Here is a 243,793-nt window from a genome sequence, read left to right on the forward strand (position 1 = left end):
GGATATTATCTCAGATATTGTATGGGCTATGAAGGTACCAAGGGTTAAGAGGACCTAGTTACTGAGACAGAGGGAGGGTTAGCGTTGACAAACCTGCTACATTATTACTGGGCAGCGAACGTAGAGAAGATGAGGTAGTGATGGGAAAGAAGGGGGGTAAAATGGGTTAGGATGGAGGAAGAATCCTGTAGGGAATCCAGCTCGAGTGTTATGGTGACGGCGGAATTTCTAATGGCGCTAATGAAATATGCGGAGAGCCCTGTGGTGCAGTCCACAGTAAAGGTCTGGAAGGCCTCCAGCTAAGGAGGCATTTCAGGCTAGAAGAGATTTTGATGTTAGCGCCGCTGTGTGAAAACCACGGTTTTGAGCCAGGGGTGGGGGGGAGATAGATGGTATTTATAGGAAGTGGAGAGAAGTGGGGCTGGTTAAGGTGAGGGATCTGTACTTGGAAGAGGGGATGGCCAGTGTAGAGAAACTGAAGGAGAGCATTGAACTCCCGAGAGGAAGTGACTTTAGGTAGCTGCAGTAAGGGACATTGCGCAGAAGGTTTGGAAAGAGTTCCCCAGGTTGCCGTGGTACATCCTGCTGGAGCGATTGCTGCTTCTGGATGTGGAAGGGGAGGGCAGGATCGGGGACATATACAACTGGCTGGGAGAGCAGGGAGGCGAGCAGGTGGTGAAGATTAAGGAGAAATGGGAGGGTGAGCTGAGAGGGGAGATAAACTGGGGAGCATGGAGTGAGGCGCTATAAAGGGTAAATGCGATCTCCTCGTGCGCAAGGGTGAGCCTGATGCAGTTCAAGGTGGTACACAGGGTACATATGACTTGGGCAAGAATGAGTGGGTTCTTCCAGGGCTGGCAGACAGTGTGCAAAGTATGGGCGGAGACCAGCGAATCACACACATGTTCTGGAGCTGCAAAAAGTTGGAGGTTCGATTCCTGGCTTGGGTCACTGTCTGTGTGGAGTCTGCACGTTCTCCCAGTGTCTGCCTGGGTTCCTGAAAGACATGCTGTTAGTTAATTTGGACATTCTGAATTCTCCCTCTGTGTACCTGAACAGGCGCCAGATTGTGGCAGCTAGGGGCTTTTCACAGTAACTTCATTGCAGTGTTACAGTCAGCATACTTGTGACAATAAAGATTATTAAATTACTAATTATTAGATTCTGGGCAGCAGTGTTTGCGGTGCTAACAAGGATAGTGGGGGAGGAGGTCGAACCGGACCCTTTGTGGTGATATTTGGGATATTGGAGAAGCCGGGGCTGACAGAGGGGAAATCTGGAATTCCAAGTCTAATGGTGCCGATTTGTCAGAAATCCCCACCTGCTTCACTGATGTCCTTTCAGGAAGCAAATCTGCCATCCTTACCTGGTCTGGCCCCGATGGGGCTCCTGATCCACAGCAATGCGGTTGATTCCCAACGACCCTCTGAAAGGCCTAGAAAGCCCCAGGAGTTCAAGGGCAGTTAGGGATGGGCAATAAATGCTGGAACAGCCAGCGACTCCCACATCCCATGAATTAAAAAATGCTGTTGAGCATAAATGATCATCATTCAATAAGTATTCAAGCTTCAATTTTGCTTTGTTTTAAATTAGAAGCTACACTACATACGAGCCTTTGAGGACCAATGTTGCTATTCTCCAACACAATCTTCAACATCTAGAACATAGAACAGTACAGCACAGAACAGGCCCTTCGGCCCTCAATGTTGTGCCGAGCCATGATCACCCTACTCAAACCCACATATCCACCCTATACCCATAACCCAACAAGCCCCCCCCCTTAACCTTACTTTTTATTAGGACACTACGGGCAATTTAGCATGGCCAATCCACCTAACCCACACATCTTTGGACTGTGGGAGGAAACCGGAGCACCCGGAGGAAACCCACGCACACAGGGGGAGGACGTGCAGACTCCACACAGACAGTGACCCAGCCGGGAATCGAACCTGGGACCCTGGAGCTGTGAAGCATTTATGCTAACCACCATGCTACCCTGCTGCCCCAAAATGTGTTTAATAATAATAACTTATTGCCACAAGTACGCTTCAATTAAGTTACCGTGAAAAGCCCCTAGTCACCACATTCCGACGCCTGTTCGGGGAGGCCGGTACGGGAATTGAACCCACGCTCCTGACCTTGTTCTGCATCTCAAGCCAGCTGTTTAGCCCACTGTACTAAACCAGGCCCTATTTGAGGCGGTTCAGGAAATGTTTACTCTCCAAAGCATTTCTTTTAAACTTTATGTTATTCATAACTTGCATCTAGCCCATCCCATAGTGCATATCCCATAGTACAATGTGAGAAGCGTGCTGAACATTAACACACCAGCTCGTCTCAAAAGCAATGAGATATTCTGCTGAACAAATACTGGGCTCATCTTACATCAGAATACCCAGTCCTCTCTCAGCCACTCTGCAAAAAGCAATTTGTTATTTCCTGTCATTAGTCACCATGAGTACTCAATTGAAATCACAGTGTGTAACCTTCTAAAAACAGCATTTCTTCCTCAATTGGTCATGTCTATCCTTTACTAGTCTCCTTACTTTTTGAAGAAATCTCTCTCAGCACACCCTTTGTGCCAATCCCCTTTTTGCACAGATGTGAGGTCTTAATTTCCCTGAACCGAAACCATTACTGCCGCTGCTGAGAGAATGATGCGGTGCGGGCAACTAGTGATGGTTCAAGTGCATGCTGGATCTCGATCTTTGTACTGGTGCCCGAGTCAGCACTACCCTCAATGACAGCCCTTTACAGGCTGGCAGTGGTGCCTTAGCGAGCAGATTTTTACACAAAGTGTAGAGAAAAAAAAAACAATCCCGCAGCAAACAGACAGACTGTCAATCAGCTTTGTCAGTAGACAGGCCAAGCTTTCAGTCCACCCATAGAGGCCGGCATCCTTTTCACGTTGAGTTTTCCCCTGCTGCTTAAATGGGGCAAGGCCTGACAGGAGAAGCATTGTAAACTGTGGCGCAACTCAAGTGATACAGACCAGGACTGTTCTCATTTTAAAATCAATGACTTGGGCCGAGTTAGTCACATTCAAATACTGGCTTCAGTGACTCAATCTAGCGGTGGTGAATGGAAAAACCAGCACATTCCCACTCCAAAATTTCACATCATGCTCAAGTGGAAATACAGATATCAGGGAGGGCAAAGAAAAAAATATATAGATTTCTCCAACGTCTGCAATACCAAACAGCTTTTATTCAGGTATGAACGCAAAGAGCTGTTCGCTTTGGTGAATACTGAGAGAGCTAATGCATCCACAGTACCCTCATTCATGTCTTTGGTATTCCAAACTTCAATTTCTTTTCCAAACACCATCTTCCTGAACTCCGCCCTACATAAACTATCGAGAACGTCCCAGCCACACCCAATCTTGCATGAATCATAGAATCGTAGAATCCCTGCAGTGCAGAAGGAGGCCATTCAACCCATCGAGTCTGCACCAACCCTCTAAAAGTGCACCTTACCCAAGCCCAATCCCCGACCCTAACCCTGCAACCACACCCATTCCTTTGGATACTTAGTAGCGGCAATTTAGCCTGGCCAATCCACCTAACTTGCACTGTGGGAGGAAGCACATACAGGCACAGGGAGAACATGCAAACTGCACACACAGACAGTCACCCAAGGTCAGAGTCAAACCCAGGTCCCTGGCGCTGTGAAGCAGCAGTGCTAACCACCACACCACAGACCAGTTTGGTACCCATTTTCATTGCAGTCACCTTCACTGGCTCCCTATTCCTCCATGCATGGGTTTTACGACCATCTTACGCAAGAACCTACCGCTACAACCTCCAAACCCTTGGGCACACACTAACTCTGGCCTACCATACCTCCCCCTTCCCTGCACTCGAACAGCATCAGTGGTACAACCTTCAACCATATGGCTCCACACCCTGAAACACCCTCCCTCAACCTTCATGGGGCATTTTGCCACATCTTTAAAATAAAAGCCCGGGTGAAACATATCACTCCAACCACACTGGCTCAGTTCTCCTGTTTATTTTCCGACTCCCACCCAGGAACTGCCTCAGGACATTCCATTCCTGTCATGAAGGTCCTTTGATAACCAATTTGCCAGTGGTGGAGCCCAGCATAAGCTGCTTCTGAAAGAGGCAGAAAGTGGGAGCGGGGTGGGGGGAAATGGGGGAGCGGGGTGGGGGGAAATGGGGGAGCGGGGTGGGGGAAATGGGGGAGCGGGGGGGGAATGGGGGAGCGGGGGGGGAATGGGGGAGCGGGGGGGGGAAAGGGGGAGCGGGGGGGGAATGGGGGAGCGGGGGGGAATGGGGGACCCGGGGGGGGGAAAAATGGGGGAGCGGGGGGGGAAATGGGGAGCGGGGGGAATGGGGAGCGGGGGGGAATGGGGAGCGCGGGGGGAATGGGGAGCGGGGGGGGAATGGGGAGCGGGGGGGAAGGGGGAGCGGGGGGGGAATGGGGGAGCGGGGGGGGAATGGGAGAGCGGGGGTGAATGGGGAGCGGGGGTGAATGGGGAGCGGGGGTGAATGGGTGAGGGGGTGGGGTGAATGGGGAAGCGGGGGTTGAGATGGGGATCGGGGATCGTGAATGGGGAGCGGGGCGTGTGAATGGGGTGAGCGGGGGGGAATGGAGAGCGGGGGGGAATGGGGAGCGGGGGTGAATGGGGAGCGGGGGTGAATGGGGAGCGGGGTGTCTGAGGGGGAGCGGGGTGTGGAATGCGGGAGGCGGGGGGGGACATGTGGGAGCGCGGGGGAGGGAATGGGGAGCGGGGAGGGAATGGGGAGCGGGGAGGGAATGGGGAGCGGGGGGGAATGGGGAGCGGGGGGGAGAATGGGGAGCGGGGGGGGATGGGGAGTCGGGGGGGAATGGGGAAGAGGTGGGGGGATATGGGAGCAGGGGTGGTTGGGGAATGGGGCGAGGGGGGGGGAATGGGGAGCGGGGGGGATCGGGGGAGGGGGGGGAATGGGGGAGCGGGGGGGGAATGGGGGAGCGGGGGGAATGGGGGAGCGGGGGGGGAATGGGGAGCGGGGGGGGAATGGGGAGCGGGGGGGGGAATGGGGAGCGGGGGGGAATGGGGAGCGGGGGGGGAATGGGGAGCGGGGGGGGAATGGGGAGCGGGGGGGGGAATGGGGAGCGGGGGGGGAATGGGGAGCGGGGGGGGAATGGGGGAGCGGGGGGGGAATGGGGGAGCGGGGGGGGAATGGGGGAGCGGGGGGGGAATGGGGGAGCGGGGGGGGAATGGGGGAGCGGGGGGGGAATGGGGGAGCGAGGGGGAATGGGGGAGCGGGGGGGAATGGGGGAGCGGGGGGGGAATGGGGGAGCGGGGGGGGAATGGGGGAGCGGGGGGGAATGGGGGAGCGGGGGGGAATGGGGGAGCGGGGGGGGAATGGGGGGAGCGGGGGGGGAATGGGGGAGCGGGGGGGGAATGGGGAGCGGGGGGGGAATGGGGGAGCGGGGGGGGAATGGGGGAGCGGGGGGGGAATGGGGGAGCGGGGGGGAATGGGGAGCGGGGGGGGAATGGGGGAGCGGGGGGGGAATGGGGAGCGGGGGGGGAATGGGGGAGCGGGGGGGGAATGGGGGAGCGGGGGGGGAATGGGGGAGCGGGGGGGGGAATGGGGGAGGGGGGGGGGAATGGGGAGCGGGGGGGGAATGGGGGGAGCGGGGGGGGAATGGGGGAGCGGGGGGGGGAATGGGGGAGCGGGGGGGGAATGGGGGAGCGGGGGGGGAATGGGGGAGCGGGGGGGGAATGGGGGAGCGGGGGGGGAATGGGGGAGCGGGGGGGGAATGGGGGAGCGGGGGGGAATGGGGGGCGCGGGGGGGGAATGGGGGAGCGGGGGGGGAATGGGGGAGCGGGGGGGGGAATGGGGAGCGGGGGGGGAATGGGGGAGCGGGGGGGGGATGGGGGAGCGGGGGGGGGAATGGGGGAGCGGGGGGGGAATGGGGGAGCGGGGGGGGGAATGGGGAGCGGGGGGGAGGGAATGGGGCAGCGGGGGGAGAATGGGGAGCGGGGGGGGAATTGGGGAGTCGGGGGGGTAATGGGGAGCGTGGGGGGGGATAGGGAGCGGGTGGTTGGGGAAGGGGCGGGGGGGGGGAATGGGAGCGGGGTGGGATATGGGGAGCGGGGTGGCGAATGGGGAGCGGGGGGGGAGATGGGAGCGGGGGGGGGAATGGGGAGCGGGGGGGGAAATGGGGAGCGGGGGTGGGGAATGAGGTGGATGCGAGGGGGGGAATGGGAGAGCGGGGTGGAGGAATGGAGGAGCGGGGGAGGGGAATGGAGAGCGGGGTGTGAATGGGGATGCGAGGGGTGTGAATTGTGGGAGCGCGGGGGACTGGATGGAATGGGGAGCGGGGGTGAATGGGGAGCTGGGGGGGGGTGATATGGGGAGCGGGGGGGTGAATGGGGGAGCCGGGGGGTTGGAATGGGGAGGGGGTTGAGCGGGGGGAATGGGGAAGCGGGGGCGTGAATTGGGGGAGCGGGGGGGAATGGGGGAGCGAGGGGGGAATGGGGGAGCGGGGGGGGAATGGGGGAGCGAGGGGGGAATGGGGGAGCGGGGGGGGAATGGGGGAGCGGGGGGGGAATGGGGGAGCGGGGGGGAATGGGGGAGCGGGGGGGAATGGGGGAGCGGGGGGGGAATGGGGGAGCGGGGGGGAATGGGGGAGCGGGGGGGGGAATGGGGGAGCGGGGGGGGAATGGGGGAGCGGGGGGGGGAATGGGGGAGCGGGGGGGGAATGGGGGAGCGGGGGGGGGAGAAATGGGGGAGGGGGGAGAAATGGGGGAGGGGGGGGGGGAGAAATGGGGGAGGTGGGGGGGGAGAAATGGGGATGGGGGAGGGGGGGGGGAGAAATGGGGGAGCGGGGGGGGGGGGGGGGAAAGAAGTGTAACCGATTACAATTTCCAGTTCACACTCAGGAAGATGTGAGCTGGAAAATATCCTCAGGACAACCTTAATATTTATTTCCCATAATTAATCACACGCTAACTTGCACGGGGCCGTACCACACCTTCCAGAATTACACAACCTGGTAATAGGCAAAGGGAAAGAAAGGACATCCTTTCCCTGCCCAGTGAACGAGTACTCTCTTGATAAGGTATCATGGATATCCGTTCGGCGTCGCGTCTCCTTGCCTTTATTGCCTTGTGCATGCACATATGGAAATATGAAAAGACTGGGGGAGGTCCACTGCCGGGGCAGCTGCCTCGAACAAAGCTTCTCCAACGCAAACTTCCCCAAGTTGTCAGTTACAAAAATCGATTACAATGGGAAATTGAACCGAGAAACTCACACACACACGCACAAAAGCGAGAACGAAGACAGTTAATGGAATCTTTAACGTGAGTTTGCCAAAACGCAATAGAAAGCAGACCTATCCCGGTTTCGATCCCCCCCGCCCCCCGGTCTGAGTCGCTCTCCTTACCTGTGATGAACTGACGCCGGTTCTCATCAAGGTGAGTGGAAATTAAATCCCCCATTGCGCCTCACTAAATCAAAAGCAATCGCTCCGCTCTTCACACAGCGCTTGACCACCAGTCGCCCACGCCCAGCAATAAACGAGCTTGGAGCTAATCAGGGGGGAGGATTCACTCCCGGCACAAATGCAAAGGCTTCCGTCCCAGTGAGGAGGGTGAACGGGCTGCACTGGGCTCACAGGCGCAGGGAGGTTCCACTCCAATCCAGGCTTTCCCAGCTCGGCGCACCCCCTGTGCCCTGCTCCTTGTCAAACAAGTTTTACACTCTGCACGCTCCCCGCCTCCCTTCCCCTCACTAGGGGTGGGGTTTGAAAACGGCACATGCGCCAATCTACCTTAAACTTTCTAAAGTTGCGGCTGCTACATGGACCCTTTCCAAACAGTTTTTTTCTCACTAAACAGATGAGACCCAGCCCGCCCCCTGCCCGCCTTTTTACAAAGGGCAAAACCAATAAAGGACTTATTGACAAAAGGCTTAGGAGCTTCAGGAGGCGGAATTGTTAAGTTTTGACCCGCAGCAGGACCAAAGATGATCAGCTCAGGTGGATAGAGTCATAAAATCCCTATTGTGCAGAGACGGGCCATTCGGCCCATTGAGTCTGGACTGACCTTCTGAAAGAGCACTGTACTCATGTCTGCTCCCCTGTCTACCCCGCCCTATGCCCATAACCCCATAACCTAACCTGCAGGTCCCTGGACTAACCCGTCTGCCTAATCTTTGGACTGTGGGAAGAAATCGGAGCACCCGGAGAAAACCCACGCAGACAAGGGGGAAAGTGCAAACTTCACACAGTCACCCAAGGCCAGAATTGAACCTGGGTCCCTGGCGCTGCGAGGCAGCAGTGCTAACCACTGTGCCGCCATGTTGCCCAATGCTAAAATTGTCCCTTAAGTGCCCAAAGATGGGCAGGTCGGGTAGGGCTGAGGGAATAGGGTGTGGTAGTGGGCCTAGGTAAGTTGCTCTTTTAGAGGGTTAGTGAGTACTTGATGGGCCAAATGGTCTCCTTCTGCACCTTAGGGATTCTAAGGACATGGAGCATCCAATTCAGGGCAGTACTGAGGAAATGTTACACTTATGAAGGTGCCAAGCTGAGGACCACCCTCCCCCTATTTGCCCTCTAGGTGAATGGAAAAGATCCCATGCCACTATTTGGAAGAGCAGAGGATCGCTCCCTGACATCTCAGTTAATAGCTATTCCTCAACCAACATCACTTCAGATAAATTCAAAATTTACAGACCATAAAAAATTTGGAAGCATTGTGAGCTGTGAAGGTGGAGAACTTCAAAAGGACAGATATGTTGCTGATGAAATTCAATGCAGACAAGTGTGAAGTGACTATGAAATAAAGGGTGCAGTTCTAAAGGGGGTGCAGGAACAGAAGGACCAGCGTGCATATTTTCTTTGCTCTTTCACAGGACGTGGGCACCACTAGCGAGGCCAGCATTTTATTGTCCATCTCTAATTGCTCTTGAGAAGGTGTTGGTGAGCCACCTTCTTGAAGTGCTGCAGTCCACGTGGTGTAGGTACATCCACAGTTTGTGACAGAATTCCAGGATTTTGACCCAGTGATAATGAGGGAATGGCGATATAGTTCCAAGTCAGGATGGTGTGTGGCCTGGAGGGAAACACGCAGCTGGTGGTGAACACGTGCATCCGCTGCTTTTCTAGGTGGTAGAGTTTGTGGCGTTGGAAGGTGCTGTTGCAGAAAGCATGTGCACAAATCATTGAAAGTGGCAGGTCTGGTTGAGAGAGAGATTAATAAAGCGTACAGTATCCTCGGCTTTATTCACAGGGTGACATGAGAATGTCGCTTTAAGAAATGTTTGGCTGCTCATGTTACTGCAGTGATGTCAGGGTGTGGGTGGAGCTGAGCTCTGGCTCTGCTTTTTAGTTTCACTTTGAGAAAGTGGGTGTGTCTGTGTCTTTTTGGTTTCATTTTCAGTGTTGGAGCTGAAGCCAGACAAAGCAGCTGCACTGCTGTTCTCTCTGCCATGAAAAGACTGTCTCTTGATCATTTGGTGAATTCAGAATTATAAATGTTCTGAGTAGTGACTTTAACCTCATGTGCTTCTGTTAAAGGTTATGTTTTTTTGTAAGACTTCTGGATGTTAAACGGACAGCGTATGCATTACTTAGTGTTGTATTCTTTGGGGGTTATATTTGAATTAATGGTTGCTAAGATGTTCACTGTTTGTTTTAAAAAGGTTAACTTGAGTTCATAGAATAAACATTGTTTTCCTTTAAAAATACTTTTCCATTTCTCCTGTACCACACCTGTAGAGTGGGTCGTATGCTCCCCATACCACAATCTGTTAAAAGTTGTGGGTCAGGTGAACCCCGTGATACACTTTGGGGTTCTCTAAACCCTGGCCCATAACAAAGGGCACAGAGTATAAAAGACAGGAAGATTTGTTAAAATTGTATCGAAAACTGGTTCTGCCTGAGCTGGAGTATTGCATTTAGTCCTGGGCGCTACACTTTTGGAAAACGGTGCAGGCATTAGAGGGAGTGCACAAAGAGATTCACAAGAATGGCGACAAGGATGAGCAACTTCAATTATATGGACGGATTGGAGAAGTTGGGATTGGTTTCCTCGGAGAAGAGAACGTTGAGAGGAAGTTTGATAGAGGTGTTCAAAATCATGCGGGGTTTGGACGAGAAGGAGAAACTGGGGAAGGGTTGAGAACAGGAAGGCACAGATTTAAGGTAACTGGCAAAAGAAACAATGGGGACAGGAGGAAAAACGTTTTCACCCAGTGATTGGAATGAACTGCCTGACTGTGTGGGAGACTCAATGGCATTCAAAAGGGAATTATTCTGTTATCTGAAAAGGAAGGTCGTGGCACTGGGTTGAATTGCCCTTAAGGAGAGCTGGCACAGCCATGATAGAACAACACCTTCTGTGTTGTATCAATTCTGTGATCCTGGAGGACAGCAAGGTGGCGCAGTAGTTAGCACTGCTGCCTCACAGCGCTGAGGACCCGGGTTTGATCATGGCCCTGGGTCGCTGTCCATGTGGAGTTTGCACATTATCCCCGTGTCTTCGTGGATCTCACCTCCCCCCCCCCCCCCCCCCCCCCCACAACCTAAAAAGATGTGCAGGATTGACCACACTAAATTGCCCCTTAATTGGAGAAAAAAAAAAGAATTGGGTCCTCTAAAATGTTTAAAAACAAATCTGTGCTCCTGTGAAAAATCAGGTTATCAGATGGTCACTACCGCATTGTTTTTCATGGAGTCTTGCTGTGTACGGTGTTTCCCACAGTGACTAACCTTCAAGAATACGTATTTGGAGGTGATTTGCTTTGGGATGACCTGTGCGCTTGAAAGGCAAGTCCTTTCTGACCTGACTAGCCAAAGACTAGTTTGCTCATGGCGATCACCTTCTGAGCTGTAATTTCAGGAAATAGGGGATGAGAAAATCTGTCGGCTGGTGGGAATGTTACCACGATAGTAAACTATACTGCTATACTGCTAACCCTGTTGACAAGAGTTCAATAAATGTTACTATTATCCATAATACAGTCTGTTCTTGCTTTTTGGTACCCTTCGCCCAAGGAGGATGCTTAGCCTGTTCTCCTTTGTTTGCTTCTCTGTCAGGTGAGCTGTCATGATTGAACACTGAGAATCATGGAAGGGAATTATTGCAATGGTTGAAGTATAGCATGACATTTGTACCATATGTTAGTCACAGACTATAGGCTAAAACAATGTATTTCAAACTTTTTTATTGGGACACACTTTTACCAACCGTCGGGACCCTTTGGGACCCATGCTGGCCGACCTTAGCGATCCACACTGGCCGGCCTTCGCGACATACCATTATTGCAAACCTTTAATGTGGCAGGTGAGCCTGCTTGGTCCTCATAATCTCACTTGCTTCATCATTCAATGTTACATTTCTGCTAAGGACTTCAGCTGAAGATTTAAGTTCTCGCTTCATCCTTTGAAAAAGTCAAGAGGTTTGAGGTTTTTGAACTTCGATTTGCCAGTACTTCCCTGCATGTAATACACATGAGCTTTGCATCCTGATTTACATTGGCTCAATTAAAGCCACACCTCAAGAAAGCATCTTTGTACAGGGTACTGCTTTGTTCCCGATTTCAGTTTCTTCTTAATTATTTGTTCACCAGAGGCCCTGAGGCTCTAGATACAGCTCACGCCAGCACTGCCTTGTCCTGCTGTCGACTCTCCTGCAAAGTTCTCTCCAGTAGATTCAATTGTGAGTTACAGGCCTGTTTGTGTCTCTGGTCCTCTCTTCCTTATTACAAAATGACCCATCTTCAGTTCTTCACATAGCCCTGTTGCTTGCTTGCTGGCAGCTACATAATGGAAGAATCTCTCCACCATAATTTTGGGCCCACAGCAAGGACGAACAGGGAGCATGGCATCAGTGTACATGCTGGATGTGTGACCTTCTCACTGCCATTGCTTCTGGTGTAAATACTCCATCATTCATATTTAAAGGCTGGTCGCAGCTGGAATTCTCCTTTTTACTTTGAAATTTTATTTCCAAAACCAGTTTTTTCCAAGTTTATGACTTTGTGCTACTAAAAATTAAAACAATTGCAGTTGAACATGTGCATCATACACTTACACGCAAACTTTGTTTTAAATATATTCGCATTTCTTTAGAAATTTAAACAAGTAAAACAAAAATGTAGAATCTTGTTTTTCCTTTACAAATGGTAGCACAGTGGTTAGCACAGTTGCTTAACAGCTCCTGGGTCCCAGGCTCGATTCCTGGCTTGGGTCACTGTCTGTGCAGAGTCTGCACGTTCTCTTTGTGCCTGTGTGGGTTTCCTCTCGGTACTCTGTTTTCCTCTCATAGTCCGAAGATCTGCAGGTTAAGTGGATTGGCCATGCTAAATGGCACTTAGTGTCCAAAAAGATTGGGTGGGGTTACTGGGTTACGGGGATAAGGTGGAGGTGTGGACTTGGTGTGTGCTCTTTCCAAGGGCTGGTGCAGACTTAACGGGCCGAATGGCCTCATTGTGCACTGAAAATTCTATGATTCTATGACTTTAGAGGAAATAGGTAACTTGTCAAACACATACAATGTCATACTATTTATTACTGGTTCCACTGCATTGCACTATCCTAACATCCAAGTCATCTCCTTCTCCATTCTCACAAAAAGGACTTAATTTCTGGTTTCTAGAGAGTGACAACATAAAATGATGACTAGATTTTTTCCAGTGTTGACATGTGTCAGCCCTCTTGACTGGCCTCGTTTTATCAGTATTCCTGACCGACAAACCTGGCCTGGCTTCCCTCTCACTGTCCAGTAGCTGCACCCACCCCAGTCACAGACTGCCAACCACTTCCCGACCAATATTTCACATCATAGGAGTGCAAGCGGACGTTTTGCTGGCTGTTGGACAGCTTAACCACGGAGCCGCAGGTCGCATACTGCCGATCGGTGGCAGGGGACGAATCGAGCAGCTCGCAGAGGACGAGCACCAAAGCGGAGCTCCAAGCTGGGACCTCCACTGTTAGACTCGCGCCCACGTGGACGCCTGTCAGCCCATGCTCCCACTCCTCCCCCCCCACACGCATGGTGACCAGCTCACAGCCCAGCCTTGCGCCACTCCCTCAAAAGGCACGAACAATCGGGGAACTGCCCACAGCTGGCAATCTTAAAAGCCGGTCGCGGCCGTTGGAGTCTTCTTCCCCCCAATCGGAACGCCACAACCGATTGTTCCACAACCCTCCCGAAATCCCCCCACAACCCACCTGTGGGTCGTGGTCCTGAGTTTGAAAAACCCTGTGCTAAAATGATAGCATTAGATTAAAATTAGAAATCAGGTAAACTTCCACTTTTCAGGACATTTTCACTGCCATGGCAACAGTATCAACATAGTAAAATGAGGGATGGGTGTGGAACATGAATCCACCTCAATTTTTGTATCTAGAACAATAGGTAAGAAACAGTGAGTCACAAGGCTGCAATTCAGCAAAGCAGGGTATAAATCCTCGTTAAATAAAGCTCAATGCTTCTGTAAATGTGATTTGAATGCTGAATGACGGTAATTCAGTAGTGTGCAGGTGCTTGTTGCAGTACATATGACTTATATTTAAATAATGCTTTAATATAGTGCAACGTAGCAAGGCACATTCAGCCAAAAGTGGATGGCAAGCCAAAGAAGATGTGCGAGAACAACTGGGAGCTTGGTCAAACAGATGGGTTTTTAAGAAGGAAAGGACTGTGGAGGGGTGTAGAACGTTGTGGCATTGGGGAAGCTTAGAGATGGAAAGGGGTGAGGCCATGTCGTGATTTAAGGTCAGAATTTAAAACTTGAGATATTGAGAAACTGGGAGCCAACCTAGGTCAACCAACAGAGGGATGGGACAGGAAGCTGATTGGAGAGGTTCAAAAATGGGAGCAGTAGGAAAGATGCCAGGATTTGGCAGGATTTTGGCATCTGGTGCCTTTACACAGAAATTTTAATTGAAACCATTGTGCTGTATAAACATGATGAGTGGGGCTGCAGGTTGATGTCGCACTGGTTCTCGATTTCCTTTGTGCTTGTTTGCAGGGCTTGGCTGATGCCGATAAAGATTCATATGAATATATGAATTAGGAACAGGAGAAGGCCATTTGGCCGCTTGAGCCTGCTCCACTATTCAATAAGATCATGGGAGATCTGATTGTAACCTCAACCCCACATTCTCACCTACCCCCGATAACCTTTCACCCCCTTCTCTAGCTCTGCCTTAGAAATATTCAAAGATTCTGCCTTTCGAGGAAGAGAGTTCCAAAGACTCACAACCCTCTGAGAGAGAGAAATGCTCCTCATCTTTATCTTAAATCAGCGACCACTTATATTTAAAGAGTGACTCCTGTTTCTAGATTCTCCCACAAGGGGCAACATCCTCTTCACATCCACCCTGTCAATACCCCTCAGGTTCTTAAAGGTTTCATAGAATTTACAGTGCAGAAGGAGACTATTCGGCCCTCGGAAAGAGCACCCCACTCAAGCACACACCTCCTCCACCCCATCACCTTAACCCAGTAACCCAAATTAACCTTTTTGGACACTAAGGGCAATTAGCATGGCTAATCCACCTAACTCACACATCTTTGGACTGTGGGAGGAAACCTGAGCACCCGGAGGAAACCCACGCACACACGGGGAGGATGTGCAGACTCCACACAGACAGTGACCCAAGCCGGGAATCGAACCTGGGACCCTGAAGCTGTGAAGCAACTGTGCTAACCACTATGCTACTGTGCTGTCCAATGTTTCAATCAAGTTGCCTCTTACTCTTCTAAATTCCAGTGAATAAAAGCCTAACCTGTACAATTTTTCCTCATAAGATAACCTGCTAATGCCTGGTATTAGTCTACAAAATATTCTCCGAACTGTTTCCAACACATTTACATTTATCCTTATATAAGGAAACCAATAATGTACACAATAATCTTGATGTGGTCTCACCAATGACTTGTACACCTTAAACATAATCTCCCTACTTTTGTAATCAATTCCTCTCACAATAAACAATAACATTCTATTAGCTCTGCTAATTATTTACTGTACCTGTATACTAGCCTTTTGTGATTCATGTAATAGAACATCCAGGTTTCTCTGTATCTCAGAGTTTTGCAATCTCTCACCATTTAGATAGTTAGCTTCATTTTTATTATTCTTGCCAAAATGGAGAATCTTACATTTGCCCACATTATTCTCTATTTTCTAGATCTTTGTCCATTCACTTAGCCTATCTATGCCACTTTGTAGCCTCCTTACGGATTCTTCACAATTGACTTTCCTACTTATCTTTGTGCCATCAGCAAATTTAGCAACCGTAATTTCAGTCCCTTCACCCAAGTCATTTGTACCAATTGTAAATAGTTGAGGCCCCAACACTGATTCCTGTGACACACAACTCATTACATCCGGCCAACCAGAGAAATACCCATTTATGCTAATTCTCTGTTTCCTGTTTTTCTGTCCATATCAAGATGTTAGCTCCTACATCATGAGCTTTTATTTTCTACAATAAAATGCCTTCGGGAAATCTACGTACAGTACATCCACCTGTTCCCCTTTATCCATGGCAGGTATGACTCCTTCAAAAAACGCCGATAAATTGGTTATACATGATTTCCCTTTCACAAAACCATGTTGACTCTGCTTATTAACTTGAATTTTTCAAAGTGGCCTGCTATTAATATCTTTAATAATAAGCTCCACCATTTTTCTTATGACAAATATACGGCTAACTGGCCTGTAATTTCCTGCTTTCTGTCTCTCAGTTTTTTGCTATTTTCTAATCTAAAGGAACCTTCCCCAAATCTAGGTAATTTTGCAAAATTAAAACCAATGCATTCGCTATCTCACTAGCCATTTCTTTCAAGGCCTTAGGCTGAAGTCCATCCAGACCTGGAGATTTGTCCCGCCAAGCCAACAATTTTCTTAATGCCTCTTCCCTGGTGATTGAAATTTTCCTGAGTTCCTTCCTTCTTTTAGAATTTAGAACAGTACAGCACAGAACAGGCCCTTCGGCCCTCGATGTTGTGCCGAGCAATGATCACCCTACTCAAACCCACGTATCCACCCTATACCCGTAACCCAACAATCCCCCCCCCCCCCCCCCTTAACCTTACTTTTTAGGACACTACGGGCAATTTAGCATGGCCAATCCACCTAAACCGCACATCTTTGGACTGTGGGAGGAAACCCACGCACACACGGGGAGGATGTGCAGATTCCGCACAGACAGTGACCCAGCCGGGAACTGAACCTGGGACCCTGGAGCTGTGAAGCATTGACGCTAACCATCATGCTACCATGCTGCCCCTTGTGCTACTTGTGCCCTTTCTGTGCTACTTGTGTCCTCTATGGTGAAGACTGCAAAATACCTGTTTAATTCACCCAGCATCGTACTACTTTCTATTATACAATTCCCCAGACACATTTTCTATAGGGCCAATGCTCACTTTGTCAACTCTTTTCGTATTTAAATATCTTTAAAAACTCTTACTGTCCATCTTTATGTTACGAGCTAGCTTTCGCTCATACTCTAATTTTTCCATCCTTCTTCATCTTTTAGTCATTCTCTGTTGCTCTTTATATTCTTTTCAGCGTTCTGACCTGCCAGCCATCTTTACGCAATTATGTGCTCCTTCTGTAAATAAACTGTCTTTACTTTTTTTAGTTAGCTACAAGTGGTGGGCCTCCACTTGGAATTTTTCTCTCTCATTGGAATATGTCTCTTCTGTGTATTCTGAAATATCCCTTTAAATGTCGGCCACCAAATCTCTATGACCTATCCTTTAGGCGCATTTGCCAGTTCACTTTAGCTTTAGCCTCATTTACTGCCCATCCTTAGTTGTACTGAGAAGGTGGTAGTGGACCTTCTCCATATGCGTTTTCTCTCATTCTGATGATAGTAATCCAGCAATGATGTTGGGTAAGAAACTCAAGGATTTTGACACAATGACGATAATGAAAAAGCTGCTTGAAGGTCTCTTGGTCCAATAAATATATGCTAAGCACCCCTGTTTAATCACCCCAGGAAACATTATCTTGATGAATGATGTCCAATGCATTTTGCAGATGTGAAAACAGAGATGTGCTCAAAATGTATCTGGTGATGTAATTACATTACTGTGGCCATTGCAGGAAAATGTCTTTTTTTTTTACTTTAATGGAAGCTCATGTCAAACCTGACACAAAACACTGAGACTGAACATTGATGGTCTGTTCTGTGGCAGGTATAACATCTGAAATAACATCCACTGCAGCTTAAGATTCCTTGGGGTTGTCAGCAGAGAATTCCTGGTGAAGGCAGAGTTTTGTGCAGCCTAGTACCAGTTGTTTTCATTACAAATTTTAAAAGGTTTCCTTTATCGAGACTACTCCCTGGTTGCTATCTTATAGTTATCTCATAGCGATCATTCTTACTCTCAAAGTTACATGATTTAAACTTTATTGCAGTCACCATCCAAATCAAAATTCCAGCTCCAAAATCCCGGGAGTGTGAATTGTTCTAAATTGGTGTTAATGAGTCGAACATCCCGATAGAGTTAGCTCTAAGAATAAAAACATCTTTATGAAAATTGTCCTTCCATTCATGTAATTGAGCCTAAACTATGAGCACATTGTAATTTGTTCTTTGTCTATCCATCCTTCTTTATTTGTTACAGTGCTTGTGTCAAAGAAATTCTAAATCAGCACTTTGAGTTTTCGGTCCTTTAATTAAACACGAAGTTCGTGGGGCGTAAGAGTGTAGCAGAGTTGACAGCTGGTGCTCGCTTGTAGGTGAAATTGGTCTTACTGAGAAGGATTTCCTCGGACCCCATGCGTCAGGCTGCAGTAAAATGCTGCGTTGCAGATGAATTAAGCAGCAGCAAAACAGAGTGAGGAACCAATACTGTACACGGGTGATCGAGTACAAGGGGTACTGACTTTTCTACTGTGGCCACCGTGGCTGCTACTGCTGTTAAGCACTATCTCTGTCTGGAGGTTACACATTGTTTACTTTACATAGAACAGTACAGCACAGAACAGGCCCTTCGGCCCTCAATGTTGTGCCGAGCCATGATCACCCTACTCAAACCCACGTATCCACCCTATACCCGTAACCCAACAACCTCCCCCTTAACCCTACTTTGATTAGGACACTACGGGCAATTTAGTATGGCCAATCCACCTAACCCGCACATCTTTGGACTGTGGGAGGAAACCGGAGCACCCGGAGGAAACCCACGCACACAGGGGGAGGACGTGCAGACTCCACACAGACAGTGACCCAGCCGGGAATCGAACCTGGGACCCTGGAGCTGTGAAGCATTTATGCTAACCACCATGCTACCCTGCTGCCCAAGGCTCCTTCAGGAATTTTGTTGTGAGACAGTTGCTGAACATGGGCCTGGTCAGATTCCCAACAGAGGGCAGCAGAGCAGAGCTACTGATCAGCTGTTCTGGGGAAATTTGCATACGTGCAGTGCGGTCAGCCTAAGTTGAAGGTGAACCTGCGAAGAAGACCCAAGGAGTTTGAGTAAAGGCAAGCAACCAGCAGAGGGCAGCAGAGCAGAGCTACTGATCAGCTGTTCTGGGGAAATTTGCATACGTGCAGTGCGGTCAGCCTAAGTTGAAGGTGAACCTGCGAAGAAGACCCAAGGAGTTTGAGTAAAGGCAAGCAACCAGCAGAGGGCAGCAGAGCAGAGCTACTGATCAGCTGTTCTGGGGAAATTTGCATACGTGCAGTGCGGTCAGCCTAAGTTGAAGGTGAACCTGCGAAGAAGACCCAAGGAGTTTGAGTAAAGGCAAGCAACCAGCAGAGGGCAGCAGAGCAGAGCTACTGATCAGCTGTTCTGGGGAAATTTGCATACGTGCAGTGCGGTCAGCCTAAGTTGAAGGTGAACCTGCGAAGAAGACCCAAGGAGTTTGAGTAAAGGCAAGCAACCAGCAGAGGGCAGCAGAGCAGAGCTACTGATCAGCTGTTCTGGGGAAATTTGCATACGTGCAGTGCGGTCAGCCTAAGTTGAAGGTGAACCTGCGAAGAAGACCCAAGGAGTTTGAGTAAAGGCAAGCAACCAGCAGAGGGCAGCAGAGCAGAGCTACTGATCAGCTGTTCTGGGGAAATTTGCATACGTGCAGTGCGGTCAGCCTAAGTTGAAGGTGAACCTGCGAAGAAGACCCAAGGAGTTTGAGTAAAGGCAAGCAACCAGCAGAGGGCAGCAGAGCAGAGCTACTGATCAGCTGTTCTGGGGAAATTTGCATACGTGCAGTGCGGTCAGCCTAAGTTGAAGGTGAACCTGCGAAGAAGACCCAAGGAGTTTGAGTAAAGGCAAGCAACCAGCAGAGGGCAGCAGAGCAGAGCTACTGATCAGCTGTTCTGGGGAAATTTGCATACGTGCAGTGCGGTCAGCCTAAGTTGAAGGTGGTTTGTGGAGGGGCTGTTGGCAAGTGACAGTTAAACCCGAAACACTTTGTGAGTGTTTCCCACCCTACCTCCTCCTCGAACCAACCCCCCCACCCCACGGTGGTTGGGAAGTGGGAGCAGGGGCCTGTCGTGAAGGTGAGTGAGTGCCTTTAAATTTGCTTACCTTTCAGCGGGATCAGGGTTTGAGGTAATATCAGGTAAGCTCTTCCTTTCTTTTTCTTTTTCTTGTTTTTTTTTTAATCTAGAGGGGATGTCAGGGAAGGCAGTACAATGCTCCTCCTGCAGAATGTTTGAGGTGAGGGACGCCGTCAGTGTCCCTGCTGATTTCATCTGTGGGAAGTGCACCCAACTCCAGCTCCTCAAAAACCGTGTTAGGGACCTGGAGCTTGAGCTGGATGAACTTCGGATCATTCGGGAGGCAGAGGGGGTCATAGATAGGAGCTTCAGGGAAATAGTTACACCAAAGACTGGAGATAGATGGGTAACTGTAAGAGGGACTGGGAAGAAGCAGTCAGTGCAGGGACCCCCTGCGGTCGTTCCCCTGAGTAACAAGTATACCGTTTTGGATACTTGTGGGGGGGACGACTTACCAGGGGTAAGCCATGGGGTACGGGCCTCTGGCACGGAGTCTGTCCCTGTTGCTCAGAAGGGAAGGGGGGAAAGGAGTAGAACATTAGTAATTGGGGACTCAATAGTCAGGGGCACAGATAGGAGATTTTGTGGGAGCGAGAGAGACTCACGTTTGGTATGTTGCCTCCCAGGTGCAAGGGTACGTGATGTCTCGGATCGTGTTTTCCGGGTCCTTAAGGGGGAGGGGGAGCAGCCCCAAGTCGTAGTCCACATTGGCACTAACGACATAGGTAGGAAAGGGGACAAGGATGTCAGGCAGGCCTTTAGGGAGCTAGGATGGAAGCTCAGAGCGAGAACAAACAGAGTTGTTATCTCTGGGTTGTTGCCCGTGCCACGTGATAGTGAGATGAGGAATAGGGAGAGAGAGCAATTAAACACGTGGCTACAGGGATGGTGCAGGCGGGAGGGATTCAGATTTCTGGATAACTGGGGCTCTTTCTGGGGAAGGTGGGACCTCTATAGACAGGATGGTCTACATCTGAACCTGAGGGGCACAAATATCCTGGGGGGGAGATTTGTTAGTACTCTTTGGGGGGGTTTAAACTAATTCAGCAGGGGCATGGGAACCTGGATTGTAGTTTTGGGGTGCGAGAGATTGAGAGTAGAGAGGTCAGGAGCACAGTTTTGACTTCGCAGGAGGGCGGCAGTGTTCAGGTCTGTGGTTTGAAGTGTGTCTATTTCAATGCCAGGAGTATACGAAATAAGGTAGGGGAACTGGCAGCATGGGTTGGTACCTGGGACTTCGATGTTGTGGCCATTTCAGAGACATGGATAGAGCAGGGACAGGAATGGTTGTTGCAGGTTCCGGGGTTTAGGTGCTTTAGTAAGGTCAGAGAAGGGGGCAAAAGAGGGGGAGGTGTGGCGCTGCTAGTCAAGGACAGTATTACGGTGGTAGAAAGGATGCAAGATGGGGACTCTTCTTCCGAGGTAGTATGGGCTGAGGTTAGAAACAGGAAAGGAGAGGTCACCCTGTTGGGAGTTTTCTATAGGCCACCTAATAGTTCTAGAGATGTAGAGGAAAGGATGGCGAAGATGATTCTGGAAAAGAGCGAAAGTAACAGGGTAGTTGTTATGGGAGACTTTAACTTTCCTAATATTAACTGGAAAAGATATAGTTCGAGTACATTGGATGGGTCGTTCTTTGTACAATGTGTGCAGGAGGGTTTTCTGACACAATATGTTGACAGGCCAACAAGAGGTGAGGCCACTTTGGATTTGGTTTTGGGTAATGAACCAGGCCAGGTGTTAGATCTGGAGGTAGGTGAACACTTTGGAGACAGTGACCACAATTCGGTGACCTTTACGTTAGTGATGGAAAGGGATAAGTATACCCCGCAGAGCAAGAGTTATAGCTGGGGGAAGGGCAATTATGATGCCATTAGACATGACTTAGGATGTGTTGGTTGGAGAAGTAGGCTGCAAGGGTTGGGCACACTGGATATGTGGAGCTTGTTCAAGGAACAGCTATTGCATGTTCTTGATAAGTACGTACCAGTCAGGCAGGGAGGAAGGGGTCGAGCGAGGGAACCATGGTTTACCAAAGAAGTGGAATCTCTTGTTAAGAGGAAGAAGGAGGCCTATGTGAAGATGAGGCGTGAAGTTTCAGTTGGGGCGCTTGATAGTTACAAGGAAGCGAGGAAGGATCTAAAGAGAGAGCTGAGACGAGCAAGGAGGGGACATGAGAAGTCTTTGGCAGGTAGGATCAAGGAAAACCCAAAAGCTTTCTATAGGTATGTCAGGAATAAAAGAATGACTAGGGTAAGAGTAGGGCCAGTCAAGGACAGTGGTGGGAAGTTGTGTGTGGAGGCTGAGGAGATAAGCGAGATACTAAATGAATACTTTTCGTCAGTATTCACTCAAGAAAAAGATAATATTGAGGAGGAGAATGCTGAGACCCAGGCTATTAGAATAGATGGCATTGAGGTGCGTAGGGAAGAAGTGTTGGCAATTCTGGACAAGGTGAAAATAGATAAGTCCCCGGGGCCGGATGGGATTTATCCTAGGATTCTCTGGGAAGCCAGGGAAGAGATTGCTGAGCCTTTGGCTTTGATTTTTAGGTCATCATTGGCTACAGGAATAGTGCCAGAGGACTGGAGGATAGCAAATGTGGTCCCTTTGTTCAAGAAGGGGAGTAGAGATAACCCCGGTAACTATAGGCCGGTGAGCCTCACGTCTGTGGTGGGTAAAGTCTTGGAGAGGATTATAAAAGATACGATTTATAATCATCTAGATAGGAATAATATGATTAGGGATAGTCAGCATGGTTTTGTGAAGGGTAGGTCATGCCTCACAAACCTTATCGAGTTCTTTGAGAAGGTGACTGAACAGGTAGACGAGGGTAGAGCAGTTGATGTGGTGTATATGGATTTCAGTAAAGCGTTTGATAAGGTTCCCCACGGTCGGCTATTGCAGAAAATACGGAGGCTGGGGATTGAGGGTGATTTAGAGATGTGGATCAGAAATTGGCTAGTTGAAAGAAGACAGAGAGTGGTAGTTGATGGGAAATGTTCAGAATGGAGTTCAGTTACGAGTGGCGTACCACAAGGATCTGTTCTGGGGCCGTTGCTGTTTGTCATTTTTATAAATGACCTAGAGGAGGGCGCAGAAGGATGGGTGAGTAAATTTGCAGACGACACTAAAGTCGGTGGAGTTGTAGACAGTGCGGAAGGATGTTGCAGGTTACAGAGGGACATAGATAAGCTGCAGAGCTGGGCTGAGAGGTGGCAAATGGAGTTTAATGTGGAGAAGTGTGAGGTGATTCACTTTGGAAAGAATAACAGGAATGCGGAATATTTGGCTAATGGTAAAATTCTTGGTAGTGTGGATGAGCAGAGGGATCTCGGTGTCCATGTACATAGATCCCTGAAAGTTGCCACCCAGGTTGATAGGGTTGTGAAGAAGGCCTATGGTGTGTTGGCCTTTATTGGTAGAGGGATTGAGTTCCGGAGCCATGAGGTCATGATGCAGCTGTACCAAACTCTGGTACGGCCGCATTTGGAGTATTGCGTACAGTTCTGGTCGCCTCATTATAGGAAGGACGTGGAAGCTTTGGAACGGGTGCAGAGGAGATTTACCAGGATGTTGCCTGGTATGGAGGGAAAATCTTATGAGGAAAGGCTGATGGACTTGAGGTTGTTTTCGTTAGAGAGAAGAAGGTTAAGAGGTGACTTAATAGAGGCATACAAAATGATCAGAGGGTTAGATAGGGTGGACAGCGAGAGCCTTCTCCCGCGGATGGAGGTGGCTAGCACGAGGGGACATAGCCTTAAATTGAGGGGTAATAGATATAGGACAGAGGTCAGAGGTGGGTTTTTTACGCAAAGAGTGGTGAGGCCGTGGAATGCCCTACCTGCAACAGTAGTGAACTCGCCAACATTGAGGGCATTTAAAAATTTATTGGATAAGCATATGGATGATAAGGGCATAGTGTAGGTTAGATGGCCTTTAGTTTTTTTTTTTTTTTTTCTCCATGTCGGTGCAACATCGAGGGCCGAAGGGCCTGTACTGCGCTGTATCGTTCTATGTTCTATGTTCTATGTTAAAACACATCAGGCTAAATTCAACAACACCCGAAAACAGGCATGGGGAATCATGATATGCAATTAACCTGTTCCCGTTAACTGCCAGCTTGGCGCTGTCTACTGTTTTAAATACTTTCAGCAACAACCAGAACAAAAAAAAACACTGTTGATTGGCTGTGTGCCGAAGCAGGGGGCCAACATTGAGAGTGGCTACCATCGCTTATAGCCAACCTCTTGAAAGGGAGGTGCAGTGTGACTGGAACAAGAGCTGGAAGTCATACAGGAAATAAATATTATCTGAGAATCATTAAATAATGGCACAACATTGGAGGGAATGGACTCCAAGATTTCTGGACACCTCACAAGGAGGTGTGAAAGGGGAGAGATGATCTGTCTCTCCAGGGAGCCAGGAGGACCCCCCCCCCCCCCCTCCCTCGCCACACACACATACTAATAGTAGGAACACGTTGCTGTGAGGTCAATGACAGGAGGTCAATCCTGTGGTTGGAGGCAGTAACCCAAGGCATTAAATAACCTCACATGTGTGATCAAGGTCAGGGAATTCATTGTCAAATGCCATATCCAACCCAACAGCTCTGCTAGCCTCATGAATGCTCAATTCACCGTACCCCCATCACTCACCTACCAATAATCTCTATCAGTCAGGCATTGTACTGAATGTTGACACGTGTTCCCTCACCATCACACACTTTGCACTGCTGCAAACCTCATATTCCGATCCCACAACCTGCACACACTATTTTGTAATATTACTTCATGGGCTGTGGGTGTCGCTGGCTACTCCAACATTTGTTGCCTGCCCCTATTTGCCCTTGAGAAGTAGGCGGTGAATTGCTACAATGCATCTAGTGCAGGTACATGCAAAGTCCTGTTAGGGAGGGAGTTCCAGGATTTCAACACAACGACAGTGAATGGAAGGTGATATATTTCCAATTCAAGATGGTGACTGGCTTGGAGGGGAACATCCAGGTGGTGGTGTTTCCATGTTGCCCTTGTCCTTCTAGATGTTGTGAGGCTGAGGGTTTGGAAGGTGGCGTGAAGGAACCTTGGTGAATTTCGTATGTGGTAATCACTGCTGCCAATGTGAATTGGTGGTGGAGGAAGTGAATATTTAAGTTGGTGGATAAGCTTCCAATTACATGGCTGGCTTTGTTTTAGATGGGTCCGGTTTCTGAAATGTTATTGAACCTGCGCTCGCTCAGAGAAGTATTACATCACACTCCTGACTTGTGCCTTGCAGATGGAGGCCAGGCTTTGGGGAGTCAGATGAGCTGTTTGCCTTAAAGGTGAGTTACTCTCAGGGCCGGCTCAAGGTACCGGCAACTCGGGCAGTCGCCCGGGGCGCCATGTGCTAGGGGCGCCGCGTAAAAGACTCGGGTCCCGCGCATGCGCAGTTGGGCCGGTGCCAACCAGCGCATGCGCGGTGGCCGCCCTCCCTCAGGCCGCCCCGCACAAACATGGCGGATGGATCCAGGCTCGCCGGTGGTCTTTCCCCCCCCCCACCCGGGCTCACTCCGGCCCCCCCCCCCCGTGCTCACCCCGGCCCCCCCTCCCTCGGGCCCCCTCCGGCCCTGCCCCCCCTCGGCCCCGCCCCCCCCCGGCCCCGGCCCCGCCCCCCGCCCCCCCCCCCCCGCCCACCCCCCCGCCCCCCCCCCCCGGCCCCCCCGGCCCTCCCCCCCGGCCCTGCCCCCCCCGGCCCCACCCCCCCCTGGCCCGCCCCCCCCCCCCCCCCGAAGGGCGCCGAAGTTCAGCTTGCCCGGGGCGCCAGCAACCCTAGGGCCGGCGCTGGTTACTCTCCACAGAATTCCCAGCCTTTGACCGGCTCTTGTAGTCAGAATATTTGTTTGGCTATTCTAGTTCAGTCTCTGGTCAATGGATGCTGAAATTGGGGGATTCAGCAATGGCAATGTTGGAGGTGATTATGTGTGATGGAAATGTTACTTGACACTAATCAACCCAATCCTGGATATGGCCCAGGGCTTATTGCATGTGGTCATGGACTGCCTCAGTATCTGCGGAGTGGCAAATGGTGCTAACCATTGCGCAATCATCAGCAGACATCCCCACTTCTAACTTATGATGGAGGGAAGATCACTGATGAAGTAGCTGAAGAAGATGGGGCCGAGGACACTTCCCTGAGAAACCTCCACAGCAATGTCCTGGGACTTTGATGATTGGCTTCCAATAACCACAACATGTGTGCTCGGAATGATGCCGACCAGTGGAGAGATTATCCCCGAATCCCATTGGCTTCAATTTTGTTAGGGTGTCTTGATGAATAATTGTTAAGGGTCGTCATTCCCTTCTTATCTCTGGAGTTTAGCTCTTTTATCCTTGTTTGGACTAAGGTTTCTATTTTAAAAAATTAATTTACAGGATGTGAGCGTCGCTGGTTAGACCAGCATTTACTGCCCATCCCTAGTTGCCCTTTAGAAGGTGGTGGTGAGTTGCCTTCTTGGACTGCTGCAGTCCTTGAGGTGTAGATACACCCACTGTGCTGTTAGGGAGGTAGTTCCAGGATAGTGTGCCAGCGACAGTGAAGGAACGGCGATATATTTCCAAGTCAGGATGGTGAGTGGCATTCCCAGGTATCTGCTGCTCTTGTCCTAGATGGTAGCAGTCGTGGGTTTGAAGGTGCTGTCTAAGGAACCTTAGTGAGTTACTGCAGTGCATCTTGTAGGGGTACTAGATGGTACGGCTGCCACTACTGATCGGTGGTGCAGGGTTTGAATGTTTGTGGAAGGAGGAGCAATCAAGCGGGCTGCTTTTTCCTGGATGGTGTCAAGCTTCTTGAGTGATGTTGGAGCTGCACTCATCCAGGCAAGTGGAGAGTATTCCATTGGACTCCTGACTTCTGCCTTGTCGATGGTGGACATGCTTTGGGGGAGTCACGAGGTGAGTTACTTGTCGTAGGATTCCTAGCCTTTGACCTGCCCTGATAGCCACAGTATCAATATGGCTAGTCCAGTTTAGTTTCTGATCAATGCTAACTCCCCAGGATGTTGATTGTGGGGGATTCAGCGATGGTAATGCCATTTGAATGTCAAGGGGTGATGGTTAGATCCTCTTTCATAAGAGAGATCCTCCTTTAGAATCATAGAATCCCGACCGTGAAGAAGGAGGCCAATCGAGTCTGCACCAACCCTCTGAAACAGCACCCTACCTAGGTCCATTCCTTCACCCTATCCCCATAACCCCATGTAGCCTGCACACATTTGTACATTAAGGGGCAATTTAACATGGCCAATTCTCTTAACTGCGCAACTTTGGACTGTGGGAGGAAACCGGATCACCTGGAGAAAACCCACACAGACACGGGGAGAATGTGCAAATTCCACATAGACAGTCACACAAAGCTGGAATTGAACCTGGCTCCATGGCGCTGTGAGGCAGCAGTGCTAACCTTGGGCCTTTCTGTTTTTCGATGCCCTAGCCTTGGGAACTTTCTGTTTTTAGACACACAGGAGGTGCAACCAAGCCAGGTAGTGGAGGAAGAGTAAGAAGAAACTGATGATGAAGGCTCAGCACCACCACTTGATTTCATAGTCAGAACCATCAACTCAGGTAATGGTACTGCAGTAATTTAGAGCAGGGTTTTCCAAAGTAGGGTTGCAGAGCGATTGGCCACGCAGATCACGGGAGAAGCGTCCAACAGTTGCTACGGCTTTTACATTTAGAATGACGGCTGCTGCTGTCTTGTAAATGGAAATAAATGAGGCTGCTTGGAGTTTTCTGGCCAGGAGTGGAAGCAAAGAGCAAGTCTCAAGCCCTGCACGCACACTTGATGTCAGGCGCCCTCCAGTTATGTGCTATTGGCAACAAATCATGGAGCAGTGTTGTTTCCATTTTCCAGCTGCTGGCAAGCATGGCAAGCGAACTGTGAAGATGAATTGTTTTCTTAAAAGTAAGAGACGGCCAGAGACGTAAATAGAAAGTTTGCCTATTTGATAGGATCTCACAACAGAATCTGTTGACAGGCGAGCCCAGGGCAGGACTGAGCCGTGCTGGTGTTAGCTCTGCTTAATGGAGAACTCAGGATCAAAATAGAATAAAGATGATTTCTTGAGGTATGGTTTTGTCAATTGTGCCAATGCAAATAAGGATGCAAAGCCCATGTGTGTTGTAATGCAGGAAAGTACTTGCAAACCAGAGGAGAAATTTCAGATTTTGAAAGAGATATCGTGGATGAAAAGTTAAATTTGAGGTTGAGACTCTGAGTCAGTTATTAACTTACAGCCGACTCCAAATTAAAAGACTATGCTGCTGTAGCTGACCTGTGAAAACACATCAAAAACATGCCGAAAGCCCATGAGGCTCTCAGCATTCTGGTGTGGCATCTCCCAGGAGTATCCAGTGCTGGGTAAAGCACACATTTTCTTGTTATTGCCTTTACAATGACTTACATATGTGAGGTTGGATTTTCAGTTTTCATAAAGATGAAGACGACACAAAGGCTGAAGTCTGCATCTGATATTCACAGTGCCCTCTCCTCCTTTGAACCTGAGTCAAGTGAGATTCTGAGGATCAAGCAGGCTGCCCTTTTGCATTAAAGGTAAGTGAACGTGGCGTGTGTTGCAAGGATCGGCTGGTGTGGGTCACGAAGGTTGGCCAGTTGACAAAAGTGGATCTCAGGGAAAAAAGTTTGAGATTAATTAATTTAGAGCATAATGGAGAGGTGGAATCTGCACACGGAGAAACAATGGACATCAATGTTCAGCTGCAAGGCTGGAGGTAAGGATAGCTTCAATGTACGCTTCAATGAGAAGATGTTTGATGGGTAGTAGACTGAAATGCTTGGTGCTTTGGGAAACCTGTCAGAAAGCCTGCAATCAATGTCAGGGAACATAGCAGAGCCCAGCAACAACTCGAATGTTGTTGACTGGGATATTGGGATTGTAATTACTGGTGTCTCACTCACATTAATTCTTAATGGATAACCCAAACAGAAAGAGGCTGCCTAAGTTGCTTCTCTTCCTCCTCCTGATGCTGGCCCTCCACCCTGCCCCTCAGCTGTTCAACATTTAGCTGCTGGCTGGGGCGAGGTTGTGCACCCTGATTCGGATCACTTACTGCAGGGGACCTCAGTGTGGTCCAGGCAGCAATGTGTTCTTTCAGCATGCCGATCATTTGCATTACTGTATGGCTTTCACAGTCTCAAAGCAACTAGCTGGTGCAGAGGACATGACTTATCAGACCCTGGGCAGCATGGTGGCACAGTGGTTAGCATTGCTGCCTCACGGCGCCGAAGTCCCAGGTTCGATCCCGGCTCTGGGTCACTGTCCATGTGGAGTTTGCACATTCTCACCGTGTTTGCGTGGGTTTCGCCCCCACAACCCAAAGATGAGCAGGGTAGGTGAATTGACCATCCTAAATTGCCCTTAATTGGAAAAAATTAATTGGGTAATCTAAATTTATATATAAAAAAACTTATCAAACCCTGCGGACGTTTGAACTTTAAACTATACAAAGCGCCAAACAATTTAAAATCAGCACAATAGCCAGCAGCAATTTAGCAGCAACTAACCCAAAAGCAGCTGACCATCCCTTCAAATAGCATCAGTGTGGCAGGGAGTTGGGGGATGAGGAGGGGGGGGGGGAGGGGGGAGCGGGGGGGAGCGTAGGGAGGGGGGGGGGACCGTAGGGTGGTGGTGTCCACCCAGCTGCTGAATGCAAGTTCAGCTAAGTGAGTACAGGAGAGACTTCCGGTGGCGACTATGAGGGAGTAGGTTGCACATTTGGTGGCTCCCGTTTCGGTTGGACTTTTGGACCTTTTCCCCCGACTTTTTTGCACTTTTGAGCGCAGAACTGGAAAGCAATAGTATTCAGGCACAGGACCCATACAGAGTTGTATGGACTTAAGAAGCCGGAGGGACGGTAAACAGCAGGAGAAACAAGGGCACGGTGGAGGTTGTGAGAGAGACCAATATGGTCGGTGTTCAGAGCAAGGCGCCGACAGCCCACCCTACAATGGAGCAGCTTCTACAGGCCATGCAGGAGGGCCTTTTAGCTCTGAAGCGCGATAATTTTGATCTGCTCCAAAAGTCAATGGACCGATTGGAAAAAAGGCTGGATGATCAGGCTGAGAAGCTCCAGAAGCTGGAGAAGACGGTGGAGGAGCAGGCTGACTTTCTTTTTAAAAATTATTTTTATTAAAGCTTTTTTCAACCAGGATTTTTACATAACAAAAAGAGAAACAGTAAACGAAAAATATTTAACAAAGCAAGGTGGTGTCATAATATACATCCAGGTATATGATGGTGCAGACAGGCAGTGATTAACACACAGGATGACCAGTGAACACACAGAACACAGCAGCCAATCACCAGACAGGACACGACCACTATAAAGCCAGAGGGCACCAGTTGTCCCGCTCTCTCGGGATCCAGCCTCTGAGACAGTCAGAGCCCGTGAGCAGCAACTAGTACAAACATCATGTGGTAGTAAGATAGTCTGGTCAGGTTAGCCTCAGGTCTCCAGTCAAGTCAGCATAGTGTCAACCCACAGTTAAAGCATGTATGATAGTTAAGTGTTCAATAAAATCGAGTTGCATTTCTTCAAGTGTTTGAAGCCTGTCTCTCTCACCACTGCAGTAAACGCAGTCCTCGTAGACCCAGCTTACCCAACACATCAGGTGGCTGCTATCATTATACAAAACGAAAATACACATTATATCAACAAGTCCCCACCACCTGAACCCTCCTCCCCCCCCATCACCCTACCAGGGAGACAAAGGCCACCTCGGCCTCTTTCGTTCCCTACACTCCCGAATCCTCCGACACCCCAAATATCGCTAATGTTGGACTCGACCACCCGCGTGTCCAAAATCCTGGACATAGCCCCCGCAAAGCCCTGCCAGAATTCTTTAAGTGCCGGGCACGCCCAGAACATAGGGACATGGTTCGTTGGACTCTCTGCACATCTCGTGCACCTGTCCTCTACCCCAAAAAACCTGCTCATTCTTGCCGTCATCATGTGAGCCTGGTGCACCACCTTAAATTGAATCAAACTGAGCTTGGCGCATGATGCGGACGAATTCACCCTGCCCAGGGCATCATCCCACAGGCTCTCATCCAGCTCCTCGCCCAGCTCCTCCTCCCACTTGCCCTTCAGCTCCTCCACTGAGGCTTCCTCCACCTCCTGCAGCTCCTGATATACGTCCGACACCTCCCCTCTCCAAACCAGATGACAGACACCATTCTGTCCTGTATCCTTCGAGGAGGTAACAGCGGAAATGTCCCCACCTGTTTCTTGAGAAAGTCCCGAACCTGGAGGTATCTGAAAGCATTTCCTGGGGGCAGGCTGAACTTCTCCTCCAGCGCCTGGACGCTGGGGAAAGCCCCATCTATAAACAGGTCCTCCATCCTTCTGTTGCCTGCCATATACCAGCCTTGAAACCCCCCATCTATCCTGCCTGGAACAAATCTATGGTTGTTCCGTATCGGGGTCCAAACTGAGGCCCCCTCCACCTTCCTGTGCCTCCTCCACTGACCCCAGACCCTCAGTGCCGCCGCACCACCGGGCTTGTGGTGTATCGTGCCGGCGAGAATGGCAGCGGTGCCATTACTGCTGCCCCTAGGCTGGTGCCTTTGCATGACGCTGCCTCTAGCATCCCCTACGCCAACCCCTCCTTCATTACCCATTTCCTAATCATGGCCACATTCGCCGCCCAATAGTAGCTGCAGAGGTTCAGCAATGCCAACCCCCATCCTGGCTACGCTCCAAGAATAAACTTTTGACTCGCGGGGTTTTATTTGCCCACACAAATCCTGTGATAATCCTGTTCACCCGCTTGAAATAGGATTTGGGGACAAAAATGAGGAGGCACTTAAAGACGAACAGGAATCTGGGAAGAACCGTCATCTTCACAGTCTGCACTCTTCCCGCCAGGGAAAGCGGGAGCATGTCTCACCTTTTAAAGTCTCTCTCCATCTGCTCTACCAGCCGAGATAAGTTGAGCCTGTGTAGGGCATCCCAGTTCCTCGCCACCTATATACCTAAATATCGAAAGCTCCTCTCACTATCTTGAGCGGGAGCTCCTCCAGTCTCTCCTCCTGACCCCTAGCGTGGATTACAAACAGCTCACTTTTCCCCATGTTCAACTTGTACCCCGAGAAGCTCTCAAAGTCCCCCAGTATCCGCATGACCTCCCACATCCCCTCTACCGAGTCCGAGATATACAACAGCAGGTCATCCGCGTAGAGGGAAACCCCGGTGCTCCCCCCCCCACCACCACCCCCCCTCCCCCCCCCCCACCCCGGGCGAGCCCCCTCCAGTTCCTTGAAGTCCTACGCGCTACGACCAATGGCTCAATTGCCAGGACAAATAGTAACGGGGACAAGGGGCACCCCTGCCTCGTCCCTCGGTGCAACCTGAAATACTCCGACCTCAGCCGGTTTGTGGACACGCTCGCTACGGGGGCCTGGTACAGTAGCTTGACCCACCCTATGAATCCCTCCCTGAATCCAAACTACCTAACACTTCCCACAGGTACTCCCACTCCACCCTGCCAAATGCCTTCTCCGCATCCATTGCAGCCACTACTTCTACGCCCCCACCCCTCCCGCCCCCGAGGACATCATTATAATATTCAGGAGCCTCCTCACATTTGTGTTCAGTTGCCTGCCCTTAACGAAACCCGTCTGCTCCTCCTCGATCATTCCCGGGACACAGTCCTCTATTCTGGTGGCCAGAATTTTTGCCAGCAATTTGGCATCTGCATTCAGGAGCGATATCTGCCTGTAGGACCCACACTGGAGCGGATCCTTCTTCTTCTTCAAAATGAGCGAGATCACTGCCTGTAACATCGTCGGGGGGGGGGGAGGGTTCCTCTCTCCTTTGCCCCGTTAAAGGTTCTGAGCAGGAGAGGGCTCAGTAGCTCCGAGAACTTCTTATAAAATTCTGCAGGGAAGCCATGCAGGGGCCTTGCCCGACTGCATACATGCTAGCCCTTTAACTACCTCCTCCAACTCAATCGGGGCCCCCAGTCCCTCCACCCGCTCCTCATCTACCCTTGGGAACCTCAGTCGATCCATAAATTGCTTCATCCCTCCCCCTCCCCTCGGGGGTTCTGACTCGTATAGCTTCCCATAAAACTCATTGAAGACTTCATTGATCCTCTCTGGGCTCAACACCTTGTTACCTTCCTTATCCCGCACTCCACCGATCTCCCTGGCCACCTCCCTCCTGCGCAGTTGGTGCACCAGCATCCTACTTGCCTTCTCCACATACTCGTAGACTGCCCCTTTCACTTTCCTCAACTGTGCCTCCGCCTTCCCCGTGGTCAGTAGATCAAACTCCACCTGTAATCTCCTGCACTCCTTTAGAAACCCCCACCCCCCCACCCCCCCGCGGGGGCCTCCGTGTACTTCCTGTCCACCCTAAGTATCTCTCCCACCAGCCTCTCCCTCTCTGCCCTCTCCCTCTTCTCTCTGTGGGACCTAATAGAGATTAACTTCCCCCCCCCGATGACTGCCTTCATAGCCTCCCAAACCGCTGTTACCTCCCCTGTGTCATTCGTTATCACATAGTTCTGAATGCTCCTCATTATCCGCCCACACACCTCTTCATCCGCCATCAGCCCCATATTCAGGCTCCAGAGAGGGCGCTGCCCCCGCTCCGCCCCCAGTTGCTGGTCCACCAAATGCGGGGCATGGTCCGCGACCGCAATGGCAGAATACCCAACCCATTCCACTCTCGGGATTAATGCCCTGCTCAGCACAAAAAAGTCAATCCGCGAGGAGACTTTATGGCCTTGGGAGAAAAAGGAGAACTCCTTCGCCCTTGGCCGCCCGAATCTCCACGGATCCACGCCCCCCCCATCTGATCCATGAACTCCCACAGGGCCCTAGCCGCCGCCGGCCTCTTTCCCGACCTGGAATTAGACCGGTTCAACGCTGGATCCAAGACAGTATTAAAGTCCCCCCCCCATAATCAAGTTACTTGACTCTAGCTCCGGGATCTTACCCAGCATGCGCCTCATGAACTCCGCATCATCCCAGTTCGGGGCATACATATTCACCAGCACCACCGGGCCCCCTGTAACTTGCCACTCACCATTATGTACCTACCCCCCCTTGTCCGCCACGATGCTCCCTGCTTCAAACGGCACCCGTTTACTCAGCAAAATTGCCACCCCTCTGGTCTTTGAGTCTAGCCCCGAGTGGAACACCTGGCCCACCCATCCTCTCCTTAACCTTGTCTGGTCAGCGAGTTTTGAGTGCGTCTCCTGCAGCATAGCCACGTCCACCTTCAATCCCTTTAGATGAGAGAACACGCGGGACCTCGTGACCGGCCCATTCAGGCCCCTCACATTCCACGTGATCAGTCTGGATGGAGGGTTAACCCCCCCCCCCCCCACCCCCCCCCCCGCTGACTAGCCATCTCCCTTTTTCGGCCAGCCATGTGCCCGCGCCCCCCGCTCGTTCCAGCCTTCCCGCCGGAGGCCCCCCAGCCCGACTCTCCATCCATCCCCAACAACTGGCTCCCCTTCAGCCAGCAAAGCAGCACCCCTACCCCCCCCCCCCCCCCACAAACCCCCACTCCTACCCCCCCTGCCAAGCAACCGCTCAGCACTGATCAGGCCGACTTTCAAACGGTGGCGGACCTGGAGATTCGGAGGCTGAGGGATCAGCAAAAAATGCTCCTGGAAAGCTGGAGGAGCTGGACAACAGATCTCGCCAGCAGAATGTAAGAATCGTTGTCCTCCCGAAAGGGGCTGAGGGGCTGGATGCTGCCACGTATGTGGCAGATATGTTCCAGAAGCTGCTGGGGAACGAGGTGTGCCCTTGCCCGCCGGTGGTGGACAGAGCATACAGAGTGCAAGTGAGGCAGCCGCGACGAGGGGGTCCCGCACGAGCGATGGTGGTCCGGTTCCACAGGTACCTGGACAAGGACCGGGTTCTGCATTGGGCCAAGAGCACACAAAGCTGTACCTGGGACAATAGCACCCTGCGTGTTTACCAAGACCTGAGCACTGAGGTGGCCAGGAGGAGGGGAGGCTACAAGCAGATGAAGAAGATTTTGTACAAGAACAAGGTGAAATTCGGGCTGCTTTTTCCGGCGCGACTGTGGGTTACGTATGAGAGCCTGCACCACTATTTCGAGGAACCCGAGGACGCAATGGACTTTGTTAAGAAGCAAGGACTGGCTCTGTGCTGAGGACTCTTAGACTCATGGTAGAACTTTTAAGTCTATTTTGTTTCTCTCTCGCTTTGAGAGATGCCTGCATGCTTGGATCCGTTCTTTTCGTTTTTTCGACCTCTTTAGGCTGATGTATATTGGTTGCTATGTGTTTTTCATGTTCTTTTTCGTGGTTTCCCTAAATGTTTCCTCTTTGGGGTCTCTTGTTTGGTTGGAGGTTTGGTAGAGGGAAAATAAAAAAAGAAAATAGCTAAAAAGGTGTGGTTATGATGGGGGTTTCGGGGGAATTTTTTTTGGGAATCTTTTTCAGTGTGTGGAGGGGAAGGGCTGAGAGTGCCTGGTACTTCTTATCTCCATCTGTTTGATCTAAATTGCACTATTGTAGGGGATATCTTTGACTTGTACAGAGTGTGTGTTTAAGCAGGGCTGGTTTGGGGAAGTGAAATGGATGGGCTGGAGGGAGGGGAGCCAGGGAACAATGGGTTAGAGATGTGCAGGCGCCGAAACGGGGACCCACCAGGCTAGCTGGGTGGGCTAGTCAATGGAAGCCAGGTGGGAGGGGGGGATTCATACAGTTAGATTAGAGCAGGGGTTAGGTGGTAGGATGGTGTTACTGGGGGGGGGGGGGGGGGGGGGGGGGGGGGAAGTTGTTCTGCTGACGAGGATGGAAACTGGAACTTGGCAACAGAGGAAGTCATGGGTGGAGCCGGCCAGGAGATGGGCCAGAGGAAGCGCGACACATGGCTGGGGGGCTAGCCAAGGAAAGGGGATGGCTGATCGGCAAAGGGGGGGGGGGGGGGAGACGAAGTGCCCCCCAACCAGGCTGATCACCTGGAATGTTAGAGGGATAAATGGGCCAGTAAAGAGTGTGCATGTGTTCGCGCATTTGCGGGTTCTGAAGGCAGACGTAGTCATGCTGCAGGAGACGCACCTGAAAGTGGTCGACCAGGTTATGTTGAGGAAGGGCTGGGTTAGTCAGGTCTTTCATTCGGGTTCGACACTAAGACTAGGGGGGGTTGCAATCCTGATTAATAAAAGGGTTCAATTTGAGGCAGAGGGTACAGTTGCGGACGGGGGCAGCAGATTTGTTAGGGTTAGGGGTAAGCATGAAGGGGTGAGAGTAGTCTTGGTCAGTGTGTATGCCCTAATTGGGACGATGTGGATTTTATCAGGAGGTTGCTAGGCAAGATTCCCGACTTGGACTCACGCAAACTGATCATGGGTGGGGACTTTAACACAGTCCTGGACACGAGCCTGTTTCGGTCTTCTGCAGAAACGGGCAGGTTGCCAGCGATGGCAAAGGAACTGAGAGAGTTCATGGAGCAAATGGGCAGAGCTGATCCATGGAGATTTAGCCGGCCGTCGGCGAGGGAGTTTTCATATTACCCCCACGTCCATAAGGTGTATTCCCAAATTGATTTCTTTGTCATGAGTAGGGACTTGCTGGCCGGGATGGTGGGGGCAGAATATTCGGCAATTACCATATCGGACCATGCGCCGCACTGGGTAGATCTACAGATTTGTAAGGATAGCTTCCAGCGCCCACAATGGAGGTTGGAAGTTAGATTGCTTGCGGACGAGGCGGTGTGTAAGAGACTCAGGAAATGCATGCAGAATTACCTGCAGGTAAATGATACCGGAGATGTCTCGGCAGCGGTGCTCTGGGAGGCACTGAAGGCAGTGGTGAGAGGGGAGCTGATCTCAATCCAGGCCCATAGGGACAGGACAGATAGGGCAGAAACAGACCAACTGGTTCAGGAAATTTTACGGATGGACAGTGATGTGTTATCTGAGTTGGTCTAACATCGACTGCGGCTGCATCAAGACAGGGCTGCCCTCTCTCCCCACTGCTGATTGTGCTGGCCATAGAACCGCTGGCAATTGCTCTGAGAGCTTCAAGGGACTGGAAAGGGCTGGTCCAGGGAGGAGTGGAACATAAAGTCTCATTATACGCGGATGACCTGTTGTTATACGTAGCGGACCCAATGGTGGGGATGGACGGCATCATGGAAATCCTGATGGAATTTGGCTGGTTTTCAGGATATAAATTGAACATGACTAAGAGCGAGTTGTTTGTAATTCAGGCGAGGGGGCAGGAGAGTAGGCTGAAGGGGTTGCCTTTCAGGCTAGTGGGGGAGAGTTTCCGATATTTGGGGATACAGGTGTCACGGGACTGGGGCAGGTTGCATAAGCTCAACCTGTCCCGATTGGTGAAACGAGTGAGGGAGGAGGTTCGGAGTTGGGATGCGCTCCCGCACTAGCGGGGAGGGTGCAGACTGTTAAGATGACGATTCTCCCGAGATTCTTGTTCATATTTCATTTTCCATTTTCATCCCGAGGTCCTTCTTTAAGAGGCTGAATACAATTATCCTGGGATTTGTCTGGGAGGGGAAGTCCCCGTGCGTGAGGAAGGTGATGCTCGAAAGGAGCAGAGGGAAGGGGGGGCTGGCGTTGCCGAACTTTACTACTGGGCGGCCAACATAGCGATGATAAGGAAATGGATGGTGGGCACGGGGTCGGTCTGGGAGCGGATGGAGGCTGCATAATGTGGGGGCACCAGTTTGGCAGCCCTGGTTACGGTGCCCCTGCCGCTCCCACCGGCGCGGTACTCCACCAGCCCTATACTGGTGGCGGCTTTGCGGATCTGGGGCCAGTGGAGGAGGCATGTAGGGGAAACTAACGAGAGCATTCTACCGTAAAGACCTAGCATTCATGAGTCAGTGGTGTAGTGGTATTGTCACTGGACTAGACTCAGAATCATGTTCTGGAGACTTGGGTTCGAATCCCGCTGTGGCAAATGGTGAACTGATGAATTCAATAAAAATCCGGAATTAAAAGTCGAAAGGTGGCCATGAAACCTAATGGAACCATCAATTCAGCGAACACGTGTAGTTGGATCTGAACAGAGGCTTTAATACACTTACAATAGAGCCAGCCTATTCGTCGTTGAACTTCAGGTGAACTGGCAGGTTGGCTCTAAGGCACTGATCTTTATACATCGGTCCCAGGGGGAGGAGTCCTGGGCGGAGCCAAGGGAGGAGCCCAATACAAACTCTTGCGTACTCCCTGAGCGACTCCCCCTGGTGGTCAGATAGTGCAACTGCACTTACAATGGGTAGATAACGAACATATATACATGGAGTGATATTGGCAACTATATATAGTGTGAATCACATTCACCACAAAACCATTGCTGATTGTATCCGGAATTAAAAGTCGAAAGGTGGCCATGGAACCATTGCTGATTGAGCATGGGTGTGGACCCCAATCTGCGGCGATCACCGATTTGCCCTGGGGAACATGGACGGTGGGTATCGACTGGCGGAGGGCAGGGATTGTGAGTACAAGAGAAGTGCTAATTGGCGTTTTGAGCTCCAAAATAGTATAGCTGCGTCCATTGTTGGTGTCAAGTCAGCATTTCACACTAATTGACATTGTGATCCGCCTGTGTGTGAATGTTGTGTGTGTGGGGGGGGGGGGGGCACGTGTGTATGGGCACATGTGGATGTGCGTGCGCAGGTACATGTGCATGCGTATGTGTCACGATAATGCCATATCTTCAATATGGAGTCTGGCACATCTAACTGTCGATATAACTGTTTGGAGGACAAACAGAGGATGCTTCAGATTCCAATTTCACACCAACTATCTCCAAAACACGGTTAGAATGAGGGTGAAGTGTTTCGGGCACCCGTCATTCCTAAAGAACCATGAAACGTCCCCATTGAAAATATCACTGCACTGGTTGATGGGGGATGATTCAAACTGAAACAGATATACTTATCTGTTGGAGTAGGGCCTTTCATGAGTTCATTGCACAAACAGCCGTTACTACTTGGGTGAAAGATTTTGAAATTATGCAGGACCCGTTAAACTAACGAGAGCATTCCACCGTAAAGACATAGTGAGGCAGTGGTGTAGTGGTATTGTCACTGGACTAGACTCAGAATCACGTTCTGGGGACTTGGGTTCGAATCCCGCTGTGGCAGATGGTGAACTGATGAATTCAATAACAATCCGGAATAAAAAATCGAAAGGTGGCCATGAAACCATTGTTGATTGTTGTAAAAAACCTTCAGGTTCACTAATGTCCTTCAGGGAAGCAAATCTGTCATCCTTACCCGGTTTGGCCGACATGTGACTCCAGACCATCAAAGGTATGGGCAATAAGGGCAGCACGGTGGTGCAGTGGTTAGCACTGCTGCCTCGTGGCGCCGAGGTCCTGGGTTCGATCCCGGCTCTGGGTCACTGTCCGTGTGGAGTTTGCACATTCTCCCCGTGTTTGCATGGGTTTCACCCCCACAATCCAAAGATGTATAGGCTAGGTGGATTAGCCACTCTAAATTGCCCCTTAATTGGAAAAAATGAATTGGGTACTCTAAATTTATATTGAAAAAAAAGAAAAAAAAGGAATGGGCAACAAATGCTGGCCGAGCCAGCGACGCCTACATCCCATGAATGAGTTTTAAAAAGCTGGACATCATGACCTCGGTACCATTAAAGTCCCCAGATTCAAATTCTGAATCCAATCTAATTTGATTCATGTACATGTTCCAATAGTAAATGACTTGACATTTTTGACGGTGTTTACGCTGGCCCTTAATTGATGTTTAACTCAAAACAGAAGAAAGATTTTTAAATTTAGGAATACTCCCTTTAAAAAGCTGACTTCTGTTTTTAAGCAGCTTTTGTATATTGGTGAAAATTGTGGTGCATTCTTTTGGGCTGTTACTGCCTCTGTGTGGCACACCAGAGGAACTTCCACAACTTCAGCAGGTTCTTTCGTAGTTACAAATCTCTCAGACCATAAATAGGAATGATGAAGTCATCATAATTTTCCTCCACAAGATAAAAACAGATGAGAAATACCTTTCAGAATATGTTTTTATCCATTCATGGGTTGTGGGTGCCAGTAGCTGGGCCAGCATTTATTGCCCATTACTCGGGTGGCACTGGGGTTAGCACTGTTGCTTCACAGCGCCAAGGTCCCAGGTTCGATTCCCGGCTTGGGTCACTGTCTATGCGGAGTCTGCACACTCTCCCTGTAGGTTTCTTCCAAGTGCTCCAGTTTCCTCCCTGCAGGGTCTGGTTTAGCACAGTGGGCTAAACAGCTGGCTTGTAATGCAGAACAAGACCAGCAGCGCGGGTTCAATTCCCATACTAGCCTCTCCGAACAGGCGCTGGAATGTGGCGACTAGGGGCTTTTCACAGTAACTTCATTGAAGCCGACTTGTGACAGTAAGTGATTATTATTATTATATTATTATACAAGTCCCGAAAGACATGCTGTTTGGTAATTTGGACATTCTGAATTCTCCCTCTGTGTACCCGAACAGGCGCCTGAGCGTGGCAAATAGGGGATTTTCACAATAACTTCATTGCAGTGTTAATGTAAGTCTACGTGTGACAATAATAAAGATAAAGATTATAATTTTTCTTGAACTGAACTGCTAGCTGGGCCATTTCGGAGCACATTGAAGAGTCAACCACATTGCTGTGGACCTGGAGTCCCATGTAGGCCAGGCCAGACAAGGATGGCAGATTTCCTTCCCGAAAGGATATTACTGAACCAGATGGGTTCTTCAGACAGTGGACAATGGTTTCATGGTCATCATTAGACTTTTAATTCCAGATTTTTATTGGATTCAAATTTCACCATCTGCTGTGGTGGTGATTTGAAACTGGGTTCCCCAGAGGATTACATTTGACATCTAGCTAACTAGTCCAGTCACAATGCCATTACGCCACCTCCTTCCCATCTAACGTGCCTCCATCTAACAGAACTACACCCACCGCCTCACCATTACTAATTTAACCGTATCCAAAATCACCCCATGATTTTTCCATCAGGGTCACAGGTCAGAGGAAGGGTAGCGTGGAATCCAAACCCTTTCCCACAGTGACTGAGACCAATTATCATACCCAAATTTACTTGGCTGAGGTTGACTAATTCAGCACCAAACAGAGATTGAACCTGGGCCTTTGCTGGCCTGTGTGGCTTGACTACCTACTGGGTAAGCTTGTGGAGTCATCAGACCAGAAGAACAAATTTATTAACAAGGCTACATTTACAGCAAACGAAAGATCCCAATGCTGGTTTTAAACCACATTTCTAAAGCACCCACAAGCTGAAGGGAATACAGGAGTATGATCGATCAGACATATAATATTTTGACGCTGCAGGATACCCAGCTCTGCCTTTGTCAGTTGCACTCCCTCGGTAAATACTCTGGCTCCAGGAACTGACAGGATACTTGACTCTTGAGAATGTAAGTCTATGAATCTGACTTGGGGATAAGAGAGCTGCTTTCATTCCTGGAAATGTGGGATGTTAGTCCTGTGTTCTTGCTCTCTGTGGCTCACCACATAAAAAGGTGAACATACAGCGATAAGCCCCCCCCCCCCCCCTCCCCCTCCCCCAACGGCATTCTGCCCCCCGGGGCTTCCCGCCTCTACCACCCTTTTGGGGAATGAGTTTCAAATTCCTACCTCCCTCTGGGTGAAAAGGTTTTTTCCCCAATCCCCCTTGCCTTAAATCTATGCCCCGTGGTCAGTGGCGGACTGGGTCTAAAAATATTGGTTGCCAGGAGACAAAGGGGGCCCACCCACAACTACAATGCTTTCATTTAATTTTCATAATGAATAAATAAAATTTGCAAAAAATACATATGGAAAAAAGGGTACAATTAAAATTTTTGTGTAAAAAAATGTGTATTTCTTAGTAATTACAGTGTACATGTACTGTACATATTACTGGCAGTAGATACCAAATGTAAATACAGAATGTTATAATTGAATTTTTTGCCACCGCCTAAAAAACCCTTGCACCGATCCTCTCAGGGCGAATTTGACCTTCTCTAGCTTAATAAAACCCGCCATGTCATTGATCCAGGTCTCCACGCTTGGGGGCCTTGCATCCTTCCATTGTAGCAAAATCCTTCGTCGGGCTACTAGGGACGCAAAGGCCAGAACACCGGCCTCTTTCGCCTCCTGCACTCCCGGCTCCACCCCAAACCCAAAAATCGCGAGTCCCCAGTCTGGCTTGACCCTGGATCCTACCACCCTCGACACCGTCCTCGCCACCCCCTTCCAGAACTCCTCCAGTGCCGGGCATGCCCAGAACATATGGGCATGGTTCGCTGGACTCCCCGAGAACCTGACACATCTGTCTTCACCCCCAAAGAACCTACTCATCCTCGTACCAGTCATGTGGGCCCGGTGCAGCACCTTGAATTGGATGTGGGCCAACAGCAGGTCGTCCGCATACAGCGATACCCGATGTTTCTCCCCACCACGCACCAGACCCCTCCATCTCCCTGACTCCCTCAATGCCATAGAACATAGAACATAGAACATAGAACATAGAACAGTACAGTACAGAACAGGCCCTTCGGCCCTCGATGTTGTGCCGAGCAATGATCAATCGCCAGTGCAAAAAGCCCCCCCCCCCCCTCCCCCTCCCATGCCTCATTGAAGGCTCGCACCAACAGGGGGGCCACCAGATCCGCATACTTTTTATAAAATTCCACCGGGAACCCGTCCGGCCTTACCTGACTGCATTTGTCCAATCCCCCTAACTAGCTCCTCCAACTCTATTGGCGACCCCAGCCCCTCAACCAACTCCTCTTAACAATTCCTTTTCAATGGATAGCAACATTCGATGATGATTCGAAATTCTCCTCAGACAGCGAATTTCTTAACCTTGTCTTTATGATCTTTAGCTTTGAAAATGTCCTCTCACATTGGACTTGAGTAACTGATAGTGTGCAGATGACTTTATAAAGTTCATAAAGGTTATCATATGCCTTGTCATGAAGTCTGTTGGATGCCAGAATTTTTAGTACACACGATGGGCAAGTGCTGTAAATTTTACAATTGTTGCAACTGGAATCCATATTCTCACCATCATTAAGCAATAGCTTTAATACATCAAAGTTTGAAGCAAAAGAAAACAATTCCAATATTACTTGATCTTTGCTGATTTGTGGAAACAGCTTAATAATACCTTCCAATGCTTCATCTTCAAGGCCCTTCTCTGCAATAGTTTTAAACTTTGCTGGGTCCAAGCAGGACAAATCTTTATACAACTGTTTGTGTTGTACAAAGCGTGATTCTAGTGACTGGACAATACGATCCATTATTAGGTTAAACACATTTACTCGAAAATCAGCTAGAGAATCTGAGGAATTTCTTTCATCATCAATAAGCTCATCTGCCATTCTTTTCTTCTTCCTCTGCCTCTTAACTGGCAATGCTGTTTCCAACGCATCAATTTCCAATGTTTGATTTTCATCCATATTCATCTGTGAAATCCTGTCATTACATTTATTTACAAATTCCAAAGCCTTGCTGTGAACGTTATCAAATGTTCTTGTCTGTTCCTTCAACTTTGTTGTAGCTGAATCTACCAAACTCCATGCAGTAAACATATCTAAACCACTTGTCTGTAGGTAACTTGATAACGGGGTTGTTGTTTCAAATATATACAAGTAAGTAAATGCTGTCAATATGGTTTCAAACTTTAGAAGACTTTGAAGTAAAACATTTGCTTCATGTTTTGTTTTCTTTTCTGAATCTTGTATCATTGATAAGCATGTCAATAGATTTACGAAAGTACTGGCAGCGACATCATCAAAATGTCCAAATATAGTTGTTGCTGCATTGGATTTTCCTGACCATCTGGTCTCACCAATTAGCTTTAATCGTTTCATTTTTTCTTTTCCTAGATGTTTTCCAACAACTTCTATCCATACAGCCATTCTCTTGTATGATGCTTTCACAAAAGTTGCTATATTCTGGAGCAAATTGAAAAAAGAAACTGCAGGCACACAACATTTTGTTGTTTCAGTTATCACCAAATTCAAGACATGGGCATAGCACCATATATGAACATGTTGATCAGCCACATCAGCAATTTTACTTTGTAAACCATTATACTGGCCATGGTAGCTTGCAGCGCCATCTGTGCTATCAGATAAACATTTTTGGGGGTCAATTTTAAGATGCTGTAATGTTTCAATCAATAGATCAAAAAGTCCCTGTCCTGTACCATCATTACTTGGCACAACTGAAAGTAATCGCTCACAGATAATACCTTTAAGCACATACCGAATAATAATGCTAAACTGATCGATGGATGAATTATCTTGTGTTGAATCAACCTGAATAGAATAATATTTTGCTTGAGAAACTTCATGACTAAAGCTTTCTTGTATCATATTCTTCATAATTTTGATTAACATGTTTATAGTTGTTTTACTCAGGTATGTAACAAGTCCACCACGGCCTTTACTTTGAGCCTTTCCTTGTTGCTCTAATCATTTGATTCTTTGTATAGACTTGTTTTGCACTGCAGAAACGTGAGCTGCCATAATGGGGTCATATTTTGCCATCAACTGCACTGTAGCTAAAAAATTGCCATGATTCAGAACCTCATTATCTAGAGTGTAGGCCGATTCATTTCTGTGACCTCGAAAAGGAAGTGCTTGCTTGCCTAACATCTTTATGATGTCTATAATCCTCATGACAATACTTCTCTGCTTCAATACTTCTTCTTTCCTTTTAATTAGTGATGCTGCAAAAAATTTATCTAAGGTACCATCATTTTTTTTTTTTCTTTTTTTTTAAATTTTAGATTACCCAATTATTTTTTCTATTAAGGGGCAATTTAGCGTGGCCAATCCACCTACTCTGCACATTTTTGGGTTGTGGGGGCGAAACCCACGCAGACACGGGGAGAATGTGCAAACTCCACACGGACAGTGACCCAGAGCCGGGATCGAACCTGGGACCTCAGCGCCGTGAGGCGGTTGTGCTAACCACTAGGCCACCATGCTGCCCTAAGGTACCATCATTAACCACACTGATATATTGCTGAGCATTTCTGACATGTATTGTTGTCGATTCATGTAAAGTCAAGCTCTGGCTAATATGCCTGTAGTCACTAAAGCCACGTCCAAAGGGTGATGGATTACAAGTGTTGGGAAACTCAAAGGCTAAGCAGTATGAACAATATAAGCATCTATTTTCTTTGTTATAGGTTAGCCATTTTCTTGGGACTGAGTCATTCATAATTTTCCTCTGATACAAATGAGCATCAAATGGCAGATCATCAAGTGGCTGAAGTGGATGTTCAGCAAAAAACTGTTTTAGCTTTGCTCGTGATGGATATTAGAAGATTCCAGTAATTGATCTTTCATTTTCTTGCGTAGGTTCATTTACAGGATGTGCTTCAGAAACCAAGTCATTTATGCTTGAAGGAATATCTGATTCCTTGTCACTAGTTGAAGCTATGTGTTCAGATGTTGCAACTACAGGCAGTACCGATACCGGAACAAGGAAGCCAGAAGAAATATTGGGCCTGGGTTGATTAGTAATGGATGCACTTGTATTTGTCTCTACATTCAAAGTAGCTCTTCTCTGTTCTTGTAACTTGCATGTCATTGCATCATCACCATGAGAATTGTTTCTTGCTTCTTGATTATTTGTTGCAGAACTGGATATTGATGTGGATTGTGCTTGTGGTATTATAAACTCTGTAATAGGCCTGCATCGCTTGGCTGATTCCTTTCTTTCTGCTTCTTTTTGTTCTTTGCGTTTTAGTGACCCAGATTTATGCTTTTTCTTTTCCATGCTGGTAGGGGTAATATTTCTGAAATAAAAACTTAATTAAAAATAGCCCACATTGGGAAAAATTAATATTGATGATTGCAAGAATAACTTGAAGGAACACCAGGTAAACCCCTACTTGATAAAAAATATAAAATAACTTACTTACACTTCAATAGGCTATGTTCATTAGTCAATACTACTGTGGGCTATGCAGCTTCAGAAGAGGAGACAATCCACTGTCCAGTGTTCACACCAACAAGCAACTGAGACAACTGTTGAAACTTAGAAGTTTGGTCCGACTATAGTAAGACATTAAGAATGGTCCCACGACCAAAGTTAACAAGTCCAGTTTGATACCAGTGTAGTGTTACAAGTCGCAACCTTTTGAGTTTACCGATCATGGCTTATCACTTCAATATCTTTGACCTCATGATTCACGGTCAAAGGTACCGCTTCTCCTTTTCGGTGACCTCACGACCCTATGTACTGCTTGATATCCTTTCAAGTTGCCGATCATCTCAAATCACGAACTGTAACTTTATCTTTAAATTCACACACTCTTGCTGAAAATGTGGATTTCCAACTATGTCCGACCCGGGTGAACCATCCCCCCCCCCTCCACTCCTTTTCACATCCGTTTAACACTGCTTCATTCCTTCATACACTGAGTGATTATTTGTTTGTTTCTTTATTGCATTTTTATTTGGTATTGCACTTTTTAAAAACAATTATATTTTATTAAGTTAGAATACAAACCTCAGGAAAGAAGTTGGAGATTTATTTATCTAATTAATTATAATTTTTAAGGGCCCTTCAGAGATTCACGGGCGCCTTCTTGGCTCTCCGGGCCCCGGACCGATGTATCGGCTGAACCAAGACTACTGCTTGATATCCTTTGAAGTTGCCGACCATCTCAAATCACGAATTGTAACTTTATCTTTAAATTCACACACTCTTGCTGAAAACATGGAATTTCCTTAATTATGCCTGACCCGGGCCCCCCATTCCACATCCTTCCACTACCTCCCCTGCTTTGTTCCTTTTCATGCACTGCTTATTTGTGTCCTGTTCTCTTTTTTTCTTATTCTTTTTTTTTACTAAAACAGTTGTCTGTGTTTGTTTCTTTATTGCATTTTTATTTGATATAGGGGGCCCATTTCATCAGGGGCCCACTTGCCATCGGGCAAGCTGACACCCTGGCCAGTCCGCCACTGCCCGTGGTTATTGACCCCTCTACTCAGGGGAAAAGCTCCTTCCTATGAGAGAGATAGGACATAGAATTGGAAGCCCAGATACTAAGATGGTGCACATTCTTTTAGCTTGAATGAATAGCCAGCGATTGGATGCAAGCAGGACTTTGTATGTAGAGATTATATTGGGAGAAAAATATGATGATTTCAGTCTTACTAATCTCCAAGTTTGAAGGGAGGAGAAGTTCTACATAAAATGCGTTACCCATAATTATTCCTTTACCAGCATCATCAAAGATGTACTCCCTGGTCTGTCCTCTTCATCATATATATATATATATATATATATATATATCATTTAAAAAAAATTAACTTTCAGGATCTGGGTGTCCCTGGCAAGGCTAGCATTTATTGTCCATCCTTAGTTGCCCTTGTCCATCCTTAGTTTGATGGAACTGAATGGTTTGTGTCAAGAATTTGCCTGGCAACAGCAGTCAAACAAATTTAACAAAACATAAGGTGGATTGGCCATACTAAATTGCCCGTAGTGTCCTAATAAAAGTAGGGTTAAGGGGGAGGTTGTTGGGTTACGGGTATACGGGTTACGTGGGTTTAAGTGGGGTGATCATTGCTCGGCCCAACATCGAGGGCCGAAGGGCCTGTTCTGTGCTGTACTGTTCTATATAACCAGATGTGACCTGCCCCGCAACAGGAAGAAATCTGCCTAGAGACAGCAATAGTCAATATTCAAAAGGTTGGATGAGATGCGCCTCTCCCAGTAACGAGATTACAAGGCATTTTAGATAAGAATCAGATGTGTATAGCTTATGAGTAGAAACTGTTTACCTCGACAATTGGGAAGATCAATGAGGTATACATATGATAATGCCTAGAGTCAAGGAATTTGATAGGGGTCAACAGCTAAGTACACAAAAGGCAAAATCAAAGTGGAACAAAGGTATAATTGGCAGGACCCTCAGAAGCAAGGCAGGCCCAAAAGCAGACTGCTTTTTCCAGCTACCAAGCCCGAAGGCCACATTTTATATCTAAGCCTCAAAGTCTTAGAGCCAAGGCAGTGCAGAAAACCTTTGGAGAGGCAGTTTACGTGTTTTCGCTAAACCTGGACAGGACATTTCCCAGATTGCGCATTGTCCCTGTATTGTGTGGTAACTATAAGCTGTTTTTAAAAATGAATTTAGAGTACCCAATTATTTTTTTTTTCCCAATTAAGGGGCAATTTAGCATGGCCAATCCACCTAACCTACACCTGTTTGGGATGTGGGGGTGAAACCCACGCAGACATGGGGAGAATGTGCAAACTCCACACAGACAGTGAACCAGGGCCGCGATTCTATAAGCTGGTTTTAACTTATAGGTTTATTTAATTTGGATGTTGTTTGGGGAAACGGGGAAGTCTTAAGGACTTCAGGGATGGTAGATGTATTTTGGAACAAAGGGGTGAATTCTACGTAAACTATGTGTGTGTTTAGTGACTCATATTACCTTAATTGTCTTAGAGTTAAGTAGTCCTGTTCGTGTATATGCTTTTTCTTCACTTCAATAAATAGTCTTTAATAATTGTTACACGATGACCGCGCTGTTTATGTCACACCGAAACATAACTATACACCCCCACGAACCCATGTTCCAAGTTGGGATATCGTCGCAGATGACATCAGCATGCTTAGTGACACTAACCAGGACAATTCAAAGGGCAGTTAAAAGTCAACCGCATTGACGTGGTCAGATATAGTTGGAAGGTTTCCTTCCCCAAAGAACATTTGTGAATCAGCTGGGTTTTGTAAAACAATCCACCAACTTCATGGACACTTTTACTGGAACCAAATATTACTTTCTTTCGAGATTTTGAAAAACTGAATGCAATTTTTTTAACTGCCCTGGCGGGATCTGAAACCATTTTTCCAGACTATTAATTCAGGTTCTTGGATTATTAGTTCTGTGCTACCATTCAGTGAGTAACCGGTAAATGTCTCACAATGCTGCCGACAGTGGGTTAGAATAAAAACAGAAAGCACTAGAAACTGGGCAGCAGGGTAGCATGGTGGTTAGCATAAATGCTTCACAGCTCCAGGGTCCCAGGTTCGATTCCCGGCTGGGTCACTGTCTGTGTGGAGTCTGCACATCCTCCGCGTGGGTTTCCTCCGGGTGCTCCGGTTTCCTCCCACAGTCCAAAGATGTGCGGGTTAGGTGGATTGGCCATGCTAAATTGCCCGTAGTGTCCTAATAAAAGTAAGGTTAAGGGGGGGTTGTTGGGTTACGGGTATAGGGTGGATACGTGGGTTTGAGTAGGGTGATCATTGCTCGGCACAACATTGAGGGCCGAAGGGCCTGTTCTGTGCTGTGCTGTACTGTTCTATGTTCTATGTTCTAACTCTCAACATGTGCAGGAAGGAGTAACAGTGGAGAGAGTAGTGTTTAACACTTTTAGACCTCTGACCATTCATTAGAACTGAGTAAAGTGAGAAATTTAAAGTTTTGAGCAGAATGTAGAGCATAAAAACAGGTAAGTTGGCCCAGTTGGTTATTGCCAGTGCTCAAAGTCCACCTGAACCCCCTCACTCTCTTCATCTTAACTCTATAAAGTATGAACCTAGATTCCCCTGAAATGCATCTATACACAGCTGGAATAATGTGTAGAATTCTCTTTGCCACATTGTAGGAAGGATGTGATGTCCTGGAGTGCAGAGGAGATTCACCAGGATGATCCCCGGGATGGAACATTTAAGCTATGAAGAGAGGTTGGATAGGCTTGGGTTGTTTTCGCTGGAGCAGAGAAGACTGAGGGGCGACCTGATCGAGGGGCGGAATTCTCCGACCCCCCGCAGGGTTGGAGAATCGCCCGGGGCTGGCATCAATCCTGCCCCCGCCGTGGCCCGAATTCTCCGCCACCTGGGAATCGGCGGGGGCGGGAATCGCGCCGCGCCGGTCGGCGGGCCCCCTGCGGCGATACGCCGGCCCGCGATGGGCCAAAGACCCGCCGCTGACAGGCCAATCCCGCCGGCGGGAATCAGAACACATCTGTGCCAACGGGATTGGCGGTGTGGGCGGGCTCCGGGGTCCTGGGGGGGGCGTGGGGCGATCTGACCCGGGGGGGGGGGGGGGGGGGGTGCCCCCACGGTAGCCTGGCCCGCGATCGGGGCTCACCGATCGGCGAGCAGGACTCTGCCGTGGGGGCACTCTTTTTCTTCCGCCCCACCATGGCCTTCACCATGGCGGGGCGGAAGAGAACCCCCTCCGCTGTGCATGCGCCGGTATGATGTCAGCAGCCGCTGACGCACCGGCGCATGCGCGGACTTCCGCCGGCCGGCGAAGGCCTTTCGACCCCAGCCGGTCGGCGGAGCGGCAACCACTCCTCAATGTGAGGGCGTGGCCCCTAAAGGGGTGGAGAATTCCACACCTTTGGGAGGCCCGGCGCCGGAGTGGTTGACGCCACTCCAATACGTCGGGACCCCCCACCCCGCCGGGTAGGGGAGAATCCCGGCCGAGGTGTACACGATTATGAGGAGCATGGACAGGGTGGATAGGAAGCAGCTATTCCCCTTAGTTGAAGGATCAGTTACAAGGGGACACAAGTTCAAGGTGAGGGGCAGGAGGTTTAAGGGGTTTTGAATAAATATTTTTTACTCAGAGGGAGGTGATGGTCTGGAATGCACTGCCTGTAGAGGCGGGTTGCCACACATCCTTTAAAAAGTATCTGAATGAGCAGGTGACACGTCATTTAGCACACTGGGCTAAATAGCTGGCTTTTAAAAGCAGACCAAGGCAGGCCAGCAGCGCGGTTCAATTCCTGTACCAGCCTCCCTGAACAGGCGCCGGAATGTGACGGCTACTTGTGACAATAAGCGATTTTCATTTGATTTCATTTCATTTCAAGACTATGGGCCAAGTGCTGGCAAACGGGATTCGGTAGACAGGTCAGGTGATATTCCTGCATCGTTGCAGACTTGATGGGCCGAAGGGCCTCTTTGCACTGTATTATTCTGTGATTCAGTGATACACTATTCATCTTGATGAGGCAAGTTGTACAGTGTAACCAATCTCTGGCTAAAGTCTGGCTGCGCTACCGGACTTATTAAGGACTATTTTATATTTCTCTCCCCTAGTTTTTGGCTCCTCTACAAATTGTGCTTACCTAACTAATTGTATGAAAGAACTTGATCAGGTCATCTCCCAGTCTTCTCTTTTCTGGAGAAGAGAATCCCAATTTATTTCGGCTTTACTGATAATTGTATCCGTTCTTTTTTAGTCAATCTTTTTTGCAGTATTTCCAGTGTTTTTATATCCCTTCCTATTAATACAGAGGCCAAAACTGTGCCCAGGACTCTTGTGCTTGCTATAATAATACTAATAATCTTTATTGTCACAAGTAGGCTTACATTAACACTGCAATGAAGTTACAGTGAAAAGCCCCTCGTCGCCACATTCCGGCACCTGTTCGGGTACACGGAGGGAGGATTCAGAATGTCTAATTAACCTAACAAGCGCGTCTTTCGGGACTTGTGGGAGGAAACCAGAGGAAACGCATGCAGGCACAGGGAGAACTTGTAGACTCCGCACAGACAGTGACTCAAGCCGGGAATTTAACCTGGGACCCTGGTGGTGTGAAGCAACAATGCTAACCACTGTGCTGCCGTGCCATTTGCTTAACATAGTCTCTGTTTTTGAATTCTGGTCCTCTCAATGTGAATTCCAGTGCTTTGGCTATATGTTTTCTGGCTTTGATAAAGCGTGATTAAATATCGCTAAGAACGTTTTAAAGACTTTGGATTGGTTCCTTGTAAATTGGAGGCAATTCAGATTTTTTGACATGCGATATAAAGTAACCATATTGGATCCACATGAGATGCAATGCATTCACTTTTGCCAGTGTCTGTCGTGATTCTTCAGGTAATTTGTTATGTAGCAGGTGGAGAGACAACTGCCACAGGGCCACATTGGTTTGTGACAGGACATCAGCTTCCATATGGGAGACAGGCCTTGTCTCAGCAGCACCATTGGCGGCCACTACTGAGACTACAGGTTGTCTCCGAAGACGAGCTGCCATGGATACAAACTTGTAGGTAAGTTCAGGGTTACGCTGGGGTCAGGCTGGTAGGCTCAAGAGTGGGTTCTTGGTTGACAACGCAAGGGGACAATGAGGGATGGTGGGCACTATCTTGAGAGGGGCCTTGTTGGGGGTGGGAGGAACTGCTTAGGCGTTCATTAATTGGCCATCTAACTGTCTCAATTGGCCAACAGGTGCGCATCTGTTGGACACCTCTCTTCCTTGCCAGTTGTAGGAGATAAACATGACATAGCTATCCTATCGTCCATTTTTACGCCCTTCATGCCTGCCAACCTGCCATCTGGGGTGGCGCAGGGGAATAAAATTCTGGCGACAATTTGCAGAACTTTAGCTGCTGAGAGCTCATTGTAGGAATGTGGGACGTGGATAGGACACCTGACAGGATTTGCAACTTGGGGCCCACAAGTTTGTAAGATCTTCCCACCCATTAATCATTGGCTTCCCGAAAAACATTTAAAAAATGGTACCGTATGTATCATTTGCTCAATTCTAGCTTATTAGAGGAGGTCTTGAGTCGCAGTGGGTTACATCCCTCCCTCTGAGCCAGAAGCTCTTGGCTTCTAGTCCCACTCCAGGACTTGACAGCCAAGGCAAGTTCATAATGTGGCCAAACAGGTTGAGTATCAACTTGTAAGTCCTTACAACATAGCAACTGCAGACCATGTGACACAAGATATCAAAATGACTGGATTAATGGATAATTTAGCGTTAATATTCTGCACATAAAAGTAACAAACACATGGCAATGAAAGCAAAGACTGTGGTCATTAAAAAATCAGTCAGTGGTGGAGGAGCAATGGGAACTGTAAGTTCTGTCTTGAGGCTTAAGCTTGGGTCGGTCAAAAGGCCTCTTTATCTCTGTCCATCTTGTGACCAGTCTTTATGTCCTTTTGAAATAGTGGGGGCTGTTTTCATAATTGGTGCTGCCACTGATGTGTGGCAAAGGGATGCTATGACTTCAATATCTCACCCTGAGATTAGAGCACCAGATCTGGACTGATACACCAGTGCATGACTGAAAAGATGCTGCATAGTCCGAGATGCAGCAGAGCTTTTTAAAAATAAATTTAGAGTATCCAATTAAATTTTTCCAAATAAGGGGCAACTTAGCATGGCCAATTCACCTACTCTGCACATCTTTTTGGGTTGGGGGGGGGGTTGTGTGACCCACGCAGGCATGGGTGAGAATGTGTAAACGCCACACGGACAGTGACCCGGTGATCGAACCCGGGTCCTTGGCGCCGTGAGGCAGCAGTGCTAACCACTGCGCCGCCCTGGATTCTAACAGGATTTAAAACTAAGACTGCCTATTCAGGTAAATGGTTGAAATAACTAGAATCAGTGAGGCACTGTGTCAACGTTCTTGTACAATCAACACTTCAGTAATGCCAAGGGGCCATTAATGCTTATAAAATAGTTGCTCTTGTAATATCCTGCACCGGACTTACGGGGTTGGAATGATTATCTTCCCCGTGGTTCTCGCGGTGTATGAGTTCCCTCGCTGAGGGGCGGGGGACCTCCATTAACCATTGTATTAAAGGTCGGCCAGTAAGGTACCGACTGAGAAGAGACCCGGTAGGGATCTACCAGGACGTTGTATATACGTAATGTAACTGTAAATAAACCAAAGTTTGTTATTATTACTCGGTGTGGACTCCCCATGTCGTTACTAAACCTCAGTCCATCTATAACAACAAGAATGAGAAATATTTGAATGCTACTTTTGAAGGATGCAATAAACAGACTGTTTTCCTAGTCCACTGTATTAAACTGACATTAACCTGCAACTCTCGCTGACATCTGGTGGCTCTTTGTGGTTTTACACCCTTCAGTTACGGCAGCTGCAGTTCGCACTTTTGATTCATTCAGTGCTGGACCTGGCTGAAACCAGGGGCGAAATTCTCCCAACGGGAGACAAAGTGCCGACGCCGGAGTGAAAACCGGAGTGTTTCACTCCGGCGTCGGAGGTTGCTCCTCGCCTCTTATTCTCCCAACCCCAGGGGGCCAGGGGTGGCGCCGCATCAATTTCGCGCGCCGGGCCTTGGCGCCGCATCAAAGCGGCGCCGCGTAAACGACGCGGCCGGCGGCGCTTAAATGACATCACCCGCGCATGCGCAGGTTGGCCGGCGCCAACCCGCGCATGCGCGGTTGCCGTCCTTCCCGCGGGCGTCCCACAAGACATGTCGGAGTGATCTTGCGGGGCGGCGGGGGAAAAAGAGAGCGTCTTTTAGAGACGCTGGCCCGCCGATCAGTAGGCACCAATCGCAGGCCAGACCCCCACTGAGCACCCCCCCTGGTGCTCGATCCTCCTCCCCCCCCACCCCCCCACAGGCCGCACACGCAGCGTTCGCGTGCTGTTTACGCCAGCAGCGACCAGGTGTGGTTGGCGCCGGCGTGAACCGGTTGGATTCGGCAGGCCGCTCGGCCCGAATCGCCGCTCGACCGTTAGAAACGGCGAGCTGCGATTCTCCAAGTGGCTTGTCGTAAAACTCGGCACGCCGTTTTGGGGGGGGGTGGGGTGGGAGAATCGCGTGCGGGTGCCAGGGCGGCGTGGCGGGAATCGCCCAGCACTCCCGCGATTCTCCCACCCGGCGTGGGGGTCGGAGAATCGCGTCCCAGGTTTGCAACAGTTTGTCGAGTGGTGCTGGCTGATGAACAGAACGCCATAGCAAAGAACTTCGAATAAGTTAAGGGTGAGAGAAGGGCATTGTTATTTTATTTGCGTGGCTGAAGAAGCATTTAAGCGCGACATTGAGGTTAACAATCCATTCGACGACTTTAGCTGGCCCAGTATGAGTGGTTGGACACCACCAGGAATGGAAATCTCAGGGCAGGAGACTACCCTGTCCTGCCTCCCCTTCGGCGGGAGACGTGGGAAGGACGGCACCAGGCTGCGTACAAAATCCCTCACCTGCAAGTATCTAATGTCGTTCCCTCTCGTCAGTCCAAACTTCTCCTCCAGCACCCTCATGCTTGGAAAGCTCCCTTCCAGGAACCGATCCCCCATCCTCACAATCCCCGCCCTCCTCCACAGTCGATACCCCCCCGTCCATGTTCCCCGGGGCAAATCGGTGGTTGCCGCAGATTGGGGTCCATACCAATGCTCTTACCTCGCCTACATGCAGTGGCGTGCAGAGGTCTGGTGATGCCCGGGGCAAATCTTGATTGTATGCCCCAAACACTCAAGTATAAGGCCTAATATACTGAGAAATATTATGAGAAAGGAAAACATTTTGAATATATAAACACAGATGAAACATGCTTTATTCGATTTTAATATAAATCAATCAAATTTATTAAGTTCTTTTCCCCAAATGATACCTCCTGTCACAAAACACTTGAACTACTTCACTTTTTACATCAGCTGTGAGAAATTCTTTTTCAATGCTTATTAAAGCCAGGTTGGTCAGTCGCTCCTGTGACATAGAAGACCTCAGATATGTTTTTATTAATTTCAGTTTTGAAAATGACCTTTCACAGCTTGCGACTGAAAATGCAATTTTCTATCTCAAAAAAATGGGAAGAAAATGGTAAACAATCGGTCAGTTGCAGACGGATAAACCATATTTCATTTCTTTGTTCCTTCGTATCAAATTATTTCACACTGATTCTCCACTGATAATTTTGTGCAATTTATATCGTAGACTTGCAAATTAGTGGTATCTGTATTAGAATATTAGCATGTTAAGGAATAAATGTCTCCTATTCCGAGATTGAATGCCATAGCAGTCCTCTGATCATCCAGGCTTCACTCTTACTACATCCCACGTAAATATTTCATTAAATATCACCAAAAAACCTATAAAAAACGTAGTTGCACCTGGTCTATAGCTATTCACTGACCTCTTTATCTTTGTCATCTCTAAGGTATAGGACGGCTGCCTGGTCCAGTCTGGATCTGGAGAAGAGGTTAAATTGAGCTGTGAGAGTTAGTCAATTTCCCCTTAGCGCTGGGATTCTAGGGATATTGTTCTCTTCTTCAGTCATTTTGCTTTGCAGCAATGGGTGAGATGTTATGTCTCGAAAGTTGTGTCTCCCTCCTCTGCAACCCCCATGGAGAAGGATAAGAGCAGCAACGTCATGGAAATACTGTTATGACCCTTGTGGAAACAAACTACAAACAACCCAACTAAGACCAATATACAAGACTTCACTTTTATATTAGCAATCACACCAAAATCAACGTAAATTAAACATGAATTAACAGGAAAATTGCAATAATATGACCGATAAATTACACATAGCAGATATAAAGACATATCTCACACATTTCTCAGTCAGCCCATTCAGCACCAATCGCATTCATTTCAGCCACAATATCCTCAAAACGTTGAACTTCTTCAAATCAAATTCCATCTTCATTTCTCTAAAGCTTTAGCACCAAGTCTCATCAAACACCGGCATTACTTCACCCAATTTCCACAAATATAATTTTCACAGTCGACACATTTCCAGATCCCTTCTTCTTCACAAAACCCTGGTCATGTGGGGCCTGTTTTTGCACTATGCCAGTGCATAAAGTGTCCCCAAATCCAGATATAAAAGCTCTGTTCAAGATCCGAGCTCCAGCAGCTTGCAGTCAAGTCTCTGAGAACCTCCCATTTATAGGACCCTGGGCTTTAAGTATAAAGGGTAAGAGGGCAAAAGTTAAGAGGCCATGATGAATCTTTATAAAATACTGGTTCTGTCCCAAATGGGTGCCCCTGGCCCAAATGTTAAATTCTGGGCACGACAGTTTAGTAAGTTGACAGCTATAGAGAGGGTGCTGAGAAGAGTTTTAAAATGGATCAAAAGATAAAGATAAACAATAAAGAAAACGCACTCATGGTGGCATTGCCGTCGATTCGGGAGAATTTGCGCCCTTTCTGTTCCCGCTCCAGCCGCTGAGTGGAAAGCCGCCTCTTCACCAGCGGCGACCGCAGTGCGCAGGCGCGCTCCGGCCGACCCCGGTGCACAGGCGCTATCCATTCTCTGAACGCCACTGCCCCCATCCAATGGATGCCCGGGGCCAACGCACCGTCAGCCCCCCCCCCCTCTGCACGCCACTGCCTACATGCCTCCTCCACTGGCCCCAGATCTGAAGAGCCGTCACCACTAACGAGCTGGTGGAGTAACGGGCCTCGGGGATTCCGCGTAACTCCGTCAAATTTCCTTAATCAGTCGGTCCGTCTCTGCCCTATCTGTCCTGTCCCTGTACGCCCGGATTGAAATCAGCTCCCCTCTCACCACTGCCTTCAGTGCCTCCCAGAGCACCGCTGCTGAGACTTCTCCAGTATCGTTCACCTGCAGGTAATTCTGCATGCATTTCCTCAGCCTCTCGCACATCGCCTCGTCCGTGAGTAGTCCAACTTCCGGCCTCCATGGTGGGCGCTGAAAGCTGTCCTTACAAAACTGCAGGTCTACCCAGTGCGGAGCATGGTCCGATATGGCAATTGCCGAATATTCTGACCCCACCATTCCGACCAGCAGGTCCCTACTCACAACAAAGTAGTCAGTTCGGGAATACATCTTGTGGACGTGGGAGTAGTACGAGAACTCCCTCGCCATCGGCTGGCTAAATCTCCACGGATTTGCTCCCTCCATTTGCTCCATGATCCCTCTCAGTTCCTTTGCCGTTGCTGGCAACCTGCCCGTTCTTGAACATGACCGGTCCAGGCTCGGGTCCAGGACCGTATTAAAGTCCCCGCCCATGATCAACTTCCGCGAGTCCAAGTCGAGGATCTTCCCTAGCATCCTCCTAATAAAATCCACATCGTCCCAATTAGGGGCATACACACTGACCAGGAATACTCTCACCCCTTCGAGCTTACCCCTCACCATAAACCTGCCACCCCCATCCACGACTGTGCCCTCCGCCTCAAATTGTACCCTTTTCTTAATCAGGATCGCAACCCCTCCTCGTCTTAGAGTCAAGTCCCGAATGAAAGACCTGACTGACCCAGCCCTTCCTTAACCTGAACTAGTCTGCCATTTTCAGGTGCGTCTCCTGTCCACCTTCAGAACCCGCAGATGCGCAAACACACGCGCCCTCTTCACTGGCCCGTTTAACCCTCTAACGTTCCAGGTGATCAGTCTGGTTGGGGGGCACTTCACCCCTCCCCTTTGCCGATCAGCCATCCCCTTTCCTTGGCCAGCCCCCCAGCCATGCGTCGCGCTTCCTCTGGCCCACCTCCTGGCCGGCTCCACCCATGACCTCCTCACTGTTATCATGCCCAGTTCCCCTCCCTTGTCAGCAGAACAACTCCCCCCCCTTCCCTCCCCTAGCAACACCATCCTATCACGTAACCCCTTCCCTAATCTAACTATATGGACACCCTCCACCTCGGCTCCCGTTGACTAGCTACACTCAGCTAGCCTGGGGCTCCCAGCCTCGGCTCCAGCCCGTCTCCCACCCATTGTTCCCAGTCACCCCGACGCCTCCACACCACTGACCCAGATCAGCCCTACTTAAGCAAACACTCAATACAAGTCATAAAGAACCCCCACAATAGCACAATTCAAGTTAAACAAGAAAAAAAGAGATAAGAAATAACAGGCACTCCCATACAGACACAGAAAAAAAATTGCACAAAGTTCACCTGAAGCATCCATTTTAACCCAACCCTTTTAACTGCTTTCTTTATTAACTCCCCCCCAGCCAAACTCCAACTAAGCAAAGAGCCCAAACAGGAAACATTCAGGTAAACCACGCAAAGAGCACGCAAAAAACAACCACAAAAAAAAATACATCCCAAAACGGGAGAGACACCACATGTACTTAAAAGCTCTAACATGAGTCCAAACGTCCTCAGCTGAGGGCCAGCCGTTGCTTCTTAATGAAGTCCATCGCCTCTTTGGGTTCCTCGAAATAGTGGTGCCGACCCTTATCCATAACCCACAGTCGCGCCGGAAAAAGCAGCCCGAATTTCACCTTGTTTTTATACAGTATCTCCTTCACTTGCCTGAAGACTCCCCTCCTCCTGGCCACCTCCGCACTTAAATCCTGGCACACACAGAGGGTGGTATTGTCCCAAATACAGCTTTGTGTGCTCTTTGCCCATTGCAGCACCCGTACCTTGCCCAGGTACCTGTGAAAGCGTACCACCATCGCTCGTGGGGACCCCCTTGTCGCGGCTGCCTCACCTGCACTCTGTGTGCCCCGTCCACCACCGGCGGGCCCGGGAACACCTCGTTCCCCAGCAACTTCTGAAACATACCCTCCACATACGCGGCAGCATCTAGCCCCTCTGCCCCCTCCGGGAGGCCCACGATTCTCACGTTCTCCGACCCTCCAAAAGACGGCGGGGCGTGAGTCGCGCCACCCGCCCCGGAGAATTGTGGGGACCGTCGCGACTCAATGGGCCCCGGGGCTTCCTGAAGTCTCCGGCCCGCGATGGGCCAAAGTCCCGCTGGTTTTCTGCCGGTCCCGCTGGCGTGGATCAGACTAGGTCCCTTACCGGCGGGACCTGGCGTCGCGGGCGGGCTCCGGGGTCCTGGTGGGGCGCGGAGCGATCTGGCCCATGGGGGCGGGGGGGGGGGGAGGGGGTGCCCCCATGGTGGCCTGGCCCGCGATCGGGGCCCACCAATCCGCGGGCGGGCCTGTGCTGTGGGGGCACTTTTTTACTACGCGTCAGCCTCCGCGATGGCCGACGCGTAGGTGACCCCCGCCCTGTGCATGCACGGGGATAACGTCAGCAGCCGCTGACGCACCCGCGCATGTGCGGACTCTCTCTGGCCGGTGGATTCCCTTCGGCCCCGGCTGGCGTGGGGCCAAAGGCCTTCCACGCCGGCCGGGCACAAACCACTCCGGCGCCGGCCTAACCCCTGAAGGTGCGCAGGATTCCGCACCTTTGGGGGCGGGCCCGCGCCGGAGTGGTTCACGCCACTCCGTCCCGCCAGGACCTCCCGCCCCGCCGGGTACGGGAGAATCCCGCCTACTGTATGTAGTCTCCCTCCACTATCATGCATTTTTTGGCAAGCGAGGATGTGGAAAGGCCAAGCGTATATCTCAAGCTTGGTGTGATATGCAGATAGTGTAATACTTTGAACTGGTCTCCTTTGTTCAATTGCAGAATGAAATTTTATTGGCATTTTCCCATAGATTACCCCAGGCCCCCGCATCAATCCTCGCTGCAAATTCTTTTCCCCAAGACTGCAGGGTTCCTAATATATTCATAAAGGATCTAGAACATCAACATGCATAAAACTTGCTGATTAATTGCTTAGGTTCCAAGGAGATCAGGATTTCTTCCACTGAGGAGACAAAAGCATTGAGATGCATAGTTGTCTTATTAAGGATAACGTCTCTGAGTTGCAGATAATTGAAAGAGGAGTATTTTGGAAGAACAAATTGTTGACAAGAAAACAACACTAAACATGTCACCCAATCTAAAAACACCTCTATCTCTCCAGATATCAAATCCGTTGCCTATAAGACCTGGATGGAAATCTGGGTCGCCCTGAATGGGAGAGAGTGCAATTTAATTTTGATCTCCTTCCATGCTCTTAGAGTATTGATAATTATAGGATTTACACACTTGACACAACCGGCCTTGAAATCCCTGCAATTCAACAGGGCCTGGAAAGATTATACAGACTGATCTGCTTCAATGTCGACCCAAATGGAGGAGGGGTCCTTCCTGACACATTCCCGTATGAATCTCAGATGAGAAGCTAATTGATAACTTTTAATATTCGGTATTCCTAACCCCCCTGAGGCTAACCGAGCCTCAGTTTGGCTCAATTTAAGCAAGGTTTCTTTTTGTACCATCTAAATTATCTGACTATTCCATTGATTTCCTTTAGGACCCGAGTAGACAAAAAGATTGGCAGCATCTGTAAAGGATACTATAACCTCGGCAACACATTCATCTTAATCAGAGCTACCCTGCCAACCATAATATCAGCAAGTAGGACCAACGGTGCATGTCCCACTTAATAGATGCAAGTAAGGGGAAGGGAATGTTTGACCCAGACAAATGTCTAAAGGAGGGGGTAACCACAATACCCAAATAAGTAACCCCTGAAGGGAATCACCTAAATGGAAAATTAAGAAAAGGGGGGCATCTCCCTGTAACCCTTCCCACTGGCGTAGGCTCAGACTTCGTAAGATTGATTTTCTAACCTGAAAAAATACTAAATCTACCCACTACATTATTAATAGTTGGAACAGATACATCCGGCTTAGGTACAAATAGCAACATGTCATTTGTGTAATCTTATGCTGCTTCCCTCCACTGTATAGCCCAAATACCAAAGGATCCTGTCTAATAACTTGCTAATGCGAACAATAGAGGGGATAATAGGCAGCCCTACCTAGTCCCTCACTGAAGCCAATTTTTAAAAATATTTTGAGTACCCAATTATTCTTTTCCAATTAATGGGCAATTTAACGTGGCCAATCCACCTACCCTGCACATCTTTGGGTTGTGTGGGGGGTGGGGGGGGGGGGGGGGGGGGGGGGGGGGGGAAATCCCAAGCAGACATGGGGAGAATGTGCAAACTCCACACAGACAGTGACCCAGGGCCGGGATTCGAACCGGGATCCTCAGCGCCGAAGGTGATGCACTATCAATTACGACGAGACGAGAGTAGAATGTAATCGAGGCTTTATTACAGAGATGTGTGGCCTCCTGCAGCAGCTGGCGAAATGGCTGCAGTTTGGAGAGCCCACACATTTATACTCCGCCTACTGGGCGGAGCCAGCAGGCAGGGATCTACCCCCGTACCTGTAGTACAGGGGCCTTACCGTAAAACCAATATATACAATATAATACAACAGTGGTGACTACCGCATTCACCCCCTGTTATAAATGAGTCCAGCGGGGCTGGTGGAAAACTATATACATGCAGATTGGTTTTAAAATTACAGAGAAGGTTACAAATTTAGACGGTCGGGCACCTTGATCTGTCATTGAGAGCGCCGCAGTTTTGGTGGCGACTCAGGCGTTGGCTTGGTCTTCGGTGAATCCGGGACCATGTCGACATCCTCTTCATCCCCGGGTGGGAGCAAGGGGAGGAAGGATTGTCCTGGAGCAGGGGCTGTGGTGGGGTGCGCCGGGGGAAGGCAAGGTGGTGCCGGGGCAGGGGGAAGGGTGTGTGGGGACCCAGCTGGTGCCAGATGCTTGAGGGAGACTGTGTCAGGGTACACTACGTAGGCGTACTGCGGGTTTACAATGAGTAGCTGTACCCTCTCAACCAATGGGTCCTCCTTGTGGAGTCACAGGTGTTTACAGAGGAGAACGGGTCCTGGAGCTGCCAGCCCCGGAGGTGGACTTCCTGGGGAACGTAAAGAGACGTTCATAGGGGGGGGTTTCGTTAGTCGCGGTGCACAGTAGCGACCGAATGGAGTGAAGTGCGTCGGGGAGGATCTCCTGCCAGCGGGAGGCCAGGAGATTTCTGGACCATAGGGCCAGCTGGACAGCCTTCCAGACCGTTCCATTCTCCCGCTCCACCTGCCCGTTTCCCTTGGAGTTGTAGCTGGTCTTCCTGCTCGAGGCAATGCCCCTGTTGAGCAGGTACTGACGCAGCTCATCGCTCATAAATGAGGATCACCTGTTGCTGTGGACATAAGCGGGGAAATAGAACAGAGCGAAGATGGTGTTGAGGGCTTTTATGACGGTGGCAGACGGTGCATGGGATGGCGAAGGGGAATTGGGAATACTCGTCGACCACATTAAGAAAGAACGTGTTGTGGTCGGTGGAGGGGAGGGGTCCTTTAAAGTCCACGCTGAGGCGTTCAAAGGGGAGGGAGGCCTTCACCAGCCGCGCACGGTCTGGCCGGTAGAAGTGCGGTTTACACTCCGTGCAGACCTGGCAGTCTCCGATGATAGCCCTGAATTTCTCGATGGAGTAGAGCAGATTGCGGGCCTTTATCAAGTGGTAAAAGCGGGTGACTCCTGGGTGACAGAGACTGTCGTGTAGGGTCCGGAGTCGGTCCACTTTTGCACTGGCACGTGTACCTCGGGACAGGGCATTGGGGGTGGGGGGGCGGGGGGGGGGGGGGGGGGGGGGGGGGGGCTCATTGAGCTTACAGGGGCGATACAAAATTTCGTAATTGTAGGTGGAGAGCTCGATCCTCCACCTCAAGATTTTATCATTTTTAATCTTACTCTGTTGTGTGTTGTTAAACATGAAGGCAACCGACCATTGGTCAGTGAGGAGAGTGAATCTCCTGCCGGCCACGTAATGCCTCCAATGCCGCACAGCTTCAACGATCGCTTGGGCCTCCTTTTCAACGGAGGAGTGCCGAATTTCTGAGGCATGGAGGGTGCGGAAAAAGAATGCCACGGGCCTGCCTGTCTAGTTGAGGGTGGCGGCCAGGACGACGTCTGATGCATCGCTCTCGACTTGGAAGGGGAGCGTCTCGTTGACCACGTGCATCACGCCTTGGCGATGTCGGCCTTGATACGGTTGAAGGCCTGGTGAGCCTCGGTCATCAGTGGGAAAACAGTAGATTGAATGAGTGGGCGGGCCTTGTCCGCATAGTTTGGGACCCACTGGGCGTAATACGAAAAGAACCCCAGGCATCGTTTGAGGGCCTTGGGGCAGTGGGGGAGGAGGAGTTCCATGAGGGGGCGCATGCGGTCGGGGTCAGGCCCTGGAAGCCGTTCTGAACCACATAGCCGAGGATGGCTAATCGGTTAGTGCTGAACACACACTTCTCCTTGTTGCAGGTTAGGTTGAGGAGAGTGGTGGTGTAGACAAATTTGGAAAGGTTAGCGTCGTGGTCCTGCTGGTCGTGGCCGCAGATGGTGACGATGTCCAGGTACGGGAAAGTGACCCGCAGTCCGTACTGGTCAACCATTCGGTTCATCTCCCATTGGAAGACCGAGACCCCGTTGGTGACGCCGAAGGGAACCCTAAGGACATGGTAAAGGCAGCTGTCTGTTTCAAACGCAATGTATGAGTGGTCCGCCTTACGGATGGGGAGCTGGTGGTAGGCAGATTTCAGGTCCACTGTCGAGAAGACCCGGAACTGTGAAATCTGATTGACCATATCAGATATGCGTGGGAGGCGGTACACGTCGAGCTGCGTGTACCGGTTGATGGTCTGACTGTAGTCAACGATCATCCTGTTTTTCTCCCCGGTCTCATCACTACCACTTGGGCTGTCCAGGGGCTGTTGCTGGTCTCGATAATACCTTCCCGCAGCAGCCGCTGTACCTCGGACTTGATGAAGGTCCTGTCCTGGGCGCTGTACCGTTTGCTCCTAGTGGCGATGGGTTTGCAATCCGGGGTTACGTTTGCAAAAAGGGAAGGCAGGTCGACCTTTAAGGTCCCGAGGTCGCAAACAGTAAGGGGTGGTAGGGGCCAGCAAAATTTCAGGGTTAGGCTCTGGAGGTTGCACTGGAAGGCCAGGCCGAGTAGCAAGGCAGCGCAGAGGTTGGGGAGGACGTAGAGCCGGAAGCTGCTGAACTCCACGCCCTGGACGGTGAGGGTGGCGGTGCAATACCCCCGGATCACCACGGCGTGGGATCCGGAGGCCAGGGAGATTCTTTGGTTAGCGGGGTGTACCGCGAGGGAGCAGCACCTTACCGTATCAGGGTGGATGAAGCTCTCAGTTCTCCCGGAGTCCAGAAGGCAGGTTATCTCATGCCTGTCGATCTTCACCTTTGTCGAAGCTGGTCGCCGGCGATTGCAGGCGATGAGTGGCCCGATGAGGTGCCCAACGGGCAGGGGTCCTGAGGTGGGTAAGATGGTGGTGTCCATGGGCCGCACGTGTCCTGGGGCAGGCAAGATGGCTGCGCCCATTGGTTCTGAGGCAAGCAAGATGGCGGTGCCCACGGGCCGCATGTGTTGTGAGTGGGGCAAGATGGCGGTGTCCACGGGCCGCACGTGGTCTGAGGAGAAGAAGATGGCGGCGCTCACTGGCCGCATATGCAGGGTGCCGGGACAATAGCGGCGATTGAGCGTGCCTGGCACACTGCAGCAAAATGTCCCTTCTTGCCCCAGGCCTTGCAGAGCGCGCTCCGCGCCGGGCAGCGTGCCGGGAGTGTTTTGTCTGTCCACAGAAGTAGCATTTGGGTCCCCCGGTGTTGGTTGGCTGCCGGCGGCGCAGGCGTGGGGTTGGCTGAGGGCGGTCGCTGATGGGGTCCACGATGGGGTGACCGCCGGCGGGGTCCACGATGCACAGGAGGTGGGCCGTGCAGTCGGGGGCATAAGCCTGTACGTTGCGTGAGGCGACCGTGAGCAAGAGCGCTAGTTTCTTGGTCGCTGCGAGGTCAAGCGTGGCCCTACGCTGGTGGATGTAGTCAGACCCTATGCCCGTAACGAATGCGTCGCTTAGCAGGTTCGAATGTTCAGTGGCCGAAAACGGCCTGGCAGTCACAGTCTCTAACTAGTGCGAGCAGGGCACGCCAGAAATCTTCCACAGACTCATCGGGAAGTTGGTGCCGCGTGGACAGTAGGTGCCTGACGTAGATCTTGTTGGTCCGCTGAGCGTAATTCTCCTTTAGTAACGCCATGGCCTCTGCATAGGTCGGCGCGTCCTGGACGAGGGGAAAAGCGTTGGAGTTCAGCCGCGTGTACAGAATCTGGAGCTTCTGTTCTTCCGGGATAGGGTCTGGCGCAGACCCGATGTGTGCTTCAAAGCAAGCTAGCCAATGTTCAAAGTCTTTTTTGGCGTTGTCTGCTTGAGGATGCAGCTGCAGGCGATCTGGCTTGATGCGGAGGTCCAGCTCTGAAAAATCTCTGTGTAATAAATTGACGAACTATCAATTACGACGAGAAGAGAGTAGAATGTAATCAAGGCTTTATTACGCGGAGATGTGTGGCCTCCTACAGCAGCTGACGGAATGGCTGCTGTTCGGAGAGCACACACATTTATACTCCGCCTACTGGGGGGAGCCAGCAGGCAGGGATCTACCCCCATACCTGTAGTACAGGGGCCTTACCGTAAAACCCATATATACAATATGATACAACAATGGTGACTACCACTGTAGGCAGCAGTGCTAACCACTGCGCCACCATGCTGCCCCGCTGGAGGCACAAATGATCAGACCTATAAGCGCTAGTAAGATATGCCACCAGAGGGCTTTTGTATAGCACTTGTATCCACTTAACATACTCTGAACATCTGCAGTGTATAAAATAAATCATTCCATTTCACCCGATCAAAAGCTTTCTCTGCATTCAAGGAGATCGCCAATCCATTGAATGCCTGTTGGTGAAAGACCTGAATTATATTTAATAATCTTCTGACATCGTGCCATGAATTTTGGCCTTTTATGAACCCAGTCTGATCATCCTAATTATCATAGGGAGAATTCCTTCTGGGCACCACGCCAGCACCTCAGACAACAATTTCAAATCTACATTCAGGCGTGAAATTGGCCTCCAGGATGCACAAACGTCAGGATTCTTCCCTGCCTCCAGGATTCAGGAAATATCTCGCTTCACAGCAGCAGCAAACCTGCTGCAAATTAGTGATTACACATGCCAATCAGCGGATCCATTAGCTAGACTTTAAATTCCTTATCAAATTCACATCCAAAACCATCAGGCCCGGGGCTTTACCAATTTGAAGCTCCCTCAAGGCAAGAGCCTCGAGAAATGGGAGCATTCAGGATTGACCTCCGGTCCTCAGAAATTGTTGGAAATTTAAGGATGGAGAAGAGATGCTCCAAAATTGTTGATGCATCCCCAGGCTGGTCTGTCGTCATCCCCAAGATGGTCTGTCTTCATCTCCAGGCTCACCTGTCTTCATCCCCAGGCTGGTCTGTCTTCATCCCCAAGATGGTCTGTCTTCATCTCCAGGCTGGTCTGTCTTCATCCCCAAGATGGTCTGTCTTCATCCCCAAGATGGTCTGTCTTCATCCCCAAGATGGTCTGTCTTCATCTCCAGGCTGGTCTGTCTTCATCCCCAGGCTGGTCTGACTTCATCCCCAGGCTGGTCTGTCTTCATCCCCAAGATGGTCTGTCTTCATCCCCAAGATGGTCTGTCTTCATCCCCAAGATGGTCTGTCTTCATCTCCAGGCTGGTCTGTCTTCATCCCCAGGCTGGTCTGACTTCATCCCCAGGCTGGTCTGTCTTCATCCCCAAGATGGTCTGTCTTCATCGCCAGGCTGGTTTGTCTTCATCCCCAAGATGGTCTGTCTTCATCCCCAGGATGGTCTGTCTTCATCCCCAGGTTGGTCTGTCTTCATCCCCAGGCTGGTCTGCCTTCATCCACAGGCTGATCTGTCTTTATTGCCAGGCTGGTCTATCTTCATCTCCAGGACGATCTGTCTTCATCCCCAGGCTGGTCTATCTTCATCCCCAGGCTGGTCTGTCTTCATCCCCAGGCTGGTCTGTCTTCATCCCCAGGCTGGTCTATCTTCATCCCCAGGCTGGTCTGTCTTCATCCCCAGGCTGGTCTGTCTTCATCCCCAGGCTGGTCTGTCTTCATCCCCAGGCTGGTCTGTCTTCATCCCCAAGATGGTCTGTCTTCATCCCCAGGCTGGTCTGCCTTCATCCCCAGCCTGGTCTGTCTTCATCCCCAGGATGGTCTGTCTTCATCCCCAGGCTGGTCCGTCTTCATCACTAGGATGGTCTGTCTTATATAAATCCGCATGGAAACCTTTAAATGCCTTATTAATGCCCTTTGTTTTAACTATTCTATTACCCTTGGAATCTAGCACAGAGGGAATAGCTCTAGAGTCAGCTTTCTGAGAAAAGCCAGGTATATACTCGGTTTGTAACCCAACTCATACAACTTTTGCTTGGCAAACTTTAAACTCCTCTCAGCAAGTTGAGTCAACAAGGATTCTGGAGCTGTTTGAGTTGCATTAATTTCTTTCAGCAACGAATAGTTAGGATTCCTGCCATTCGCCCTCTTTGTTTCAGCCAGCTTTATTTCCAACCAGCACTCTCGCTCCATCATTTGATGTCTTTCGTTGGCTATATGAAATGGCCAAACCCTGAGCATAAGCTTTACAGGTTTCCCACAGGACAGAGGAGCTTACTGCAGAGAGAATTGACTGAGTAGAAGAGATCAAAGTACGAGGTAAAGGTATGATCCCTGAGAAAATATGCATTAAATCTCCAAGCGGGAGGGAGGGTATTAAATAGAAATTCCAGGAAGACAGGTGTGTGGTTAGAGGTCACAATAGTGCCTATAGAACAGAACGAGTGTAGGATTGTTTTTGGCACGAAGAAATAGTCAATTCTCGTATGACATTAGTGCGGAACAGAAAAGAAAGTGAACTCGTTATCCTTAGGATGCAGTGTTGATTCGGAAGATGAAGAATCCATATGGGTGGCGGTAAGAAATAACAAGGGAAAGAAGACACTGGTGGGAGTAGTCTATATGCCCCCCAATAGTAGCTATACAGTAGGACGGAGAATAAAGCAGGAGATAATGAGGGCATGTAAAAAGGCATTACTTCAGTCGTGGGTGACTTTAAGATTCACGTGGATTGGGAAAATCAAATTGGCAGAGGTAGCCATGAGGAAGAATTCATAGAGCACATTCTGGACAGCTTATTAGAACAATATGTTCCAATTAGGGATCAGGCTATTTTGGATTTGTTAATAAACAATTTCAGAATAAATGATCCCCTAGGAAGCAGTGACCATAACATGGTCAAATTTAGCATTCAATTGGGGAGTGAGAAACTTGGGTCAGAAACAACTGTGCTGCACTTAAATAAGGGTATTTATAAAGGAACGAGGGCAGAGTTGGCTGGAGTGGACTGGGAAAGGAGTTCAACAGGAAAGGCGGTTGATCAGCAATAGCAGGTATTTCTGAAAATAGATCACGATTCACAGCAAAAATATATCCCAGTGAGGAAGAAGCATTCCAGGAATGGATAAATCAACCACGGTTAACCAAGGACAGTATTATGCTGAAAAGAAATCATATAATGTGGCAAAGATTAGTGGCAAGTCAGAGGATTCTGAAAGTTTAAAAAAACAACAAAAGATGACCAAAAATATAATAAAGAGGGCAAACTAACAAGTGTTTAGTTAAAAATATAAAATGGAAGAGAGAGACCAAAGGAAGACCTTGGAGAATGAGACTGAGGAAATTATAATGGGGAACCAATAAATGGCAGAGGGGTTAAACCGTATACGTTCATTATCAAGACAATTTCTCCATATAAAAGCCCCTTGATAATCACATACCAAATCCCTATACTTCACACAGCCCTCTATTTTGAAAAGCACATTTTTATTGACTAGCAGTGCAAAATCCCGGCTACTAGAGATAGATAGAGATAGAGAAATACAGCACAGAACAGGCCCTTCGGCCCACGATGTTATGCCGAACTTTTGTCCTAGGTTAATCATAGAATTTTGGACACTGAGGGCAATTTATCATGGCCAATCCACCTAACCCGCACATCTTTGGACTGTGGGAGGAAACCGGAGCACCCGGAGGAAACCCACGCACACACGGGGAGGACGTGCAGACTTCACAGCTCCAGGGTCCCAGGTTCGATTCCCGGCTGGGTCACTGTCTGTGTGGAGTCTGCACGTCCTCCCCCTGTGTGCGTGGGTTTCCTCCGGGTGCTCCGGTTTCCTCCCACAGTCCAAAGATGTGCGGGTTAGGTGGATTGGCCATGCTAAATTGCCCGTAGTGTCCTAATAAAAGTAGGGTTAAGGGGGAGGTTGTTGGGTTACGGGTATAGGGTGGATACGTGGGTTTGAGTAGGGTGATCATGGCTCGGCACAACATTGAGGGCCGAAGGGCCTGTTCTGTGCTGTACTGTTCTATGTTCTATGTTCTATGATGTGCAGACTCCACACTGACAGTGACCCAAGTCGAAATCGAACTTGGGACACTGGAGCTGTGAAGCAATTGTGCTATCCACAATGCTACCGTGCTGCCCTTAAGAAGAAATTAATCTACGCTCCATTATTCTACCCTAATCCATGTACCTATCCAATAGCCGCTTGAAGGTCCCTAACGTTTCCGACTCAACTACTTCCACAGGCAGTGCATTCCATGCCCCCAGTACTCTCTGGTATAAGAACCTACCTCTGACATCCCCCCTATATCTTCCACCATTTACCTTAAATTTATGTCCCCTTGTAATGGTTTGTTCCACTCGGGGAAAAAGTCTCTGACTGTCTACTCTATCTATTCCCCTGATCATCTTATAAACCTCTATCAAGTCGCCCCTCATCCTTCTCCGTTCTAATGAGAAAAGGCTTAGCACCCTCAACCTTTCCTCGTAAGACCTACTCTCCATTCCAGGCAACATCCTGGTAAATCTCCTTTGCACCTTTTCCAAAGCTTCCACATCCTTCCTAAAATGAGGTGACCAGAACTGCACACAGTACTCCAAATGTGGCCTGACCAAGGTTTTGTACCGCTGCATCATCACCTCACGGCTCTTAAATTCAATCCCACTACTAATGAACGCTAGCACACCATAGGCCTTCTTCACAGCTCTGTCCACTTGAGTGGCAACTTTCAAAGATCTATGAACATAGACCTTAAGATCTCTCTGCTCGGCAGCACGGTGGCGCAGTGGGTTAGCCCTGCTGCCTCACGGCACCGAGGTCCCAGGTTCGATCCCGGCTCTGGGTCACTGTCTGTGTGGAGTTTGCACATTCTCCCCGTGTTTGCGTGGGTTTCGCCCCCACAACCCAAAGATGTGCAGGCTAGGTGGATTGGCCACGCTAAATTGCCCCTTAATTGGAAAAAATGAATTGGGGACTCTAAATTAAAAAAAAAAAAATCTCTCTGCTCCTCTACATTGCCAAGTACCCTACCGTTAACCCTGTATTCCGCATTCATATTTGTCCTTTCAAAATGGACAACCTCCACTTGTCAGGGTTAAACTCCATTTGCCACTTCTCAGCCCAGCTCTGCATCCTATTTATGTCTCTTTGAAGCTGACAACAGCCCTCCTCACTATCCCCAACTCCACCAATCTTCGTATCATCTGCAAATTTACTGACCCACCCTTCAACTCCCTCATCCAAGTCGTTAATGAAAATCACAAACAGCAGAGGACCCAGAACTGATCCCTGCGGTACACCACTGGTAACTGGGCTCCAGGCTGAATATTTGCCATCCACCACCACTCTCTGTCTTCTATCGGTTAGCCAGTTGGTTATCCAACTGGCCAAATTTCCCACTATCCCATGCCTCCTTACTTTCTGCATAAGCCTACCATGGGGAACCTTATCAAATGCCTTACTACAATCCATGTACACTACATCCACTGCTTTACCTTCATCCACATGCTTGGTCACCTCCTCAAAGAAGTCAATAAGACTTGTAAGGCAAGACCTACCCCTCACAAATCCGTGCTGACTATCCCTAATCAAGCAGTGTCTTTCCAGATGCTCAGAAATCCTATCCCACAGTACCCTTTCCATCACTTTGCCTACCACCGGAGTAAGACTAACTGGCCCGTAGTTCCCAGGGTTATCCCGATTCTCTTTTTTGAACAGGGGCACGACATTCGCCACTCTCCAATCCTCTGGTACCACCCCTGTTGACAGTGAGGACGAAAAGATCATTGCCAATGGCTCTGCAATTTCATTTCTTGCTTCCCATAGAATCCTTGGATATATCCCGTCAGGCCCGCGATTCACCCAATCCCCCTTCAACTTTAAGTACTCCTTGTCATCTAAATCAGTTTCTTGTGACAAAGCTATGCGAACCAACTCTTTTTTTTTAAATTTAGTGTACCCAATTAATTGTTTTTCCAATTAAGGGACAATTTAGCGTTGCCAATCCACCTAACCTGCACATCTTTGGGTTGTGGGGGTGAAACCCATGCAGACATGGGGAGAATGTGCAAACTCCACATGGCAGTGACCCAGGGCCGGGATTCGAACCCGGGTCCTCAGCGGCACAGTCCCAGTGCTATCCACTGCGCCACATGCCGCCCAACCAACTCTTTTTTTAAGGAAAGACAAGATTTCTTTTCTCTTAATAGGCCCACTCCCCGCACTCCGCCCCCAACTGGCCGAGCTCCCGATGGTGTAGGTTGCGTGTGCTATCATCTGTTGGGAACTCTGCATGGCGACTGCAGACTCAGTCCAGCGCTGCCATAGTCGGGGCTGTTTTGTTATGCTCTTGACGTAGCATAAGCTGCTTCCTTGATGTGCACTCTGACAAAGGAAGGTTCAGACTTGGAGATAGTTTTAACACATTTATTAAACTGTTAACGATTCTCCTACTTGGATTCGACTCTCCTGTTAATCCTGCTATAGCTACTCAGACTGACGAACCAGTCTGCTACAATCCACGTGGTGGGTGTGTTGTGTTAAATCAACCCTGTGTACTCACTAAGTGTCGCCACTGGAAAGACAAAGATCATGTGTGCTGCGTCCTTTTAAATGGGTTGGCGTAATGCCCTCCTGTGGTAGTGTCACCTCTGTGTGTGGCGTGAATGCCCATTGGTCGCATCCTATCTTACTGGCCTATTGGTTGAATGTCTGTGTGTCATGTCTCTGGTGCTCCCTCTCGTGTCTATCTAATCTACGTGTATTTACACTAACCCCTTGTGGATTTACAGTAATGCATATCACCACCAGTCCAAAGATGTGCAGGTTGGGTGGATTGGCCATGAAAAATTGCCCTTAGTGTCCAAAATTCTATGATTAACCTAGGACAAAAGTTTGGCGCAACATCGTGGGCCGAAGGGCCTGTTCTGTGCTGTATTTCTCTATCTACCACAAGGTGACACTGTCAGGGGCTGAGGGCACTGTGGGGTGGGGGGGGGGGGTAGGTTGGTGGTCCGGGGTGTGCGATAGGGCCAAAGGGGAGGGCACTATTTTGCAGTTTGGGTCCGAGAGCGGCCGGCGCCATGTTGCACAGCCCGGCCGTTGCAGGCCGCCGATATGCACATGTGTGGCTATGGATCCAGCAATTATCTGAGCCGTATCGGCAGCTAGAGCCGGGTTCTCTACGCTGCCTTGCTGCTAGCCTCCAGCCAAACGGAGGATCGGTGGCCATTTTATGACACTTTTCTGTCGTAAAACGCAATCGTTCCCATACCGGAGTGGGGACATAGTCTCAAAATCAGAGAATCCAGCCCTGTGACTTTAGAAGCAATCCATTGGTTAGAAATTATGTTGGGTGATCCTGACGAGCTGAGAGTTGCTATATCAATGCAGGCTCAATTTTTCTTCACTTGAACATGGCAATTTCCAACTTGAAACATACCATCTTCAAAAAAGTCAATGAACTCAGTCACGCATTACTTGAGCAAAGCTGGAAATAATCTAATCTTTTTTATTAGTGTTACAAGTATGTCTACATTAACACTGCAATAAGTTACTTTGAAAATCCCCTAGTCGCCACACTCCGGCCCGTGGTCGGGTACACAGAGGGAGAATTCAGAATGTCCAATTCACCTAACAAGTGTGTCTTTTGGAATTTTGTGGGAGGAAACTAGAGGGCCAGGAGGAAACCCATGCAAACACGGGGAGAACGTGCAGACTCCGCACAGACAGTGAGCCAAGCTGGGAATCTAACCCGGGTCCTTGGCGCTGTGAATCACCAGTGCTAACCACTGTGCTAGCAAAATCGAGGGATAGATACTAGGAAACCTCCGGGACCTGGCACCTGCAGGATCTACCACTATTACTACCAGTACCGCCAAGGTACCCCCCCACACTACACCCCACCCGACCTCCCACACCCTGCGCCCCTGCACCTACTGGCTTCCCCCGCCCCCTTTCACCCATCACACCGGTTTGCATGAACGAAGGTCTGTGGAAGAACCACCTCCGGAGTCCACCCTCGGATTCGCACCGAACATCTGTCCACAGCCATCCGAAGCGGCTGCAACTCCAGTGCTCCGTCGGTCTCAACGCACGATTCGAGCACCTGACCGACTGAACTTATAGACCCGTCACCCCCGCCGGACTTGATTTTTTTAACAGGGGGTGAATGTGGTGAATGTATAACCTATAAATTCACATTGTATATTACTGTGTCCCTTTGGGCTCCATCTGTGAGCCGTTGCATGGCTCTGCCCACAGGGGGAGATGAGGATCATGTACAGGGCTCCGTCCTTGGCTCCGCCCCACAGCAGTCGAGTCCGCCCTCAGTTCAGTTTAGTCGCAGGCAGGCTCAGTTGCAAACCGATTAAAGCCACAGTTTACTTCACTCGTGTCTTTGAATGAATTGATGGTCGCATCAGTATTCTGATCACCAGGCATACAGGACATTCATGATGGCCTGTTGGATGGACGGCACTTGAGCTTCACTGGTTGGCCCCTGCACTCCCTCCCTCCCTGAGCTGGTCCTGGTGCCCTCACCACCGTGCGTCCACAACATCAGCAGCAGCCAGGTAGATAGTCTGCATTTTTGTCTGTAGTCCGAAATCCATGTCTCTGCGGGGCGAGGGCGGCGAGATAGAGAATGTCAGCAAGCTGAAGGTTCCCTTGACCATCCAATGCCACCAGGTTACATCAGTGACTGGCACACAGCATGTGATGTGGGGAACCTCTATCCTCACCATCCGTCTCTGCCAGCAGGGGCACTCGTAGCTGCCACAACCATTGTTGGTGACAGGCTCTGTGGCCCCTGTCTCCTGTTTATCCCAGTGGATATTACTTGCATCTTCTCACTGGGTGAGCCTTGTACTATTCCGGCAGGAGGGTGTCAACTGGTTGCGTGGTGGAGACGTTCATACTGTGCAGCCATTCCTCTCCACGCTAATAGCCTGGTGTGCGGGAACGTCAAACAGATTGGGGTGAGCGAAAGATCTGTGAGTTTGCTGTTGGCTTAGCTGCAGTGTTATCTGGAGCCAAGGTTTAACACACAGGTTGTGACTGGGAGTTGGTCAGGTTTCGTGGCCAGGGCCGGGATGGATGGGATCTGGGGTGGGATGGACACACACAACTTGGAGATACCACGTGGACCTCCGGGTTGGGCTAGCTGATAGTGTCACTGGCGAGGCTTTCTCTCTGAGAGAGGCTGTGACCCACGGAGCATTCCACTGGTAACGTTGCATTTGTCCTTTTTTGGGATGAGTACTGCTAATCTCCTGCTTCCTCTGTAGTGGGGCTGGCTTCTAAGGAGTGTACTGAAGAGTATCAACACCTGGTGAGGTGGCAATCGAGCATGATCGCCCACATCCCCTTGATGATAGTGCTGGGGTGTAAGGGTTCCCAGAGGGGCGGGCTTGGTGGGGTTCCACATGACTAGAAGCCCTCAAAAGATACTGAGGATACTGTCAGCAGTCAGTAGTCTCAACAGGAAGGACCAGTAAGTTGCAGTTACGGGGTGGGTTTAAATGATTTTATGCAGTAATGTAGGGTCTCAGCCAGGGCACCCTGATCCCAAGGGGGACAACCCAATTCAATGCATTTGGTGTCCTGGCATACACCGCCCAGCAAACCCGAGAAGTTTGAAAAGGTTTGTTACCTCCTTGTTCCCCCTCAACGTCCTGGCACCTGGGCCCCGCTCGAAAACTCTTGCACTAATTCACGACCGCAAGGCTCCCGGCTGAGAGGGCTGGAGCATCGCGGAGGTGTACAGCATCGGGCCACCACATCGGAACAGGATTGGCGCCCGGCGCCGATCCCGTCTTTCGGCCGACACTTGATTCTCCGCCAGATCGGGAAACTCACTACCGGAGGCCGGGAATGGAGAATCCACCCCTTTGTTTCCAATATGGCAAATCCAGAGGCTTGAGTGTCAGGTTGTCTCATTTGGTGGCAAGATAACCTCGAAATTATGTATTCAAACCTCAAAGTGGTATGAGTATATAGACTTCGGCAAACACATTGTGCACGACTGATACAGCAGTGGTGGTATTGAGATGAAACATTTGGTTAAATATGTATGTCATTTGACAGTGTCAGATGGAATTCTGCACCACTACATCAGGATTGGGATCCAACTGCTATGTTTCAAGTCCGATACGGGACTGGCTGAAAATTAGAAATGGCTTCATTCGGCAGCAGTCCCTTAAAGTAATTAATTGCCTCTTTGGACTAATATGCAAGATCAGTTCAGTGTTAATTAGGGGATAAGGGTTTAAACTATTTTGTACATTTTATGTTGAGATTCCCGATACCGTCAAGGAATCTCCGCCACCATCAATGAATGTGGTATCATCAGCAGCCCTGGGCTGAGGTCCATGTGGAGATGCAATAAAAACCCCACTGGAACTACATTGCCAACTGCTGCAGTCAATGGAATGTGCTGGTCTTTGCTTCCTGTATAGTGACGCAACTTGGAAAGCCGGTGCCAACATTATTGGGATGTAGCAGTGGAAAAAATGCACTGAGCCATTGGGTGAGACTGGGATATTGGTGATGGGAATACATTTATTTGTTTACTTTACAGACCCTAAGTTCCTTCGTTATCGGTTCTGACGAAAGGTCACAGACATGAAATGTTAACTCTATTTCTCATCTCTCCCCACGTGCTGACAGGCCTGCTGAGTATTTCCACCATTTTTCTGGATTTATTCCATCACTTCCTGTTGTTTGGAATGGGTTGAGTACACCGAAGCAGCCACAAAGCAAACGTAAGGAATGAAAGATTTACTTAGAATGGAATGAAGACTCTACGTGTACTGGTCCCAGAAGGAACTACCCCGCGCCCAGCCCACACTAGGGCCGGGCGTTTTATATTCTGGTTTGCTTTCCCGCTAATGAGGGACCTCCGCCCCCTCAGCGGGGAAGCTTGTATTCCTAATCGGCCTGGCCTGTTACAACAGAATGAATCTCCAATAATATCTGATAGCACTGGGGGCACAGTAGCACAGTGGTTAGCACTGTTGCTTCACAGCTCAAAGGGTCCCAGGTTTGATTCCCTGCTTGGGTCACTATCGGTGCGGAGTTTGCACGTTCTCCCCATGACTGCCTGGGTTTCCTCCGGGTGCTCCAATTTCCTCCAACAGTCCAAAGATGTGCAGGTTGGGTGGATTGGCCATGCTAAATTACCCTGAGTGTCCAAAAAGGTTAGGTGGGGTTGCTGGGTAATGGGGATAGGGTGGAGATATGGGCTTCAGTAGGGTGCTTTTCCAAGGGCTGGGGCCGACACGATGGGCCAAATGGCCTCCTTCTGCGCTGTAAATTCTATGATTCTATGATATAGAACTGAAGCGCAAAATGTATTGTTGTAAGATGTGTGAATATTAATTGCTGCGGATAGTACAATAATTAATTTTTTCCCCCCTGTAATCTCATCTTTCATATCATCCAGGCACCTCTGATTCACTGTCTTTCTGACTTATGGAGAATAATAAGATGAGGAAGACATTACTTGCAGCTTGGGTAGATCTATATAATTTGCACGCTGCGTACAGATGCCAACCTGTCTTGAATCAGATAATTTATCAAATTAATTAGGGAGACTGTCACTTGTTCCGAGACACTGTAGGATAATGCACTTTTCAGGAGGGCAATCTAATACTTGGTGAAATGCAACTAATTTAAATAAATTACTGATTATGCATAAAGCGTGTAACGCCTGAAGCAATTCTCCCAGTCATTTTAAATAATTTATCTTTATATGACCACTAAGTCGAGACCATTCATGAAATTTCTTACAGAGCTGTGAAAAGCGAGATCCTGAATGTGTCCCTCTTTTGATCCATTGACTGTACTGAGGCACAGTTCCATCAGCTCCTCACTTCAGCGGGTGGACCTGTTGAAAGCAATTTGTGCGCAGTGTGAGACTGGTCAAATAATCGATACTCGGCCTTTTGGCTAAAATAAAGCTTAGGATCAAGTATGAGATCAGGTGTAATACCTGTTCCTGTCTGCTTGCACCTAATATGTCTCTCTTGTGGGGACCTTGAATTGGATTCAATTTGAATTGGATTAAGGCGTTTCCTGTTCACTCTGCACATTGGCTTTGTAACTCTTTTAAAAAAAAATTCCAATTAAGGGGCAATTTAGTGTGGCCACCAGGGCCGGCTCAAGGCACCGGCAACTCGGGCTGTCGCCCGGGGCGCCATGTGCTCGGGGGCGCCAGAGACTCGGGTCCCGCGCATGCGCAGTTGGGCCGGTGCCAACCAGCGCATGCGCGGTGGCCGCCCGCCCCCAGGGCGGCCCCCCGGCTCGGTCCGCCCCCCCCGCCTGGTCCCCCCCCCGCCCCCCTCGGGTCCGCCCCCCTCGGGTCCGCCCCGCCCTCGGGTCCGCCCCCCCCGCCCCGCCCTCGGGTCCGCCCCCCCGCCCCGCCCTCGGGTCCGCCCGCCCCCCGCTTCCCCCCCCGCGTCCGCCCCCCCCTCGGGTCCGCCCCTCCTCGGCCCTGCCCCCCCCCGGGTCCGCCCCTCCTCGGCCCCGCCACCCCGCCCCCCCCCCTCGCCCCCCCCTCGCCCCGCCCCCCCCCCCCAAGGGCGCCGAAGTTCAGCTTGCCCGGGGCGCCAGCAACCCTAGAGCCGGCGCTGGTGGCCACCGGCGGCACAGTGACACAATGGTTAGCACTGATGCCTACGGCGCTGAGGACCCGGTTCGATCCCGGCCCCGGTTCACTGTCTGTGTGGAGTTTGCACATTCTCCCCGTGTCTGCATGGGTTTCACCCCCACAACCCAACGATGTGCAGTGTAGGTGGATTGGCTGCACTAAATTGCCCCTTAATTGGAAAAAAATAATTGGGTACTCTAAATTAACAAAAAAAATTTAGCGTGGCCAATCCACCTACCCTCCACATTTTTGGACTGTAAGGGTGAGAACCACACAAAAACGGGGAGAATGTGCAAACTCCACACGGACAGTGACCCAGAACCGGGATTGAACCCAGGTCCTCAGCGCTGTGAGGCAGCAGTGCCAACCACTTTTGCCTAATTTTGCCTTTCACCAGTTTGAACCTCCTCCCTCTTGTCCTTCAATTCCAGTTTATTTCAAAGTAACTGCCTGGTTTTATCGTCTATTCCATTTATTATCTCATATGACTTAACTTCTCAGTTATATCCTTCAAAATGACAAAGTCTAGGTTTCCCACCATTTCCGTACAGCTCTATGAAGTAGTTGGGCATTTTTCTACATTAAAGAATTATGTCAATGCAGGATTTTGTTATTGGGTGGGATTCTCCCGTACCCTGCGGGGCAGGGGGTCCCGGTGGGATGGAGTGGCATGAACCACTCCGGCATCGGCCCACCCTAAAGGTGTGGAATCCTCCGCACCTTCAGGGGCTAGGCCGGTGCCGGAGTGGTTTGCGCCCCGACGGCCAGCGTGGGAGGCCTTTGGCGCCACGCCAGCCGGGGCCGAAGTGACTCCTCCGGCCGGCGTAGGTCCGCGCATGAGTGGGAGCGTCAGCGGCTGCTGACATCCCCGCGCACGCGCAGGTGGGGGGGGTTCACTTACGCATCGGCCATCGCAGAAGCTGACACGGCCGACGCGTAGGAAAAGAGTGCCCCCACGGCACAGGTCCGCCTGCGGATTGGTGGGCCCCATTCGTGGGCCAGGCCACCGTGGGGGCACCCCCCCCCCCAGGGCCAGATTGCCCCGTGCCCCCCCCCCCCAGGACCCCGGATCCCGCCCGCGCCACCAGGTCCCGCCGGTAAGGGACCTAGACTAATTTACGCCGGCGGGACTGGCAAAGAACGGGCGGCACTTTGGCCCATCGCGGGCTAGAGAATAGCCGCGGGGGCCGCTGTGAGCAGCCGCTGACAGGTGCCGAATCTCCGGTGCCGGAGAATTTGGCGGCCGGCGGGGGCGGGATTCACGCTGTGTCCCGGCGATTCTCCGACCCGGCAGGGGGTCGGCGAATCCCGCCCATTGTAACTAATTCCTCATTATGGATCAATCCCAAGGCACCAATGTTTAGGATCTATCTCTAAACAAGTTTTTCATTTAACTCTAAAATACAGAGCTAATTATAATTTATATTCTACACATATATATATATATATATAAAATTTATAAGATATATTCTTTACCTGGTTAAAAAAGAAAAATAAGTGAATTCACCATCAGCCATTCATAGAATCATTATCATCATAGAATCCCAAGAGTGCAGAAGGAGGCCATTTGGCTCATCGGGCCTGTACCAACCCTCGGAAAAGAAGTAACCCCATCTAACCGTTGGATAACTAAGAGGCAATTTTAGCATGGCCCATCCACCTAACCTGCACATTTGTGGACTGTGAGAGGAAACCAGAGCACCCAGCGGAAACTAACACAGACAACTGGAGAATGTGCAAACTCCACACAGACAGTCACCCAAGGCCAGAATCGAACCTGGGTCCCTGGCGCTGTGCGGTAGCAGCGCTAATCCTGTGCCATCCTATTTCCCCATCTCCTTGTCCCTAACCATGTTGGTGGACAATGTGCTGCAGTATTAAGCTCAACAATTGACAACTCCCCTAATTGCTGACTGCTGCTGCTACGGAGCCAAAATATTCCACTTCACACAAAAAATATGAATCATCCACTTATTATCCTTTTATTATGCAAATATTAGGGTACTGATTAATGGCAGGTGCAGTGCATTCAATATGGAGGTGAATTTTGTTTATTCCATTTCCCTCAAAAGGAATTTATAATAAAATTCAGTGTAATTAAACTTTATGGATGTAATATCATCGATGTTTTAGAGCTGAATGAGCCCACAGTATTTAATTCCCCATTCTCCCCAAACGGATTATCCTGAAAAATACAGTTGCATTACCTGCTTATAAGGATCCATTAGGTTTCATAGTTCAGCGTCCAGATTGCTGGTATGGGTAAAGTAACAGCATCTTCTTTGCAGGTGATCATCCTGAACCCTGAATAAAACATAGCTTTCAGTAATAGATGTGCAAGTCCTAGCGTTGCAAATGTAAAATAATTTTTGTCCTGCAGCATAGTATTTGAAGTTTTCAATAAGATAAAGCAAAAGGGTTCAGACTGGCTGACACCAATTATCCCCCAGTTAAAGAAACTTTTATTGGATTTTATCCACTGAACAGCCAGTGAGAGATGACAAACGGTAAAAGCAGAGTACAGCCAAGCTAACATAACATTACGCATCCTAAATTTGAAACACTCACCAAAATCAAAGCTATTGTTATAGCTATTTGCAGCATCATGGGCTGTTATCCCATTTCTTAATACTTTGTTATTTTAAACATTTCAAAGTGCATTCACTGAAAAACATCCCGTCATGTCGGGATCTATTTCTTTACCAACTTAGAGTATATGGAGCCATTTGTAATAGAATGAATACCACACACCACTTTGTCTGGCCGCGGATGATTACATAGGCTGCCAATGCACTGCCATGAGGAAACCCTATACTACAAATATAAAACGTAAGGGTGTTAAGTGCAACTTCATTTCAGTGACATTTCTGTAGCAGCTTTAACCTGATTGTTGTGGTGTATGCCTTTGTCACTCAGAGAGAATGTAAATCCTTTTATATCATTCCTTGTTGCAGCCTTCGCAGGTTGAACAGGCTTAAATGCAGTTTTTTAAAAAATAGAGTGATTAGAATGTGACAGTGTCAGATATTGTTGAAGACAAGATTTGACTTTCAGTTTTCAGAATGCGTTTTGATTTGCTTTTCCTTTGTTGATCCCTTATTTTGCTGTGGGGGCATTTAGCATATCCCAGTCAAACCGAGGGTAGCCTGCTGGGAATGCATGTCCACTGCACATCTGCTGCTGGAGGAGGGCATTGGGAAATCTCGCTTTTAGTGCCTTTGTCAGAGTGACACACATTGATGCAGCTGAGGCTTTTTTATGTCCTCCTAGAATAGTGCAGTATTTCATATTATCCCCTTTAGCTAATACACAAAGATGCCAAGAGGTAAGTTTATAAGTCTGTGAAATCCCAATGGGCCAAGTTCCTGCCAACAGGACCAATTTGTAAAATTACGCAAATATTTCCATTTCTCCTTTGTTTGAAATGTTTCACCAATGTATCTGTTTGATTATTGATTTTCAAGCTTCACTTCCCAGCTCCAGAGAAACTATTTTCAATATTCTCAAAACATAGCTTCTGTTTTTTTCGAAGTGTACTCATACTTGGGGTTGTTAGATACAGGATTAACGATAATTTGTAACCTACAAATAATAATGCTCAATGGTGGAACATCATCTCAGGGTACATAGTATTAAAAATGGATTGCATTCGTGGACAATGATGTAATTAGTGTGCAGATATAGAGGCAGCAAAGGGAAGTGAGTGGTTTAATTGGACACTAGTGACACAACATTCTGCCTGGAGTTTGACGTTTGATTCAGTCACTGATAGTCAGGCTGGAGGCACACAGTCCTTCATGCAAACACTGCTTAACAACAGAGAGATAATTGAACCAGAGGGTTAATAACCCTTCAGGAGCTCAGAAAGTGTACAACATTAACACCCCCAAGTTCAGACAATGTAAAGCACAAGTTTCCCCTTATATCAGACAATGTACAGTGCCACTTTCTCTGTAATTCCTACAATACACTGCACTATATTACGATCCAGGGCCACCCTCAGCATTTTCTAGGATACCAGACAAGAACCTCATACCTTTTTTTTAATTTGTAAAACTGTGAGGAATGGATACCTCACTCCAGGAATGGTTCCACTCACAAACAGGTGTATTGAAACAAACTTTATTATTAACACAGTATTAAACTACCTGAATGTCACTGAAATATACCTTACAATTACCAGTTAAACAATGCTTAACAATAACATGAAGCATTTAAACTTTTAGCTGATATATTTTCTATCTCCAATCAAGCAAAACTCATTTCAGGTCAAAAACCATTTACAAATAAAGTTAGCAAACACAGGGTTACTTGCTGTTCTCTGGGTAGAGAGTTATTTGAAAGACTGCTTGGAGAGAGAGGGAGAGATCCTTTCAGTAAATAGCCTGTAGATCACTGTCTGTCAGATTAATGCTGAATACAAAAGCTGCTGTTCAACTCACAGCTTCCAGTAACTAACACAACTAAAACAGCCTGCTCCAGACCTGGCTCAGTAGTCAGGATGTGGAGCAGAAAATAAATCAGGAGATAGAAAAGGCATGCAAAAACAAACAATATTACAATAATCATGGGGGACTTCAATATGCAAGTGTACTGGGAAAATCAGGTTGGTAGTGGATCCCAAGGAAAGAGATTTGTGGAATATCTAAGAGATGTCTTTTTGGAGCGGCTTGTGACAGAGCCTATGAGGAAACAAGGCAATTCTGGATTTGGTGATGTGTAATGAGGCAGACTTGATTAGGGAACTTAAGGTGAAGGAACCTTTAGGGAGCAGTGACCTTGACATGATAGAATTTACCCTTCAGTTTAAGAGGGAGAAACTGCAATCAGATCTTAATGGCATTACAATTAAATAAGGGTAACTACAAAGACATGAGGGAGGAGCTTCCCAGAATTGATTGGAAAAGATGCCTAGCGGGGAAGCCAGTGGAACAGCAATGGCAGGAGCTTTTGAGGGTTATTAGGGAGGCACAACAGAAATTCATCCCAAGGAGGAGGAAACATGCTAAGGGGAGGACAAGGCATCCATGGCGAGGATTAGTGGGAAGCCAGAGGATTGGGAAGCCTTTAAAAGCGAGCAGAGGACAACTAAAAAAGCAATAAGAGGGGAGAAGATGAAGTATGAGTTCAAGCTAGCTAGTAATATAAAGGAATATAGAACGAGTTTTTTCAATATATAAAAGATAAGAGAAAGGCAAAATAGACATTGGACCACTGGAAAACGTGGCTGGAGAAGTAATAATAGGAAACAAAGAAATGGCAGACGAACGGAATAGTTATTTTACACCAGTTTTCATGGTGGAAGACACCAGTGGGATGCCAGAGCTCCAGGAGAACCAGGGGGCAGAGGTGACTGCAGTGACCATTACTAAGGAGAATGTTCTGGGGAAACTGAAAGGTCTGAAGGTGGATAAGTCACCTGGACCTGATGGACTACACCCCAGGATCCTAAAAGAGATAGCTGAGGAAATTGTGGAGGCATTGGTGTTGATCTTTCAGGAATCACTAGAGGCAGGAAGGGTCTCAGAGGACTGGAAAGTGGCTAATGTAACACCACTGTTTAAGAAGGGAGGGTGGCAGAAGATGGGAAATTATAGGCCGGTTAGCCTGACTTTGGTCATTGGTAAGATTTTAGAGTCTGTTATTAAAGATGAGATCGCAAAGTACTTGGAAGTGCATGGTAAAATAGGACTGAGTCAGCACAACTTTGTCAAAGGGGGGTCATGTCTGACAAATCTATTAGAGTTCTTTAAGGAGGTAACAAGGAAGTTGGACAAAGGAGAACCAGTGGCCGTGAATTATTTAGATTTCCAGAAGGCCTTTGAGAAGGTGCCGCACAGGACACTTTTAAATAACTTAAAAGCCCATGGTGTTAAGGGTAAGGTCCTGGCATGGATCGAGGATTGGCTGACTGGCAGAAGGCAAAGAATGGGGATAAAGGGGTCTTTTTCAGGATGGCAGCCGGTGACTAGTGGTGTGCCTCAGGGTTCTGTGCTGGGACCACAACTTTTTACAGTATACATTAATGATCAGGAAGAAGGAACTGAAGGCACTGTTGCTAAGTTTGCAGATGATACAAAGATCTGTAGAGGGACAGGTAGTATTGAGGAAGCAAGGGGGCTGCAGTAGGATTTGGACAAGCTAGGAGAGTGAGCGATGAAGTGGCAAATGAAATACAATGTGGAAAAGTGTGAGGTAATGCACTTTGGAAGGAGGAATTTAGGCATAGACTATTTTCTAAATGGGGAAATGCTTAGGAAATCAGAAGCACAAAAGGACTTGGGAGTCCTTGTTCGCGATTCTCTTAAGGTTAATGTGCAGGTTCAGTTGGCAGTTAAGAAGGCAAATGTAATGTTAGCATTCATGTCAAGAGGGCTAGAATACAAGACCAGGGATGTACTTCTGAGGCTGTATAAGGCTCCGGTCAGACCCTATTTGGAGTATTGTGAGCAGCATTGGGCTCCGTATCTAAGGAAGGATGTGCTGGACTTGGAAAGGGTCCAGAGAAGGTTCACAAGAAAGATCCCTGGAATGAAGAACCTTGTATAAGGAACGGTTGAGGACTCTGGGTCTGTACTCATTGGAGTTTAGAAGGATGAGGGGATAATCTTATTGAAACATACAAAATACTGTGAGGCCTGGATAGAGCGGACGTGGAGAGGATGTTTCCACTTGTCAGAAAAACTAGAAACAGAGGATACCATCTCAGACTAAAGGGACGATCCTTTAAAACAGAGATGAGGAGGAATTTCTTCAGCCAGAGGGTGGTGAATCTGTGGAACTCTTTGCCGCAGAAGGCTGTGGAGGCCAAATCACTGAGTGTCTTTAAGACAGAGATAGATAGGTTCTTGATTAATAAGGGGATCAGGGGATATGGGGAGAAGGCAGGAGAACAGGGATGAGAAAATATCAGCCATGATTGAATGGTGGAGCAGACTCGATGGCCCGAGTGGCCTAATTCTACTCCTATGTCTTATGGTCTTATAGTCTTGTGACTCCTCCCATTCATTACTCGTCTTTCGCCCACTCAAATCCCAAGACCTACTTAATTAAGTTTAGATGCAATCCAGAGTTAAACAGTGTTTAACACTGCTGCCTCACGGCATTGAGGACCCAGGTTGGATCCTGGCCCCGGGTCACTGTCCATGTGGAGTTTGCACATTCTCCCTGTATCTGCATGGATCTCACCCACATAAACTCAAAGATGTGCAGGGTCAATCGATTGCCCAGCTAAATTGCCCCTTAATTGAAAATAAAAACAATCGCATTCAGTGACACACTCTCACCATGACTTTGGGAAGCATGGTAGTTTGACCAAGCTTTTAATTACCTGCTGTAATACCTCACCATGTGGCTTGGCGTCAAATATTGTTCGATACCACTAGTAAAGTGTTGTGGGACATTTTCCTATGTTCAAGCATCTTTATAAATACAAATTGTATGAAGAAATCCAGATAAAATGCAGGAGAAAGAACAAATCAATATGTTTGTGTATAAAGTACAAGATGCAGTGTGGCCACGCTAAATTGCCCCTTAATTGGAAAAAAAGAATTGAGTACTCTAAATTTATTTTTTTTAAATGTGGAGACGCACATCCCAGTTTTTTGATTGGTTTCAGAACTTCTGCTATATGCTTCAACCCTAAAGTTTTGACCTCAGCAAGAATCTGCACCTTCAGCAGAGAAGAGAAAATTGAGGAATAAAATAAGAGATTTTGGTTTCATTAATTGCATTAACTATTTTTGATAAAACAGTGGTAATTTAGGAAAAGACCTTGCAGCTCTGATTTCTAATTACTTAAGTATCATCCAGGATAGAGCAGTCCTATTGATCAGCATCCCTCATTCACAACTCGATACTCCCGGTCCCCCTCATCACCAATGCACCAAGACAGCAGGAGGTGTGATTTGTAGAATTCCAGCAACTCGTCAAAGTTACTTTGTCAGCACAATCTAGTCCAGTGACCCTAACCGGCAAGAAGGCGAAGAATGCCGTGACTCCCAGGTTCCCCTCCCCACCTGCCATCCAGATCTCAGCGTGTAATTACCATTTCTTTGCCATTTCTGGTTCAACATCCTGCAATTCATGCCTAACATCAGTGTGGCAGCACCATCACTGAAAGGACTGCAGTGGGTTCCAGAGAGCTCAGCATCTGTAGATGGACTATATATATATATATATTATATATGTATAGATTTGCTCATTCCACCTACACATTGAGAACATTTTTCTTCTGAAAGTATGGCTGCAGGAAAACCATTCTGGCTCCCTTAGAGAAGCCCTGACTGTTCACACATCTAAGCATTTACAGCCAAGCAAGCAAATTAAGGGTTAGATCCAAATAAAGTGCGAGGTTGTCTATTCTGCTGTGAAGACATGCATCCTTTGGAAGGTAAGAAACAAAATGGGCTCCAGGCGCTAAGAGATTTAGAAACACGACTACACAAATTGCTAAAGGTAACAAGAGGTGTTGACGCAGCTGTGAAGAAAGCAAAGCATAATTGTTTGTTCCTGGTGTAGGAGAATACCAACACTGGGAGTTCATGTTGAATTTGTACAGAACGTTGGTAAGACCATCGTTGGAGGATTTAATGCCGGTCTGATCTCCATACCACAAAACAAATTGAAGCACTGGAGATACTGCAGGAAAGATTTCCAAAGATGTTATCCACCTACAAGGGGAAGCAATTTTTGTCCCATAGGCACCTTTGGTAGCACAGTGGTCAGCACTGTCGTTTCACAGCACCAGGGTCCGAGGTTTGATTCCCGGCTTGGGTCACTGTAATGAACTCCAATTGGCTTTATTGGTTGGCCAATTGGAGTATGAGCTCCCTCAATGATAGCTCATTGAGGGGGCCCATATAATCACCTGTGTAGGCTTTGTAAGAGTCTTAAGTTGACTGGACTGCTAGCAGCACTGTTTGTAGCTGCTCCTGTAATATCGTTATTGTAAATAAATATTGGTGTGGTGATGGAACTCCTGCCTCCCGTGGATTACTACAGTGGTGACGAGGTAAACTACGAATTTTGCGGAGACCAGCTGCCGCTCTCGGAGGGTAAGCCTTGCCATTTTAAAAATGCCGTTTTTTGGGAGGTTAGAGGCATTCGACCCTGCTATTGAGGACTGGTCCCAGTATGTGGAGAGAATGTGTTACTTCTTCCGGACAAATGATATACTGACGGACGAAAGGAGACAGCTTATCCTGCTGTCGGCGTGCGGAGGTCTTCCAGGAAGGTTTGGGGGAAATCATAGGCACCAAAGCAACTTTGCACGTGGACCCAGAAGCCCTTCCGAAATTTTGTAAGGCCAGGCCGGTACCTTTTGCATTAAGGAAGAAAGTAGATGACGAAATAGAAAGGTTACAGCGCGACGGCATTATCAGACCAGTACAATTCTCGGAATGGGCAGCGCTGGTGGTACCAATTTTGAAGCCAGATGGCTCGATACGTCTCTGTGGAGATTTCAAACAGACAGTAAACAAATACGCACTGCTGGACAAATACCCAATCCCGAAAATAGACAACATATATGCCAAATTGGCAGGTGGGCTTTTGTTCACGAAACTAGACATGAGCCATGCCTACCTGCAGTTAAAACTGGACAAGGGCTCCCAGAAGTTCGCTACGATCAACACCCTGAAAGGCCTTTTTCGTTATACTAGGCTACCTTTTGGAGTGTCATCAGCCTGCGCTATATTCCAGCGTACGATGGAAAATATTCTGCAGGGACTACCGCAGGTGGCGATTTATTTGGACGATGTCTTAATCACGGGTAGGACAAACAGGGACACTTAAGGAACCTGGAGGAAGTGCTCAGGCGTTTCGCAAAGGCAGGCGTACGGCTAAAAAGGGAAAAATGTGTTTTTCTGGCCCCACAAGTGACGTACCTGGGATATAAAGTAGACGAGTCAGGCTTACATCCATTAGAAGACAGAGTAGGGGCAATAAAAGAAGCCCCAGCTCCCACCACGGTCCAGGAGTTACGATCATTTCTAGGGTTGGTAACCTATTATGGAAAATTTATTGAAAATAGGCCGTCCATCCTAGAACCCCTCCACCAGCTACTAAAAAAGGGGCAAGAATAGAAATGGTCCACCCGCCAAAACCGAGCATTTAGGGACATTAAGGAACAGCTGTCACCCGAAAATGTCCTAGAGCATTATGACCCAAGGAAGGAGTTGGTGGTCACTTGTGATGCATCCCCCTACGGGGTAGGAGCCATCTTAGCCCATAGAGGAAGGAATGGCGAAGAACGGCCAATAGCCTATGCTTCGAGGACCTTGGCGATGGCTGAGAGGAAGTACGCCCAAATCGAGAAGGAAGGACTGGCGGTGATATTCGCAGTAAATAAATTTCACCAGTATCTGTACGGGCGGAAATTCACCATAGTGACGGACCATAAGCCGTTATTAGGGTTATTAAAAGAAGACAAGTCAATACCCCCGATTGCATCAGCTAGAATCCAACGCTGAGCGTTGCTACTGGCGGCGTATAGATACGTTCTGGAGCACAGACCGGGAACGCAAGTAGCACATGCAAATGCTTTGAGCAGACTTCCTCTCCCGGACACTCCGCCGCAAATACCAAAAGTAGAGGAGACAGTAATGACTCTAAATTTTTTGGACACCCTACCAGTAGACGCACAACATATTCGGTTGTGGACGCAAAAAGACCCAATTTTGGCCAAGATGAAGCATTTACTGCTAACAGGGGAACTGGAAAGACCCGTGGAGCCCCAGATGCACCCAAACTGGAGCAGAAGGGACCAAATAATCGTAGAAGACGGTATCCTATTATGGGGAGCCCGGGTAATCGTCCCAGCTCAGGGCTGTCAGGCAGCCGCAATCTTAACTGAGTTACATCACAGACACCCAGGGGTATCTAAAATGAAGATGCTAGCTCGAAGCTACGTTTGGTGGCCAGGTTTGGACACAGACATAGCAGCCTTGGTACGTCGGTGCCAGGAGTGCCAACAGGGGCAAAGAGTGCCACCAGCGGCGCCATTGCACCCGTGGGAATGGCCAGGCAGACCATTGACCCGCCTGCATATTTAACCACGCCGGCCCTTTCATGGGCTCAATGTTTTTGGTGATAGTGGACGCCCACTCCAAATGATTGGACGTCCACCGGGTAAACACGGCAAGCACAGCATCGACAATTGAAAAGCCTAGGGCCTCGTTTGCAACACATGGACTGCCGGAGGTATTGGTGTTGGACAACGGAACGGCATTCACAAGTGGGGAATTTGGAAAACTCCTGAAGGAAAACGGAGTCCGTCACATCAAAATGGCCCCTTACCATCCAGCGACCAACGGCCTGGCAGAGAGAGCGGTCCAGACACTTAAAGCGGGACTCAAGAAGCAGCCGGCAGCGTCAATAGACACAAAGCTCTCCCGCTGGCTGTTTGATTACAGGACCACACCGCATTCCACAACGGGCATACCGCCAGCTGAACTCTTAATGGGAAGGCGGCTGCGAACGAGGCTGAGTCTCCTTTACCCAAATTTAACGGGGAAAGTGGAGAAACAACAGGAGGCCCAACGCAGGGGGCATGATAATAGTCGGCAGCAGAGACATTTCCAGGTGGGGGCACCAGTTTGGGTCAAGAATTATGGGAATGGACCAACGTGGGTCAAAGGCAATGTAGAGTCCCAAACAGGGCCCATATCCTATGAGGTTTCAATAGGAGGTAAGGTGCTGAAGAAACACCTAGACCAAATAAGGGCAGCGGAACCACACCTGGAGGCAGGCGAAGCAGGACCGCCTCATGCTGGGATAGCCCACACCCCAGCCCCGAGCAATTTCTCCAGACCCCATCATCCAGTCATCAGAGTCGGAGATGGACACACTCGACGAGGCCGCCGCGACACCTCTCCCCGAGGAGGAGGAAGAACAACTTCCAAGGAGGTCGTCAAGGAAAAGACGGGCACCTATAAGGTACACCCCGCCCACTTCGGAGAACGACCCGGCGGACGACACAGAGGTGACAGACCCAGACATGAGGAGCAGGAAGAAGCTCAGAGGAATGCCAGCTGGCAGGAATTCCTTGGACCTTGGGGGGGGAGGGGTGTAATGAACTCCAATTGGCTTTATTGGTTGGCCAATTGGAGTATGAGCTCCCTCAATGATGGCTCATTGAGGGGGCCCATATAATCACCTGTGTAGGCTTTGTAAGAGTCTTAAGTTGACTGGACTGCGAGCAGCACTGTTTGTAGCTGCTCCTGTAATATCGTTATTGTAAATAAATATTGGTGTGGTGACGGAACTCCTGCCTCCCGTGGATTACTAGTCACTGTCTGTGTGGAGTCTGCACTTTATCCCTGTGTCTGCGTGGGTTTGTTCCGGGTGCTCCGGTTTCCTCCCACAAGTCCCGAAAGACGTGTTTGTTTGGTGAATTGGACATTCTGAATTCTCCCTCAGTGTACCCAAACTGGTGCCCGCGTATGAAAAATGAAATGAAACTCGCTTATTGTCACGAGTAGCCTTCACTGAAGTTACTGTGAAAAGCCCCTAGTCGCCACATTCCGGCACCTGTCTGGGGAGGCTGGTACGGGAATCGAACCATGCTGCTGGCCTGCTTGGTCTGCTTTAAAAGCCAGCTATTTAGCCGAGTGAGCTAAACCAGCCCTGTATGGCGACTAGGGGATTTTCACAATAACTTTATTGCGGTGTTAATGTAAGCCTACTTGTAACACTAATAAAAATTCTTCTTCTTATTATTATTTTTGAACAATTTGATAATTTTGAAGACCTCTATCAGGTCTCCGCTTAGTTTTTTTCTGTTCAGGGACTGAGAGATTCGGCCTGCCCAATCACTCCTGATAGTCACATCTTCTCAAATCTGATAACAAGCGTACAAATATTTTAATCACTTTCCACAGTACTTCAATGGCCTATTTGCAGTTCGGAGACCAGAGGCGAAATTCTCCCACCCCCCGCAGGGTCGGAGAATCGCCCGGGGCCGGCGTAAATCCTACCCCCGCCGTGGCCGGCATTCTCCGCCTCCCGGGAATTGGCGGGGGCGGGAATCACGCCGCGCCAATCGGCGGGCCCCCTGCGACGATTCTCCGGCCTGCGATGGGCCGAAGTCCCGCCGCTGAGAGGCCAATCCCGCCGATGTCGTTTCAACCACCTCTGGTGGCGGCGGGATTGGCGGAGCGAGCGGGCCCCCGAGCTCCTGGGGAGGGTGCGGGGCGATCGGACCCCGGGGGGTGCCCCCACGGTGGCCTGGCCCGCGATCGGGGCCCACCAATCGGCGGGTGGCCCAGTGCCGTGGGGGCACTCTTTTTCTCCGCCGCCACCACGGCCTCCACCATGGCGGAGGCAGAAGAGAACCCCCCTACCGCGCATGCGCCAGTGGTGTCGTCAGCGGCCGCTGATGCATCGGCGCATGCGCGAAACGGCGAAGGCCTTTCGGCCAGCCCTGACGCTGGGCGGCAGGCGTCAAAGGCCATTGGTGCTGGTTTTGGCGCAAGTCAGTGTGGCGCCAACCACTCTGGTGCCAGCCTAGCCCCTAAAGGTGCGGAGAATTCTGCACCTTTGGGGAGGCCCGACGCTGGAGTGGTTGGCACCACTCCGCTACGCCAGGACCCCCCGCCCCGCCGGGAAGGGGAGATTCCCGGCCCAGAACTTCACAGTAACTATAATACAGTCACGTAGTGATAAAATAAAGAATTGAGGAGGAGTTTCTATGAGACAGTGTGTCATAGAGGTCTACAGCACAGAAAAGGCCCTTTGGCCCATTGCATCTGGCCCGATCAAAAACAACCTCCGAACTATTCTAATCACATTTTCCAGCACTTGGTCCATCGCGTTGCATGCCTTGGCATTGCAAGTGCACATCTAAATATTTCCTAACTGTAATGATGATCTCTGCCACCACCACCCTTTCAGGCAGACTGCCACCACCCTCTGGGTGAAAATGTTTTTCCTCACATCGCCTCTAAATCTCCTGCCCCTTACCTTAAATTTATGCTCACCTGGTCATTGATCCTTTCACCAAAGAGAAAGGTTTCTTCCTGTCTACTGTATCTTTTTAAAATGATTACGGGTTGTGGGCATCACTGGCTAGGCCAATACTTGTTGCCCATCGCTAATTTCCCTTGAGAAGGTGGTGGTGAGCTGCCCCTATCTAAGCTCATCATTTTATACATCTCAATCATGTCCCACCTCAATCTCCTCTGGTCCAAGGAAAACAACCCCAGTCTATCCAATCTCTCTTCACAACGAAAACTCTCCAGGCCAGGAAATATCCTGGTAAATCTCTTCTGTACCCTTTTCAGTGCGATCACATCCCTCCTATAATGTGGATTCCAGAAGTGCACACAATTCTCTAGCTGCTGCCTAACCAATGTTTTATACAGTTTCAGCATAACCTCCCTGCTCTTAAACTCTATTCCTCAGCTAATAAAGGCAAGGAAGCCAAATGCCTTCTTAATCATTTTATCCACCTGTCCTGCTACCTTAAGGGACAGTGTACATGCACACCAAGGTTCCTCTGATGCTCAGTGCTTCTCAGGGTCCTGATGTTCATCGTACATTCCCTTGCCTAGTTTCTCCTGCCCAAGTGCATCACTTCACACTTAACTGGATTGAAGTTAGTTTGTGGAACATGGCTGTCACAGAGTGATTGAAACAAATTTCACTGATGTATTTAAGGAAAAGGCTGATGTATACACAAAGGAGAAAAGCCTTGAGTGTTATGGGGACAGGGTGGAAAAGAGGTCTTTGGAGTGGGAGGAGGTTTGTGTGGCATGGTATAAACCAAGGGAGCAAAATGGCCTTTTTGAGCTACATGCCTAGTTTCATGATGGACTCACTGGCCCCAATGTTTACTGGAGCTGTAGAGAGGAGTTCTGGGTATCCTAGGTTTTTTTTCAATAGGATTCCTGCTTGGAAGCCAGCCTGATTTACAGACTTGGCCTCCATAGGTGGGGAACGCTGCCACAGAGCTGGTACCTGCAGGGTGTATAAGAGATCACAAGAGTGGGGTAGGTACAGAGTGGGTTATAGAGTTGGGGTGCTGAAGCAGATAGGGGCAGATGGGATGTTGGGAGAGGAAGGGTTGGTGATTGCAGGTGGAATTTGATTGTGTGAAATTCTGGGGTGTGTCGGGTTATGGGATGAGAAGCTGGTAAGCAGGAGCCCGGGAGAAGCATGTCAGCTCCTCCTGGAACATAAGCAGTGCTGGAAAGGCTCTTGTCTCTCCCCACTCCCCTTCAGTTGTCAGACTTGCCAGCCAAGGTAAACCCTAATGTGGAGGTGAAATCTGACTCTCGCAGCCTCATTACAAGATTTCAAGGAGTAACCTGCCTCCCGGCAGAGGGGCGGGGGGTGTTGAATGCCTCCCCACCCAGCACAATTCATCCCTTCTTCCATTAAAACTGGATTTGGGATTTTAAAAATGCTTACACTCCACCTGACCCAAACCTACCCATTTTAGGGGTTGCATTTTGTCTTGTATCCCTCTATCTTACTGTTCAACAGAACTATAAACCGCTGTTCGCCCCCTGATACTCCCACTCTCTGGCAGGTATCAAATGCCATTTAGTTTCTCAGTGCTTGATCTCACCCTTCACTGCTCCTAGTTAGGGCTGTCAAACCTCGAGGACTGCTTTGAACCATCCAGGAATCTCTAGCATGATGCTGCAGGCAATACCATGAATTAAACATTAGGGACATTTTTTAAATGGTCAGGTTTTTGTTTCATTTTCTTTGAACATTTTCATATGTAATTTATAACAGCAGTGAAGATGATTGATAAGGCTGTTTAACCAACAGTCAAGAAGTACCCAAACAGCTTTCACTTTTCACTTGTGTTGGGTCATGTGGTAGGCCCAATTCCAGGAGCATGGGCGCTGGAAGGTTGGAGCTGAGAGGTCATGCCATGGAATCGTCTGGATTATGACCAACTAGAGCTTCAATCTTGCCCGCTGGGCATTGGCTTCCAGGGGATGACTAAAATCTACAAGGACTCTTGTCTTTGAACACCTCAATTCAGTGCCATTGTTAAGGGACTCACTCAGCAGTGCCATCTTTGATAGCAAGCACCAAACTGTGCTTCAATCATGCTTTCAATGTACGAATGGCACATTTGTGAATGTCAGATCTTTAATAGTAAATGTCATCGATTTCATTCAAAGTGATAATATTTAAATACGAAAGATTATTTCTGAGGAACAACAATAACGGGCATATTGTGTTGATGTTGCCTGAAACTAACTAATTTAGTGCTTTGACACAAGCAGATAAAAACTAGCATGTCAGTCCACTCTAATCGTTGAATGTGAAGCAAGGGTTAATAGCTAGAACAAGCTAGAATTAATGGGACACATTAGTGGAAAATTACAAATAGGGGAGTTGTTATTGAATTTGTGAGCCGACTCATGACTGTAAGCCGAATAGCCTTGAGAAACATGGAAGATGGCTGGATGATGGAATATGAAATGTGGAAGCCGCTTGCTACTGTGGCTAAACACCTGCTGTTTATGCTAAGACTGCTACATACTCATGTGCCAATAGATAACCTCAAAGTCTGTAAAATCATGTATCGAAACTATGGCAAAAACAAGTTATGCTTTGTAATGGGGGCAAGCTCAAGTGAATGTAAGGGATAGCCCTCTTAAAAAAACATATAAAGAAAGGATGTTTTGAGCAATACTTTGGCACTCTCCGAGGTGGACCTTTGGAATACCTAGAGGGCTGCCCCGATCGCAATAAAGAATATTGTAAAGTACGAACGTGTTCGAGACCGTTTCTTCCGGACTGAGAGACAAGTGAATTAGAGACGCATTCACAGTTGCATCTTGAGCACTTAAATTCCAAGATTATTAATAAAACAGAACTAAAATGAAGAGATATACCAAAATACAAATCTCTAAAAAAATCCAGCAATAAACTGTACCTTCATTCGAATGTTTTCTCACACAATGCTATCTTTACTAGACCTTGGTTACTGGACTTCTCACCTGATCTTATATCACATGATGGGGACACACAGAATACATCATATGTTGAGGCTCATAATGTTTGTTTACCAAGGATGATATTATATCAATATGATAAATATTTAATATATTTTATTGTACTATCATTATTTGTCAAACACTTTTGCAAAATTATATCATTATGACAAACAGAAGCTTGCTTATTAAATGATGCAAGCTTGGACAGCACATATTCATCACTATGACTGAATTTAAATTTCATTTGCTCGGTGTTTTATTTTATTTTATTTTATTTCCTTTTGTTTTACATACTTTACAAATTGAAAGATTCTATCTGCTGAGGTTTAAAAATTTCCCTTTACCCCTCTGTAAAAATGGCCCATAGCTTGCACAATTTCCTGAAGTGCCATCATCATTCATTTCCCAAATGTCTTTTTTCATCGAATCACAGAAGGTTACAGTCGAGAAACAGGCCATTCAACTACTTTGGTGTTTTTTTTACCCCCGCATGAGCCATCTAGTTAATATCTTGCACACTCCCCATACTCTTCAATATTGCCCTCTTTCAAGCAACACTCTATTCTCTTTTAAAGTAATTTATAGACTCTATTTCAACAGAGGCTTGTGCCAGCGAATTCGACCTTGAAGGACGATTCATTTTTAGCTTCCTCTTCAATGCGTTTTGTGATGCTCTGAACTTAGTGCCCATGCATTAGCAGGTTTAAAATAAACAGCTCACTGGAGGAGGTTGCTCAACGAACATTTCCATCCTCAACATGGTGGAGACAAGCATATCAGTGCAAAGAACGGATGAACCACCCTCAGCCAGGTGCCAATTATATATCTCAGCTTCCTCCTGAGGTCTCCATCATCATGAATAACAGCCTACAGCTAATTCGATTCATTCCTCTTCCAATCCCAGTTGATGTTACTACTGGATGGGAAGGTCTCAGAATGGAGCCCTAGCTTAAAATAATGTAACATTTACTTTTTTTTTAGAAAACATGGTTAACCAGAGTTATAGGAAATCCAATTAGCTTTTGACAACAACAAAAAACAATAAAAATGAAAAGTTTGACTGTAATACAATAGTATGCTCCCACTCATCTTCGCAAATTTTAAGAACAACACAGGCTACACAATATAACTTATGCTATAATGTTCACACTGTCTCTGTAACCAAACAGACTAACTATGGTTGAACAACACCCCACTCTGAAAAGTAGTAGCAAGTGTCACTCAATCAAACTTCTGTGAATATCTCCTCAAATTTGCCCCAGGTGATTGTCACACGAGGGTCTCCAAACTCTACTCTCAAAAGTACACTTTAGAGTCTTCTTACAAACAATGCTTTCCTCAGCTTGTTCTCAGCAAGCATCCACACCCAGGATTTCCAAATCTCCTTTCAGTTTTTGTTTGTCAAGAATTGCCACGTACATTGAAGCTTCCACACACAGGGCAGGATCCTCCAGCCGTGCCTGCCCGACGACCAGAAATTCCTGCCCGAGGCCAGTGGACCTTTACATGGTCCACGTCCGACCCGTGGCAATCTTCTGGCGGGTGGGGGAAAGAATCAAGCCCAAAATCGCACATGTACTCAGACCCCAACTGAGTACTATTGCTCCAAAGACTTGAATAAGGACACCAACCTTATGATCACTTCAGATATTTAGCTTTTCTCTAGCCAATTTCACCAAGTCTGCCCTTCAGTGAACTGTCCCCTGCTTAAATTCCATTTCCAGTTTTCCTTTTTACTGAAATCTTTCTGGAAATTTATCTTCATTCTCTAGTTTCTAACAGTCCTTTAATTTCTGGAACTCAAATTATTGTCCAATACTCCATTGTTCTGCTTCTGGCAGAACTGAGAGAGCTGTTCTCTCTCTGGCTCCTAATCCTCCTTCTGCTATGGATTCAGCTAAAATTGAAATCACCAGGGATGGGATTCTCTAGCCACCCCACTGCTTTCTTAACAGTGGGAGATGGTACACCATTCACTAGCAGCGGAATCTTCTTTTCCCATTGCTGTCAATAGGAGTTCATATTAAATCCACCCCACACTGCAGGATCAGAGGATCCCGCTGGTGTGAACAGCTAGAGAATTCCGTTCCAGATGTTCTCCTTAAAGGTGGTTCTTGGTCACTAAGCAACAGTTCATTCTTTCTCTATTCTTTCTCTTGTTATCTTTCACACCATAAACTCTCTAAGCACAATAAAATGAAACCAAAGACTCCTATACATGTAAATACCTTTATTTAACATGAATCTAACTAGAGTTTTACTCTTTCTTACACAGAAACACTAAATTAAACTCACCTAAATCTATACCTTATTTCTAATATCTAACAATACAAACCTAGATCACTTAAAACTACATCTGCTTTCTGACACTCCCCATTGATATCAAGGCATTGGATATAGCAAGAGCCGTAGGGCCTCACAACAGCTGTAGCACTGAAGACTGGTGCTCCACACTACCTGCACTCTACCCCAGCTATTCCAGTACAGTTCTGGTATCTACCTGACACTGTGAAAAATTGCCCAGGTATATCCTATCCACAAAATGGAGAAATTCAAATCAGCCAATCAATGCGTTATTGGCCTATTCTTAATCAGCAGCAAAGTGATGGATTGTGCATGTCTTTGAGAAAGACTTTTAAGTAGTGATGTTATCAAATACCTGCTAGTTAATTAATTAACTAATTAACTAAGTAGAGATGGCTGGGCAGGCAATGTGCTGTATCTGCATGACGTGGGAGCTGGCAGATCATGTTGCGAGCTGCAGTGACCACATCTGCCGCGTGTTGCTTTGTTGCTTAAGGAATTTTGGCCCAGAATTGTTAAGCTGGAGTCTGAGCTTCAGACACTTTGGATCATCTGAGATGGGGAGCATTACTGGACGCTTAGTTTCAGGAAGCAATCACACCCCATAGATTAAGTACCTCAAATTCGGCCAGTGGTCAGTGTCAGCAGGGTGTGACTGTGAGTGAGGCAGGTAGAGGGATCCTGAATTTTGAAATGGAGGTACCCAGCTCGACCTTTCCCAACAGGTATGAGATACTCTCTCCCTGTGTGGATGAGGAAAAGTACTGTAGGGAGTATGAGCTAGCTAACCAAAGCACCATGGTACAGGAGGCCATTCAAATGGGGGGAGCAAAAAGACAAATGGTTGGGGGGGTTCTATAATTAGGGAAACTGATAGGATCCTTTGCAAGCAGGACCGAGAGACTTGCATGGTATGTTGCCTGCCTGGTGCCAGGGTAAGGGTCATCTCTAACCGGCTGGAAAGGATATTGGAGTGGGAGGGGGAGGATTCTGTTGTTGTGGTCCACATTGGGACAAACAACATAGGCAAGACTAGGAAAGTGGACCTGTTTGGGGATTATCAGGAACTAGGTGCAAAATACATGCACGCAGTATTAAGAATAGGGTCAATGAGTTGTCGGCACAAATAGAGACAAATGGGTATAATTTGTTGGGGATTACGGAAACATAGTTGCAGGAGGACCGCGACTGGTAATTGAATGTCCAAGTGTACTCAGTATTCCGAAAGAAAAGACAGAATGGAAGAGGAGGTGGAGTTGCTTTGGTTAAAGGTGACATTAAGGCTGTATTGAGAAATGATATTGGCACTAAGGGTCAAGATGCTGAATTGACCTGGCTGGAAATAAAAAAACAAGGGTAAAAGCTCCTTGGTAGGAGTAATTTACAGACCCCTGAGCAATACTTTCAAAGTGATGCCCAGTACAAACCAAGAAATAATAGGTCTTGTGAGATGGGTACAATGGTAATCATGGGTGGTTTTAACATGCATTGTGATTGGATTAATTAAATTGGCAAGGGTAGCCTCGAGGGAGATTTCATGGAGCGTATGAGGGATTGATTCTTAGAGCAATATTTTCTGGAGTCAACCAGGGAGCAGGCTATTTTAGATTTAGTATTATGTAATGAAGAAGGGTTGATAAATAGTAATTTTGTTAAGGATCCTCTTGGAAGGAGTGATCACAGCATGCTAGAATTTCAAATTCCGATTGAGTGAGAGAAGTCAGAGTGCCATACTGGAGTTTGAGTGCTGGGCAGCGTTAATTATACAGGCCTGAGGAAGGAGTTGGCCCAAGTAGACTGGCACAAATAATTGAGGGTTAGGACATTTGAGGAACAATGGCATATGTTCAGGGAGATATTAAATACCTCTTAATTAAAGTATATTCCGTAGAGGAAGAGGAATTGTAAAAGGGAGAAAAATATTCCATGGCTAAAAAAATAAGTCAAAGAGGACATAAAGGCAAACAGTAGGGCATACCATATTCCAAAAACTGGAAGATTGGGAGAACTTTAAGATTCAGCAAAAGGCTACTAAAAATAAAATCAAAAGTGCTAAGATGAACTATGAAAGGAAACTAGCAGAAAACATAAACACAGGTAGCAAGAACTTCTATAAATATATAAAGAGGAAGAGTACAGCTAAAGTAAACATTAGCCCTTTAGAGGTCGATACTGGTGAGATAATAATGGGGAACACAAAGATGGTGGGAGCACTGAACCAATATTTTGCCTCTGTCTTCACAGTAGAGTATAATAAAAACTTTCCAAAGATGCAGTTAATGCAGAGGAATTTGGTGCAATAACCATCACTAGGGAGACTAGTATTGAATAAATGAATGGGATTAAAGGTGGATAAGTCTCTGGGACCTGATGGCCTGCACCCTTATGTATTAAGGGAGGTGGCAGCGGAGATAGTGGATGCAATGGTTATGATATTTCAGAATTCTCTAGATTCTAAATGGGTCCCAATGCATCGGAAACACACTAATGTGATACCCCTATTCAAAAAGCGAGAGAGGAAAAGAGTTAGCTTGACCTCTGTGATGGGGAAGTTGCTAGAATCAATCACTAAGGAGGAGGTGACAGAACATTTGGAAAGACAAAGCTCAATCTACGATTGTCAGTATAGTTTTATGAAGGGTAAGTAATGCTTAACAAACTTGCTTGAGTTCTTTGAGGACATAACCAGCAAGGAAGATATTGGGGAACCTGTGGATGTGGTATATCTAGACTGCGAGAAGGCATTTGACAAGGTGCCACATTAAAGACTGATCCAGAAGGTGAGATTGCAGGAGATTGAGGGTAGAGTACTAAATTGGATTGAGGATAGGCTGACTGACAGAACATAGAGTGTCAGGATAAATGGCTCCTTCTCTGGCTGATGAACTGTAACTCGTGGGGTGCCACAGGGGTCAGTCCTCGGACCTCAACTGTTTTAGAATCTATATAAATGATCAGCAAGCAGGGACAGAGTGTAACATTTGCAGATGATACTAAAATTGATGGGAAAGCAGGCAGTGAAGAGAAGATAAAGAGTTTACAGATGGATATGAAGAGGCTCGGAGATTGGGCCAATATTTGGCAGATAGAGTTTAAAGTGGATAAATGTGATGGTATCCATTTTGGAGGAAAAAAATAGAAAGGAAAATAATGATCTAAATCGAAAGCAGATGAAAAATGTATCTGGGCAGAGGGATCTGTGTGCCTTTGTTCATTAAGCAGAAAGTCGGTATGCAGGTACAACATGCAAATAGAAAGGTAAATAGAATTTTGGCGTCACTGATATTGCAAAAGGACTGGAGTATAAAAGTAGAGAGGGGTTGTTGCAATTGTATAGGGTGTTGCTGAAACCACATCTGGAGTATTGTATCCCAGTTTTGGTCTCCTTATTTAAGGAAGGATGTGATGGCATTAGAGGCAGTTCAAAGGAGGCACACCAGATTGATTCCGGAGATGAAAGGATTGACCTATGAGGAGAGATTAAACAGTTTGGGCTTATACTCATTGGAGTGTATAAGGATGAGGTGGGGGGGGGGGGGGGGGGATCGGATTGAGGTCTATAAAATACTAAAAGTGATTGATAAAGTAAATGTAGACCAAATGTCCTTCCTTGTGGGGCAGTCTAGAATGAGAGGTCACAGATAAAGGTTGAGAGGCAGTCGATTTAGAACTGAGATGAGGAGGAAATGCTTCTCGAAGAGGGAGCAGAATTTGTGGAACTCACTGCTCCATAGTGCGGTGGAGTCTGAGTCTGGCTTCAAGAAGGTGATAGATATATTTCTGATAGAAAATGGGAACAGGTGGGTAGGTGGATTTGAGACCAGGAAGTGATCAGCCATTATCTGATTGAATGACGGAGCAGGCTCGAGGGGCTGAATTGCCTACTTCTGCTCCTAATTCCTGCTACCGTTGATATTCTAGGTGGTGGAGGTTGCTAATTTGGGTGATCCTGCTGAGGATTTCTTGGTAGGCATCTGCAGTGTATCCTTTTGTGGATAAGCAGACCATCCATGATGTTTAGGTAGGGATGGTTGGTGGGTTGCCAATTACCTGGATAGTTTTGTTCTGTCGTTATTAAGCTCATTCAATGTTGTTGCAATGTCACCCACCCAGTCAAGTTGAGAGTATTTCAAATGACCTCTGATTTATGCTTTGTAAGTGATGGGAGAGGGTTGACCTTTCGGAATAGTGTGCAGAAATAGCAGCTTCTGAACTGCTCCTTAGTATCCAACTACTGACCTTATGATGGAGGGAAGGTCGATGATGAAGCTGCTGAAGATGGTTGGGCTGAGGATGCTCTCCTAAAAAAGCTTAAGCAGTGGTGTCTTGGGACTGAGATGATTGGCAGCCAGCAACCACAATCTTTGCAAATGGCTCCAGCCACTGAAGAGTTTTGTTTTATTTGTTCATGGGATGTGGGCGGCACTGGCTGTGGAACTCAGTGTTGCTCGGGAGGGACTTCCAGGACTTTGACCCAGCGAGATTGAAAGAATGAGGAGATAGTCGAGGTTGAGGTCACGGATTTGGAAGGAGCTATCACTGGAGCCTTGGGGATTTGCTGCAGTGCAACTTGTTGATGATGCACATTGCTGATACTGTGGTGGATGGAGTAAATGTTTAAGATGGTGGATGGGGTACCAATTAAGCAGGCTGCTTTGTCCAGGATGGTGTTCAACTTCTTCAGTGTTGTTGGAGCTGCACTCATCTAAGGAAAGTGGAGAGTATTCTATCACACTCCTGATTTGTGCCTTTTAGCTGGTTGACAGGCTTTCAGGAGTCAGAAGCTGAGTTACTGACATTCTCTTGTCGCCAGAATATTTATGGGTGGGATTCTCCCGCAATCGGCGGGATGGCCCGATGCCGGCGGGATGGCCCGGATGGCCCGACGCCGGCGCCAAGAACGGCACGAACCACTCCGGCATCGGGCTACTCAGATGTTGCAGAATCCTCCGCACTCCGAGGGCTAGGCCGGCACCGAAGGGCTGCCGTGGTCCCGCGCATGGGTAGAACCGCCGGCGTGTTCTGGCGCATGCGCAGATCCAATGGCGTGTTCTTGTTCATGTGCAAGGGGTTTCTTCTCTGCGCCGGCCATGGTGGAGCCCTACAGAGGCCGGCACGGAAGGATGGAGTGCCGCACAGCACAGGCCCGCCCACAGATAGATGGGCCCCAATCGCGGGTCAGGCCACCGTGGGGGTCCCCACCCCTCCCCCCCAGGTGAACCCTCCCATGTCCCCCCCGAGGACGCCAGTAGATGGCCTATCAGCCAGGTCCCACCATGTGGGATCATGTCCATTTCACGGCAACGGGAAGCCGAAAACGGGCGGCCGCTCAGCCCATCGGGGCCTGGAGAATTGCCGGTGGGGGGGCGCTGCCAATGACCCTCGACCAGCCCCCTCTCACCCCGCCCCCGCCCGAAAACCGGCGCCGGAGAATTCGGCAGCGGCGTCGGAGCGGCAGGGCGGGATTCACGCCACCCACCCGGCAATTCTCCGACTCGGCCGGGGGGGGGGGGGGGGGGAGAATCCCACCCTATATGTATGATTCAGGTCAGTTTCTGGTCAATGGTAAGCCACAGTATGTTGATAATGTAGGATTCAATGATGGTAATTCCAGTGAATGTCAAGGGGAGATTCTTTCTTATTAGAGATGGTCATTGCCTGGCACTTGTGTGGCATGAATGCTACTTGCCACTTGTCAGTCCAAGCTTGGATATTGTCCAGGTCTTATTGCATTTGCACGTGGTCTGCCTCAGTATCTGAAAAGTCACAAATGGTGCTGAACATTTTGCTGAACATCTACCCGTCTGAACTAATGATGGAAAGATGAAGCAGCTGGAGATAGCCAGGAATGGCTCCATTCGTTCCCCCCCCCCCCCCCCCCCCCCCCTCACCCCGCACCCTCCGATTCTCATTGACTTCAGTTTTGCTAGGGATCCTTGCTTCCACACTCAGTCCAATGCTACCTTGATGTCAAGGGCAGTCACTCTCACCTCACCTCTGGAGTTCAGCTCCTCTGTTCATGTTTGGACCAATACACCAATGAAATTAGGAGCTGGGTGACCCTGGCAAACACAAGTGAGTGTCAGTGAGTGCTGCCTGATAGTACGGTCAATGGCACTTTCCACCACTTTATCCATGATCGAGAGGAGACTGACGGGTTGGCTCGTTGGACTTGTCCTATATTCAGTGGACAGGACGTACCTGGGCAATTTTCCATGATGCCAGGTTGATGCCAGTGTTGTCGCTGTACTGTAAGCAGGTTGGCTAGGAGCGTGGCAAGTTCTGGAGCACACGTCTTCAGTACTATTGTCAGAATGTTGTTAGGGTCCATAGCCTTTTCCTTCATCCCCATTGATTTCACTTTAATTGGGCTTCTTGGTGCCTGCCTTAGCTGCATGCTGCCTTGATGTCAAGGGCAGCCACACTCACCTCACCTCTGGGGTCCAACTCTTGTGCCCATGTCGGGGGTCAACAAAATGAGGACTGGAGACAAGTGCTGGTGGCAGAAGCCAGACTGAGCATCAGTGAGCAGGTAACTGGTGAGGCTCATAAACTTGGAGGTGCTGTTGACGACTCCCTCCCCTTTGTTGATTAAGGGTAGGCCGATGGGGCCTACACCCCAAGATAAAGTTTATTTTATTTCAGCTCCCTTGGTTGGAGGTTAACATTCCAAAACCTGCTTTCCAAAATGCAGAGATAGAACACCGAAAATGTGGGTGACACTTCACTCGGGGTTAATACTGATTGAGTGGCCGGGTTGGGGGGGGGGGGGGGGATATTTTGAAGCCAGATAATTAATAAAGACAACCGCCTGTGGAATATAGAGGCGGTTCTCTCTCAAAGCACCGCGACGATTTTAAATCGCCTGCTCCTTATGATGGTTGGGGAGATAGATGGGTGTTACTTGGCACGGGAACTGACTGCCTGAATGGATGCTTCCAGATTCTGTCCTACTGTCTCAGTGGATATGACACACGATTGGGCGACTCTTTGCTTCTCTGCAAGAATTATGTGTACATTGCAAGTGTAGAAATATCCCCCCCCCCCCTCCCCCTCTCTCCCACCCCTACCACCGGCCTTGTGCAGGCTCCTCCCCAGCTCATCCTGTCAATACCATTCCAGCTGGAAGCAACACATCGTGAAATATACCTCATTTTGTAATTTCACCATTCTCCCCCCTCTCTCCCTGGCCCCCCGGGTGATCTGGTCTTTCTTTGTTGTCTCAAGCCCCTTTCCAATTGTGATTCTCACTTGACCAGGACAGTGGCGGAACTGCCGCGAATTACAATCGGAGGCGGCGGGGGCGGGGGGGGGGGGGGGGGGGGGGAGCTGGGTGCTGAAATACACCCAGGAATTGCCTCTCGCCCGTGACGTGGTTCCTTTTATATCCCCGCTCCTGCAGTCAGCTGATTGGGAACGGAGCGAGAGTGAGCGGAAGACATCATGGCACCGATCGGGCTAAAAGCGGTGGTCGGAGAAAGTAAGAGCATTGGCTTTTAGATTGAGAGAAAAATAAATAAAACTGCAATGTTAAATGGGGGGGGGGGGGGGGGGGGGTGGCTGTTTGATGCGGGCTGTGTCTGTTGTCTGTGTGTCTGTGTGAGACCCGTGCAGACATAGTCGTTCCCGAAATGCAGATGCAGGCGGCGATGATGAGATTATGGGATGGGTTTTATTTATTTTTTAAAATATTTGTTTTGTTTGACGCTGTTGATCGTTTAATCCAGAGGCAGCCAGAAAGAAAAGGATGCAGAGCTGGGGGCTTTTCGATTTATCCTCCCCCCCCCCCCCCCCCCCACCCTCAGTTTTTTGCCTCGCAGCCTCCTCGCTCTCAAGCATTTTCTATTCATTCAGTAGCAAAACGGCGGATGGTGCACACGGTGTATATCTTTGACAAAGGGTTGGGTTCCTATGTGCAATCCCCTCCAACTGTGTCTGCACCTTACCTTCAGGGGTCGTTGTCCCTGTGTGTGTGTGTGGGGGGGGGGGGGGGGGGGGAGAGAATTGAGACTGGGGCTGAGATCTTGTTCTGCAGTGCAGTGGGAATCACAGGAGATGTGTGTGTGTGTGTGTGTGAGAGAGAGAAAACTCTCGCTGTCACCTCCTTGTGGTATCAACGCTCACCTCCCGGAATAAAATGTCTGCGCATTGGGAGCGGGCTGAAATGGCAAAAAAAAAGCGCCCGCAATAAAGGCGAAGGTGGGCTGTCAAGGCGCACAGGAAGATCCCAGGCGGGAGGCGTGAGCTGACCCTCCTTCCAAAGGCAACACCCCCAGCTGATTTACACGCTGCTTTCCAACCGAGCTGTCAGCGTGAAGCCATACCGGGCACTGCAGCAGATTGTTACACGGCAGAGAGAGAGAGAGATAGAGAGGGAGATAAAGGAGATGGATACAGATAGAGAGAGGAGATCCTTCGCCCTATGTCCCCCCCACCCACCCACCCACCACACACACCTAACGATTCAAATATCGATTCTACTCGATTGGCCTCTGGACGATTCCTGTTTCACAATTCCCCCTCCTGGGATCTCCTGTGTGTCCCTCCCAGAAAGATAACTGGCCCCGAAAAGGTGGGCGAGGGATTAGTTTGTTTTCTTGAGAAAGGACGGGCGTTTGGGAGTCTTAAATCACAGATTTGATCGATTCTGGTGCTGTATACGAACGTGTGTGCGTGTAGGTGGGTGGGATTCATGCTACCCCCGAGGTTTGAGCTTTGCTGCAAATGATATGGCATACTTGGTCAATGAGATCTCAGTACTTTCATTTGCAACTGTAACATTAATTGGCAGCCAGGACACTGTGACTCCTTAAAAAAACCCGCAGGTATCAGCATAGGGAGCAATACATTTGGCCCTTCAGACTTATTACAGTAAGATTTGCTACCGGTGCATTGGGCGAATATCTGACTCCTCCCTCTGGGCTGAAATTGACAATAAACACATTTCATTCATATCCCAGCGAGAGTGACACAGGCTTCAATTCCACAAAGCCTTTCAAGGCGCATGTAACCTCCAGCGTGTATCATTTCAAAACAAGTGGTGAATATCTAATTTATATCGCCGTTTCTGAGCAAAACCATTATTAAACCCACAGCGTGACGAGGAAACTGGACCTCCTCCTTGATTTGGGAGTTTTCAGATACCCTTCAAGCGACTTCATTCGAGCCCCTCAAGCTCCCGGTTAAATATCCGAGTGGGCCAGGAAAAGATCGCACATTCTGGCTTTTGCATAATTTGTTCCCCGTTTCTATTCTCAGTCTTTGCAGAGTAAGAATCAGTGGAAACCCAAATGTACCAGGACAGTGAGAGCTGTGATATTGTATCATTCCACCAGAAATAGTCTAGCCACTGCCTGATCCTATTAATAGCTCCACGCATCGAATAACGTGAAAGTTTGATTTAAAAAATCGGAATATAAACGCGTGACATGGGCTGAATGGCCTGCTCAATAATTCAGATATGATCATTATTGGCTAGCTGGTTTCGTTGTGCGGTTTTATTTCGTTGTGTGGTAGGTTTCATTGGCGGGACTTTAACCATGCCATGTGTAACGATTCATTTTGTGACTCATTCATAAATTATATTTTTGCACACTCTTTGACTATCAAGTAGTTTCACTGGAACTTCAGAGACGCAAGGTTGTGGATCCCATGCTAAGTTTGGAAAATGATCACATTTTCACATTTCTGAGATAATTGCTGCATTGTCAAACCTGAGTTGAATCCATCCATTTAATCTGTTCAGATAGATGGTGAGGGTTGCATGGCACTGCCCAATGGGCTCTGGCCAACCGACTCTCAGCGCCCAACCATCCTACTAAAATAGATGGACTGGCGAATCATTCCGTTGCTATTGGTGGGATCTTGCTGTGTGCAATTTGACTGCATTGCCCTACATGGTGGCACTTGGCAAACCATCTGTGTACTGCTGAGAGGCATGATGAGTGGCACGCTTAGATTCATTTGTCAAACATGCCACTGCTGCGCTCAAGGCAGACTTTCCCAAACATAAATGTTCCATGTAGTTGGAGGGACTGTGAATTCTGTAGCTATTTACACTGTTCGAGAGCCCCGACATGGGGTCTGAGAGAAAGAGGAGAAACGTTGCAAAATTAAGTTTTCTTTTTTTGAGGTGAAGGCAATGGCCCCCCGTCTAGAAATGGCATTCTATAATCTAAAAGTAAAGTCGCCATAGCCCCAGATGGCCATAGGCTACTTTCGCCTTTGAGGGGGAGAGCTTTGACTGGTGGTGATTTAACCTGAGGGTCAGCACACCTCAGGCGAGGGGCAAGGTTGCGAAAGTCATAAATAACCCCAGCCAGTACAAGCGTTGAACCCGCGCTGTTGGACTCACTCAGCATCAAGAACCAGCCATCCAGCCAATTGAGCTAAACTGAAAAGGAGCAGAGACGTTTTACATGGGATGACACCAGAAATTGGGTATACATATCAGGAAAGAATTGACAGGCTGGGCCTCTTTTGAGAAAATAAAACCTGAGGGATGACCCAATAGAGTTTTAAAAATTGATTTTGAGTGGATACAGAAGGAATGTTTGCTCTTGTCGGAAAGAGCACTACCACCGGCCATCAATGTAAGATAGTCACCAAGAAATCCAGCAGAGAATTCAGGAGAGATCTTTACCCAAACCTGTTAAGAATATGCCATTCCTTCACTGTCACTGGGTCAAAGTCCTGCAACTCCCTCTCTCACAGCACTGTGGGTGTACCTACACCATTGGGACTGCAGCGGTTCAAGAAGACAGCTCACCACCACCATCTCAAGGGCAATAAATGCTGGCCTAGTCAGCGATGCCCACATCCTGTCAATGAATTTTTAACCAACTTGCGACCACAAGGAGTGGTTGAACCTATGATGTAATGCATTTCAGGGAGAACTAGACCAACATATAAGGGAGAAGGGAATAGAGGTGATAATGGTACATTTAAATGAAGAAAGATGGGAGGCTTGAGTGAAGCATTGGCACCAGCATGGGCTAGTTGGGCTGAACGGCCTGTTTATGTGCCATTTGGTTGGCATGGTAGCACAGAGGTTAGCACGGTTGCTTCATAGCGCCCGGGTCCCAGGTTCAATTCCCAGCTTGGATCGCTGGATATGTGGAGTTGGTACGTTCTCCTCATGTCTGCATGTGTTTCTGGTGCTCTGGTTTCCTCCTATAAGTCCCAAAAGATGTGCTGTTAGGTGAATTGGACATTCTGCATTCTCCCTCAGTGTACCCAAACAGGTGTTGGAGTGTGGCGACTAGGAGATTTTCACAGTAACTTCATTGCAATGTTAATGCAAGCCTACTTGCGACACTAATAACAATTATTATTATTATAATAATCAACAAGTATCATCCTTCGCTTTCATAGAACATAGAACATAGAACAGTACAGCACAGAACAGGCCCTTCGGCCCTCGATGTTGTGCCGAGCAATGATCACCCTACTTAAACCCACGTAACCCGTATACCCGTAACCCAACAATCCCCCCCTTAACCTTACACTACGGGCAATTTAGCATGGCCAATCCACCTAACCCGCACATCTTTGGACTGTGGGAGGAAACCGGAGCACCCGGAGGAAACCCACGCACACACGGGGAGGACGTGCAGACTCCACACAGACAGTGACCCAGCCGAGAATCGAACCTAGGACCCTGGAGCTGTGAAGCATTGATGCTAACCACCATGCTACCGTGAGGCCCCATCACTTTTTAACAAAGTGCCTGAAATAGCATTTGAACGTCTTCAAAAGGTTTGCGTAAGGCCAGAGAGCAGAATTGGACCAAATAATTTTGTCCTTCAGTTATCTTAAATATATGTCAGTCATGCATTGATGGAAAGTGCGTCAGCAGTGATGTGCAGTAGCCATATGTTCTTCCTGTAAGGAAACCAAGAGTTGAGGAGTTATGGTGCCAACTGTGGGTGTATGTTGGGACTGAATTGATATTGCAATTTTTGGCTGATGTTATTCTGTGATTTCTTCAAGTATTTCAGTTATTGTAAATAACATCTCCAGTTATCACAAGCTTCAGTGTGTACCAGCTTCCATGCCAGTGGTTTAAACAAAACTCCAATCCAGTAGGCTCTATCAAGCTTATCCTAGGCTGGCTGTTAACTTATTCAGTGCGGATCTACTTTAAAGGTGGTGTAACTGTGGAGGGTTAAGACAGGGGTTTAATTCTGAAAATTCATCCCATGTTAAGTTTCTATCCTTAGTCACACTACAGGGTGTCATTTTGTGAAGCGAGGGGCTATACATCTTGGCTGCAAGAAAACAAAAATCATTAGGCATCAATATTTTCAACCTCCTGGGTTACTGATGGCAGAGACCAGGTTGCTCGCTTGCCTAGATGAGCAGAAAATGATGCAAGATGTGAGAAATCTATCATCAAAAGAAAGCTAAATTAGATGAACCAAAAGCAAAATAGGAATAAAAATATGATTCAAAGCCCCACATCACATATTGAACTGTATTTTCCTATTATGCGTCAAGATGAAGAAACATTGTTTTATTAAACTCTCATTATAAGCCAGTGACAGTTTAACAAAATAATTCATCACTGATTTTATCGTAGTGGAAATCTCGGCGTATGTATCACAAATTGCATAGTTTCAGTACATAAAGGGCTTGAACCAGCGAAACATAGAGCACTAGCTGTTTGTGGTTTTAGAGGACATTATGCTGTTGATGGGAGAGGGAAACAAAATGTGGAATACTGCAAGAGAAATGTTACAGTCACTGAATACTTAATTTACATCAAATTGTGTAGCAATTGAGAAAGTAATTAATTCATTTACCTGTCAAAAGGTTGAATGAGATGATGTTCTAATTAGTTTTGCTGACCATCTAGGAGTCTCCAGAAATCAATCTTCTGGATACTCCCAGAAGAACAATCATAGGTGCATTAAAAAACGCTATTTACAAAATAAAATCTTTGAGCACTTTTGTTTATTGGAAGAATAGATGCTGTTTGATGGGGCAGGGCAGTGGGAGGTGAGTAACCATGTGATCCAGCTTCCAGGAATCTGTTCAATCAGAACTAAATCCCTAACACTCTTCAATGTGTCAAGTGAGCTAGCACTCAGAGGCAAGCGATACCTTAAAACTTCCGGCCTGTTGGAATCAAGGATAAAGCTCACAGCTTATCTTTGGCCAAAGCGCAATTCCGCCAAAGAGAAATTGAAGGTAAGTACACAACTTGAACATTAAAGGCAAAATAAATTCAGTGTGAAAGCTTGGTTGCAATTGCAGTTGGCAAAAACAAATGACTGTCTGTGAATTGAGGTACGATGGCAAATCTACAGCCTTCAGCAGCAGTTTATGTTGTTGGCCTTTACATTTAACTCTTTCAGATATCATGCTATCTGAACGATGCCTCATTGCTTCCTACGTTATAACAAACCACTCTTCAAAACTATTTCATTGGTAAAGTGCTTTGAAATGTCCAGTGGTTGTGATAATTGCTATAGAACTGCCAGTCCTTTTTGTTTGGTCTTTCATTGGACTTTGCTGAGGATGGGTCCCCCCCGCCAGTTTCTCCTCAACCTGGATTTTCCCAGTTTCCCCTCTATCTGGAGCCGCATTTATCCTTTACTTTAGCACATCTTTTTGCTCAAACAATGGTGTCACTAGGCTGTTAAACTGCATTTTACTGGAGAATTGAACCTGTGTAAAACTGTCAGAGTACGGATATTTGGCTTAATGTTTAGCCTCCTTGTCTGTAATACTAGAGTATCTGTAGCTGTGTTAACAATTAAGACATCACAGCTGGAAAAATACAGCATGATACAAAATAAGAGATATATGCATGATTACCACAACCCCTTTTCTTATCGACTACCAGAAAGGTGAAGAAAAATTGCAGATAGTTAATAAACACCATATTAATTATACCTCTTCTCTGTTTAGATTGGCAATAATTGAAGGCTTCCAACTATGTAGTCAACTTGTAGGTACATTTTAAAATATATAAATATAGCTGTTAGTAGCTCAGCTGCAATAACCCCATGTTTGAGAAATGCTTATGCACTTATTATGACAACGTAAACACCTAGACTGGGCCACACACATTGATGGTTTTAGCTTGCAAGGAGACATTGGATTACTGGGTGCTTGCATGCCACCATTTATTTTGGACATTTGAGAAAGGCTAGCACAAACCGGTGAGACCCTTAATTCTGCCACATTGAAAGGAACTGGAATCAAACTGCTTGGTTCATTTGGAATTGGGATACTATTTGCTTCATTCCCAATTTTATTTCTCCTACAAATGTTGAGAAGGAGGTTGATCGTCAATTTGACATGAAGATACACCCCATTTACCCTGCATGTGTGGAGTTATACTGTCAGACATTAGTTTAACAATGTTAAAAAATGTTTTTTAAAGTACCCAATTCATTGTTTTTTCCAATTAAGGGTGAATTTAACGTTGCCAACCCACCTCCCTGCACATCTTTGAGTTATGGGGATGAGACCTACGGGGACACGGGGAGAATGGGCAAACTCCATACAGACAGTCACACAGGGCCAGGATCAAACCCGGGTCCTTGGCTCTGTCAGGCAGCAATACTACCCACTGCGCCACTGTGCCACCCATAGTTTAACAATGTTAATGTCCTGCTCTGAAAATCCTTTCTGCTGTCTCAGCTAAAAGAGTGGAGCAGCACGAGAGGTTGTTACTGTCCTCATAAAAGCATTTCAAATGAATGTACTCTGCTACTCGCAGGGTATGTAACGCATATGCAGTACAGGTCCATGTGTTAGGTTTTGTGCAAAAGCTCTATGACTGCTGCAACAGCAATGACCTTGTGCCCAAGAGGGAAATTCTGGCCCAGAAAGTACATCTCGTGAGCACTGTGATTTGGAATTTTTCCCTTGCCCTTTTAGGTTGTATTATTCTTGTCCTACAAATTGCTGGAAATGTGAATTTTTTTCAACGGCGAGGTCACCAGGGCAGTTGGAAACTCCTCAATGTCGCTTTCAATTGTCCAATCTCATTTACCAATGAAATTCCAATCTGGCGAAAGAAGTGGAACAAACAGCTAAGAAGTAAACACAACAAGCTAGAGTGAACTTAGATACAGGAAGAGATGGAATGAAACATTGGACTAAGTGAGAGAAAGGGGAAAAGAAGATAGGAAGAAAAAAATAAATAAAAGTGAGACTGCACACTTTTAATCTTGCCCCTTCTGGGCCTCCAAGGTTGAGTGGCTTGTCAGGACCATGAATCATGTGTATGAACAGGATGCTGATGACATGAAATACCAGCCTTAAATAGCTGTGCGAGATTCATTCATATTGGCTGCACAATTCCAGCAGTTTCCTGACACATGAGGAGCTGGATGACAAGCTTCCGATTTTGTGAGGCTAACAGTGGAATGGTTCAAATCTTCCAACAATTAGTGACAAAAAGGTGAAGTGAAGGGCTTGCATTTATATAGCACCTTTCAGCATCTCTGCTTATCCCAAGCATGTTACAGACAATTAAGAACTTATTGATGCGATCTTATTTGGTCAAATCAAGTCAACATAATAAAGGAAACACACTCCTGGTAGGGGCACTGCCCAAAAATAACAAAGAAGAACGGAAACTTATCAACATCAAATCAAAAATGTGAAAAGAGGGGTCGGTAAAGCAATCCAACCCCTGCGGTGCCCACCGGGCATGGAGGGCATTATTGATGTGTGTGCAGGGATTTTACTGCCGCACCATTGGACCCCGACGCTGGACCAATTGTGTATTCTGAAACCCATGACCCCGGAAGTGATTTCACTGGTGGTGGCCAATTAAGAGGCCTTCGCAAGGATCACCATGTAATTAAGGTTTTGCTTCCAAGCTACCAGTCCAATCAGAAGGCTGAAATCTTGCAGTATTTGTGCCACCACTGATAGAAATGGTAATTTTGAGGCTGCAGTGAGAAGGAAATGTGCCCTTTCAGTTAAGTAGTAACATTTATTTCTTATCCAGGCCCTAGCAGGTGGGCCCCAGAAACCTGAGAAATAACCCCTCCAGCAGCAGCATTGTCGCGACAGGGTGGCTTTAGCTCTGTGGACCATGGAGTGTCCAGAAAAGAATGCTCCTTGAGGGAGGTTACGGGAGGGCTGCTTCGAGGGAGTAAAATTGCCATCAATTGGCCTCTTAGTTGGTTTGATTGGCCTATCTGTCTATGGTCGGCGAATAGCTGAGCTGCTGCCATTCGTACTTCTGGGGATATCCTCTGGAAACAGGAAGACATCAGGCCTCCCTCCCAATGCTTGATCTTACCAGCTCTCCTGCCTCATGACCTTTTTCCAAAGCTCGTCACCGCTTTCATGTAGAAAACCACAGTTCACAATAGACATTGTATCTCTTCCTCGTCACAAATAATGTTCTGCACAAATTATGTCAGGGTATGGTGAACTCATCAACATTCTTCCAGTAATTTATGGGACATTATTGCACGGAATAGCCTCGGATATGCAGGAGAAATTTGCCTTTGCTGGTAAATCATCTTGTTGCTGAACTGCACCATGGCGTTAAATCCAACAGCCTGGACAGGCTGGGAGAAAAGCTGGGAGAAAAGCAAACATTGGGAAAACCCAAAAAAGCCCGAGCTGGATCTGTTTGTTGACAAATTCTTAAGCTATGCAGATCAGTCTGTCAACAGCAGGAGTTGGCTTGAGAACACAGTTTAGAAAATGCATTATTCCTATTCTCAAAGTTTAAAGAGACCAAGACTCCTGCAAATAGCTGATTAAAATGAAATAAGATGCAAATATCAGAGCAGGCTGTTTCAATTCCCCAACAGTTTAGCTGAAGGAAAGACATTAACTCTGGGCAAACACATTTGCCCGGGTGAAGCATTAGAAAGAGAAACAATCGGAGAAGCACTTAACATTCCTAGCGATAAGGTATTCAGGAAAGTGAGGGAAGGGAAAAAAAGGAGCGGAATGGCAACATTGATCAAAGGTATCATCACAACTTCGGAAAGAATGGATGTATTTCAGGACTTGGAGAGAATCTATTTGGTTACGAACAGCAGAGGAGTGATTATACTGCCAGGTATATACAATAGGTTACCATGTATTGGAGTGGGGTAGAGAGTAAATTTGCAGACAATTTTCAGTAAGGTGCAAGAAACAGGGAGTAGTGATAATGGAGGACTTTGATTATCCAAATATAGACCAGGATGGTGACAGTGTAGGGTGGAGAGGGGAGGAATATGTGAAAAATATAAAGCAAAGTTTTTGATCATTTGTGTGTCCAGGAAGGAAGGAATTTGGTGCTGGACCTGGTTCTCGGGAATGTTTGATTGGGGGCCTGATTAGGAAATGCTGATTAGATGTAGAGTAGCTATGGAAGGGAAAGGAACAGTCAGACATGAAAATATTTGACTGGAGGATAGCAAATTTGAAAGGCGATCTGGAACCAAACTTTGGCAGGGAAAACAGTCAATGAGAAATGGGAGGCTTTCAAGAGCTCAGGTACAGAGTAGATGCATTACCATGGGGAGAAGGGGGGAGCGGGGTCATTCAAGACTAGAACTCCTTTGATAACAAAAATTATTAAGTTTGAAATGGGTATGGAAAAGGAAGCTTATTATAAATTCTAACCTCATAATACGTTAGAGAGCTAAGCTGAGGGCTCATGTTACTCTCAAAGGGCAAGTTGGAAGAGAACTGCTTTAGGCAGAACCAGATAGATGGATTCACAGGGAGGAGCAACATGAAGACACAATTTGACACCTTGAGATTGCTCCTCCATGCAGATAGATCAGGGAAGATTGTGATCCTGCCCCCCCCCCCCCCCCCCCGTTAATCGGCAATCTTCCATAATAATACATGCACTTTAGCAAGGCCTTTGACAAGGTACCGCATGGTAGATTGTTGCAAAAGGTTAAATCTCACAGAATCCAGGGTGAGGTAGCAATTGGATGCAAAATTGGCTTGGTGACCGAAGCCAAAGGGTAGTTGTGGAGGGATGTTTTTCAAACAACCTGTAACCAGTGGTTTGCCTCAGGGATCGGTGCTGTTATTTGTTATATACATTAATGATTTGGATGGTCATTAAGTTTGCAGATGACGCCAAGATTGGTGGCATAGTGGATAGTGAAGAAGGTCATATAAGATTTCAACTGAATCTTGACCAATTGGGCCAGTAGGCCGATGAATGGCAGATGGAGTTTAATTTGGATAAATGTGAGGTGACGCATTTTGGTAGATCAAATCAGGGCAGGACCTACTCAGTTAATGGTAGAGAGTTGGGAGAGTTACAGAACAAAGATATCTCGGGGTACAGGTTCACAGCTTCTTGGAGGTGGAGTCGCAGGTGGATGGGGTGGTGAAGAAGGCATTCAGCACGTTAGGTTTTATTGGTCAGAATATTGAATACAGGGTTGGGACATCTTGTTGAAGTTGTACAAGACATTAGTCAGACCACACATGGAATACTATATTCAGTTCTGGTCACCCTATTATAGGAAGGATATTTTTAAACTAGAAAGAGTGCAGAAGAGATTTACGAGGGTGCTACCAGGACTTAATGGTCTGAGCTATAAGGAGATGCTGGAAAAGGCTGGGACATTTTTCGCTGCAGCGTAGGAGGCTTAGGGGTGATCTTATAGAGGGTTATAAAATAATGAGGGGCATAGATAAGGTAGATAGTCAACATCTTTTCCCAAAGTTAGAGGAGTCTAGAACTAGAGTACATCGGTTTAAGGTGAGAGGGGAGAGATACAAAAGAGACCAGAGGAGAAATTTCTTCACACAGAGGGTGGTGAGCATCTGGAACGGGCTGCCAGAGGCAGTGGTAGAGGTGGGTACAATTTTTTCCTTTAAAAAAACAGTTAAAAAGTTACATACACAGGGTGGGTGTAGAGGGATATGGGCCAAATGCAGGCAAGTGGGTCTAGCTTAGTGATAGAAACTAGGCGGCATGGACAAGCTGGGCCAAAGGGTCTGTTTCCATGCTGTAAACATCTATGACTCTATATCCCTTCACATCTTTATCATGCCGAGAGGGAGTTGGCAGCAAAGGGGGAGGTGGTGCCGCAGTGGCATTATCACTGTAATCCAGAGCTGTGGGATCCTTGGTTTGAATCACACCTCGGCAGATGGTGAAATTTGAATTCAATAAAAATCTGGAATTAAATGTAATGACAACCATTAAACATTGACGATTGTCGTAGAAATCCATTGGTTCATTAATGTCCTTCAAGGAAAGGAAATCTGCCAGACCTTACCCAGTCTGGCCTATGTGTAATTCCAGACCATCACAGCGATGCGGTTGGTTCTTAATTGCCCCCCACTGAAACTGAAATGGCCTCGCAAGTCACTCAGTACAAGAGCAAGTAGGGATGGCTCAGCCAGCAACACCCACATCCCAAGAATGAATTTTTAAAAAATTGATCTAACATTCAATGAGAGTTGCTGAGTAGCAATTACTCCTGACACTTCAATCGCAGAGACATCTACAAGACTCAATCCGAGATGGCTCCACTGTTATGCAAGACCGTGATCTGTCATTCTGCCCAAACCTAGGTAAACATCTTTATTGCACGGACCCTGCAAAGGCCTGTTAGAGCTGCTAATGCTTCACATAGATAGCTGCACAGTCCAGCACATAGACCCATTCTACTCTCTCTCACTTCATGAAGTAAGACCCCGCTCCTTCAGTAATGTCTGCTGCACATCGGTTGCAAAGCCTTTCTGTGAGCTCTACTGCAACCTCAGTCAGTGATTCAGGAGCAGGATGTCCTGTAACTGGTAGAGGATTGAGAGCATGAAAGGGCTGGCTGACATTCAGTGCACGTGTTCCATCTTCTGGTGAGCCCTGCAGCCCAACCTCCTGATGTCCCGATGCCCTTGCATTCTCACACTGCCTGATGGCCTTATGAGTGTCAGTCTGCAGTGAGGAGATGGTGCCACTTACTCCGGCAGAGCACAACAGATAATTCATCCTCTTCCTGAACTGCTAGGTGGGTCTGTGCTGGACTCCAGGCACATTAACCTCTGCTGGGACCTCTATCCAGGCCCCCTGTCAGACAGGAGAACCTCTTGCTGCCATCCTGGAAAACAGCAATTTCTGCCTATTCTGGGTGACCTGGAGCAGAGTCTCCAGGGAGACTTTGCTGAACCGTGGGTCTGCATGTTATTTTCTTTTCTGCGACATACCTGGCATACTTGGCAGAATCTGGGGTTCTTGGCCTGCAGTGAGTGCCCTCATGAGATAGCGGTGGGAACCCCAACATCTTTCCCACCCCGCCACAAGATTTGCGGAGCTCCGTACGGATGCATAACTATTGGGTTGTACAGCACAAGACTGCGCGGGCAGCTGTCTCGCCATCGTCACCATCCACACCGCCTCCCCCTCCCAGCGGAGGGAAGAAGTGGTGGCACAGCGGTATTATTACTGGACTAGTAATCCAGGGACCCTGGGTAATACTCAACTTTGATCAAGAGTCACCCAGACTCAAAACGTTAGCTCCCTTCTCTCTCCACGGATGCTGTCAAACCTGCTGAGATTATCCAGTATTTTCTGTTTTTGTTCCAGATTCCAGCATTCGCAGTAATTTGCTTTTAGCACTCTGGGGACCTGCATTTGCAGCGCCCTATGGCAGAAAGTGAAATCTGAATTCAATAAAAATCTGGAACTAAAGTCTAATGATGACCATGGGCGAGATCTTTCGGCTGCTCAAGCCGGTGGAATATTCCGGTCCTGTCGATGGTGCACATCCGCTGCGGGTTTCCCGGAGGCATGGGGTGGATTCTATGGGAAATCTCATTGGCGGCGGGCCCAGATGGTGCCACCGCTGGGAAACACACCGCAGGGAGGCCTGAGAATGTCGCCCCATGAAGCCATTGCCTATTATCATAAAAACACTTCTGGATCACTAATGTCCTTTCGGGAGGGAAGTCGGCCATCTTTACTTGGTCTGGCCTGTGACTCCCAATCCACAGCAATGTTTGACTCTTAATTGCCCTCTAGAATGGTCTGGCAAGCCATTCAGTTCAAGGACAATTAACATGGAAAACATAGAAAATAGGAGTAGGAAGAGGCTATTCAGCCTTTGACCCAGCAGGAGGCAGGCCATTCAGCCTTTGACCCAGCAGGAGGAGGCCAGTCAGCCTTTGACCCAACAGGAAGAGGCCATTCAGCCTTTGACCCAGCAGGAGGAGGCCATTCAGCCTTTGACCCAACAGGAAGAGGCCATTCAGCCTTTGACCCAGCAGGAGGAGGCCATTCAGCCTTTGACCTAGCAGGAGGCAGACCATTCAGCCCTTGACCCAGCCAGCGATGCGCACATCCCATCAATGAATAAAAACAAATTGCTCTAACTTCCACACTCACCACCGAACCAAGATTTCAGAATGGAGGCTGTGTCCCTGTCATCTTAATTCCCTGCCAAAGGAAACAGCCTCTCATTGTCTATCTTGTCAATCCCCTTCAGGATCTTGACTCTTTCAATTAGATCATTTCTCATTTGTCTCATAGGCCAAATTCACTCAACCTCTCAATATAGGACAACCCGCTCGTCCCAATCTAGTGAACAATCCACAGTTAGGACAGGCATTATGGGCTGCATGGCCTCCTTCTGTACTATACCATTGTATGGTTCTATCGTCAGTGAAATACGAGGACGTTGTGAAGAAGATGGTAAAATACTTCAAGTGGAATATACTAAGGAAGAGGAAGGGCTGCAAGTGAGGCTGGAAAGCACCAGTCCTGCTGAAGGTTCTTGTAATTTTTGAAACTGCGGGATTAAGGTATTAAATTATCGCTATTTACGCTCGCACGTAATTTTAGGCTTTGCCTGACATTTTGCGAACTATAATTCATCACGTAAAATACAGCACACATTTTGGCAACAAAGCATAACTTAATGAGAGCTCAATTGACAGACAAATACATGAAGAGAGATCGTTCATAAATTTTTTTCACAGATCATTTGCGGAGTCTCCAATCAAAATCCACATGTAATGCTTAACGTTCTGGTGTGCTGAAAACCCTAGCAATCAGTGACAACACTGAGTGCACCACCAGTCTCGTTAACAAAAGCAGCAGTCACAGAGCAATGAGAAGGATTGACATCATTTCAATGTAAGACATTGGCTCCCTTCAATCAAATACATACAGCAAATGTATTCCTTGTCACCTTGGTCATGGGTCCATTCTTTGTTTCTACAAGGTTTTGTGAGGTCAAGTATTCTCGGCTCATAGAGAGAGCTCTTGTCTATGAACTACACTGGATAGTAAAGCCAGCAAATTATTATTTATAGTCATTTGGTGGTGCAGCTTGAGTATTGCTGCAAAATACATTTTGTCAAAGCTTTTCACCTTGCACTCATCAGAACAATTGCACAATGCTATTCTTGTGATTGTCCTGACACATGCAAGATGAAAAGCTTAGACAAAATGTATTTTTCCAATACTACTAAAGTACCTGTTGTCATTCCACAGTACTCTTACATAAATGTTGAGAATACTGAAAGTACGCTTTGATTGTCTCTGCATATCAGTGTACCTCTTGAAATAACCTGTTGGCATATCGCCTGCTGGGCCTCTTAGAAAACTGGGCCTCTTATTTTTAGATATATATATATATGTATAAGTACGCGCGTTTAACAGAATAAAATGTGCCCAAGGTGCTTTATAAGCATTATCAACATAGTGTGACAGCAAGCCAACAAAGATATTAGGTTAGATGACCAGAAGTTGTGATTGCATGCAAATTATAATTTTAGTTGCCGAGAAGAAAGATTCAGCCTTGAGCCGCAATGAGGTTGGAGCACTCATCATCTTTACGTAGATATCTTAGAGTAGAGCATCAACAGGCAGCCCAGGAACCACTAGTGGCCCATCTGGGTTCTGAGTGCGGTCCACAAGACATTATGTTGACCACTGCCAATGCGCATGGTTACCAGGCTCCGCTGATCTCCATCTTGGTAGTTTTTTTTCCGACCGGTATGATTAATGTAATATGCATGTAACACGAGCGTAAGTGAAGTGAGGTGCGTGCTGAGTGCTCACAACATTGACTGAGAGCTGTGCGCTCCCTCTGTGTCCAAAGTGTAAATATTTATTTTGTTTTACCATTCAAAGTTAATGACAGTTCTATTAATATATGAATGATTAAGCATTTTCTGCAAGTCATTATGCATTATTTGACATGTATTAAATTTTATTCATCGGGTCATGGTGAGTGAACAAGCCTGATTTCAATCTTGTGGCCGACTGAGATGAAGGAGGGCTACTCATGTTGCCACTCACTAGTTTAGGTTGCCTATCACTGCCATACAGTCTCTGAATTCAAATGACCCCTCCCTCAATTCAACCTCCAGTAACTTGGAAGCCTTGCCAAGAGAATGGTTAACAGGAAACAGGAGAGGACCCTGGCCGAGATTTTCCGACCCGGTTGTGGCTGGAGATTGAGCAGCCCAGCCAAAAGACCCTTCACTTTTGGCGTGATTGGACAATCCTGGCAATGGGCGGGGCTGAAAAATCCCACCCTTTATTATGGGGAAAATGTTTCAATGTTTTTTTTCTACTGAATATTGTTTCACATAAGCTTGTTTCCACTCATCCACACTTTATTTACATTTTGCAGGCAATACGTTGCCCAATTATAGTTCCTCGGTCTTGCTAATGAAAATAGGTTATAGGTTGTTAGGTAGTGAGTACTAATTTTTCTTTGCCTTGAGAGTGCATCTCGCTGCTAGGTGTCTTTCTAATGTAGTCTGGGACCAAAATATTGTGGGGGAAACACTTTGTAAATAGTTCACTTAATGTACAATTCCAGCAACACTTGAGCATATGGTTAAATTGAAGCTGAAATTACTGCTGTGCGAAGAGTTTTTAATCAAAAACCCCCACAGCTCACCATTACTTTTCTCCTTGCCATTTGTGAAAGCATGGCCGCTTTTTTTCCCGCCATTTCCCCGTCGAGATGGCTCCTGCTAAGAAAGGTGGAGAGAAAAAAGGGCCGTTCTGCCATCAATGAGGTGGTTACGAGGGAATATACAATAAATGTGCACAAGCGCATCCATGGCGTGGGTTTTACGGGACGTGCAACCCGTGCCATTAAGGAGATCTGTAAATTGGCAGTGAAGGAGATGGGTACTCCCAGATGTCCGCCCCGATACTCGTTTGAACAAGACTGTTTGGGCCAAAGGTGTAAGGAATGTTCCATATTGCATTCGTGTGCGTTTATCCAGAAAGCGTAATGAGGATGAGGACTCTCCTAACAAACTCTACACATTGGTAACTTATGTTCCTGTCCCATCCTACAAAGGTCTGCGAACAGTTAATGTTGATGAAAACTAAATTGTAAATGTAAACAAAATAAACTGTAAAAAGTGAAAAAAAAGTGAAAGCACGGCCCATAGCGTGATACGGTTCTGTACACATCAGGCATCTGGCACCTCACCCAGATAGTATTCTTCAGTGAAGCCTGGTGTAAGCTGGATGAGCAGCTTCACATCTTCCAGTTGGGCACATTGCAGCCTTTGGGACTCAATGTTGAGTTTGGCACCTTTAGATTGTAACCTTTCTCCTCCAACTTAAATCCATTAAAAAAATATGCCATACATGTATTGCCTCAATGCACCCCAACCAGACCGCCTGTCTTTTGTTCTTAGAGTCGTTGCTTTTGTTGCAATCGCTCACAGCTACACTTTAATTTCTATTAACATATTTACCCTCCCTTCAGTTCTGATGAAGAGCCAGAAGGACTTGAAACGTTAACTCTGCCTTCTCCCTCATTATAGAAACTGCCAGACCGGCTCAGTTTTTCCAGCACCCTCTGGTTTTTGTGTCATTCTTCAGATGAGAGTCAGAGCAGGTTGTGGAACTAGGTAGAGCAGGCTAGATTACAATGGAAACAAAACATGTGGAAAAAACTCACCAGGTCTGGCAACATTTGTGGAGAGAGAAACAGTGTTAACGTTTTGAGCCCACTATGACCCTTCTTCAGAAAAGTCAGAGTCGTTAACTCTGGGCATGATTTTGTGGCCCTGCCCACTGCCTGGACTTTTGCTTGGGCTGCTGAATCTCCCATTACAGGTCTAGCCACAATGGGAGCTGGAAAATCCTGGCCTCTATTTCTCTTCCCTCAGATGCTGCCAAACCTGCTAAGTTTTCCAACACATTTTGTTTTCAATGCATTTCCCCAGCACGTGCTGTATTTTGCTTTTGTGCTAAATCAGAGCACTATGTAAGCATATCACTAAGACTTCATAGATCTTTACAGGGACACTCTGAATTGTACCAGCAGAATATCTGATCCATGTAAATCTACTTTCAGTATGTTCAATAACCATGTGAATCAATTGAGGGGCTTAGTTGTAATTTTGGCCTGCAGATTGTATATCATTATTGTCTTGAAGATATTGTCACATATCAGACTCACATGCTCAGCAAAACGAGGAATGAGGTTGGATAAAGAAACAATCAGAGGATTGAATAAAACTAAGATAATATTTCTGGTCATAACTACATCAATATTTACTGAGTGAAAATATTTTCAATTGAAATGAGTAGGACTGATGGAAAGTGTATGAATTTTGTCACATTTGCAGTTAATAGCACTCACACTCCTTGGGCTACAGAGAGATTAAATAATGCCAGCGTTTATATTTGGTCCTGTGAAGCCACATTGTGTTTAGGATGGGAAATTTTAAAATTTTCACCCTTGTTCTCACCAGCAGGGGCTGGTTTAGCACAGTGGACTAAACACCTGGCTTAAAATGCAGAACAACGCCAGCAGCGCAGGTTCAATTCCCGTACTGGCCTCCCCGAACAGGCGCCAGGATGTGGATACTAGGGGCTTTTCACAGTAACTTCATTGAGGCCTACTTGTGACAATAAATGATTATTCTTATCGTTTTCAAATTCCTCCATGGCTTGGCTCCTCCCTATCTTTGTCATCACCGTCCTTTCCTCAACCCTATGCGATCTCTGCACTCCACAAATTCTGGCCTTTTATGCATTCCCCATTTCAATCTCTCCTCCATTGGTGACCATGCCTTTAGCTGCCTAGACTCTAAGCTCAGGAAGTCCCTCCCGAAATATTTTTGCCTCTGTACTTCTCTCACTCCTTTAAAGATGTTTATGTGAACCTACATTTTGATCCAGCTTTGGATGCATTATTGGATGTTTTACTATGCCAAAGGTGCTATATAAATGCAAGCTATTGTTGTTATTCTCACAGCAATGCAGTTGCAGTCTGTTATTTGTGCATATATATATGTGACACGTTGAGGTGGTAGCCTAGATGTATTGTGGCTCAACTAGTCATTCTGTAACCCAGGGATAATGCTCTCAGCAAGTGGGTTCAACGTGGATGCTCCTTCCCCCACAGCAGAAACATAAGCAGGGGAATCTGGTTAAGAAGGTCATGCATTGCTGGTCTGAGGCAACAGAAGAGTTCCTACACGACTGCTTGGAGTCAGTGGACTGGTCCATATTCAAGAACTCAGCGGCCAACCTAAATCTGTATGCCACGACCATCACAGACTTCATTAGCAAGTGTGTAGAAGATTACATGCCAAAGAAGGTAGTAGGTATGTTCCCCAACCCAAAACCATGGTTTATTTGGGAGAATCACTGAGGCGACCCTGACCTATACAAGAAATCCAGGTATGACCTCCGGGTACGTTAGTCACAGAGTAACAACACATACTTTTGTCGGTTGTGACAAGGCTACAGAGAAAGCCAGGTAGAATCTCCGGTAGCAGTTCACCCCTCCCTGATGAACACAATGCATTCTATGTTCGTTTCGAGCAGGAAACAAACAAACAGTTGTCAGCTGCCCCAACACACCCAAACCCACCGTCACAGCTTCCAAAGTCAGATCGGCCTTCTTGAAAGTGAACTCTTGGAAAGCAACGGATCCTGACGGAGCCCATGGTCGTGCACTCAGATCTTGCACAGACCAACTGGCAGGTACGTTTGTGGACATCTTCAATCTCTTCCTACTCTGTTCCAAGGCTCCCACCTGCTTCAAGAAGACCACCATCATACCGGTGCCAAAGAAGAACCAGGCAACGTGCCGTAATGACTAGCATCCGGTGGCCTTGACATTTATCATTATGAAGTGTTTTGAGAGGTTGGTCATGAGGAACATCAACTTCATACTCCCAGAATGCCTTGACCCACTGCAATTCACATACCGCCACAACTGGCCCACAGCAGACGCCACCTCACTGGTCTACATTCATCCCTGGAGCATGTCGACAACAAGGACTCCTACGTCAGACCACTATTCATTGATTACAGCTCCACCTTCAACACCATAATCCCAACCACGTTCACATCAAAACTCCAAAACCTAGGACTTGGCTCCTCCCTCTGCAACTGGATCCTTGACTTCCTGACACATAAACCACAATCATTAAGGAGAAACAACAACACCCCCTCCATGATAGTCCTCAATACCGGATCCCGCTAAGCTGCATATTTATATCCCCATTACACACACAATTGTGTGGCAGAATTTGGCTCCTACTCCACCCACAGGTTTGCTGATGACGTGACCATAGTGGGTTGGATCTCGAACAACAATGAGTCACAGTACAGGAGGGAGACATTAATTCTAGTGGCATGGTTTAACGACATCAATCTCTCCCTCAATGTCAGCAAAACTAAGGAGCTAGTCTTTTGACTTAAGGAAGCAAAGTATCGTACAGACCCCTGTTTGCATCAATGGTGCCAAGGTGGAGATAGTTGGCAGTTTCAAATTCCTTGGTGTGCACATCAAAAACAATCTTTCCTAGTCCACCCATGCTGATGCCACAACCAAGAAAGCACAACTGCGCCTATATGTCCTCAGGAAACTAAGGAAATTCAGCAAGTCCTCATTGACTCTTATTAATTTTTACAGATGCATCCTTTCTGGCTGCATCACAGCCTGATATAGCAACTGCTTGGCCCAAGACTGTAAGGAACTACAGAGAGTCGTGAACCAGCCAGTCCACCACACGAACCTGCGTCCCATCCATTGACTCCATCTACCCGCTGCCTTGGAAAGTAGCAGCATAATCAAAGATCTCTCCAACCCAGGTTATTCTCTCTTCCAACCTCTTCCACCGGGTAGCAGATACAAAAGTCTGAGAACACACACCAATAGGTTCAAAAACCTATTCTTCCCCACTGTTACCGGACTCCTGAATGACTCTCTTCTGGACGGAACTGATCTCTCCACACATCTTCTCTAATGAGTAGTACTACACTCCGTATGCGTCACCCGATATCTGTGTTTATGTATTTACATTGTCTATTTATCGTATGTCCTATGTTTTTTCACGTGTGGAACGAACTGTCTGGACTGCACGCAGAACAATACTTTTCACTGTACCTCGGTACCTGTGACAATAAATCAAATCCAAATCCCATGGCAGCTGGTGCAATTTTAATTCAATAAGAATCTGGAATTAAAAGTCTAATGATGACCATGAAACTATTGTCGATTGTTGTAAAAACCCATCTACACTGGCGCTTTAGGGAAGGAAATCTGCCATCCTTGCCTGGTGTGGCCTACACGTGACCCCAGGCCTACAGCAATGTGGCTGACTCTGAATTGCCCTCTGAAATGGCCAAGCAAGCCCCTCTGTTTGAGGGCAACTATGGATAGGCAATAAATGCTGGCCTATCCAGCGATGCCCATATCCTGTAAATGAATGAAAATAACTGGCTGATATCATACAGGGCATCATAAGCAAATAAATATTATTGAAGCACATAAATATAATTAAAGCATAGTTATAGTTAATGCTATAATAAAATTAATAGTTAATAAAAGTAGTTATATACTGAAAGCAGTGGACCAGGTTATTAACTATTAATTGCAACTTTAAAAGTTAGTTTTGAATAATTGCAGGGACAGAATACATTTCCAAGTGAAATGAAATGAAATGAAAATCGCTTATTGTCACGAGTAGGCTTCAAATGAAGTTACTGTGAAAAGCCCCTAGTCACCACATTCCGGCGCCTGTTCGGGGAGGCTGTTACGGGAATCAAACCATGCTGCTGGCCTGCTTGGTCTGCTTTCAAAGCCAGCGATTTAGCCCTGTGCTAAACAGCCAAATTAATGACTACAGCCAGAATCTTCTGGTATGCGCAGAAGTGGGAGTGATTTCCACCGGGACACGTGACGCCGGACCACGTGTGTTCTTGCACTTTTCAACTCATTAAATATGGGTCAGCGAGGGGCTCCTTGACACTCACAGCAAGGGCAGACAGGAAATCAGTGTCCCTACCATTAACTCATGGGGTTGAAGTTCTGGGCACCTTATTTAGACGACATCAAGACAGCCTGCACTATCCCCTCCATGGTTACCTGGCCGCTGCTCCACCCTTCCCTGTTAGCTCTACCCTCCCCCTTCCTTGGTCATCCTCCATGCTACTTGCTCTGCCAACCATCCCGTCTCAAGCATACGCTGGCATTTATAGACCCCCCCTCTCCCCCCCACCTTGAAGATGACAATGCAGCGGCAACACTCCCTTAATCGTGGAAGATGTCCACCTTGCCAGGTGCCTCCCTTCACTGTGCAGTCGACAGAGTGAACACTCTAATTTCTCGCTTGTGGGGAACCTATTTTGGAGGGGAAACTTAATTCTGGTGAGGTGGTCTTTCAATGCAGGCTAATGCATGTAAAAGGACTTTCCGACTTTCTTCATTGGGAAACTCGACCCACCTGCCTGTGAACATAATTGCTAAAGTTCATCACCTGAGGAAGGAGCAGTGCTCCGAAAGCTAGTGATTCGGAACAAACCTGTTGGACTTTAACATGGTGCTGTAAGACTTCTTACTGTAATTATTTGATAAGATCATGCTTGATCAGGGCAGCACGGTGGCACAGTGGGTTAGCCCTGCTGTCTCACTGCGCCGAGGTCCCAGGTTCGATCCTGGCTCTGGGTCACTGTCCGTGTGGAGTTTGCATATTCTCCCTGTGTTTGCATGGGCTTCGCCCCCACAACCCAAAAATGTGCAGGCTAGGTGGATTGGCCACGCTAAATTGCCCCTTAATTTGGAAACAAATGAATTGGGTACTCTAAATTTACAGACAAAAAAAAAAAATCATGCTTGATCTAATTCTGGCCTCAATTCTACTTTTCTGTCTATTACCTATATCCATTGACTCCCCTGTCCATCAACAATCTACCTAACTCAGCACGGTGGCACAGTGGTTGGCACTGCTGTCTCACAGCGCCAAGAACCCATCCTTGGGTGACTGTCTGTGTGGAGTTTGTACGTTCTCCCGTGTCCACTTGGGTTTCCTCCCGGTGCTCCAGTTTCCTCCCACAGCCCAAAGATGTGCAGGTTAGGTGGATTGGCCATGCAAAAATTGCCCTTGGTGTCCAAAAATGTGGTACACGGATAGGGCGGGGAAATGGGCCTCGGTAGAGTGCTCTTTCGAAGGGTTGGTGCAGAAATGAGGGGCCGAATGGTCTCCTCCTGCCCCCTAGAGGGATTCTATGGAACAAACCATTTAACTGCTTAACTGAGCCTGAAAAATATTCAATGACCCTGAGGAAGAGAATTCCATAGATCAAAGACTACGATTTAATGCTGTACTTAATTCTAAGAAATGACAGGGTGGTACACTTAGAGATATTTGCCTTGAGTCTATGTTCATAATTCCATGCACAATTTTATCTTATTATATTCATTTGAATCATATGGAGGTCATTTCAGCTACTGAGCCCATGTCAGCTCTCTGTAGAGTAAGTCGCTCGGCTCCATTTCCATCGCATACCCATCCAATTTCCTTTCCTAATCATTGATTGTCTCCACTTTCACCGCCCTCATAAGTTATGAGTTCCAGGTCATTGCTACTTACTGTGTTAAAAAAGGTTCTTCCTGAAAGAGTTTGGAGCCTTCTCGGGCTACAAACTCAACATGAGCAAAAGTGAGATCTTCCCAGTACACCCGCAAGGGGGGGGGGGGGGGGGGGGGGCAGCACTAAAGGGGCTGCCGTTCAATCAAGCCCGACATAAATTCCGCTACCTGGGGATCCAAATAGCCCATGACTGGAAAGGGATCCACAAATGGAACCTCACCAGCCTGACGGAGGAAGTTAAAAAGGACCTGCAAAGATGGAACACACTCCCGCTCTCCCTCGCGGGGAGAGTTCAGACGATCAAAATGAACGTACTGCCCAGGTTCCTCTTCCTGTTTAGATCCATTCCGATCTACATCCCCAAGGCCTTTTTCAAAGCGCTGGACAAACTCATCATGGCGTTCGTATGGGGGGGGTAAAAATGCTAGGATCCCAAAGAAGGTCTTACAAAAAACAAAAACCAGGGGAGGGCTAGCCCTCCCGAATCTACAATTCTACCACTGGGCAGCAACAGCCGAGCGAGTAAGGGGATGGATCCAGGAGCCAGAGGCTGAGTGGGTGCCTGCGGAGGAGGCCTCCTGCATGGGAACCTCCCTCCGGGCCCTCGCCACGGCAGCACTCCCATCCCCACCCAAAAAACACTCCAGCAGCCCAGTGGTGACAGCCACCCTCCAATCCTGGAACCAACTGCGGCAGCAACTTGGCCTGACCAAAATGTCGAACAGGGCTCCCATCTGCAACAACCATAGGTTCACACCAGCACTGACTGACGCCACCTTCAAAAGGTGGAGGCAGGACGGGGGGACACTGACAGTCAGGGACCTATACACGGACGACAGGATCGCAACACTGGACGAACTGACAGAGAAATTTCAGCTAGCTGGGGGGAACGAGCTACGGTACCTGCAGCTCAAAAACTTCCTACGAAAGGAGACAAGGACGTACCCACAACCGCCACGACAGACACTACTGGAAGACCTACTGGACGCAAGTATCCTAGAGAAAAGGAACTGTAGTGACATGTATGACCGACTGGTAGATAGGGACGACACCGTACTGGACGCAACAAGAAGGAAATGGGAGGACGACCTGGGGATGGAGATAGGGTGGGGACTCTGGAGTGAAGCACTGCATAGGGTCAACTCCACCTCCACGTGCGCAAGGCTCAGCCTGACGCAACTAAAAGTGGTACATAGAGCCCACTTAACAAGAACCCGTATGAGTAGGTTCTTCCCGGAGGTGGAAGACATATGTGAACGGTGCCAAAGAGGCCCGGCCAACCACGCCCACATGTTCTGGTCTTGCCCCAGACTCGTGGAGTACTGGACAGCCTTCTTCGAGGTTATGTCCAAAGTGGTGGGAGTGAGGGTGGAGCCATGCCCGATAGTGGCGGTCTTCGGGGTTTCAGAACAGCCAGATCTATTCCTGGGGAGGAGGGTGGACGCCCTTGCCTTTGCCTCCCTGATCGCCCGCCGTAGAATCCTGTTTGGCTGGCGGTCAGCAGCACCGCCCAGAGCTGCGGACTGGCTGTCCGACCTCTTGGAATCTCTCCAAATGGAGAAAATCAAATTTGCCATCCGAGGGTCGGACGACGGCTTCCACAGAACGTGGGAGCCATTCATGCAACTGTTCCGGGACCTATTTGTGGCCAATGTACAAGAGGAAGAATAGTCGGGGGAAGGTAGCGGGAGGGGGGGGGGGGGGCTACAGGTTCAGTACGGGGGTTCGATGGCTAGCTAAGGCCCAAAACCAAACTAAATAAACATGTTGGGGGGGGGGGGGGGGGGGCGGGCGCAGTTACTACTACGAAGATGCTTACCTGTAAATATGTATGTTAATTTTTGCGTGTTTGTTTGTTTTTTTTGTTTTTTTTCTCTCCTAACAATTTGTAATTTGTTCAATATAAAATATGAAAACTGAATAAAAACATTTATAAAAAAAAAAGGTTCTTCCTTACACCCCTCCTGTATCTCTTGCCTCAAACCGTAAATCTGTGTCCCCAATTCCTTGTACTATCAGCCAATGGGAACAGCATTTCTTTGTCTACCTGACCTAACTCTGTCATTATCTTATATACCTCTTTCAAATCTCCTCCTTTGCTCCAAGGAAAACAATGGTAGCTTCTCCAACCTAGCTTTGTTGCTAAAATTCCTCATTTCTACAATCATTTCAGTAAATCCTGTCGCGGACTCTCATATCCTTCCTAAAGTGTGGTGACCAGAGTTGGACACAATGCTCTTGTTCTGACCCAACCAGAGTTTCGTAAAGGTTCATCATGACTTCCCTGCTTTTGTGAATACATACATGCACAATTTGTTTTTAAAAATAAAAATCGATTTGCAAGCTATAAGAAGAGCTATTTGCCAGAAGTTGGTCTCCCTGACGATGAATGCAGTTACTTCCACCTTTCCAGTTACTTGGCTGCTGAAACGTGGTGTCCTGACGTGAGCCCCAGACTGAATGGTTTCAATGGGCAGTTGGCGATGTGGGAAGCAGCTCATCGCACAGGATATTTTAAATATGGTGAATATGGCAGACCCAAAGTGGACCCTTTTGTTAAAATTTTGAGTGAAAATAGTGGGGCTACCTTATTTTGTTGGAGGATAGAGCCTTATCTATGGGTATCCCTTAATCACTACTTTTTTCTGTATAAGAATTGGTTCTCTAATTGGACAAGCAGTGTTTAATAGACACAAGGGGGCAAGGGAGGCAATGTCTTGACAATTAAAATGATAGGTGAAAGTGACTATTGGCTTGGAGCAAATTCAGTTGTATGGATTCCCTGGATCCTGGGGAGTCCAGTTGTATCAGTAGTTCACATCAGCAGATTCTACAACACTAGAATGGTTCAAATTTAGTGTGAGCCTGTTTAAAAAAAATGTTTTTAGGGCAATATCATAGAATCATAGAATTCCTGGTGCAGAAGGAGGCCATTGGGCCCATCGAGTCTGCACTGACCCTTTTGAAAGACCCTTGGCCCAAACTCCACCCTATACCCGTAACCGCGCCCCCCCCCCCCGCTGGCAATTTATCATGGCCAATTCACCCAACCTGCACCTCTTTGGACTTGTGGGAGGAACACGCGGAGGAAACCCACACAGATAAGGGGAGAAAGTGAAAACTCCACACAGACAGTCACCCGAGGTCGGAATTGAACCCAGGTCCCTGGCACTGTGAGGCAGCAGTGCTAACCACTGTGCCACCGTGCCGCCCCTGTTTCAAGTTGTGCTACTGGCTGACTGGGAATGCTGGAAAATCCATCCCAGGAGGGCACAGTGCCTGCGCACAAGCTTACTAATGTTACTGAGTGAACGTAGTGTCAGTGCGCTTCCTGACACTGCCGACACTGAGCCTATTCATTGATTTCAATGGTTCACATTCACTTGCCAAAATGATATTCAACTTGCTGCAGATGGACCTTTTCACCAGAAAATCATTTTCCAAAACAAAAAATTAGCTTAAGAAATGTGAACTGTGAGATACAGTGTGTGGGAGACTTTTCTTGATAGGACTTTGACTTAACGTAACCTTTGCTTACATGTAATTTTTTTGTGCTTGAGAATCTAGTGAAGATGCCGAACGATTTGAATGGCTTACCTCTCGGTCTTGGAATAGGGTTTTTAAAGTTACTGTCAGCCATATGATGTTTGCCATTATTGTTAGTTTTGCAAACTGTGTTGGTGTTGAGCTTTGAGCAGCAGTTGTACAGTGGAACTGGTTCAATGATTACCAGCTCAGCACCTTTGGACTGGAAAGCTCCCAGGTAGGTTTGTTTTTTGGACATCTGGTGCTGTGCCAATTTCCTGGATAGTAAACTTTAAGTTGTGGAATTTTAGTGCAATTTTAAATGCACCTTAAGCGAGAAAATAGTTGCTGTTGCGATTATGGCACTGATTAACGGTGCCACAAACTGTCTTCCAAATAGTGATCAGAAGAACCTGAGAAATACTTTGGGCGCGATCCTCCGGAACGATTTCTAAGTGTGGGAGCGAGCAGGCACTGCTGCGTGCTTCCCGGCGTTCGGCCCAGCGAGGTTGGCAACGCCATTCAATGTTAATTTGTTCACTTAACGAGGCCCCACGGGCTTCTCGCCGCAAATGAAGGCTCGCCAGCCGATTCGCTGGGACCAAGCTCGCCAGCCCCCCCCCCCCCCCCCCCCCCCCCCCCTGCGAACCAGGTTAAACAGCACTTAAACAGCATTTGCATAGCAAACCCCACTCAGCTCGCTGCCAAGGCGCCGAGACGACCCGCTCAAGGATTCAGGATGCAGACCTGGGGAGACTCTGGTGGATGCGGTGGAGGCCAAGATGGATGTCCTGTTTCCCCGAGGGTCCTGAGGGCAGCCAGTGGCCCAGTGGTAAGCGGTGGTGGCGGTGGTAAGCTCGGAGTGTAACCAGGAGCACTGCCCTCCAGTGTTGAAGGAGATCAATGACCTACACCGGACAATGGGTGAATTGTCACCAATGCCCCCCCCCCCTCCCTCTTCGAGACCTGTCTGCCCACGCGAGAATCCACCCTCCCAACTCCCCATGCGGCCCCAACCATCCAATCACCCACTTCTCCCTTCAACCCCCCCACCCTTCCATCATACCACCCCACCCCATCCTCCACCCCCATCACTGTGAACAATGCGTATGGCTAATGATGTCCTGTCTGTATCTTTGCAGGAGAAGCTCTCCTACAATCGCCAGCAGAAGGCCCAGACTGGCGGAGACATGCCAGACATACGGATCCTCACTACCTTCAAGGAACGGGCCCTGGGGGTGACTGGGGTGGCCGAGGCCAGAGTGGTCACCAACGTGGAGGTTGACAGAAGCCACAGAGGTGAGGACCCACCGGCTCCAGCCAAAGGACCTGTCAAACGTGAATTGTTATTGCCGTGTTGACTGACCCAACCCTCCCACTGACCACATGTCCATTCTCCCGCAGGTCCTCCCTGGAGAACACTTTCGAGGAGAGCTCAAGGATGTCACGATTGATGCGTCACAGTTGTCATCCTCATTCTCCGCCAGTGCAGAGACACAAACTTCAGTGGGAAACATTAGTGCTCAGGGGCACAATCTGTGAGCTCCACACTGTTGCTGCTGCACTTCTAGTGGAGGCAGGAACCCCAGCCGAGACAGCAATCGGAGTTCTGCTGGATTCCAGGTCCCAGCTGGGTCCCAGCCTGATGCTGAGCCTCTGATACAGGGTTAGCCGGAGCTGATAGAGACGTTAAGGTTCTGTCGAGACATTCAGAGGGAGATGTCAGTGTCACTCCAGCAGGTCCATAGCTGATTGAAGGAGTCCCAGAGGCTACGAGCACTGGAGATGGCGCTGGCAATGAATGGCACCGAGGCCAACACTGCTAGTTACCGCAGTGGAGAGCCTGCTGCACAATGTCGGCAGCATGAGTGAAGGTGTCCAAGACGTCGCGCAGTGGGTGACGGCCATGGCTGATGTTCTTGGCAGAATGTCCGACTCACTGGGGGATGTGACCCAGTACCAGGCTTGACCTTGATGAGGTTCTGCGGGACATGTCCCGCTCTCATTTAGGAATGTCCGAGGTGCTTCGGAGCTTGTCCCGGTCGCAGGTGGGCATTGCTGAGGCACTGCAGAGCAGGGACCAATTACTGAGGGGCATCGCCGAGGAACACCTTGGTGCAGACATTGGGGAGCAATCAGGGCCGGCAGAGCCAGATGATGCAGGGGCTGCTGGGGCTCGAACGAGCTGCGCCTCCATCCTGAGGTGAATTCCGGGGTCCTATGGGCACTGAGCGGGAGGAGGGACGCTGGGCGCCAACCTGGGCCTGTCCCATGGTTGCTACCAGCTCACCCGAGTTCTGATGAGGGCGCGTCTCAAGGTCAGTACACAGGCCAGGGCAGCACAGCTGTGCATGTGCCGTTGACGAGTAAGCCAGGACCCGGCCAGAAGGCCACAGGACGAGTGTTAGCAGCTGGCTGCCTCCACCCCAGATATGCATCCTAGACACAGCGGTAGGGCAAGGAAGATTAAGCACATTGAGGATCACTGAGGGCACCAGGGGAGGAGGGAGGGTGAGAGGGTTAGGTAGTGTGAGAAGGAGTTGGACACTTGGGACACATTAAAAATCCTTGAGCGGGGGCAGCACAGTGGCGCAGTGGTTAGCATTGCTGCCTACGGCTCCGAGGTCCCAGGTTCGATCCCGGCCTTGGGTCACTGTCCGTGTGGAGTTTGCACATTCTCCCTGTGTCTGCGTGGGTTTCACCCCCACAACCCAAAGATGTGCAGGATAGGTAGATTGGCCATGCTAAATTTCCCCTTAATTGGAAAAAATAATTGGGTACTCTAAATTAAAAAAAAAAAATCCTTGAGCGCAACCAGTATGATGCCAATGTCACTTTCCTCTGCTACGCAGGCTAACCTCTGAACCCTTGGCCCACCTGTCCAGGCATTTCTCCCTTCCCGGGCACACCGTGTGCAGTTGATGGGTGTGAGTGAGCACTCAGCAGCCAGGCAGGGGTTAGACTGTGGTACAGATTAAGGAGTACTGGCGCTCAGCTCTCTGGGGTTACCATCACCCCCCTGCCCACGAGAGTGACCCATTGATGGTGCCGGCCCAGTCCCAACACCCTGGACTGATGTTACATATACCCTGGGAGGGTGGGAAATAGGAGTGGGGGTGTAGGTAAAGTATCGATGATGGATCCGGCATGTCCAATGCGAAGCGGGCAAGTATGAGGGCCTCCCTGGCCCTCCGGGCTTGCCGGACCCTCACCGCTGCTGCCTGTCCTGCAGCCTCCGGTTGGTCCTCCGGTTCCTCCTTGGGATCGTCCTCCAGCCACTGCTGGTCCGGTGCCTCCTCATCATTCTCGTCCTCCTCCTCCTCCTTGGTGGGCACATGGTCCTCATCCCCAACCTCCAGCTCACCATTCCGCTGCTGTGCCAGGCTGTGGAGGATACAGCAGACCACCACAGAGGGTGTTCCTCTGAGGGGGGGGTATGCACGATAAGGCAGCAGCGGAGCAGTCAAAACATTGGAACCGCATTTTGAGCAGACCGATGCATCGCTCAATGGCAGCCCGGTTGGCCACAAGGGCCTTGTTGTAACGGGTCTCCGCCTCGGTCTCCGGTCTCCATACTGCCATCATTAACCAAGTCCTCAGCGGGTGGCCCTAATTCCCCAAGAGACTAATGCCCACCGCCCATTTGGGGTAGTCCTCGAAGAGGCTGGGGTTGACCGACTGCCCCAGGATGTAACTTCATGGACGCTCTCCGGGAAATGTGCACACACGCGCATGGTCTTCATGTGGTGGTCACACTCGAGCTGTATGTTCAAGAACCCCTTCCTGTTAATGTAGGGCACTCCCAGATGGCCCAGTGAGTGCGGGGCGACATGCGTTCAGACTATCAGCCTGGGTCTTCCCAGCGGTGGTGGAGAATCCTGCTACCCGGGCATTCTGTTGGGCTTGATCCATGTCAAAGTTGATATTGTTTTCTGCCCGGGCAAACAGGCCATCCGTGACCTGTCAGATGCACCTGTGGGCTGTGGCCTGCAAGATGCTACACAGGTCTCCGCTCGAGCCCTGGAATCATCCTGAGGTATAAATGTTCAGAGCTGCGGTGACCTTGATGGCCACTGGGAGCGGGTGTCCTCCTCCTCCACGTGGTACCAAGTCCACGAGGACATGGCACAGACGCCGCATCGTCCCCTTGTTGAGGTGGAGCCTCCTGCGGCTAGCGTTGTCCATTATCTGCTCAAACGACCAACGATACCTCGACACCCTGAGCAGTAGCGGGCAACCCATTCTGTGTCCCTCCCTGGCATGATGATGGCTGGGTCCTCAGGGCGTGGGGTGGAGTCCGGCACATGGGCTACTGCTTCGAGCATCTGCTGATGCTGCTGCTGCCGCCTTCTCTGGTGTCTGGTCGCCTGGCCTAGCAGCAGCACCATGACCGGAGGAAGGGTGAGTGCAATGTGGAAGGGATCAGCGCTCAGTCAGGTGATGTTGGGGCACTGGGGCAAGTTCTGCAGGGTCCAAAATACCGACCATACCGTTGAATATCTGTAAGGCATTAGGAGAGGGGGTTAGACTGACAAACAGCGGTGGCTACCACCCCGGGACCCTCCATTTCCCCCCCCCGCCCCTCTCTGGAACGCCCTGCCCATGAACTCCCGGCCACAGTAGGCCCCACTCATTGGACCCCAGAACCTGTACCCGAGACACCCGCTGATAACATCACCCGACTGAGCGCTGACCCCTTCCACATTGCACTCACCCTTCCTCCGGCCATGCACATGTCCTATCCCCTGGGTGTTTGGATTTTGGCTGCTGCGAGTGTGGTGTTGCCTCCCGCATGTTTCAGGCACAGTGTCCAGACATCGCGGCCTGATTGAGATGCTAGGTAATGAATCCCACATGCTACATTCATGGGAATCCACTTGCATTGTGTGAAGTGCTTGCTTAACCACGATTGCCAATTAGCTATAGACTTCAGCCGCAAGGCCAGAGACCTCGGCAGATGGTGGTCGGTGTGGTAGACAGGCAGGGACAAGGTTTGCCCCTGAACGGGTACACATGATCCAGGGGTTAGCATGGTGGTGCTGCGCACGTTTGCCTCCCTTGCGCCTCCCCCCATCCTCCTATGGCGGCCCACTCCTGTGGAGGGTCCCTCCCCCCCAGCCGGGGTTCCCCCTCCCACTTCCCTACCCTCACCCAAGGGTCCCCCATGCTCTGCAAGCCCAGACCCCCAGGCTCTTTGCCATGTAAAGATGGCTACTCACCTCCACGGATGCCCTTCCATCAGGTTCACGTTTTCAAGGAGTATTAATCAGTGCCAGCGTGAGCACATGCTGGAGAGGCCACTGACTGACTGGATGCCATTGGATATAGGGTCGCTCCCGTTAATTATATTGAAATAGGGCTTAAGTGGCAATAATTGGTTTCTCGCCATGCTACGGCGAGATCCCGAATTCGCCTACGCGAGCGGGACAATTGCAGCGCAAACAATTTGGCAGCGAGAGTGTAACGAGGCCAGAGAATCACACCCACTATCTACAACCTTTGTTCTTTCAATTAGTCATTTCTTTATTTCTCAGGCTCCCCAATTACTATCTGCTCCCTGTTGTGATATAATGATATGATACCTTGTGCTCATTTACTGTACGAGACACAAGGCTCCAATTGATCACAAGAGTAAACACATTGTGAGTCCATTTATTAAGACTAGATACATATGAACAGTTATACAGAGGTATAAAGCTCAAAGGTATCAGGGCTGTGTGTGTCTGCTCTGCTCAAAGCACAAGTGAAACTAAGACTGAATCACATGACACATTTCCCATCTAGTGATGTCATATCCCTTAAAGGCGTATTACAGCACTACCCTCGAATTTTCATTTGATTGCACAGCTTAAAATTGGCCTCCTGACTGCAGCAACTTGAGGTTGACTTCTTTTCTTTTTTAAAAATAAAACATTTTATTCAGGCATTTGTGATTTTGTCATGTGTGCCCGGTGGACCACCTTCAATTGTATCAGGCTGAGCCTGGCACATGATGAGGACGTATTGACTCTACTCAGAGCATCCTCCCACAGATCTGCCTTACCCAACTCATCTTCCCACTTATGCTTTACCTCCCCTACCTGGGCTCCCTCCCACTCCATGAGCTCTTTATAAATGTTCGAGACCTTCCCCTCCCCCACTCCCCTTTTCAAAACTACCTTATCCTATATCCCCTGGGGCAGTGGAAGCAGAAAAGTCAAAACCTGCCTCCCTACAAAGTCCCTCACCTGCAGATAACGAAACCCATTCCCCCCTGGCAGTTCAAATTCCTCCTCTAATCCTCCAAACATGGAAAGCTCCCATCAACAAACAGGTCCCCCAGCCGCTCAATCCCAGCTCTCTGCCACTTCCAAAACCCGCCATCCAACCTCCCCGGCGCAAACTGGTGCTTCCCACAAGTTGGAGCCCACACAGACGCTCCCTCCAGTCCCATATGTTTCTGCCACTGTCCCCATACCCTCAGAGCCACCACCACCACCGGTCTTGGGGAATACCGAGCCGGCGAGAACAGCAGAGTTACCAGTGCCTCTACACTTGTGCCCCTACATGATGCCGCCTCCACCCGCTCCCCCATACGGACCCCTCCCCCATTACCCACTTCCTAATTAAGGCTACATTTGCCGCCCAGTATTAGTTCCTAAAATTCGATCAGGCCAACTGCCCCCCACCCCCCCCACAACCTTGACTCCGCTCCAACAGCACCTTTCTTACTCGCGGGGTTTTACCTGCCCATACGAATCCAGAGATCACTGCATTGATCCTTTTAAAAAAGGCTTTTGGGATAAAAATGGGGAGACACTTGAAAATAAACAAAAGTCTCGGGAGAACCGTCATCTTTATGGTCTGTACCCTCCCTCGACTGTGACAATGGGAGCATAGCCTCCCTCTGAAAATCCTCCTTCATCTGCTTAACCAATCGGGCCAAATTCAATTTATGTAGCTGCTCCCATTCCAGCTCCACCCGAATTCCCAAGTATTGAAAACTCCCTCCCACCACTTTGAACGGCATCTCCACCAATCTCCTCTCCTGTCCCCTTGCCTGGAGCACAAAGACCTCACTCTTGCCCATATTCAATTTATACCCCGAAAACTGGCCAAATTCCCCTAGAATCCGCATAATCTCTCCCATTCCCCCTAACAGGTACGAACTACACAGAAGTAGGTCACCGCATATAACGAGGCTCTGTGCTCCGCACCTCCCCCACCCCACCCCCTCCCGAACTAACCACTGCCAGTCCCTTAACGCTCTCAGTTCCATCGCCAATGGCTCTATAGCCAAGGCAAACAACAGTGGGGAGAGTGGACATCCCTGTCTCGTTCCCCGGTGCAGCCTGAAATAATCCGTGCTCACTCGGTTCGTCCGCGCGCTCGCCACCGGTGCCTGATACAACAACCGGACCCAGTTCACAAAACCCTGCCCAAACCCGAATCGTCCCAGGACCTCCCACAGATAATCCCACTCCACCCAGTCGAAGGCCACATCCACATCCATAGCAACCACTACCTCCATCTCCCTACCCTCGGAGGGTATCATGATAACATTCAAGAGCCTTTTAACGTTGGCCGTTAACTGTTTCCCTTTTAAAAATCCCGTCTGGTCCTCCCCTATCACCCTGGGACACAATCCTCTGCTCTCGAGGCCAAAATGTTGGCCAGCAATTTGGCGTCTACATTCAAAAGGGAGATTGGCCTGTATGACCCGCATTGTTCCGGGACCTTCTCCCGCTTCAAAATCAGAAGGATCCCTTTCTTCGAACTTGATTTGGCCTCATCAGGAGATTAACACTTAACATTTATATAGGTTTCTGAAGTAATTTTAGACGTATGTCGCCACAATGAATAAATTTTGGGGGATAGCTCCAGGAAATATAGTCCACGGAATCAAACCATTGGAAGTAATTTAGCCAGTTGCCCCTCTACTAGTTCTCCGAACGAGATAGTTATTGAGCTGTATTCTTCCTTTCTCCCTCGTGATTTAAAAATGTTTTTAAATGTTGTTTTTATAAATTTAGAGTACCAAATTCATTTTTCCAATTAAAGGGCAATTTAGTGTGGCCAGTCCACCTACCCTGCACATCTTGGGGTTGCAGGGGTGAAACCCAAGCAAACACGGGGAGAATGTGCAAGCTTCACACAGACAGTGACTCAGAGCCGGGATCAAACCTGGGAACTCAGCGCTGTGCGACTGCAGTGCTACCACTGCGCCACCGTGCTGCCCTGTTTTTCAAATGTTTATCCACTCCCCTTTAAAAGCTACCATTGACTCTGCTTTTATCACTTCTTCTGGTGGGGAATTCCATGTTTTACCAGCCCTTTGTGTAAAAGCAATGCTGCAGACTCCTCCCTTTATTCGTTGTGATGGGCTTAAATGTTTGTTGTAGTTACCAAATCTCCAGTCAATGGAAATTTAGTGGTGACTTGTATACCTTTGTTGCACAGAAACTTACAAAAAAAAAATCCATGGGCAAACTATTAGCTAACAGGGGGTTGGGATTTGATATTTACCAACCTGCAGTGATTGTGGATTTTTAATACGCATTTCCTATGACAAATAGGGATCATAGTTGCCTGTGATAGGAAGCAGAGACTGTACTACTGTTAAAGGGGTTCATAAACTACCCATTCCCAAGGTTCTGCTAGTTCTGTTTATTAGCTCACTAATGGGAGATGTTTGAGAGGAGCCAGGGTTTACTTACTGAAATAAAAGCAAATTACTGTGGATGCAGTTCAGACAGTCATCCAGACTCAAAAGGTTCTCTCCGTTCTCTCTCCACAGATGCTGTCAGACCTGCTGAGATTGTCCAGCGTTTTCTGTTTTGTTTACTTATTGGGAACCTTGATTTTCCTGTGCGGCGTCTTAATAGCCTGTCATCTCAGTTGAGATCAGGAACTCACTATATCGGGAAATATAAATATGGCCTTGTCCCCTATCACTCTCTGATTCTGCTGGTATATTGCGTTGGATCTTGCAATAACCCTTACGGGACCCATGCGATAAACCAGTTGATCTCTCCGTGGGGCTAGTGAAATGCATGCTCCCTCACTGAGTGGCAGAGGCTCGGCAGCAGGGCCCATGAATCTAGTGCTTAAAAGCCGGCCTGGATAGAGACCGGCATGATCGGTAGTCCCGGCTGGGACTTGTGAGCTGTATGCCGCATTGCGGCCTGTACGTTTGCTTACCACATTAACCTTCCTTTGTGTAACCTTCTCGGGACTCCTGAGGATTTTATACTGCCGACGAGGAAGAACCAGGAATGCTATTCTGGACGTCCTGACAGTATTTGAATTCCTCAGCAGAAGAGCAAGGTCAGAGCGTGTTTAAAAATACAATTTTTGGGAGACTTGAGGCTTTCCATGCAGGCGCAGAAGATTGGGCCCTGTCTGCTGAACGGATGTGGTATTTCTCTCAGGTGGTTGTAATTATAGAAGATGACCCAACAGGAGGAGCCCCAACTTCTAATGTGATCAACACGGCCGGGCGAACCCCGGGGGAGCCGGTCATGGAATTCCTGACACACCTACGCAAGCTGGCCGAGCATTGCGCCTCTGGGTCATCCTTTCCAGACATTCTGCGAGATCGTCTTGTGTGTGGAATAAACTTTTTATTTTTATTTTTGTTTTCCCAATTAAGGGGAAATTTAGCATTGCAAATCCACCTACCCTGCACATCTTTGGGTTGTGGGAGAACGTGTAAACTCATGGACTGTGAACATGGGCCTGGATTGAACCCTGGTCCTCGGCACCATATGGCAGCAGTGCTAACCACTGCGACACTGTGCCAAACTTGTGTGTGGCATAAACAACATGGCGATCCAATGCAAGTTGTTGGCAGAACCTTCTTTGGACTTAAAAAAGGCCATAGAATTATCCCTCGAGTGAAAAAGCATAAAAGGAAGTCCAGGAACTCCCTGGATATGGGTGTAAATAGCATTGACTGGTCCCCCATTTCAGCGAGTAATGTCCCCCAAGAAGACCCCAGTTACCACTCGAGCAACATTGTGGTCACACCCATTGGCCAAGGGCCACTGGAGCCTGACGAGACACCTCGCTTGATCTCCATCTCAATGGTGCTGCGCTTGTGGTCGCAGGAACTGTAGGGACCGGGAACGCCAGAATAGTCAACACTTGGCACAACCCAATGAGGATGATTTCATGCAACTAAATTGCATTACGGCACCAAAAGTTGCCCCCATCAAGATCACCATCCAGGTAAACAGTCACCCACTGGAGATGGAAATTGATTCAAGGGCTGCTGTCTCGGTCATTGGACAGAAAACGTACCTGAAGGCTGTACGGTGATCCAATGCCTGGGCCTAAGGGACACGAAGGCACGGTTGGCGATATATACCAGAGCGCTATTAACCATCACTGGAACAACGATGACTCTGTGACCAAAGGGCAACAATCAGTTCATCTGCCACAGATATTGGTTCAGGGGCCTGGACCCAGTCTGTTGGGCTGCGACTGGTTGCAGAGGCTCTATCTAGGCTGGAAGCAGAATTTTAAAAATGGGTACAGGTGGGGTGCATGAGGTACTGGGAAAATACCAGAATTTTTCTAAGATGGTTTGGGGAAAATAAAAGGGGCACGCCATGGCCAAAATTTGTTGGCAAAGATGGTCCATGTTGTTCTACATGGAGAACTACAGGGAAAACTGCCTAAAGAACCTTAGCATTGATGTACCATCAATTCGACTCAAGACACATTTAGGATCCAAACTGTGGCTTTAATCAGCTAGTTGTTAGCCCGGTGGTCGACTACAGAGAATGACCGACCGCCGGGAACTCTGGGTACTTATACCCCGCCTCAGAGGCGGGGCCTACTTGCCTCTCGACCAATTGGAGAGCAATCACGTGACTAGTCCCAACCAATCGGACGAGAGGCACATGACCAGCCAGAGCCAATGGGAAGCCAGTGCTCTGCACCAATGGCAGTGCTCATATCCATACCACCACAAGCATCAAAGACCGCATTCTCCTGTGAGAAGCACGTGTACTTGTCCCAAGGCAAGGCAGGAAAAACATGCTGCAGGACCTGTACAATGGACATCTAGTGGTGTCCAAAATGTACATGTTCACCAGGAGTTAAATGTGGTGGCCAGGGTTCGATGGTGATGTTGAGCAGTTGGTACAGCAGTGTGTTGCATGCCAAGAGAACCAAAAGCACCAGGCATCAGCCTCCCTCCACCCATGGGAGTGCCCAGTCTGGTGCTATGTGCGGTTACAAACTGGCTTTGGAGGGCCTTTCTTAGGGTTAATGTTCCCAATACTCATCGCCCACTCAAAATGGATGTACGTCGACCAGATACTGTCCACCAATTTGTGGACCCCAGTGGAGAAGTTATGCCAGTCATTCAGTGTCCATGGCATTCCGGAGATACTGGTCACTGATAACTGCACCCATTTTGCGAGCGAGGAACTCTCGAAGTTCGTGCAGGCGAATGGAGTGAAACACATTTGGACCGCCCCATACCACCCTTCCTCGAACGGCTTGGCTGAGCGGGCATTCAAGAGGGGCATGAAGGAAGAAGCCACAGGGTCAGTTGAGACAAAACCTGCGCGTTTCCTGTTCAACTATTGTGCCACACCGCATATGATGACCAAGGTAGCACTGGCAGAATTACTGATGGGTCGAAGATTTCGAACCCGTCTAAGCCAAGAGTTGCCAAACCTTGGTGGAGAAGAAACATATAAGAGAAAAAGTACCATGCCCGCCAGATGCAGGACAGAGGGTTCAAGCCAGGGGACACTGTGTACTTTGGCATTTTTAATTCAGTGCCCTGTGGGCATCAGGCTCTGTAGTAGAGAAGACTGGACCAGTCTCTTAAACAGTCAAAACCAGGGAGCAGATGGTACGCAAACATGTGGACCATCTTAAAGGTAGGGAACCCACACCAGAGCCGTCCAACCAAATGAATCAGTCCCTCGATCCTCTTGCCCAGTATCCATGATCCAAGGCACAATACTTCCCAAGGGCCAGAACACTGATCGGCAAGGGATGGAAGATTCTGGTTCAGAGATGGAGACGGAATCATCCATAATCTCAGATGACAGTTTGGGCCGGGAGAGACCGGAAGCGATGCCCCAATGCATTGCACACCCCTGACCCAGCCCCACCGCCTTTGGAAACACAGCCAAGGGCAAAACGTTGAAGGCAGCCTCCTCCTCCTCCAATGGCAGAGGGACCTATGGACTTTGAGGCTGGGGGTCGGGATGTAATAACCCCAGTGAGACCCATGGGGATGATTCAATTGATCTCCCTGTGGGGCCCCTAGAATATGAGCTGACGCACTGTGCGGAAGTCTAGTAGCTGGGGATCGTGAATCTGGTGCTTCAAAACCGGTCCGGATTGAGAGCGGCATGGTCGGTAGTGCCGGCTGTGCTGTATGCCGTGTTGCTGTCTTGACTTTTGTTTATCAAATAAACCTTGGTTTGTGTAACCTTCTCGGGACTCCTGAAGATTTTATAGATCTATTATTCTAGCTGTCCTGTTAAATCTAATTTGTTAAATATGATCATTTCCCAATTTTTCTGGAAAGTGAAAGCCTTTGGTAGCCTGTCCAGCTTTTGTGAAATCCCTGTGGGTAATGTGAATGAAGCAAATGGTAAATTCCGGGGAATTCATCCTGGGTGGGATTATCGTGCACATGTTAGCGTGCACTCTCAAATGTGAGCGCCGTGCAGAATTTAGCAGCTTCGGGGAAACTTGATAAGAAGCTCCTGATTTCCTGGGCAACCCAAGTCCTTCCCATCGCTTTTCCAATAATATTCCTGAGTACAATGTTTGGAAGACACCCAACGTCATGAGGTTTGATGGCACTGAGTGTATATTGTTTCCCAGGGTAAATCACGGGCCAACAATTGTCCACAAAGTTCAGATAAAACATATTATTTCTGAAGTTGGTGCAATGTTCGCGCACCCCTACCTTGTTAGGTTCCTGGAGATATTTTATGACGGTAAAGGTGCTATATAAATGCCAGTTGTTGTTATTCTTTGGGTGGGGCCGGAGATTACATTAGGTTGAAGCACAGAGAAGATTTTGCTTTATGTGGGTAGACTAAATGCCCATAAGTGTGAAATGGTTCCCCTACAGTCAATATTAAACCGTGTAATAGAAAATGCCATGCCATCGAACCATAGAATTCCTACAATGCAGAAGGAGGCCGTTACTTCAACTCTGCACCCACCCTCTGAAAGAGCAGACTAGCTAGTCCCCCTCCCCACCCCCCATCCCCATAACCCCACCTAACCACCACATCCCTGGACACCAATTTAACATGGTAAATCTACCTAACCTGCACATCTTTGGACTGTGGGAGGAAACCCGAGCACCCAGAGGAAACCCACGCTGACACGGGGAGAAAGTGCAAACTCAGCACAGATAGTCACCCGAGGCCGGAACTGAACCTGGGTCCTGAGCGCTGTGAGGCAGCAGTGATAGCCACTGTGCCACCGTGCTGTGAGGAAAAATGATGCATATTCTTAAATCTCTAGCCCGGCTACTGTGTATAAATATGCTGTTCTCCCCTCCCCCAACTGCAAACGTCTGGATAGTCAGAGCGACAGAAATAGCAAGTTCATATCTTGCCCTTGTCACCAATCTTTCAATGGTCTGGAAGCTGGGCAGCCCCACGTGGGTTCCTCCATAATCAGAAAAGTGCACTAAAAATATCAAATTTCGGAAATAGATACTTGGAAGATTTGATACAGGTCCAACTCCATGGGCCCAGTGCCAACATTTAGAAATAAGGGATTTCAAGTTTAATATGGGTTTAATCAAGGACTTCTCCATATAGATGAAGTATATTTATAGTCTAAAACTGGTGGGACAATATCCATTGTTAGAATAGATGTGTCCGAGAGAAGTTATTTCCTCGAAGGGGCATGCCATCCTTAAAAACTATTCTGATGTCCCCTTACTCACCTGAGTGAGGCATGACCAACCACACAGAAGTGGAAATGGCCCCGGGTGATAACGGTAACGAGAAGTTGTTACTTTGTAAATCTATCAAAGTAGATGCCTTGTTGCCTTTGTGGTCTTAATCATCAAAGGAGAAACAACTGAAACAGCTCTCACACTGTAAGGTTGGCCATGCCCTTCAAAGATAATACATTCATCACTTCAATCTGATGGTCAGTCAGCTTTGCACGAGGGAAAAAATAGATTTCTAACCCAACCCGCAGCTGTGATTAGCTCATCAGTATCAAAGGCCTGGCTGGTAGGCTGGTTTAGCTCACTCAGCTAAATCGCTGGATTTTAAAGCAGACCAAGCAGGCCAGCAGCACGGTTCGATTCCTATACCAGCCTCCCCGGACAGGCGCCAAAATGTGGCGACTAGGGGCTTTTCACAGTAACTTCATTGAAGCCTACCCGTGACAATAAAGCGATTTTCATTTTCATTTTCATTTCCCGTGCCGGGTGAACTATGGGGCTTGAGTGGGAAGATGGAGGGCGGGTGAGCATGTTGAATCGTGCGTTGCTCAGCAAATTCATTATGCAGCCGGAAGGATTATGTCACATACCACAGCAGGGCTTGCAGGAAATCAAGTAATTGCATAAGACCATAAAGCATAGGAGCAGAATTAGGCCATTCGGCCCAACGGGTCTGCTCTGCCATTTGGTCATAGCTGATATATTTCCCATCCATATTCGCCTAACCTTCTCCTTGAAATCCAATCCTCTTATTAATCAAGAACCCATCCATCTCTGTCTTAAAGACACTCAGTGACTTGGCCGCCTCAACCCTCTGCGGCAATGAGATCCACAGATTCACCATCCTCTGGCTGAAGAAATTCCTCCTCATCGCAGTTTTAAAGAATCGTCCCTTCAGTCTGAGGCTGTGTCCTCAGGTTCTAGTCTCTCCTACCAGTGAAAACATCCTCTTCATGTCCGTTCTATCTGGGCCACTCAGTAGTCTGAGAGTTTCAATGAGATCCCCCCCTCATCCTTCTAAATTCCATTGAGTACAGACCCAGAGTCCTCGACCACTCCTCATATGACAAGCCCTTCATTCCCGGGATCATTCTTCTGAATCTCCTGTGGACCTTTCCAATGCCAGCACGTCCTTCCTTAGATACGGGGCCCAAAAATGCTCACAATATTCCAAATGGGGTCTGACCAGAGCCTTATACAGCCTCAGCAGTACATCCCTGTTTTTGTATTCTAGCTCTCTAACGCTGCATTTGCCTTCCTAACTGCCGACTGAACCTGCACGTTAACCTTAAATCCTGAACTAGGACTCCTAATCTCTTTGTCCTTCAGATTTCTGAAGCCTTTCCCTGTTTAGAAAATAATCTATGCCACTATTCCTCCTACCATGGGCATAATCTCACACTTCTCCACATTGTATTCCATCTGCCACTTCTCTCCCCACTCTCTGAGCCCATTCAAGTCCTTCTGTAGCCTCCCTGCTTCCTCAACACTACCTATCCCTCTACATACCTTTGTATCATCTGTAAACTTATCGTCAATGCCCTCAGTTCCTTCTTCCAGATCATTAATGTATATCGTGAATTGTTGTAGTCCAAACACTGACCTCCATGGAACACCACTAGTCACTAGCTACCGTCCTGAAAAAGACCCCTTTATCCCCATTCTCTGCCTGCCAGCCAATCCTCTATCCATGCCAGTACCTTATCCTTTTTAGCAGCCTCCTGTACGGCACCTTGTCAAAGGCATTCTGGAAATCCAAATAGCCCATGTCCACTGGCTCTCCATTATCTAATTTCCTCTTGATCTCTTCAAAGATTTTTAACAGATATGTCAGGCATGACCTCCCCTTGACAAAGCCGTGCTGACTCAGCCCATTTTACCCTGCAAACTCATCTTTAATAATGGACTCTAAAATCTTACCGCCAACCAAAGTCAGGCTAACTGGCCTGTAGTTTCTCGGTTTCTGCCTCCCTCCCTTCTTAAACAGGGGAACCATCGAGCCAGGAGTTCAGGACATCAAGATGGCTTCTAGGAAGCAGTGAGCACTGTCCCCATAGTTCAGTGGTACCTCTCAGAAGACTCTCCTCCAGGCTGTGGTGGACAAGAGGCAACATCCTTATTCTCAGGGATGTGAGCAGCAGGCCCACCCGACTCACCACAGTGGCCTTGGAGGAGGTTGCCAGGGTGGTCAGTGCCAGAAGGGTGTGGAGGAAGCCTGCCCTACAGTGCAGGAAGGACATGAATGATTGAATCTGTGCCGCCAGTGCAAGTGCACGTACCACTTTCTAAAATCACAAAGCTGGATTGGAACATGAGCATCAATGGCAAGGCCAGAATCTGTGTTACCCACCCCTAAAAGATCTTGATTAGGTGCTGAGGTGCTGACTCATTGCCCCACTGCAGTACAGGTGGCCTGCTGGTAGAGCGGCAATGGCGGGTTGCCGACCCAGCCACACTGAAAGCACAGGCATTGTGGGAGAGGGAGGGTGTTGGAGGGGTGGGAGGGGGTTGGAGTAGCGGGCAACTTGCCGATGCTCCTGATCTCATGCTGATCTCTGCTGCCCTTGTTCTTCCACCTGTTAGAGCTTGCGGGTCTAGAGGGGGCTGCTGAAGTAACTTTGGGGACCAGCAACAGTACATTGTTCACTCACAGCTGCCACTGGGCTGCACGGTAGCACAGTGATTAGCAGTGTTGCTTCACAGCGCCAGGGTCCCAGGTTCGATTCCCCACTGGGTAACTGTCTGTGCGGAGTCTGCACGTTCTCCCCGTGTCTGTGTGGGTTTCCTCCGGGTGCTCCGGTTTCCTCCCACAAGCCCCGAAAGATGTGCTGTTAGGTGAATTTCACATTCTGAGTTCTCCCTCTTTGTACCTGAACAGGCGCCGGAATGTGGCGACGAGGGGCTTTTCACAGTAACTTCATTGCAGTGTTAATGTAAGCCTACTTGTGCCAATAAAGATTATTATAATTATATGGTGTAGGGACTGAAAGTTGATGGTGCTTGATGGGGTTTGAGTCAAGCCTCCTGCTTCATCCTGAATGGTATCCAGCTTCCTGAGTGCTTTTGGAGCTGTGCTTATTCGGGAAAGTGGACAGTCTTCCTTCAAACTCCTCACTCACATCTTGTGCATGGTGAACAGGCTTTGCGGAGTGAGGAGGTCATATATTAGCTACAGAATTAGCAGCATGTGACCTGCTCCTGCATCAGAGTGCCCACAATCCATTTATCCATCTTTATACGGATAAAGACGCTGTAGTCCCAGATGACTTTTCCGCTTTGAGGCGGAAAGCTGACTGGTGGTGATTGAACCTGAGGGTCACCACATCTCAGGTGAGGGAGAAGGTTGAGAAGGTAGGGCATTCATGAATAACCTCGGACTGTGCACACACAGACAATTTATTTGAATTCTGAGGTGAGAAGAGAGTGTGTGTAGAATGAGAACATCAAAAACAGCTTTCACCTTTCTTTTTACTATCTTTTTAATGTATCCAATAAGAATAATTAATCAAAGAAGTTGACACAGCCAAAGAAAGAATCATGAGGGCAAATGGCCAAAAGCAGTAGGGATAAAGGAGCTCCTTAAGGAGGAAAAAGAAATAGAGAAGCAGCGCAGTTCAGGAAGGGAATGGAAGATCTTTGGGGCCTAGGCAGCTAAAGCCATGGCTCCCATTGTAGGTGCTCTGGCTTGTCCACTATCCAGTGTTTAGTACATAATCTGACAGATCAGAGGACCAATGTGGCAAGGATCTGTCAGGTTGATGGGGTAATACCCAGAATGGATGGGATGTCTTGTGAGGAAAGGTTGAACAGGCTAGACTTGAGTTTAGAAAAGTGTGAGACAATTTAATTGAGTTTAGGAAAGTAAGAGACAACTTAGTTGAAGTACATAAGATCCCAAGCGGACCTGACAGGGTGGATGCAAAAAGGATGTTTCCTTGGGTGGAAGAATCTAGAACTCAGGGTCACTGTTTCAAAATAAAGGAGCAGCGATGAGTAAATTCCTTTCTCTCAGACTTTGGAATTACCTTCATCAAAAGGTGGTTGAAGCAGAGTCTTTGAATACTTTAAAGGCAGAGGTAGATTGTTTCTTGATAAGCAAAGGGGTGAAAGGTTATCCTGGGTAGTCAAGAGAGTAGAAACAGAGAGTGTCCAAGGTAAACTGGGAAGATCTGTTAATGGGCCAAATGACTGAAGATTAGTGGAGAATATTTAAAGAAACATTTAACGGGATACAGAGCAAGTAAATACTCCTGAGAGGGAAAGGCTCCACTTCCTCAAAAAACCGCCATGGAAAACTAAAAAGGTTAGGGACAGCATAAAACTTTAGACCAATTAGCCTAACATCTGTGGTGGGGCTTAAAAAATGCAAGACATAGCACACATCTGGACAAATGGGATAGGTACAAGGACCAGCAAAGGGTCACAAAGCAGCTTATAAGAGCTACTAAAAGGAATTATGAAAGGAAACTTGCAAGGGTCATCAAAATCAACAAGAAGAAATGTTGTAGTTATATAAAGGGAAAGCGGATAGTAAAAAGCAATGTAAGCTGAGGGTGTAGGGGCCTAGACAGCTAAAGTCATTGTATGTGCTCTTGCTACAATCACCCCACTAAAAACTGAAAATGGAGATATTGGCAGTGATAATGGGGGAAATGGCAGACATGTTGAACAATTACTTTGCCGCAGTATTTACAGTTGAAAAGGAGGATAACTTGCTGGAAGTCCCCCAAAAAATAATAGTCGGTAGAGGACAGGGACTGAATACAATTAACGTAAGTGCAGCATCAGTAACTAGGAAATTAATGGAACTAAAGAGTGACAAATCTTCAGAACCTTACGGTTTCCATCCGACGCTGTTAAACGAAGTAGGGGAGCACATTGTAGATGCTCTAACTATAATCTTCCAAAGTTCTCTCGATACAAGAGTAATTCCTCTGGATTGGATATGTCATTTCACTTTTTAAGAAGGGTGAAAGGGGTGAACCAGTGAATTACAGACCAACTTGTCTAACATCTGTGGTGGGGAAATTGCTGGAGTCTATAATCAGGGATGGGGTAACATTTTTGGTTGATCAGGGAGTGCCAGCAGTGATTTCAGAAAGAAAGATCATGCCTGACTAATCTTATTGAATTTTTTGAAGAGGTGACTAGGGTAGTGGACAGGGAAATGCCTATCAATGTTATTTATATGACTTCCAGAAGGCACTTGATAAAGTCCCACACAAGAGACTGTGAACTAAGGAAGCCCATGGAGTTGGGCAAATTATTGACATGGTTAGGAAATTGGTTGAGTGGCAGGCGACAGAGTGTGGATAATGGGTTATTGCTCTAATTGGCAGGATGTGACTTGTGGTGGACCACAGGGATCTGTGTTGGGGCCTCAATTATTCACACTATTCATAACTCACTTGGAAGACGGCATAGATAAAGATAAACTATTTCCACTGGTTGGAGATTCTAAAACTAGGTGGCATAGTCTAAGAATTAGAGCTAGACCATTCAGGAGAGATGTTAGGAAGAACTTCTTCACTCAAAGGGTGGTAGAGATTTGGAACATTCTTCCACAAAGAACTGATGAAGCTAGATCAGTTGTTAATTTTAAATCTGAGATAGATAGGTTTTTGTTAAGCAAAGATATTAAGGGATATGTGCTAAATATGGATATGGAGTTAGGTCACAGATCAGTCATGATCGAACTGAATGGCGGGACAGGCTTGAGGGGCTGAATGGCCTACTCTTGTTCCTATCACCCAGGATCTTATTGAATGATGGTGCAGGCTTGAGGGGCCGAGTGGCCTACTCCTGCTCCTGATTTATATGCACCTATGTAAATTTATGTTGAAGCCGGTACATCTGCTGCAAGTTGAAAATGCTTCCATCTTTTATGTAATTCGTGAATTAATTTGAACAGATACATAATTTGTAGCAACAAATATGTCTGTCTGCACCACGATCACCACGCCACAATCTACCTTTGTACAATCCTTGCTTTGCAAACCTGACCAAGTGTCTGGTGGGACAGCAACTACCTGGAGGTGAATTGAAGATCATTTTGATGCATTCGAAACTTCAGCCTCTTTGCTGAGCTCTTTCCAATGATGGCATTTATTTCGAACAATAATCCATAGCTGACAAATTGAGTAGCACCAGACATAACAACCCTTAGGTAAATGAAACAGAACACTGTGGAAAGTGACATATCAGCGAACTTTAATGGTAATTTAATTCATTCAGCATGGACAGTGAGTCCTTGGGAACTATTAATGATGGAGGCACAGGTCACATTATCTGCTGTTTAGCATATGGTTGCAGACTAGAGGACAGTATGTCATGCTCAATGCAACACGCTGCTTTGTGGAGTTATTGATGGGGTTAAACCATCGCTCATGAGAGCTATTGGGTATTGGGTTATGCAACAGAAGGAGAATTCCGGAATTAAACTCGAGGTGGGGAGATGGGTTGGTGCTGCTGGCCGATATGACCACAGCCGTCCTTTATGATGGTGTAGTATTTAGGTCAAGGGAGACATGCGGGGTAGATTCAGAAAGGATGATCTGAAACTAATTTACTCTCTGTCGGGGACATCAGTAGGAAACTCCTTCGATCCCACAATGCTGGCAAAGAGGAAAGACAAACAGACGGACAATTCATGATGCAACACTCTTGTGTACTTCTTGCACATTATCACACGGCATTATTGGTTGAAACATGGCAATGTCTCCTCTAACGGTGACCATCTGTATAAAATGGAGAAAATAAATTCAAAAAAGATGGCAGTAAAAGCTTTCAAAACACTTGCTTAACAGCCGCTTAACATATGTTTGATGTAAAATGATTAATTATTCATCAGTTGAGTTGTGTGCGCAACACTACAGTTGGCCCGAAGCCTCCGTTAAGAATTTTCTGTTATTTCCCATTTACAATTGGGGCCATATGCACCTTTTAAAATTAAACATATTAATCAGTTATTATTAAGGTAGCATTCTGCGAACTGAACAATTGGCGTTAGGTCAAAGCATGTATCCAAGAATTGCTAGGATCTGTGTTAACGTTAAACTCCTAGCCATTGTACTTGCTATTGCAAAATGGCAGATCCTGCACAATTTAGATATAACCTCAATCTTATACAGATCGAGAATTAGAATTGTTAAATTTAATTTAATTAAAATGTAAATGGGCAGCACTGTTGCGCAGTGGGTAGCACTGGTACCAGGTTCGATCCTATCTCTGGATCACTGTCCGGGTGGAGTTTGCACATTCTCCCCGTGTTTGGGTGCTTTTCGCCCCCACAACCCAAAGATGTGCAGGATATGTGGATTTGACACGCTAAATTGCCCCTTAATTGGAAAAAATGAATTGGGTACTCTAAAATTAAAAAAAAAATGAAAATGTAAATTGGAATTATTATTTCTGACTGTCAATCAATTCTCAATCCAAACCAGTATCTTACCCTACTCCCATTTCCCTGACTTTGTTTACTAACCTCCCATGTGGAAACTTTATCTAAAAACAAAATCTCCTTTATCTATGCCACAAGTAACATTGCCAAAAAACTTCAACAGATTTGTCAAACTAATGATTTGCCTTCTGAGGAGAGATTGAGGAAACCAAACCTTTATTCCCTAGAGTTACGAAGAATGAGAGGTGATCTAATTGAAACTTACAATTTTTTTACAGGGTGAGACAGGGTTGATGCAGATATGGGGCGGGATGGAGGATTCTGGTGTGGTGCGCTCCTGCTGCTAGCGGGATTCGCCTAGCAGCCAGCCAATGGGGTTTGCGTTTGTGGGCACCCCCATGCCGTCGGGAAATCCGCACGCGTGAGTGTGTTACCGGTGAAATGGACGATCCCGTCGATGGAGAAACTAGTCCAGGGTGTTTCCCTGGCTGGTGAGCCTAGAATCAGGCCACACAATCTTGGGATAAGTGACAGGCCATTTAAGACCGAGATGAGGAAGAATTTCTTTACTCAAGTGAGTGGGGAATCTTTGAAATTCTCTACCCCAGAGGGCTGTGGAGGCTCAATCATTGAGAATGTTCAAGACAGAAATGAACAAATTTCTGGATACAAATCACATCTAGTATATGGAGGTAGTGCAAGAAAGCGGCGTTCAGGTAGATGATGAGGCTCGATGGGTCAAATGGCCGAGACCTGCTCCTATGTCCCGAGAATGGAAACACTGGCCACTGCTTCCCTGCTTGTATCAAACGCTGATATACACATGAAAGCTTTAACGTTCTTCAATTTGTCGCTTCAAATTAATCTTTTTAACTTTCTTCACCATTATTTAATAACACTGCTGATGGTGTATTTTATGTTCCATTAGAAAGTTCTGAGTTTGTTTGCTGTTGCATGGTGAGTGTTACTGAAGGCTGGGGTTCTGTGAAGGCCTTGCACCAAGCAGGATAACAATGGACAAACAAGTTGCTCTGCTTTTGAAAATATTCACCAATAAATCCTTTCTGCTCTAAATTGCACAGGGGGCAGCAACTCATTTTCATCTCTTGTTACCGGCAGAATGTGTCTCGAATCATAGAATTTACAATGCAAAAGGAGGCCATTCGGCCCATCGAGTCTGCACCGGCTCCTGGAAAGAGACCCCTACCCAAGGTTAACACCTCCACCCTATCCCCACAACCCAGTAACCCCACCCAACACTAAGGGCAATTTTGGACACTTAGGGCAATTTATCATGTCCAATCCACCTAACTTGCACATCTTTGGACTGTGGGAGGAAACCGGAGCACCAGGATGAAACCCACGCACACACAGGGAGGATGTGCAGACTCCGCACAGACAGTGACCCAAGCCGGAATCGAACCTGGGACCCTGGAGCTGTGAAGCGATTGTGCTATCCACAATGCTACCGTGCTGCCCTGACAGTGCTACCGTGCTGCCCTACAATGCTACCGTGCTGCAGGTGGTCTGTTAACAAGTTTGACTTTTTGTAAAGCGCTTGGCAACATTGCACTGCCTGCTTAGTAAAGTAAATATTGAAAGCTGTTCGGTGGCTATGGTTCAGCTGCAAATCAATAAAACAGTTTTATTTGAATGAACAGTACCACGTTAGTTTTAATAATTAAAACAAATAATGCTGGAAATGTTCAGGTCTGGCAACATCTGTGGCAAAAGAACCAGAGTTAACGGGTGGGGTTTTCCAGTCCCGCTCGCCGTGGGAAAGGTAGTGGGCCTGGCGGAAAATTTGAAGGACCTGCAGAAGCTTTGTTGGACTTTGGGGGCAGGAATTTCTGGTCCGCAGGACTGGAAAATCGCACGCGACGTTTCAGGCTTGTAACCTCCCATTAGTCCTTTGCCGCTCCGGCTTCCTCGCGTAGGCCCCGCACTGCCTCTCCAGCTGCCTTGTGTTCCGGGCCCTGAAACCTACCTAATCTACTTGCCTTCACACTCTTTGCTGCTCGTCCAATCTCAGGATTGTTCCTCTCAGATTCACTATTGTCTATTGCCTATTGTCAGCAAATTAGTCAGCAGTAAGGCAGGGAGGAACCAGCCTGTGATTAAACCTAAGACGCTTGACTGCATTTTGGGCGGCATGGTAGCACAGTAGTTGGCACTGTTGCTTCTCAGCACCAGGGTCCCAGGTTCGATTCCCAGCTTGGGTCACTATCTATGTGGAACCTGCATGTTCTCCCTTTATCTGTATGGATTTCCTTCGTTGGACCCTATAAAAAGGTCTGTATGGGTTTCCTCTGGGTGCTCCGGTTTCCTCCCACAAAGTCCCGAAAGACGTTTGTTAGGTGAATTGGACATTCTGAATTCTCTCTCAGTGTACCCTAGTGTGGCGACTGGGGGATTTTCACAGTAACTTCATTGCAGTGTTGATGTAAGCCTACTTGTGACACTAAGAAAGGTTAGTATTATGTTTCAAACATCTGCCACTTGAATGTCCAGATTTGATGGGCCGCATTGACTTTACAAGTCTGTTTGAAAGCAAAGGTGCCGGACCGGCGCTCCAGTGCATTCTGGCAACACTATACTTCAGCAGGTCAGGTAGGATCTACGGCGAAATAGTTAACTTTTCAGGTTGCTGCCCTTTCGACAGGGAAATTCTATTTGTGACAAGGCAGAGAAGTAGCTTCTGCAGCTGGCAAATACGCAAGCCCAGAACACGGCTGAGACAACGGGGCCTGTAAAAGTCAGGGTTGACCCGAATGAGGACTGGATATCTCTCCAGCGTTCAGGATTGAGGCCGCCAGTGACCCTGGACTCTGCAACAACACAGCAGTGGTGGGGGGGTGGGGGGAGTTGGGGTGGGGGGGGGGGGGGTCACCTACATGTGGATCTTCCAGCTTGGCATCCTCGAGGGGGTCCATCTTCCAGCCTCAAGAATGTTCCTGGAGATCTCCCCTTTTTCCTCGGGAGGCCCAACTTCTTTCTTCAGCAGTGTGTCACGGATGTCACCCACCTTTGAAATATGGCACCCGGATATGACTGCGACATAAACATAGAACAGTACAGCACAGAACAGGCCCTTCGGCCCTCGATGTTGTGCCGAGCAATGATCACCCTACTCAAACCCACGTATCCACCCTATACCCGTAACCCAACAAACCCCCCCTTAACCTTACTTTTTAGGACACTACGGGCAATTTAGCATGGCCAATCCACCTAACCCGCATATCTTTGGACTGTGGGAGGAAACCGGAGCACCCGGAGGAAACCCACGCACACACGGGGAGGACGTGCAGACTCCGCACAGACAGTGACCCAGCCGGGAATCGAACCTGGGACCCTGGAGCTGTGAAGCATTTATGCTATGCACCATCATATCCGCCCTGCCACAGATGATGGTGCAAAAACCCCCTGGATGAATAATTAATTACTCCGGGGCGGAGGTATCCCGTCCCCGCCACCACCTCACGGCTTAGTCCTGGATGGGAGAATTGCCCCCCAAAGGCCAAAGTTTTCTGACCGTTGTCACGGGTGGGATCTTCCAGTCCCGCTGACAGTGAACCCTCGCGGCAAGTTTCCCGGCACAACGGGAAACCCTGTTAACAGCGGCGGGATCAAAAGGCCTCACTGCCGGCCAATGGCGGGCCACGTCCGCCGAAGTGAAAAGTGGTGCTGGGATGTGTGGAAAATCCCGCCCACAATTCCTATGTTTCTGACTTTCCTTCAATTGCCACATGCATCTCATTTATTTGGACATATCTCTGGGTAGGCTGCCCTTGGTGACACTGCAAGTAGGGACACATCCTGTCCATACTCAGTGCCTGTATTAATGATATAGCCAATTTCCTTAAAATACCACACATTACATCCTATACTCCGTTTCTAATAATAACCTTTTTCAATCTCTATCATATTTACTATGTTTAACCACCAAAAACAACCCTTAACCATTGTTTGGAACCTCAATGTAGACAGGCTGACATGCAACGGTTCCAGTTCTGACTGTGGGGAACCCTTGTCTGGGAGTCAGTGATCAGGATCTCAGCCACCAGCACCGTGGGGCCACCGCACTGAACACAGAGCCCCCACTCCTTTACCGACCCAGTGGGAAAAGGCAACCAAACAACCAAAACCTTTCCATCCCAAGCCCCTGATCTCTGGCTTTTCTGGCATTAAGTCAGCGCATGGAAGCGCTGGCCCAGCTCCAGTGCCAGTGTGACTTCCCGGTCCTGGTGGCTCCAGGAACCACAACCAGTGGCACTGAGTGGCCCAGTGGCAGCAGCCTGACCATTGGGAAGTGGCAGCAGGGCCCAGTTAATAGCATACACTGTAAGGAACCTGCAAAATCCTTGTCTGTTTTGTGTTTCTCTTTCAAATTCCAATCCTGAAACCTCACAGATTTTGTTTTAAACTGCAGACTTTGGTCAAACTGAAAACACCCCAGGTCTAAGGTATTGGCCCAGGTCCTCCCTTGATGCTCTTTGGCACAGCCTGTGATGTCACTTTGATGGACTTGGCAAGCAGCCAATCGGGACTTCGGAAATAATTAGATCAGCAGACTATTGTTCCATTCTTACCATCATATGTTTATCTTTTATCCCAGTTATAGATAAACAGTTTTATTAATATTTTACTTTAAAATCTGGTGCTTACAACCATTTGGAGCAGGCAAGGGTCAAAGATCTCAGGAAAATGCACAAATTATTGTTTAATTCACTTGTGTTGGGACTCTGGGGTCTGTAGGGCTGGATTATACCAGGCACTTGCTCAGGGTGTCGTAACAACACCCAATCAGTGGGGAACACAGGATGGATGGACGTATTGGGAGGCTTGTCTGTATGTGTACATTTGGCTATAAGTCGTTATCAGTGGATACAGGGGACAGGATTTTACAGTTCAGAGTTTCCACCTCCACCCACACCCCTGGATGAAACATTTCAAACCCAACCCTGCTCTGACAGGTTGTCCCCCCAGCCATTTGATGCACAGAAGAAGAGTTTAGTGGCTCAGGACAAGACTGTCCACCACACTCACCTGGGGAGGAAGTCCTGTCTCTGATCTCAGAGGGTTGCTGGCCAGTCAAATGACCAAGAGGTTTCTGGTCCCATTAATGCCACCAGGAACACAAGCTACTGCTGTGACTGCATCCAGTCTCCAATGGAGATTTCACTAGGGCTGGATGGAGAGGTAAATTGGGGGCATTCGGAGTGGCCAGGCTAGGAGGGCCTGGTGAGGGGTGGGGCTGGGAGTGGGGTGGGGGTGGGGGGGAGGGTGAGGGGGGGGGGCAATGGGTGTAAGTTGCGGGGGTGATTTCAGGCCATGGGGAGAAGGGGATACCCAGCTGTGTCCTTGGTGGGTGGGCGTAGGTGGCCTCCAGTGAGGTATCAATGCTTCTTTTCTGCCAGTAACCATGGGAATGGCACACGATGGGCTTTGGACCTGGTTCCCTCCTCCGGCCTTCACATAAGCATTGCGGTGGAGAAGGAAGAGACCGTTAATTTGCTCAAGGGCAGGTCAGGTGCCCGGCGCCGCGCCTTCTGTGGGTACAATTGCAGTGATGTCAGGGCAAAGGCATCCACTGCATCACGTCTAAATTTACACCCTCCCAGCTGCCAGCCCATCGCCGGGGGAGTGTAAAGTTCTGTCCAGTGTTTCTGGATCCTGTCATGCTGAGAAACAGTCGACTTTATGTCTAGATTGAGACTGGGCATTTCAAAACATCACGGTGTCAGAATTGACATCCAGCTGTCATAACTTCCTCTTATCTCAGCAAAGATATAAAATTGCTCATCGTGAATTATGTTTGACCCTTTATATGTTCAGTTCACCTGCAATTCATGCAAAGTCATTGCTTGCTTAAAGCAAATTCAAATCAGAACTCCCTTCAACCTCGTTCCTTACACAGTAGAATAGCATGTCTAATTTTTCAAAAAAATAATTAAATATTTTATGAAATAAGAGATGGAAATTTGTTTGATTCCTCTTTTTTTAATACATTTAGAGTACCCAATTACTTTTTCCAATTAAGGGGCAATTTAGTGTGGCCCATCCACCTATCCTGCACATCTTTGGGTTGTGGGGGTGAAACCCACGCAAACAAGGGGAGAATGTGCAAACTCCACACGGACAGTGACCCAGAGCTGGGATTGAAACCCGGGTCCTCAGCGCCGTAGGCAGCAATGCTAACCACTGTGCCACCGTGCTGCCCATTTGTTTGATTCCTAAGCCTACACTTGGTTTTGTGGAAGCTCCTGACTTGCCCCATGACAGTGAACGGCACCACAAATGACAATGAATTGTCCCCAGTTTCTAGATTCTGAAACCCCATAGTTTCAAGTTCGGTTTGAACGGGCATGTCTAGTTTCTGAATCAAGATAGCACAGCAAGTCTTTCTGAAAAATGTTCAATCTGCAAGTCATGCATTTAAAAATGCATCACTCATCTCTCCCCTGGTTTGGAAGTTGTTTTCTCTTTTGGTTAATTCCGAGGATGGGAGGATATGTTGTATGAAGGCTTTTTGTACATGTTGCGGTGGAGCTTTATCATGGACATACTTACAAAACGTACAAAATAGGAGCCATTCGTCCTCCCGGGCCTGCTCCGCCATTCAATATGATTGGATTGTTTTTTTTTATTGTCACGTGTACTGAGGTACAGTGAAAAGGATTGCTCTGCGTGCAGTCCAGACAGATCATTCCATACATGGAAAAAAAACAGGGCACACATAAATACACAATGTATAGTGTTAGAATTAAGTTTTAAGAGGTTCGTACGGTTATGAGAGATGTAGGAAGAGGATCTGTGTGAGAGAGCGCGCAGTGAGTCGCCACGCTCCGGTGCATATATAGTACATAGAACATACAGTGCAGAAGGAGGCCATTCAGTCCATCAAGTCTGCACCAACCACTTAAGCCCTCAGTTCAACCCTATCCCTGTAATCCAATAACTCCTCCTAACCTTTTTGGTCTGTAAGGGCAATTTATCATGGCCAATCCACCTAACCTGCACGTCTTTGGACTGTGGGAGGAAACCAGAGCACCCGGAGGAAACCCACGCAGACACGGGGAGCACGTGCAGACTCCGCACAGACAGTGACCCAAGCAGAGAATCAAACCTGGGACTGATATATGACTGATCATGGCTAATCTGTTTATGCTTCAAGTTCTACATTCCCGGATAACCCCGATAACCTTTTATTCCATTGTCTGACAACAATCTTATCTAGTGCCACCTTAAAAAAATTCAATGACTCCGCCTTTACCGCCTTCTGAAGCAGAGAATTCCAAATCACAAAACCCCTGAGAGAAAAAAACTTGCACCTTCACTGTCCTAATTTTAAAACGATGCTCTGTCATTCTGGTGTGAAATGCATGAGAGCAGAAAACCGTCTGTGGTTAGGGTAATATGGTTGAATCCTGTTGAATAAGCCACCAATATAACCTAACCAACTGCCATTCTGGAACGAAGCTTAGTTGGTCTATTGTTGGCATTGCATCTTGGGTCAAATCCTCTTCCTCCTTGCGAAAGAGAGGATATTGAACCTTGGATTTGTGTAGTATCTGTCAGAAAGGGTGGGATTTTACACTCCCACTGAACCCAGGACCGGATATTCCTGCCCGAGGTTCAAATAATCCGTCCCACCTGCAATGATCCCATGGTCGACAGAACCGGAAGATTTTGGCCATTATTAAATGAGAAGTATAATTGGATGCTTGTGTTGTCTTCGTACATGGCTGCAACTTGCATGTTAAATTTAGTGGGACAACAGCTCCAGACTTGAAAATGGATTTCAAAGATTGCATGTATATTTGCCAAAATGCACTCCTTAAACTTAGTCTGAATATTTAACTATATTAAAATACTTTCTTGCAGCTAGCAATATTCTCGGAAATCTTATAATTTTGTTCATTTTTAAAAAAAATCACTTTTAGTAACAGTGTTTCAATTATATTTTATGGTTAACCCTAATGTGAGTTTATGATTATATTTTTATAGTCAGTAGATGTAGTTTCATGAAGACCATCGAGAATCTTTCACTTCTTTTGTGGTCATCAAGATGTGGGGGGAACAGGATGATTCCTATACTCCTCGATTTTCTGTTAATGACAAATGAAAGACTTGCTCTGCACTCGATACATGCTCTATCAGATAGGGATCTCAAAAAAGCTAATATTGCAGACCCAAGCAGAGAGTTACTTCACATTCACAACAGAGAAGCAGACTGTTTGGCCCAAGCAGTCTGAGTTGGTGTTTATCCTCCACATATTCCGTAGTTCTAAGCCTTCGTGTCCAATCTGTCTTTAATTCCTTTATTGCCCTTTCCTTCAGCCACCTACCAAACCTATTTGTAAACGCTGATCTGTTCTAAGCTTCAATTGCTGACTGCAGTGATGTACTCCAGTTTCACAACCGTCTCTGTGTAAAAAATGTTTCTCCTGTTTGCTTTTCTATATTTCTTACATTTAATCTTATATCTATGTCCTTTTTTTGTAGACTCTTCATCTAAAATATTTTCATTCTATCATAATTTGAAATATCTCTTTAAAATCATCCCCTAATCTTTGTTCTAACAAAACAACCTCTTTGGTTGCATGTGAAACATTCAGAGCACATCTGCAACATGCTGAGGTGCTATATGAATGCATTCCTTCAAATTCCCAGCTCTTTATACGGATGAAGACAATAAGTTAGATCGCGGTAGTGTGTGAAATTCTTCAAACAGCTGATATCAAGTTGGCAGCCCATGGTGGAAATAAAAGTTGGGAGAGAGGTAACAACCTTCCTAATGTCTTACATTATTTCACAAAGTCTAGGGGTGCAATTTATCGGCTGCGTCCCACCGGGATTGAACTGGGTCTAATGAGATCTTTCGAGATGTGAGGGGAGGGATTCTCTCAGCCCGGGGCTGGCGGGAGAATCCCCGAGACCGGAGCGAATCACGCCATGCCACCCGGACACCGGCAGAGCGGAGAATTGGCGCCATTGGTGCCAGCACGGTTGGCGCAGTGCCGGTCCGGAGCTGCTCTACACGGCCGGCCGAGAGTCCCGCGAGTCCCGGCGGCGCCATCCACACCCGCTGTCAGCCGGCGGGATCTCGCCGTGGAAGGGTCGGGGGGGGGCCTGTGGGGGGCGGCCTGTGGGGGGGGGCAGTGGGGAGAGGGGGGTCTGACCCTGGGGGGGGGGGGGGCGGTGGGGAGAGGGGGGGTCTAACCACAGGGGGGGGGGGGCGGGCGGTGGGGAGAGGGGGTTCTGACCCCGGGGGGGCGGGGGGGGGCGGTGGGGAGAGGGGGTTCTGACCTCGGGGGGGGGGGGGGGGGGCGGTGGGGAGAGGGGGTTCTGACCCCAGGGGGGGGGGCCTCCGATGTGGCCTGGCCCGCGATCGGGGCCCAGCGATCGGCAGGCCAGCCTCTGGCTGGGGGCCTCCTTTCTTCTGCATCGGCCCCTGTAGTTCTGCGCCATATTGCATAGGTGCCGGCACGCTGAAGGAAGCCACTCCGCATGCGCGAGTTGGCACCGGTGCCACTGCGCATGCGCGGATCCCGCGGCACCTAGTTGACGCCGGGATCAGCAGCTGGAGCGACGTGATACTCATTGGAGCTCCTCAGGAAATGTGGCTGAGTGTGGATTCTGCGGGGCGTTCCACATCGAGGCCCAAAAGAAAACAGAGTACCAGTAGATAGCGGGGTGTCCCCGGCGCTACAAGCCCCCCCAGGACCGAATCTGGGGTTTTTTTGGTTAGATCGCAGGAGAGGTCTACCCCAACCTGTTTAAAAATCGACATCACCCTACGAAATATTAGTATAGATTTAAGTAAAGGTGATTAGAAATGTTGGATGTCCACAGCTTTTTAGAAAGGGAGCGCTGTGAAATTAATTAATGGTTCACAGTAACTTAATTTCAGTGTTAATGTAAGCCTACTTGCCACAACAAAGATTATTATTATTAATAATAAGGAATTTCCATCTAAAATAATGTTTCCAAAATTCATCAATCTGCACAATAACGGTAAAGTCAATCTGAATAATTTTCATTTTGCCTTGGAGCCTCACTGGTAATTGTTGAAGGTTTTTTTGTGACTGAAATAATAAAAAGGAACACACTTGGTAGAAATGGAACAGAATTTTTTTATTTTGACACACTTCATAAATTTCATTGTTGAAATTTTGCTCACGGTGTAGGAAACTATGGGCGCAATTCTCCAACCCCCACGCTGTGTGGGAGAATCGCGGGAATGCTAGGCGATTCCCGCCAAGCCGCCCTGGCACCCGCACGCGATTCTCCCACCCCCCCAAAACGGCGTGCCGCGTTTCACTACAGGCTGCTCGGAGAATCGCCGCTCGCTGTTTCTAACAGGCGAGTGGCGATTCTCCGACCCGGATGGGCTGAGCGGCCTGCCCAATCTGATGGGTTCACGCCGGCGCCAACCACACCTGGTCGCTGCCGGCGTGAACAGCACGCGAACGCTGCGTGTGGGCCTCTGGTGGGGGGGGGGGGGGGGGGGGAGAGGATCGAGCACCAGGGGAGTGCTCAGTAGGGGTCTGGCCCGTGATCGGTGCCCACCGATCAGCGGGCCGGCGTCTCTAAAGGACCCACTCTTTTCCTCCGCCGCCCCACAAGATTAATCCTTCATGTCACCCGCGGGGAGGACGGCAACCGCGCATGCACGTGTTGGTGCCGGCCAACCTGTGCATGCGCGGATGACGTCATTTAAGCGCCGCCGGGCGTGTCATTTACGCAGCGCCGCTTTGACAAGGCGTCAAGGCCCGGCATGCGTAATTGACGCGGCACCACTCCTAGCCCCCTGGGGGTGGGAGAATAAGGGGCGAGGAGAGGCCTCCAACACCGGAGTGAAACACTCCGGGCTAAATTCTCCGCCCCCCACGACGGGTGGGAGAATAGGGGGAGGGCCTTCCCGACATTTTTGCCGCCCTCCCGCTATTCTCCCCCCGCCGAAGTCCCGACCCGAATCGCTGCCGCCGTTTTTTTACGGCCGGCAGCGATTCTCAGCTGTTAGATGGGCCGAAGTCCCAGCCCTTTACGCCGTTTTTACGAACGGCAAACACACCTGGTCTTGCCGTTCGTAAAAACGGCGTGACTAACTCGCTATTAATAACCATGGCACCGATTGGCACGGCCGTACCACGGCCGTGCCAAGGGTGCCATGGGCCCGCGATCAGTGGGCACCGATCGCGGGCAGCGGGCCCGATGCCCGCGCACTACTTGTCCTTCTGCCGCCCCGCAGTATCCATTCGCGGGGCGGCTGAGGGGCAACCCAGCCCGCGCATGCGCGGGTTTCGCGCAAAAACGCGATGACGTCACCCGCGCATGCGCGGGTTGGAGTCTTCCAAACTGCGCATGCGCGGCTGACGTCATATGACGTGTCAGCCGGCGCTAACTCCGGCAAGCGGGCTTAACGATTTTCGTTAAGCCCGTCTTGCCGGAGCCTACGGCGTCGGGCTGCTAGCCCCGACCGGGGGCCAGAATCGGTCCCCGGTCGGGAAGGGGCGCGCTGCCGTAAAACCCGCCCGGGTTTTACGCCAGCTTTACGATTTCTCCCGTTTTGGGAGAATCGCGCCCTCCGGTTTTTACTCCGGCATCGGCACTTTGTCTCCCGTTGGGAGAATTCCGCCCTATGTCTGTGACTTTTCCCTATTTATATTAATTAATTTTGATCTTTGATCATTTCTAATAAATCTACATTTGATTTTGTACCGGTAACAACATTCCCATTATTTAAAGAGATATTGTAAATTTACTTTTAATCTGTATATCTTAATGATAATCTTTATTGTCATGAGTAGGCTTACATTAACACTGCAATGAAGTTACTGTGAAAAGCCCCTAGTCGCTACATTCCAGCACCTGTTCCAGTACAGAGGGAGAATTCAGAATGTCCAAATTACCTAACAGCACGTCTTTCGGGACTTGTGGGAGGAAATCGGAGCACCTGGAGGAAACCCACACAGACACAGGGAGAACGTGCAGACTCCACACAGACAGTGACCCAAGCTGGGAATCAAACCTGGGACCCTGGAGCTGTGAAGCAATGGCGCTAACCACTGTGCTACCATGCCACACATATCTATACAGTGTCTCTATATTCCTTTCTGTGAGTTGAATTTTTTTTTGTATAGTCAGGTGGTAATGGCTCTTTGACAAAGAATTTACTGACTTACGACCAAAATGTGAATGCAATATGTTCTGCTTTCAGAGCAGTATTCTACATGTCACGATCTCTGCAGAGACTGATTATTGTCAGACGGAAATTCAAACTTCCAGTGAATGACAGTATTGATCACACAACAAGATTTCAAGTTTTAAGAATTTTAATGCAATAAACAACAAATGGTAACATTGACTAAACACGATTTAAGTAGGCAACGTACACTCAGAACTCTCGGAAAAATCCGCCATTTAACTTCTACAGTGACTGTTGAGGAAGCTATTGATAGTAGGCCGTCTGATTTGCATTCTACAATGTGATCACTGCACATACATAATATTAACGTTAAATATTGTACACCACAGACTCTACTCTTTGTAATTGACAAAGACTGAGGATAAAACGGTTTTTAAAAAATAGGTTGGATGACCACAAGAACAGTCATGCACTGCTCTGCCAAAATTGGTTCACAGCATTGACCACAGTGAAATATTTCTGTTGGACGGAATGCATAGCGTAGCAGCCTCAAGTGTACAGAATATGTACTGCTTCGCTCCTGAAAGCTAATATTTTAAAGCTGAATTTAATTTCTTTTGGAGATTAGTTGCTTCAGTTATCCTAACCCACAGAAGCAATGTCAACATGGGACTTTGCAGATGGATGCATATCCCATTGAGAGATTAGACGTAAAGCCAGAGATGCAATAATTTTCATTTTCTGAAGTGGGGGAGGCCAGAATTTCTGCCAGTATTAATCTTGGCTTTCAGCAGTTCAGTTGAATCTTGTTATATTCCAATTACGTTGAAATGGGTCGAGACTCTTGCTGTGTCATTCAGAGGAGCATTCATGGAAGCATTATCTTGTGCATTCCTGGAATGGTCTACTGAACTGTGGCTCTTGCGAGTTTAACCAGCGACTGGCGACAGCAACATTTAGAAACGTGCAATGGTCCAGTTGTCACATTGTCTCTGTACTAGAGCTTTTGGAGGGTCAGTTCTTGGCACAGGCCAGGACATCTGAATTCATTGACTGCTGCTATAGCTTTGTGCTGTGAAAGATAGCGCGGCCGGAGAGTGAGTATTTAGCTGAATAAATACTTACACTGTGGCTTACATATTCACTTTCAGATCTTTTTCTCAACATAAAGGTGGCAGGGTTTAACTTGGTGCAGTTGTGTAAAATGGATTTTGCATTGCTCCTGATTTTTAAATTCCATTGCGATCAATGGAAGGGAAGTAAAATGGACGGCCACATCGCTGTCACCTGCCTTACGTGATCATACAAAGTTACCAACTGCCCTCCAAAAAAACAAAAATGACCAGTGTTGTGAAGGAAATCACAATTTAACAACTGGCCAAAAATCTTGTGTTATTTTACCAGAGAAAAACACTGCAATAAATGAATAACTTTTTATTACATGATTAGGTTCTCTTGTCAGAAATTCTCAGGGAGCTGCTGCCGGCCTATTTCCCTACCGTTCCGCCAGGAAGTCCAGAAAAGGCTGCCACCGCCTGAAAAACCCCTGTACTGATCCCCTCAGGGCAAACCCTCGACACCGTCCTTGCTACCCCCTTCCAAAACTCCCCCAACGCTGGGCACGCCCAAAACATATGGGCGTGGTTCGCTGGGCTCCCCGACCACCTAGCACAACTGTCCTCTCCCCCGAAAAACCTGCTCATCCTCGACCCAGTAATGTGGGCCCTATGCAGCACCTTGAACTGCATGAGGTTAAGCCTCGCACAGGAAGAGGAGGCATTCACTCTCTCCAGGGCATCCGCCCACGTCCCCTCCTCAATCTCCTCACCCAGCTCCTCTTCCCATTTGCCCTTCAGTTCCTCCACCGAGGCCTCGTCTGCCTCCTGCATTACCCGGTATATGACCAAAATCCTCCCTCCTCCGACCCACACCCCCGAGAGCACCCTGTCCCGTACCCCACGTGGGGGCAACAAGGGGAACCCCTCCATCTGCCGCCTGGCCTGCGCCCGAACCTGCATGTACCGAAACATGTTCCCCGGGGGGAGCCCAAACTTCCCCTCTAACTCCCCGAAACTCGCGAACCTCCCCTCCACAAACAGGTCCCTCAACCTCCTAATCCTTGCCCTCTGCCAGCCCAGAAATCCGCCATCAATGCTCCCTGGGACAAACCGATGGTTCCCCCGTATCGGGGCCTCCATCGAGCCCCCCATTTCTCCCCTGTGCCGTCTCCATTGCCCCCAAATGTTGAGGGTAGCCGCCACCACCGGGCTCGTGGTATACTTCGTTGGAGGGAGCGGCAACGGCGCCGTTACTAGCGCCTCCAAACTCGTGCCCACACAAGACGCCGCCTCCATCCTCTTCCATGCTGCCCCCTCCTCGTCCATTACCCACTTACGCACCATCGCCGCGTTGGCAGCCCAGTAGTACCAACAGAGGTTGGACAATGCCAGCCCCCCCCCCATCCCTGCCTCGTTCCAGGAACACTCTTCGAACCCTGCGCCCACACAAATCCCGTGATACAGTACTCCTGTTGACCCTCCTAAAAAAGGCCTTCGGGATAAGGATGGGGAGGCACTGGAACAGGAACAAAAACCTCGGGAGCACCGTCATCTTAACGGACTGCACCCTCCCCGCCAGTGACAGCGGTAACATATCCCACCTCTTAAACTCCTCCTCCATCTGCTCCACCAACCTTGTGAGGTTGAGCTTGTGCAGGGCCCCCCAGCTCCCCGCCACCTGGACCCCTAGGTACCTGAAGCTCTTCCCTGCCTGCTTCAATGGGAGCCTACCAATCCCCTCTTCTTGATCCCCCAGATGCACCACAAACACCTCACTCTTGCCCAGGTTCAACTTATACCCCGAGAAACCCCCGAATTCCCTAAGAATCCTCATCACCTCCGGCATCCCCCCCACCGGGTCCGCCACATACAACAACAGGTCATCCGCGTACAGCGACACTCGATGCTCCTCCCCACCCTGCACCAGGCCCCTCCAGTTCCCTGACTCCCTCAATGCCATGGCCAGGGGCTCAATCGCCAACGCGAAGAGCAAGGGGGACAGGGGGCACCCCTGCCTCGTCCCCCGGTACAGGCGAAAGTACTCTGACCCCCTCTTATTTGTGGCTACACTCGCCATCGGGGCCTCGTAGAGCAACCTCACCCAACAGACAAACCCCTCCCCAAACCCAAACCTCTCCAACACCTCCCACAAATACTCCCACTCAACCCTATCGAAGGCCTTCTCCGCATCTAATGCCACCACTATCTCCGCCTCCCCTTCCACAGCCGGCATCATAATGACGTTGAGGAACCTTCGAACGTTTGTGTTCAGCTGCCTTCCCTTCACAAACCCCGTCTGGTCCTCATGTATGACCCCCGGCACACAATCCTCTATTCTAGTGGCCAGGATGTTTGCCAGCAGCTTTGCATCAGCGTTCAGCAGCGAAATCGGCCTATATGATCCACACTGCAGAGGGTCCTTGTCCCGCTTCAGGATCAAGGAAATCAGCGCCCGTGACATAGTTGGGGGCAGAGCACCCCCCCCCCCCCCCCCCCCCCCGCCGCCTCGTTAAAGGTCCGGACCAACAGGGGGCCCAACAGGTCCGAATACTTTTTATAGAATTCGGCCGGTAACCCGTCCAGCCCCGGCGCCTTCCCCGACTGCATGCTCCCTATCCCTATCTCCGCATATCTCCTATCCACCTGCACCATCTCCCCTATCAGTCTCTCCCTCTCCCTCTGCTCCCCCTCTCCCTATGGGTTCGGATGGAGATTGGAGATCAATTCCCCCCTCATCACCGCCTTCAATGCCTCCCAGACCGTCCCTACTGGAATCTCCCCGTTATCATTGGCCTCGAGGTACCTCTCAATACACCCCCGAACCCTCCCGACCACCTCCTCATCTGCCAACAGCCCCACCTCCATGCGCCAGAGCGGACGTTGGTCCCTCTCTTCCCCCAGTCCGAGGTCCACCCAGTGCGGGGCATGATCTGAAATGGCAATGGCGGAGTATTCCACATCCTCCACCCTCGACACCAGCCCCCTGCTCAGGACAAAAAAATCAATCCTCGAGTAGGCCTTATGTACATGGGAGAAAAACGAGTATTCCCTGGTCCTTGGCCTCGCAAACCTGCAGGTGTCCACCCCCCCCATATGGTCCATGAATCCCCTCAGCACCTTAGCCGCCGCCGTCCTCCTACCCGTCCGGGACTTGGATCGATCCAATGGGGGATCCAGTACTGTGTTAAAGTCCCCCCCATGATCAGGCCCCCCCGCCTCCAGGTCCGGAATGCGGCCCAACATACGCCGCATAAACCCCGCATCGTCCCAATTTGGGGCATAGACATTCACCAAAACCACCCGCTCCCCCTGCAGCTTGCCCCCCCCCCCCCCCCCCCCCCCCATCAGGGGGACCCTCAGTTTGAGTCCAGCTTCTCGGCTTGCACAACGGCCCACGCCTCCTCCGGGGACTCAAAATAATGGTGCCGATCCTTATAGGTGACCCACAGACGCGCCGGCTGCAACATTCCAAACTTCACCCTCCGTCTGTGTAGCACCGCCTTCATCCGGTTAAACTTCGTGTTCTCCCATTTGCTGCTCCGCTCCTTCTTGGCCCACTGGAGCACACACTCACAATCCACAAACCGGTGGAACCTCACCAACACGCGGCGGCTCGTTCGGCTTGGGCCTCCTAGCCAGAATTCTGTGGGCCCCCTCTAACTCCAGGGGCCCCTGGAAGGACCCAGCCCCCACCAGCGAGTTTAACATAATCACCACATAGGCCGCTAGGTCCGACCCCTCCAGCCCCTCCGTGAGGCCCAGGATCCGCAAATTCTTCCTCCTCGACCAGTTGTCCAGCTCCTCGAACCGCTCCTGCCATCTTTTATGGAGCGCCTCGTGCATTTCCACCTTTCCCGCCACGGCCACGACCTCGTCCTCCCTTTCGGCGGCCTGCTGCTGCAGCCTCCGGATCGCAGCCCCCTGGGCTGTCTGGGTCTCCATCAGTTCCCTGTTGGTTACCTTGATGGACTCCAGCAGCTCCAACTTCAGCTCCTGGAAGCAGCGCAGCAGAATTGTCTGCTGCTCCTGGACCCACTTCCTCAGCTCCTCGAAGCCTTCGCCGGCCGCCATTTTGTTTTTCTGCCCCCGGTTTTTCCTAGCTGTTTCCGACGGTTTTCTCGCTGTCCCACTCCTGGTCCGGACCATGGGACCGTCGGGGTCGACACCTGGGCTCTTCCCCCGTTGGGATTCGCCGCCTCAGCTCCATTGGGGGCCCTGAAAAGAGCCCAAAAGTCCGTTATTCACGGGAGCCGCCGAATGTGCGCCTCAACTGCGCATCGCCGCCACCGGAACTGACAAGACTTTTAATGACATATGTGCATAAAACATGTGCTTTTCATACATCAAGTTACTTACTTTGTGTTGCTTCCCTGTCACTCTATTTGACCGTGCTGAATTGTCGCACTCTGTAAAAAACACCTAGACTGTGTCCTCTCAGCATAATTCAGATAATAATCTGCCTTCCTGTTTTGCTACAAAAGTTGACAACTCATATTTACCCGCATTATACTGCATCTGCCATGCATTTGTCCACTCACTCGGCTTGTCCAAATCACATTGGAACATCGCTGCATCATTTTAACAGCTCACCCTCCTACAGAGCTTTGTGCCATTCGCAAATTTGAAGATATTACATTTAATTCTCTCATCTGAATCATTAATATATATTGAATATTAATATATATTGTTAATAGCTGGGGTCTTAACACTATCGCTATCCACGATCTCCTCAGCATCGCGGATGCTCCAAAGTGAGTCCATCCGCAGCTCCAGAGCCGTCAAGCGGTCTAACAGGAGCTGCAACTGAACACACTTCTTGCACGTGAAAGAGCCAGGGACGGTGGACGTGTCCCTGAGCTCCCACATCGCACACGAGGAGCATGACACGGGTCTGGGATCTCCTGCCATTTCTTAAACCTTAGGTAAACTTATACAACTACAATTTCAAAATAAAAATAAATAAATTAGACAATGAAAAGAAAAACTACTTACCAGTCACTTACCAGGGTTAAATAGCCCCTCCGAAAAAGCACCTTCTCTCACTCTGCACCGAATTACCTCACTGCACCAAATTGCTAAGTTGCAATTCCCACTCTAGATGTGCCTCACTCTGGCCGTGTCTCCTTGACAAGTGCATTCCTTTAAGTAATGCTCCCCAATCCAGTTTGGCCAACTCGTACCTCATTTCATCGCAGTTTCCTTTATTTATATTCAGCTACGTCATTCTCCATCTTGATGAAGAATTCTATTGTATTATGGTCGCTCATCCTTTGGGGGACCTCGTACAACTAGATTGCCAATTATTCCTTTCTCATTACCCAATACCCAGTCTAGGATCGTCTATTCGCTGGTTGGTTCCAGCAAACCATTTTGTGTGCAATCCAGGAATTCCTCCTGTAGGGTATTGTTGGTTATGTGATTTTCCCCAATCTATATGCAGATTAAGGTCACCCATAATTACAGATCATCGCATATGTCTCTAATTTCCTGTTTAATGCCGTTACCAACATCACCACTATGGTTTGGAGGTCTATATGCAACCCCACTACGTATTTTTGCCCTTTGGTGTTTCTCAGCTCTACCGATACAGATTCCATATTATCGGAGCTAATATCCCTCCTCACTATTGTGTTAATTTCATCTTTAACCAGCAATGCCACGCAACCGACTTTTTCTTTTTGCCAGTCCTTCCTAAATACTGAATACCCCTGGATATTCAATTCTTAACCCTGGTCACTCTGCAGCCATTTTGTTATAATCCTGACTATATCATACCAGTTTACATTTATTTACACGATCAATTCATCCACATTATTGCGAATGCTCCACATATTAATGCACAAAGCCTGAAGGCTTGTCCCTTCAACATTCTTTGTCCCATTTCCGTTACTTTTTACTGTGACCCTGTTTGATTCTGGTCCTTGATTTTTCTGCCAATCACTTTTCTTATTCCCCTTTCTGACTTTTTGTTCTTGTCCGTATTTTCCCAGCCTCTGACTCCTTGAATAGGTTCCCCCCCCCCCCCCCCTCCACCCCCACCCTGCCATTTAGTTCAAACCCTCCCAAATCACTCTAGAAAATACTCCCCCTCAGACATGAGTCCCGGTCCTTCCCAGATGTAACCTGTCCAGTTTCTACTGGTCCCACCTCCCCTTGAATCCGCTCCAGTGCCCCAGGAATCTGAAACCCTCCCCCTCGCACCATCTCCAGCCACGTATTCATATCCTGCTATTTCTGCTTTGACTAGCATGTGGCACTGATAGTAAACCTGAGATCGCTACCTTTTGAGGTCCTACTTTTCAACTTATTTCCTAACTCCTCATATTTTGCTGTTAGTACCTCATCACTTCTTAAAAAACGTATGTTTTTTGTACCAATATGTTCCACGACCACTGGCTGATCACCCTCCCCCTCCAGAATGTCCTGTAGCCACTCAGACATTCTTGACCCTAGCATCAGGGATGCAACATATCTCCCTGGAGTCTCATATGTGGCCTCAGAAAAGCCTGTCTAAAGCCTACCCTCTTCAGTTAAATCCCCTATAACTATTGCATTCCCACACCTTTTACTACCCGCCCCCCCCAAGTAGCAGCGCCAACCATGCTGCAATGAATATGGCTTTTGCTCTTTCTCTGAGAGGCCATTTCCCCACCGGCAGTATCCAAAGCGCTTTATCTGTTTTGCAGGGGAATAGCCCTAGAATGCTCCACAGTATCCCCAACCACCCTTCCAGCACTCAGGCTTCCAGGAGCTGAAGCTGGAGACACTTATTGTACACATGCTGTCCCCAGGCACTGGAATTGTTCCTGGCTTCCCACGTAGAGCAGGAGGTGCACACCAGGGCTTTGAGGTCTCCTGCCATGACTTACCCCTTTTAAATTAAATATTTTAGAAGATACTTTAATAAATTAATATCAATTACTCTAGGGCCCTACTTTGCTGGTCCTCGTTACTACAGAATATAGGCCCTATAAACTGTAGACCACAAAATATAGACCTGACAAACTATAAACGACAAAAAATAGTAAATACTTACCAGACCGCACGCGCCCATTCAGCTGCTTTCACTTGCCCTGCATCACTTTTGAACCTCGATGTCACTTTAGAAGCTCCAAACTCCAAGCTAGCACTTCTGCTCTCAGTCTCGCTCTTTTATCCTCCAGACTCCACACTCAGTCTCGCTCTTTTATCTTCTAGTGTGACTTGGTGGTTAATTTAGTTTTGCAAATGCTCCTGGGAAGCACCTTGGAATGTTTTAGTGTATTAAAGGCACTCTGTCTGTCAGTCTGTTTGTCTATCGCTATATTAAAATTTCCCATTGTTATTGTTTAATCAATGGGATTGAAAACTGTTCAATATTTCAATCATTTTTACTGAATTTTCCTTCATCAAAGAAGATTCTTATGAAAAGTCCACCTCATTGGGTGACATTTGGAATCAAAATTAACCATCAAAATTGCATAACCAATCAAAAGGACGGGAAGTAAGATTTGGAAATGACCATAAACAGGGCCGGAAGTGTCAAAGTGAGGAATTTAAAGAGATTGAGAAAAATGTTTAGAAATACTAAATGTTTATTTGTTTAAATGTTTCTCTACATTCCCCATCAAGCTTTAATCACTGGTGTAATTTCCTCCCTCCATTAAAAGTTAATTAAGACCACTTTCGTCCTCTGGCGATTTTGTGGTCTAATTTCCTGTTGTTGCTTCAGTTGAGATTTAAGGGGATTTCTCAGTCGAAACGAAGCATTGCTCCAGGATTTGGATCAGGAAACTAGCTTATGTCTTTACTTCTATAATTAGATTTAATCCTGTCGTCTTTTTTTCTCTGAGCTTCAGATTACAGCTGAGGAGAGCAGGGCTCCGATTCGAGTCAGTGAGGAGGAGAAACTAATTGGGAAATGTGGATGAATATACACACTGGGATAACCATCACAGAAGGACAAAAGGGATTACAGGAATACATTTTTCTATTGTACCACTGAGTCGCTAATCAGTAACCACATCCCACTAGAAGTATAGAATTTATTAATTTACAGTGCCGAAGGAGGCCATTCGGCCCATGGAGTCTACACTGGCCCCAGAAAGAGCACCCTACCTAAGCCCACACCTCCACCCCTTCCCCGCAACCCAGCAACCCCACCTAACTTTTGGACACCACGGGGCAAATTAGCGTAACCGATCGACCTAACCCACATATCTTCGGACTGTGAGAGGAAACCGGAGCACCCGGCGAAAACCCATGCAGACACGGGGAGAACGTACAGACTTTGCACAGACAGTGACCCAAGCCGGGAATCAAACACGGGTCCCTGGCGCTGTGAAGCGACAGTTCTAACCACTGTGCTATTGTGCCGCCTAGTCTACCATGCCACTAGTCTAATTTCATTCATTTTTTTTTCTTTTAAAAAAATTTTAGATTACCCAATTATTTTTTCCAATTAAGGGGCAATTTAGCGTGGCCAATCCACCTACTCTGCACATTTTTGGGTTGTGGGGACGAAACCCACGCAGACACGGGGAGAATGTGCAAACTCCACACGGACAGTGACCCAGAGCCGGGATCGAAACTGGGACCTCAGCGCCGTGAGGCAGTTGCTAACCACTAGGCCACCGTGCTGCCCTGTCTAATTTCATTCATGACAGACAATGCCAGATACAAAGATGTGTGTATTTTCCGTTTGTTAACTTGTCAGAATTATATTTTTACTTTGACTTGATTGACAGGAGGGGTAGAATCTACAATAATGTTTGCAACTACTCAGGCACAACATTTAGCTGCAGGAAAATCCCTGTCCTTTCATATTTGTACTTAAAAAGGTTTCCATTTTGATTCCAGTTATCTCCTCTCATCGCCTGAAATGCCGTCACTCAGAGCGCCAGTAAAAGTTTACTTCTCCAGGTGGTTGTGTTTGAGACTCAGCTGTTCAGTAATGGAAGACAATACTGTCAATTCTTCTAATTACTGATGGCTACTAACACACAGATCTCCGAGGGTTGTGATTCCGAATGGGAACGCTGGCTGATACTTCCCCTCCACAATCCAGGGATTAGAAAGAGGACAGTCGCATCTCTTGGTTGAAGTTACCTAATCAGTGCAGTCCACTTATCCAACCACCTCAGTCTGCACTACTGAAGAGGCCTCAGGATCAGCAATCTTGTTTATACTGACAATACTTCACTCTATTGCTGTTGATTCAAAGTCATTTTCTTGTTATCCAGTAATTTGATTTAGACCATTCCAGTTACACAGGAGGTAATTTTTTGCTTGGCATTTGCTACGATGACCACAAAGGCCAACGGGGATCATTAATAGATCTCCTCCTTGGAGTTGGTGGAATATGAATTTTCCTATTGAGCGGGCCGACACTTGCCCAATAGGAACTATTCAGTGGGAGTTTAAAACCTGGGGAGGACATTCAAAGACACTCAGTACCTGATCGAGAGACCTGTTGTTGGGAAGAGAAGGGACCCATTCAGAACCACTCCCCTGTCCTTGCCATACCACCTCCTACCCCATCTCCCATGACCCCCCACCCTATGACCCTCCTTCTGCCAACATTCGCCTGTGGTATGGGTGTCCCTCGACCCTGGACCTCAGATCGGTGCATTACTGGCAGCAGGCACTGCCTCAGTGGCATTGCTGAAGTCCTGTTGTCCTCTGATTGACAGGTTGAACTTCCATCCCTAGGGTCCTTGATCCTGAGGAAGGCCTATTGTTGCCCGGTTAAGTGCCTGATTAAGTGCGACAAACCTTGCCATAAAGAAGCAACTCACCCCGCCTCCTGACTGTCCAGTCAGCAGGAGAGGTGGCATTGTATCTGGGGCTTTCATTCCCATTGACCCTCAGAGGTGTTCAGGCAGGTCCTGGCTATCAAGACCTTGTTGCCGACATTAAATTCCGCACCTTGTGTGCAACGAGCAGGCTTCTGAGACAAGTGAAAATGGTGACTATAAACTACATCATAGTTTCACTCTTCCCAGAGAGAGAATGAAATTATCCAGAATTAACTCCTGCGGGCACGTAATTGAGAAAAAAAAAAACTTTCAGTTTTGCTTTCTTTATTTTTTCACGGGCTGTGGGCATCATTTGTTGTCCATCCCTAAATGCCCTTGAACTGAATTGTTTGCGAGGCTATTTCAGAGGGCAAGTAAAGAGCAATTGCATTGCGGTGCGTCTGGAGTCAGGTGTAGTGGCTGAGTTGGGATTGGATTCTAATTTACAGATCGGTCAAAAGGCTACTTCAAATTAAAAAAGTTAAATATTCAGTTGGAAAGGAGACCTGGTATAAAAGATGCTGATAATGACAGAAAAGTCAAGGCCTTTGCGATGGACGAGAGGATTAATTGCACATTTTCTGTTCACAAGAGTGATGGAAAAACACGGAGCCAGGAGCTTGCAGAGCATGTATGAAGGCAAAGCATATGTCAATGAACGCCTCAGCATTCAGAAGGCAGGCAGGAATTATTCAGAATTAACTCCTGCGGGCACATAATTGAGGAAGAAAAAGACTTGCAGTTTTGCTTTCTTTATATTTTCACGGGGTGTGGGCATTGTTTGTTGCCCATCCCTAACTGCCCTTGAACTGAATTGTTTGCAAGGCCATTTCAGAGGGCAAATAAAGAGCAACTGCATTGCTGTGAGTCTGGAGTCATGCCGAGCATGGCAGATTTCCTTCCCTGAAGAACATCCGTGAACCAGATAGATTTTAAACAACAATTAATGATAGTTTCTTGCTCACATTACTAAGGCTAGTTTATTTTTGTATTCCAAATTTTATTAATTGAATTTGAATTCCGTGAATTGCCATAGTGGGTTTGAACGCATGACCTTAGCCAGGGCTACGGGATTATTAGTTCAGTGATGTTACCACTATCCCACCATCTCCCCATGACTATCGCACTTATAATGCGCCTTTCGTGGCCACTGGACGTCCCCAAAGTGCTTTGCAGCCAGTGGAGTAATGTCGATGTGTAGTCGCTGTTGTAATGTAGGAAACGGATTCCAATCTGAGCCTGGGTTTCTCATGAAAGCTGCAATTCCCATCAGGAAAGCAACTCTTCCAGTCTTCTGAGGCTGCTTTCTAATGAAAAACATTCTCAATGGTTCGGAGTTTTTGAAGAGGGGTGAATACCCAAAACGTTAACTCAAACTTTCTCCGCAATGAACTTCTGAGCGTCACCAACATTTTCTGTTTGTGACGAACCATTCGCAAAGGGGTTTGTTTCTGCTTCCATCTCCCCGCCCTTCAAACCCCTGATGAAGAGACCAGATCACAGGCCTTCCCCAGTGCAGTGTTGCTTTAAAGAAGGGAACTGTGGGCTTGGGCTGCATTATACCACCCACCTGTTTCTGTGGCACCCACAGCTACAAACCCACTGTCGTAACCTGCCACACAGGACATATGGGGAAATTATTATCTTCCCCCGTTCCCCTTGCGGAATACGAGATCCTTTGTTAGGGGACAGGGGAAAGCTCAATCTATGTTGTGTATAAGGTCGGCTAGTTCGCACCGGCCGAAAAGACCAGGTTGGGACTTACCGGGAGCTGCTTATAGCCATGTAAATAAACCTATGTTTCTTTGATACAACTCGGTGTGGACTCTCCGTGACCTCGTAAAACCGACCATGCCTATGGATAAGTATTCAGGCTCTCAAGGAAGCATAATTGAGATGGGAATTACATTGGTCAAGGAAGTGTATCTGCAGCTCAGCATTTTGCAGTAGGTTGCATTAGATAGACTAAAAGTACTTTGCACCATGTAGTGGGACTTCAGTGCATTCAATAAACACCGCGTCTTGCGGCATGCAGCAATTCAACAAGAGCAATCAATTCTAAAGGATAAGATAATTAAAAATAAACAATGGTTAACAGTGAGTGGTAGCACTCTTCCCTCTGCGTCAGGCGGTTGTAAAAGTGCACTCCAGAGGCTCAAGATGATTCAGGCTAATGCAGGCTTCAGTACCCAGGGAGCATTGCACTGCCAGAGTTGGCATCTTTCTATTAAAATGTCAAAACAAGGTCCTGCAGGCCCTCTCAGGTGGATGTAAAAGATTCCATGACATTCATTTGTACAAATGCAGGCCAATGATCTGAACACATCCCCACCGACTCCAGCAACCTTGATGCCATGTTATGCTTTAACAAGCGTTGATTGGCATAAAGCGGGATGTCCCCACCTTTCATTCGTGAGGACTGGGGACCCCCTCCTTGCCATCCACTGAGACCCCAGCCTCGGCCCAGACAATCCCTATCCTCCTCTCCCTAGAATCCCTGCTACTTATGTGGCCTTAGAGAGCTGCTGGTAAGTCTGACTGCCCAAAAGCTCTCAGTTCCTCCAGGCACAGTGCTGCAGTGGCTAAACGAGACATTGCAAGCGAGCTGTCTGGCACGAGGTCCCAGGAAGACAGTGGCAGGGGTACCAGAGCAAGGAGGTTGGGAATATCTGGAGTGAGAAGGGGGGGGGGCTGGAAGTGTTGAGATCTCAAGCGCTATGCAGGGGAGAGGGAGGTCCAGGGGTCACTGGGTCTTAAGGGCAGGTCATCCCCCAGTCAGAAAATGTCTTCTGATGGAGCCGCCTGACCCCCCTAACTGCCTGCCTGAGATCGAATTTTTTTTACTGGCCTCCCCACCCAAAATGGTTTCCACCCTCCAACCTAAAAATTGAGGCAGGGCAGAAAAATTGCTTAAATAGCCACTTACAGGCCCAAATTGAGGCAAAAGTGCGCTTCCCCTCCGAGGCCCTGCCCGACCAAATGTAAAATCACTGTGGGTTGGGGCGGGCAGGAGTCCTAAATGGAAGCCCACCCATGCCTCAGTTGGGGGCCTTAAGTGGCTACGAAAGGGACTTTTCCCACTCGGCCTTAATCGTAAAATGCTAGCCAATATTTATTCCTCAACCAACATCACTAAGACAAAAATACACTTATTTTATCATTGCTGATTTGGGGAGCCTGCTGTGCACAAATTGACTGCTGCATTTCCTGCATTGTAACAGTGGCTACATTTCAAGATTATTGGTTGTACCTTGGTGACCATCAAAGGTTCTACATAAAGGCAATCCATTCTTTTCTTTTACACTGAGTGCTGAGAAACAACAGTACGTTCGCAATACAGGAACAATTCTCACTCAACATATTTACATGTGAGATGAGCATCTTAGTGAGCCCACAGTGGTGAGCTGTATGTTTCGCACTGATCATGTAATTTGTATTATGAAGCTGAAGAGACATGGTAACAGTTCACTGCATTAGAAAAGTAAGTTTTCACAGTGGGATGGTTCCTGTAATCTTTTGTTCACTGTCGCAGGGTAGTATTGAATCAGTCCTATGATCCAATTTATCGAGCCCCTTCGCTCTGGTGTGTTGCTGATGTTTTCTGCTGTGTGCTGGGGTATCCCACAGAGTCATGCTCACTTTAAGAGTCATTTTCTTCCTCTTCCAGTACAAAGCACGATAGACAGTGGTACAGTGGTTAGCACTGCTGCCTAGCAGCACCAGGGACCCGGGTTTGATTCTGACGTGTGTGTGTGAGGTTTGTACGTTCTCTCCATGTCTGCTTTGCTTTCCTTTGAGTGGTCCAGTTTCCTCTCACAGCCCAGATATGTGCACGTTAGGTAGATTGGCCATGTTAAATTGCCCCTTAGTGTCCAAAGGTTAGGTGGGGTTACAGGAATATAACAGGAGGAGAAGGGCCGAGGGTGGGATGCTCTTTCGGAGGGTCAGTGCAGAGTCAATGGGCCGAATGGCCTCCTTCTGCACTGTAGGGATTCAATAATTCTTTGATGAAACACATGGAATGGACTTCTGGATAATGGAGGAAGCATAAAGTTGGGATCATTTTAATAGATGGAATTTAAAAATAAAACTCATTAAGATTCATACGTGCCACAATGTAGAACTATGTCTTGTGTGTTTTTAGTACATGGATTAAAAATGGATTTTTCAGTTGCTTCTGAGCATACTTTTGAGAAAGAGATGGTGGAGGAGCCGCTCGATGGAGTAGTGGTTAGCACTGCTGCCTCACGGCGCCGACGTCCCAGGTTCGATCTCAGCCCCAGGTCACTGTCCGTGTGAAGTTTGCACATTCTCCCCGTGTCTGCGTGGGTCTCACCCCCACAACCCAAAGATGTGCCGGTTAGGTGGATTGGCCACACTAAATTGCCCCTTAATTGGAAGAAAAAACGAATTGGATACTCTAAATTTATATTTAAAAAAAGAAAGGGATGGTGATATAGTATTAATGGCATTAGACATAATTCAGAGGCTTCAGGGAAATGGGCTCAAATCCCTTAATGGCAGCTGTTGGAACTTAAACTCAATTAATAAAAAAATCTCGAATTATTAAGCTGGTGTCAGTAATGGCGACCATGAAACAAGCATGAATTTTCATTAAAAACATATTTGGCTCACTAATGTCCTTGATGAAGCAAATCTGCTGTCCTCGTGTGGTGTTGCCTACATGTGATTCCAGACCCACATCAATGTGTGACTCTTACCTCTGCCCTCTGGAATGTCTGGCAAGCCACTCAGTTTAAGGGCAATTAGGGATGAGCATTAAATGCTGGGCTTTCCAGCGGCCCCCACATCCCAGTGATTGAAGGGGTGACAACAAGAGGGCATAAAGTGATTGGTAAAAGGATCAGAGATGTTATGAGGAAAAGCTTCTTTATCCAATGAACAGTTAAGGTTCAGAATGCGTTGCCTGATATGTTTCAATAATAGCCTTCAAATGGGAAGATAAATAGTTAAAGAAGGAACAGATTATAGGGATATGGGGAATGCATGGAGAGGAATGGATTCCTCTTTAAACGAGCTGACACAGACTAAATGGCCTGAATGGCCTCCTTCTGTGCTCTGCAATCCTATGATTCTCTAACTGGTGTCCTGAAAATAGTGAAAGAATTACACTCTCCAGGGTCCACAGGGGCTGGTTTAGCTCACAAGGCTAAATCGCTGGCTTTTAAAGCAGACCAAGCAGGCCAGCAGCGCGGTTCGATTCCCGTACCAGCCTCCCCGGACAGGCGCCGGAATGTGGCGACTAGGGGCTTTTCACAGTAACTTCATTGAAGCCTACTCGTGACAATAAGTAACCATCTCCTAACCTGTGGTCTGACATATAAAAATAATTAACCTAAATCTGATGTGCTCACTGTGCTGTCTATACCAATACATGTCCTTTGTTGAAAAGCTAGAGTATGTAACCATTAAAGCACTGATCTATCTAAAAAGGTTTAAACAGTAATAAATTCATCTGATGAAAGAGATTTTGATTTGATTTGATTTATTGTCACATGTACCAAGGTACAGTGAAAAGTATTGTTCTGCATACAGTCCATACAGATTGTTTCATACATGAAAAAACATAGGACATACATTAATACACAATGTAAATCCATAGACACACCGGCATCGGGTGAGCATACGGAATGAAGATGTGTGAAAAGATCAGTTCAGTCCATAAGAGGGTCATTCAGGAGTCTGGTGACAATGAGGAAGAAGCTGTTTTTTAACCTGTTAGTGCATCTTCTCAGACTTTTGTATCTCCTGCCTGATGGAAGAGGTTGATAAAGAGAATAACTCAGATGGGAGGGGTCTTTGATTATGCTGCCCACTTTCCCAAGGCAGCGGGAGATGCAGACAGAGTCAATGGATGGGAGGCGGTTTCATGTGATGGACTGGGTTACATTCACAACTCTGTAGTTTCTTACAGTCTTGGGCCGAGCTGTTGCCATACCAGACTGTGATGGGATGCTTTCTATGGTGCATTTGTAAAAATTGGTAAGAGTCAATGTGGACTTGCTAAATTTTCTTGGTTTCCTGAGAAAGTATAGGCGCTGTTGTGCTTTTTTGGTTGTAGCGTTGACGTGGGTGGACCAGGACAGATTGTTGGTGATGTGCTTACCTAGGAATTTGAAGCTGTCAATCATCTCCACCTCGGCCCCATTGATGCAGGGAGGGGTGTGTACGGTACTTCGCTTCCTGAAGTCAATGACCAGCTCCTTAGTTTTGCTGACATTGAGGGAGACATTGCTGTTGTTACACCACGCCACTCAGAAGCTCTGATCATTAATGTTGAGGAAGAGCCAGCTGCGCACTTCAAAAGTAATCGACTGTTGCTAAGTACTTTGGAGCTTTCTTTGGAATGAAAGGTGCCAGCACATGGGCAGTCCCATGGAAGGCCAGCTGTTATATATAAAAGTATTGGATCTACCACACACATATCACAGGCTAGCTGATTACATTTTGTGGCAGATGTAAAACCCCCCCCCCCCCGCCCCCAAAAAAAAGCCTCGTCATTGAACTAGAACCGAAGGTTTACCTGCAGCCACTTCAGTGAAAATGAAAGTCGGGAGAGCTGAAAAAGGGCTGCCCACTCACCATCCCTGTTTAAACAGAGTCACAATTATCCAGATTGTGCTGAGGTGGGAAGGTTGCATTCCATTTCTCCTGGTTTGTTTTGAAAGTTGATAGACATTTCTTTCTGATTGCAGAGATTATGAATGATGTCATCAAGAAGGTGAAGAAGAAGGGAGAATGGAAGGTAGGAATCTTTCCGTTTCATGGTGTCAATCCGTGCTGATGATTTGGGTCAAGGAGTCAAGTGGGAGACGATATTTGATATTTAATAAAGAACGTTGCTGGGCAGGATAATCGCTACATTGAGCATGGATTGAAAATATTAGAATCGATTAAGGATAACACCTTCGATAGAATGAGTGGACATCAAAATAGATCATATAGCCCAGCTGATAGCCATCCAACTCGGTCCCGAAAAAGATTGCCTACGTTCCTTGCAAGACTAGTTTATTTCTTTCACAACTTGCTGGAGAGACCGTTGGATTGGAAGGATGTTCATCTAATTCCAGTTTTTAAAATGGGAAGCAAGGCAGAACAGTAATGAATGCTGATAGGGATGTAGACCCGCCCTCGATGATCACCCGCACAGAGCAGGAGATGTCAGGGATGCTCAATGCAGCTTATGTGGCAGAAGGGGATGAATGTTGCTGCTGACCTGGATGTCCCACCCATGAGGCTGAAGGGGAGACTATACCTTTTCAGCAGAGGGTGAAACCTGAGGCAGCTTTTTTCGATCCGTGAGCAATTAAGAGGCCGCCATCAGGCTGTTGTCTATTTAAGGGTTGCTAGTTCAGTCAGAAGGCTAGTGGTAGTCTCAGCAGTGGCATTACTCGCTGTTGCCGTTGTTGATTCTGAAAAACCCGAGGACAGGTGAGTTGCGTTTTGGGAGGTTGGGGCCCGAGAGCTATCATGGACGAAGTTTGGAGGAATCATGGGGCATCAGCGATGCAGTTGCCGAACAAGCAGCCATTGCTGTTGCTGGGCACCCCTTCTTTGGCCCATGGAGTGGACATGTAGGGCATATTCCCTTCCCGGCAACTCACTGGGAGGCTGCCAGGGTTTACTTGGTGCTCTCCATATGTGGCGGAGGGTCGTCTGCTGCCAGGGCTGGGAGAGAAATCATGGCTGTTATTGCTCCTCCTGTTTCCGAGCTCCTAATTCCCCACCCCTACAACTCTCCCCCCCCCCCCCCCCCACCCGCTTTAACTCTCTCCCTAAATCATGCATGATATTTTTCCCCCTTTCAGGAATCACTAATTAATTCACCAAACAATCACAGACTTCCATTAGCAGCAAAATACACAGAACTCCGGCCATGATTTCACCCTCTATTCACAAGATAACTATGGATAACAAAAGCCATCTCGCCAAACTCATATCATCCATCCAGAATGACATACAAGCATACATATTTTGAGCAGGAGTAAGCAATTCAGCCCCTCAAGCCTGCCCCATCATTTGATAATGTTGCCTACATTATTCCAATAATTTTAACTCAAAAGTATTGAATTGGCTGTAAAGTGATTTGAGGCATTAAGAAAGGTGCCGTATAAATGTGACTTTTGTCTTTTGTCACCGCCCCTCCTGGGATGGTGCATGGTCAATTCCAGCCCCACTTTTTTTTTTTAAAATTTAGATTACCCAATTATTTTTTCTAATTAAGGGGCAATTTAGTGTGGCCAATCCACCTACTCTGCACATTTTTGGGTTGTGGGGGCGAAACCCACGCAGACACGGGGAGAATGTGCAAACTCCACACAGACAGTGACCCAGAGCCGGGATCGAACCTGGGACCTCAGTGCCGTGAGGCGGTTGTGCTAACCACTAGGCCACCATGCTGCCCTAATTCCAGCCCCACTTGACCTGGAGTCACAACACAAGTGAAATTGGATGTTATATTAAAATACCTGAGGGCCTTGGCTGAGCCCAATAAACTGCAGTTACCAGTTTTGTGAATTTAACACAAGTAATTTATTATTTAACAAAAATATCATTCAGTAGGTAGCTGACTATCTATTACCCCTTTCCAACTCGCCTCACTTATATCACACACACACGCAACGTAGAGGGACAGGGTGGTGGAGAGGGAAGAAAATAAAGATAACATAAAATGATAATGCTCTTTAACCCATAATTAGCCGTGGAATTTTAGTAAGGATTTTCCAAAGGATTACATGGCTTTGTGGATAGGGAGGGTCCAATGACCGTGGCTTGGATGTTGAAATTGATCTGTTCTTATTGAAATTGGCATATGTAGGAGCACAGCTCAGAATATCGGGAGCTGATGGTTACACTCATTTCTAATGTTTATAATTCCTTGGTGTTTTATTTTAATCAGCTGTGCTCTAGAGAGCCGCAATGAATAAAATAAATAAAACATCATCCAAGACAGAAGGATGTACTATATATCAGAGCAAATGATGGTGAAATTGTGCAGTGCTCAGGATAGACTACACCTTGTCCAGATTTGGTCACTGAGGAACAAAGGAAAGAGAGGATCAATAATGCTGTTCGCTCGGGTCTGATTTATATGGAGAAACTCAGGCATTTTGCCCTGAGGTGATCTTGCAGGTTGGAAGATTAATTCAGAAAATTCCTCTCGAGAAAATTGCAAAAGTGAGGCAAGTGGGATTTCAAAGCGAAGTTTGATTGTTAATTTGTTGGTTAAGACGTAATTTGCCGGAGGCTGTGGATCAATGGGTGGAATCTTCCATTCTGGAGTCGAAGTCCGTGCGGGAAGGACAGCGTGATTGAGCTGACCGAACACCTGCGATCTTCTGCTGTTCAGCTCATTAATTATGCATTTGTGAGGAGCTTGGCGAGTCTCGTGGCAGGGTAGACAGGAAATCACTTGCTCTGCTGTTACATCATGGAGCCATTTATAAAGGGCTCCTGGACAGACATTCATTCAATGCTGCTCAGGAGCTCTGCATTACTCCTCCAGAGTCCTGGCGGCTGCAGTTCATACTGGCAAAGCTGACAGATGTGAACAACCACATTGCCTTTTGCTCATCTCTTGATAAAAGCACCGCTGGCGGTACACCCATGGCCAGGCCAATGCGTGCCATTGCAGTGGTCCACATTCTACTGCCTCTTGCTGCTCTGACCTTTGCTCTCCTGCACCTGTGCTGACCAATCAATGTGCCACCCCCCCTCCTCATCTGGATGGAAGCCATTAAAATGGCTGGGTAGCCTGCGGCCTGCATTAGCGACGCCTCAGTGGATGCGTGAACGAATTGAAGTGATATATTTAGTGGGCATGCTCTTAACAGGTTTCCCTCCATCTGAAAGGCAGCGGACAAGTGCTAAGCCCTTCACTTAGTCTCTGTCAAGAGATGGCATTCCCACCCACCCCTTCCAGGTGAAGGTCATCATGGAGGGTCAGAGGAGGTGCTACTCCCATTCATACATGACTGTGCATGGAGATATTGCTGAGCAGGGTGATGTGAGCCATCCGCAAGAAGCCTCCCACTAACACTATCCTGTTTGCGTTCATGATCCTCCAGACTGTAGAAATACTATTGCCGTGGCAGCATGGAAAGGCTAACTACATGGACAGCCATGTCCATTCATCTGGGAGGATGGAGGTTGGGGGTTGTGAGTTGGCTGCTGTTCCGTAGCCTGGCCCCTTGGATCCATCCATCCATCCGTCCATCCGCCCATCCCTCCATCCATCCATCCATCCCTCACTCCCTCTCCCTCCCTCCATCCATCCATCCCTCCTTTCATTCCCCTCCCTCATCCTTCAGCCAATGGCAAGCAGTAGCTCCATAATTTGCTGGGGTCTCAATATGTTATGAGACCCATGAGTCAGGAACAATCCTACTGCTGTGTGGGCTTCACCACGGAGAGGAGAACATCCAGTTGTCTCATCATTATTTGGATGTCCCTTTAATTGGCCACTTATGCTGATCTTGAACTCCACCCACCAAAAAGATTGTCCTCCCACTTTGAGGGATCTCACTGAGTGACTGAGTGACTAGCTGCATGGTTCAGTCAGATTGTAAAATGGTGCATGTCACCTTCTAGACTTAGTCAACCATCTTCTACCAGCAACCCCCGCCCCCCCACTCCCCATCCCGCCACCCTCCACCCACCCAATTACACCATTCATCTTCCCTCTGTTACCTGTGAACTTCCCTCTGTTACCTTGGACCTCCATCTCCACACACCTTCCCTCCTCTCGGAGTCTACATCCATCACCATCCCATTACCCACCCTGGCCCTGCCCTCTTACCTTGTCTGAGCCACCTGTCTATTTGGTCTCCATATTTTGCCTCCACCCATGAGACCTTCACCTACCAAACTCTCATACTGGACCTCCCACTCTACTGCATCCCACCCCCCTCTCTGCCTCTCTGACCTGGAACATGCGTTTACCCCCAGAACCCCACTATTGGCAGCATCAGCCTCGCCCTCAAGGCACTCTTTACCGCCCCCCCCCCCCCCCCCCCCCCGACCCCCGCCCCCCGCCCTTCCCCGCTTCACCTGCCTCCCGGGTCCAGCCATGGTCCTGCTTTTGCTACTGGTGCTGCTATGAGTGAAGTTGTGCACGGTATCCAAAAAGGTGAAAGAAACATCTACTGACCTTAAAGTTATGGAAGACATGAAGCTTGCCAGCTGTATGCCACTTATGTACATCCGTAAGACTATACTTTCTAAATTCTCTCTGGCGGAGAATGTGCTTTGGAGGGTGAAGTTAATTCTGCTGAGGTGGCCTTTTAATGAGTACACGGAGAGGCTAATGTATGCAAATGGGGTTCCCAACATTGTTTGTTGGAAAACTTAACCTGCATTTAATCCGCCTCGTGGGTCAGGAGAATACAATTCCAACAGTTTATCCTACCATTGGGAAACAGATTTTCTGCCTCCCGCAAAAATTAAATGTCCCCACTCACCACGATTCTGTCTGGGGGCGGGTGAGGAAATTCCGCCCAATGTCTGGACGCCATTCTGACCCAATTTGGGATCCTGAAGGAATTCAAGAGAGAAGTCCTCACTTTTTATCTGGGCACAAGAGCAGCCTATTTACGTCACTTATCTGTTCAACAATTCAAGTTATTCAAATAACTTGAGAAAGGGAAGAGTTTGGAAAGTTACATTTCCCACATGGACGTAAGCAATAGTTTGCCATGTGAAATGGGGTGAGGAAAAAGAGACCTCGCCACATGAACCTGGACTGGGTTTCAAAGTGCAAAGGAGACGTCTTATAAAACGGAGTTGGAGTTATCATTTGTGGTGGATGTCAATAAAATGCATGAAGAGAAACAAATTCAAAATTTGTCACAGCTGCTGTACTTAAAAAGATAGTGAGCTTTTTTGTAAATGGGTGTGAGAAATAAGTCTGATTCTGAGAGCTGCACTTCACAGAGAGTGAGGCATTTGCTTGTTTGCTGCTGACCATTGTATGGTGAGAGGAAATTCACCAAAGGCCCACCTGCCACATACGCATGGTGCAAAGTGTTCCACCTGTGAATAAGAAATTCTCAATTCTCTTTGCTACGTGTGAAGGTGAGGTCTTCATTCTGTCGTGTTATGTACTCTGGGATAACACAGGCTGCAACTGGATGCAGCTTTAACCAAAAGATACTCCAGACCTTGAAGTTAGTTCAATCTGATTTATTGAACCAGCAGCACAGTTAGCACAGTTCTCTGTGAGTTCGACTCTCTGCTAACCTAAGTGTGGTTACTCTGTCTGACTGAACCAGACTAGCTCTTAGCCACGTGCTGGAGGTGTGATACTGTACATACACCCTGACTCACTCTGTAGATGTTCATCAGTGGAAAGAGGCGGAATGTGAGTGCGTCGTGCCTTTTATAGTGAGATACCACCCCTGAGTGTCCTGGCTGCTCATTGGTCATGTCCTGTTCACTGTTTCATTAGCTGCCTGTCTGTGCCTGTCTGTATATCATTATCAGCATTTCTGCATATCATGACACATTCATGAAGCAAATTGCGATATCCACCTGTACGTCGAACATTTCATCAAAAACGACAGAACCAACTCAGCTGTAAAACAGCTCAATCATTAATATAGAGGGCAGAACCTTTCTATGAGGTGCAGCACTGCTTTTCCTGACCTGGCGATTGTCTTTGTGTATTTTATTAGGTGCTGGTGGTGGATCAGCTCAGCATGCGGATGCTGTCATCCTGTTGCAAGATGACTGATATTATGACAGAGGGCATCACAAGTGAGTGTTCCTGTTATTATTGACATCCTCGGCTTCACAATCAGAGTTTTTTGCAGTCGCCTTCAATGAAGATATGTTTTGAAACTTCTGAGCAAAGTTGAGCTTTGCCTCAAAAATGGTTTTGAAAACCCCTGTCACGGATGCAAGCCATCCTTCTTAAAAGTTCGCAACTGTCCTGCGAGGTTCAGAGTACAGTTTTATTTAAAAACTTAGCAACAAGCAAAGAAATAAGAAAGCAACAAGTCATTAAAAAAGAAATTACAATGCCCAATTCTATTTTTCCAATTAAACTTTTTAAAATTATCCTCATTTTCTACATTTTCATCAAATAAACAAGAAAAGAAAAACATCACCCCATTCAATATACAGACCAAACCGTCATCCGTACATTCCAAGTAAAATAGAAAATTAACAATCATTCAGTAAACAGTGTACTCAAGAACAACAATAACCCCAACTACCCCCCTCCCCCCCTCTAATGTTCGCTGGTAACCAATTCTTGAAAGTGCATGATAAACATTCCCCATGAATTGTAGAACCTGTCCTTCAACCCCCTCAGCTCAATCTTCACCTTCTCGAGAGTCAAAAATTCCAGTAGAAACCCCGCCGCCAAAGCCGAGGCACAGGGCGGAGAAGCTGACCTTCGCTCCAACATGACCTGCCTCTGGGCAATCAGCGAGGCGAAGGCTAAAACATCTGTCCCCGTACCCGCCTGCAGTCCTGGCCTGCCCGCCACCTTGAAAATGGTTGCTTTTTTTTCCAATTATGGGGCAATTTAGCATGGCCAATCCACCTACCCTGCACATAACCCTAGTGGAGGGGCTAGGATGGGTGGTGGGGAGGGTGGGGTGTGGTTTTGGGTGGGGGTGGGTGGGTGGTGGGGGGGATGCGGTGGGAGAGAGGGGTGAGAGATGGGGTGTAGGGGGTGGTTGTGGGCAGTGTGATGGGGCCAGCTGCTTTTACAGCTGTGGCTAACCTTTGTTCACTTGAACTTCGCTTTGTTCCATTTCATGACGCTGCTTGAAGTTGTGGAGGACATAACACAAAGGAGAGAGCCACTCCCCAGTTTGGAAGCCGTGTATCTCATCACGCCCTCTGAAGAAGTAAGTTAGAGCATTAACCAATCTCACAGGTTTTTTAAAAAAAGTACACACAAACACTGATTTTGAAATTTGCAGCATTTACTTTGACATGCGAAGATTTCTTGGCGAGGTACCACTTGCCAACCAATGTCAGTGCTAACACTGTAAGAAGTCTTACAATACCAGGTTAATGTCCAACATATTTGTTTCAAACACGAGCTTTCGGAGACTGCTCCTTCCTCAGGTGAATCATTCAGGTAGACAACGTTGGCCGAGTCGCACGAGTATGTACCTGATGGGTGGTGTTCTCACATGTAATGGTGGTATCCATGTCGATGATCTGGCACGTCTTGCAGAGATTGCCATGGCAGGGTTGTGTGGCATCTGTTACGCTAGAGGAGATATCTGGAGGAGCATAACAGACATCTACAGACGCTGAAAGATGCCCTTGTACGAACGGGATATGGCGCTTGACTCATCGATGAACAGTTCCAACACGCCACAGCAAAAAACCACACTGACCTCCTCCTCGGGGAATTTGGAATAATAATGGAGCATTTGGAATGCTCGCATTCTAAGCATTGCTTGGCATCTTTGACTTTGTCTTATATGTTTCTGGAACATACCTCTTCATTCACCTGAGGAAGGAGCAGTGCTCCGAAAGCTCGTGTTTGAAACAAACATGTTGGACTTTAACCTGGTGTTTTAAGACTTCTTACTGTGCTCACCCCAGTCCAACGCCAGCATCTCCACATCGTGCTTACACTGAACGGTGCCCAAGTACTGAACTGTCACATAGAAGGTGCCAGAGGAAGTGGAAATGCGGGTTGTGTTTACAAGCCATTCATGGTCAAACACAGACAAACTTTTGGAGAAAAACGATCATGTGACAAACACCCAGTACTTGTACCATTGTACTGATGGTGTTAGGCCACACTGACAATGCATTACTTATGTGATGGTTTCCGGAGTAGTGGAAACAGGTGATGCTACAGAGGATGAAGTAGATCACAGAGTTCCCTTTTGTTGAAGTTGTAATTTGGAAACACTAGAAAACATGGTTAAATGGGACTTGCAAGTGTTCTACGGAATGAGAAATTTCAAAATCTCCCTTACCATTGAAAATTCAATTTGTCGAACCCAAGCCGACATTAAGGTTATTCATGGGAAATCCTGATACCCGCTGGTTTAACACTTACACCTGATTTGAGAAATGTATCAGATGTACTCTTATTTGTTGATTCATCTTTTGCCTGGGATTCAGATTGTCTCCCTTCAATCGATCAAAACAATTGTCAAAAAAAAATATTCTATCAACAGGCCGAATAAACCGCAGCACTGTTTGAAAACCACCTCACACTTTGACAAGAAGTGACCAGCAACACAACTGTATCACTAATCTAACTTTTCCTAACTGTACACATGTAAAAATAATCGGCTTATTGGAATGATCAGCAAAAGCAGTGCAATAGCTATTTAGTTAAAGAATTGTTTTTGGTTGAAATGTAGTTCTTCCTGTTGAAAGTGAACATTATGTCATTGAGATTTTATCTTTCCAGTCTGTGCGTGCACTGATCAATGATTTTAAGGACGCTCCCTCTTCTAAGTACAGAGCGGCCCACGTTTTCTTCACAGACTGTAAGTATACAGATGATCGAAGGGATATGTGTTCCACTTATGCCCATTTGGAGTTTTGCGGGTGATAGTGTCAACATTGAAGTTAGTTATAAGACTCTAGCGTCTTAAGAGAAACTGGGGCCTTGTATTTCAAATTACTGGTTACCTCAGCCTATCGCGCTGAATACCTGCATGAAGAACAGCTTCCTGGTGCAACGTCATGGGAGATTGACTCAGCCTTAATGCCTGATTACAACTAGACCTAAAATATCACTGATGTTAGGCTGCTGTTATAATTTTGTTGCATAATAATGGTCATGATTCACAGATGGTAGCATAAAGTATTTATTTCACAGTTACTGGGAGCAGTGATTTGACCATTAGCAAGACTTTTGAATTTTTAACAAATGGACCAAGCAAGTGATCGTTTCAAAATGATATCCCACTTTATGAAAATGAAAATCGCTTATTGTCACAAGTAGGCTTCAAATGAAGTTACTATGAAAAACCCCGTCGCCACATTCCGGCACCTGTTCAGGGAGGCTGGTACGGGAATTGAACTGTGCTGCTGGTCTGCCTTGGTCTGCTTTCAAAGCCAGCGATTTAGCCGTGTGCTAAACCAGCCCTTAGTTCAGTCATGTGATTTTTCTTTTGAAGGGACAGGTTGCACCTGATAGAACGTATTGTATTCCTTTTTTTTGTTAGAATCCCAAAGCAGATTTCTCCCTTCTGACCCGCTGCAGGTATGGTGGTGAGCGGGGTCAGAGTCAAAAAATCTGAATCCCACCAGTGTAAAATCGCATTGTAAATCTCCAATGGAGGGTTAATGGTGGCTGATTTCCCCACTGGCTGGTGGCATGATTGCCATTTATATCTCATAAATGTGCATTAAAATGGCTGCCTGCTGTGTAGCCTGATGCAGACAAGGGGGGAATTTGGAAAAGGGCTTTGCAAGGGAGGCGGAAGGGTGAGGGCTCGCGATATCACACAGATGGGTAAGGGGCAGGGTGAAGAAGACAGACAATGAAAGGCAGAGGGAAGACTGGGGGAGGGAAGTTGGACCCCAACAAGGTTGCATGAAAGGCTCATAAAGAGGGTCTTTATTTTTATTGTTTACTGGAAGGGGGTACACTAAAACCCCAGGGTGGGTAGAGGTCCAAGTGCAGCAGGGGTGCCTCACAGGTGATGGGCTAAGGGGGGAAGGTGATTGGATCAAGGAACAGACTTATTCTTGAGGCTACTAGCCTTTTTCCTTTGGGTTGTTGGCATCCTGCACAGTCTGTGAAGACATGTGGGCTGGAGAGAGTGTTTGGAGTGCACATTCAAACTTAATATGGTACTTAATATGGCACCAGGGCCTTTGAACCCGCCCTCTGACAGCAGGCAGACGAATCAGACAAATTCTTCTGTGCATAATTAATAAGGTCCTAAGCCTAGAATGTGGCACGGGTTCCTAGCATTCAGGCCCGCGGGAAAAGCGCCACAGGAGGCTCCTGCCACTGCACTTAGTCTCAAATTGGAAGAATTGGAAGTCCCTGTGGGAAATACAAGAGAAATTGTAAAAGTGGAGACAAAGCTTAAGGGGCTGGGTTAGCACACTGGGCTAAATAGCTGGCTTTTAAAGCAGACCAAGGCAGGCCAGCAGCACAGCTCAATTCCTGTACCAGCCTCCCCGAACAGGTGCCGGAATGTGACGACGAGGGGCTTTTCACAGTAACTTCATTTGAAGCCTAATTGTGATAATAAGCGATTTTCACTTTCAAAGCAAATAAAAGGTTGAGTACAAATACCCAGAGTGTCACTTGTCTGCTGCTTGTATTTATACTTATTGCGGTGTTTGTGCCATTGACCTTGCTGTTTAAGAGAGGAGTAAAAACTGTCGCCTTCATGTTTCACAGCTTGTGCAGATCCATTGTTTAATGAGCTGGTAAAGTCTCGTACATCAAAGGTTATCAAAACCCTAACTGAAATCAACATTGCCTTTCTTCCATATGAATCACAGGTAAGACATTTTATTCACCAGTCACAAGGGGAGGTAAAGGTGGCTGGGGGAATTTTTCAGTGTTAAATACGAGAACTTTTGTCAGTTACTGATGTGACCATCAATTTACAAGACACGTGGTTGGAAGTGAACAGTGGTTTTAATAGTCTTACAACTAAGCCTGCCTGCGACGAGATGAACGGGCAGCAGGCTCACAACTGCAGATCTTTATACTTCCGGTTAGTGGGAAGAGCCATGGGCGGAACCATGGGTTGAGCCAAGGGTGGAGCCCAGTACAAACTCCTCATCTCCCCCTATGGGCAGAGCCGCGCAACTGCTCGTATACCGAGCTTACATAGACACAACACATACAATATAACACAGTGTGAATTACTAGGATTGTGATTCACCTCAGTTACCTTGGGGTGAATTCTCCGCCAGCCGGATTCTCCGTTCCGCTGGCAGCGTACCCCAGCCCGTGGGTTTCCTGGCGGCATGAGGTGGCCACCATGGAAAATCCCATTGACCGGTGGTGGGAACGGAGAATCCCGCTGCGGGCCATTGAGAAACTGACGGCACGCCATTGAGAAACACGCGGCTGGGGAGGCAGAGAATTTGCCGCCTTGTATTTGGAATGGTTTGACTTTCCATGCTAGAGCGAGAGTACGATATGTGATGGAGGAGGGCAGGAAAAGGAGACAGTTATTCATTGCCACATAGCTGATGTTTGATTGGTGTAATATCGCTGCCAGGCATCTATCTATGTGAAAGTACCTGACCAAAGGGATCAACGTAAGAAGTCTTACAGCACCAGGTTAAAGTCCAACAGGTTTGTTTCAAACACTAGCTTTCGGAGCACAGCTCCTTCCTCAGGTTCACCTGAGGAAGGAGCAGTGCTCCGAAAGCTAGTGTTTGAAACAAACCTGTTGGACTTTAACCTGGTGTTGGAAGACTTCTTATTGTGCTCACCCCAGTCCAACGCCAGCATCTCCACATCAAAGGGATCAAGTACTACCTTACAAAGTATTCCCAGCATGTGAATTCTCACCAATGGCAAGGTCCTAAAGTACAAATTAGGGCTTTCGTGTACCAAATAGAGTAACTCTAAAAATTGAAGTGAATGTTTTGTGGCTCACCTCACAACTCTTTCTCGTTGTTCCCTCCCTCTGTTCCCCACTGCACAATTTTGGGGGGATTTGTTTTAAACACCCAAAACCTCCCTCTATATTGCTTTGTATCGTTGATTCCTGGCATCCTTTTGATATTTGAAATCCCCTTTTGTTTTATATCTTTAAAAAATAAATTCAGACTGTCGAAATTTTTTTTCCAATTAAGGAGCATTTTAGCATGGCCAATCCACCTACCCTGCACATCTTTGGGTTGTGGGGGTGAGATCCATGCAGACACGGGAAGAATGTGCAAACTCCACGCAGACAGTAACCCAAGGTCGGGATCAAACCTGGGACCTCGGTGCCATGAGGCAGCAGTGCTAACCATTGCGCCACCCATGAAATCTCCTTATTTTTAACATTCATTGTGTTTATAGCATCACAAAGTCGTAAAATCTGATAACGCAGATGGAGGCTATTCGACTCACGCTGCCTGTACCAGCTATTTGACAGAACTGTCCAATTTAGTCCCACACTCCAGCTTTTCCCTCTGTAAGCTAGCAACTGTGTCCAGGGACATGGCGAGGCGGTGGTGTAGTTGTATTGTTGCTGGTCTAGTAATCCAGAGACCCAGCATAATAATCTGGGAACCTCGGTTCAAATCCCACCACGGCAGATAGTGAAATTTGATTTCAATAAAAATATGGGATTAAAAGTTTAATGATGACCATGAAACTATTGTTGATTGTCATTACTGAACCAGATGGGTGTTTTTAATGTCCTTGAGGAAAGGAAATATCTTGTCCTTACCTGGTCTGGTCTACATGTGACTCCAGATCCAATGTGATTGACCCTTAATTGCCCTCAAGGATGGGCAGTAAGTGCTTTCAGCACAGTAAGTTTCCTCTTTTGATGCCCTCATCTCATGATCGAATAAAAAAAATGTCAAATTGCCTTTTTAAAGTTACTACGGATTTTGATTCCACCACACTTCCAGTTGTGTGTTTCACATCTCAACCCTCGGTGGGAAGAAATTATCCTTATTTTCTCTCTAGTTATTTTGCCAGTTACTTTAAATCTGTAGACTCTTGTTGCCAACCCTGACAGAGGAAACAATTTCTCCCTACTTGCCCTATAAAAACCCGTCATATTTCTCACTACCTCTATTACATCTCTCCTTTTAGGTGTCCAACCGGTGGCTCATTCTGATCAGTTGCACATTTAGTTGCCAAAGAACCCCCCCCCCCCCTCTACGCCCCCCGTCTCCTCAAAATATGATGATTTTTGTGGGCCTGAGATGTTCCCTCCTGCTCCTCCACGGCCTGCAAAAATAACTCAGTACTTACTCTTGGTGATCCTGATTGGCACCATCACCCATTGAACTGCTTGGAGTGTGTGCCGTGCAGGCACTGACAAGTTCCGATCTCGAACAGCATAAAACCTCCATTTCCATGTTTAAAAGATCCCCACATCACCTGAAACAGGCTGACACTTTGGACACCCGGCAGTAGGCCCCTTTCCAAATGGAGCCAACCCAATTTGAAGATACTCAACATCCCAGTCTCTGGAGTGAATATATCAACCCCTTTAATTCCAGGTCCCAAAAGAGAAAACCTACCGTGCTGAAAGCTGCAAGAGGTGTTGAATAAAGTTTGATGAAGAATTATTAATGATTATGCATCAGCTTTTGGATTCATGCGAGCCCGAGTTTAGCAATAAATATGAATGATTCTACGTACGCTTTATACACTGGATCCTGCATTGCCTTTTGGCAACATCCACTTTCTTGTGGGTATCATCTCATACCTCAATGTGGCAGGAGCGTTTGAAAAGCGAACTTGCAGTACCCGCCTCACTGCATTTAGTGGATTCATTTCAATCTCTTAATGCTCCTAAACCCGGCTGAGTTGTTTTCGCAATCCTTGTCAAGTGTAATTTAGTGCAAGGTTGTCTCACTCTGCTGACTGCCTCAGTGGCGGTTAGTTGCAGCAAACATCAGTGATTACAGCCCAATGACCAATGAGAGCCAGGCACCAAGGATTGCGCAGCCCATCTGTCAAACAGCAGGTTCGTCCAGTTCGACTGAGGAACCTGTCACGTGATCACGAACAGATGGCATTCGGCACGCTCCAGTCTTTTTCATTCTTTATACAGTGGCTTACGTCCGCATGAGTTGGCCCTGTAATTATTTAGGTTCATAACTAAACACAGTACAGAAATAAAATGGTCAGTTTAAAAAAAAAAACCCTTGGGTCAAGTCAGTTGACTGAATTTCACATATAAAGTGCATTGGAGAGGGCATGGATGAACAGTTCATTCAGGGGACAGACTTAAACGCGCATGCTTAGGTTGTGTTGGCATTTTTCAGATTATCACGTCGATAGGTGATCGCCAGCGTACAGGAACACCAAGGTGCGCAGCTTTCTCCAAGCCAGACCGCTTGTGCAGTGCCATGCACATAATAGCCAGTGGTCTGCCCTGACATAGTCCTGACACGAGAGTAGACCAGACCACTCTTCATGAATGAACGAGCACCATTGTATCCTGATCTATAAGACATGCGTCTCTAAAAGGAATGGAACGACTATTCTCTGTGTTTCAGGTTTACTCGTTGGATGTACCAGATGCATTCCAGAGCTTTTACAGCCCCCACAAGACACAGTTGCGAAATCCTCTCATGGAACGATTAGCAGAGCAGATTGCAACCCTCTGCGCCACACTGAAAGAGTATCCTGCAGTCAGATACAGGGGGTGAGAGCACATTTTAAAATATGCACCCATCCTTTTTCCTAAAAGGCTGCTGCTCCCCGCGGTGAGGGTAGTACCGTTTGATTGTTATGATCGCTGAATAGTATTGGAAAAGGGACCCACCTTGGATATAAAATACCCCGTGGTGCTGGAAATGGAGGGATGGGATGATGGAATGTTGTTTCCGGAGGGCAGTAGACCATAGTTGAATAAAGGAGACAGGGGAATGGGTAAATATTCTCGAGATTCGCTTGGCTAGCTTTTCATATCAGTGAATATTTAGGCAGCCAGTCCCATCAAGACATTAGTTAGGGTAGAGTCATGATATGAATAAATAGAAGGAGCAGGCTTAGTAGCCTATATTGTGTTCTCTTTTTCTCCACTTTTTTCTGTCATAAGGATGTGTCAATCACTTGGAAAGTGTAGATCACCGTGCATGGAACCGTTGCAAAATATCTGGGTTGCGTAACCAGTGCTGCAATTCGCTGCAAGTCAATATGATGTACCGTGATCCACTGAAGTTAAATCATAATTTGCGTTGTGGAAAGTTACCGCATTCAATAGTATGAGGAACTACAAACACTGTCAAGGGTAGAAAATTTATAGGATAGGTCCCAATTTACTCATTGTGAAAAAGACCTAAAGAGAGCTTACACACGCTCACTCACACATGCACATTCACGCACGCACATTTGCATGCACACTCACACTCCACATTCTCTCACACACACATCCTCATGCACACACACACGAGTTCATATGCCAACACATGCATACATTCACAAAAGCACATGCACGCGCACAAATGCACATGTTCACACGTACAAGTTTATGCACACACATGAACGCATTCACATGCACATGTTTGCGCACACACACATGCGCACACACAAATGTGTTGTTTAATTGGAGGGTTGGAAAAAGCCATTGGCATGGATCTAATTCATGCTTATTAGCTGCTCTGGAGGCTAAGGAATGGTGTGCTGCACAGTACCAGCAGAAAAAGAATTTTACTGACATAACGTGATAACGTCGGGCATGAAATTTTGGATCCTATTTGTCTTCTATTGTCTTTCCTCAGGAAAGCATAGTAAGAGGATTGGATGACAATATCAATAGCTTTTAAAAATTAACACAATTTTATATTTTTTTTACAAACAAACTATGACCTTTATCAGACTGAAAGGCAATCCAGCTGGACATCACCAACTTGTGTTTAAGCAGGTGACTTAAGGTTCCTGACACTTGTAAAATTATAATATTCTGAGATTGGCAAAACAAACCCCCTCCTCCTCCCCGGCAAAAGACACCACAGCCATTTGTCACGACGCACAATAACCTTGCTGGAGTTCAGCGCATATCAGAGATTCAACCAGGATCAAGCTGGTTTGAAAGGCTCGTCTGACACAATTACATTCCCATTGACATCAATGGAATATAAATGGGGAGAGATCTAAAACTGGCTGCCAATTCACTATCATGAGTTTCACACTATCACACAAAGTCGGTGTATCCAGAAGGTGTGGGAGATTGCACAAGTTGGAGTTCTTGGAGCAGAGTTTCAGGCAAGGGGAGTGAGAGTCAGAAATGCAGCCAGAGACGTCAGTGTGCCCAGCATGCTGTTTTGACTTTTTCTTTAAATATGGGCTGACGCCTCACGGTGCCGAGGACCGGGGTTCGATCCCGCCCCCGGGTCACTGCCCATGTGGAGTTTGCACATTCTCCCCGTGTCTGTGTGGGTCTCACCACCACGACTCAAAAATGTGCAGGGCAGTGGATTGCCCACACTAGATTGCCCCTCAATTGGAAAAAACCATATGGGCTGCCGCACGCCATTACATTCCTGATTCTAGTTTCTGTCGTGCAAAGCTGTGCAATGTGGGTTCTAGACTGTAAAATCAAATCAAATTTGTGTCAAAGTTTGAAGAAATGTTGTTGCTCAAAAAAGAGGCACAGTCAGTATGGGATTGACTATTTAGTTAAATGTTAGTAAAATTGCAGCACTTCTACTTTAATGTTCTATGGCTGGGTCATTCTTCAAACAGGAAAAGTCTGAGAGTTGTTGAAAACCTGTCCCTAACTGTGTTGGTATTTTTTCAGTAATATACTGCTTTTACATTTCAGGGATTATAAAGAAAATGCCATGCTTGCACAGCTGGTCCAAGATAAACTCGATGCATATAAAGCTGATGATCCAACTATGGGCGAAGTAAGTGTTTCATAACAATGGTTCTGCTTTAATACCCAACCTATCGCATCCAGTGGATCACGGTAGCACAGTGGTTAGCACTGTTCCTTCACAGCGTCAGCGACACGGGTTCGATTCCCGGCTTGGATCACTATCTGTGCGGAGTCTGCGTGTTCTCCCTGTGGCTGCGTGGGTTTCCTCCGGGTGCACCTGTTTCCTCCCACAAGTCCTGAATGATGTGCTGTTAGGTAGTTTGGACATTTTGAATTCTCCCTCAGTGTACCTGAAGTGGCGCTGGAGTGTGTCGACTAGGGTATTTTCACAGTAACTTCATTGCAGTGTTAATGTATGCCTACTTGTGACACCTAATAAAGATTATTATTAATATATGGTGAGAATACACCTCTTCCACAGGTACATGGGGCGAAATTCTCCGCCCCCCACGACGGGTGGGAGAATAGCGGGAGGGCCTTCCCGACATTTTTCCCGCCCTCCCGCTATTCTCCCACCCCCCCGCCGAAGTCCCGACCCGAATCGCTGCCGCCGTTTTTTTACGGCCGGCAGCGATTCACAGCTGTTAGATGGGCCGAAGTCCCAGCCCTTTCCGCCGTTTTCACGAACGGCAAACACACCTGGTCTTGCCGTTCGTAAAAACGGCGTCACCAACTCGCTTTTTATAACCATGGCACCGATTGGCACGGCAGTACCACGGCCGTGCCAAGGGTGCCATGGGCCCGCGATCGGTGGGCACCGATCGCGGGCAGCGGGCCCGATGCCCGCGCACTACTTGTCCTTCCGCCGCCCCGCAGTATCCATTCGCGGGGCGGCTGAGGGGCAACCCGGCCCGCGCATGCGCGGGTTTCGCGCAAAAACGCGATGACGTCACCCGCGCATGCGCGGGTTGGAGTCTTCCAAACTGCGCATGCGCGGCTGACGTCATATGACGCGTCAGCCGGCGCTAACTCCGGTAAGCGGGCTTAACGATTTTCGTTAAGCCCGTCTTGCCGGTGCCTACGGCGTCGGGCTGCTAGCCCCGACCGGGGACCAGAATCGGTCCCCCGTCGGGAAGGGGCGCGCTGCCGTAAAACCCGCCCGGGTTTTACGGTAGCTTTACGATTTCTCCCGTTTTGGGAGAATCTCGCCCATGGTGACACTGGGATGCTGGCTGCCATTCAGTCAAAATGAGAAAATGTTTTTACTCATTCAGTTTCATTTTCCTTTCTTGATTTGTTATTTCCAATCTAGTCAACTTAAAAATTGTTATATATTTAAATAGAATGTTACTTGAGAACGATTTCATTCAGTGAAAACTAAACTTTTTTCTGCTTTAGTGCAAACCAGGTAAGGCAAAATTCGATGCAAAATCCCCTTTCACATCTTCCCAAGGCACATGAGGGGGAGACAGTGGCATGGCGGTATTTTTCACTGGGCCAGTAATTTGGAGACCCAACATAATGTTCTGGGGAGTCTGGGTTGAAATCCTGCTGTGGCAGATACTGAACTTTGAATTCAATACAAAATCTGGAATTGAAAGCACATTGGTGACCGCAAAGCCATTTCTTACAAAAGCCCCCATCTAATTCACTAATGTTCTTTAATCTGCTGCCCTTACCTGGTCGGACCTACATGTGACTCCAGACTCACAGCAATGTGGTTGACTCTCAAATGGCCTGGCAAGTCACTTGGTCCTAGGGATGGTCCACCCCGCTGAATTAAACAAATTCCAGTCTTTAATGTTTGTATATTGCTTTGGTAGTAACTTAAAGTGCGGGATCGTCCAGTCTGCCAGCCACGTCTTCCTCAGCGGCACGCCCTTGCCAACAGCGGGATTCTCTGTTAACCAATGTGACCACCCCACGCTGGCGAGAAACCCGTAGGAATGGGTGTGCTGCTGGCGCAACGGAGAATGCCACCCAAAGCCTTTTCATATTGATGGTTTACTCATGAGTTTTGCTCTTACTTGAACTGCATGCTTTGGCTTGTTAAGAAGTGCCACAGAATTATAGACAGTCCAGCACTGAATGCTGCCAGTCAGCCATTGTGTCTACTGGTTGATGGAACTATTCAATTAATTTCCCTGCTCCTTCCTCATTTTCCCATCCCTTCAAATATTTATACAATTCACTTTTGAATGTGTCAAGTTATTAATTTATTTTAGAACCTAAATCGGTTCAGTAATTGTTGCTCTGCACTTTTCACTAATGTTAGAGTTATGAGTAATAACACTTGAAGGACTGTAAATGGCGCTTCCAGCAACACTGTATGAAATTGGCAGGAGGCTTGGATCTTTTGGAATAGTTTAACTTCACAGGACGTCTCTGAACTTGCTTAAAATGATCGATAGTTGAAGTTTTGTTTCTCGCTGACAAACTTCATTCCCACGCACTTTCTCAAGTACACACTGATCTATAAATCCACAAAAGATGCAAAAGGTGAGCTCCATGCCACAGAGGAAAATCAGCGCCTCAGAAACTGTGGAAGAGCTCATTGCAGAGATAAGCAAATCTCATCAGAACCATTTGCCTTAACATAGCTTTACAAGGGCATAACCTTCTCTATCAATGATTTGCATGTCCTGCTTATATTTTTAGTGCTTATTTACTTGATAGAATAGATAATGTTCTACATTGAAGGGTGATAATTTACTGTGAAGTACTTGACCATTTTGACTTAACAATGAATCACATTGAATAGAATCCTGACCGTGCCATTTGGCCCATCGACCCTCCGAAAGAGCCCCACCCTATCCCCGTAACCGTTTTCTGACACTAAGGGGCAATTTAGCATGGCCGATCCACCTAACCTAGTGATAGGGGAACAATCATTGGCAGTAAGAGTCCAAGAAGGGCTGGTTTAGCACACTGGGCTAAATTGCTGGCTTTTAAAGCAGACCAAGGCAGGCCAGCAGCACGGTTCAATTCCCGTACCAGCCTCCCCGAACAGGCGCCGGAATGTGGCGACTAGGGGGTTTTCACAGTAACTTCATTGAAGCCTACTCGTGACAATAAGCGATTTTCATTTCATTTCATTCTTAAGCTAGAGAATTGAGTTTATTTTTGAAATTAATGTCAAATTGTACAGGTTATTGATAACAAATAGGCTGAAGTTACTGGATAAAATGTTAAAGCATTGACATGACGTGCACTATAGTAAAGCTTGGTTCTTTACTTTTTGTCTCCATTGCAGAAGACATTAAATAGCAGTTTAGAAATTATACTGCAGTTACTGTTGTTGTTCAGTAGGTCTTAATAATAATCTTCATTATTGTCACAAGCAGGCTTTCATTAACACTGCACTGAAGTTACTGTGAAAATCCCCTAGTCGCCACACTCCGGCGCATGTTCGGGTATACATAGGGACAATTCAGAATGTCCAAACTACCTAACAGCACGCCTTTCGGGACTTGTGGGAGGAAACCGGGGCACCCGGAGGAAACCCATGCAGACACGCGGAGAACGTGCAGACTCCGCACAGACAGTGATCCAAGCCAGGAATCGAACCTGGGACTCTGGCGCTGTGAAGTAACAGTGCTAACCACTGTGCTATCATGGCGCCCATAAAATCTTTCAAAAATTAGTGTTATTTCAGAATTGGGATTTGTTAAAGGCATAGTAACAAGGAAACAGTAATACAGTTCTGTGGAAGTTAGACCCATCTGGGGTTTATGCATGTATTAATTGGTAATGTGCGACACTTTGCACGACAGCTGCTATAAAGCAGTAAGCTCTGAGACTGTGTGGTTATTGGGCTGTAACCTCTGAGCTCCAGGGCAGTGTATCTGGGGCAGGTACCCCCAAATTGCGTTTGGATCCCAGCATTTACAGGTGAGGTTTGTATGGAAAATGCCTGGGAAGTGTATACGTGCCCTGGGCAATTGCCCTCCACTGGGAAATGTCCAAGAGTGCAATTTAAATCATAAACTCCGGATGGTTCGGACTGCCTTACATCAATAGTTACCCAGAAAGACAGAGAAGGATTAAAAACACAGCTAGTGCTGTGAAAACAGGGGACATGCCCTCCTTACATCCGACTGAACTGACATTCGATGTTAGGTCTTGGGACGAGCTGCATGGGCCAGATTGTTACTGGCCTGAGTCAGAACGTCAGATGAGATAAGATGGGAAAAAATTTCAGGTAAGAAAGAAGGAGAGGAGTAGCAATCAGAGTCTAACTGTCACTCTACGTCAGGGCCCATTATGTCAGTGCCTGCTTACTGAGGTACCAATACACACAACAGCAGGATTCATGTTTACACACTCAATTGCAAACATGTAACTTTCTTAATCTCAGTCAGGTCACTAGTTTAGCTACCATCTCCGCAGAGAGGAAGAGGGAAAACTGGTGGGTAAGGCATCCAATAATATTCCCAACATTTGGGATTGCGGGAGCTCTGTAGCTTGGCCTAATGTCTGTTCTTTCAGTCGGGTTGCTTCCGAGCACGTGACTGATCCAAATAGAGTAGGGACAGAAAATAAGCCTTCCATGTTCAATATTTATTGGATGAGCAGTGATAGCATGCCAATAAATATTGAATGAAGGACTATTTTTCCAAGATGTGTTTTAAGTTAATAGCATGTATCATTATTGTATAAGGTGCAATGAGGTTGTGGTTATCTAGCTTGTGTCTCATTCTTAAGATTGAAATCTCTGATTTCAGGGCCCAGACAAAGCCCGCTCACAGCTCTTGATAGTGGACCGTGGATTTGACCCAGCATCTCCTGTACTCCATGAATTGACCTTCCAGGCCATGACCTTTGACTTGCTGCCTGTTGAAAATGATGTTTACAAGTGAGAAGCTCCTTATTTTCTACTTTTTTATCTTATCATTGTTCACACCAGAGCATTCAATTATCTTCAGAAAAATGACCCCAAGGGCGGGGTAATGGTTACCTCTACATGTTACCTGTGCTGTACTTTTCTTTGTTCTTTCTTCTTTATGTTTGACTTAGACCAGGTTGTATTTTCCTTGGCTAAGGAGAATGAGACCCTCCACACCACAGAAGGATTGAATTTTTTATTTTGAGACTCAGTTGGTGAAAGGTACTTATTTATGCTCATCAAGATGGTAGTTCTTCGAAATCTCAGTTCAACATTTAGTGCCCAGTGTCAGGTGTGCAGCACAGGCCTAATACAGGCTAAAACTTTCTCACTTTCCTTCAAAGGAGATCTTAGCCAAAGGTCAACCTCCATTTTACAGATTGAATATCTCCAAATTGTCTTAGATTATAGATCATAGAATTTACAGTGCAGATGCAGGCCATTCGGCCCATCGAGTCTGCACCGGCCCTTGGAAAGAGCACCTACCTAAGCCCACACCTCCACCTTATCCCCATAACCCAGTAACCCCAACCAACCTTTTTTGACACTAAGGGCAATTTAGCATGGCCAATCCACCTAACCTGCACATCTTTGGTGAGATCACCAAATTTCAGTTGGTTTAGTCCTTTGGATCCACATCCATCTAGAATTCGGTTGATACTATCCAAACCCATTTTATATAAGAGTGTCTTTTTTAATAAACATTTTATTGAGGTATTTTTTGGTATTATAACAATAACACAATAAACAATGTACATGAAACTATAAACATATTGCAAAAGCCGTAACTCTCCCTTTATTAACCCCCTACTCTAAGCTAAACTAACCCCCTCCCCCTTCTGCTGACCATTAATTTTCCGTGAAGAAATTGACGAACGGTTGCCATCTCCGGGCGAACCCTAACAGTGACCCTCTCAAGGCGAACTTGATTTTCTCCAAACAGAGAAAGCTAGCCATGTCCGATAGCCAGGTCTCCGACTTTAGGGGCTTTGAGTCCCTCCAAGCTAATAGTATCTGTCTCCGGGCTTCCAGGGAAGCAAAGGCCAGAACGTCTGCCTCTTTCTCCTCCTGGATTCCCGGGTCTTCCTACACCCTGAAAATCGCCACCACTGGACTCAGCGCCACCCTTGTTTTTAACACCATGGACATGACATCTGCAAACCCCTGCCAAAATCACCTAAGCTTCGGACATGCCCAGAACATGTGGACATGGTTCGCTGGTCCTCCCGCACATTTTGCACACCTGTCTCCCACCTCAAAGAATCTGCTCATCCGGGCCACTGTCATGTGAGCCCGGTGAACGATCTTAAATTGTATCAGGCTGAGCCTGGCATATGTCGCGGACACATTGACTCTACTCAACGCGTCCGCCCATAGACCATTCTCTATCTCTCCTCCCAGCTCCTCCTCCCACTTGCGCTTCAGCTCCTTGGTCTGCGTCTCTTCTTTGTAAATGTCCGAGACGCTCCCTTCTCCTACTTACCCTCAGGAAACTACCCTGTCCTGAATCTCCCTGAGCGTTAGGAGCGGGAAGGTTGACACCTGTTTACATAGGAAGTCCCGCACCTGCAGATACCTGAATTTATTTCCCCTCGCCGCACCAAACTTCTTCTCCAACGCCCTCATACTCAGAAAGCTCACCTCTACAAACATATCCTCCATCCTCTCAATCCCTGCTCTCCGCCATATCCAGAACCCCTCATCTATACTTCCCGGGGCAAACCGGTGATTATTACAGATTGGGGTCCAGACTGATTCTCCCTCTGCTCCCACATGTCTCCTCCATCGCCCCCAGACTCTCAGGTCCGCCACCAACATGGAGCTGGTGGAGTACCGTGCCGGCGGGAACGGCAGAGGTGCAGTTACCAATGCCTCCAAACTAGTGCCCTTGCATGAAGCCGCCTCCATATACTCCCATGCCAACTCCTTCCCCACCATCCACTTCCTGATCATGGCTATATTCGCCGCCCAGGAATAGTTGCTAAAACTTGGCAGCGTCAGCCCGCCCTCTCCCCGACTCTGCTCAGGCATTACCTTCGTTACCCGTGGGGTCTTGCCCGCCCAAACAAAGCCTGAGATCACTTTGTTGACCCGTTTAAAAAAGAATAAAGATGGAGAGACATTGAAACACAAACAGGAATCTCGGAAGGACCGTCATCTTCACCGTCTGCACCCTCCCAGCTAATGACAACGGGAGCACGTCCCATCTCCGAAAATTGTCCTTCGTTTGGTCTACTAGCCGAGCCAGATTTAATTTATGCAGCCGGTCCCATTCCCGCATCACTTGAATGCCTAGTTACGTAAAGCTTCACCCTACTAATCTAAACATCAGCTCCCCCAATTGCCTCTCCTGTCCCCTCGCCTGGACCGCAAACATCTCACTTTACCCCATATTTAGCTCATACCCCGAAAACTGGCCAAATTCCCCGAGAATCCTCATGATTTTTTCCATCCCCTCTAATGGGTCCGATACATACAGAAGCAGGTCGTCTGCATAGAGCGAGACTCTGTGCTCCACCCTCCCCTGGACCAGCCCCTTCCAGCACCTTGAGGCTCAGAACAATTGCCAACGGCTCTGTAGCTAGCGCGGACAACAGTGGGGAGAGGGGGCATCCCTGTCTCATCCCCCGGTGCAGTCTAAAATAGTCCAATGTTGTCCTATTCATCCGTACACTTTCCACAGGAGCCTGATACAGCAACCTGACCCAGTCAATAAAGCCCCGCCCAAATCCGAACCGTCCCAGTACCTCCCACAGATAATCCCATTCTACCCGATCAAAGCTTTTTCTGCATCCATTGCGATCATTACCTCCACCTCCCTACCTTCCAGGGACATCATGATCACATTTAACAAACTTTTTACATTGGCCACCAACTGCTTCCCCAATAACGTCTGGAACACAATCCTCAATCCTGGAGGACAAAATTTTGGCCAGCAGTTTGGCATCCACATTCAACAGGGATATCGGCCTGTAGGACCCACACAGCTCCAGGTTCTTGTCTCGCTTCACAATCAGAGAAATCGTGGCCAGTGGCATTGTCAGGGGTAGCACCCCTCTTTCCCTTGCCTCATTGAGCAGCCTCATCAACACCGGCCCCAATATCCCAGAGAACTTTTTATAAAACTCCACTGGGTACCCGTCCAGCCCTGGGGCTTTACCCGCCTGCATGGCCTTCAGACCCTCCACTATGTCTTCCAACTCGATCAGGGTCCCCAGCCCTTCTACCAGCTCCCCGTCTACCTTTGGGAAATTCAGCCCCCCCCCCCCCCCCCCCCCCCAAGAAGTGCCTCATCCCCTCCAGCCCCGTAGGGGCTTACGACCTATACAGCCTACTGTAGAAATCCCTAAACACCTTATTCACCCCTGCTGAATCTCCGTCTTTTACTGACCCTAGCTCCCTGGCTGCCTTCCTCTTTCTAAGCTGCTGTGCAAGCATTCTGTTGGCCTTCTCTCCACACTCGTAGATCGCCCCCCTCGCCTATCTCAGCTGCTCCACTGCCCTCCCTGTGGTTAACAAGCCGAACTTCGCCTGTAGCCTCCGCCGTTCCCTTAAAAGCCCTGCCTCTGGGGTCTCCGCATACCTCCTATTGATCGATAATATCTCCTTAACCAGTTGGTCCGTCTCTGCCCTGTCCACTTTCTCCCTATGTGCCCGGATCAGGATCAGCTCCCCTTTGACCACCGCCTTCAGTGCTTCCCAGACCATCGCTGCTGAAATTTCCCCCGACCCGTTGACCTGCAGGTAGTTCTGAATACATTTCCTCAGCCGCTCGCACACCCCTTCTTCAGCCAAAAGTCCCACATCTAACCTCCAGTGCGGGCACTGGTTACTGTCTTTACTAACCTGCAGGTCAACCCAGTGCGGTGCATGGTCTGAGATTGTGATCGCCGAGTACCCCATGTCCATCACCCCTGCTCAAAATGAAGAAATCAATCCGGGAGTACACTTTATGCACGTCTGAGTAGAAGGAGAATTCCTTCACCCTCAGCTGCCCAATTCTCCATGTATCCACCCCTGCCATCTGCTCCATGAACCCTTTTAGTTCCTTTGCCATTGCTGGCACCCTGCTCGTTTTCGAGCTTGACCGGCCTAAACCAGGGTCAATAACTGTGCGAGTCCAGATCCGGTATCCTCCCCAGCATCCTCTTTATAAACTCCACATCATACCAATTTGGCGCAGATCCATTTACTAATACCACCTGCACCCCCTCCAGTTTCCCAATGACCATAATGTACTGACCTCCCACATCCAAAACTATTCTACCCACCTCAAACACCACCCGCTTATTGATCAGGATAGCGACCCCTCTAGTCTTTGAATCCAGTCCCAAATGAAATACCTGACTGACCCAGCCTTTCCTCAATCTAATCTGGTCAGTTACTCTAAGGTGAGTCTCCTGCAACATTACCACGTCCGCCTTCAGTCCACTAAGATGCACGAACACACGTGCCCTCCTGACCGGCCCATTTAACCCTCGAACATTCCAGGTGATCAGCCTAGTTGGGGGGCTCCTTGCCCCCTCCCCCCCCCCCCCCCCCCCCCCCCCCCCCCCCCCTTCACCGATCAGCCATCCCTTTTTTTAGGCCCGCCTTCAGCCCAGGCTCCATGCCTCCACCGGCTCGCCCCCAGGCAGCCACCGCCCCCAACCTCCTCTCTGTCCCTTGGCACAAGTCCCTCCCTCCTCAGCAGAACATTTCCCCCTTCCCCCCCCCCCCCCCCAGTAACAACACTCTGTAACTTAACCCCTTTGATAAACAAAACATATGCACACCCCCCAACGCTTCCGTGAGCTAGCCCGCCCACCTAGCTTGGTGGCCCCCATCCTTGGTGCCGGATAGTCTCCCACCTATTGTTCCATTCCCACCCTCTGCCCCCCGCTTATACAAACATACTCCAACATCAAACAATCCCCACACATTTGCCCGACAGAAAAACACCAAAATCTAAACAAGCACACCTCCATCCCCCAACAGTGCAAATGAAAACCTTAACTCACTCAGCTCTGCCACTGGTCCCAAATCAATACAGAAGGCATTACAAACAGCTTCCACAAAACAAAAAACGAGGAACTTAAAAAAAAATAGAGAAACAAAAAGAAAAATAAATGAACGTTGCAGCAAAGTTCAAAAGTTCTCAGTCCACCACCAGTCCTTTCCTTTTCACAAAGCCCAGCGTGTCTTCAGGCGACTCAAAATAAAAGTGCTGTTCCTCGTACATGACCCAGAGACGGGCAGGATACAACAGTCCGAACTTCACCTTTTTCTTAAAAAGGATCGACCTAATCTGGTTGAAGCCTGCTCTTCTCCTGGCCACCTCCACACTCAGGTCTTGGTCGACCCAGTGCAGCACGGTGGCCTAGTGATTAGCACAGCTGCCTCACGGCGCTGAGGTCCCAGGTTCGATCCCGGCTCTGGGTCACTGTCCATGTGGAGTTTGCCCATTCTCCCCGTGTTTGCGTGGGTTTCGTCCCCACAACCCAAAAATATGCAGAGTAGGTGGATTGGCCACGCTAAATTGCCCCTTAATTGGAAAAAATAATTGGGTAATCTAAATTTATTTTTAAAAAAGGTTTTGGTCGACCCGCAGAATACTATTGTCCCACTTACAGCTCCATGTCTGCTTGGCCCACTCCTTATCCAAGTACTTGTGGAATCTCACAACCATTACCCTCGAGAGGAGTGTCTCCCGTTCGCGGCTTCCTCGTGAGTGCTCTGTGAGCCCTGTCCACCTCCAAGGGTCGGAAGAATGCCCCCCCCCCCCCCCCAGCAGCTTCTCAAACATACATAAGAGTGTTAATAGCAAAAGGAAAACAAGGCAAAGAAAAGAAAGAGTTTTCATTCCACCCTGACATGGATTTAAAACCACCCAATTTCCATAATTAATCTTGTTCAGTTATTCTATTTTCTGTGGCAGGTTCAGCAGAAAGGACATTGAAAATCATGCCAACGCATTAATATTTTCTGAGAAAACAGACTTGTTCTGCTTTAATGCACAAATAATTTGCCTAACATTACATTTGACCCAACATTGCCCCTTGTATTTTATATTCTGATGCGCATGTTATGCACATCTGCACATTTCACAGCATTTCGGAGGCATCCAATTATTTGTCTGAAAGGTGAAGTCGTCGGACGTGCCACGTGCACGTCCTCCCCGTGTGTGCGTCGGTTTCCTCCGGGTGCTCCGGTTTCCTCCCACAGTCCAAAGATGTGCGGGTTAGGTGGATTGGCCATGCTAAATTGCCCGTGGTGTCCTAAAAAGTAAGGTTAAGGGTTGGGTTACCCGTTGGGTTACGGGTATAGGGTGGATACGTGGGTTTGAGTAGGGTGATCATGGCTCGGCACAACATGGAGGGCCGAAGGGCTTGTTCTGTGCTGTACGGTTCTATGTTCTATGTCGTGATGATCAAAATCAAGATTATGAAGATGCTGATGTTGTTTTTCTCTGACATTGTTTGCATCGTAAAGAAATGCCCCTTGATAACATTGAGCAAGTGTCCCAGCAGCTTGTGAACGGCAGAATACTACATTGTTGTTTCACACTTTATCTTTTCACAAGCCACCATGTAAGCTGTAGGTGGGCTTATATGAGCCGAGGCCAGTGTGCTTCCTCACGAGTGACAGGATGCAGACTTGGCCATGACCCAACACAGGTGCTGCTGGTGGAGAGTGGAGGGCCCCTGGCTCAGAAAGACTTAAGAAACAGGTTGCTGCTAGGGCCAGAGTCATAAGATGACCCAGGAAGAACTATTTAGGTTCCAAAGAGCTGAAGAGTCATTCAGTCATAGGTGTGTGTTTCTAATGGAGCTGATCTGTGTATTTTCCTCTCCTACTCTCAGGTACGAAACAAGCGGAATTGGGGAAAACCGGGTCAAAGAGGTCCTTCTGGATGAGGATGATGATCTCTGGATTACCCTGCGCCACAAGCATATTGCAGAAGTGTCCCAGTAGGTCCCAATCTTTCTTCTGCATTTCTGTACCAGTATCGAAAATTCATTTGAGAATTGCAGTCACTCAGTACAGAAGACACCATTTCTCCAGCTGATAATGCATGGCAGCACAGACTATAGTTGCTGGGGAACGTAGGAACCAGACTATTTAGGGCAGCATCCAGATTTGAATGGTAATGTTAAATATACCTCAGAATCAAATGGACAGAGAGCAGATGTTCAAATAGTGCTTGTGTGTTCAAAACCATTAAATAGTTTCCTGGACCAGGGAATCAACAGGCGGCAGAAAGATTTCATTTGCCGCAAAATGTGTCAACTCATCAGATTGTGTAAATATTCCTTTGGAAATGGAGCTAAACAAGGATTTTTCTCTCCAGGGAAGTGACGCGGTCCTTGAAAGACTTCTCTTCGAGCAAGAGAATGGCAACTGGCGAGAAGGTTTGTGGTGACTATATGGATATCTCGGTGTGTTGATTACCATGTGCTTTGTTTTGCATTCCCTCTCTTTTCCTCCTGGCCTGAAATGACGTAGCCTATGTTGTCAAAGCAGCTGTCCTTCATTTACGAACATTAATGAACCTAAGCTTGTTCTCGCCCAACATCAGCACTGAACCTTCCAGGAGCATTCAGTGGTTAATGATAAAGATTGGGAACCCTGGCTGATTCTTTGAACCATAGAATCCTTACAGTGCAGAAGGAGGCCATTCAGGCCATCGAATCTGCATCGATCCTCTGAATGAACACCCTACCTAGACCATAACCCTACCCCATCTCTGTAACATTGATCATGGCCCAGTCACACAACCGATATATCTTAGGACACTTGAAGGCAATCTAGAAAGGCTTTGACAAAGGGTCATCTGGACTTGAAACATTAGTTCTTTTCTCTCCCTACAGATGCTGCCAGACCTGCTGAGATTTTCCAGCATTTTCAGATTCCAGCATCCCAATAGTTTGCTTTTATCCAGAATGGCCAACTTGCACATCTTTGGTCTGTGGGTGGAAACTGGAGAACCCGGAAGAAACCCACACAGACACAGAGAGAACGTGCAAACTCCATACAGTCACCCAAGTCTGGAATTCAACCCAGGTCCCTCGCGCTGTGAGGCAGCAGTGCTAACCACCGTGTCACCATGCTGTCCTTCACTACCTTTCATCTAGCATGTCACTGAATTAAATATTATTGTTCTTCATCACCTTAACACCTCATATTTCTTAACCCTCCTCCCAGTGCCACAAGGCTTCTCCCTGTCTGGACACAGTGCTTCTCACTGGCCCTCAATGCCATGCCCACTCACTGTGAATTGTAGACTCGCGCCATAATCCCCCTCTAGAGCTAAGGGACAAAGGAGTGTAGGGCTCAGACATGAGCCAGTGAGTCAGTGTGCTGGCAGCAGACAGAAATCAGACATAAGCAATTGCTGAGGAGCATCACAGGCCATTTCTCACTGCGAGTCGTCATCACTCTTCTGCATTGACTAGGCAGCGGGCACTCAAGGACACCCCAGCCACAGCACCCAGATAAATAAGATCTCTACAACCTTCATCACCTGGTCACAACAAGAAGGGTCACAACATGTCGGCCAACATGCTGTCCTACTCCACGAAGTGGGATGTGATGGCACCACAGTCAATTTAACCCCCAAATCTACTGCGTTGGCTGAGATCAGCTTGAAATGGGCTGTCAATCCTGCAGTGCGCAAGCCATTTATCCATTAAGCCATAAAGAAACATAACCTCCATTCATATTGAGTGAATTAAAACAGTTTTATTAGTGAAATCTTACATAGATGACTTGGAACAAAAGGCAGGTTAGAATTTCCTGAAATGTGGTTTATGGACTGCTGTGCAGAGGGAATCTTGTAGAGGTGAGCAAGATAATTTATGTAATTGAGAACTTAAACCTGAATAATAATACTTTCCTGTTCACACGTTTTTAACAAAACACTCTGGTAGAAGGCAGAAACAGCGGCATTTTGAAAAGCCCCAACAGCAATCGGGAAGCCACTAAATCCTAAAAACCAGTCGCTCCCTCTCCTCAGATATTCACCTTGCTTCAGATTATGACATGATCCTGGCTCTGAAAAATATTGGGGGTGATCTTGAGCCGCCTCTCTCAGAAAATCTGTGAGAAAATCGGCCCAAATACCGGAGAGAAGCGAAAAACGTGATTCTCTCCAGTGTGAGGGGGGAATCTTGCCCCACCAGCTTTACCAGTGGAGTAGTGCGAAAAACGCAACGCGGGCCGGTGCACCTCATTTATTACAGTAGCATCTCCTTTTCGTGCATTCTCTCCAGAGCTTCTTCCCTCACGTTACCAGGCGCCAGTGTACAGTCCCTCCGGTGTCATTTACACCAAGTTTGGCCAGGCGTGAGGCAGTCGAGGGGGTTCCCTCTGGGGAACGCAGAGGTAAATGTGACCCAGGGTGGGGGAGGGGGTGGGGGTAGGGGGACGTGCCCAGGGCACTGTACCTGAGCACAGGTTGTACACCAGGTGCCAACCTATGCCAGGGAAAGTACCAGGTCAGTGCCGTAGTGTGAGCTCCATGGGGGGGGGTGGGGGGCGGGGCGAGGGATGGGCGTATATGTATGGTGGGTGGGGAGAGAGTGGACATGAGGGGGTACCGGCGATGACTGTTAGTGGGAGAGCTGCGTGAACTCTGCGATTTGGCCTCGGTGCCATTTGGCTGCAGGGAGCCACCTGTTTGAAACAGGTTCCCGGCTCTAAGAGTCTCCTCCTCGCCAGAGTGACGCCGTTAACTATGTCCACTTACATTTCTTTTCAAAGAGGCCTCAAGATTCCATGAGAAAAGTTGGTGGGATTCACTCTGTTGTTCTCGCCAGTGACATCGGAGGGGCTTGGATTCTCCGTGTACTCTAGCTCCTGATGGGATTCGAGATTACCTGTTGAAATGAAAAAGATAGTTATAACAGCTGAAAATAGAAAGCTAGGCAGTACTGAGGAAAATATAAACAGGGTAGAAGTTTTGTGGAATCTGCTTTGATGAGGTGCAAACGGAAACAAGCATTGTGTGTGTTCCAGTTCTGATGGCCAATGTCTTGGTTGACCTGCAGCTTTTAATCTGTTCCTTTCAAGCAGATGCTAAGTGACAGGCAGATCACTGCGGGTGTTGGAAATCTGAAATAAAAACTGAAAATGCCGGATATACTCAGCAGGTTATGGCAACATCTGTGGAGAAAAACAGTTAACATTTCAGGCCTGTGACCTTTCTCCAGCAGCATAACTGCTCCAGACACATCCATCGTTTATTTACCCGCTCCATCGCCACCGTACTCTTTGGTATTGGAAGGTTATCTCTTCTGTCATTTGATTTCTCCATCTTCCGCCCGATCACAGCCCTTTCTTTTCCTCGTCCCACCCATTCCTTACTCAAAACCTTTCACATTTCTAACTTCTCCCGGTTCTGATGAAAGGTCAGGGGCCTGGAATATTAACTATGTCACTTCATGGATGCAGTCATAACCTGCCGAGCATTTCCAGCTATTTCTGTTTTTATTGTACAAAGCAGACACTGTTGAGATCAACAGAATGGCAGTCATAACAGATGTAAGAACGGATTGAGGCAGATGAGAACAGAGGTGATTGTACATTATCGTATGGGCCAAGATGGCTCCCATTTAGGGCAACCATCAATTCTTTTATGAACAACAGTGATGTGTGTGCCTGAATAATAAATCTCCAGCTGTTAAGCATGTAAAAATGTGTATGTTAGGGTGTGTGTGTCTCACACCTCCTTTAAAGTTGAACTCCAGACAGGTTGATCACTGAGTTTGAAAAACGTTTTGTTCTGAAGGCCATTGTAGTATTATCTTCAAATATTCTTGTCAATCAGTCCAGTTGTACAAATACTTTTGTTCACGCTGATGAACAGCTCGGTTCTTCAGCCAGTCGGCATCTTCCTCATCAGCCTGGTGTGGGTCAGTGAGACTGCCACTGAAGCACAGGTCGGCCACTTGTCAATCACATGCACCATGGTTTGCAGTTCATCACAATTGCACAGGGATGAGTCATGGTGTCCCCAACGGAAGAGGTTGTTACGGTACTGTCCGACTCCAGTACAAAATCTGTTCAATTTGACCTATTCACCGCAAGGGAGGTCGGAGTCTGGGATTTCCAACGTGGAATCATCCACCAAGTGCTGATTCTGGATTGTGTTGTTGGTGTTGTGTCACAGGTCCTTCCACAGGTCTGCAGTAGAACTGGCTAGCTCGGGCAGGTTGGTACACATTGCCCCCCTTGAGACGTTTGATGGGTGGTTGGGTGGAAGATGTCTTCTACCAGTGGCAGGTGCAGATTTTTATGCCCTCTTTCTGGCAATCTGGCTGTGCCAGTTACACAGCTGATTTGTGGTGGTGCAATATTGCAGAGCACAGGTAGCCAGGATGTGTTTGTAGGCCAAATTACTCCTGAGGTGTTCCTCATGGTCTCATTTAGCTAGACATCTACCCGTTTGCAGTGCGCAGAGTTCTTCCAGACGGTAGCGCAGTACTCAGCTACTGAGTACAAATATTATTTATATACACATTCTGATTCACACTTGCACTTGCACATGTACAAACTTGCACATACACACCCGCACATGCACACATACATGCACACACATGCACATCTGCACATACACATGTGTTTTAGTTTGCTGTGTGGGTTATGCATAGTGGGATGGGAAGAGGAAAAGAAAATATGTTAAGTTTATTAACACCTGAGCTGTGAAGCAGTAACATTTGCTCCATTCATTATCAGTGGAATAAAAGTAACTATCTGTTATCCTCATTGCAGACAACGATGAGAGATCTGTCTCAGATGTTGAAGAAAATGCCCCAGTATCAGAAGGAACTAAGCAAGGTATTGGCAGTCAGAAAAATTAAATTATAGAATGACGGTGTAACTGAACTGTATTTTCTCACCTTAAAGATTACTGGCTAATGATAATGGTATATCCATGATAATGCAAAGAAGTAGCACTGTAAATAATATAAACCTAAACCAACGTTGTGTTTGTGCATTACTTTTAAGTCTGCCGGTTCATTTGTATTTTTGTCTTGCAGTATTCCACCCATCTTCACCTTGCTGAGGATTGTATGAAACACTATCAGGGCACTGTGGATAAACTGTGCCGGGTTGAACAGGTGAGATGGGATTGTAGACCCATGTCAAATAAGATGTCACTCAGTGTTTTCTGTCAACCTCACTTTTTCACATGAGGATAGCTTTAACTATTGGCCTCCCTTTTCTTAGATGAAAGTAAGTGTTCCTCTGGGCTCTGCTAAACCATTTGGTTCACTGATGACCATTTCTCATTGTTCTTGGCACCCTGTCCGCAATGCTGCCTCCTTCCCTCAATGGCCTTCATCTGTCACCTTCTGTGTGCAATAGCTGAATGTTCTCCCCTTATTTAAACCTGAATGCAGAATGTTTGTTGCCTCACAGCTCACCAGCTAAACAGAGGCTATTTTATCAACTTCCCAGATGGGAAACGCTCGGGATCAGGTAGAAAGCTGGATTTACACCGTGCCCAATGTGCAGAGTGAAATGGGGAGGGTTGCCAAAGCACCCAATGCTGCCAGTTCGCGCCAGCTGAGTTGGCTAAACATTACCCCCAATGTTACCGAGGCTGGAACCTATAAGTGGCTTGGCGCTCCTGACTGCCACATCGGGCACTACTGATATCGTACCCGTCAGTCACCCGCCCCGAAATTCCAGCCCTTTGTCAGTGCAGCAATATGGTGGCTCTGCACCGTGTTGCCATGAGCCACAGGATCTTTCTGGAATCTGCTTTCAAGATGAACATTCCTACGTGGCCATTGCTTTGATGAGGTGCTCCTTACTGTCGTCACACGCCATGGGGAAGTGGAAGGAAAGATAAGGAGCTCTCCTCCCCTAGGGAGGAAGAGAGGAGGAAACACTCGGGAGCTAACTTTCGGTCACCTGGCAGAGAGCAGTAAAGAGTGAGAGCTAACGTCTTACCCCTCGCTCAGATTGAGAGTTATATGTGTCATGGGAGATATTTTATGGCGATGGGCACTGTACCAAAATTAAGTTAACTGCACACAAGCATGCTCATGAGCATCCAAATTTTGGTGAATCTGCAGGATCCAATGGATCACTTTCTGCAATGGTGACAATAGGTTTATGCTATACAGGAAGAAATGAAGTTATACTCTTTCTAAAATTCCTTTATATTAATTAAACATTCCGCAGGACAATCAATGCACCCCTTTAAAAGTTTCTGTTTTTCGGGCAGTGGTTAGCACTGCTGCCTCACAGTGCCGAGGACCTGGATTCGATCCCAGCCACGGGTCACTGTCCGTGTGGAGTTTGCACATTCTCCACATGTCTGCGCGGGTCTCATCCCCGCAACCAAAGATGTGCAGGATAGGTGGATTGGCCACGCTAAATTGCCCCTTAATTGGAAAAAAAAGAATTCGGTTCTTTAAATTTATTTTTTTTAAAGCTTGGGCGCGATTCTCCGCCCCCCACGACGGGTCGGAGAATAGCGGGAGGGCCTTCCCGACATTTTTCCCGCCCTCCCGCTATTCTCCACCCCCCCCCCCCCCCCCCCCCCCCCAGCCCAACTCCCGACACGAATCGCTGCCGCCGTTTTTTTACGGCCGGCAGCGATTCACAGCTGATAGATGGGCCGAAGTCCCAGCCCTTTACGCTGTTTTTACGAACGGCAAACACACCTGGTCTGGCCGTTCGTAAAAACGGCGGGAACAACTCGCTTTTTATAACCATGGCACCGATTGGCACGGCAGTACCACGGCCGTGCCAAGGGTGCCATGGGCCCGATGCCCGCGCACTATTTCTCCTTCCGCCGCCCCGCAGTATCCATTCGCGGGGCGGCTGAGGGGCATCCCGGCCCGTGCATGCGCGGGTTTCGCGCAAATACGCGATGACGTCATCCGCGCATGCGCGGGTTGGAGTCTTCCAATCCGCGCATGCGCGGCTGACGTCATATGACGCGTCAGCCGGCGCTAACTCCGGCAAGCGGGCTTAACGAAATTCGTTAAGCCCGTGATGCCGGAGCTTACGGCGTCGGGCTGCTAGCCCCGACCGGGGACCAGAATCGGTTCCCGGTCGGGAAGGGGCGCGCTGGCGTCAAACCCGCCCGGGTTTGACGCCAGCCTTACGATTTCTCCCGTTTTGGGAGAATCGCGCCCCTTGTTTTTCGGGTCACATTGACAATGCCAACGCAGTCAAATAAAACAGGCATTTTTAAGTTGCAAATTTAAATTTACCGTGTTCTGCATTCCTAGGTTCAGCGAGACTCCAATAACACGCTAGTGGGGGTGGCGCAGTGGTTAGCACTGTTGCCTCACAGCGGCAGGGTCCCGGATTCAATTCTGGCCTTGGGTGACTGTGTGGAGTTTGCATGTTCCCCCGTGTCTGCGTGGGTTTCCTCTGGCTGCACCCATTTCCTCCCACGGTGCAGGTGGATTGACCATGCTAAATTGCCCCTTTGTGTCCAACGGTTAGGTGAGGTTATGGGGATGAGGTGGGGTGGTGGGCCGAGGTGTGGTGCTCTTTCAGAGGATGGTGCACAGACTCAGTGGGTCGAATGGCCTCCTTCTGCACTGCGGGGATTCTATGATTCTATGATACGCATCTTATTCTTCACATTTCAGCCCACCAATTTTCACATCCCTGCTCCGAAGCAAACTAGGGTGGCCCTTGACTTTGTGAAGCAGATTATTGCAAGTCAGCATTGACTTGAATAGAGAGTAACAATCGGACGAGATGTCAAAAGGCTTGCCAGCTCACTATCAGCCACCTCACACGATTGTGCTGCTGGTCACCATGCTGAATTATTGTTTGGCAATCATTCTTTATGTGTGAAGAGAGACAGCAAGAATATCAGCTCCAGAGGGTATCAAAATCAGGCCTCTTCCTATCCCCACACAGCAGTTCAGGCATGATAGTGATGGGTGGTCTTTCTAACAAAAGTGCGAGGGAGGGAAGAAACCTGATGTTACTCATCAAATCTTTATATTTGATTAAAAAAAATATATATTTTATTCTCCTTTTTCACATTTTCTCCCAAATTTACACCCACCAACAATAAACAATAATCAGCAACGAGTGTAATGTCAATCCCAATATCAATAACAACAATCCCATCCTCCCACTAAACCCCAAACAGCAGCCCGCATGTTAACATAAACAAACAAAAAAAAGGAATCAAGAATGGCCCATAGTCACCTGCCCCCAACCACCCCCCTAATGTTCGATGTAATCCAATTCTTGAAAGTGTATTATGAATAACGCCCATGAATTGTAGAACCCCTCCATCCTTCCCCTCAGTTCAAACTTAACCTTCTCAAGAGTCAAGAATTCCAGTAGGTCCCCCCGCCATGCCAGGGCAGAGGATGGAGAGGTTGATCTCCATTCCAACAGGATCCGCCTTCGGGCAATCAAAAGGCTACAACATCTGTCTCCGCACCCATTCCCATCCCCGGCTGGTCCGACACCCCGAATATGGTCTCACGAGGACTTGGGTCTTTCTATTTGATTTTTAATAAGAATATTGGTGGTGAAAATTAAGCTTTCAACAGTAACAAACATCACACATCTATTTTCATCACTGCAATTATTCTCAGTACAATCTCATCTTAAATTGAGCAGTTAAACTGGAAAATGACATTGCAATATTGTCTGCTAAAGCATGAGGTATATATTTCTATGTCCCATTCTTCCACTTAGTCCCCCTACCTCGGGTATTCACTTAAACTTTGTGTTTTAGGCAGAATTTACATTGATGAGTTATCGGGCCAGTTGGAGAAACTTTCAAAGAATGATTCCAACCTTGGGTAGCTTATAATTCTGAGCAATTAGGTTGCTTGCAAAATGAAGCATTCTCTAAATGTTGCAAATTTTTTTTTATTGTTAGGATTTGGCCATGGGCACTGATGCTGAGGGAGAGAAGATCAAGGACCCAATGCGAGCCATTGTTCCCATATTGCTGGACAACAATGTTTCTACCTATGATAAAATACGCATCATCCTTCTCTACATCTTCCTTAAGAATGGTGAGTGTGGAAAGCTATCATCGGAAATCCAGCCTGTGGACCTGGGGTCTTAACGCTTGAGGTCACTGCACGCACAGGATAAAGTCAAAGTGCTGCTCTAATGTTCAACATTGTCAAAGGCCCCACATGGTGAGCATTTCACTCGTTTTCTGCCAGGTTACTCAATGAGATGCCCCGCAGCCCTCTGTAAGATGTGTGATCTGCTGGCAGCGGGTAAACAAGCTCACTGGCAACACAGGGGAAAATGGCAAGGTTGCAACGAAGGACGTATCATAATTGTTTCAGTCACTTTTCTGGCAAAAGGACGAAATGAGTTGATGGAGAAAACGAAATAACGAACAAAGCATTTGTCATAGCAAAGTCAATAATAGCTGCGAGAAGCAAAGATCAGATGAAAGCAGATGCATCTGACTCATACAATGTTTATGTGGGTGATATAAACCCATTTGCTAAACGTAAGGGCATTAAAAAAACATGGAGGAAAGGCATGGAATTGGAATTTTAAAAATAAGGCTGGCAAAGCTAACATAATGGGGAGAATAGACTAAATGAGTCAAATGCCCTGCTCCCATTCTAATGCACCAGTTCTGTAGTGACCGGTTGCTCTTCATACATGTACAGATCTGGGGACTCAGAAGGATGTTCTCAAATTATTTTGCCTTTAACGTCTCCCCTTTCAGAAGCCTCCCTGTGTCACATAGCTTTGTCATGGAATGGACTGGGAACAATTCTTGGGACTTGTGTTCCTATGTTTTGAAGCTTAAGGAGGTACAAATATGCCCTGGGAATGGTTGTGCGTTCTTCCTGGGCAGACATAATTTCTACTTGTTATCTTGTTATAATGGGGATCAGGGGAAACAAAGATACAACCCTCATTCCTTGTTAATCCAATGCTCCGACTGACATGAGTATGATTTTTGGAGGGTCTTATCAGCATGGCAATGATGCAGGACTTGCTTTACAAAATAATAAGAATTTCAAGTTGAACCCACCTTTTCTTCTTTCTGGTTCTAAAATTAGGAATCACTGAGGAGAATCTGAACAAACTGATTCAACACGCCCAGATCCCACCCGAAGACAGCGAGATTATTAACAACATGGCCCATCTGGGAATCCCCATCATCACAGATGTATGTTATTCTGTTTAATTGACATTGCACCAGTTGTGTTCTGCAAACAACTGTCACCATCGCTCCCACTTCAACATCTTCAGACTTTAGAATCCTCAAAATGACAGGATTATTTCTGAATGATTAGATTGCACACGTGTATTCTTGGAAAAAGCTTTGTGTAAATGGTATTTACGATGACCCTTATGGCATCAGCATGCACGTTCCACCAGACGTTCGTGCTGTGGTAAGGGGTGTAATTATTCCTGTTAAGAAAGTCAGAGTTTTGTCTTTCTTTTTTCAAAATTTTTTTTTTTTATTAAGGTATCTGCGGGCAGCACGGTGGCCTAGTGGTTAGCACAACCGCCTCACGGCGCTGAGGTCCCAGGTTCGATCCCGGTTCTGGGTCACTGTCTGTGTGGAGTTTGCACATTCTCCCCGTGTCTGCGTGGGTTTCGCCCCCACAACCCAAAAATGTGCAGAGTAGGTGGATTGGCCACTCTAAATTGCCCCTTAATAGAAAAAATAATTGGGTAATCTAAATTTTTAAAAAAATTAAGGTATCTGCAAATTTTTTCTAACAATAACAAAAACAGTAACGCTGACATGGTAAAATAAACATTTCCCCACCCGACCCAGTCTTCACACACCTCAATCATCTAACACTTATCCGCCTGCCCCCTACCCCCCTTCAGAATGCTGCTTCTGCCAACATTTTAATTTTCCCCGAGAAAGTCGATGAGAGTTTTGTCCTTCTAAATACCATGGGCTCTGTATTGTCGCCAAGATATCGCATGCAGCAACACAGTGGAACACATGTGCTTTGAACCAAAACTAGAAATGCTGATGTAGTCCTATTGAGTAGCTAATTAAGAATATGAGGGCCAGTCGAATGGAGTAGGGGGATATATTGATAGGACGAGATAAAGTAAAGTTCAGCAGACCCATGAGGAGCATGTTAAGTTAAATGTCTTGTTTTTTATTTGTTGTAAAATTATTTGTAATTCTTCATGGGCCAATGTTATTTTGTCTGCAGATTATTATCATATTGATTCTATGGTACCCAACAGTACAAATTTTGAGTACAGCACAGCAGCCTTCAAATTTACTTTAATTGTTGGTTTGAAATCCGGTGACCGAGATACTGAGGACAGTGCCAGAACAGCCTGATTAAATGGGTGGAAAACAATGAAGATTGGGAACTAAGCAGAATCTAAATAGAGACAAAATGAATAGGAAAGTATATTTTAAAAGAAGCAGAGAAAATGATTATCTAAGAGCATAAATGAGGAAGATTCCAGCGGGTGCATCTGGTTTTTATTCTTACGTTATGGTTGGTGAGATTTTGTTCACTAAGCTCACAGATTCCCGCAGTTAAAAGCCGTTATCAGCACCTCGTGCTTGTACTTCATCTAATAGTCGGGCGCCAAGTAAATCTTGCTCCACTTTGCCCCGCACATCGCCAGTGCCCATGCAACCTGCTCTCCCTCTCCCAACCCCCTCAACAATGTGTCTTTTGAATTTGCAGGCCTGAAGCATGTGCTTAACAGCCGCACGCAATCGACGGTCCTGGGAGCAGATGCGAGATGTCAGACCCCAACCACTATTTCACGCTGGCCGGCCAATTTAACTGGCAGCCAGCGTGAAGCCCGTGCTAAGAAAGGCTCAGTGCGGGTGTGGGCTGTGATGTTGATGCTGAGCCGTCAGTGCTTGGTGTCACTTCACCTCTGGAAATTGAGTGCAACTTCAGGAATTTGGACTTGTGCAGATTGGTGTGAAAACCCTGAAGTTGCAACCAGTCTCGCAATATCCCACTACAGGCTGTAAAGTGCCCCCCCCCCCCCCTCCCTCCCCCCCCCCCCTCCCCCCCCCCCCACCTTCCCCACCCAACCCACACACCAATAATGCTCCAAAGCTGTCAATCATTGATTCAGCGAGAATTTCAACTATCTCACTCCCACAGCTCTGTTAGAACCCCGTGTAAAGTTACACTTTGTTCATCAGGTGTTGCGGGCAAAGGAAATTGATGACGAACAAAACTGGCCCTGAAAATAATAACTTCATGTTCATTGGGTGCTATTATCTGATTAATTAGTAGATTATCAAAGCTAACTTTTTAATATGTCTTTAAGAAGTGCTTTTAACTTCAATCTTTTAACTTCAATCTACCTTCTACATGTAAGTCGCAATCTAAAAATCTTCAAGAGTGTTTTTTGTTTTCGATTTGTGCATGTCTGTGTAAATCCTTAAATGTGATTGGCTGCTACGAGAGCCTGACTGCAGCTCCATGCTGCAAATCCCCAGTAAAGCATGTTTCAGTTAGGTTCAGTACCACTGCGCAACGTAAGAGGCATAATTCTCACCACGGGGATTGCTTGATCTCTCAGTGAGGTTAGTGTTGAATGCTGTTTCTTCATTGCAGATTTCAAACACGGGGCTTTTGTACTCAATGTAGATAATAAGTTTTGTATTGCATCTTATGAGGGTGGCAAACTTTGCATGTTAAGACATGTACCAGAAATCTTCAAATCGTATTAAAGTTTTAGCACTGGTCAACACTAAATTTGACAAATAAATGTACACTTTTCAATGTTAGTCAGAAAGAATTCACCTTCTGTTCTTGGTGTTCAGTCAACCCTGCGTCGTAGGAACAAGCCAGAACGTAAAGAGCGTATCAGCGAACAGACCTATCAGCTCTCTCGATGGACGCCACTTATCAAGGACATGATGGAGGTTGGTGGCCATTTATAGGCTCAATAAGGGGACAAATAATAATTCTATTTGGTGGATAATTTGGTGAAAATGGTTTGAGTGCTCCTGGAAAATCACCCACCCAAATTTATCTTGGCAAACCAGGACCAATTTTGGCTAAAGGTCTGAATTATATGGATGTATCTGAGACAATTGTTCCAGATCAGTAAGTTAAGACTCTGCGTAGTTTTCCTACACTCATTGCCTAGACGGTCCAATCCAAATAAACCAACGTTGCCTAAATGAGGGGGAAGGCTCAAATTGTTAAAAATCAGAACATGGGTTTGGGTTGCCTGAAAATCTTCTCATTCACCTTACTCCCTCTGATTTAAGGCAAGTCATTAAAAGAATGAAGAGGAGTGACACACATTGCAATTTGTAATAATTCCAGGAAACGCGGAGTGAAAGGCCAAACTGATTTATTTAAGCAGGAAATAAAACCGCTACTATGGCACACAAAACAAACGTCCCAGCCCAGGACCATCAGGAAGTGCCGGTTTGGGAGCTACATTTAAATGTCCCACTAACGAGTCCAGCTGGGCGGTCATCTACCTGCTCACCATGGGAACTTGTATTCTATGGAACTCACGGGGAGACCAATCAGCGATCCCTGTGGTCCTCATGAGGATTATCACATAGTGTCATTTTCAAACTGGATTATGGAATTCAGCATAATATTCTCATTAATCATAGAATCATGGAACCCTTACAGTGCAGTTGGAGGCGTTTCGGCCCAGCATGTCTGCACTGACCCTCTGAAAGAGCACCCTATCTAGGCTCATTCCCCCATCCTATCCCCTGAACCCAGTCACCCCACCTAACCTTTTGGACACTGAGGGACAATTTAGCATGGCCAATCCACCTAACCTGCACAGCTTTGGAAACCGGAGCAACCAGAGGAAACCCATACAGACATAGAACATAGAACATAGAACAGTACAGCACAGAACAGGCCCTTCATTGGGAGAACATGCAGACTCCACACAGACATTCACCCAAGGCTGGAATTGAACCCGGGTCCCTGGCGCTGTGACGCAGCTGTGCTAACCACTGTGCCACCATGCCGACCAATATGTTTGGAATTTATATACTGTACACACTTCCATGGACACAGAAATTACAAAGGCATGATAGTATATTATGATAGATCCAAAGGCCATCAGAACACAAATACCTTAATGTGAATAAAGAAAATATTGCAAATACTGAAAATCTAAAAGAGAAAACGAACAGCCTGTTCAGGAATGATCTGAGAATTAAATGACAAACCCGCACATTAACAGCACATTAAAGAGATGAGGGAACAAAAACAGAGAAGTGGACTTGCAGATTGACGTAACACATCATCTCAGTCAAATAATGGAATGTGAAAAATAAATTAATCGTGGGAGGCTTAGGGAAAAACGGGAAAATCTTGAAAGCTGGGGATTAGGTTTGCACATAAAGTTACAGTAAATCCACCAACTCTAAATGAGACATGACAGGTCAGTGAAGAGGATATAATGGCACGGCAAGAACTGTGATCTGGCGATGACCCTTCCAACAGCCTGAGCATTAATTTGTTTCATTTCTCTCCCAAATATCAGAAGTTCGGAAGAAGGCAGTGGTAATGACACAAGGCTAGTAAATCAGAGGCCCAACCTAATGCTCTGGGGACATGTACTACTGGCTACTGGTGGAATTTAAATTCAGTTAGTGAACCTGAAATTATAAAGCGAGTGATGCTGACCTTGACAGCTATCACCAATTGTTGTCAAAATCAACCTGGTCCAATAATGCCTTTTAGAGGGAAAGAAATCTGTCATCCTCACCTGGGCCTGCCTACATGTGACTCCAGACTCACAGCAATATCTGCTGCTCTGAATAATTGCCCTCTTTAAGGGCTTAGCCAGCAACTCAGTTCAGGCGCAATTAAGGATGAGCAACAAATGCTGGCTTTGCCAGTGACGCCCACATCCCCTGAATTAATTTTTAAAAAGTTCCACAAAACACAGGAGTTAGTTTCAACTGTAAAGGTCGCAGAGGATTGTAAAGAAAGTGGAAAACATGAAGATGCTGAAGAGCAGAGAGCTGCAGAAGGCCCAAAGGAGAGGTGAAATATTGTTCCTTCGCTTGGATCGAGCCTCGTTATAACGATGAAAAAGGCCAAAGATAAAAATAGAGAAGCGAGAAGAAGAATGGGAGACAGAGGGCGTTATCTCTGGGTTATCTCTGGGAGTTATCTCTGGGAGTAGCGTTATCTCTGGGAGAAGAGGGCGTTATCTCTGCGAGAAGAAGAATGGGAGACAGAGGGCAGCACGGTAGCATTGTGGATAGCACAATCGCTTCACAGCTCCAGGGTCCCAGGTTCGATTCCGGCTTGGGTCACTGTCTGTGCGGAGTCTGCACATCCTCCCCGTGTGTGCGTGGGTTTCCTCCGGGTGCTCCGGTTTCCTCCCACAATCCAAAGATGTGCAAGTTAGGTGGATTGGACATGATAAATTGCCCTTAGTGTCCAAAATTGCCCTTAGTGTTGGGTGGGGTTACTGGGTTATGGGGATCGGGTGGAGGTGTTAACCTTGGGTAGGGTGCTCTTTCCAGGAGCCGGTGCAGACTCGATGGGCTGAATGGCCTCCTTCTGCACTGTAAATTCTATGATCTATGATCTACCCGAATGGGAACAGAATCCCATAGCGCGAGATTAGCGGGGTGTTTCCTGGTCCTCAGGCTGGCAATGTCAAGATGCCCAGGGGACACCAGCAATGCCAGGGCAACACCCTGCCCAGAGGGAATGCACCTGGGTCCTTCAATCACCTGGGAGACCCCCACGAGTGCCGTTCCATTTGTGGAGACCAGTGCTGAACGGCACTCGCCCGAGGTCTCCAACGTGAGTGAGTTAGTTCCCATGCCTTGGTTAGATCTCGGAACGCATTTAATTAAATTAAGTTTGATTATCCAAAATTTTTATTGAATATGAGTAGACAGGGAAGTTTAGAGAAGTGACAAAACCAAATAAAAGTTGAAAAATACAATTCATTTTGAAAGAAAGTGTGGTAGATTGTGATGAAAAAACTTAGGAAATGTGAAGTGAGTGAAAGCCAGACCAGGAAGGCCTGAAGAGCAAAAGGGATTTGCATTACTAGAACCGAGTGCTAATTTTAAAAATCTGGTCTTAAGTTCCCTTGTAACATAAATTCCGTGTGTCAGGACGATATCTTGGAATGAGAGGTATTGTCTGTCTTTGTATCATGCAGGAAATGTGTACAAAATTAATTGTAATGCGGTAGATGCATCACTCGGCTACAGGTTGCTGCACCTGTCTTACTACCCAGCCACCACGGGGCCTAACATCCGGGATAAAGCAATGTGAGAATTTTTCCCATTAAGATCACAGCCATCTGGACTCCCCTCAGGCCTCAAATAATTAAATTAGTAGCACAGACATTGTGGTGGTATGGATATGAGCACTGCCATTGGCGCAGAGCATAGGCTTCCCATTGGCTCTGGCTGGTCATGTGCCATTCGTCCGATTGGTTGGGACTAGTCATGTGACTGCTCCAATTGGTCGAGAGGCAAGTAGGCCCCGCCTCCGAGGTGGGATATAAGTACCCAGAGTTCCCGGCGGTCGGTCATTCTCTGTAGTCGACCACCGGGCTAACAACTAGCTGATTAAAGCCACAGTTCGGATCCTAAATGTGTCTTGAGTCGAATTGATGGTACATCAATTTAATCAGCTAGAATTTTGGAATGGAGCTTCGCATCAAGCCTGACTGCCTCCGCAGCAGCCCACATGCTGCAAATGCGTCTGCAATTTTTAAACACTGGCAGGCGTGTTTTAATAGCTACCTGACGACTGCAGCCGGCAAGCCCACCAAGGAGCAGAAACTCCACATCCTCCACTCATGCATGGGCACATCGGTCTACGCAACGATCGAAGACGATGGCGACTTTGATGCGGCCATGGAGATTCTCAAAGGACACTTTCTCCGGCCGGTCAATGAAGTTTACGCACGGCATCTCCTGACGACCAGACAACAGTTCCCTGTGAGTCCCTCGAAGAGTTTTACCAGGCCCTCGCAGCTCTCGGGAGAACGTGCACATGTCTCCAATTTTCGGCGACGGAGCACATGGAGCTTCTAATCAGAGACGCTTACGTTGCTGGCATGCAGTCTCCTTCTATCCACCAACGATTGTTAGAAAAGAACACCCTCAGCCTAGCTGAGGCACGGACTCTGGCAACCTCCCTGGAGGTTGCTGCCTGAACGCCTACGCATATGCCCCCGGCCGCGCGGCAACCCCCTGGACTTCATGGCACGCGCCAACCCCATACTCCGTGGACCCCGACCCCCCCCCCCCCAAGCCTGCGCTGTGGGTCCCTCCGATAAACTAGCGGGGCCCTGTTGCTATTTCTGTGGCCTCTCAAAGCACCCACGCTGCCCGGCCCGCTCCGCTCTGTGTAAGAGCTGCGGGAAGAAGGGCCACTACGTGGTGGTCTGCCAGACCAAGTCGGTCGCTGCTGTCCTGCGCAGCGACCGCGGATCCTCCCCCCCCCCCCCACCCCCCCGGGCCTCCCCAGGGCCCCACGCCGCGCACCAACCTCTCTGGCCTGCCTCCCGGCTCCCGCAACGGCCCCACGGTCCTACCGTCCCGTGTCCCCAGCTGCCTCGACCGGCTCGCGGACGGCGCAGCCGCCACGAGGCTCCCCGAGCGCCGCCATCCTGGGCCCCGGACGCCATGTGCGGGCCATGGGTGCCACCATCTTGGGGCCCCGGCTCCACGTGCGAGTCCTGGGCGCCGCCATCTTGGGACCCCGACTCCACGTGCGGGTCCTGGGTGTCGCCATCTTGGATCAACTCGGAAGGCCCTGCAAGCGATTACTCTGCCACTGAGGAGGATCTGGAACTCTCACCACGACTGGCTACCATCAAACTCAGATCAGTCGCAACCACGCTCGCTCGCCAAGACTACAATGACGGTGCAGCTCAACGGACACAAAACGAGGTGCCCGGTCGACTTCGGGAGCACGGAAAGTTCCGTCCACCCCGACACGGTAAGATGCTGCGCGCTCCCCATCCACCCAGTTAAACAAAATTGAATTGGCCTCAGGTTCGCATTCCGTCCAAATCACCGGGTGCTGCATAGCGGACCTCACAGTCCAGGGGAGGGTTTTCAAAAATTTCAAACTCCTCATTGTCCCCCGCCTATGCGCTACAGCACTCTTGAGCCTGGACTTCCAGTGCAACCTGCAAAGCTTGACCTTTCAATTCGGCGGCCCTATTCCTGCTCTTACTGTTTGCAGCCTCGCGTCCCTCAAAGTGGACCCCCCTTCCTTGTTTGCTAATCTCACCCCAGATTGTAAACCTGTCGCCACTCGGAGCAGACGCTATGGTGCCCAGGACAGGACCTTCATCGGGTCCGAGATCCAGAGGCTCCTTAAGGAAGGAGTGATCGAGGCCAGCAACAGTCCCTGGCGAGCCCAAGTGCTGGTAGTTCGGACTGGGGAGAAAAACCGGATGGTCATCGATTACAGTCAGACCATCAACAGGTTTACGCAGCTGGACGCGTATCCTCTCCCCCGTATTTCCGACCTGGTGAACAGGATCGCGAAGTACAAAGTCTTCTCCACGGTGGCCCTTAAGTACGCCTACCACCAGCTCCCTATTCGAGCGAGTGACCGTAAGTACACCGCGTTTGAGGCAGATGGGCGCCTCTACCACTTCCTCAGAGTTCCCTTCGGTGTCACAAATGGAGTCTCGGTCTTCCAACGGGAGATGGACCGAATGGTCGACAAGCACGGTTTACGGGCCACTTTCCCGTATCTCGATAACGTCACCATCTGCGGCCACGACCAGCAGGACCATGACATCAACCTCCAAAAATTCCTCCGAGACGCAAAACTCCTTAATTTAACTTACAATAAGGATAAGTGCGTGTTTAGCACCGACCGTCTAGCCATTCTTGGCTACGTAGTGCGTAATGGAGTGATAGGCCCCGATCCCGAACGCATGCGCCCCCTGATGGAACTCCCTCTCCCCAACTCCCTCAAATCCCTCAAACGCTGCCTGGGCTTCTTCTCCTATTACGCCCAGTGGGTCCCCAACTACGCCGACAAAGCCTGCCCCCTCATCCAGTCCACCTCCTTTCCCCTGTCGATGGAGGCCCGCCAGGCCTTTAGCCGCATCAAAGCGGATATCGCAAAGGCCACGATGCGCGCTATTGACGAGTCCCTCCCATTCCAGGTCGAGAGCGACGTGTCTGACGTAGCTCTGGCGGCCACCCTGAACCAAGCGGGCAGACCCGTGGCCTTCTTCTCCCGGACCCTCCATGCTTCCCAAATCCGCCACTCCTCGGTGGGAAAGGAGGCCCAGGCCATAGTCGAAGCTGTGCGATATTGGAGGCACTATCTGGCCGGCAGGAGGTTTACCCTCCTCACAGACCAACGGTCAGTAGCTTTCATGTTCGATAATGCACAGAGGGGCAAGATCAAGAACGACAAGATCTTGCAGTGGCGGATCGAGTTGTCCACGTACAAGTACGATATCTTGTATCGTCCTGGGAAGCTCAACGAGCCTTCCAATGCCCTATCCCGCGGTACCTGCGCCAGCGCGCAGATTGACCGCCTCCGCTCCCTCCACACGGACCTCTGCCATCCAGGGGTCACCCGTTTCTACCATTTTATTAAGACCCGCAACCTGCCCTACTCTGTCGAGGAAGTCAGGACGGTCACTAGGGACTGCCACGTCTGCGCCGAGTGCAAACCGCACTTTTACCGAGCGCATCTGATCAAGGCATCCCGCCCCTTTGAACGTCTCAGTATAGACTTCAAGGGTCTCCTACCCTCCAACAACCGTAACACGTATTTCTTGAGAGTTATCGACGAATACTCTCGATTCCCTTTCGCAATTCCCTGTCCCGACATGACCACAACAACCGTCATAAAGGCCCTCCTATCCATCTTCTCCCTGTTCGGTTACCCCGCGTACATCCACAGCGACCGGGGGTCCTCTTTTATGAGTGACGAACTGTGTCAGTTCCTGCTCAGCAGGGGCATAGCCTCCAGCAGGACGACCAGTTATAACCCTCGGGGTAACGGTCAGGTCGAGCGGGAGAATGGCACCATCTAGAAAGCCATCCTACTGGCCCTACGGTCCAGAGATCTCCCTATCCCCCATTGGCAAGAGGTCATCCCCAACGCCCTCCATTCAATCCGGTCTCTCCTCTGTACTACCACTAATCAAACACCTCATGAACGTCTTCTTGTTTTCCCTAGGAAGTCGTCCTCAGGATCCACTCTCCCGACCTAGCTGGCCACCCCCGGGCCCATCTTGCTCCGGAAGCATGTGCGGGTGCACAAGTCCGACCCGTTGGTTGAACGAGTCCAGTTACTCCACGCCAACCCGCAATATGCGTACGTGGAGTATCCCGATGGTCGGCAGGATACGGTCTCGCTTCGGGACCTGGCACCAGCCGGCGTGCGGCCTTCTTCCCCTACACCAACACCTCCCCCCCAACCCCAATTCCCCCCAGCGCCCCCCGCACCCCCACGACCCAGCGCACATGCCCCCTCTTCCCCGATTACCGCGTCTCCACCATCGGCCCAGGTTACGGAGACACATCTACGACCGATGTTCCCGGAGGCAAGGACGACCATCGGTCCGACGTCACCGGCTCCACTGCGAAGGTCCTCCAGAACACCAAGGGCACCCGACAGGCTGATCGTCTCCATCTAATGCGGCCATTGGACTTTTGTTTTGGACATTTCGTTTTATTCTGTTGTTATTAGTAGTAGTAGTATTGTTTTGCCATTTTTGTTTCTTGGACATTTTTGTGATTATTCTGTTGTTAGTAGTAATAGTATTGTTTTGCCATGAGCCAGTGGGCAGCTCACTCCTATCGATTTTCGCTGCTCATACCACCAGTCCTCGGACCCCCCCCCCCCCCCCCTCTCCCACTTAACCCCCCTTCTTTCTCCACAAGGGGTGAATGTGGTGGTATGGATATGAGCACTGCCATTGGTGCAGAGCACTGGCTTCCCATTGGCTCTGGCTGGTCATGTGCCTCTCGTCCGATTGGTTGGGACTAGTTATGTGACTGCTCTCCAATTGGTCGAGAGGCAAGTAGGCCCCGCCGCCGAGGCAGGGTATAAGTACCCAGAGTTCCCGGCGGTCGGTCATTCTCTGTAGTCGACCACCGGGCTAACAACTAGCTGATTAAAGCCACAGTTCGGATCCTAAATGTGTCTTGAGTCAAATTGATGGTACATCAGACATTTAACTTGAATGCTGTATTTTAAAGGTCTTATTCCCGTCCCCATAGCTTCTATTTGTGTCTTCCTGGCCTCTGTTCAGTAGCTTCTTTTATCTGGACCACTATAGGATCAGAGGATTAATAAACACAAATCCAAGGTTCCATGAATGCCAGAGCCATAGAGCAGCCATATTTCATTTGTCAGTGTGGATTGTGAGCATTAGCAACTTGTGCTCCCATCAAGGACGTCACAATCAAGCCCGATGCTGTCCTTGTGCACACCTGCACCATGCACATCTGCACTATGCACCTCTGCACCATGCACATCTGCACCATGCACATCGGCACCATGCACATCAGCACCATGCACATCTGCACCATGCACATCTGTACCTTGCACATCTGCACCATGCACATCTGCACCATGCACACCTGCACCATGCACATCTGCACTATGCACCTCTGCACCATGTACATCTGCACCATGCACATCTGCACCATGTACATCAGCACCATGCACATCTGCACCATGTACATCAGCACCATGCACATCAGCACATTGCACATCAGCACCATGCACATCAGCACCATGCACATCAGCACCATGCACATCTGCACCATGCACATCTGTACCTTGCACATCTCCACCATGCACATCTGCACCTCTGCACCATGCACCTCTGCACCATGCACATCTGCACCATGCACATCTGCACCATGCACATCTGTACCTTGCACATCTCCACCATGCACATCTGCACCATACACATTTTCCAACTTGGCGACCATTTCCTTCCCGGTCTTGTGGCTCTACGACTATTTGGACTATCTCTTTTTACTGACCTTCTTGAGGTCAATGAATTCAGCAAATGACTCGGTAATAAACTTTGGATGTTCTGGACTATAAGGCTGTGAAACCTTGCCTCCATACCTGGAAAACAACAGAAGTGCGGCAGTGGGAGGTAGTATTGGGTGTTGTCATAAAGGTTTTTTGTTTGGCTAATGAGTTAGAGGCTAATGCTCATTTTAGCAGTAATGTCGAATTATCATGGAGCTTCACTGTTGGAAACAAAGTGCAATTGTGCAACCAGGTGTAGAGTCTGAATAAAATGACATTCTATGAGGAAGATATTGATTCTTCAGAGTAATTATACACCTACGCAGAGAGGTGATGTGTGATTTCCTTTGTTCAATGATTAATATTCATCCTGCTTTTTTCTTCTCCAGGATGCCATTGATGACAAGTTGGACACTAAACATTACCCATATATCTCTGCCCGCTCTACTGCCTCTTTCAGTGCCACTGCAGTCAGGTATTGCCTCTGCATGCTGTTTGAATTACCCGCTTGCTACATGTACTGCTAATACACCATTAAAGCTGTGATATTGTTCCCTCTACTGTAATGCTATCCCTGATAATTTCAGGACTTAAACTGATTTGCAGGAAATCAGATTGAAAATAGACACGTCTCCAGTAATTATAGGTGGTAGTCAATAGTGATTTAATAACTTATGTTTTCCGAATTGCTTTATTGCATTCCATACTGTTTTGTGATGGGCCTACTACAAACATGACTTTATAAAACATCAGACAAAGCTTATGGGGGTCATTTTAGTCAACAGATGAAAGCAGGCGATGAATGGGTGTCTGGCACCTGTTTGAAAGTCCCGCTTTAATGGGCATGTTTGGGCCTAATTGCTGATTACCATAATTCACACTTTGAGCTGCTAAACCAGAAGCCTTCATGATGATCCGATGTCAAACAAATTTTGTGCAGTAAATGTGGGAATCACCCATCTACTTCCATTGGAGGTGTGGAATGTACTGGCTGACACACAGCACCATGTTTCATGGGGACTGAAGGAGAGGGAGCAATACCTAATACCTGTAGGGAGAAAGGAGCCCACCTGTCCACCTCCTCTGAAGCAGCTGCTCTGTCGGGACTTGGAACATAGAACATAGAACAGTACAGCACAGAACAGGCCCTTCGGCCCTCGATGTTGTGCCGAGCAATGATCACCCTACGCAAACCCACGTATCCACCCTATACCCGTAACCCAACAACCCCCCCCCCCCCTAACCTTACTTTGTAGGACACTACGGGCAATTTAGCATGGCCAATCCACCTAACCCGCACATCTTTGGACTGTGGGAGGAAACCAGAGCACCCGGAGGAAACCCACGCACACACGGGGAGGACGTGCAGACTCCGCACAGACAGTGACCCAGCCGGGAACCGAACCTGGGACCCTGGAGCTGTGAAGCATTTATGCTAACCACCATGCTACCGTGCTGCCCTCTCTCCATTTCTCTTGCAGGTCAAGAAACCCCATGCCAAATGGTCATGGTAAATCACTCCAATTCTCTTGGCGACTCCTATAAGGTGTTCAATGAGATATAATGGCACATTTTTATGGTGAAGAATTCTGGACGAAGGGGGAAATTCTGCGCCCACGTTCGCCCCAAGCATCTACGGCGATGCAGGCGCAAAATCTCGCGAGTCGGGAAAAGGGACTTTTGCCGAAGAGATCTCCTTTCCCGATTTTCACTGCCCTTTGCCAGAGCTAAAGAAAGTTCTCGCCTTTAAATTAATTTTAATAATTTTTAATATTATTAATCACATGATTTCCCCCTTCACTGAACATTGCCTCACTTTGGCAAAGTTTAAGACAGCTTCAGAAGAATGGGGTTCAGTTGAGGGAAACCAGCCGGTAAGTATAGCTCCCGCCATGAGGGACTTGCCCGCCAAACAGGTGAACTAATCTGTGACAAGGGGCACTGCCAAGGGTGGACCCTTGAGGGAGCCACATGGGTGGGGGAGGGGTTCCCGCGATGAGGGGGAAATTGCCAATGCCTTTGAAGGGGGGAGGGACTTGCCATTGAGGGGAAGAGTGCTTGTGATACTGCTGTGGTGGTGGGTGAGGGGGAGGGTAGTGGCGGTGCAGTGGGGGGAGTGTATTTTTAGTGCTGATCATGGTGCCCTTTAAAGATAACATCTCGATCTCTGTGGTGCTGGCCTTGCTCTCTCTATTAGGTCCCACCCCACCAGAGTGATGGCGTGAACCAAGACCCAGATTTTCTTTTGTCAGAGTTGGCCTGGACAATGGAAGGATTTCTCTGTTGTTCTTTTAGCGTCGCAAGACGTGGCGGCTTGATCTTGCGGGGCGGCGGAGGGAAAAGAGTGCGTCCGTTACGGACGCATGGCCCGCGATCGGTGCCCACCGATCGCAGGTCTATGCCCCCCTTGGCACGGCCGTGGTACTGCCGTGCCAGTCGGGCCCCCAGATGCCCCAAACGGCATCTGGCGCCCGTTTCACGACGGCAGCGAGCAGGCGTGTTTGCTGCCGTGTTGAAACGGGCGTGAAGGCCCGGCTGCTCGGCCCATCGGCCTCGGAGAATCGCTGCTCGCTGTAAAAAACAGCGAGCGGCGATTTGTGGCGTGGGTCGGGCGTGGGGGGGGGGGGGGGGAGAACAGCGGGAGGGCGTGAAAACTGTCGGGAGGCCCTCCCGCTATTCTCCCACCCGGCGTGGGGGGCGGAGAATCGCGCCCCTTGAATTCAAGAGTGATTCTCTAGAATAATACGTACTTTCAGATGATAATTTCAGGGGTATGGTGGAGGGATAGTTTTGCAGTGTTAGCCATCAAGGGGGGGGGCTCTGCCAAAGCATGTGACTGTCGATTGTAGAGGAGTGATAAGATTTTTAATGTTACCCTGAATGTTTTAATTTTGGTGTAGCGCCCGATATGGCCACTGGCATAAGAATAAAACCCCGGGAGAGTACAGAACAGGGCCACGCCTCATCATCTTCATCATTGGAGGCACCTCATGCTCTGAGATGCGCTGTGCTTATGAAGTCACACAAGCCAATGGGAAGTGGGAGGTGCTAATAGGTAAGTATTGCAAAGAATCAGCCATCACTTTATTAACTGTGGTAAGTCAGCTTAAATATATTTTCTTCAAATTATTGCTTCATGTAATGAAATGAAGTATTATTGCCCTACATTTGCTGTATTATTTAATAATGTGTGTATACTGAATACTCAACTGTTAGCTGTAATCAGAAAATAAATGCTTAATGTTGTCTGTGTAACTAGTAGTGTTTTGGTGCTCGCGTGCTTTGCTTTTCTCTTGAATGTTAGTTTTTTGTGCTTATTATTGTTGCTAATGTTATGCTGTTACAAACCTGTTAACTACAATTGTTTTCTGCTCTCTCCAGCAGCGGTTGTTCTGTAGCTCTGTGTAAGCTTGTTTGAGTCCTTCCTTTACTTCTGGGTCCTCTGCCTTGAGGTTTCGGCTCAATCCTTGGTCCAAAGCTATGACCTACTCCGGACTTCAAGGCAGAGCTTATCTGAGTTCCCCTTAGTGGCTTCAGCTTGGGGAGGAAACCCAGTGAGAACAGAAAGACGCAAACCTTGTGTAAATTTGCATGTGTATTGACCCCACATTTGTGTTCTCTTCCCAGGAAAGTTAATATGGGCATAAATTGGCATGTTATAAGGGTGTTAGCTGGCCTCTGTTCTCTCACAGGTTCTACCCACATTATAACTCCTACAAAATTTCTCATGGATCTGAGACACCCGGACTTCAGGGAGTCCTCTAGGGTTACATTTGAGGATCAAGCTCCTCCCAAAGAGGAGTGAAAAAGGCAAATAAAAAGTAAAATGTCAAAAAAGAAACTCTTCGCTTTCGAAGGGTTTTCTTTATTTACTCTACCAGAACTTTTCTTTCACAACTGCATTATTCTAAGTATCTTCTAGAGTAATGAACTGTCTGCACAACTTGTAACTTTTGAAGCAAAATCTCTTAAATATGAGAAAAAGATTAAAAGTATTATTTAATAAATGTAACATTTTTTGCGGTTCAGACTTTTCCACTTAACCCTTTGAATACTGTTAAAGGTTTTTCAGGCATTTTTCTTGCACACAAAATATTTTTTTAAATGATGTCCTGGCCAGAATTTACACTGGAATATCAAAAGATTAAAAAGAAATATACCCCCACACATTGGGAAAAAATGACTTCCGTTTTGAAAATAAATTTAAATGTGTATACCGGCAGAGAAATGCTACTGAAAAGGGTTGGTGCAAAATGTTTGTTTCAAAAGATCTTCCCCTCCAGTAAAGAAAAACTGTGAAAAAAAAGTCATCTTAAAATTTCCTTTTCGAGATTTTTAAATATTCGGTTAAAGTTCTAAAAAAAAATATACTTTGTGAATTCTAGTAATTATTTGCAATGGTATTAAATCTGCAGTATTCCTTTGCCTCCGATATCACAGTAGTGTCATCATCAGCAGGTTTTTTAAAAGCCAGACACGACAGTATTTAGATGCTGCAAAGACTATGCAAAGTTAAGTTCTTATAGGTAAAATGGATAACTGATTTTCAATCCACCAGGAAAAGAGGTACTGCATTTTTAAGCCATGATTTAAAAAAGTTACATTAATTCAGTTCATGAATATAATTTGCATTTTTACACCAATCTAAAACCTATTATGTCTCACAACTGCAGGATCAACGCATATCCTCACTCCCCAGAAGTTACTTAACTCCTTAAAGAAAATGAATAAGCCAGATGAAGAAGCTAGCAGTTAAGAGTGAAGCCATACATCAAGACGTTCACGCACTCTTATTCACAAATGTTTCCTTCCCAATGAGGAGAATATTATTATCTGTGAAGTTTTGGTGTTGCAACCTTTGTAATTCAACATGTATGCATTGAGCTAAAAAATAAGGCTAGTGATCTTAGCTAAACCTGTTTAACGATGGATGCAACGTTTTTAAACAAATAAAAAGCTACATAATACTGTAATTACCAAATCTTATAAGGATGCTCTGAGTACTGCTAGGACATGTGTAAATGGTAGAGTTACGTTTGTTTATTTAGTGTAAATTTTTTGTTAGTGGAGGGACAAGTTGCATGAGGTTGATTTTCGACGGATAAACATTAATTCCAGCACACACCGAGTTAGAATTGGTGAGACTGTGAATGAGAAACATTTCATTAATAATCTTCAACCACACAGCATGGCATTGATTGTTTAATATTCACTGCAATGCTGCCTTTGGAGACCTCTAAATCCCAGAGGTCGAACAGAGTTCATCCCAATTTGCTTCGGGCCAAGGCTGATGGAAATTATGTATGTCAAAAAAGTGTGAGGTCGTTGAATAGCTTTCTGCTGAAGATGGTATTTGAATCAAAATTCTTGAACACATTCCTCCACTAATTTTCCAACTGAAGTATTCCTCATCTTTAATGTGTAGTGTCAAAGTCATGCTTGCAAAAAGGGCCAATGGTATTTCAGTATTGTATTTAGTAAAATGCCGTTTCATTGGTTAGTATCGACGTAAACATTATGCACTGAGCTGTGTAGTGTGTATGCCATTTGTTACTGTAAAGTCCACTGGTGAAAATGTGAAGTAGCCCATTTAATTTATAAGCGTCTATGCCCTGTGTCCGTGTTGTTGTGTTAAGCTTGTTTGTGGTTATCGAGGAAATTTTTCTTCTGGGCATTGCTACATCTTCCATTTGTTAAAAGGCATATTATTTACCAGTCTCTGCTTGCTCAGTTACCAGAGCAAAGGCTGTGTGATGCACTGACTGCTTTGTGATGCAAATAGCTTATTTTGCCGTTGTATATGATCACTGTGTCAAGTCATATTTATATTGAAGTTATTTATCTGAGAATTTAGTCTGTCTTGATCCCCATGTCCCTTTAAAATAAATCAGATTCTGCATTCAAAGTGTTCAAGCACAAGCTGTACTTCATGGTACCGATACTGAAACGGACAAATAAATTGAATCTGATAAGATTGCTTGTAGAATTGGTCGCTGTGATATTTCTCTTCTTTTCGTCGAATGGCACAAACTCCCAGAACAACCTCATGCAGTACAATTAACCCTGGGGTGACCTCAGGGTTGCATTGCTAGACCTTCAGAGCACACAAGGACACCTGTCTTCCAGCCCCACTTTCACATTTAGGCTCTATGTCAGGATACTTCGCAATGTTATAAGAACCAATTCTAAATACTTGATCATTGGATAACCAGTGGGTGCTTAAGTGTACCATCTGGGAGACTGGGGCACTGATTGCAGCCTATAGTTTAGACGGTCAGTAATTCCCAGTTGAGTGTAACAACTTTCACTTAGTTCTGTCCACTCTCAAAATCATCCCCAACTAATCGTTTCAGATTTTTACTGTTTTTGTACTTCTCCATTTTCAAAAACCAGTCGGCCGTCCCGCAAAGTTCACCATCATACAAAATATAATTGTTTAACGTTGGTCTGCGAGTTCGGCTCAGTGCTGGGGTTACAGTTCCGTGTCTGGAATTTCTGTGGTTTTTGCAGAACATTGACGGAGAATCATAGAATGGTTACTGCGTAGAATGAGGATTTTCGGCCCATCGAGCCTGCGCCAGCTCTCATTCAAAGCAATCCAGCTCGATCCGCTCCCGTGACCTTTCTCTGGGGACCTGCAGTTCCCCCTCCCCAAGGTACATAGTTGAAAGCCCTTTTTTTGAAATCCATGACTGAATCTGCCTCCCGTCTCCCTTTCAGGCAATGCTGTGTAAAAAAAGAAGGGTTTTATTCAAATTGCCCTTGTTTTTCATGCCCGTCACTTTAAATCCATGCCCCCTAGCTCGAGATCTTCAGCCAATGGGAAGTTTCTCTCTACCTGTTCAGATCCTTCAAGATTTTGAATCAAATCTCCTCGCAATCTTCCGTACTCTCAGGAGAGTCACCCCAGCTTCTCTAATCAATTCTCATAACTGAAATACCTCGGGCAGAATTCTCCGCTCCCCACGCCGGGTGGGAGAATTGCGGGAGGGCCGGGCGACTCACGACACGCCGCCCTGGCACCCCCCCCATGATTCTCCCACCACCCGCTCGAGGAATCGCTGCTCGCCGTTTTTCCCGTCGACCGGCGATTCTCCGGCCTGGATGGGCCAAGCGTCCTGACGTTCCCGACTTGCTCACGCCGGCGGCAACCACACCTGGTCGCTGCTGTCGTGAACATGGCGCCAAAGTTTCGTTTGTGGCTTGTGGGGGGCGGAGAGGGGAGTGAGCACCACGGCCGTGCTCGGTAGGGGACTGGCCCGCGATCGGTGCCCATGTCTTGCGGGGCAGCGGAGGGGAAGACGGTAACCGCGCGTGCGCGGGTTGGAGCCGACCAACCTGCGCATGCGCGGCTGACGCCACTTAGGCGCCGCCGTCGTGTCATTCATGGGACGCCGCCTTAACGCAAGCGTCAAGGCCCGGCGCCCGAGATTTACGGAGCGCCTCCAAGCCTCCTTGGGGGGGGGGGGGGTGAATAGGGTGCGAGGAGCAGCCTCCGAGGCCGTCGTAAAACTCGGCCGAGTTCACGACGGCCTTCCTGATGCTGTGCTGGAGCGGAGAATTCCGCCCCTCATACCTGGGACCATTCTTGTAAATATCATTCCTGCATCCTTTCCGAGGTTTTCACATCTTCCTAAACCCCGGTTCCCCGAATTGGACACATTATTTCAGTTGTGGCTGATCCAGAATTTTAATGCTTTTGAACTCTATGTAAACCTCATGACCCCATATGGTTTTTTTCATCTGCTTTTTCAACTTGACACCTTCAGTGATTTATATACTGCCAGGTCTCCATTACGTTCCTGCACCCACTTTAGAATTGTGCCATTTATTTTCTATTGCCACTCCTCTTTATTCCTATCAAAATGCTATCACTTTGTGCTTCTCTGCATTAAATTTTGGCAGCCACATGGCTGTGTATCCCACCAGCCCACTATGTCCTCTTGACGTCTATCACTGTCCTGCTCGCTGTTCCAGAAACATCCCAGCATTATTTCAGTTTCAGATTTCGAATTTGTTCCCGACAAACCCAACAGTCGTCCTAGCACCAACCGCTGGCGAACTCCACTGTATACCTACTGCAGTCTGAAAAGGACCCATCAACTACTACACGGTATCCTGACCTTTACTCCATTTTGTATCCAAGCTCCCACTGCCCCTTTTATTCCATGGGTTTCATCTTTGCTGGCAAGCCTATTGAGTGCCACTTTATCAAACGCATTTTGGATGTCCTTATGCACCACATAAACTGCATTGCCCCTCATAAACCCTCCCTGAGGGGTAGCATGGTGGCACAGTGGTTAGCATTGCTGCCTCACGGCACCGAGGTCCCAGGTTCGATCCCGGCTCTGGGTCACTGTCTGTGTGGAGTTTGCACATTTTTCCCGTGTCTGCGTGGGTTTCGCCCCCACAACCCAATGATGTGCAGGGTAGGTGGATTGGCCACGCTGAATTGCCTCCTAATTGGAAAAAATGAATTGGGTACACTAAATTTTTTTTTTTTTTTAAACCCTCTCTTCGGCCTCATCAAAAACCTCAAGTTAGTTAAACATGATTTGCCTTTAACAAATTCATGTTGGCTTTCTTTAATTAGTTCACACGGGTGACTGTTCATTTTGTCCAAGATTTTGAAAGCTTCCTTGCCATCGCATATTGGTCTGTATTTGTGGGTTAAACACAAACATCCCACAGCTAGAGTGTTAAATGCCACAATATGAGTTTAAAATAAAAAAATAGTTCAGTACTCCTTGTACTATTATTTTCTAGATTTAATATGGAAAATAACTATTTAACTCTAAAACTCCTCATTTATCTACATGAAACTAACTAATAGACAGTGCGTAATGTCAGACAAACATGAACTTCTATAGTAATGTTCATCAGAAATCAGAAGGTACGCTGCTTACTTTGAAGCTCCCTTTACAGAAATTCTATTTTTTTATTGCACATAAAGTTCACTGAAACATTGCAAGGTTGTACTTATCAGGAGAGATGTGTAAAACTGGGGCTTTTTTCACAAGAGGAGAAAAGGGGCGGGGTTCTCCGATAATTGGCATGATGGCCGTGACCCCGGCGCCAAAAACGGTGCAGATCACTCTGGCGTCGGGGTCCCCCAAACGGCGCAAATTCTCTGGCCCGGAATGGGCTGGTAGCAGCGTGACGCCATTCGCGATGGCGCCACCCGCCGCGGATGCGCGGGTCATTGACGCCAGGCGGCGTCATAGCTAAAAAAGACGCCCCCCGCCCCCGGAGATTCAACAAAATGGCCGCCGTGCAGCCCCGAGGTTCTAGGAGCGTGACATTGAGGTGCTCCTGGACGCAGTAGAGCAGAGGAGGGAGACCCTGTACCCTGGACACGGCCATAGGGTTGCCCCCCGCCTCAGCCAGCGCCTGTGGAGGGAGATTGCAGAGGCCATCAGCGCTGTGGACAGACGCACAATGCCAGACGAAGGTGAATGACCTCGTCAGGGCAGCCAGGGTGAGTACTCCCCCCCCTGATGTGCGGCACACCCCCAGGTGCAACCAACCTTAACCCTGATGTGCTGCATACCTATGCCAATATATGCTCAACTACTGGCCTGCATGTATATCCCTGCCTAACACTGTTGCCCTTTATCCCTGCCACCCACCCGCCCCCCCCCCCCCCTTCCCCCACAGGAGAAGCGCGCACACAACAACAGGGAGTGTGAGAGGACCGGAGGGGGCACAGCTGATGTGAGACCACTCACCGTTTATGAGGAGAGGGCTCTGGAACTGGCAGGCGGACCAAAGGACCGGGAGGTTGCCGATGCAAAGGTCGGCACCACCATATGAGACTCCCCACTCCCCATCCTCATTCCCCCCATATCCTCCCTCCCCCATATCCCCCCTCCCCCATATCCCCCCTCCCCCATTTCCCCCGATCACCGCCTGCGTGTCTAACCATGTATGCTGTGTTGTGTATTGCACCCATTCCCGTGGATGCAGACCGGCCGCCAGACGCCCCAGGCGACCAAGAGAGGGACAGGCCCGGCCCCTCCGGCATGCGATGTCCAGGGCTGCCACGAGACTGGGACAGGCACGGAGCAGCACGGAGACGACGTCCCCCCGTCTCGTGTGAGTGCGGCGACGCAGGCGTGAGACACCCAGCGATGAGGGGGGCAGCCACAGGCCCCCGTCGCAGCTGAGCCAGGACACCACAACCCAGGACACCACAACCCAGGACAGCCCTACCCAGGACAGCCCTACCCAGGACACCACTACCCAGGACAGCCCTACCCAGGACACCACTACCCAGGACACCACAACCCAGGACACCACTACCCAGGACAGCCCTACCCAGGACAGCCCTACCCAGGACACCACAACCCAGGACACCACTACCCAGGACACCACTACTCAGGACACCACTACCCAGGACAGCTCTACCCAGGACAGCCCTACCCAGGACACCACTACCCAGGGCAGCCCTACCCAGGACAGCCCTACCCAGGACACCACTACCCGGGACAGCCCTACCCAGGACAGCCCTACCCAGGACACCACTACCCAGGACACCACTACCCAGGACAGCCCTACCCAGGACACCACAACCCAGGACAGCCCTACCCAGGACACCACTACCCAGGACAGCCCTACCCAGGACAGCCCTACCCAGGACACCACAACCCAGGACAGCCCTACCCAGGACACCACTACCCAGGACAGCCCTACCCAGGACAGCCCTACCCAGGACACCACAACCCAGGACAGCCCTACCCAGGACTCCCCTGTCCAGGACAGCCCT

The 243,793-nt window shown here is 47.9% G+C and overlaps 2 protein-coding genes, 1 long non-coding RNA gene and 1 pseudogene across 7 annotated transcripts in view; 2 read left to right on the forward strand and 2 right to left on the reverse strand.

The window, feature by feature from the left end:
* niban2a (niban apoptosis regulator 2a) overlaps window positions 1-7,743 on the reverse strand; it is a 228,218-nt gene extending 220,475 nt beyond the window's left edge. The window contains exon 1 of the mRNA XM_038781793.1: window positions 7,402-7,743. Within this exon, the coding sequence (XP_038637721.1) occupies window positions 7,402-7,456 (55 nt within the window). The 5' untranslated portion in view covers window positions 7,457-7,743. The remainder of the gene's footprint in view (window positions 1-7,401) is intronic.
* A 69,219-nt stretch (window positions 7,744-76,962) lies between these two features.
* LOC119955506 lies at window positions 76,963-82,248 on the reverse strand. Its single transcript, XR_005458484.1, has 3 exons — window positions 82,166-82,248; window positions 80,062-80,158; window positions 76,963-77,092 (listed from the first exon to the last, which is right to left on the reverse strand). It is a non-coding gene; the product is annotated as an uncharacterized LOC119955506 (long non-coding RNA).
* Window positions 82,249-104,473: 22,225 nt separating this feature from the next.
* On the forward strand, window positions 104,474-239,016 carry LOC119955959 (syntaxin-binding protein 1). Of its 5 annotated transcripts, none has more exons than XM_038782635.1 (20): window positions 104,474-104,602; window positions 182,503-182,552; window positions 188,479-188,560; window positions 189,587-189,663; window positions 191,202-191,280; window positions 193,158-193,261; window positions 196,952-197,100; window positions 199,222-199,306; window positions 203,943-204,073; window positions 210,946-211,053; window positions 211,434-211,494; window positions 215,855-215,920; window positions 216,124-216,204; window positions 219,966-220,104; window positions 221,125-221,234; window positions 223,845-223,946; window positions 233,418-233,503; window positions 235,929-236,083; window positions 236,721-236,849; window positions 237,702-239,016. In XM_038782635.1, the coding sequence occupies exons 1-19, from the start codon at window positions 104,566-104,568 to the stop codon at window positions 236,831-236,833; spliced, it is 1,815 nt and encodes a 604-aa protein (XP_038638563.1). In that variant the 5' UTR covers window positions 104,474-104,565; the 3' UTR covers window positions 236,834-236,849; window positions 237,702-239,016. The 5 variants fall into 5 exon arrangements, with proteins under 5 accessions (XP_038638563.1, XP_038638564.1, XP_038638566.1 ...); XM_038782636.1 differs by having other exon boundaries at window positions 236,721-236,838; XM_038782638.1 differs by lacking the exon at window positions 236,721-236,849 and adding an exon at window positions 236,410-236,432 and having other exon boundaries at window positions 104,475-104,602.
* On the forward strand, window positions 121,053-121,473 carry LOC119955960 (annotated as a pseudogene).
* Window positions 239,017-243,793: the final 4,777 nt, after the last annotated feature.

Source organism: Scyliorhinus canicula, chromosome 21, assembly GCF_902713615.1.
Source record: "Scyliorhinus canicula chromosome 21, sScyCan1.1, whole genome shotgun sequence".
Lineage (NCBI taxonomy): Eukaryota > Metazoa > Chordata > Chondrichthyes > Carcharhiniformes > Scyliorhinidae > Scyliorhinus > Scyliorhinus canicula.

What these genes read in the sequence shown, in the direction of transcription:
- LOC119955959 (XM_038782635.1), top strand. Translation starts at nt 104,566, where the DNA reads ATGGCACCGATCGGGCTAAAAGCGGTGGTCGGAGAAA. An exon ending in GTTGAAAATGATGTTTACAA is followed by an intron (nt 204,074 to 210,945) that starts GTGAGAAGCTCC and finishes TCCTACTCTCAG; the next exon opens with GTACGAAACAAGCGGAATTG. An exon ending in TTATCAAGGACATGATGGAG is followed by an intron (nt 223,947 to 233,417) that starts GTTGGTGGCCAT and finishes TTTCTTCTCCAG; the next exon opens with GATGCCATTGATGACAAGTT.